The sequence below is a fragment of the Anomaloglossus baeobatrachus genome, chromosome 2 (assembly GCF_048569485.1).
Source record: "Anomaloglossus baeobatrachus isolate aAnoBae1 chromosome 2, aAnoBae1.hap1, whole genome shotgun sequence".
NCBI lineage: Eukaryota > Metazoa > Chordata > Amphibia > Anura > Aromobatidae > Anomaloglossus > Anomaloglossus baeobatrachus.
Genome location: NC_134354.1, coordinates 42,481,451 through 42,751,658, shown reverse-complemented (window position 1 = coordinate 42,751,658; position 270,208 = coordinate 42,481,451). Strand labels below are relative to the sequence as shown.

Genomic DNA, 270,208 nt, shown 5'->3' with positions numbered 1-270,208 from the left:
CGAGCCGAGCGGCCAATCCGTGTGGAGGGGAGCCGAGCCCAGCGGCCAATCCGACGGTTGTCACTGTAAGGACACAATTTTGGAGCAAGACAGACAGACAGAATAAGGCAATTATATATATAGATGGGAAGATCTCATTCCCCTTTGGATATTTTGGCAGAGCCTTTAACATGGATCATCTATGGTGACAATGAGTCTCTACAGCTCCATACTGTATTATGTGCTCTGTCATATGATGTCCCCATATAGTGAGGTATCTGATGGCCACAAATTAGTTTTATAGATTTTATATGAATCTTACAGAAGATCTCAGTATAAAAGTAAAATGGGTTGAAGCAGCAGCACTCACCATTTGTGTCCAAAAAACGTTATTTTGAATCCATAAAATCACTGGATTACGGGGTGCAGAGAATGGGGAGCGGGGACGTACGGATAACGGTCATTTCACGCATGTCAAGCCGTGCTTCAATAGGTCCTGTTCACCCTTCTTTCCATTTGATATACACTTCTTTTTTGCTTTTTAGCAAGTGTTTAAAAGGGAACCTGTCACCAGATTTGGGGCCTATAAGCTGCGGCCACCACCAGTGGGCTCTTATATACAGCATGTTAGAATGCCGTATATAAGAGCCCAGGCCGCTGTGTAAAATGTAAAATAGAGAATTTTGTTTACTTACCGTAAATTCTTTTTCTTATAGTTCCGTATTGGGAGACCCAGACCTTGGGTGTTTAACTTCTGCCTCCGGAGGACACACAAAGTACTACACCTAAAAGTGTAGCTCCTCCCTCTGAGCTTATACACCCCCTGGTGAGCCAGTCACAGCCAGTTTAGTGCAAAAGCTGAAGGAGAATAGCCACCCACAAGTAAAACAGAGCAAGAGCCAGAACAACCGGAGACTCTGTCCACAACCACAGCCGGTGAAAACACGTGGAACAAGGAAATTGCTAAGAGGCAACAGGGAGGGTGCTGAGTCTCCCAAGACGGAACTATAAGAAAAAGAATTTACGGTAAGTAAACAAAATTCTCTCTTTCTTTATCGTTCCTTTGGGAGACCCAGACCTTGGGACGTTCCAAAGCAGTCCCTGGGTGGGAAATAAACAGAAAAACTAAGAAGTAGGCAAAACCTAACTTCACAAATGGGCGACCGCCGCCTGAAGGATGCGTCTGCCCAAGCTCGCATCTGCCGAAGCATGAGCATGCACTTGGTAGTACTTCGAGAAGGTATGCAGGCTAGTCCAAGTGGCAGCCTGACAGACTTGTTGAGCCGTAGCCTGGTGCCTAAAAGCCCAAGAGGCACCGACAGCTCTGGTCGAGTGTGCTTTGATCCCCGGCGGGGGAGGCGCCTGCGTACTCTGATAGGCGTCCGAAATGGTCGACCTAATCCAACGGGCTAAGGTCGGCTTAGAAGCAGGGAGGCCCTTGCGCCGACCTGTGGTTAGCACAAAAAGAGAGGTGCACCGCCTAAGCGCAGCGGTGCGAGGCACATAGATCCGGAGAGCACGCACCAGATCTAGAGCATGTAGAGCTTTTTCAAAGCGATGAACAGGGGCCGGACAGAAGGAAGGTAAGGTAATGTCCTGGTTAAGGTGGAAGGGAGAGACCACCTTAGGAAGAAAGTCCGGAGTCGGACGGAGAACCACCTTGTCTTGATGAAAGACTAAAAAAGGTGACTCCGAGGAGAGCGCAGCCAAATCAGAGACTCTCCTGAGAGAAGTTATGGCCACCAGAAAGGCCACTTTCTGTGAAAGACGATACAAAGAAACCTCCCTAAGAGGCTCAAAGGGGGGTTTCTGCAAGACCATGAGAACCAAGTTAAGGTCCCAGGGGTCCAAGGGCCGCCGGTAAGGCGGAATGATGTGAGACGCGCCCTGAAGGTGCGGACCTGAGCCAGCCGAGCGAGACGCCGCTGGAACAGCACTGACAGAGCAGAGACTTGTCCCTTGAGAGAGTTGAGGGACAGTCCTAGCTGCAGACCGGACTGTAGAAAAGACAGAAGAGTCGGCAAGGAGAATGGCCAAGGAGGATGGCCGGTAGAGCGACACCAGGACAGGAAAATTTTCCAAGTCCTGTGATAGATCTTAGCGGACGAAGACTTACGGGCCCGAGTCATAGTGGAGATGACTTCAGGGGGAATACCAGAAGCCGTCAAAATCCAGGACTCAAGAGCCACGCCGTCAATTTGAGGGCCGCAGAATTCGGGCAGAAGAACGGACCTTGCGAGAGTAGGTCTGGACGGTCCGGGAGAGGCCACGGCATCTCTACGGACGGTTGGAGCAGGTCCGGATACCAAGCTCGCCTGGGCCAGTCCAGTGCAATGAGGATGACTCGACGACCCTCCATTCTGATCTTGCGCAGGACTCTGGGCAAGAGAGCTAGAAGGGGAAACACGTAGGACAGACGAAACTGGGACCAGTCCTGAACCAGAGCGTCCGCGGCGAAGGCCTGAGGATCGTGGGAGCGAGCCACGTAAATAGGAACTTTGTTGTTGTGACGGGATGCCATTAGGTCCACGTCCGGAGTGCCCCATTTGCGGCAGATCGACTGAAATACTGCCGGGTGCAGGGACCACTCGCCACCATCCACGCTTTGACAGCTGAGATAATCTGCCTCCCAGTTGTCCACGCCTGCGATGTGGACTGCGGATATGGTGGACCTGGAGTCCTCCGCCCATTGAAGAATGCGGTGTACCTCCATCATTGCCAGGCGGCTGCGTGTCCCGCCTTGATGGTTGATGTAGGCAACCGCTGTCGCGTTGTCTGACTGGACTCGAATGTGCCTGCCCGCCAGCAGATGGTGAAATGCTAGGAGAACTAGAAGTACGGCTCTGATTTCCAGCACATTGATTGAAAAGGCTGACTCGGAGTCCAAGTGCCCTGTGCTCTGTGGTGGAGACATACCGCTCCCCAGCCGGATAGACTGGCATCCGTGGTGAGAATCACCCAGGACGGGGCCAGGAAGGAACGCCCTTGGGACAGGGAGAGGGGCCGAAGCCACCACTGAAGAGAGCTCTTGGTCCGTGGCGACAGAGCCACTGACTTGTGTAAGGAGGAAGGCCGCTTGTCCCAACAGCGGAGAATGTCCAGCTGCAGGGGGCGCAGATGGAACTGGGCAAAGGGAACAGCCTCCATGGACGCCACCATTTGACCCAGCACCTGCATCAGACGCCTGAGGGTATAACGGCGGGGCCTCAGGAGAGAGAGCGCACCCACCAACTGGAGTGACAGCTGTTTGACTAAGGGCAACTTCACAAGTGCCGGCAGAGTCTCGAACTGCATCCCTAGGTACGTGAGACTCTGGGTCGGAGTCAGAGTGGATTTGGGAAGATTGACAATCCACCCGAATTGGGCTAGAGTGCTGAGAGTGAGCGAGACACTCCGCTGACAGTCTGCGCTGGATGGAGCCTTGACTAGAAGGTCGTCCAGGTAAGGGAGCACTGCCAACCCCTGGAGGTGCAGAACCGCAATCACTGCTGCCATGACCTTGGTGAATACCCGAGGGGCCGTGGCTAACCCGAAGGGGAGAGCCACGAATTGGAAGTGATCGTTTCCTATTGCAAAGCGTAGCCAACGCTGGTTAGGCATCTCTGATATCGATGGACGCCAGGAAATCCCCTTGGGTCATTGAGGCAATGACTGATCGCAGAGACTCCATGCGAAAGTGCCGCACCCGAACATGCTTGTTGAGAAGCGTGAGATCCAGGATCGGTCTGAAGGTACCATTCTTTTTGGGAACTAGGAAGAGGTTTGAGTAAAAACCTCTGAACCGTTCCCGGGCGGGAAGTGGTACAATTACGCCGTTGGCCTGCAAGGCTGCCACGGCCTGCGAGAAGGCGGCAGCCCTGGAGCAAGGGGGAGTTGAGAGAAAAAAATCTGTTTGGCAGGCTGGAAGAGAATTCTATCCTGTAGCCGTGAGAGATGATATCTCTCACCCACTGATCGGAGACTTGTTGAAACCAAGCGTCGCCAAAGTGGGGGAGCCTGCCACCGACTAAGGACGTGGCTGGAGCGGGCAGAGAGTCACAAGGAGGCTGCCTTAATGGCAGGACCTTCTGCGGTCTTCTGCAGATGCGCTCTGGAGCGCCAGTGGGATTTCTGGTCCTTGGCTGAGTTAGCGGACGAGGCGGAGGGCTTAGAGGACGACCAGTTGGAGGAAGGAAAGGAGCGAAACCTCGACTGAATCCTACCCTGGGCAGGTTTCCTGGTCTTGGTTTGTGGCATGGAAGTACTCTTCCCGCCAGTAGCCTCTTTAATAATTTCATCCAACTGTTCACCGAGCAGCCGGGAACCAGCAAAAGGGAGCCCAGCAAGGTACTTCTTTGAAGAAGCATCTGCCTTCCACTCTCGAAGCCACAAGATCCTGCGGATAACGAGGGAATTAGCCGAAGCCACCGCAGTGTGGTGAGAAGCCTCTAGCATGGCAGACATGGCATAGGAAGAAAAAAAACTGAAGCTTAAGGCAACCATCTCGGGCATAGATTCCCTGGTGAGGGAATGCATCTCCTCCAGACTAGCAGAGATGGCTTTGAGGGCCCACACTGCTGCAAAAGTTGGGGAAAACGCGGCCCCCACCGCTACATACACGGATTTGGCCAGAAGGTCAATCTGACGGTCAGTGGCATCCTTAAGGGAAGTGCCATCAGTCACCGACACAACGGTCCGGGCTGAGAGCCTAGACACCGGAGGGTCTACCTTTGGAGAGTGAGCCCACTCCTTGACCACCTCAGGTGGAAAGGGAAAATGGTCATCAGAACCACGCTTTGGGAAGCGTTTGTCAGGACAGGCCCTGGGTTTGGTCACAGCTGCCTGAAAACTGGAGTGGTTAAAGAACACACTCTTTACTCTCTTAGGCGAGGGAAACTGGTGCTTTTCTGCCAGAGAGGGTTGCTCCTCTGATACTGGCGGATTGAGATCCAGTACAGAATTAATGGAAGCAATCAAGTCACTAAGGTCCGAGTCACCCTCGGAAGGATCAATGGGGCACATGGAGTTAGCCTCCGAGCCCCCTGTATAGGCATCCTCCTCATCCTGCGAGTCCTCAGCCCTTGAATCAGATCCACGGGATGAGGAGGGAGAGGGAACCCTGCGGAGCCTCTTAGGAGGACGGGGCCTGTGCCCTGATGATGAATCCTCTGTGAGCTCCAGTGGACGGAGGTCAGAGGATAGGGATCCTATAGGACCCTTAGCAAGAGCATTAGAAGCACCCTGTGAAGGGGGCTGATGCGTATTCATCAAAGTCCTGGACAGAAGTCCCATGGACTCAGCAAATGACTGGGAGATAGACCTAGAGAAGGACTCTACCCAGGCCGGGGGTTCAGCCACAGGTGCAGGAGCAGCCTGAGAGACCACTGGGGCCGAGACTCCAGGCCGTGGCACCTCCAAGTTAGAGCAGACATCACAATGTGGATAGGTGCTCGCTTCAGGCAGCAGGAGCTTACATGCAGCGCATGCAGCATAAAGCTTTGGAGCCTTGCTCCTCGTATGAGACATGCTGCTTGAGTGGGGGAAACAGCTTCTACAAAGAGAATGAACCCCAAGGAGAAGGAGTATATAGCAGAGGTCCACAACCGGAGACCGGCTGTGGCATACCAGACCGCTGGAAGCGGTGTCGCGTGCCCTCCAGATCCCGAAGCCTGGACCCCCAATGCACAGCACCTCAGCAGGGATGCAGAGTGCAGGATGGCCCAGAGCAGAGTGAACCCTGCCCAAGAAAATGGCCGCCGGAGCGAAAAGAGGGGGCGGACGGGGACGTCCCTCGGAATCTGGAGGGCCATAGAGGCCTGCGGGGGGGGGGAGGGGAGTCGCGCACAAGCAGTGGGGAGTGTCCCTCCCCTGTGCAGGACGGCCGCCGGGAGGGGCCATGCCTGTCCCTCTGCATGAGTGACATGCGAGGGCAGGTAACAGAAACTAGGCCTCCGGCGAAGCCGGGGCCTAAATTTGAGCAGCGAGGCCGACGCGCAGGCACCATCGGCGCGGTTCTCGGGCGAAAAGCCAGAGGACCCGCCGGAAATGCCAAAAAAAAAACCCACAGCAAACACACTCTCCCCACACAATAAAGGACAGGGACCCCCAACATATGAACGTCTCAAGGTACTTAGCTGCTGAGACGCAGGGCCGGGTCCCTGGGGGTGAGTGCTCCGGTCCAGCAGGGTCCTCAAGGAGCTGTGGACGGAGACCGGTCTCCTGCCAGGCATGGAGACCGTGCTGGCTCCCACTTCAATCCAGAGCCCAGGAGGGATGGTGAAAGAGCACGGCATGTAAGGCTCCAGCCTTGGAAATCAACCTTAAAACACCACCGACACAGTGGGGTGAGAAGGGATATGCCGGGAGTCCAGACGTGGACCCGCTTTTCTTCAATCTTCTTCCAAAAAACAAAGAAAAAGGAAAAATCATATGAGAATGCATGTGTGGATGTATGCCTCCTGAACACAAAGCGATAAACTGGCTGTGACTGGCTCACCAGGGGGTGTATAAGCTCAGAGGGAGGAGCTACACTTTTAGGTGTAGTACTTTGTGTGTCCTCCGGAGGCAGAAGCTAAACACCCAAGGTCTGGGTCTCCCAAAGGAACGATAAAGAAAATCACTTAATAATACTTACCTAAATTGTCACTGCGGTGGAGTTGGGTCATATGTGAGTCTCCGTTCTCCGGTGCTGCAGCCTCCTCTTTCGGCCATCTATGTCGTCCTTCTTATCAAGCCGGAGTGCATGACGCGTCCTACGTCATCCACACTCGGCGGCATTGAAGTCCTGTGCAGGCGCAGTTTCATCTGCCCTGAGCAAGGCAGATCAAAGTATTGTAGTGCGCCTGCTCAGGACCGGCGAGTGTGTATGACGTAGGACGCATCATGCACACAAGCTTCAGAAGGAGGACAAAGATGGCCAAAAGAGGAGGCGCCGGCAGCGAAGAACGGAAACAACCATATGACCCAACTCGACCGCAGTGACCGTTTAGGTAAGTATTATAAAGTGTTTTTTACGCTCTACACAGCGACCTGGGCTCTTATATACATAATGTTAGAATGCTGTAAATAAGAGTCCACTGGTGGTGGTCGCAGCTTATAGGCCCCAAATCTGGTGACAGGTTCCCTTTAAGTTCTTTATTCATCCATTCTGGTCACTTTAAATGCTTCCAATTCTTCCTTCATTTAAGGATTGTATTTACTGATTGTCCAGTGAGAATTTCATTTAGTAAAATCTCCCATCCTTCTTGGACATTTCTGTCCTTTAGAACATCCGATCATTGGACCTTTCCTAACCTCTTTCTGCGTCCATTAAAATCTGCCTTTCTAAAGTCGAACCATAAAGACTTAAGGCTGCTTTACACGGTACGACCGATTGTGCAATTTCACAATTGATCGTACCCGCCCCGTCCTTTTTGCGTCACGGGCAAATCGCTGCCCGTGTCGCACAAAGTCGGTAACCCCCCCGTCACACATACTTACCTCCCGTCCGACCTCGCTGTGGGCGGCGAACGTCCACTTCCTGGAGTGGGAGGGACGTTCGGCGTCACAGCGACGTCACACGGCCGCCGGCCAATGGAACCAGAGGGGCGGAGATGAGCGGGACGTAAACATCCCGCCCACCTCCTTCCTTCACATAGCCGGCGGCGGCCGCGTGACGCAGGTGAGCTGCTGTTCATCGTTCCCGGGGTGTCACACGGAGCGGCGTGTGCTACCACAGAAACGATGAACAACTAAATTAAACGATATTATGGAACCTAGCGACCAGTACACGACTCACGATTTGTGAGCGATACTGCGTCGCTAGGAGGTGTCACACAGGCAGGCATCGCCAGCGATGCCAGATGTGCGTCACAAAAACAGTGACCCCGACGATCTATCGCACGATAGATCTTCTGGTGTAAAGCAGCCTTTAGTCCTCGCAGGTCTTCCTCTTCTTGTGACCCAACATTCGAGGATAGCGTGATCGCTGCCTCCTTAATTCCCAGTCACCTTTACTTCCTCAACCATTTTCTTCCTGTTGGTAAGAGTTAGGTCCAAGATGGCAAATCCTCCTTGTTCTCTCTTCAACCTTTTGTAAGATAAATTAATCAGCGAGAGAAGTTCTGAATTTTCTGAACCCATTACTTTTGTCTGAGAGAGGCTATTGGGTTTGTTCAGGCACCAGTGCCCTAATGTGTTAGTGTATGGGGGTTAGGCCCACCCCTGCATTAGTAGCCGGCACACTGGTGGTCCATGTATAATTGATAAAATGTAAATGTATTGTGTAAAACTGCCACCAGGTGGCAGAGGTGTAGCATGGTTGTCCTGGCACCTGGGTGGGCAGGGAGAGTAGTAGGAGGAGAAGATAGGGGATATAAATGGGAGAGAGAGGAAAGGAGGTCAGGAGAGTCCCTGTGGAGAAATAGTGTGGAGTGAACAGCCCATTCTAAAGATTCTGACTCTAAGGGTCACCCCTGCGGCCGTAACACGCGGATCCGTTCTGGATTGTTGAACTGCGTCCCCAAGAAGAGGGGTTTAGTCCTGACAGTCGGGGGTCTGGCGTCTGTATTGCCTGGCTCATAATACTCAATGACTTCCTCACTAACTGAAGGTCATTGCGCCCTCAAGGAGTAGGGTATGGCTGGATGGCCTGGGCATGGATGGGAGAACTCTGTTGGTTGCGGTCCTTCGTATGCATTAGTGTCCCTGTGGGTGGGTGGAAGTGGTTCAACGGACTTAATGAACCAGTCGGTGTCAGTGTGAAGTGTAGTGGAGGAATGAAAGGCCTAGAGGTGCGAGACAGAACCCAAGTGCCTGGAATACGAACAGCTGCTAAATTGCATTTGAGAAGGAGGAGTAGAAGGAACCGCTCTGGGATGAATACCGATGCTGGCGAAATGCGGACCGAAGTAATCCAGAAATTGAAGGAAAATAAAGTTTGTACGTTTGAGAGAAGAAACCTTGTTGGGACTTTATTCTCTGAGAGATAGAAAGTGATGTTGCCTGAACTGCGGCAGAGTCCTCTTGTGTGTGGTGCGGCGACGGGGAGGCAAGTGGTTAACGACAAGCTGTGCTGCTGCCTGTTGACACCTGCTACCACACACGACTCCTACCACTGCCTGCCCCGTGGCCTCCACCACATCAGCAACCTGTGCACTTCCTATAGCTACTACCCTGGTACCCAGAATCTTGGAGAATCTGTGGGAGACATTGACATATGTCGTATCAGTGGCAGATCAACACACCGTATCAATGTCCCCAAACTGCTTGGGAACACCCCTAAAGTTTGAACTTTTGTGTAGGATTTGCAAAAATCCCACCTCTTGAGGGCAAAATCTGGACGCGGTTAGTATTTTCTTGTGTTGCCAGAGAAGCGAATGAATATGCTGCCATGAAGAGTGGGCACATGCTGCAAAAGAGCCAGATAATCCCCCAGCAACCTGTGCAGAGGTAATATCTGGGAGAAAGCTGTGTGATATGTGAGAAGCCAACTACCCATCCTCATGGTTCCCGGATATAGTAACACTCTGGCATCAGCATGCAACACAGATTTAAGAACAGCGCCCCTAGTGACCAGATGATTATTAATATTTTCTGACACTGGCATTCAATGTAGTAAATCAGCCATGCTAAGTCATATAACAAGGATCGTTAAAGGGTCGATATTGACTTTTAGGATTGCCACTTCTAGTAGGTGGTACTCAAGTTGAAGTCGTCTTCCTCTCTGAAGAGGAAATCTGCATATTTAATTTCACAGAGGAGCATTTGATGGCTTATAAGCCTCCTTACAATGACATGCCAGCCATGCGAAATGTTACCACTTAGCTCTTAGTAAAATCGGGAGAACATTGTAATTCTCATTTTTATGTTCTCATAACTCACAGTCAATTTGACCTTTTTGATGACATAATTGACCTTTCTGCTTTCTCCCAATTCTCTCCATGGTCCAATCAACCGGAATCATTTTAGATAAATTGGTTCTCACTTTTTAAATATAGGATGCACATTACAAAAGAAAGAATTTGTCCTTTACGGTAAAGGAAATGATCAATTTCTCTTAAAGGGAATCTGTTTCTAGGATCAACCCTCCTAAGCCGTCTAGATAGGCATGAAGGTCACAGGAAGCTGAAAAAAAAGATAACTTGATATTTGTGATCCGATGTCTTATTCCAGATGTTGAGAAAACTGGGTAACAACCAATATGAATGCCATAAAGTCATACGTGACAAGTGTTAGTGATGCCTTTCTGGAAAGATAGCAGTGGTGGTGCACATACTGCACTTTACATAATATTTTAATGACTACTCCTCTTTTTCGGACTGCACCACTTCCATACACCATCCACACCTCTTCATGTCCACCAGATTGTTGTTGGGATTCTGTTCTCAGACATAACACTGTTGGGTCACATATGAGAAATATTTTCCAGGAGGGTTTGGCAGACCTACTTCACCTCAGAGATTTGCCAATTCTTTGGATTGTATTAGATGTCCTCCTTTTTCCAGGAACCTCCTTTTTGGTTCTAGGAGAGTTGACATTTATACATCACAGAGGACACATCATTAAGAAGGCGAGTAAATACCATAGAGGCACCACATATTACCTACTCTGTGACCCAAGAGATAAGGGAAAAGCCCTAGTTAGACCATTCCGCCCTTCTACTAAGATGGGGGAACATATGTGAGGCTCCGCTCTACAGAGAAACTGGGGGCAAAGTCATAACTATAGAGGGTCTAGAGGTAGCAGGTGTACCCGAGCCCCAATTTCTGAAAGCTCCTTGGCCACCTATGACTCCTCCTGTGTCATAATGGTATATATGGCAGGTGAGCCTTGTTACAGATTTTCCATTAAGGCCTAGGAGCCATTATCATTCCTCTGGAGTACGGCATTCGATGAAGAGTGCTGATAAAAGTAAGGGCAGGGACACTCCAAACCATTTTGTCACGTCTGACAAAACATGGCAGCCTATTCGGGGGCTTAGTTTGATCTTTGCTATGGTGCCCCCTTTCATCTCTGCACCTATATGTCACGAGAATACAGAAATAGGGAATACCACTTCCGCCACTGTGGAAAGATTCAAAGGGAACCTGAAGACTCACACCTCTTTTGATAAGGCTACAACCTACAATGACCCTCAGACCAGTATACCACTGTGCAACCAGCTCTGACCTAACCTACTGTACCCTCACCCATCCCCTGTAGACTGAGCCTTCACGGGCAGGTTCCTCTCTCCTGTATCCTCACCCATCTCATGTAGAATTTGAGCCCTCCTGGGCATGGTCCTCTCTCCTCTTGTATCCTCACCCATCCCTTTTAGACTGTGAGCCCTCACAGGCAGGGTCCTCTCTTCTACTGTATGCTCACCCATCCCTTTTAGACTGTAAGCCCTACCGGGCAGGGTCCTCTCTTCTCCTGTACCAGTCTGTGCCTTGTATTGTTCAGGATTATTATACTTGTTTTTATGTATACCCTTTTCACCTGTAAAGTGCCATGGAATAAATGGCGCTATAATAAATAATAATACCACAGAGCACATGCTGTACTATATATTGAGTGGAGGGGAGTGTAATTTTGCTGAGAACATAACAGCAGAGATTTCATCCCAGCTCTTCAGAGATTATACATGCATAATCTATGACCCTCACCCTCATATCTGCCCCCATACACAGTGCCCTCCGTATACAGTGCCCCGGCTAGCCAGGCTGATAAGTACAGCTTATTGTCACTGCCCGCAGGTGAGAGAATATTACTTACAGTCAGATGCTCAGACGTCCTCCTTGAAGGACTCAGTCAGGAGATCTGAGCGTCCTGCACTGGATTCTATTATATAGCTGGGATTACACTGAGTGATATCAGCTCCAATAACAAATATCGAGCGGATCATTAAATTGTCCAAGCTCGGAATTTACATTCAGTGAACTTCACGATGAGACAAGAAGCATCGTCCAGTGATATTATGGCCTGTTATGGTATTTACCTTCATATCAATTGTTACTTGCGCTGCTGGTTACAGTCGCTCTCAGCTCTAACTATGAGGGTTCTACAAAGAAAAGACCCAACCTCTATTAACTAAGAAAACATACTTTATACAAATAATAGTACAAGCGATATAAGAAACGTTATAATATTCCTTATGAGGGAAACGGTGTTTGCCTCTAAACTCGCCAAGTGTCATGGCCGCATCTGACACTGTTCACACTGCAGAGTCTGACACTCCACTCGATGCCTCCTTTGGTGCTTCTGAGTTACACAGACAGGCTCATGCATCAACCAGCTGTGTTCTCATTAATTACCGGGCTTGCAGGAGTTAATTTCCATTAGCCTACTGGTTACCTCTTGGATCACATGTTGTGGGAGACCAATTGCAGTCACTCCCAGCCTTTTTAAGGTGGAGGAACCTGTCTTTCCATGCAGACTATAGCTTTAGCTACATCGGTCCATGTGCAGTTGTTTTTGTGCCTTGCTTTGTGCGTGATCTTGTTGAGGAGTTCTCGGATCTTCTCGTTGCTTCCTCCCGGCTCTTTTTTATACCGCTGTGTGATCGAGTTTTGGTTCCCCATTTGTCCGTCTCTGTGGGTTCTACCAGTTGTGTCCAGCCCTCCCCTGGGGTGAGGGAGTGGGGTGGGGGGGTTTATTAGATCAGGGCTGTTCAGGAGTAGGGTAAGGAAGACGACCCAGACATTAAACGTGTCTTTGGGATCAGGGACAACTAGAGCTCCCCTAGGCTAAGGGCCAGTTTTGGAGCCCCGGTTATTGCATCATACCTCCAGATAATCTGCTTTATCCTCCACTTATGAGCCACCACTTCTCTTTTTTCTGTTTCCTGATCTCATAATTTACTCTGAAATAAAAATCTGAATCTTAGGACAGACTGCAAGCTCATTAAAATGTCAGGTTATAGTTGCTTTTTAAAGTCTATGGAATGAAGAAGGCAAGAGAAGCAGAGTAAAGCCGGTGTCACACACGCGAGGCAATCGCAACTATCTCGCGGTGAATCACCAGTCATGGACTCACACTCGCCTCACAGGTGGGGGTCGGCTGCATAGAGATACATGCAACCGACCCACTCTTGTGATCAAAGTGTGAGTCCGTGCCAGGTGATGCACCGGAAAACTCACGCGAGGCAATTGTGATACCGGCCTAAGCTGAAGAGTTAAAGAGGGAGGCAGAGGCACAGACCCCCGCTGCAGCTTTGTAGCGTTTTATTTCACCAAATACTGTATTCACTGCTACACTGCTCAGTACTACGGTATGAACATATGCTACATAGTGACAGGATAGCAGTAATCTCCGCATGTCTGTGTATGTAAGACAATATATCAGCTCGTCTCCATCAACTAGCTCAGAGACAACTGAAAAATAAAGATAGGGTTTTTAAATGTGAACACTTGTGAAAAATGTGTCTTCCTCATCTTTTATAGCTTATTCTGAAAAATCTCCTAAAAAGTACAGGTATGCTGAACATAGATTTCTAACCCGTTACTATCAACCCGTTACTATCAACCCGTTACTATTCTACAGGATATACTTCTGTAGATTATGAGCCCCAATGGGTACAGCAATAATCACATCTGTAAAGCGCTGTAAAATTAATAGCACTATATAAAAGTGAGTAAAATAAATTAAAATAAATATACTTATTATAAAAGGGGTTATTTAGCAACAACTCAGTAGTGCAACTTATCAGATAATATAATTCTTCAGATTGTTTGCTACACTGTGTTAGTGTAGAAAACATCTCGGTGTAGAGTACGGGCTGGTTTACTGGAAGATGGTCTAATCTGGATACAAACATTGTAAACTTTCAGCTATGTGAAATATTAGGTCTCTAAAAAGACAGATCAGACATTTCTGAAGGCGGTGATAAAAAAAAAAAAAAAAATAAAAATAAAAACACACACATATTTGGTAACCATTTTATTTTCAACGGGGGCAAAAAGTAGATTTTGGGTACTCACCGTAAAATCTCTTTCTTGGAGCCTTCATTGGGGGACACAGAGACCATGGGTTGTATGCTGCTGCCACTAGGAGGCGACACTAAGCAAAAAAAGGAAAACTACTCCTATGCAGTATACACCCACCAACTGGCAATCATTCCTCAGTTTAGTGAGAAAGCAATAGGAGATAACAAGGAAGAACGAACAATCTTACAGAAGTGAACATTAACTCAACATTCAACAGTAACATTGAACAGTAACATATGTCCAACACAAGGGCGGGTGCTGTGTCCCCCAATGAAGGCTCCAAGAAAGAGATTTTATGGTGAGTATCTAAAATCTACTTTTCTTTATTGCCTCATTGGGGGACACAGAGACCATGGGATGTCCTAAAGCAGTCCCACGGGTAGGTCTAATGTTACTCTCAGGGCTGACCTCGGTCCACTGCAGCCTGCAGAAATAGTCTACCGAGGCTCGCATCGGAGGATGCAAAAGTGTGGACCCTGTAGAACTTCGTGAAAGTGTGGAGCGAAGACCAGGTGGCCGCTTTACAAAGCTGCGACGCTGGAGCGTGGTGACTGACCGCCCACGAAGCTCCCACCGCCCTGGTGGAGTGGGCCATAATCCTGAGTGGGCGCGTTCTCCCTCTTACCCGGTAGGCTTCCAGTACGGCAGAGCGAATCCATCGCGCAATGGAGGACTTGGAGGCAGGTAGGCCTCTGCGCGGGCCGGACGGGAGCACAAAGAGGAAATCCGACTGTCTGAATTAAGACGTCCTGGAAATGTACAGGCGGAGAGCTCTGACCAAGTCCAGCTTGTGGAGAAGAACCTCGCGAGGGTGCAACGGTTTCGGGCAAAAGGAAGGCAGAACTATGTCCTCGTTAAGATGGAAAGAGGAGACCACCTTGGGCAGAAAGGATGGTACCGGACGGAGGACTACCTTATCTTGGTGGAAAACAAGATATGGAGAGCGGTAAGAAAGCGCCGCTAGTTCAGATACCCGCCTGATTGACGTGATGGCAACTAAGAAGGCTACCTTCCAAGAGAGGAACGATAGAGACACCTCTTGCATAGGTTCGAAGGTGGAATGCTGTAGAACAGACAGAACCAGGTTGAGGTCCCAGGGCTCCACCGGAGGCTGAACGGGGGGCAACGAGTGCGCAGCCCCCTGAATGAATGTGCGAACCTGAGAGCGAGAGGCACTCCTCCTCTGAAAGAGAATGGAAAGAGCAGACACCTGCCCTTTGAGAGAGCTGAGTGCTAGCCCAGCGTCCAGACCAGACTGCAGGAAGGACAACAGAACTGGCAAGGAGAAGGTCATGGCTGTGACCTGGTTAGCTTCGCACCAGCGGAAGTAGGCCTTCCACGTACGGTGGTAGATGCGGGAAGAGGCAGGCTTCCGTGCTTTGATCATTGTCTGGACGACCCTTTCTGAGAGTCCCGAGGAAGTTAATACAGGGGCTTCAACAGCCATGCCGTTAAATTGAGAGACTGTGAATTCTGGTGAAGAAAAGACCCCTGAGTGAGAAGGTCCTGGACGTCTGGAAGTCTCCACGGAACGTCGGCGAGAAGGTGCACGAGCTCTGCGTACCACGGTCGACGGGGCCAATCTGGGGCCACGAGAATCACCGGAACTCCTTCCGCCTTGATCTTCTTGACTCGCTTGGGAATAAGCGGAAGAGGAGGAAAGAGGTACGGCAGAGAGAACTGCGACCAGGGGATCGCTAGGGCGTCCGTTGCGAGCGCCAGTGGGTCTCTTGCTCTGGAGACGAACTGGGGCACCTTGTGATTCCACCTGGAGGCCAGGACGTCCACGTCGGGGGTCCCCCACCTGGAACAGATCTGTTGGAAGATTCTGGGATTGAGGGACCACTCTCCCGCGTAGAGGTCTTCTCGGCTGAGGAAGTCGGCGGCCCAATTGTCCACGCCCGGGATGTGGACCGCCGAAATTGCTGGGATGTTCTGTTCGGCCCAGTCGAGGATTTGAGATACCTCTCTCATTGCCGCTCGGCTGCGTGTTCCGCCCTGATGGTTTATGTAGGCCACAGTGGTTGCATTGTCGGACTGTACTCGAACTGGGTGTCCGCGAAGCAGAGCCTTCCAGTGAAAGAGAGCTAGGCGAACTGACCTGAGTTCCAAGATGTTGATGGGAAGCTTGGTTTCCGGCTCGGTCCAGCGACCCTGCACTGCGAGGTCCTGGAATGTGGCTCCCCATCCTAGCAGGCTGGCGTCTGTCGTGATGACCTTCCATCGAAGGGGAAGAAATTATCTCCCTTGGAGGGTGAGGGGAGAGCGTTTCCACCATTCCAATGACGCGAGGAGGGATCGCAATCGGCAGATCCAGGGAGTGAAGAGACTTGTCCCATGCCGCTAGAAGGAGACCCTGAAGAGGGCGAGTATGGAATTGACTGTAGGGTACCGCTTCCATTGACGCCACCATCTTCCCGAGAGTGCTCATGCAGTACCGAAGGGAGCAACGGGGTGCGCGTTGGAGCTTCCAAATCCCCTTGAGGATAGCTGAGAGCTTATCCTTGGGCAGAAAAACCCTCGCCTGCGTGGTGTCGAAGATCATGCCGAGGAACGAGATGCGTTGAGACGGGATCAGAGATGACTTTGGTCTGTTGATCAACCAGCCGAGACGGGTTAGAGTATCCAGAGTGATGTTGAGACTGTCGCGGCACTCCGATGCCGAGGGAGCCTTGATCAAAATGTCGTCCAGGTACGGGATGGCTAGAATTCCCCGGGTCCGAAGAATAGCCATGACAGTAGCCATCACCTTGGTGAAGACTCGGAGCGGTCGAGAGCCCAAATGGGAGAGCAGTGAACTGAAAGTGTTGCTCCTGAACCACGAAGCGTAAGAATCTCTGATTAGCTGGAAAGATCGGGATGTGGAGATAGGCGTCCTGGATGTCCACCGAGCAAAGGAACTCCCCGGGTTCCATGGACGCTATTCACTGAGCGCCGAGACTCCATGCGGAATCGCCGGAGACGGACCCGCCTGTTGAGGCGCTTGAGATCCAGAATGGGGCGGACAGTGCCATTCTTTTTCGGTACCACGAAGAGGTTTAAATAAAAACCTCGGAATCTGTCTTGAGGGGGGACGGGGATGATGACCCCGGAGTCTCGCATGGACTGGATGGCTGCGAAGAAGCCTTTGATGAGGGAGGGATCCTTGGGGGGTTTGGACCTGACGAAGCGTGAGCCTGGGAGCGAAGAAAACTATCTTGTATCCGTGAGAGACGATGTCTCGAACCCAGGCGTCGTCTATCACGGAAAGCCACATGCTTCTGAACATGCGGAGACGATCGCCGACCCTGGATGAGGATCCGGGGACGGGGGCCCAGTCATGCGGAGGAGAATCTGTTGGATCTGGAGCTGGATGGCTTGGGCTGCTGGCCACGTGAACGCCAGTGAGGTGTTGCCTTAAAGGAGGTCTTCCGTCTCTCCTGTCGTGCTGGGGATCGCTCCCGACGTGTGTTGGTGTTGGTAGAGAATTGACGAAAGGGGCGAAAGGGCAAAGCCCGCCGCTTTGGAGGAGCACGGGAGATCCTCTGTTGGGGGAGGAAGGTACTCTTGCCCCCCGTAGCCTCAGAGATGATCTTGTCCAGCTTTTCTCCGAAGAGTCTGGCACCAAAAAAGGGAAGACTGCTGAGGGACTTTTTGGATGCTGTGTCTGCGTTCCACACCTTTAGCCACAGGGCTCTGCGGATTGCAGTGATGTTGCCGGCTGCCAGGGCGGCGGAAGCAGCAGAGTCGAGGGACGCCGCGACTAGATATTTTCCGGCATGTGCGATCTGATCAGCCAGCTCGGGTCTGGGAGCGTCCGCCAGGATACCACGCCGAAGGAGCTTTGCCCAGGCGGAGACAGCCTTGGAACCCAGGTGGCTGCAAAGGCTGGGGTGATGGCAGAGCCAGAGGCCTCAAAGGCCGACCTGGCGAAGGATTCTATGGTCCGGTCCGAGGGATCCTTGAGGGAGGAGCCATCAGACAGCGGCAGGGTAGTGCTGGACGAGAGTCGGGAAATCGGAGGGTCCACTGAAGGGGCCACTGACCACTTCTGAAGAAGCTCCGGTGGAAAGGGATAAAGGACCTGTGCCCGCTTGCGCTTCTGGAAACGCTTGTCGGGATGTTCCCACTGTCTGGAGAAAACATCCTCAAACTCCCTGTGGTTGCCAAAGGTTCTTGGCAGCTTCTTGGCCCTCTTGAAAGGGACTGATTGACTGGTAGGAGTCGGATCAACATCCTTCACCTCTAGGGTCTGATTGACAGCAATGACCAGAGTGTCCATCATACTGGTCAGCTAGGATATATGTTCAGAGTCCAGATCGGAGTCAGAAGCAGAGTCCTGGTCCGAATCTGGGGCTGCCGCAGAAGAGGCAGGAGACAGCGAGCGTGATGCTCTGGCGGCCATAGCAGGGCTAGGGAAGCTGGAGGATGACCCAGAGAGGGACCGCTTCCTAGACCTCTTGTGGGTTCTGCCCTGCCGGGCTGGAGGCGCTGCGGGCTCAGACTCGCTCTGGGTCGCCGGGGGGACTTCAGAGGAGGAGGCGGACAGACAGTCTATGGCCGAGGCTAAGGATTGAGACATGTTAGTTAGGTTGTCCACGGACAGAGAGAGCTGAGGCCCACCCAGGCATGGGGGCAGAGTCCTCGTTACGGGCGGTGGGGGGCTCCGTAGTAGTCATGGTAGGGGTGCTACAGGCTACGCAGATGGGGGAGGACTGCCCTGAGGGAAACTTCTTTAGGCAAGAGGTGCAGGCGAAGTGAAGCACTATGGCCTGTGGCTGAGAGCGGGTCGCTCTTGTGCTGGACATGGGACAGAAGGAGAGAATGAGAGAGAGAGGGAAAACAGTCAGGAGGATGCCAGGTGGATGAGGTACTGGGGAAGGAGCTGCCTCCCAGTGGCAGAGCTTACCCAGATTCTGGCGTCCTGTGTGTGAGCTGTCTCTGTGTGCAGGCGCTGTGTCCTGTTCCAGTTTGCAGGCTGAGGGAGCAGAGGTGGGGGCTCCGAGGAGCTGCAGGGACGTGAGGCTGGTGGCTGCACGTGGAGCGTGTCTGCCGCACAGGAAGATCGCAGGGCAGTGATTGCTGCTGCGTGCCCGGGCCGGAGGAGGAGCAGGAAAAGAGCGCGCAAAAAAAAACGGCGCGCAGGTGAGGGAAACAAACCTGCAGGGATTGGCTGGGAGAGAGGAGGCCCGTGGTTGGCTGGAAAAGGGTGCGCAGAGGCCTGCTGTGACAGGCTGCTGGAGCGGGCGGGCCTGCTGGAAGTGAGAGCTCACGCGATAGGCTGGCCGGGAGGGGGCGTGGCCGGACGGGAGCAAGGCCGGAGGGAAGCCGGGGACTAAATTTTGAGGTGAGGCCGCAGGGGGGGCCGTGGACAGCGCCGAGGACGGGGTCGGGACTGTGGGGGGGAGACGAGCGTACTGCCTGCCTGGAGGGGAGCTGACCCGGGGTAAGGAGAGCTAATTCTATGGATAATCATTTAAAGAGACATTTTTATTTTTTTTTGTAAAAACGGAGCCCCCCATGACCCGGGACAAGGGATGGGTACCTGTCCCGGTGGCTGATAGTCCTCCTTGGCTTGATCCTGGCCTTCTGGGAAAGACATGGGGAGACGGGTATCTTCCAATGATTTTTCGTCTCCCCTCCCTGATCAGGCCGGCTGTGGAGGGCGAGCGTGCAGGGGGAGGGGGGCAAGGACCATCCGCCTGTCCTCTGTGCGGATGCCCCTTAAACAGTCTTGAGAGTGTTAGGGGGGTAGGGTCCTGCCAGACAGGCACGGAAGACAACGGAAGTGGCGGACGGACCCCACTTCTGTGCGACCGGCCTCTAGGGGGGAGAGCAGGGTGAGCGATTACACCCTGTCGCCCGACGAGCTGTGTCTGAAACGAAAAAGCAAAAGATTAAAAAATACAAACCTGAGGGGCTGGGAGCAGCCCCAAGTGTGTCCACCTCCTATGGACAATAAGCTTAAACTGAGGAATGATTGCCAGTTGGTGGGTGTATACTGCATAGGAGGAGTTTTCCTTTTTTGCTTAGTGTCGCCTCCTAGTGGCAGCAGCATACAACTCATGGTCTCTGTGTCCCCCAATGAGGCGATAAAGAAAATGGGGATGATTAGAACTGTTTTTTTTATTTTTTTTCATATTAAAACTTTTTTTTTTTTTAATTTATTTTACTAGTCCCCTAGGGGACTTTATCACTGCACTGGCCAATCGCCTGTGCATTTCTCCTGATCAGAGTAGCATCGCCCTGATTAGGAGAAATGCAGCGTTCCTGTCAGTGCTGGCTCTCACAGGAAGGGAGTCAAGGTAGCGTCAGGGGTCATCAGCTGACCCCGCGCTACCATGATAACACCAAAGGCACCCCGTGATCAGGTCACAGGGCCACCAATGGTGGCGGGGAACTGTGCAATCCCCACTGCAGCCTTTTAAATCGCGCTGTCAGTATTTGACAGTGCAATCTAAAGGGTTAACAGGCACGGGTGGATCTCTGATCCACCAGTGCCTGTTAGCAGAGATGTGCAGAAATTACCATGGGCTCGTTGCTGGATCAAGGGCGTACATGTATTTATTCCATAATTTTTAAGAATCTAAAATTAGTTTTCCATTTTTTTAATTTAACTTTTAGAGCTGGATTACACATTTTCTTCATTCTGGATCTACCATGTCCATAAGAGCAAAACCATGGCTCCAAACCATAAGTCTTCATTTGGGTGAGCTGGCTAATGAAGAATGTTCAGCTTCATTCGGATCCCTCCTTGTTTTGGAGTAAAGATTGATTGTTGCCACTTTTCAGGGTGAATGAGGCATTCAGGAGATCAGTGGGTGGAGGGAGAAGTGGCTCATAAGTGGAGAGAAGGGAATTTTGTTACTTACCGTAAATTCCTTTTCTTCTAGCTCCTATTGGGAGACCCAGACGATTGGGTGTATAGCACTGCCTCCGGAGGCCACACAAAGCATTACACTAAAAAGTGTAAGGCCCCTCCCCTTCTGGCTATACCCCCCCGTGGGATCACGGGCTGCTCAGTTTTAGTGCTAAAGCAAGAAGGACGAAAGCCAATAACTGGTTTAAACAAATTCACTCCGAAGTAACATCGGAGAACTGAAAACCGTTCAACATGAACATGTGTACCCGAAAAAAACCAACAATCCCGAAGGACAACAGGGCGGGTGCTGGGTCTCCCAATAGGAGCTAGAAGAAAAGGAATTTACGGTAAGTAACAAAATTCCCTTCTTCTTCGGCGCTCCATTGGGAGACCCAGACGATTGGGACGTCCAAAAGCAGTCCCTGGGTGGGTAAAGAAATACCTCATGTTAGAGCTGCAAAGACAGCCTTCCCCTACGGGGAGGTAACTGCCGCCTGCAGGACTCTTCTACCTAGGCTGGCGTCCGCCGAAGCATAGGTATGCACCTGATAATGTTTGGTGAAAGTGTGCAGACTCGACCAGGTAGCTGCCTGGCACACCTGTTGAGCCGTAGCCTGGTGTCGTAATGCCCAGGACGCACCCACGGCTCTGGTAGAGTGGGCCTTCAGCCCTGATGGAACCGGAAGCCCAGCAGAACGGTAGGCTTCAAGAATTGGTTCTTTGATCCATCGAGCCAGGGTGGCTTTGGAAGCCTGCGACCCTTTGCGCTTACCAGCGACAAGGACAAAGAGTGCATCCGAGCGGCGCAGGGGCGCCGTGCGGGAAATGTAGATTCTGAGTGCTCTCACCAGATCTAACAAATGTAAATCCTTTTCATACCGAAGAACTGGATGAGGACAAAAGGAAGGCAAGGAGATATCCTGATTAAGATGAAAAGAGGATACCACCTTAGGGAGAAACTCCTGAATGGGGCGCAGCACTACCTTGTCTTGGTGGAACACCAGGAAGGGAGCCTTGGATGACAGCGCTGCTAGCTCAGACACTCTCCGAAGAGACGTGACCGCCACTAGAAAGGCCACTTTCTGTGAGAGACGAGAAAGTGAAACATCCCTCAGAGGCTCGAAGGGCGGCTTCTGGAGAGCAACTAGTACCCCGTTTAGATCCCATGGATCTAACGGCCGCCTGTACGGAGGGACGATATGACAAACCCCCTGCAGGAACGTGCGCACCTGAGAAAGTCGTGCTAGACGCTTCTGAAAAAACACGGATAGTGCCGAGACTTGCCCTTTAAGGGAGCCGAGCGACAAGCCCTTTTCCAACCCAGATTGCAGGAAGGAAAGAAAAGTAGGTAACGCGAATGGCCAGGGGGATACTCCTTGTGCAGAGCACCAGGATAAGAAAATCCTCCACGTTCTGTGGTAGATCTTAGCAGAAGTGGACTTCCTAGCCTGTCTCATGGTGGCAACGACTCCTTGGGATAATCCTGAAGACGCTAGGATCCAGGACTCAATGGCCACACAGTCAGGTTCAGGGCCGCAGAATTCCGATGGAAAAACGGCCCTTGGGACAGTAAGTCTGGTCGGTCTGGTAGTGTCCACGGTTGGCCGACCGTGAGATGCCACAGATCCGGGTACCACGACCTCCTCGGCCAGTCTGGGGCGACGAGTATGACGCGGCTGCAATCGGATCTGATCTTGCGTAGCACTCTGGGCAAGAGTGCCAGAGGTGGGAACACATAAGGGAGCCGGAACTGCGACCAATCTTGCACTAAGGCGTCTGCCGCCAGAGCTCTTTGATCGCGAGACCGCGCCATGAACGTCGGGACCTTGTTGTTGTGCCGCGACGCCATTAGGTCGACGTCCGGCACCCCCCAGCGGCGACAGATTTCCTGAAACACGTCCGGGTGAAGGGACCATTCCCCTGCGTCCATACCCTGGCGACTGAGGAAGTCTGCTTCCCAGTTTTCTACGCCCGGGATGTGAACCGCTGATATGGTGGATGCTCTGTCCTCCACCCACAACAGAATCCGCCGGACTTCCTGGAAGGCTTGCCGACTGCGTGTCCCTCCTTGGTGGTTGATGTATGCCACCGCTGTGGAGTTGTCCGACTGAATTCGGATCTGCTTTCCTTCCAGCCACTGCTGGGAAGCTAGTAAGGCAAGATACACTGCCCTGATTTCCAGAACATTGATCTGAAGGGTGGACTCCTGCTGAGTCCACGTCCCTTGAGCCCTGTGGTGGAGAAAAACTGCTCCCCACCCTGACAGACTCGCGTCTGTCGTGACCACTGCCCAGGATGGGGGTAGGAATGATCTTCCCTGTGATAATGAGGTGGGAAGAAGCCACCATTGCAGAGAGTCCTTGGCCGTCTGGGAAAGGGAGACTTTCCTGTCCAGGGAAGTTGACTTCCCGTCCCATTGGCGGAGAATGTCCCATTGAAGTGGGCGCAGATGAAACTGTGCAAACGGGACTGCCTCCATTGCTGCCACCATCTTCCCTAGGAAGTGCATGAGGCGCCTTAAGGAGTGCGACTGACCATGAAGGAGAGACTGTACCCCTGTCTGTAGTGACCGCTGCTTGTCCAGCGGAAGCTTCACTATCGCTGAGAGAGTATGAAACTCCATGCCAAGATACGTTAGTGATTGAGTCGGTGACAGATTTGACTTTGAAAAGTTGATGATCCACCCGAAAGTCTGGAGAGTCTCCAGCGCAACATTCAGGCTGTGTTGGCATGCCTCTTGAGAGGGTGCTTTGACAAGTAGATCGTCCAAGTAAGGGATCACCGAGTGTCCCTGGGAGTGCAAGACTGCTACCACTGCCGCCATGACCTTGGTGAAAACCCGTGGGGCTGTCGCCAGACCAAATGGCAGAGCTACGAACTGGAGATGTTCGTCTCTTATCACAAAACGCAGAAAACGTTGGTGCTCTGTAGCAATCGGCACGTGGAGATAAGCATCTTTGATGTCTATTGATGCAAGGAAATCTCCTTGAGACATTGAGGCAATGACGGAGCGGAGGGATTCCATCCGGAACCGCCTGGCGTTCACATGCTTGTTGAGCAGCTTTAGGTCCAGAACAGGACGGAACGAGCCGTCCTTTTTTGGAACCACGAAGAGATTGGAGTAAAAACCTTGCCCTTGTTCCTGAAGAGGAACAGGGATCACCACTCCTTCTGCTCTTAGTGAGCCCACCGCCTGCAGAAGAGCATCTGCTCGGTCGGGATGTGGGGAAGTTCTGAAGAACCGAGGCGGAGGACGAGAACTGAACTCTATCCTGTACCCGTGAGACAAAATGTCTGTTACCCACCGGTCCTTGACCTGTGGCAGCCAAATGTCGCAAAAGCGGGAGAGCCTGCCACCGACCGAGGATGCGGAGGGAGGAGGCCGAAAGTCATGAGGCAGCCGCCTTGGAAGCGGTTCCTCCGGTTGCTTTCTTGGGGCGTGAGTGAGCCCGCCAGGAATCTGAGCCCCTTTGCTCCTTCTGAGTCCCTTTGGACGAGGAGAATTGGGCCTTGCCGGAGCCTCGAAAGGACCGAAACCTCGACTGCCACCTCCTTTGTTGAGGTTTGCTTGATCTGGGCTGGGGTAAGGAGGAGTCTTTACCCTTGGACTGTTTAATGATTTCAGCCAATTGCTCACCAAACAGTCTGTCTACAGATCGTGGCAAGCTGGTTAAACATTTTTTGGAAGCAGAATCCGCTTTCCATTCTTTTAACCACAAGGCTCTGCGCAAAACCACCGAGTTGGCAGACGCCATTGAGGTACGGCTCGTAGAGTCCAGGACAGCGTTGATAGCATAGGTCGCAAACGCAGACATTTGCGAAGTTAAGGACTCCACTTGCGGCACTGCTGGACGTATGATAGAGTCCACCTGTGCCAGACCAGCTGAAATAGCTTGGAGTGCCCACACGGCCGCGAATGCTGGAGCAAACGACGCGCCGATAGCTTCATAGACAGATTTCAACCAAAGGTCCATCTGTCTGTCATTGGCATCTTTAAGTGAAGCCCCATCCTCCACTGCAACTATGGATCTAGCCGCAAGCCTGGAGATTGGGGGATCCACCTTTGGACACTGGGTCCAGCGTTTGACCACGTCAGGGGGAAAGGGATAACGTGTATCCTTAAGACGTTTGGAGAAACGCTTGTCTGGATAAGCATGGTGTTTCTGGACTGATTCTCTGAAGTCAGCGTGGTCCAGAAAAGTACTCAGTTTACGCTTGGGATACCTGAAATGGAACTTCTCCTGCTGTGCAGCTTCCTCTTCTGCTGAAGGGGCTGGGGGAGAAATATCCAACAGTCTATTGATGGCCGCTATAAGGTCATTTACCATGGCGTCACCATCAGGAGTATCCAGATTGAGAGCGGTCTCAGGATTAGACTCCTGATCACCCTCCTCTGTCTCATCATGCAGAGACTCTTCTCGCTGAGACCCTGATCCGCGTGATGACGTGGAGGGTCTCTCCCAGCGAGCTCGCTTAGGCTGCCTGGGACTGTCATCTGAGTCAGAGCCTTCAGCCTGAGATGCCTGGGACCCCCTTGAAGCACGGATTAACTCCAACTGAGGGGGACCGGGGAACATTGACGCAGCAGTGTCCATGGTCTGAGTAACTGGCCTGGCCTGCAAGGTCTCTAGGATTTTTGTCATAGTGACAGACATCTTGTCAGCAAAAACTGCAAACTCTGTCCCCGTCACCGGGACAGGGTTCACCGGTGACTCTGCCTGGGCCACTACCACCATAGACTCCGGCTGACGAAGTGGCACAGGGACCGAACATTGCACACAATGGGGGTCATTGGAACCTGCCGGTAGATCAGCCCCACAAGCGGCACAAGTAGCGTATACAGCCTGTGTCTTGGCACCCTTGTGTTTTGCGGATGACATGTTGTCGTCTCCTCAGAGCAATATAGGGTATACAGCCAAGAAGCGACCTTACAGTGCAATATATATATATATATATATGGTATAGAGAAAAAAATACACCAATATAACACTGTGGCACTAGTGGGGCCAGCACTAATGTGCTGCTTACCGCCCGCTTAACGCGGGTGTGTGGTCGCCAGAAATCCCTTGTCTGGGTCTCCCAGAGCCTGTGTCCGTTCTCCAGCCAGACTGCATGTAGGAATGGCTGCCGGCGTCCTGTGGAGAGGGGCGGGCCCTGGGCGTGTGCAGACAAAGTGCGGGAAACCTGCGCCCCACTGTGCTCAGTGAGAGGGCTGGAGTATGTAAATAAGACTCCAGCCCTCGGCGCTGACTATCGTACAGCGTCTCTCCCTTGCCCTGATTGACAGGGTGGGGGCGGGAACGAAGCGGAGCTAGGCCGCAAAAGCCGGGGACTAGATTTATAAGCGCCGCCGTCGTAAAAGCACGGTCGGCGCTAAGTCCCCGGCGCACCACAAGTCTCAGCCGCGCCGCCGCTCCAGGGGCGGCCGGCGCGGCAGTCCCCAACACAAAGTCCCTCAGAGAAACTGTGACTGTAACCCCAGCGCACAGCGCTACTGTCCCCGGCGCACTAGCACACCCAGCAAGTCTGGAGTGTGCGCGGCCTGTCCATACGGGGACACAGAGTACCTGAATGTTGCAGGGCCTTGTCCCTGAACGGTACCCAGCTCCGTATCCAGCAGGTTCTACGGGTCTGTGGATGGAGCCCGGCCTCAGGGCTTGGGGGCCGGTAAGATCCCACTTCCTCAGAGCCCCTCAGGGGGATGGGGAAGGAAAGCAGCATGTGGGCTCCAGCCTCCGTACCCACAATGGGTACCTCAACCTTAACAAACACCGCCAATAGGAATGGGGTGAGAAGGGAGCATGCTGGGGGCCCTAGTATGGGCCCTCTTTTCTTCCATCCGATATAGTCAGCAGCTACTGCTGACTAAACAGTGGAGCTATGCGTGGATGTCTGACCTCCTTCGCACAAAGCTTGAAAACTGAGCAGCCCGTGATCCCACGGGGGGGTATAGCCAGAAGGGGAGGGGCCTTACACTTTTTAGTGTAATGCTTTGTGTGGCCTCCGGAGGCAGTGCTATACACCCAATCGTCTGGGTCTCCCAATGGAGCGCCGAAGAAAGGAAACATTGCACACACCCCAATCACCAAACTATAGTAATCTACACTCACATATACATCTTTATCTTAGCCAAAACCTCTCTTTTATTTGAAATACTGTACATCAGGGTAACAAAAAGGAAAAAGTATTTACAGAAACATTTCTACATATAACCGTAACAATGCATGTACAGATCAAACTCTGGGCCTTTTCCTGCATTTTACATGCAAGACGTCTTCTAGGAATGTACAACATGATGAGATGGCATCGCCCTATGTGGTACAAGGTGGTGAAGACTGGACAAAGGAAAAACGGAATATGGCTAATACTTTAGTGTTCCTAAATGTGTGTGGCTTTTGGTGGGAAACCCGATACAAAGTCCCAGCTCCGGTGGCCAACGTGGCTCTGTAATGTGGGACTGTAGGGACTCCATGATGCTGTACCTTCATCCTCTGCATGGACCCCATGTGTGTATCAGCGTGTCCGTCATTAAATGGAAATCCAGTCAAACCGATCTTGTGAAAGGTCATCGATACGAGTAACAAGAGGACATTGGTGAAGTCTGGACCAGCACAGATTTCTAGGAGGGCTCTACTATCCATATTCTCTGGCACCTGTTACTCCCTCATTGGTAGGCGACAGATCCCTGCCAGCTATAGTGCACCCGTCCTAAAACGGATTTCTAGGCCAATTAGATGTCTAATATAAAATACCAAAATTAAACCTTTTTCATGGACTATTGATGCAAGTCATCAGCAGAAGTGAAAGGATCCTTTTAATTAAGAAGCGCCGAAAAGTTTTGATCACTCCATAAAGCCCTTCTATAAGTGTGGTCCAAGATCAAAGACAATCGTATCATATGTATCTATGACAAACAAAAGATCGTTTAAACTGGAGTGCTCCTTTAAGTGATCGAAACTTATTTTGGTCCAAATATTGAGTGATAATGTATTGACTTATTTCTGAACATTGTTACCAGATTGAGTACCAAAGCCTTTGTGTAGACAGATGGAGAGATAACATTCTGGCTTACTGCAGCCACCACTAGAGGGAGCTCTCTGCATTATTATTGACATTGATGTATAACAGTGTGCACTGAGCTCCCTCTAGTGGAAGCTGCTGGCAGCCAGTATGCCATGCTTTAAAGGACAACATGTGATTTGGAGAAATAAAAAATAAAAAAATTAACCTGCAGGTTAATAGTGTTGTGAACCTTCCCGGCACCCAAATCAAGAACTCTGCTGCCGGGAGGAAATTAACTTTATTCATCCCGGCAGCGTTCAGTTTCTAGTCATAGGAGTGGCGCCTGTGTGGAGGTTTAGTCACCAACGTATAGTGAGGGGCGGTTGGAACCAAGACCCCAGCACTGACTGACAGCAAACTCTGCATTAGACCCTGCTGTCAGTCAGTGCGGTGGGGGCGTAGTTACAGCTGCTGTTCACTATACACTGAGCAGTGACTAAACTTGCTCCGGCGCTGCCTCTGACTGGAAGCCAAATGCTGCCCCAGGAGGAATACAAGTTAATTTCCTCCTGGCAGTGGGGCTCTCAGGGCACCAGGCAAGTTCGGAATGCCATTAACCTGCAGATTAACCCCATATTTGCAGGTTAATAACTTTTTTGTGTGTTTCCTCCCCTCCCCATATGACAGGTTTCCTTTAATGTGAACCTGACAGCTAATACCTGCTGCCCGATCACAAGCATTTATCAGGCAACCTGCCCGTAACACTTCAGCCAAGTATGTGACTCAGAAGCTGCGGCTAATTTAGAGAAATACATATTGTAATAGCCGGCTGGGGACAACGCACGGCAGACTAGTTGGACAGAGGGGGTCCCCAGCAGTTTGATCCCGCCTATCCTTGATTGACAGGTCTTTCCCGGCGTGAGAGTCCAGCCAGTTTCTGATACAAGTTGCCTGTGGATCGGGCAGGATGTGTCAAGTTCCCTTTAAGGCTAGTTTCACACATCCGGCATTTCACCGGATTTCCGGATCTGGCACACTCTAGTACAGTGTAATACAGAGTAATGGCATCATTGCATGCTGTCATATGACCAGAGCTTGCCGCGATGCCATTGTACAGTATTAATACTGTACTGGAGTGCGCCGGATCCGGCAAAATGCTGGATTTGTGAAACGGGCCTTTGTCTACATCTATTCAGGCCATTTGGAAGACTGTATTGGAAAAAAACAAAAATAATAGAGCTACATAGATTTAGAAAGTGCTCGGCACACATTCTCAATGGTTACATGGTGGGTTCTTGGTCCAGCAGATTTTGCCATCTTCCCCCAGTTTTGCTGCTCCACTGGCAACGAGCTCCAAAGCTGCAGGAAAAGCTTTGTGTTCAGCTATCTTCACCCGTTCAGATAGGGTGTCTACAGTATCCCCAAACTCTACAGGTACGGCCTCCTGATAGACGATGGCTCCTGCATCAACCTCCTCCTGCAAAAAAAGCAAAACGTCATTTCTGAACCTAAAACAAGGAAAAAAAAAAAAAGGGGCCACTTTTCTGACTTGTTTTATAGCAAGAATTTAGTAAAACAAAGAATTCAGGAAATTAATTTCTTCAAACTCTGCAAAGTGCTGTCCCTCAGTTAATCCTCCTGGAATCATGAGTAACTTCACACACCTGGGCGTGCCTATTCCCATTGCCAGCTATAATATTTGATCAGTGCCAATGGTGTCAGAATTTAAGACGCACCCTTTTGATAAAAAGCCTTATGGTCCAATTATACAGGAGGGATAATAAAAAGAACATAGATAATGGTTCATTTTAAAGCAAAATTTGCTTCATTGAGAATGGAGCCATTTATCTAAAAGGGTCTTCCAATAAATGTATAGCAGATGAGGGTCCCAGCGGTCATTTTCCTGTCACTAGAGGAGGCCAAACATGCACGGTGCTCTCCATTCACTTTTACGAGATAGCGACCACCTCCCCAATCACAGCGGCGCTCGTACGACCTGCGTCCTTCATCTAACGAGTATCCTGTGGGGCTCAATAGGATTTTCCCTTCAATCATACAGTATCCAATGTAAAATACTATATTAAAGCTTTTAATGTACTTACAGCAACAAAATGCACAGTACAACCGGTGACCCTCACGCCGGCTTCCAGCACCAGCTTGTGTGCGTGCGCTCCTTTAAATGATGGAAGCAGCGATGGATGGATATTGAGAATCTTTCCTGGCAAGAAAAGTAAAAGAACGTCCGTGATCTGTACCACAAAAGTCAAGAATATGAGACTTTGGAAATAAAAGTCGTTTATACTAAGTGACCACCTTAGTGGCCCGCCCTATTAGCATGTAATAAAGGAATGATCCCCTCTATGAACCAAAAGGGAAACTCATTCAGAAAATTGGCTTTGGAGTGTCCAAAGAGTTCATGGGTGGTGATTTGAAGAGTTGACATTTCATGCTACATTTACGAGACAACCCCTTAAAAAGGCAACTATCTAATCAATCATATGGCAGACGCTCAACACTTTAAAAAAAACAAGCAAAAAGTTGAGACAGGCAAAAAACACAAAACAAACACCAAAATGAGTGCTAAAATCATTGCCGTAGCCAAGTAGAGTGGTTTGAGTATCTGAAAGTAACGGTCGACCATCTAAAAGGTAATGGGGATGACCCGACAACAGGCAAGCAGAGGATTGGCATGAGCCGTGAGTTTTCTATAAAAAACATCCATACCCAGTTTTACTAGGGTCATAAAAATAAATAAAAAAAAAAAAAAAGATTGGACCAGCATCTCCAAACAATCAGGTGTTAACAGGTGCAAGCTGAAAATTCAATACAATTAAATAAATACCAGTATATACAGCTGCACTCAGTCTGGATAGAGGAGTTTTAGACAAGGGTCCCAGCAAAGAGATACGCCTTGTTACTGGCAGCTGGGCTCTCATGAATTCGTGACTTTGTGCACCAAGTGTTTTTTATGGAATAGGAATTTTGGAACTGCATTACTCACATTGAAACTATGTACAAAAAAAAAAAAAAAAAAAAGATACTTGGGGTACAAATTGGCCAAATGATGTGAGCTTAGCAGCCAGCGGCATGGCGTATCTCATTGCTGGAACTAAAAAATAAAACTCCTCTATCCGGACTAAAAAGAGAATTTTGTTTACTTACCGTAAATTCTTTTTCTTATAGTTCCGTATTGGGAGACCCAGACCTTGGGTGTTTAGCTTCTGCCTCCTGAGGACACACAAAGTACTACACTCAAAAGTGTAGCTCCTCCCTCTGAGCTTAAACACCCCCTGGTGAGCCAGTCCCAGCCAGTTTAGTGCAAAAGCTGAAGGAGAATAGCCACCCACAAGTAGAACAGAGCAAGAGCCGGAACAACCGGAGACTCTGTCCATGACAACAGCCGGTGATAACACGCGGAACAAGAAAATTGCCAACAGGCAACAGGGAGGGTGCTGGGTCTCCCAATACGGAACCATAAGAAGAAGGGAATTTTGTTTACTTACCGTAAATTCCTTTTCTTCTAGCTCCAATTGGGAGACCCAGACAATTGGGTGTATAGCTTATGCCTCCGGAGGCCACACAAAGTATTACACTAAAAGTGTAAAGCCCCTCCCCTTCAGCCTATACACCCCCCGTACTGCTACGGGCTCATCAGCTTTGGTGCAAAAGCCCGAAGGAGGAAAAAATTATAAACTGGTTTAAAGTAAATTCAATCCGAAGGAATATCGGAGAACTGAAACCATTTAACATGAACAACATGTGTTATACAAAAACAGGGGCGGGTGCTGGGTCTCCCAATTGGAGCTAGAAGAAAAGGAATTTACGGTAAGTAAACAAAATTCCCTTCTTTTTCGCTCCTTATTGGGAGACCCAGACAATTGGGACGTCCAAAAGCAGTCCCTGGGTGGGTAAATAATACCTCATAATAGAGCCGTAACGGCTCCGTCCTACAGGTGGGCGACTGCCGCCTGAAGGACTCGCCTACCTAGGCTGGCATCTGCCGAAGCATAGGTATGCACCTGATAGTGCTTCATGAAAGTGTGCAGGCTCGACCAGGTAGCTGCCTGACACACCTGCTGAGCCGTAGCCTGGTGTCGCAAGGCCCAGGACGCTCCCACGGCCCTGGTAGAATGGGCCTTCAGTCCTGAGGGAACCGGAAGCCCCGAGGAACGGTAAGCTTCGAGAATTGGTTCCTTGATCCACCGAGCCAGGGTTGACTTGGAAGCTTGTGTCCCTTTACGCTGACCAGCGACAAGGACAAAGAGTGCATCCGAGCGGCGCAGGGGCGCCGTTCGAGAAATGTAGATCTTGGCGGACGTAGGTTTCCTAGCCTGTCTCATAGTGGCAATGACCTCTTGAGATAATCCTGAAGACGCTAGGATCCAGGACTCAATGGCCACACAGTCAGGTTGAGGGCCGCAGAATTCAGATGGAAAAACGGCCCTTGAGACAGCAAATCTGGTCGGTCTGGCAGTGCCCACGGTTGGCCGACCGTGAGATGCCACAGATCCAGGTACCACGACCTCCTCGGCCAGTCTGGAGCGACGAGGATGACGCGGCGGCAGTCGGCCCTGATCTTGCGTAACACTCTGGGCAACAGTGCCAGAGGAGGAAACACATAAGGAAGCCGAAACTGCGACCAATCCTGAACTAAGGTGTCTGCCGCCAGAGCTCTGTGATCTTGAGATCGAGCCATGAATGTTGGGACCTTGTTGTTGTGCCGTGACGCCATTAGGTCGACGTCCGGCATCCCCCAGCGGCAACAGATCTCCTGAAACACGTCCGGGTAAAGGGACCATTCCCCTGCGTCCATGCCCTGGCGACTGAGAAAGTCTGCTTCCCAGTTTTCTACGCCCGGGATGTGAACTGCGGATATGGTGGATGCTGTGGCTTCCACCCACAGCAGAATCCGCCGGACTTCCTGGAAGGCTTGCCGACTGCGTGTCCCACCTTGGTGGTTAATGTAAGCCACCGCTGTGGAGTTGTCCGACTGAATTCGGATCTGCTTGCCTTCCAGCCACTGCTGGAACGCTTTTAGGGCAAGATACACTGCCCTGATCTCCAGAACATTGATCTGAAGTGAGGACTCTTGCTGAGTCCACGTACCCTGAGCCCTGTGGTGGAGAAAAACTGCTCCCCACCCTGACAGACTCGCGTCCGTCGTGACCACCGCCCAGGATGGGGGTAGGAAGGATTTCCCCTTCGATAATGAAGTGGGAAGAAGCCACCACCGAAGGGAAGCTTTGGTTGCCTGAGAGAGGGAAACGTTCCTGTCTAGGGACGTCGGCATCCTGTCCCACTTGCGTAGGATGTCCCATTGAAGTGGACGCAGGTGAAACTGCGCGAAAGGGACTGCTTCCATTGCTGCCACCATCTTCCCCAGGAAGTGCATGGGGCGCCTCAAGGGGTGTGACCGACCTTGAAGGAGAGATTGCACCCCTGTCTGTAGTGAACGCTGTTTGTCCAGCGGAAGCTTCACTATCGCTGGAAGATATAATGGTAAACAGGAGAAGAAGGGAATTTTGTTACTTACCGTAAATTCCTTTTCTTCTAGCTCCAATTGGGAGACCCAGACGATTGGGTGTATAGCTACTGCCTCCGGAGGCCACACAAAGTATTACACTAAAAAGTGTAAGGCCCCTCCCCTTCTGCCTATACACCCCCCGTGGGATCACGGGCTGCTCAGTTTTAGTGCAAAAGCAAGAAGGAGGAAAGCCAATAACTGGTTAAACAAATTCAATCCGAAGGAACATCGGAGAACTGAAACCATTCAACATGAACAACATGTGTACCCGAACAAACCAAAAATCCCGAAGGAAACAGGGGCGGGTGCTGGGTCTCCCAATTGGAGCTAGAAGAAAAGGAATTTACGGTAAGTAACAAAATTCCCTTCTTCGGCGCTCCATTGGGAGACCCAGACGATTGGGACGTCCAAAAGCAGTCCCTGGGTGGGTAAATTAATACCTCAAGTTTGGACTGTAAAAACAGCCCTTCCCTACATGGAGGCAACCGCCGCCTGCAGGACTCTTCTACTTAGGCTGGCATCCGCCTAAGCGTAGGCATGCACCTGATAAGGCTTGGTGAAGGTGTGCAGACTCGCCCAGGTAGCCGCCTGGCACACCTGCTGAGCCGTAGCCTGGTGCCGTAATGCCCAGGACGCACCCACAGCTCTGGTAGAATGGGCCTTCAGCCCTGATGGAACCGGAAGCCCAGCAGAACGGTAGGCTTCAAGGATTGGTTCCTTGATCCATCGAGCCAGGGTGGATTTGGCAGCCTGCGACCCCTTGCGCTGACCAGTGACAAGGACAAAGAGTGCATCCGATCGGCGCAGGGGCGCCGTGCGGGAAATGTAGATTCTGAGTGCTCCTCACCAGATCCAACAATGCAAATCCATTTCATATCGATGAAATGGATAAGGACAAAAGGAAAGTAAGGAGATATCCTGATTGTGATGAAAAGGGGATACCACCTTAGGGATAAACTCCGGAATCGGGCGCAGCACTACCTTGTCTTGGTGAAACACCAGGAAGGGAGCTTTGGATGACCGCGCTGCTAGCTCGGACACTCTCCGAAGAGACGTGACCGCTACCAGAAGGCCACTTTCTGTGAAAGTCGAGAAAGTGAAACATCCCTCAGAGGCTCGAAGGGCGGCTTCTGGAGAGCAATTAGTACCCTGTTCAGATCCCATGGGTCTAACGGCCTCAGTACGGAGGGACAATGTGACAAACCCCCTGCAGGAACGTGCGTACCTGAGGAAGTCGTGCTAGGCGCTTCTGAAAGAATACAGACAGCGCTGGAACTTGTCCTTTAAGGGAGCCGAGCAACAAACCTGTTTCCCAACCAGATTGCAGGAAGGAAAGAAAAGTAGGCAATGCAAATGGCCAGGGAGACACTCCCTGAGCAGAGCCCTAAGGTAAGAATATCTTCCACGTCCAGTGGTAGATCTTGGCAGACGTCGGCTTCCTAGCCCGTCACATGGTGGCAATGACGTCATGAGATAATCCTGAAGACGCTAGGATCCAGGACTCAATGGCCACCCAGTCAGGTTCAGGGCCGTAGGATTCAGATGGAAAACGGCCCTTGGGACAGTAAGTTTGGCCGGTCTGGTAGTGCCCACGGCTGGCCGACCGTGAGATGCCACAGATCCGGGTACCACGACCTCCTCTGCCAGTCTGGGGCGACGAGGATGGCGCGGCGGCAATCGGAGCTGATCTTGCGTAGCACTCTGGGCAACAGTGCCAGAGGGGGAAACACATAGGGTAGCTGGAACTGCGACCCATCCTGAACTAAGGCGCCTGCCGCCAGAGCTCGTTGATCGTAAGACCACACCATGAAACTCGTGACCTTGGTGTTGTGCCTAGACGCCATTAGGTCGACGTCCGGCCTCCCCCGAAGGCCCCAGATTTCCTGAAACACGTCCGGGTGCAGAGACCATTCCCCTGCGTCCATACCCTGGCGACTGAGGAAGTCTGCTTCCCAGTTTTCTACGCCCGGGATGTGAACTGCGGATATGGTGGATGCTCTGTCTTCCACCCACATCAGAGTCCGCCGGACTTCTTGGGAGGCTTGCCGACTGCGTATTCTGCCTTGGTGGTTGATGTATGCTACCGCTGTGGAGTTGTCCGACTGAACTCGGATCTGTTTGCATTCCAGCCACTGCTGGAAGGCTTGCAGGGCAAGATACACTGCTTAGATTTCCAGAACATTGATCTGAAGGGTGGACTCTTGCTGAGTCCACGTACCCTGAGCCCTGTGGTGGAGAAAGACTATTCTCCACCCTGACAGACTCACGTCTGTCGTGACCACCGTCCAGGATGGGGGTAGGAAGGACCTTCCTTTTGACAATGAGGTGGGAAGAAGTCACCACTGAAGAGAGTCCTTGACCGTCTGAGAAAGGGAGACGTTCCTGTCTAGGGACGTCGACTTCCCATCGCTTTGGCGGAGAATGTCCCATTGAAGTGGACGCAGATGAAACTGCGCGAAAGGGACTGCCTCCATTGCTGCTACCATCTTCGCTAGGAAGTGCATGAGGCGTCTTAAGGGGTGTGACTGGCCTTGAAGGAGAGACTGCACCCCCGTCTGTAGTGAACGCTGTTTGTCCAGCGGAAGCTTCACTATCGCTGAGAGAGTATAAAACTCTATGCCAAGATATGTCAATGATTGGGTCGGTGTCAGATTTAACTTTGAAAAGTTGATGATCCACCCGAAACTCTGGAGAGTCTCCAGCGCAACGTTCAGGCTGCGTTGGCATGCCTCTTGAGAGGGTGCCTTGACAAGTAGATCGTCCAAGTAAGGGATCACAGAGTGACCCTGAGAGTGCAGGACTGCTACCACTGCTGCCATGACCTTGGTGAAAACCCGTGGGGCTGTCGCCAGACCTAAGGGCAGGTCTACGAACTGAAGATGCTCGTCTTCTATAACGAATCGCAGCAAACGCTGGTGCTCTGGAGCAATCGGCACGTGGAGATAAGCATCCTGATGTCTCTTGATGCTAGGAAATCTCCTTGAGACCTTGAGGCAATGACGGAGCGGAGGGATTCCATCCGGAACCGCCTGGTTTACACTGCTTTTTGAGCAGTTTTAGGTCTAGAACGGAACGGAAGAGCCGTCCTTTTTTGGCACCACAACCAGATTGGAGTAAAAACCGTGACCTTGTTCCTGAAGAGGAACAGGGATTATCACTCCTGCCTGCAGAAGAGCATCGGCTCGGTCGAGAGGTGGGGGAGTTCTGAAGAATCGAGCCGGAGGACGAGAACAAAACTCTATCCTGTACACGTGAGACAAAATGTCTCTCACCCACCGGTCTTTGACCTGTGGCAGCTAAATGCCGCCAAAGCGGGAGAGTCTGCCACCGACCGCGGATGCGGAGAGAGAGGGCTGAAAGTCATGAGGAAACCGCCTTGGTAGCGGTTCCTCCGGCTGCCTTCTTTGGGCGTGATTGAGCCCGCCAGGAGTCTGAGCCCCTCTGAGCCTTTTGAGTCCTTTTGGACTAGGAAAATTGGGACCAGCCCGAGCCTGGAAAGGACCGAAACGTCGACTGTCCTTCCTTGGGTTTTGTTTGATCTGGGCTGGTGTAAGGAAGAATCCTTACCCTTGGCCTGTTTAATGATTTCATCCAATCGCTCAGCCAACAGTCTGTCACCAGATAATGGCAAACTGGTTAAGCCCTTTTTGGAAGCAGGAGCTGCCTTCCATTCCCTTAACCCCAAGGGTCTGCGCAAAACCACGGAGTTGGCGTACGCCACCGGCGTACGGCTCGTAGAGTCCAGGACAGCATGAATAGCGTAAGTCGCAATGCATGCGAGGTTAAGGACGCCACCTGCGGCACAGATGTACGTGTGACAGTGTATCTGCGCAAGACCAGCTGAAATAGCTTGGAGTGCCCATACGGCTGCGAATGCCGGAGCAAACGACACGCCGATAGCTTCACAGACAGATTTCAACCAGAGGTCCATCTGTCTGTCAATGGCATCTTTAAGTGAAGTCCAATCTTCCACTGCAACTATGAGAAGCGGAGAAAAGCTTGTCTGGATAAGCGTAGTGTTTCTGGACTGCTCCTCTGAGTCAGAGAGGCCCAAAAAGTACTGAATTTACGCTTGGGATACCTGAAATGGAATTTCTCCTGCTGAAGCTGCCTCCTCCACTGGAGGGGCTGAGGGAGAAATATCCACCAGTGTATTGATGGGCGCTATGAGATCATTCACCCTGGCGTCCCATTAGGAGCATCCAGAATGAAAGCGGTCTCAGGATCAGAAACCTGATCAGCTACCTCATCATACAGAGAATCCTCTCGCTGAGACCCTGACCAGTGTGTGAAGTCGAGGGTCTCTCCCAGCGAGCTCGCTTAGGCTGTCTGGGACTGTCGTCCGTGTCAGAGCCTTCAGTCTGGGATGTATGGGACCCCCTTGGAGCACGGATTAGTTCCAACTGAGGGAGACCGGGGAGCCTTGATTCAACAATGCCCATGGTCTGAGTCACCGCCCTGGACTGCAAAGTTGCTAGAATTTTGTTCATAGTCCAAGACATTTTATCAGCAAAAAAACTGCAACCTCTGTCCTCTGGACAGTTTCACAGGTGGCCCTCTCTGGGCCACCACTAGCAGAGACTCTACCCATTAGGGGTTAGTGGAACCTGCCGGTAAAACAGCCTCACGTGCGGTACAGACAGCATAGAAAGCCTGTGCCTTGGCCCCCTTGCTCTATGCTGACGACATGCTGTTGTCTCCTCAGAGCTATCTAGGGGTATATCGCCAAGAAGCGACCGTACAGCCACAAGTCTCAGCCGCGCCGCAGCCTCCAGCGCGGCAGTTTCCCACAGATAAACTCACTCAGCTAAGCTGCAGTGAGTATAGTTCAAGCGCGCAGCGCTGTTGTCCTCGGCGCACTAACACGCCCAGCAATGCTGGCGTGTGTCTGTGTATGGTCTTGCAAATATAAGTACAAGGATAAAGTACACAAAAAAACACTGTGGCAATAGTGGGGTCAGCACCAAGGTGCTGCTTACCGCCCGCATAAGCGGGTAAGTGGTCGCCAGAATCCCTTTGCTGGGTCTCCCAGAGCCTGTGTCCGTTCTCCAGCTTAGATTGCCTGCAGGAATGGCTGCCGGCGTCCTGTGAAGAGGGGCGGGCCGTGGGCGTGCCCCAGACAAGAGCGGGAAACTGGCGTCCCCCTGTGCCCAGTGAGAGGGCTGGAGTATGTAAATAAGACTCCAGCCCTCGGCGCTGATCATTGTACAGCGTCTTGCCCCTTCCCTGACTGGCAGGGTTGGGGGCGGGAACGAAACGTAACTAGGCCGCAAAAGCCGGGGACTAGATTTATAAGTGCTGCCGTCGTAAAAGCACGGCAGCGCGAAAGTCCCCGGCGCACCACAAGTCTCAGCCGCGCCGCAGCTTCAGCAGCGGCTGGCGCGGTAGTTCCCGACACATAAACTCACTCAGCTAAGCTGCAGTGAGTAAAGCCCAAGCGCGCAGCGCTACTGTCCCCGGCGCACTAACACACCCAGCAACGCTGGAGTGTGTCTGTGTCTGTACGGGGACACAGAGTACCTTAACGTTGCAGGGCCTGTCCCTGACGATACTCCGCTCCATTCCAGCAGGATCTCCGGGTCTGTGGATGGAGCCCGGCCTCAGAGCCTGGAGGCCGGTAAGATCCCACTTCACCAGAGCCCCCAGGGGGATGGGGAAGGAAAGCAGCATGTGGGCTCCAGCCTCCGTACCCGCAATGGGTACCTCAACCTTAACAAACACCGCCGACAAGAGTGGGGTGAGAAGGGAGCATGCTGGGGGCCCTAGTATGGGCCCTCTTTTCTTCCATCCGACATAGTCAGCAGCTGCTGCTGACTAAAACAGTGGAGCTATGCGTGGATGTCTGACCTCCTTCGCACAAAGCTTGAAAACTGAGCAGCCCGTGATCCCACGGGGGGTGTATAGGCAGAAGGGGAGGGGCCTTACACTTTTTAGTGTAATACTTTGTGTGGCCTCCGGAGGCAGTAGCTATACACCCAATCGTCTGGGTCTCCCAATGGAGCGCCGAAGAAAAACGGGTATATGCCGCGCTTAAAAACCACTGAGTTGGAAGTAATATAATATTTCTCTTTTATTTACAGCATTCCTACGCGTTTCAGAGACAACAGACCGTCTCCTTCAGGGAAAAAAGATGATTTCTTTCTTTCTTTTTTCCCTGAAGAAGGAGACGGTCTGTTGTCTCTGAAACGCGTAGGAATGCTGTAAATAAAAGAGAAATATTATATTACTTCCAACTCAGTGGTTTTTTTTTTTTCCAAAACTTTTTATTAATTTTCCAATTTTTTATAAACATAACAAGATATTCAAGGTTACGCAAGGAAAAACATTTGTCTGACAATATGTGACATAATAGGGTGCAATGCCCCAACTTGATATTTTAAACTGATTATCTGATTGATATGGTCTCTATTAAACCAAGGCAAAAGTACTAAGAAATAACAGACGCGATACAAGTCAATTAGAGTCATTAAGCCCCTAAGCCAACCCCGAATGCTTCCAAATTTTCTGGCACGTCTTGTGACTACCTTAGCGTCTCGTCTCCCTTTCCTCCGGAACCCACACCTCCGTGATTTTCAATTTACCCAGTTTGTCCTGGATATCATTCAGAAGGTACCATTCCGATTGTATAAAAGGTGTCATCAGATTATTTATTTCTCCCTGAGTAAATTGACTTTCAATGAAATTTCTCCATTTCCCAAAGAACTTGGGTGTCAACCTGTCTTTGTCCGTTTCCGCTTCCACTTTCTCCAGCCTCAATAAATTATGTAATTCCCCGATGACCTCTTTTATGGATGGTCCCTCCCTTTGTATCCAATGCTTTAATATGGACCGTTTGGCTATCATGGCTATGTCATGTACTATTGTATAGTTCTTCTTTCCCGGCATGTCCGATCCCCCTCTTACTCCTCCCTCAAAGGAATGGAAAATCCACACCATTAGCTCTAGATTTCCAGAAATTCCCCATGTTGCCTGGACAAATAATCTAACTTGATTCCAGAACCTGTGAATTAACTTACACTCCCATAGTCCATGTAGCATATCTGTTTTTTCTCTTTGACATTTAGGACACCGCATATCTCTTCCCGGAATGTTGAAGCCCATAATAGCCCTGTGTAAAATTCTAAATTGGGTGTCTCTCCATCTCTCATTGGTAACATGTTTCCGCATCTGTACCCATCCCTTCAATATATCCCCTACAACTTCCTGCCCTTTCAATTGTTTCCCCCACGCTGTTAGAGTACGGCTATCCTCCCCAGATATAAGCATTCCCCGAAATGTTCGGTAAATTTTGGAAACATTTACACTTGCTACATCACTTTCCATAAGCTCATCAATCAAACTCTTATTCAATTCCTTTCCAAGCTCCCCCAAATCTACAAATACTCCATGCTTCAGTTGTTCATACTGGATGATATGTGAGCTATTAAGTTCATACTTGTCAAGCACTTCCCGTCCTGTCAGCCACCTTCTCTCCTCCACATTCATGACATCCTTCATTCTCTCGACGCCCTTCTCTTTCCATCTAGTAAATAGCTTATTTTCCCGTCCCATGGGAAAGTTCGGAGATGCCCAGGGATTTAAGTACTTAGATACTTTCCATGACAGTCCCAATTTCTTTCTTACCAGTTTCCATGTTAGCATAGTGTCTCGGAATAAGATTGAGTTCCTTATATGCCCATCCGCCCTGGACAATGGGGAGTGTAAAATGGACGCCAAATCCCACGGTGATGCATACTTGGCTTCCATGCCATAGTCTGAGTGCCTGCTTGTTCCTCTCAACCAATCAAACACATGTCTCATTATACACACCAGGTTATAACCCCGAACATCCGGGAAACTAAGACCTCCTTCCTCCGTTGACTTCATCAATGTTCGTAACTTTATTCTAGGTTTCCTTCCCCGCCATATAAAATCCGCATACGCTGAGTTGAGCCTATTTACGTCCCTCAGTTTTAGCAATATCGGGATCGTCTGGAATGGGTACAACAGTCTAGGAAAGCTCATCATTTTTATCAGGTGGCACCTTGCCAGTAGTGGTAGAGGCAGACCCTTCCAACCCTTTAGTTGTGCTATAATTTTCCTAATTAGTGGGCCATAATTCATCTCGTAAATTGATTCCACCGTTCTTCCTATATGAATTCCCAGATATTTAAGTGATGTCTGTGCTATAGGAATGCCACATATACAACCATCCCTTACATTCCCCCCTTTTAGGAACAGGATCTCACACTTTTTTTTATTCAATTTGAATCCTGAGACTAATCCAAATTTTTCAATTAGGGCTAGAGTCTGTGACAAATCCACGCTAGGGTCCCCCATATATAGTATGACATCATCGGCAAAAAGTGCTGTCTTTATTTCAGTTCCCCTTACCTTAATCCCTTTAAAACTATTCGGGTCCTGCAATATTCTTGACAATGGTTCAATGGCCAAGTCGAATAGGAGGGGAGATAGCGGGCAGCCTTGTCTTGTTCCCTTCATCAAAGGGAACACGTCTGATAAAAAACCTGGAGTGTGTACCCTAGCTCCCGAGTTAGCGTAAAGATTCCTAATGTAAAGCCTCATTTTGCCTACAATCCCTGTGGCCTCTAGTACTTTGTCCAGCCAGCTCCAATTTACATTGTCAAACGCTTTTTCTGCGTCGAGTGTAACTAGAGCGGGTCTTGCCCCCCTCTCTATCTGATCCAATCTCACCGCATCCACCACTAGTATTGTCTTCCGGATATTAGTGACAGCATTTCTCCCTTTAATAAACCCTACCTGATGCTCTGTAATGATCCTTGGAAGAATCATGGCCAATCTATTAGCCATAATCTTAGATATTATTTTTAAATCCTGGTTTATAAGTGATATGGGTCTATAACTAGAGGGATCATCCAGGTCTTTAGTTCCCTTAGGGAGTAATTTGATATATGCTACGTTTGAATTTTTAGGAATTTCCTCTCCTTCCAAAAATGCATTAAATACCGCAGTTAAATCTGGCGAGATCAGATCCCTCATAGCCTTATAAAACTCGCTGTTAAAACCGTCGGGGCCTGGTGCCTTGTTGGTGTTAAGCTCCCCGATTGTTCTAGTCACCTCCTCAACTGTGATATCTGCATTTAGGTCACTCAGATCTTCCTCTGTTACGCTAGGCAAGTGCGCTTGTCTTAACCACTCTGCCTCGTCAGTCATGTCATTGTTTCCTGGCCCATATAGTTTTCTATAAAAATGTCCCAGCAATTTATTAATTTCCTTAGGATCTGTGGTCACCTCCCCCCCCCTTTCTTTTTAGTTTGGAAATCACTGTCATTTTCCTGCTACCCCTTGCCAAATTTGCCAGCATCCTCCCCGCCTTGTTGCCAAATCTATGTAGCTCTGCTTCCCTGTGCGACCAAAATAATTGTTCCTTTTTTTTTGCCCATTCGTCGAACCCCCTTTTTGCCTCCAACCATCTGTCTTTCGTCGTGGGAGATCTATTAGCCAAATACTTTGTGTATGCTACCCGCACTGCTTCACTCTGGGCATTATAATTCTCATTGGTCTTCCTTTTGATCATGGCCGCATATCCAATCAGGCGACCCCTCAAGACCGCTTTTGCCGTTTCCCAGTATAGCACTGGGTTCCCTTTGTGTTCCTTGTTTTCCTCTGTGAATTCTCCCCACCACTCTCGTAATACCCTGTGGAAATTATCTTGTCTGAGAAGAAATGATGGAAATCTCCATATGATATCTGTACCTCTCTTGAACTGCTCTCTGATACCCAATCTCAACGGACTATGATCAGATATCACCATGTTTTCTATCACACATTCTTGTGCCTGATTAACTAGGCCTTGAGAAATCCAAAATTGATCAATACGCGACCAGCTATCATGAGGATGCGAGAAGTGTGTATATTCTCTATCATGCGGGTGAGCTAATCTCCAGATGTCCTTCAAACCCACGTCTTCTAATGTCACATCCCTATGGTCCGGCCTTCTGTCCACATCCCCTGTCCTCTCCTTCCCCCTCCTCCTGTCTTCAGCTGAGTCTGGAACTGTGTTAAAATCACCTCCTACTATGATGTTGGTCTCCCCATCTGCTAGTATGCTGGCCTTTATGCCATCATGAAATATGCTCTGTTGGGAGTTTGGACCGTAAACATTATAGATACTTAATTTACCCGCTGGACTAATGATTGTTAAATGCTGCCACCGTCCCTGGTCGTCTGCCTCGTGTGTCACTACTTCATGGCTGAGCTGTTTATGTATTAGAATCATTGTCCCCGCTTTCCTACCTTGTGCCTCTGCCCCATATACAGTACCCACCCAGTATTTCTTCATGCGGAAAAAGTCCTCCTTCCTCAAATGCGTTTCCTGTAATAATGCAATATCTGTTTTTAGTCTTTTCAGATGTCTTAGTATCATTGCTCGTTTGTTAGGAGATCTCAAGCCTTTCACATTCCATGTAGTTATTTGTACCATATTTGCCTTTGTATTTTGCTCTTACTACTTCCTCCCCTGTGGGCCCTGAACTCACAAGAGACGAGACAATTATTACCAGGTATAGAATTTGCCCCCCAGGCTTGATATATCTTTTCCCCACCTTGTATGTATAACAAATATAACAATAAACAAGTAACTGTAGAACACGTTTTCCCTTCTGGGAAATTTTTGGCTCTTTTCGCCATGCTGATGACTTCCCCTTTTCCTAGCCAAACTGTTGAGCTCCCTAGTCACCCCCCTTAGAGTATACGTTCTAGCCCCGGATTCACATGAGTCACATGAACAAGCCTTAAATAATGGCAAAAATAGTACAGTATGACAAAAACTCTATAAGGACTTCAAGTCCAACTTAGCTCTATTTTCTGGTGGTCATCCCCGCACTCAGAGCAGACAGATCCACTTCATTTACGCCTGGAAGTCGTTCCTGGACAAAGGCGAGTGAAAGTAAGAATGAAAGTGAATCTGGAAGTGGAACTGAAAGTAAGCGTGAGACTGAATATGCGAGAGAAAAAGAGTGAGACAGAGCGCGTGAGGTACTGAAAGTGAGCGTGAGACTGAAAATGAAACTGAGTATGAGAGTGAGTGTGAAACTGAAAGTAAGCGTGAAACTGAAAATGAGACTGAATATGTGAGGGAGGGAGAAAAAAAAAAAAGTGTGAGACTGAGAGTGAGTGTGAGAGTGTGAGACTGAACGTTAGGAGTAAGACTGAAAGTGAAACTGATAGCAAGCGTGAAAGCAAAACTGAACATGAGAGAGTGAAATCAAGAGAGTGAGAGAGTGCGAGAACAGGACCAGCAATATCTAGTTCAGTTCAGTTATCATGAACCATTTCCAACAGTTAGTCTCTGTGTTCCGAGCGAGGATTATTTTGTTGTTTTGGGCTCAATCTCCTTTCCTCTCTACTCTCCACCCGCGATTGCTCCTCAAAGCTTCTCGAGTCTTTCCCTGGGCCTCTTGGAGATCCTCCTCTGCTGGTCCCTTCTCCATTGTTTCCTCTTTTTTGTCCATCAGCCCGATTCTTATCTTGTTCTGCCATGAGAGTACGCTCTGCTTCTTTAAAGTCTTTGTAATATGCAAACGAGCCATTAAGATTTCTGACTTTCAGTGTGGCAGGGTATAGCAGTTGGCACTTGACTTTTTTGTTATACAGGAATGAACATACTTTGCTGAATTCTTTTCTCTTTCTGGAGACTTCTGCTGAATAATCGCCGAAAATTAGCAGTCTGTTGCCTTGGTAATGCAATGGTCGCTGTCTGTCTCTAAAGGCCCTCAGTATTTCCTCTTTATGTTTATAATCAAGATATTTGACTATCACTTGTCTAGCCCTCAGCGGGGCTTTCTTGTTTGGGTTTGGATCCTCTCCCCTATTCGCTTCTTGTTGTCTCAGTGGTCCCACTCTGTGCGCTCTTTCCACTCTGAATTTAGCCTTAATGCCCAGGGCCTGAGGTAACTCCTGTTCACATATGTTATCCAGCTGTCCCAAAGATACCGATTCTGGCAGCCCCACAATGCGCAGATTATTTCGCCTCGATCGGTTCTCTAAGTCTTCCGCTTTATCTCTCAAATAATCGTTAGATTTCACTAGAGCTGCTATTTGCTCTTGCATAGCCATTATTTTCTCCTCTGAGTCGGATATTCTCTGCTCTGTTTCTGCCAGTCTAGATGCATGTCCACTAATCTGCTTTTGCATAGCTGCTAGGGATGTTTGTATGGCTGTTTCAATGGCCACTTTAATCTCTTTTGACAGCTGTGATGTCACTTCGGCAGCCAATTTTTTATAATCAACATTGAGCTCTTGTGCATGCTTGTCTTGGCCTGCAGGTGGTGCTGGTTTCTTAGTTCTCTTATTCTGAGCTGGGGATTTTCCACCCTCCCCCATTTGTTTACAGTATTTAGATAATGGTGTGGCCGGCAGTTTCTTGTTTGCTTTAGAAGGAATGTTACTGTTTCTGACATGCAGCTTCTGCTGGCATTTATCATGATTAGACACCTTATATTGCATGTCTAAGTGATCAGTCCGGTCTCCTGCGTCTCTGGCCACTCTTTGCTTGCTGCACTCCTCCTCCTCCTCTCTTTCTTGTTCCTCCATGTCCCCTTCCTCTATCCATTGTGTTTCTCCCTCTGCAATCCCCTGCAGCGATTTCTCTCCTGCTCCATCCTCCCCCGACCCCCCGCTCTCATCTCCTTCACTTCTCCCTCTCCTGGCTTCCATTACCACATCTTGCACTGGGGACTCTGGCTCCTCCTCCATCAGGCTTGTCGGTGCCATGACAGTCTCCTCTTCTCCACGCCGGCAGTCAGGATCTCCACTCCTGCAGGGCCCCTCACCACCACCAGCACTCCTCAGTAAGTACCGCTCCATAGCTGTGTGCTTCCTGCTACCAGACGTGCTTGCTCTCTGCTCGCTCACTTGCCCGGGTATGCTGTTTATCGTCGGTTTCTCAGAGGGGTGTCGGGAGCTTCTCCTCTATGCTGCCTCCTCAGCCAGGACCGGAACAGGAAGTCAACTCAGTGGTTTTTAAGCGCGGCATATACCCGTTTTTCTCCTGTTTACCATTATATCTATATCGTGCTTACGGGGCCGCTGCTTGAACCACGCGGACACTCACATGCCTTTGAAGGAGTTGTGACTGGCACAACCCCACCAGGTGAGTGTTACTGTACCTTCTCTAACATCATATGTTATATCGGGTAAGACCCTATTGCGCCCTTTTGTCTCCCCATTTTAGTATCGCTGGAAGAGTATGAAACTCCATGCCAAGATATGTCAGCGATTGGACCGGTGTCAGATTTGACTTTGGAAAATTGATGATCCACCCGAAACTCTGGAGAATCTCCAGAGTAACGTTGAGGCTGTGTTGGCATGCCTCTTGAGAGGGTGCCTTGACCAGCAGATCGTCTAAGTAAGGTATCACCGAGTGACCCTGAGAGTGGAGGACCGCAACTACTGTAGCCATGACCTTGGTGAAAACCCTTGGGGCTGTCGCCAGGCCGAACGGCAGTGCCGCGAACTGAAGGTGTTCGTCTCCTATGGCGAAGCGCAAGAAGCGCTGATGCTCTGGAGCAATTGGTACGTGGAGATAAGCATCCTTGATATCGATCGATGCTAGGAAATCTCCTTGGGACATTGAGGCGATGACGGAGCGGAGGGATTCCATCCGGAACCGCCTGGTCCTTACGTGTTTGTTGAGCAGTTTTAGGTCCAAAACAGGACGGAAGGACCCGTCCTTCTTTGGAACCACAAACAGGTTGGAGTAGAAACCGTGGCCCTGTTGCTGAAGAGGAACCGGGACCACCACTCCTTCTGCCTTCAGAATGCCCACCGCCTGCAGAAGAGCCTCGGCTCGCTCGGGAGGCGGAGATGTTCTGAAGAATCGAGTCGGAGGACGAGAGCTGAACTCTATCCTGTAACCGTGAGACAAAATGTCTCTCACCCAACGGTCTTTTACTTGTGGCAGCCAGGTGTCGCAAAAGCGGGAGAGCCTGCCACCGACCGAGGATGCGGTGTGAGGAGGTCGTAAGTCATGAGGAAGCCGCTTTAGTAGCGGCACCTCCGGCGGTCTTTTTAGGGCGTGATTTAGACCGCCATGCGTCGGAGTTCCTCTGATCCATCTGAGGCCTTTTGGACGAGGAGAATTGGGACCTGCCCGCACCCCGAAAGGACCGAAACCTCGACTGTCCCCTCCTCTGTTGGGGTGTTTTTGGTTTGGCCTGGGGTAAGGATGTTTCCTTTCCCTTGGATTGTTTGATGATTTCATCCAATCTCTCACCAAACAAACGGTCGCCAGAAAATGGCAATCCAGTTAAGCACTTTTTGGAAGCCGAATCTGCCTTCCATTCCCGCAGCCACAAGGCCCTGCGTATTGCCACCGAATTGTCGGCTGCAACCGCCGTACGGCTCGCAGAGTCCAGGACAGCATTAATAGCGTAGGACGCAAATGCCGACGTTTGAGAGGTTATAGACGCCACCTGCGGCGCAGACGTACGTGTGAGTGCGTCAATTTGCGCCTGACCAGCTGAGATAGCTTGGAGTGCCCATACGGCTGCGAATGCTGGAGCAAAAGACGTGCCGATAGCTTCATAGATGGATTTCAACCAGAGCTCCATCTGTCTGTCAGTGGCATCCTTGAGTGAAGCTCCATCTTCCACTGCAACTATGGATCTAGCCGCAAGTCTGGAGATTGGAGGATCCACCTTGGGACACTGAGTCCAGCCCTTGACCACGTCAGGGGGAAAGGGTAACGTGTATCCTTAAGGCGCTTGGAAAAACGCTTATCTGGACAAGCTCGGTGTTTCTGGACTGCCTCTCTGAAGTCAGAGTGGTCCAGAAACATACTCTTTGTACGCTTGGGAAACCTGAAACGGAATTTCTCCTGCTGAGAAGCTGACTCCTCCACTGGAGGAGCTGAGGGAGAAATATCCAACATTTGATTGATGGACGCAATAAGATCATTCACTATGGCGTCCCCATCAGGAGAATCAAGGTTGAGAGCGGCTTCAGGATCAGAATCCTGATCAGCTACCTCCGCTTCATCATACAGAGAGTCCTCTCGCTGAGACCCTGAACATTGTGATGATGTCAAGGGGATATCATAGCGAGCTCGCTTAATCGGTCTGGGGCTGCGGTCCGTGTCAGTGACCTCACCCTGGGATCCATGAGACACCCCGGGAGGACATTGCTGTTCCAACTGAGGGGGACCAGGGGGCAATGATTCCACAGTGCCCCTGGCTTGAGATGCCGGCCTGGACTGCAAGGCTTCTAATATCTTAGCCATAGTCTCAGAAAGTCTTTCAGTAAAAACGGCAAACTCCGTCCCTGTCACCTGGACAGTGTCAACAGGTGGTTCTCCCTGGGCCGCCCTTAGCAGAGGCTCCGGCTGAGAAAGTGCCACAGGGGCCGAGCATTGCACACAATGAGGGTCAGTGGAACCTGCCGGCAGTATAGCCGTACATGCTGCACAGGCAGCATAGTAAGTCTGTGCTTTGGCACCCTTGCTATTTGTGGACGACATGCTGTTGTCTCCTCTGAGCAATACAGGAGGGTATATAGACAAAAATCAACAGAGCACCATACAGTGTAAAGTATAGTCTATAATCATGTAATCTATAAGTACACTTCTGCACTAGTGGGGCCAGCACCACAGGTGCTGCTTACCGCCTTCGCAAAGCGGTTGTGTGGGCACCAGAAATCCTGCCTGGGTCTCCCTGAGCTTGTCTCTCCTCTCCAGCGTTAGCAGAGCTGAGAGGAATGGCTGCCGGCGTCCTGAGGAGAGGAGGGAGCCGTGGGCGTGACCCAGAAAAGTGCGGGAACTGGTGCCCCACTGTGCAGAGTGAGGGGGGTGGAGTATGCAAAGCATGCTCCAGCCCTCAGTGCTGCCGTCCTGTACAGCGTCCCGCCCTTCCCCTGACTGGCAGGGCTGGGGGCGGGAAGAAAACGAGACTAGGCCGCAAAAGCCGGGGACTCGAGTTATAAGCGCGGCCGCCGTATAAGCGCGGTCGGCGCGGAAGTCCCCGGCGCACTAACAGTCCCAGCCGCGCCGCAGTGATAACCATGGCAGCGGCGGTCAGCGCGGCAGTCCCCCTACACGAACACACTCAGCGACGCTGAAGTGTGTAATGGCACAAACGCAGTCAGCGCTGCTGTCCCCGGTGCACTAGCACACCCAGCAATGCTGGAGTGTTGCTGTGCGCGGTCCCCACGGGGACACAGAGTACCTCAAAGTAGCAGGGCCATGTCCCTGAACGATACTCGGCTCCTATCCAGCATGGTCCTCAGGAGCTGTGGATGGAGCACGGTCTCCTGTGCCTGGAGACCGAAAGGATCCCACTTCACCCAGAGCCCTCAGGGGGATGGGGAAGGAAAGCAGCATGTGGGCTCCAGCCTCCGTACCCGCAATGGATACCTCAACCTTAACAACAACGCCGACAAGAGTGGGGTGAGAAGGGAGCATGCTGGGGGCCCTGTTATGGGCCCTCTTTTCTTCCATCAGACATAGTCAGCAGCTGCTGCTGACTAAGCTGTGGAGCTATGCGTGCATGTCTGACCTCCTTCGCACAAAGCATAAAAACTGATGAGCCCGTAGCAGTACGGGGGGTGTATAGGCTGAAGGGGAGGGGCTTTACCCTTTTAGTGTAATACTTTGTGTGGCCTCCGGAGGCATAAGCTATACACCCAATTGTCTGGGTCTCCCAATAAGGAGCGACAAAGAAAAAGAATTTACGGTAAGTAAACAAAATTCTCTTTTTCTTTATCGTTCCTTTGGGAGACCCAGACATTGGGACGTTCCAAAGCAGTCCCTGGGTGGGAATAAACAGAAAAACTAAGAAGTAGGCAGAACCTAACTCACAAATGGGCGACAGCCGCCTGAAGGATGAGTCTGCCCAAGCTCGCATCTGCCGAAGCATGAGCATGCACTTGGTAGTGCCTCAAGAAGGTATGCAGGCTAGTCCAAGTGGCAGCCTGACAGACTTGTTGAGCCGTAGCCTGGTGCCTGAAAGCCCAAGAGGCACCGACAGCTCTGGTCGAGTGTGCCTTGATCCCCGGCGGGGGAGGCACCTGAGTACTCTGGTAGGCGTCCGAAATGGTCGATCTAATCCAACGGGCTAAGGACGGCTTAGAAGCAGGGAGGCCATTGCGCAGACCTGTGGTTAGCACAAAAAGAGAGGTGCACCGCCTAAGCGCAGCAGTGCGAGACACATAGATCCGGAGAGCACGCACCAGATCTAGAGTATGCAGCGCTTTTTCAAAGCGATGAACAGGAGCCGGACAGAAGGAAGGTAGGGTAATGTCCTGGTTAAGGTGGAAAGGAGAGACCACCTTAGGAAGAAAGTCCGCAGTCGGACGGAGAACCACCTTGTCTTGATGAAAAACTAAAAAAGGTGACTCCGAAGAGAGCGTAGCCAAATCAGAGACTCTCCTGAGGGAAGTTATGGCCACCAGAAAGGCCACCTTCTGAGAAAGACGATACAAAGAAACCTCCCTAAGAGGCTCAAAAGGGGGTTTCTGCAATACCGTGAGAACTAAATTAAGGTCCCAGGGATCCAAGGGCCGCCGGTAAGGCGGAATGATGTGAGACGCGCCTTGCATGAAGGTGCGGACCTGAGCCAGCCGAGCGAGACGCCGCTGGAACAGAACAGACAGAGCTGAGACTTGTCCCTTGAGAGAGTTGATGGACAGTCCTAGCTGCAGACCGGACTGTAGAAAAGACAGAAGGGTCGGCAAGGAGAATGGCCAAGGAGGATGGTCGGTAGAGCGACACCAGGACAGGAAAATTTTCCAAGTCCTGTGATAGATCTTAGCGGAGGAAGACTTACGGACCCGAGTCATAGTGGAGATGACTTCAGGAGGAATACCAGAAGCCGTCAAAATCCAGGACTCAAGAGCCACGCCGTCAATTTGAGAGCCGCAGAATTCGGGCGGAAAAACGGACCTTGCGAGAGTAGGTCTGGACGGTCCGGGAGATGCCACGGCATCTCTCTCTACGGACAGATGGAGCAGGTCCGGATACCAAGCTCGCCTGGGCCAGTCCGGTGCAATGAGGATGACTCGACGGCCCTCCATTCTGATCTTGCGCAGGACTCTGAGCAAGAGAGCTAGAGGGGGAAACACGTAGGACAGACGAAACTGGGACCAGTCTTGAACCAGAGCGTCCGCGGCGAAGGCCTGAGGATCGTGGGAGCGAGCCACGTAAACAGGAACTTTGTTGTTGTGACGGGATGCCATTAGATCCACGTCCGGAGAGCCCCATTTCCGGCAGATTGACTGAAACACTGCCGGGTGCAGGGACCACTCGCCACCGCCCACGGTTTGACGGCTGAGATAATCTGCCTCCCAGTTTTCCACGCCTGGGATGTGGACTGCGGATATGGTGGACTTGGAGTCCTCCGCCCATTAAAGGATGCGTTGTACCTCCATCATTGCCAGGCGGCTGCATGTCCCGCCTTGGTGACTGATGTAGGCAACCGCTGTCGCGTTGTCTGACTGGACTCGAATGTGCCTGCCCGCCAACAGGTGGTGAAAAGCTAGGAGAGCTAGAAGCACGGCTCTGGTTTCCAGCACATTGATTGAAAGGGCTGACTCGGACGGAGTCCAAGTGCCCTGCGCTCTGTGGTGGAGACATACCGCTTCCCAGCCGGATAGACTGGCATCTTTGGTGAGAATCACCCAGGACGGGGCCAGGAAGGAGCGCCCTTGGGACGGGGAGAGGGGCCGAAGCCACCACTGAAGAGAGCTCCTGGTCCGTGGCGACAGAGCCACTAACCTGTGTAAGGAGGAAGGCCGCTTGTCCCAACAGCGGAGAATGTCCAGCTGCAGGGGACGCAGATGGAACTGGGCAAAGGGAACAGCCTCCATGGACGCCACCATTTGACCAAGCACCTGCATCAGACGCCTGAGGGAATAACGGCGGGGCCTCAGCAGAGAGCGCACCGCTAGATGGAGTGACTGCTGTTTGCTGGCACTTGTGAAGTTGCCCTTAGTCAAAGTCTCGAACTGCATCCCTAGGTACGTGAGACTCTGGGTCGGAGTCAGAGTGGATTTGGGAAGATTGACAAGCCACCCGAATTGGGCTAGAGTGGCGAGAGCGAGCGAGACACTCCGCTGACAGTCTGCGCTGGATGAAGCCTTGACTAGAAGGTCGTCCAGGTAAGGAATCACTGCCAACCCCTGGAGGTGCAGAACCGCAATCACTGCTGCCATGACCTTGGTGAATACCCGAGGGGCCGTGGCTAACCCGAAGGGGAGAGCCACAAATTGGAAATGATCTTCTCCTATTGCAAAACGTAGCCAACGCTGGTGTGAAACTGCAATTGGCACATGCAGATAGGCATCTCTGATGTCGATGGACGCCAGGAAATCCCCTTGGGTCATTGAGGCAATGACTGATCGCAGAGACTCCATGCGAAAGTGCCGCACCTGAACATGCTTGTTGAGAAGCTTGAGATCCAGGATGGGCCGGAAGGTACCGTCCTTTTTGGGAACTAGGAAGAGATTTGAGTAGAAACCTCTGAACCGTTCCCAGGCGGGAACTGGTACAATTACTCCGTTGGCCTGCATGGCTGCCACGGCCTGTGAGAAGGCGGCGGTCTTGGAGCAAGGGGGAGTTGAGAGAAAAAAATCTGTTTGGCGGGCTGGAAGAGAATTCTATCCTGTAGCTGTGGGAGATGATATCTCTCACCCACTGATCGGAAACGTGTTGAAACCAAGCGTCGCCAAAGTGGGAGAGCCTGCCACCGACTAAGGACGTTGCCGGAGCGGGCAGAGAGTCACGAGGAGGCTGCCTTAGTGGCAGCACCTCCTGCGGTCTTCTGTGGACGCGCTTTTGGGCGCCAGTTGGATTTCTGGTCCTTGGCTGAGTTAACGGACGAGGCGGAGGGCTTAGAGGACGACCAGTTAGAGGAACGAAAGGAGCGAAACCTCGACTGATTCCTACTCTGGACAGCTTTCCTGGTTTTGGTTTGTGGCATGGAAGTACTCTTCCCGCCAGTAGCTTCTTTGATAATTTCATCCAGCTGTTCTCCGAACAGCCGGGACCCAGCAAAAGGGAGCCCAGCAAGGTACTTCTTTGAAGAAGCATCTGCCTTCCACTCTCGAATCCACAAGATCCTGCGGATAACGAGGGAATTAGCCGAAGCCACCGCAGTGCGGTGAGAAGCCTCCAGCATGGCAGACATGGCATAAGATGAAAAAGCTGAAGCTTGAGAAGTTAAGGCAACCATCTCGGGCATAGATTCCCTGGTGAGGGAATGCATCTCCTCTAGAGAAGCAGAGATGGCTTTGAGAGCCCACACTGCTGCAAAAGTCGGGGAAAACGCGGCCCCCGCCGCTTCATACACTGATTTGGCCAGAAGATCAATCTGACGGTCAGTGGAATTCTTAAGGGAGGTGCCATCAGCCACCGACAACGGTCCGGGCTGAGAGCCTAGACACCGGAGGGTCTACCTTTGGGGATTGAGCCCACTCCTTGACCACTTCAGGTGGAAAGGGGAAACGGTCATCAGAACCACGCTTTGGGAAGCGTTTGTCAGGACAGGCCCTGGGTTTGGTCACAGCGGCCTGAAAACTGGAGTGGTTAAAGAACACACTCTTTACTCTCTTAAGTGAGGTAAACTGGTGCTTTTCTGCCAGAGAGGGTTGCTCCTCTGATACTGGCGGATTGAGAACCAGTACAGAATTAATGGAAGCAATCAAGTCACTAAGATCTGAGTCACCCTCAGAAAGATCAATGGGGTACATGGTGTTAGCCTCCGAGCCCCCTGTAAAGGCATCCTCCTCATCCTGCGAGTCAGCTCTTGAATCAGAGCCGCGGGAGGAGGAGGGAGAGGAAACCCTGCGTCTCCTCTTAGGAGGACGGGGTCTGGGCCCTGAAGATGAATCCTCTGTGAGCTCCGGTCCTAAGGGACCCTTAGCAGTAGAGGCACTCTGTGAAGGGGGCTGATGCATATTCATCAAAAGTCCTGGACAGAAGTCCCATGGACTCAGCAAAAGACTGGGAGATAGACCTAGAAAAGGATTCTACCCAAGCCGGGGGTTCAGCCACAGGTGCAGGAGCAGCCTGAGAGACCACTGGGGGTGAGACTCCAGGCTGTGGCACCGCCAAGTTAGAGCAGACATCACAATGTGGATAGGTGCTCGGTTCAGGCAGCAGGAGCTTACATGCAGCGCATATAGTATAAAGCTTTGGAGCCTTGCTCCTCGTGTGAGACATGCTGCTGGAGTGGGGGCTCTGCAAGAGAATGAACCCCAGAGAGTATATACAGAGGTCCACAACCAGAGACCGGTTGTGGCTTACCAGACCGCTGGAAGCGGTGTTGTGTGCCCTCCAGATCCCGAAGCCCGGACCCCCAATGCACAGCACCTCAGCAGGGATGCAGAGTGCAGACCAGCGCAGAGTGAACCCTGTCTGAGAAAATGGCCGCCGAAGCGAAGAGAGGGGGCGGGACCTGGGGCGTTCCTGGAGGAGAGCGGGATCTGGAGGGCCATAGAGACCTACAGGGGAGGAGACACGCACAGCAGTGGGGAGTGTCCCTCCCCTGTGCAGGATGGCCGCCGGGAGGAGCCGAGCCTGTCCCTCTGCATGAGTGACATGCGAGGGCAGTGAACAGAAACTAGGCCTCCGGCAAAGCCGGGGCCTAAATTTAAGCTGCGAGGCCGACGCGCTGGCACCATCGGCGCGGTTCTCGGGCGACAGCTAGAGAACCCGCTGGAAATGCCAATAAATACAGTAAGCACACTCTCCCCAAACAATAAAGCACAGGGACCCCCAATATATAAACGTCTCAGGTACTTAGCTGCTGAGACGCAGGGCCAGGTCCCTGGGGATGAGTGCTCCGGTCCAGCAGGGTCCTGAAGGGCTGCGGATGGAGACCGGTCTCCTTCCAGGCATGGAGACCGTGCTGGCTCCCACTTCAAGCCAGAGCCCAGGAGGGATGGTGAAGGAGCACGGCATGTAAGGCTCCAGCCTAGGAAATCAACCTTAACAACACCGCCGACACAGTGGGGTGAGAAGGGACATGCCGTGGGTCCAGACGTGGACCCGCACTTCTTCAATCTCATTCCAAAAAGGAAAAAAATCATATGAGAATGCATGTGTGGATGTATGCCTCCTGAACACAAAGCGATAAACTGGCTGGGACTGGCTCACCAGGGGGTGTATAAGCTCAGAGGGAGGAGCTACACTTTTAAGTGTAGTACTTTGTGTGTCCTCCGGAGGCAGAAGCTATACACCCAAGGTCTAGGTCTCCCAAAGGAACGATAAAGAAATACAGTTCCCAAATTCCTATATTAGATGTTTGCATGTTCTAGCATTTCAGAGTGCAGCTGTATATATTTAATTATTCAGGTCATAGACTGACTAAGGTATCTTTCTCCAAGTCCTACTGTAACCATAGTATCTATATACGGAAAGAGTGCTAGTGCCAGAACCCGGAAGATCTGGCCAAGTTCTGAGAACCACAGCCTCAGGGAGCCCCCTTGGACCTGTGCGCACTGCTTTTATGGAGACGTAGAGAAGCAGAGCACACTTCATAGTGCAGGTGCCAGCTGTGTTGTACAGCCAGCACCCAAGTCTACAGCTGGCTCCCATTGTAGTAGTTTAACGCCAAAGCAAATTTTTAAGAGTTTATATAGTGGGTACTGATAGAAACAAGGGCCTTCAGTAGAACCATGGCAAAGCTGTCATGTTTGTGAAGCTCAGCCTGTAGCTAGGCTTCATAGAAGTACAGCAATAATAATAATAATAATAATAATAATAAGCATTTGGTATTTCTCATCTGTGTAACTGTCTGGATTAATAAATATAAATCTCTATTGAATATGTTAAAATAAATAAAATCTGGTAGAATTGCTGCTTTTATGGTCACTTTCCATGGTACCAACAAAAAAAAACAAAACACCGGCCCAGATACATCTCACCGTTTCTCATTGGGCTGTACATACTATAACTTTGCACTTACCATTCCACCTCCTCACAAAAGGACCAGATAAAATCCGCATGAACCCGGCCAGACATACGAGCTCGATGGAGAACTCCTCGAGAACTTTCCCAACAGCGTTATCAAACTCTTCCCGGCTGCTGAACTGTCTGTGGTCAATCACCTGGAATGGGAAAGGGTGGATCACTATATGTGGATCTAGGAGAAATGGTACAACGAGGCCAAACTGACTACTGCGCAGCGTTTCCTATTGAGGATGCGAGCACATGATTGGGTTGGTTTTTGCACGTGATGCAGATGCCAAAAATGGTGGAATATAGCTCAATGAAGATTGCATTGTTTCTAAAGAACAACAGAAAGGATGTCCTAAGTTAACGGCACAGGAGCCTTCGTAGTCCCTGAAAATAGAATATGGTTAACCCCTTATTATTTCAAAGTCAGGTTGAAAAAGAAGACCCCCCTCTCCCATTGATGCAGCGACAGTTCTGAATCCTGGCTTTTAAAGGTGTCTTTGTAATGTGGCCATGTGGAAGTCCCGACACAACGATACAGAAAGCTGCATGTGCAAACTATAATGTGAAGATTGATAAATCATTGTGTATTTATGGAAGAACCACCCACCTTTGTTGCAATCCCGGCAGCGGCAGCCTTCTGCAGGCCTCCAGCATCAGCTTTGTTGGAGATGACCAGTGCAATGTAAGCGGCACTGCGGGGGGACTGGGTGCTTTTTATTAGTGCATCAAGATTTGTACCTGAGGAAAGAAGAAAGTACAAGAAAGCGTGCGATAATGCTGCAAGGATCAGTATACTGCACTGTGGAACACCGCAAGATATTTACAGATGGATACATACAGCACATCATTTATTTTGTGCTACACTAGGCTAAGGCTACATGCCACCTTGTTTTGTGGTCTAAGTGCAAAAAATTAATCTATATAAAAAAAGTTACATAAATTAATGATCCAGAGTTAAATTCTCTATTATACTCCAGAGCTGTACTCACTATTCTGCTGGTGGAGTCACTGTGTATATACATTACTGATCATGTACTGATCCTGAGTTACCTCCTGTATTATACTCCAGAGCTGCGCTCACTATTCTGCTGGTGCAGTCACTGTGTATATACATCACTTATCCTCTACTGATCCTGAGTTACCTCCTGTATTATACTCCAGAGCTGCGCTCACTATTCTGCTGGTGGAGTCACTGTGTATATACATCACTTATCCTCTACTGATCCTGAGTTAAAACCTGTATATTACTCCAAAGCTGCACTCACTATTCTGCTGGGGAAGTCACTATGTACTAATCCAGAGTTACATTCCGTATTATACTCCAGAGCTGCACTCACTATTCTGCTGCTGCAGTCACTGTGTACATACATTACTTATCCTGTACTGGTCCTGAGTTACATCCTGTATTATACTCCAAAGCTGCACTCACTATTCTGCTGGGGCAGTCACTATGTACTAATCCAGAGTTACATTCCGTATTATACTCCAGAGCTGCACTCACTATTCTGCTGCTGCAGTCACTGTGTACATACATTACTTATCCTGTACTGATCCTGAGTTACCTCCTGTATTATACTCCAGAGCTGCACTCACTATTCTGCTGGTGCAGTCACTGTGTACATACATTACTTATCCTGCACTGATCCAGAGTTACATCCTGTATTATACTCCAGAGCTGCACTCACTATTCTGGTGCAGCCACTGTATACATAACTTATCCTTACTACTACAGAGCTGTGCTCACTATTCTGCTGGTGCAGTCACTATGTACTAATCCAGAGTTACATTCCGTATTATACTCCAGAGCTGCACTCACTATTCTGCTGCTGCAGTCACTGTGTACATACAATTCATTACTTATCCTGTACTGATCCTGAGTTACATCCTATATTATACACCCGAACTGCAATCACTATTCTGCTGGTGCAGGCACTGTGTACTAATTCGGCGTTACATCCTGTATTATACTCCAGAGCTGCACTCACTAAGTATAGTAATCTGGAAATTAGGAAGAACCATTATCTTCCTGACAATATAAAAGCTCAACCATCCTGTTAGGGCCACGTCTGGTGATAAGCTTGCTGACGGGTTGACTAAATGCATAATATCATAGGCTGTAAACTGAGGATCAGCCATTTACTATATATTATGTAATTTGACTCCTACAGATCAGAAAACGTTCTTACCTGTCCCAGAAATGAGTACGGCTACTCTCACTCGCCCCTCCACAGCCGGATGTTCCCCATCACAGACGGATGCAGGCAGATACTTCTGTGGTTGTGGCTCTGTACGGTTCAGCGCAGAAGTCAGATTCTTGATTTTCACACTTTCGGAGCCTGCGGGAAGGTAACCAATGCCTGCAATGGTTTTCTGTGACTTATGACTTTGGGGTGCTAAGACTTTCCTACCACTACTCGGTTGCATCCATAGATCACATTGATGGTAACACTCAGAAGTCTGGGTAACTGCAGGTAGTCTCACCTTTTGGGCGCACGGTTACTTCTCCGATGAGCCACGCATCTTCTACTGCCTGAATTTCCTTCAAGACGTTCTCTGCAAACATCTTCTCCACGACAAGTACAGCTCCGATACCACAGTTAAAGGTGCGGCTCATCTCCTCCTCCGATAGACCGCCTTCCTTCTGAAGCCAAGAGAAAATACCCGGTATCCTCCAGCAAAGAGCATCTGAAATACAATAATGGTGCATCAGAGAACGCCCTACGCTGAGAAATGTGACCAGCTACAAGCAATCACTAGCTGAGGTGAGTCACCACTGAGGAATCGATTGGCTGAGTGGGTCCTGTTGTGACGGACAAAATTAGAGACAGACGGGGAACCTAGGAGGTGTCAGAATGGATGAGTCATGGAAATCCTGGGTTCCCTGCCGGTCACTACTTGCTTTTTTTGCCCTTACAACAGGACCCACTCTTCAGCCAATCGGGTCCTCAGTGGTGACTTACATCAGCAAGTTACACAAGTCTTGTCTGAGATAATAAATACCCAATAAACAGGGTATAATGAACATGGCAGAGTCCCAACTTGTGGATCAACATAACCCAGTTTCAATTGAATGTAATAATCCGTCCTAGGCAGAGTGGACCGGGCAGGCGCCATCAGAATCTGCTGTAAAGAAATGACAATTTTTATCCTGTTTCCACCAGAAATTTTAATGAATTGGAAGAGTTTTCCAAGTGGTTTTCTTTTGCGGAGGATGTTGGGAGTGGATGGGCGCCATAGAACTGTGTGAACATAGCCCAAGGATATGATCATAATAGCATAGGAAGGAAATGTAGAAGATTTTCCGAGCGGATCTGTTTAGCATGGAAAATATAGAGCAGAATGCAACTGAATGCAAATCAGCGAGGTTATTATATTTGCAGCACGTTGTATTTTACTTGTCTACATGGAATGAGGTGATGTATGCAATGAAAATGTGCAGCACAATCTGCATAAAACTGCCATGGATGAATAACACCACAACATGCGTGTATACCATACATACAACCTCACCTAAAGTTACGCCAAGGGATACCGGGAGGACTCTGGGAATATTCTCCAGCAGACCGCCCCCAGTGATGTGGGCATAGGCCTTCACATGGCCGGACTTCAGGACGGGCAGGAGGGTTTTACTGTAGATTTTAGTAGGAGTCAATAAAAGTTCCCCTACAAGAGAAGAAAGACTACAGATATATAAAAAAAAAAAAAAAAAAAAAAAAAAAAGGGCAAAAAAACCCCAAAAACAACCAACAACAGACAACACAACAAAAGACAACACAAACAAAACACAACCAAACAAACATCTCAAGGACAAGATTTTAGACAGCCACAGAAGATGGCATATAATTAGAGTTAAAGATTAAAAGGTGTCAACATATAGAATTTAGAGAAAAGAAAAAAAAAAAAAAAAACAACAACAACAAAAAATGCACGCACGCTCACCCAATGTCCCAATCCCACATCCAGTTGGTGATGAAGACGACAATTCCAGAGATGACTTCTCAAGAATCTTCCGGACTAAGCTGAATCCATTGCTGTGAACCCCGGAGGAAGTGACGCCGATCACCAGGTCACCGGCAGCGATCTTCTCCAGAAGTGGCAGCATGCAGCCCCGCTCTACTGCGCCCACAGCAAAGCCGGCCAGGTCGTACTCCCCGGGGGCGTACATTCCTGGCATCTCCGCAGTTTCCCCACCTGAAGACAATAAAGGGCAAGAATCAATCACTCTTAGTCTATGTGCGCACTTTGCGTTTTTTTTCATGCGTTTCCGCAGCGTTTTGAACTGCAGCGTTTTAATGCCAAAATGCATACGTTTTGATTTTCAAGCAAAGTCTATGGGCAATTGGGATTTCTTGTGCACACATTGCTGTTAAAAACGCAGCGTTTCAGTGGCAGAAAATTTGGCAAAAACTCAGTGTTTAAAGAAGTAGCACGTCAATTGTTTTTGCCATTTTGGCAGCGTTTTAATAACAGAGTCAATGTGAACTTTCAAAACGCAACGTTAATCAAAATCCCAGCGTTTTAGATGCTTTTTTGATGCAGAAAGAAGGGAATTTTGTTACTTACCGTAAATTCCTTTTCTTCTAGCTCCAATTGGGAGACCCAGACGATTGGGTGTATAGCTACTGCCTCCGGAGGCCACACAAAGCATTACACTAAAAAGTGTAAGGCCCCTCCCCTTCTGGCTATACACCCCCCGTGGGATCACGGGCTTGCTCAGTTTTAGTGCTAAAGCAAGAAGGAGGAAAGCCAATAACTGGTTTAAACAAATTCAATCCGAAGTAACATCGGAGAACTGAAAACCGATCAACATGAACAACATGTGTACCCGAACAACCAAAAATCCCGAAGGAAACAGGGCGGGTGCTGGGTCTCCCAATTGGAGCTAGAAGAAAAGGAATTTACGGTAAGTAACAAAATTCCCTTCTTCTTCGGCGCTCCATTGGGAGACCCAGACGATTGGGACGTCCAAAAGCAGTCCCTGGGTGGGTAAATTAATACCTCATGTTAGAGCTGTAAAACAGCCCTTCCCTACAAGGAGGCAACCGCCGCCTGCAGGACTCTCCTACCTAAGCTGGCATCCGCCTAAGCGTAGGTATGCACCTGACAATGCTTGGTGAAAGTGTGCAGACTCGACCAGGTAGCTGCCTGGCACACCTGCTGAGCCGTAGCCTGGTGCCGTAATGCCTAGGGCGCACCCACGGCTCTGGTAGAATGGGCTTTCAGCCCTGATGGAACCGGAAGCCCAGCAGAACAGTAGGCTTCAAGAATTGGTTCCTTGATCCATCGAGCCAGGGCGGATTTGGAAGCCTGCGACTCTTTACGCTGATTAGCAACAAGCACAGAGAATGCATCCGAGCGGCGCAGAGGCGCCGTGCGGGAAATGTAGATTCTGAGTGCTCTCACCAGATCCAACAAATGCAAATCCATTTCATATCGATGAAATGGATGAGGCAAAAGGAAGGTAAGGAGATATCCTGATTGAGATGAAAGGGGGATACCACCGTAGTGAGAACTCCGGAATCGGGCGCAGCACTGCCTTGCCTTGGTGAAACACCAGGAAGGAAGCTTTTGGATGACAGCGCTGCTAGCTCGGACACTCTCCTAAGAGACGTGACCGCTACCAGAAAGGCCTCTTTCTGGGAAAGTCGAGAGAGTGAAACATCTCTCAGAGGCTCGAAGGGCGGCTTCTGGAGAGCAATTAGTACCCTGTTCAGATCCCATGGGTCCAACGGCCGTTTGTACAGAGGGACAATGTGACAAACCTCCTGCAGGAACGTGTGTACCTGAGGAAGTGGTGCTAGGCGCTTCTGAAGAATACAGATAGCGCTGAGACTTGTCCTTTAAGGGAGCCGAGTGACAACCTTTTTCCAAACCAGATTGCAGGAAGGAAGGAAAAGTAGGGAATGCAAATGTGCAGGGAGACACTCCCTGAGCAGAGCATTAAGAGAAGAATATCCTCCACATCCTGTGGTAGATCTTGGCAGACGTCGGTTTTCTAGTCTGTCTCATGGTGGCAATGACGTCCTGAGATAATCCTGAAGACGCTAGGATTCAGGACTCAAAGGCCATACCGTCAGGTTCAGGGCCGTAGAATTCAGATGGAAAAAACGGCCCTTGGGACAGGAAGTCTGGCCGGGCTGGTAGTGCCCACGGTTGGCAGACCGTGAGATGCCACAGATCCGGGGACTACGACCTCCTCGGCCAGTCTGTGGCGATGAGGATGGCGCGGCGGCAAACGGACCTGATGTTGCGTAGCCCTCTGGGCAGCAGTGTCAGAGGGGGAAACACATAGGTAGCTGGAACTGCGACCAAACCTGAACTAAGGCGTCTGCCGCCAGAGCTCTTTGATCGTGATACCGCGCCATGAAAATCGGAACCTTGTTGTTGTGCCGAGACGCTATTAGGTCGACGTTCAGCATCCCCCAGCGTTGACAGATTTCCTGAAAACCGTCCGGGTGAAGATACCCTTCCCCTGCGTCCATACCCTGGCAACTGAGGAAGTCTGCTTCCCAGTTTTCTGCGCTCGGGATGTGAACTGCGGATATGGTGGATGCTCTGTCTTCCACCCCCATCAGACTCCGCCGGACTTCCTGGGAGGCTTGCCGACTGCGTGTTCCGCCTTGGTGGTAGATGTATGCCACCGCTGTGGAGTTGTCCGACTGAATTCGGATGTGTGTGCTTTCCAGCCACGGCTGGAAGGCTTGCAGGGCAAGATACACTGCCCAGATTTCCAGCACATTGATTTGAAGGATGGACTCCTCTGAAGAGAGTCCTTGACCGTCTGAGAAGGGGGACGTTCCTTCTAGGGACGTCGACTTCCCATCCCATTGGCAAAGAATGCCACATTGGAGTGGACGCAGATGAAACTGCGCGAAAGTGACTGCCTCTGCATGAGGCGTGTTAAGGGGTGTGACTGGCCGTGAAGGAGAGAGACTGCACCCCCGTCTGTAGTGAACGCTGTTTGTCCAGCGGAAGCGTCACTATCGCTGAGGGAGCGTGACACTCCATGCCCAGATATGTCAGCGATTGGGTCGGTGTCAGATTTAACCCTGAGAAGTTGATGATCCACCCGAAACTCTGGAGAGTCTCCAGCGCTACGCTCAGGCTGTGTTGGCATGCCTCTTGAGAGGGTGCCTTGACAAGTCGACCGTCCAAGGAAGGATCACCGAGTGACCCTGAGAGTGCAGGACTGCTCCCACTGCTGCCCTGAACTTGGTGAAAACCCGTAGGGCTGTCGCCAGACCGAAGGGCAGGGTTACGAACTGAAGATGCTCGTCTTCAATAACGAAACGTAGCAAACGTTGGTGCTCTGGAGCAATCGGCACGTGGAGATAAGCATCCTGATGTCTATTGATGCTAGGAAATCTCCTTGAGACATTGAGGCAATGACGGAGCGGAGGGATGCCATCCGGAACCGCCTGGCCTTCACGTGCTTGTTGAGCAGTTTTAGGTCCCCCACAATCAGATTGGAGGAAAAACCGTGTCTTGTTCCTGAAGAGGAACAGGAATTACCACTCCTTCTGCCTGCAGAAGAGCATCGGCTCGGTGGGTAGGTGGGGAAGTTCTGAAGAATCGAGCCGGAGGCCGAGAACAGAACTCTATCCTGTACACGTGAGACACAATGTCTCTCACCCACCGGTCTGTGACCTGTGGCAGCTAAATGTCGCCAAGGCGAGAGAGTCTGCCACCAACCGCGGATGCGGAGAGAGAGAGCTTAAAGTCATGAGGAGACCGCCTTGGAAGCGGTTCCTCTGGCTGCCTTCCTTGGGCGTGATTGAGCCCGCCTGGAATCTGAGCCCCTCTGAGCCTTTTGAGCTCTTTTGGACTAGGACAATTTGGACCTGCCCGAGCCTGGGAAGGACCGAAACCTCGACTGTCTCTCTCGGACAGCATTAATAGGGTAAGTCGCAATGCAGACATTGAGAGGATAAGGACGCTACCTGCGGCACAGATGTACCTGTGCTCAAGACCAGCTGCGCAAGACCAGCTGACATAGCTTAGAGTGCCCATACGGCTGCGAATGCCGGAGCAACCGACACGCCGATAGCTTCATAGACAGATTTCAACCAGAGGTCCATCTGTCTGTCAATGGCATCTTTAAGTGAAGTCCCATCTCCACTGCAACTATGGATCTAGCCGCAAGCCTGGAGATTGGGGGATCCACCTTTGGACCCTGTGTCCAGCGCCTGACCACGTCAGGGGGAAAGGGATAACATGTATCCTTAATACATTTGGAGAAACGCTTATCTGGTAAGCGTGGTGATTCTGAGCTGCTTCTCTGAAGTCAGCGTGGCCAGAAAAGTACTCAATGTACGCTTGAGATACTGAAATGGGATTTCTCCTGCTGGGAAGCTGACTCCTCCACTGAAGGAGCTGGGGGAGAGATATCCAACATGCCATTGCTGGACGCTATAAGATCATTCCCCATGGCGTCACCATCCGGTGTATCCGGATTGAGAGCGGTGTCAGGATCAAAGTCCTGATCAGCTACGTCTGCCTCATCATACAGAGAGTCCTCTGCTGTGACCCTGACTAGTGATGAGGCCGAGTGCCGCTCCCAGCGAGCTCGCTTAGGCTGTCTGGGACTGTCGTCCGTGTCAGAGCCTTCACCCTGGAATGCCTGGGACCCCCCCGGAGCACTGATTTTGTTCCAAATGAGGGTGGCCAGGGAGCAGTGATCAAGATTGCCCATGGCCTGTCTGGACTGCAAGTCACTATCCCATGACAATCTATCAGCCGAAACTGCAACACCGTCCCTGTCCATGGACAGGGTTCACAGGTGGTTCCTTTGGCCACCTCTAGTAGAGACCCCGGCTGACCAAGTGCTACAGAGGAGCATTGCACACAACGGGGGTCAGTGGAACCTGCCGGTGGAACAGTATCACATGCAGTAAAAGCAGCATAGAAAGCCTGTATTGCTTTTTTGCTGCTGTAGTCTAGCCATCTAGGAGCATATAGCCAAGAATAGCGACCGTACAGTGCAATGTATAGCATACAAGCATAAAGTACAAATGAGCACTTCAGCACATGCAATATGAGCAGCATAGAAAGCCTGTGTTGCTTTTTTTGCTGCTGTAGTCCAGCCATCTAGGAGCATATAGCCGAGAATAGCGACCGTACAGTGCAATGTATAGCATACAAGCATAAAGTACAAATGAGCACTTCAGCACATGCAATATGAGCAGCTTAGAAAGCCTGTGCCTTGGCACCCTTGCTTTTTTGCTGCTGTAGACTAGCCATCCAGGAGAATATCGCCAAGAATAGCGACCGTACAGTGCAATGTATAGCATACAAGCATAAGTACAAATGAACACTTCAGCACATGCAATACAAGCAGCCTAGAAAAACTGTGCCTTAGCACCTTTGCTTTTTTGCTGCTGTATTCTAGCCATTCTAGGAGAATATAGCCAAGAATAGCGACCGTACAGTGCAATGTATAGCATACAAGCATAAGTACAAATGAACACTTCAGCACATGCAATACAAGCAGCATAGAAAGCCTGTGCCTTAGCACCCTTGCTTTTTTGCTGCTGTTGTCTCGCCATCTAAGAGGGCATATAGCCAAATATAGCGACCTACAGTGCAGTGTAAGCATAAAATACAAATGGACACAACGGTATTTAGTGGGGTCAGCACTTCAGGTGCTGCTTACCGCCCGCCTATAGGCGGGTGTGTGGTCGCCAGAGTCCTGTGACTGGTTGCCCAGAGCTTGTCTCCGTTCTCCAGCTCGGACTGCAGGAATGGCTGCCGGCGTCCTTCTCCAGCTCGTGTGACGAGGGGCGGGCCGTGGGCGTGCCCCAGGCAAGAGCGGGAAACCGGCGTCCCACTGTGTCCAGTGAAGGGGGCTGGAGAATGCAAAGCAGACTCCAGCCCTCGGCGCTGACTTTCTGTACAGCGTCCCGCCTCTCCCCTGACTGGCAGGGCTGGGGGCGGGAACGAAACGAAAACTAGGCCGCAAAGCCGGGGACTCGAGTAATAAGCGCGGCCGTCCTATGTGCACGGCCAGCGCGGAGTCCCCGGCGCACCACAAGTCCCAGCCGCGCCACAGTGTAAAAACACCCAGGAGCGGCCCGGCGCGGCAGTTCCCAATACAAAAATTCACACAGCAAAGCTGCCGTGAATAATAGCACGAGCGCTCCGTGCTGTTGTCCCCGGCGCACTAACACTCCCAGCAATGCTGGTGTGTGTGTGCGCGATGTGTACGGGGACACAGAGTACCTTAATGTAGCAGGGCCCTGTCCCTGACGATACTCAGCTCCATATCCAGCAGGTTCTCTGGGTCTGTGGATGGAGCCCGGTCTCAGTGCCTGGAGACCTGTAAGATCCCACTTCACCCAGAGCCCTGAGGGGGGATGGGGAAGGAAAACAGCATGTGGGCTCCAGCCTCCGTACCCGCAATGGGTACCTCAACCTTAACAAACACCCGACACAAGTGGGGTGAGAAGGGAGCATGCTGGGGGCCCCATATGGGCCCACTTTTCTTCCATCCGACATAGTCAGCAGCTGCTGCTGACTAAAAACAGTGGAGCTATGCGTGGATGTCTGACCTCCTTCGCACAAAGCTTGAAAACTGAGCAAGCCCGTGATCCCACGGGGGGTGTATAGCCAGAAGGGGAGGGGCCTTACACTTTTTAGTGTAATGCTTTGTGTGGCCTCCGGAGGCAGTAGCTATACACCCAATCGTCTGGGTCTCCCAATGGAGCGCCGAAGAAACATGCTTTTTCGACAAAATAAACGCATGCCTTTTTGACTTTATAATAAGGGCATAATATGTCCCTTTACACACATAGTCATATGAAAAAGTTTGGGCACCCCTATTAATGTTAACCTTTTTTCTTTATAACAATTTGGGTTTTTGCAGCAGCTGTTTCAGTTTCATATATCTAATAACTGATGGACTGAGTAATATTTCTGGATTGAAGAAGGGAATTTTGTTTACTTACCGTAAATTCCTTTTCTTCTAGCTCCTATTGGGAGACCCAGACAATTGGGTGTATAGCTTCTGCCTACGGAGGCCACACAAAGTATTACACTTTAAAAAGTGTAACCCCTCCCCTCTGCCTATACACCCTCCCGTGCATCACGGGCTCCTCAGTTTTGGTGCAAAAGCAGGAAAGAGAAAACTTATAAATTGGTCTAAGGTAATTTCAATCCGAAGGATGTTCGGAGAACTGAAAACCATGAACCAAAAGAACAAACAGCGCGAAGGAAACAGGGGCGGGTGCTGGGTCTCCCAATAGGAGCTAGAAGAAAAGGAATTTACGGTAAGTAAACAAAATTCCCTTCTTCTTTGTCGCTCCATTGGGAGACCCAGACAATTGGGACGTCCAAAAGCAGTCCCTGGGTGGGTAAAAGAATACCTCAATAACAGAGAGCCGAAAAACGACCCCTTCCTACAGGTGGGCAACCGCCGCCTGAAGGACTCGCCTACCTAGACTGGCATCTGCCGAAGCATAGGTATGCACTTGATAGTGTTTTGTAAAGGTGTGCAGACTAGACCAGGTAGCTGCCTGACACACCTGCTGAGCCGTAGCCCTTAACACCCTGTTAAGGTCCCAGGGTTCCAGCGGACGCTTGTAGGGTGGAACTATGTGGCAAACTCCCTGCAGGAACGTGCGGACCTGCGGAAGCCTTGCCAGGCGCTTTTGAAAAAATACTAAGAGCGCCGATACTTGTCCCTTGAGAGAGCCGAGTGACAAACCCTTGTCCATTCCGGATTGAAGGAATGAAAGAAAAAATGGGTAAGGCAAAAGGCCAGGGAGTAAACCCTTATCAGAGCACCAGGACAAGAAGATCCGCCACGACCTGTAATAGATCTTGGCGGACGTTGGTTTCCTGGCCTGTCTCATAGTGGCAATGACATCCTGAGATAAACCCGACGACGCTAGGAGCCAGGACTCAATGGCCACACAGTCAGATTGAGGGCCGCAGAATTCATATGGAAAAACGGCCCTTGTGACAGCAGGTCTGTGCGGTCTGGAAGCGCCCACGGCTGACCCACCGTGAGATGCCACAGATCCGGGAGCCACGACCGCCTCGGCCAATCTGGAGCGACGAGAATGGCGCGACGACAGTCGGATATGATCTTGCGTAACACTCTGGGCAACATCGCCAGAGGAGGAAGCACATAAGGCAGTCGAAACTGCGACCAATCCTGGACTAACGCGTCCGCCGCCAGAGCTCTGTGATCTTGAGACCGTGCCATGAAGGCCGGGACCTTGTTGTTGTGCCGTGACGCCATGAGATCGACATCCGGCGTTCCCCAGCGGCGACAGATCTCTCGAAACACGTCTGGGTGAAGAGACCATTCCCCCGCATCCATGCCCTGACGACTGAGAAAGTCTGCTTCCCAGTTTTCTACGCCCGGGATGTGAACTGCGGAGATGGTGGAGGCTGTGGCCTTCGCCCACAGCAGAATCCGCCGGAGTTCCTGGAAAGCTTGACGGCTGCGCGTGCCACCCTGGTGGTTGATGTACGCGACCGCCGTGGCGTTGTCCGACTGTATGCGGATCTGCCTGCCCTCCAGCCACCGATGGAACGCCTTTAGGGCTAGATACACTGCCCTTATCTCCAGAACATTGATCTGAAGGGAGGACTCTATCGGAGTCCAGGTTCCCTGAGCCCTGTGGTGGAGAAAAACCGCTCCCCACCCTGACAGGCTCGCGTCTGTCGTGACCACAGCCCAGGATGGGGGCAGGAAGGATTATCCCTGCGACAGAGAGTTGGGAAGAAGCCACCACTGAAGAGAGGTTTTGGCTGTAAGGGAAAGAGAGACGTTCCTGTCGAGGGACGTCGACCTCCTGTCCCATTTGCGGAGAATGTCCCATTGGAGTGGGCGCATCTGGAACTGCGCGAAGGGCACTGCCTCCATTGCTGCCACCATCTTCCCCAGGAAGTGCATGAGGCGCCTCAAGGGGTGTGACTGACCCCGAAGAAGAGATTGCACCCCTGTCTGCAGCGAAAGCTGTTTGTCCAGCGGTAGCTTGACTACCGCTGAGTGAGTATGAAACTCCATCCCGAGGTAAGTCAGTGATTGGGTCGGTGTCAACTTGGACTTTGGGAAGTTGATGATCCACCCGAACTGCTGGAGAGTCTCCAGAGCGACGGTCAGGCTGTGTTGACACGCCACCCGGGAGGGAGCCCTGACTAGGAGATCGTCTAAGTAAGGGATCACCGAGTGGCCCTGAGAGTGTAGGATCGCCACAACGGATGCCATGACCTTGTGAAGACCCGTGGGGCTGTCGCCAGGCCGAAAGGCAGTGCCACGAACTGAAGGTGTTCGTCCCCGATGGCGAAACGCAGGAAGCGTTGATGCTCGGGTGCGATCGGCACATGGAGATAAGCATCCTTGATGTCGATTGATGCTAGGAAGTCTCCTTGTGACATCGAAGCGATGACCGAGCGGAGAGATTCCATCCGAAACCTTCTGGTGCTCACATGCCTGTTGAGCAGTTTGAGGTCCAGAACGGGACGGAATGATCCGTCTTTCTTTGGCACCACGAACAAGTTGGAGTAGAAGCCGTGACCATGTTCCTGAGGGGGAACGGGAATCACCACTCCTTCTGACTTCAGAACGCCCACAGCCTGAAAAAGTGCTCCGGCCCGAGATGGGGGCGGAGATGTTCTGAAGAAACGAGTCGGAGGACGAGAGCTGAACTCTATCCTGTAACCGTGAGACAGAATGTCTCTCACCCATCGGTCTTGGACATGTGGCCACCAGGCGTCGCAAAAGCGGGAGAGCCTGCCACCGACCGAGGATGCGGTTCGGGGAGGCCGAAAGTCATGAGGATGCCGCCTTGGAGGCATTGCCTCCGGCGGTTTTTTGGGGGCGTGACTTAGACCGCCACGCATAAGCGTTCCTCTGGCCCTTCTCTGGCCTGTTGGACGAGGAGGATTGGGACTTGGCTGAGGGCCGAAAGGACCGAAACCTCGGTTGTATTTTCCGTTGCTGAGGTCTCTTCGGTTTGGACTGGGGTAAGGACGAGTCCTTTCCCTTGGATTCCTTAATAATTTCATCCAATCGTTCGCCAAACAATCGGTCGGCAGAAAACGGCAAACCGGTTAAGAACTTCTTGGAAGCAGAGTCTGCCTTCCATTCGCGTAGCCACATGGCTCTGCGGACTGCCACCGAATTAGCGGATGCTACCGCTGTACGGCTACGTGGAGAAGACTGTGGAAAAACCAAGCGCAAATAGGGTTTTACCCCAATATGTACGGGGTGGGGAGGGGGGAGTCAAGGTACTCACCAAATGTAGTTGTGCAAGCCACAACTACTATAAAAGCATGTATTTTGCGGATCCCAGGCAGCAGCCACCAGCAGGGAAAGTAGAGAAAAAAAATTATTCAGCTCACCCATGTAAGGTCCTCCAGTCTGCGGTTGATGCACGTAGTCCTGCGGACAGGCAGGTCCAGCTTCAGAGTAAACGGTAATAGAAAATGAGTGGGACTCAGCACCAATATGGATGAATAAAAATCTTCATGCTTTATTTGAAAAGTTTAAAAATAAAGAAAAGGGTCACAAATCATCCAAAATCGCCATGCGACTTGCCGTGCGGCTTGACGCGTTTCGGACACAAAAGGGGAATTTAAAAACAGTCCTAAATCATAAGCCTGACAGATTTGATGTTTCTTGTTCTTGATGGTCCTGATGAAGGGGGCAGAAGCTCCAGAAACGCGTTGACCCATATGATTAATAAAGTGACATTAATCTGAACATCTGCTGGAGTGATCTCTTTGGCGCAGCAAGTGAACACCTTCCTCCTTTACTCTCTGTGAACCGCTGTACGGCTAGCAGAGTCCAGGACGGCGTTCATGGCGTAGGACGAAAAAGCCGACGCCTGAGAAGTCAAAGACGCAACTTGCGGAGCAGAGGTACGTGTGACCGCATTAATCTCAGCCAGACAAGCTGAGATAGCTTGGAGTGCCCACACGGCTGCAAAGGCCGGGGCAAAAGACGCGCCTGTGGCTTCATAGATGGATTTCACCAGGAGCTCTGCCTGCCTGTCAGTGGCATCCTTGAGCGATGAGCCATCTGCAACTGATACTACAGATCTAGCCGCCAGTCTAGAGACTGGAGGATCCACCTTGGGACATTGAGCCCAACCCTTAACTACGTCAGAGGGGAAGGGGTAACGTGTGTCATTAAGGCGCTTAGTAAAGCGCTTGTCCGGAAATGCTCTGTGCTTCTGGACAGCATCTCTGAAGTTAGAGTGATCGAAAAACGCACTCCGTGTACGTTTGGGAAATCTAAACTGGTGTTTCTCCTGCTGCGAAGCCGACTCCTCTATAGGTGGAGTTGGGGGAGAAAGATCTAGCACCTGGTTGATGGACGCTATAAGGTCATTTACTATGGCGTCCCCTTCAGGTGTATCAAGATTGAGAGCAACGTCAGGGTCAGAGCCCTGAGCTGCGACGTCCGCCTCATCCTCCAGAGAGTCCTCAAGCTGAGACCCCGAGCAGCGTGAGGAAGTCGGGGAAGATTCCCAGCGAGCCCACTTAGCCGGTCTGGGACTGTGGTCCGTGCCGGAGTCCTCCACGTGAGACCTAGGGGCCACCCCGGGAGCACGCTGCGGCGCAGACCGAGAGGGGCCTGGAGGCGATGATCCGACAGTGCCCGGGGCCTGTGTAAGGACCGGTCTGGACTGCAAGGCTTCTGGTAGCTTGGCAGACCATTTGTCCATAGACTGAGCCATGGATTGTGAAAGCGACTCAGTTTCTCAGCAAAAACTGCAAACTCTGTCCCTGCCTCCTGGACAGGGGAAGCAGGAGGGTCAGCCTGAGCCGAGGGGCCCACTAGTGACCGAGGCTCCGGCTGAGCAAGTGCAACAGGGGTCGAGCATTGCTCACAGTGAGGGTAGGTGGAACCCGCAGGTAACATAGCCCCACAAGAGGTACAGGTTGCAAAAAAACCCTTTGCCTTAGCGCCGTTGTTGTAAAAATGGCTGCCGGAGCTCTCAGGGGAGAAGGGAGCCGTGGGCGGCGACTAGTAAAGTGCGGGAATCTGGGGCCCCACAGTGATCAGTGAGGGGGGGGGGAGGAAACCTAAAGTATGCTCCAGCCCTCACTGCCGACGTCAGGTCGACCGTCCCGCCCTTACCCCTGACTGGCAGGCCTGGGGGCGGGAGTTATGGTACTAGGCCGCAATGAAGCCGGGGACTAAATTTAATACCGCGGCCGACAAACAGGCGCGGAAGTCCCGGTCTTCACAAACCAGCAGCTGCTGCAGCGTCTGTGAAACAAGCGCTCCATGCACCGTCCCCATGGGGACACAGTACCTTTAGATGCAGGGACACAAAGCATAAAACTGAGGAGCCCGTGATGCACGGGAGGGTGTATAGGCAGAGGGGAGGGGTTACACTTTTTAAAGTGTAATACTTTGTGTCGCCTCCGGAGGCAGAAGCTATACACCCAATTGTCTGGGTCTCCCAATGGAGCGACAAAGAAATAAGGTTTATTGTACTAACAGAAAATGTGCAATCCGCATTTAAACAAAATTTGACAGGTGCATAAGTATGGGCACCCTTATCAATTTCTTGATTTGAACACTCCTAACTACTTTTTACTGACTTACTAAAGTACTAAATTGGTTTTGTAACCTCATTGAGCTTTGAGCTTCATAGGCAGGTGTATCCAATCATGAGAAAAGGTATTTAAGGTGGCCACTTGCAAGTTGTTCTCCAATTGGAATCTCCTATGAAGAGTGGCATCATGGGCTCCTCAAAACAACTCTCAAATGATCTGAAAACAAAGATTATTCACCATAGTTGTTCAGGGGAAGGATACAAAAAGTTCTCTCAGAGATTTAAACTGTCAGTTTCCACTGTGAGGAACATAGTAAGGAAATGGAAGAACACAGGTACAGTTCTTGTTAAGCCCAGAAGTGGCAGGCCAAGAAAAAATATCAGAAAGGCAGAGAAGAAGAATGGTGAGAACAGTCAAGGACAATCAACAGACCACCTCCAAAGACCTGCAGCATCATCTTGCTGCAGATGGTGTCAATGTGCATCGGTCAACAATACAGCGCACGTTGCACAAAGAGAAGCTGTATGGGAGAGTGATGCGAAAGAAGCCGTTTCTGCAAGCACGCCACAAACAAAGTCGCCTGAGGTATGCAAAAGCACATTTGGACAAGCCAGTTACATTTTGGAAGAAGAAGGTCCTGTGGACTGATGAAACAAAGATTGAGTTGTTTGGTCATACAAAAAGGCGTTATGCATGGAGGCAAAAAAACACGGCATTCCAAGAAAAGCACTTGCTACCCACAGTACAATTTGGTGGAGGTTCCATCATGCTTTGGGGCTCTGTGGCCAATGCTGGCACGGGAATCTTGTTAAAGTTGAGGGTCACATGGATTCAACTCAGTATCAGCAGATTCTTGACAATAATGTGCAAGAATCAGTGACGAAGTTGAAGTTACGCAGGGGATGGATATTTCAGCAAGACAATGATCCAAAACACCGCTCCAAATCTACTCAGGCATTCATGCAGAGGAACAATTACAATGTTCTGGAATGGCCATCCCAGTCCCCAGACCTGAATATCATTGAAAATCTGTGGGATGATCTGAAGCGGGCGGTCCATGCTCGGCGACCATCAAACTTAACTGAACTGGAATTGTTTTGTAAACAGGAATGGTCAAATATACCTTCATCCAGGATCCAGGAACTCATTAAAAGCTACAGGAAGCGACTAGAGGCTATGATTTTTGCAAAAGGAGGATCTACAAAATATTAAATGTCACTTTTATGTTGAGGTGCCCATACTTTTGCACCGGTCAAATTTTGTTTAAATGCAGATTGCACATTTTCTGTTAGTACAATAAACCTCATTTCAATCCAGAAATATTACTCAGTCCATCAGTTATTAGATATATGAAACTGAAATAGCTGTTGCAAAAAAGAGAATTTTGTTACTTACTGTAAATTCTTTTTCTTATAGTTCCGTATTGGGAGACCCAGACCATGGCTTCTGCCTCTGGAGGACACACAAAGTACTACACTTAAAAGTGTAGCTCCTCCCTCTGAGCTTATACACCCCCTGGTAGCCAGTCCTAGCCAGTTTAGTGCAAAAGCTGAAGGAGAATAGCCACCCACAAGTAGAACCGAGTAAGAACCGGAACAACCGGAGACTCTGTCCACGACAACAGCCGGTGATAACACACGGAACAAGAAAATTGCCAACAGGCAACAGGGAGGGAGCTGGGTCTCCCAATACGGAACTATAAGAAAAAGAATTTATGGTAAGTAACAAAATTCTCTTTTATCGTTCCTTTGGGAGACCCAGACCATGGGACGTTCCAAAGCTGTCCCTGGGTGGGAATAAACAGAAAAAACTAAGAAGTAGGCGGAGCCTAACTTCACAAGTGGGCGACAGCCGCCTGAAGGATGCGTCTGCCCAAGCTCGCATCTGCCAAAGCATGAGCATGCACTTGGTAGTGCTTCGAAAAGGTATGCAGGCTAGTCCAAGTGGCAGCCTGACAGACTTGTTAAGCCGTAGCCTGGTGCCTAAAAGCCCAAGAGGCACCGACAGCTCTGGGCGAGTGTGCTTTGATCCCCGGCGGGGGAGGCACCCGAGTACTCTGGTAGGCGTCCGAAATGGTTGATCTAATCCAATGGGCCAAGGTCGGCTTAGAAGCAGAGAGACCCTTGCGCCGCCCTGTGGTTAGCACAAAAAGAGAGGTGCACCACCTAAGCGCAGCGGTGCAAGACACAAATCCGGAGAGCACGCACCAGATCTAGAGTATGCAGCGCTTTCTCAAAGCGATGAACAGGGGCCGGACAGAAGGAAGGCAAGGAAATATCCTGGTTAAGGTGGAAGGGAGAGACCACCTTAGGAAGAAAGTCCGGGGTCGGACGGAGAACTACCTTGTCTTGGTGAAAAACCAAAAAAGGTGACTGAGGAGAGCGCAGCCAAATCAGAGACTCTCCTGAGAGAAGTTATGGCAACTAGAAAGGCCACCTTTTGAGAAAGACAACACAAGAAACCTCCCTAAGGGGCTCGAAAGGGGGTTTCTGCAATACCGTGAGGACCAAGTTAAGGTCCCAGGGATCCAAGGGCCGCCGATAAGGCGGAATGATGTGAGAAGCACCTTGCATGAAGGTGCGGACCTGAGCCAGCCGGGCAAGACGCCGCTGGAACAGCACTGATAGAGCTGAGACTTGTCCCTTGAGAGAGTTGAGGGACAGTCCTAGCTGCAGACCGGACTGTAGAAAGGACAGAAGGGTCTGCAACGAGAATGGCCAAGGAGAATGGCCGGAAGAGCGACACCAGGACAGGAAAATTTTCCAAGTCCTGTGATAGATCTTGACGGAGGAAGACTTACGGGCCCGAGTCATAGTGGAGATGACTTCAGGAGGAATACCAGAAGCCGTCAAAATCCAGGACTCAAGAGCCACGCCGTCAATTTGAGTGCCGCAGAATTCGGGTGGAAAAACGGACCTTGCGAGAGCAGGTCTGGACGGTCCGGAAGATGCCACGGCATCTCTACGAACAGATGGAGCAGGTCCGGATACCAAGCTTGCCTGGGCCAGTCCGGTGCAATGAGGATCACTCGACGGCCCTCCATTCTGATCTTGCGCAGGACTCTGGGCAAGAGAGCTAGAGGGGGAAACACGTAGGACAGACGAAACTGGGACCAGTCTTGAACCAGAGCGTCCGCGGCGAAGGCCTGAGGATCGTGGGAGTGAGCCACGTAAACCGGAACCTTGTTGTTGTGACGGGATGCCATTAGGTCCACGTCCGGAGTGCCCCACTTGCGGCAGATTGACTGAAACACTGCCGGGTGCAGGGACCACTCGCCACCATCCACGGATTGACGGCTGAGATAATCTGCCTCCCAGTTTTCTACGCTAGGGATGTGGACTGCGGATATGGTGGACTTGGAGTCCTCCGCCCATTGAAGAATGCGTTGGACCTCCAACATTGCCAGGCGGCTGCGTGTCCCGCCTTGGTGATTGATGTAGGCAACCGCTGTCGCGTTGTCTGACTGGACTCGAATGTGCCTGCCCGCCAACAGGTGGTGAAAGGCTAGGAGAGCTAGAAGCACAGCTCTGGTTTCCAGCACATTGATTGAAAGGGCTGACTCGGACGGAGTCCAAGTGCCCTGTGCTCTGTGGTGGAGATGTACCGCTCCCCAGCCGGATAGGCTGGCATCCGTGGTGAGAATCACCCAGGACTGAGTCAGGAAGGAGCGCCCTTGGGACAGGGAGAGGGGTCGAAGCCACCACTGAAGGGAGCTCCTGGTCCGTGGCGACAGGTCCACTAACCTCTGTAAGGAGGAAGGCCGCTTGTCCCAACAGCGGAGAATGTCCAGCTGCAGAGGACGCAGATTGAACTGGGCAAAGGGAACCGCCTCCATGGAGGCCACCATTTGACCCAGCACCTGCATCAGGCGCCTGAGGGAATAACGGCGGGGCCTCAGGAGAGAGCGCACCGCTAGCCGGAGAGACTGCTGTTTGATTAAGGGCAACTTCACAAGTGCCGGCAAAGTCTCGAACTGCATCCCTAGGTACGTGAGACTCTGGGTCGGAGTCAGAGTGGATTTGGGAAGATTGACAATCCACCCGAATTGGGCTAGGGTGGCGAGAGTGAGCGAAACACTCCGCTGACAGTCTGCGCTGGATGTACCCTTGACCAGAAGGTCGTCCAGATAAGGAAGCACTGCTAACCCCTGGAGGTGCAGGACCGCAATCACTGCCGCCATGACCTTGGTGAATACCCGAGGGGCCGCGGCTAACCCGAAGGGGAGAGCCACGAATTGGAAATGATCCTCTCCTATCACAAAACGTAACCAACGCTGATGTGACACTGCGATTGGCACATGTAGATAGGAATCTCGGATATCGATGGACGCCAGGAACTCCCCTTGGGTCATTGAGGCAATGACTGATCGCAGAGACTCCATGCGAAAATGCCGCACCCGGACATGCTTGTTGAGAAGCTTGAGATCCAGGATGGGCCGGAAGGTACCGTCCTTTTTTGGAACTAGGAAGAGATTTGAGTAAAAACCTCTGAACCGTTCCTGAGCGGGAACTGGGACAATCACTCCGTTTGCCTGCAAGGACGCCACGGCCTGCGAGAAGGCGGCGGCCTTGGAGCAGGGGGGAGTTGAGAGAAAAAATCTGTTTGGAGGGCTGGAAGAGAATTCTATCCTGTAGCCGTGAGATATGATGTCTCTCACCCACTGATCGGAGACTTGCTTTAACCAAGCGTCACCAAAGTGGGAGAGCCTGCCACCGACTAAGGACGTGGCTGGAGCGGGCCGAGAGTCATGAGGAAGCTGCCTTAGTGGCAGAACCTCTTGCGGTCTTCTGCGGACGCGCTTTTGGGCGCCAGTTGGATTTCTGATCCTTGGCTGAGTTAGCGGACGAGGCGGAAGGCTTAGAGGATGACCAGTTGAGGAACGAAAGGAACGAAACCTCGATTGATTCCTACCCTGGGCAGGTTTCCTGGTCTTGGTTTGTGGCATGGAAGTACTCTTCCCGCCAGTAGATTCTTTAATGATTTCATCCAGCTGTTCACCAAACAGCCGTGAACCAGCAAAAGGGAGCCCAGCAAGAAACTTCTTGGAAGAAGAATCTGCCTTCCACTCTCGAAGCCACAAAATCCTGCGGATAACAAGAGAATTAGCTGAAGCCACCTCAGTGCGGTGAGCAGCCTCTAGCATGGCAGACATGGCATAAGATGAAAAAGCTGAAGCCTGAGCAGTTAAGGTAACCATCTCAGGCATAGATTCCTTGGTGAGGGAATGCATCTCCTCTAGAGAAGCAGAGATGGCTTTGAGAGCCCACACTGCTGCAAAAGTCGGGGAAAACGCGGCCCCCGCAGCTTCATACACACATTTGGCCAGAAGGTTAATCTGACGGTCAGTGGAATCCTTAAGTGAGGTGCCGTCAGCCACCGACACAACGGTCCGGGCTGAGAGCCTAGACACCGGAGGGTCTACCTTTGGGGAGTGAGACCACTCCTTGACCACCTCAGGTGGAAATGGAAACCGGTCATCAGAACCACGCTTTGGAAGGCGTTTGTCAGGGCAGGCCCTGGGTTTGGTCACAGCGGTCTGAAAACTGGAGTGGTTAAAGAACACACTCTTCACTCTCTTAGGCGAGGTAAACTGATGTTTTTCTGCCAAAGATAGTTGCTCCTCTGACACTGGCGGATTGAGATCCAGCACAGAATTAATAGAAGCAATCAAATCACTAAGATCTGAGTCACCCTCAGAGAAATCGATGGGATACATAGCCTCCGAGCCCCCAGTGAGGGCATCCTCCTCATCTTGAGAGTCAGCTCTTGAGACAGAGCCGTGGGATGGGGAGGGGGGAGGAAACCCTGCGCCTTCTCTTAGAAGGACGGGGCCTGGGATCAGATGATGAATCCTCCGTGAGCTCCGATGGACGGAGGTCAGAGGATAGGAGTCCTCTGTCAAGAGTATTAGAGGCACCCTGTGAGGGAGGCTGATGCATATTCATCAAAGTCCTGGACAAAAGTCCCATGGACTCAGCAAATGACTGGGATATGGACCTAGAAAAGGACTCTACCCAGGCCGGGGGTTCAGTCACAGGTGCAGCAGCAGCCTGAGAGACCACTGGGGGTGAGACTCCAGGCTGTGGCACCGCCAAGTTAGAGCAACCATCACAGTGTGGATAAATGCTCGGCTCAGGCAGCAGGAGCTTACATGCAGTGAATGCAGAATAAAGCTTTGGAGCCTTGCTCCTTGTGTGAGACATGCTGCTGGAGTGGGGGCTTTGCAGAGAATGAACCCCAGGGAGAATATACAGAGGTCCACAACCGGAGACCGGCTGTGGCTTACCAGACCGCTGAGCGCGGTGTTGTGTGCCCTCCAGATCCCGAAGCCCGGTCCCCCAGTCGCAGCACCTCAGCAGAGATGCAGAATGCAGGATGACCCAGAGCAGAGTGAACTCTGCCTGAGAAATGACTAGGGGGCGTTCCTATAAAAGAGCGGGAACTGGAGGGCTATAGAGACCTGCAGGGAAGGAGGGACGCCCCAGCAGTGGGGAGTGTCCCTCCCCTGTGTAGAACGGCCGCCGGGAGGAGCCGAAACTGTCCCTCTGCATGAGTGACATGCGAGGGCAGGAAAATGAAACTAGGCCTCCGGCGAAGCCAGGGCCTAAATTTAAGCGGCGAGGCCGACAAGCAGGCACCATCGGCGCGGTTCTCAGGCAAAAGCTAGAGAACCCGCCGGAAAAGTTAAAACAATCACATACAGCATACTCTCCCCTTACAATAAAGAACCGGGACCCCCAACATAAACGTCTCAGGTACTTAGCTGCTGAGACGCAGGGCCATGTCCCTGGGGATGAGTGCTCCGGTCCAACAGAATCCTCAAGGGGCTGTGGATGGAGACCGGACTCCTGCCAGGCATGGAGACCGTGCTGGCTCCCACTTCAAGCCAGAGCCCAGAAGGGATGGTGAAGGAGCACGGCATGTAAGGCTGCAGCCTTGTAAATCAACCTTAACAACACCGCCGACACAGTGGGGTGAGAAGGGACATGCCGGGAGTCCAGACATGGACCCGCTTTTCTTCAAACTCTTTCCAAAAGTCAAACAAATCAGATGAGAATGCATGTGTGGATGTATGCCTCCTGACACAAAGCAATAAACTGGCTAGGACTGGCTACCAGGGGGTGTATAGGCTCAGAGGGAGGAGCTACACTTTCAAGTGTAGTACTTTGGGTGTCCTCCGGAGGCAGAAGCTAAACACCCATGGTCTGGGTCTCCCAAAGGAACGATAAAGAAAACCCAAATTGTTATAAAGAAAAAAGGTTAACATTAATAGGGGTGCCCAAAACGTTTTCATATGACTGTATATTCCGACAATTAAATTAATGAAAAAAAACATAATTTTACGTTATTTTATGCATAAATATTATAAAACAGTTATAATTTTAATAAAATAAGCTATTTTGTGTATGATTTAAATCATGATATTTGTTATCATTTTTTCCCGTTTTTTTTTTGTGTTTGAATGTTTAAACTTTATTTAGTAGTATATTTGTATTCAAAACGCATCTGACTTTAAGCAATGAAAAAGCATGTAAATCGCGGTAATAACGCGGCTAAAACACTGTAAAAACACAAGCGTATTTTTAGCGTTTTTGTGGTCATAACCAAATTTGACAGACAATTTCTGCCAGAGGATGCGTTTAGAACTGCAAGAAACTCAACGCAAAGTGCATACACAATCTTAGATTTCCCAAACCGGAAAAAAACATCTCAATATAAAATAATTTGTTTACATAGGGGTGTGGTTGTGGCCATCACTACTGGGAAAAAGGTTTGTGGTGTTTTAGTGTTCAAGAGCTGCTGTCACTATTTGAAACAGGAGAGGTGGTCCGTTCTGGAGATAAGGGAGGAGTAAGGCAGCCGTAAAACTCGGCGGCTCTCCCGACCAGAGCAGGAAAGCTGCATTGAAATACAGGGGTCATGTTCCGGTCAGGAGAGCCACCGGTCAGTCCAAGCATTGCGATCACTGTCCAGAGTTATACAGCTGGCTAACTCTTACCAACTAGTGCGTGATGAGAGAAAGCCTTTCATACTTTTACAAGGAGCTGAAAGCAGGAGCCGTCCTCGCCTAATAAAGGGGGGCACTGATATAACTACTGGGAAAGTTAAGGGAGAGTGTCCACTGGGGTAGTTGGGCAGCTGGTCCAAAAACTGGGAGGTGCAGAAATGAAAATAAGGGATAATAGAGACCGGATTTGTATATCATTAAGAGCTTTTTTTTCCTCTTCAGGGGGTAGACCTGACCCCACAGCGTGTCATTTTTGGGGTTCAACTTTTTAAGCCCATTCATTGACTGAGCAAGGATTCTCATAAATACGGAGTCGTCTAAGAGATAGAAACCTAGTATAAAAGAAGTCCAAATGATAAAGTACAAATCACTACCTAGAAGGGCACATCCGGCCATCTGACAGGCTTTGGCAATACCAGAGACCACCGATTCAGCTACTGACACGTCCAAGGCCCCGCAGCCAAAGTAGTCCAGGAAGAAGAGAGGCTCTGCTCCCTGTGCCAAGATGTCATTGACGCACATTGCCACCAGGTCCTGACCGATTGTGTCATGCTTGTTACACGACTGAGCAATCTATGGAGAGAACAGGACAGCTTCAGCCATGCTGGGAGTCATACAGGAGATGAACCGTTCTAGCATCAGCCATCTGCTGTATTGGTTTTACAAAGTCCCTTTATATATATGTATACGTTCCCAGTTTACCTTTAGCTTTGTTCCTACACCGTCCGTACCAGATACCAGTATGGGGTCAATAAATCCTGCAGCTTTAAGGTCAAAAAGGCCAGCGAAGCCTCCGAGCTCTGCATTACAGCCTGTACGGAGAAAAAAAATAGGAACATTTACAGAAGGTATAAAGTGCTGGCATGTACCGTATTTTTCAGACTATATGACGCACTTTTTCCCCACAAATTTTGGGGGAAAGTGGGTCTTATAGTCTGAATGTGGCTGCGGGGAATGAGAGTGCTGCGGGTTATTGGCGGCACGAGCAGGCTGCAGCAGCACCTGCCGTTACCACATGGACCCGCTCATCTAATATGTCCGCCCATCATCTCTCAGCGCTGAAGCCGGCGTTGACAGGTGGGCGGGATGATGGGCAGGGGGTACACGCATAGGAAAGAGCTGGACGGCATGCTCACCCCTGGCAACTACAGCCTGGAGTGATCATGTACGGCTGTATTCACTGCCCCCCGTGCATCATCATCAGCGCGGGGTGCAGTGAATCAATATACTCACCGGCCACACTCCCTGCAGCATCGCTCGTCCTACTGTCTGTGCCGGCCGCGGCTGTGTGTGGAGACGAGCGGCGCACACAGCGATGACGTCATCGCTGTGCGCACGTGTCCACACACAGCCGCGGTCGGCACAGACAGGAGGACGAGCGATGCTGCAGGGAGTGTGGCCGGCTCAACACAGGTCATCAGCGCTGCTGCTGACACAGACGGGAGGAGCGATGCTGCGTGGAGCTAGGAAAGGTGAGTACAAACATTTTTTTTTTTTTTTTTATGTGCCACAGGATGCGGGACGTATAAAAAGGATGGGGTGGGGTATATTATGAGCAGGATGGGGGTGGGGTATATTATGAGCAGGATGGGGGGGTGGGGTATATTATGAGCAGGATGGGGGGGAATATTATGAGCAGGATGGAGGGGGTATATTATGAGCAGGATGGGGGGGGGTATATTATGAGCAGGATGGGGGGGGTATATTATGAGCAGGATGGGGGGGTATATTATGAGCAGGATGGAGGGGGTATATTATGAGCAGGATGGAGGGGGTATATTATGAGCAGGATGGAGGGGGTATATTATGAGCAGGATGGAGGGGGTATATTATGAGCAGGATGGAGGGGCTATATTATGAGCAGGATGGAGGGGCTATATTATGAGCAGGATGGAGGGGGTATATTATGAGCAGGATGGAGGGGGTATATTATGAGCAGGATGGAGGGGGTATATTATGAGCAGGATGGAGGGGGTATATTATGAGCAGGATGGAGGGGGTATATTATGAGCAGGATGGAGGGGGTATATTATGAGCAGGATGGAGGGGGTATATTATGAGCAGGATGGAGGGGGTATATTATGAGCAGGATGGAGGGGGTATATTATGAGCAGGATGGAGGGGGTATATTATGAGCAGGATGGAGGGGGTATATTATGAGCAGGATGGAGGGGGTATATTATGAGCAGGATGGAGGGGGTATATTATGAGCAGGATGGAGGGGGTATATTATGAGCAGGATGGAGGGGGTATATTATGAGCAGGATGGAGGGGGTATATTATGAGCAGGATGGAGGGGGTATATTATGAGCAGGATGGAGGGGGTATATTATGAGCAGGATGGAGGGGGTATATTATGAGCAGGATGGAGGGGGTATATTATGAGCAGGATGGAGGGGGTATATTATGAGCAGGATGGAGGGGGTATATTATGAGCAGGATGGAGGGGGTATATTATGAGCAGGATGGAGGGGGTATATTATGAGCAGGATGGAGGGGGTATATTATGAGCAGGATGGAGGGGGTATATTATGAACAGGATGGAGGGGGTATATTATGAGCAGGATAGGGGGGGTATATTATGAGCAGGATAGGGGGGTATATTATGAGCAGGATGGGGGTATATTATGAGCAGGATGGGGGGGGTATATTATGAGCAGGATGCGGGGGTATATTATGAGCAGGATGGGGGGGTATATTATGAGCAGGATGGGGGGTATATTATGAGCAGGATGGGGGTATATAGCAGGATGCGGCCATATGCCAGGATGACGGTATATAGCAGGATGTGGGCTATACCAGGATGAGGGACATATAATGTATATACAAGGCAGAGAATTTGGGAACATTACCCCCATAACAGTGTCAGCAGCAGATCCTCGCCCCATAACAGTGTCCTGACCACATTTTTTGCTTACATTTTTTTTCCTATTTTCCTCCTCTAAAACCAGGGTGCGTCTTATGGTTCAGTGCGTCTTATAGTCCGAAAAATACAGTATTTTGGAGATCAATAGGGGGAGAGGAGGAGACTAGAGGTCCAAACTCTTTCCTGCTACAAATATAGATTAGGCTTACAGAAGTCCCAGACTCACGCTCTGCTACTTGCCATTCACTTGGAGTGGTGGCTCCTTATGAGTATTCTTCCAGCACTATAGGACTATAGGTGCAGGAACTTTCTCACAGCTTCTGCCACTGTCCAGAGACCTGCCCTGAATTGAAAGTTCATATACATCTTGTCTCTTCTCTTGCTCCCATCAAAGCTCACAGTTCATATACACTACTCACAAAAATGTAGGGATATTTGGCTTTCGGGTAAAATCAAAGTAATACGTTTTCGCTACAGTGATATTTTATCATTAAAGTCGGGCATTTGAATAGAAGCGTGCAATAGTGATTTCCTCATCTCAATTTACTGAAACAAAAGCCAAATAGTGGTGGGTATACCCCCTAATAATGTCCATGTCCCAACTTGTAATGTATCCATGAGCATCAATTACAACTGACAACGCCTCCTCCTGCTGGTCACAAGTGGAGTTATTGTCTATGGAGACATGGTATTGGTATCCACTCTTTTTGAAGGGCGGCCCTCAGGTCATTGAGATTCTGGGGTACAGAGTTATGGCCTCTACACAGCGACTCAGCTGATCCCATAGGTTTCTATGGGATTCATGTCTGGAGAAAGTGCAGCCGTTCCATCTGAGGTACCCCAGTCTCCAGCAGCCATTCCCTAATGATGTGACCTCGATGAGCTGGAGAATTGTCATCCATGAAGATGAAATTAGGCCGGTGTTGTTCATGCAGAGGCACAATGACTGGATTAATGATGCGATACCAGTAGTAGGTGCTGTAACTGTACTATTCACACAGTCTAGGGCCATTGTGTATTGACCAGAAACTGGCCCACACTAACGCCACCAAAGGCTCGTCCGGTGACAACAGTGGCTGATACATAGCACTCTCCTTGAGGTCTCCAACATCATTGGCAGCCATCATTTCTGCTCAGCATCAATCGACTGTCATTAGTGAACAACACTGAGGCCACCGGTCCCTCTTGCTGCGTAGATGACGCCTGTGCCTGGTGGTGTAGTCAGGTTCCCTTGCAGGTCATCTACCACGCTAATTTATATGGTTTTGAATAGTATGAAGTGACACTTGGGGGGCCTCTTACCCCCCTTAAACATGCTGCATTCATCATCCATTTCTGAAAGGCATTGCTCACAATGAAGCGGTCATCAGTGTGGGATGTGGCCAAAGGACGTTCACTTCTCTGCCTTTCTGTGACTCTTCCAGTCTATCTGTGTCTCTGTACAACTTGTTGGTGACACTCTAAGCTCAGTGGCTACTTCCACCTGAGAACACCCTGCCTGAAGCCTCGCAATGGCACGGCACTGCTGATCGATTGTTAGGTGTTGTCTTGGTCTCATGATGTCAAAATGTGAACAGCATGATGAGGAGCACTGTTTAATATCAATTCTAATTGACCCCTGAAATGTACTGGGTGATTCTTGGAGCAGACACCTGTTGTGAATTTTGCTATTAAGCTCCTTGTCAGAGAACAGCAAGTTGTGGAAAAAGTATAGAAACATTGAACAGTTGGACATGTGCCTCCAAAAGTTCACAAAAGGTCAATAACTTCACCTGAAAAAAAGGCTAGAGGGCATTTTAGGAGGATCCCAAAATGTCAACTGAAAGCCAAATATCTGTAGCACTCCTGAGACCCTCAGGGCACTACAGGGAACTGCATCCTCTTGGGGATGCAGGACCTACCTCCTGGGACCTGGAGTAATAGTGCCGATACCATCAAAGCACAACCAAATCCTAGTATCCACTCCACACCGGGCATAGAAGGGTTAACAAGAGGGATTAGCAAGTCAGTGAAGAGAGAGAGAGGTGTGCGGGCGTGCCTGAGCTGGGTCTGTGCAACAGTGACCCTGGGGGCACAGGAGAGAGGTCGCCAGGACGGGTACCGGAGATACCGCTGGGACCGGAGTACGCACGGGGCACAGGGCCCTAGGTCAAGCGTCAGTTTCAAACAGTTTGATAAATACCTGCCCGGTGAGGACACCTTCACGCACTTCACCGAACCAAATAATTTGCGGGCATCAGCAGTAAACTAGGATCGGGGTTCGGACACTTACCTCCCCGCAGAGTCCGCACTGCCTGCCGTACGGAGGAGACTACCCAAAAAAAAAACAAAACAAAAAAACAGTCGGGGCCCCCAAACGCTTCATGCTACGGGGACTCAACTAAGAGTGCTGGGGACAGAGCAAAATGGGTTACTACATTGGCACGGATACTCCTGGGACCGGAACCAGCAAACCCTTGGGTCCAAATGAGTAGAGACTGTTAAAGACAACCTGGTGTGGTCTCCGTTATTACCCCAGTTACATCTCCCAGGCACGGCCCTACCTTCTGAGGGCCTAACACCATTGCTGCAACCACCACCAGCTCTGGGAGTACCCACATTCAGCAGCGGCGGTTCTCCATCCTTAACCGCAACCCGCAGGTGGCGTCACATGAGATTAACCCTTATCTCCCCTGTAAATATTCCCCATTACAAAAGGGATCCAGAGCACGGGACTGGGCAACTGCCACCAGAGTGACATTCCAATTACATATACTGCCCAGGACCGAGTACCCCCTTCCCTGGGCGACACATATCTAACCTTTTGTGAGTAGTGTATATAGAAAGAACCATCCCCAGTTTCTGTCATCAGTCCTCATAATCAAGTGTTATCCATCTCTAGCAACTGACAGATGACAACAAGTTCCAAAAAGAGGGGAGACTTCCAATGATGGGTGCACTGATTCTCCAGATGGGTCCCACTGGGCTCTCTGGGACCACCACAGTCCATTAGATTAACTGTACCTGGTCTCGCTGTAGCTGCAGCAAATGGTTTAATTCTCCGCACCAGGTTATTTCCAGCCTCAATATCCACACCACTGTCCTTGTAGGTGAGAGGTCTGTAAGAAGCACAAGGCTAAAGTCACCCTCAATGGTTATCTGAATAGAGGTAAACGATTTTCTCTCCAATTATTCAGATTAACTTAAAATTATGAAATTGTTTGCTATTTTTTTACCGGGGGAGGGGGGAGAATGTATCAGTCTAAATGCTTTCCTAATACATGATCAGTAATAAAATCTCAGCTCACTTCTTCCTCAGAAGGTCCGAGGCACGGATGCTGTATTGCTAGACAGAAGGAGGTTCAAAGAGTAGAAATCCAGCAACCAACCTTCTTTAAAAATTCCATATTTAGTCAAAAAAAGATTAAAACCAACCTATGAAACTGTAGTGCAGATTTTAAATAAAACAAAAAAAAAAAAAAACAGAAAGACGCGTTTCGGATGCTATTCCCTATTCAGGTTTCAGAAAGTGACTAAAGCTGGGTTCACACGTCGCTGTTACGTCACCATTTTCTGTGACGCAACAGCGACCTTGTAAGTCGCTGTTATGATCGCTGCTTAGCTGTCAAACACAGCAGCGATCATAATGACACGCGTCGCTGTGGAAGTGATGCTGCGCTTGGTAACTAAGGTAAATATCGGGTAACCAACCAAAGTGCTTCTCTGGTTACCTGATATTTACCTTGGTTACAAGCACACACCGCTTAGCGCTGGCTCCCTGCACTCATAGCCACAGTACAGATTGGGTTAATAAGCAAACCTTTGCTTATTTCCCGATGTGTAGTCTGGCTGTGTGCAGGGAGCCGGCAGCACAGGCAGTGTGAGAGCGGCAAACGCTGTAACTAAAGTAAATATCGGGTAACCAAGGAAAGGGCTTCCTTTGGTTACCCGATGTTTACCTTGGTTACAGCTTACCGCAGCTGCCAGAAGCCGGCTCCCTGCATCCTGCTCGCTTCAGTTCGTCGCTCTCTCGCTGTCACACACAGTGATGTGTACTTCACAGCGGGAGACCGACGACCAAAAAAATGAAGCAGGACATTCAGCAATGACCGGCGACCTCACAGCAGGGGCCAGGTCGTTGCTGGATGTCACACACAGCGACAGCGACGGGACGTAACAGTGACGTCGTTGTCGTTATGTGTGAACCCAGCTTAAAGGGAACCAATCATCAGGATTTTCGTGTATAAGCTGCAGCCAGTGCAGCACTGGCACTATCATGCACAGTGTGTACATACCATCAGGGGGCAGCTCGGGTGTTTAGGCAGTGAAATTCATCTTTATAAAGTTTGAAATTTCGTGCACTTTTTGATTGACGTGTGCACCTCTGCAGATAATGTCCGGGCGGGTTATGCACGTCTTCCCCGCCCCCCCACCAGCCTGTTCCTCCCTCCCTCCCTCTGGCTGTATGTAAATATCTAATCTTCAGAAACATGGCGCCGGAGTGGGCCTCTGCGCATAGCGCTTATCTCCGGCGCCATGTTTCTGAAGCCCGCATTACACAGCTTGGTGTCTGCAGACTGCAGAACAGCTGATCGGAGGACGCGATATCACTACCGTGACCGGGTCTCGCAGCACTGCCGTCACGGGGTCATGTGAGTCCATTGTGAACTTACCTCACCTGACCCCCGATGTCGCTGGCAGGCTGCTGTCCTGGCCCGGTGTCCTGAGGCGGCACGTCATCATAGCTACAGCTAATCGCGTCCTCCGATCAGCTGTTCTGCAGTCTGCAGACACCAAGCTGTAATGCGGGCTTCAGAAACATGGCGCCGGAGATAACGCTATGCGCAGAGGCCCACTCCGGCGCCATGTTTCTGAAGATTAGATATTTACATACAGCCAGAGGCAGGGAGGGAGGGAGGGAGGAACAGGCGGCGCGGGGGGGCGGGGAACACGTGCATAACCCGCCCGGACATCAGGAGAGAGGGAGGAACAGGCTGGTGGGGGGGCGGGGAACTCCTGCATAACCCGCCCGGACATTAACAGAGAGGTGCACACGTCAATCAAAAAGTGCACGAAATTTCAAACTTATAAAGTTGGATTTCACTGCCTAAACACCCGAGCTGCCCCCTGATGGTATGTACACACTGTGCCCGACAGTGCCAGTGCTGCACTGGCTGCAGCTTATACACGAAAATCCTGATGATTGGTTCCCTTTAAGGAATATCATCCGTTGTTTACCAGAGCCGCGGATTGTGACTGATACAAATTGACGGAAATGTGAACCTAGCCTTAGCTGCAGCGTCTACAGCAAGTCTGTGGTAGCCTTAGACACACCCTTTATATAATCATTAGTTGAAGCTGCTTCTTTTACCCCCCCACCCCCATCGAGCTCTGCCTCCTGATTGGCTGCTGTGTATAAAGTCTAGCTCACCAGGACTCTCTCCGTTTACTTTGTCTCATTATTCCCATCATTGGGCAGAAAAACGAAGGGAATTTTGTTTACTTACCGTAAATTCCTTTTCTTCTAGCTCCAATTGGGAGACCCAGACAATTGGGTGTATAGCTTCTGCCTCCGGAGGCCACACAAAGTATTACACTTTAAAAGTGTAAAGCCCCTCCCCTTCTGCCTATACACCCCCCGTGCCTCACGGGCTCCTCAGTTTTGGTGCAAAAGCAAGAAGGAGGAAAAGTTATAAATTGGTTTAAAGTAAATTCAGTCCGAAGAAATTTCGGAGAACTGAAACCATTGAACATGAACAACATGTGTTATACAAAAACAGGGGCGGGTGCTGGGTCTCCCAATTGGAGCTAGAAGAAAAGGAATTTACGGTAAGTAAACAAAATTCCCTTCTTCTTTGTCGCTCCATTGGGAGACCCAGACAATTGGGACGTCCAAAAGCAGTCCCTGGGTGGGTAAAGTAAAACCTCGAAATAGAGCCGTAAAACAGCACCTTCCTACAGGTGGGCAACCGCCGCCTGAAGGACTCGCCTACCTAGGCTGGCATCTGCCGAAGCATAGGTATGCACCTGATAGTGTTTCGTGAAAGTGTGCAGGCTCGACCAGGTAGCTGCCTGACACACCTGCTGAGCCGTAGCCTGGTGCCGCAAAGCCCAGGACGCACCCACGGCTCTAGTAGAATGGGCCCTTAGCCCTGAGGGAACCGGAAGCCCAGAAGATCGGTAAGCTTCGAGAATAGGTTCCTTGATCCACCGAGCCAGGGTTGATTTGGAAGCCTGTAACCCTTTACGCTGGCCAGCGACAAGGACAAAGAGTGCATCCGAGCGGCGCAGGGGCGCCGTACGAGAAATGTAGAGTCTGAGTGCTCTCACCAGATCTAACAAGTGCAAATCCCTTTCACATTGGTGAACTGGATGACGACAAAAAGAGTATAAGGAGATATCCTGATTGAGATGAAAGGGGGATACCACCTTAGGGAGAAATTCCGGAACCAGACGCAGAACCACCTTGTCCTGGTGAAACACCAGGAAAGGGGCTTTGCATGACAGCGCTGCTAGCTCAGACACTCTCCGAAGTGATGTGACTGCTACTAGGAAGGCCACTTTCTGCGAAAGGCGTGAGAGAGGAATATCCCTCATTGGCTCGAAAGGTGGTTTCTGAAGAGCCATCAGCACCCTGTTCAGATCTCAGGGTTCTAACGGCCGCTTGTAAGGAGGGACTATGTGACAAACCCCCTGCAGGAACGTGCGTACCTGTGGAAGTCTGGCTAGGCGCTTCTGAAAGAACAGAGAGCGCTGAGACTTGTCCCTTAAGGGAGCCGAGCGACAAACCTTTTTCCAATCCGGATTGAAGGAAGGAAAGAAAAGTGGGCAAGGCAAATGGCCAGGGAGAAAAACCCTGATCAGAGCACCAAGATAAGAATATCCTCCACGTCCTGTGGTAGATCTTGGCGGACGTTGGTTTCCTAGCCTGTCTCATAGTGGCAATGACCTCTTGAGATAACCCTGAAGACGCTAGGATCCAGGACTCAATGGCCACACAGTCAGGTTGAGGGCCGCAGAATTCAGATGGAAAAACGGTCCTTGAGACAGCAAGTCTGGTCGGTCTGGTAGTGCCCACGGTTGGCCCACCGTGAGATGCCACAGATCCGGGTACCACGACCTCCTCGGCCAGTCTGGAGCGACGAGGATGGCGCGGCGGCAGTCGGACCTGATCTTGCGCAACACTCTGGGCAACAGTGCCAGAGGAGGAAACACATAAGGGAGCTGAAACTGTGACCAATCCTGAACTAAGGCGTCTGCCGCCAGAGCTCTGTGATCTTGAGACCGTGCCATGAATGTCGGGACCTTGTGGTTGTGCCGGGACGCCATTAGGTCGACGTCCGGCATCCCCCAGCGGCAACAGATCTCCTGAAACACGTCCGGGTGAAGGGACCATTCCCCTGCGTCCATGCCCTGGCGACTGAGAAAGTCTGCTTCCCAGTTTTCTACGCCCGGGATGTGAACTGCGGATATGGTGGAGGCTGTGGCTTCCACCCATAGCAGAATCCGCCGGACTTCCTGGAAGGCTTGCCGACTGCGTGTTCCGCCTTGGTGGTTGATGTATGCCACCGCTGTGGAGTTGTCCGACTGAATTCGGATCTGCTTGCCTTCCAGCCACGGCTGGAACGCCTTTAGGGCAAGATACACTGCCCTTATCTCCAGAACATTGATCTGAAGGGAGGACTCTGGCTGAGTCCAAGTACCCTGAGCCCTGTGGTGGAGAAAGACCGCTCCCCACCCTGACAGGCTCGCGTCCGTCGTGACCACAGCCCAGGATGGGGGCAGGAAGGATTTCCCCTTCGACAGAGAAGTGGGAAGAAGCCACCACTGAAGGGAAGCCTTGGCTGCCCGAGAAAGGGAGACATTCCTGTCGAGGGACGTCGACTTCCTGTCCCATTTGCGGAGAATGTCCCATTGAAGTGGACGCAGATGAAACTGCGCAAAAGGAACTGCCTCCATTGCTGCTACCATCTTCCCTAGGAAGTGCATGAGGCGCAAGGGGTGTGACTGGCCTTGAAGGAGAGATTGCACCCCTGTCTGTAGTGAACGCTGTTTGTCCAGCGGAAGCTTCACTATCGCTGAGAGAGTATGAAACTCCATGCCAAGATATGTCAGTGATTGGGCCGGTGTCAGATTTGACTTTGGAAAATTGATGATCCACCCGAAACTCTGGAGAGTCTCTATAGCAATGCTCAGGCTGTGTTGGCATGCCACTTGAGAGGGTGCCTTGACAAGCAGATCGTCTAAGTAAGGGATCACCGAGTGTCCCTGAGAGTGCAGAACTGCTACTACTGTTGCCATGACCTTGGTGAAGACCCTTGGGGCTGTCGCCAAGCCGAAAGGCAGTGCCACGAACTGAAGGTGTTCGTCCCCTATGGCGAAACGCAGGAAGCGCTGATGCTCTTGAGCAATCGGTACGTGGAGATAAGCATCTTTGATGTCGATTGATGCTAGGAAATCTCCCTGGGACATTGAGGCGATGATGGAGCGGAGCGATTCCATCCGGAACCGCCTGGTTTTTACATGTTTGTTGAGCAGCTTTAGGTCCAGAACAGGACGGAAGGATCCGTCCTTTTTCGGCACCACGAACAAGTTGGAGTAAAAACCGTGACCCTGTTGCTGAAAAGGAACAGGGATCACCACTCCTTCTGCCTTCAGAGTGCATACTGCCTGAAGAAGAGCATCGGCTCGCTCGGGGGGCGGAGATGTTCTGAAGAACCGAGTCGGAGGACGAGAGTTGAACTCTATCCTGTAACCGTGAGACAGAATGTCTCTCACCCAACGGTCTTTTACCTGTGGCAGCCAGGCGTCGCAAAAGCGGGAAAGCCTGCCACCGACCGAGGATGCGGTGTGAGGAGGCCGAAAGTCATGAGGAGGCAGCTTTGGGAGCGGTTCCCCCGGCGGTCTTTTTAGGACGTGACTTAGACCGCCATGAATCGGAGTTCCTCTGATCCTTCTGAGGCCTTTTGGACGCGGAGAATTGAGACCTGCCCGCGGACCGAAAGGACCGAAACCTCGATTGTACCTTCCGTGGTTGAGGTCTGTTTGGTTTGGACTGGGGTAAGGATGAATCCTTTCCCTTGGATTGTTTAATGATTTCATCCAATCGCTCACCAAACAGACGGTCGCCAGAAAATGGCAAACCGGTTAAGAACTTTTTGGAAGCAGAGTCTGCCTTCCATTCACGTAGCCACATGGCCCTGCGGACTGCCACCAAGTTGGCGGATGCTACCGCCGTACGGCTCGCAGAGTCCAGGACAGCATTAATGGCGTAGGACGCAAACGCCGACGCCTGAGAGGTTAAGGACACCACTTGCGGAGCAGACGTACGTGTGACTGCATTAATCTGCGCATGACAGGCTGAGATAGCTTGGAGTGCCCATACGGCTGCGAATGCTGGAGCAAAAGACGCGCCGATAGCTTCATAGATGGATTTCAACCAGAGCTCCATCTGTCTGTCAGTGGCATCCTTGAGTGAAGCCCCATCTTCCACTGCAACTATGGATCTAGCCGCCAGTCTGGAGACTGGAGGATCCACCTTGGGACACTGAGCCCAGCCCTTGACAACGTCAGGGGGGAAGGGATAACGTGTATCCTTAAGGTGCTTGGAAAAACGCTTATCTGGACAAGCTCGGTGTTTCTGGACTGCCTCTCTGAAGTCAGAGTGATCCAGAAACGTACTCAATGTACGCTTGGGAAACCTGAAACGGAATTTCTCCTGCTGAGAAGCTGACTCCTCAATTGGAGGAGCTGGTGGAGAAATATCCAACACCTGATTGATGGTCGCTATAAGGTCATTCACTATGGCGTCACCTTCAGGTGTATCTAGGTTGAGAGCGGCCTCAGGATCAGAATCCTGATCTGCTACCTCCGCTTCATCATCCAGAGAGTCCTCCTGCTGAGACCCCGAACAGTGTGATGAAGTCGAGTGAATTTCCCAGCGAGCCCGCTTAGGCGGCCTGGGACTGCGGTCCGTGTCAGAGACCTCACCCTGGGACCTATGGGTCACCCCAGGAGCACTTTGCTGCTCCAACTGAGGGTGGCCTGGGGTCAATGATTGAACAGTGCCCGTGGCCTGAGTCACCGGTCTGGACTGTAAGGCTTCTAGTATCTTAGCAGACCATTTATCCATACTCTCAGACAGTTTGTCAGCAAATACTGCAAACTCCGTCCCTGTCACCTGGACAGTGGTAGCAGGTGGTTCCACCTGGGCCACCAGTAGCAGAGGCTCCGGCTGAGTAAGTGCCACAGGGGCCGAGCATTGCACACAATGAGGATCAGTGGAACCTGCCGGTAGTATAGCCGCACATGAGGTACAGGTTGCAAAGTAAGCCTGTGCTTTGGCACCCTTGCTTTTTGCGGACGACATGCTGTTGTCTCCTCTGAGTACAATCCAGGAGGGTATATAGCCAAAAATCAACAGTGCGACCGTACAGTGTAAATGTATAGCATATAAGCATATATATATATATATATATGCTGCTTACCGACCGCTCAAAGCGGTTGTGTGATCACCAGATTCCCTGCCTGGGCCTCCCAGAGCCGTGTTGTCTCTCCTCTCCAGCGTCAGAAGTGCTGACAGGAATGGCTGCCGGCGTTCTGTGGGGAGGAGGGGGCCGTGGGCGTGCCCCAGAAAGTGCGGGAATCTGATGCCCCACTGTGCTGAATGAGGGGGGAGGAGGATACAAAGTATGCTCCAGCCCTCAGCGCTGACGTCCTGTGCAGCGTCCCGCCCTTCCCCTGACTGGCAGGCCTGGGGGCGGGAATATGCGATACTAGGCCGCAAAGAAGGGAATTTTGTTTACTTACCGTAAATTCCTTTTCTTCTAGCTCCAATTGGGAGACCCAGACAATTGTGTGTATAGGCTATGCCTCCGGAGGCCGCACAAAGTATTACACTAAAAGTGTAAAGCCCCTCCCCTTCTGCCTATACACCCCCCGTGCTCCCACGGGATCCTCAGTTTTGGTGCAAAAGCAAGAAGGAGGAAAAAATTATAAACTGGTTTAAAGTAAATTCAATCCGAAGGAATATCGGAGAACTGAAACCATTCAACATGAACAACATGTGTACAGAAAAAAACAGGGGCGGGTGCTGGGTCTCCCAATTGGAGCTAGAAGAAAAGGAATTTACGGTAAGTAAACAAAATTCCCTTCTTCTTTGTCGCTCCATTGGGAGACCCAGACAATTGGGACGTCCAAAAGCAGTCCCTGGGTGGGTAAATAATACCTCATAATAGAGCCGTAACGGCTCCGTCCTACAGGTGGGCAACCGCCGCCTGAAGGACTCGCCTACCTAGGCTGGCATCTGCCGAAGCATAGGTATGCACCTGATAGTGTTTCGTGAAAGTGTGCAGGCTCGACCAGGTAGCCGCCTGACACACCTGCTGAGCCGTAGCCTGGTGCCTCAAAGCCCAGGACGCACCCACGGCTCTGGTAGAATGGGCCTTCAGCCCTGAGGGAACCGGAAGCCCAGCAGAACGGTAAGCTTCGAGAATTGGTTCCTTGATCCACCGAGCCAGGGTTGATTTGGAAGCCTGTGACCCTTTACGCTGGCCAGCGACAAGGACAAAGAGTGCATCCGAGCGGCGCAGGGGCGCCGTACGAGAAATGTAGAGTCTGAGTGCTCTCACCAGATCTAACAAGTGCAAATCCTTTTCACATTGGTGAACTGGATGAGGACAAAAAGAGGGTAAGGAGATATCCTGATTGAGATGAAAGGGGGATACCACCTTAGGGAGAAATTCCGGAACCGGACGCAGAACCACCTTGTCCTGGTGAAACACCAGGAAGGGGGCTTTGCATGACAGAGCTGCGAGCTCAGACACTCTCCGAAGTGAAGTGACTGCTACTAGGAAAACCACTTTCTGCGTAAGGCGTGCGAGAGAAATATCCCTCATTGGCTCGAACGGTGGTTTCTGAAGAACCATCAGCACCCTGTTCAGATCCCAGGGTTCCAACGGACGTTTGTAAGGAGGAACGCGCTAAGATCCAGGACTCAATGGCCACACAGTCAGGTTGAGGGCCGCAGAATTCAGATGGAAAAACGGCCCTTGAGACAGCAAGTCTGGTCGGTCTGGTAGTGCCCACGGTTGGCCGACCGTGAGATGCCACAGATCCGGGTACCACGACCTCCTCGGCCAGTCTGGGGCGACGAGGATGGCGCGGCGGCAGTCGGCCCTGATCTTGCGTAACACTCTGGGCAACAGTGCCAGTGGAGGAAACACATAAGGGAGTTGAAACTGCGACCAATATTGAACTAAGGCGTCTGCCGCCAGAGCTCTGTGATCGTGAGAACGTGCCATGAATGCCGTGACCTTGTTGTTGTGCCGGGACGCCATTAGGTCGACGTCCGGCATCCCCCAGCGGCAACAGATCTCCTGAAACACGTCCGGGTGAAGAGACCATTCTCCTGCGTCCATGCCCTGGCGACTGAGAAAATCTGCTTCCCAGTTTTCCACGCCTGGGATGTGAACTGCGGAGATGGTGGATGCCGTGGCTTCCACCCACATCAAAATCCGCCGGACTTCCTGGAAGGCTTGCCGACTGCGTGTTCCTCCTTGGTGGTTGATGCAAGCCACCGCTGTGGAGTTGTCCGACTGAATTCGGATCTGCTTGCCTTCCAGCCACTGCTAGAACGCTTTCAGGGCAAGATACACTGCCCTGATCTCCAGAACATTGATCTGAAGTGAGGACTCTTGCTGGGTCCACGTACCCTGAGCCCTGTGGTGGAGAAAGACTGCTCCCCACCCTGACAGACTCGCGTCCGTCGTGACCACCGCCCAGGATGGGGGTAGGAAGGATTTCCCCTTCGATAATGAAGTGGGAAGGAGCCACCACCGAAGGGAAGCTTTGGTTGCCTGAGAGAGGGAGACGTTCCTGTCGAGGGACGTCGGCTTCCTGTCCCATTTGCGTAGGATGTCCCATTGAAGAGGACGCAGGTGAAACTGCGCGAAAGGAACTGCCTCCATTGCTGCTACCATCTTCCCTAGGAAGTGCATGAGGCGCAAGGGGTGTGACTGGCCTTGAAGGAGAGATTGCACCCCTGTCTGTAGTGAACGCTGTTTGTCCAGCGGAAGCTTCACTATCGCTGAGAGGGTATGAAACTCCATGCCAAGATACGTCAGCGATTGGGCTGGTGTCAGATTTGACTTTGGAAAATTGATGATCCACCCGAAACTCTGGAGAGTCTCCAGAGTAGCGGTGAGGCTGTGCTGGCATGCCTCTTGAGAGGGAGCCTTGACCAGCAGATCGTCTAAGTACGGGATCACCGAGTGACCATGAGAGTGGAGGACCGCGACTACTGTAGCCATGACCTTGGTGAAAACCCGTGGGGCTGTCGCCAGGCCGAACGGCAGTGCCACGAACTGAAGGTGTTCGTCTCCTATGGCGAAGCGCAGAAAACGCTGATGCTCTGGTGCAATCGGAACGTGGAGATAAGCATCTTTGATATCGATCGATGCAAGGAAATCTCCTTGAGACATTGAGGCGATGACGGAGCGGAGGGATTCCATCCGGAACCGCCTGGTCTTTACGTGCTTGTTGAGCAGTTTTAGGTTCAGGACAGGACGGAAAGACCCGTCCTTCTTTGGAACCACAAACAGGTTGGAGTAAAAACCGTGACCCTGTTGCTGAGGAGGAACAGGGACCACCACTCCTTCTGCCTTCAGAATGCCCAGCGCCTGCCGAAGAGCATCGGCTCGCTCGGGAGGCAGAGATGTCCTGAAGAAACGAGTCGGAGGATGAGAGCTGAACTCTATCCTGTAACCGTGAGACAGAATGTCTCTCACCCAACGGTCTTTTACCTGTGGCAGCCAGGTGTCGCAAAAGCGGGAGAGCCTGCCACCGACCGAGGATGCGGTGTGAAGTGGCCGTAAGTCATGAGGAAGCCGCCTTGGTAGCGGCACCTCCGGCGGACTTTTTAGGGCGTGACTTAGACCGCCATGAATCGGAGTTCCTCTGATCCTTCTGAGGCCTTTTGGACGAGGAGAATTGGGACTTGCTCGCACCCCGAAAGGACCGAAACCTCGACTGTCCCCTCCTGTGCTGGGGTAATTTTGGTTTGGCCTGGGGTAAGGATGTTTCCTTTCCCTTGGATTGCTTGATGATTTCATCCAATCTCTCACCAAACAAACGGTCGCCAGAAAACGGCAAACCGGTTAAGCACTTTTTGGAAGCCGAATCTGCTTTCCATTCCCGTAGCCACAAGGCCCTGCGTATTGCCACCGAATTGTCGGCTGCAAGCGCTGTACGGCTCGCAGAGTCCAGGACAGCATTAATAGCGTAGGACGCAAATGCCGACGTTTGAGCTGTTATGGAAGCCACTTGCGGCGCAGACGTACGTGTGAGTGCGTCAATTTGCGCTTGACCCGCTGAGATAGCTTGGAGTGCCCATACGGCTGCGAATGCTGGAGCAAAAGACGCGCCGATAGCTTCATAGATGGATTTCAACCAGAGCTCCATCTGTCTGTCAGTGGCATCCTTGAGTGAAGCCCCATCTTCAACTGCAACTATGGATCTAGCCGCCAGTCTGGAGATTGGAGGATCCACCTTGGGACACTGAGTCCAGCCCTTGACCACGTCAGGGGGGAAGGGATAACGTGCATCTTTAAGGCGCTTAGAAAAACGCTTATCTGGACAAGCTCGGTGTTTCTGGACTGCGTCTCTGAAGTCAGAGTGGTCCAGAAACATACTCGTTGTACGCTTGGGGAACCTGAAACGGAATTTCTCCTGCTGAGAAGCTGACTCCTGTACTGGAGGAGCTGAGGGAGAAATATCCAACATTTGATTTATGGACGCGATAAGATCATTCACTATAGCGTCCCCATCAGGAGTATCAAGGTTGAGAGCAGCCTCAGGATCAGAATCCTGATCAGCTACCTCCGCTTCACCATACAGAGAGTCCTCCCGCTGAGACCCTGAACAATGTGATGATGTCGAGGGATTTTCCCAGCGAGCTCGCTTAGGCGGTCTGGGACTGCGGTCCGAGTCAGAGACCTCACCCTGGGATCTATGAGACACCCCGGGAGGACATGGTTGTACCAACTGAGGGGAACCAGGGGGCAATGATTCTACAGTGCCCATGGTCTGAGATACCGGTCTGGACTGCAAAGCTTCTAGTATCTTAGCCATAGTCTCAGAAAGCCTTTCAGTAAAAACTGTAAACTCCGTCCCTGTCACCTGGACAGTGTTAGCAGGTGGTTCCCCCTGGGCCACCCTTAGCAGAGGCTCCGGCTGAGTAAGTGCCACAGGGGCCGAGCAGTGCACACAATGAGGGTCAGTGGAACCTGCCGGTAGTGAAGCCGTACATGCGGCGCAGGCAGCATAGTAAGCCTGTGTTTTGGCACCCCTGCCTCTTGTGGGCGCCATGCTGTTTTCTCCCCTTAGCAACCTAGGAGGGTATATAGCCAAAGAGCAACCTTGCACTACACAGTGTAAAGTATAGCATATAATCATATCATCTATAAGTACACTGCTGCACAAGTTGGGCCAGCATCTGAGGTGCTGCTTACCGGCCGCTCAAAGCGGTTGTGTGGCCACCAGAATCCCTGCCTGGGACTCCTAGAGCTTGCCTCCCCTCTCCAGCGTCAGAAGAGCCGACAGGAATGGCTGCCGGCGTCCTGAGGAGAGGAGGGGGCCGTGGGCGTGCCCTAAAAAGTGCGGGAAACTGGTGCCCCACTGTGCACAGTGAGGGGGGAGGAGTATGCAAAGCCTGCTCCAGCCCTCAGTGCTGCCGTCCTGTGCAGCGTCCCGCCCTTCCCCTGACTGGCAGGTCTGGGGGCGGGAAGAGAATGAGACTAGGCCGCAGAAGCCGGGGACTATAGTTATAAGCGCGGCCGCCGTATAAGCGCGGTCGGCGCGGATGTCCCCGGCGCACTAACAGTCCCAGCCGCGCTGCATGTATAACAATGGCAGCGGCAGTCAGCGCGGTAGTCCCCAATACACTACACATCCAGCCACGCTGCAGCGCGTGATGGCACAAGTGCGGTCAGCGCCGCGGTCCCCGGCGCACTAACACACCCAGCAATGCTGGAGTGTTTCTGTGCGCGGTCCCCACGGGGACACAGAGTACCTCAAAGTAGCAGGGCCATGTCCCTGACGATACTCGGCTCCTTATCCAGCAGAATCCCCAGGGCCTGTGGATGGAGCACAGTCTCAGTGCCTGGAGACTGATAGGATCCCACTTCACCCAGAGCCCTATGGGGGATGGGGAAGGAAAACAGCACGTGGGCTCCAGCCTCCGTACCCGCAATGGATACCTCAACCTTAACAACACCGCCGACAAGAGTGGGGTGAGAAGGGAGCATGCTGGGGGCCCTGTTATGGGCCCTCTTTTCTTCCATCCGACATAGTCAGCACCTGCTGCTGACTAAGCTGTGGAGCTATGCGTGCATGTCTGCCTCCTTCGCACAAAGCATAAAAACTGAGGATCCCGTGGGAGCACGGGGGGTGTATAGGCAGAAGGGGAGGGGCTTTACACTTTTAGTGTAATACTTTGTGCGGCCTCCGGAGGCATAGCCTATACACCCAATTGTCTGGGTCTCCCAATGGAGCGACAAAGAAAGCCGGGGACTAAAGTTATGAGCGCGGCCGGCAAATAAGCGCGGCCGGCGCGGTAGTCCCCGGCGCACTAACACACCCAGCAGTGCTGCAGTGTGTATGGCACAAGCGCTCCATGCGCGGTCCCCCAGGGGAACACAGAGTACCTCACAGTAGCAGGGCCTTGTCCCTGACGATACCCGGCTCCTGTCCAGCAGATTCCCCAGGGGCTGCGGAGGGAGCACGGTCTCAGTGCCTGGAGACCGATTAGGATCCCACTTCACCCAGAGCCCATTAAGGGATGGGGAAGGAAAACAGCATGTGGCTCCTGCCTATGTACCCGCCATGGGTACCTCAACCTTAACAGCACCGCCGACAAGAGTGGGGTGAGAAGGGAGCATGCTGGGAGCCCTGTAATGGGCCCTCTTTTCTTCCATCCGACATAGTCAGCAGCTGCTGCTGACTAAGATGTGGAGCTATGCGTGGATGTCAGCCTCCTTCGCACAAAGCATAACAACTGAGGAGCCAGTGAGGCACGGGGGGTGTATAGGCAGAAGGGGAGGGGCTTTACACTTTTTAAGTGTAATACTTTGTGTGGCCTCCGGAGTTAGAAGCTATACACCCAATTGTCTGGGTCTCCCAATGGAGCGACAAAGAAAATCAAACATTCAGCTTGGAGAGTCCAATGGCGCCAGCAGATAAGAGCGCCTGGTTAAGTGTTTCTTCTGAAATTGGCTGCACAATAATCATTCAAGGTCTTTTTTGAGGTCTCTTCCAACATATGGAATTTAAGATAGAAGTGATAACCTAACACATTGCTTTAGTAAGTTGTGCCAAATAAAAAAAAAAAAAAAAAAAAAAAAAGGAGAGATGAAGTTGTAAATTTCACAGAGCACATGGAAAGGGTTTAGTTTGCACTGACGTCCACAATATAAATATAAAAAGCTGCACATCTCAATCTGCAGCACTTGTCAATTTCGGCTGTGGGTGTTTTTTCACACCAAGTGACTGACTTTTCTTAAAGTGTAAAACGCGATGGTTTCTGCAAGCGTATATGCAGCTTTGATGCGTCTCACTCTGTAAAGACTGATAATTGTAAAGATTGATCCCAAGAGAAGTAAAAAGGGTCAAAAAAATCCCACGAACATTCAAAAAGGGAGTATGACGTACATATAGATTCTTCTGGTGATAAATCCATGAAGTCGACACTGGCTTTAAATAAAATTTGTAGTGTTTTATTGCAACCAATTGAAAAGTAACAGATCACAATCTACACAAAAATGGTGATCGTGGAGAAATCTCAATTGCCCGGTCACAAGTCTCATTGCTGCGCCTTCTATACACACCTGTGTTGCTTGAGGTAGGCAATGGCTCGAAAACCAATGTCCTTCCTGTACACAGCTCCACAGAAGTCTATGGCAGACACTCCTTTGTTGGCCTCTTCCAGTGCAGATGGTAAATCCTTCCTGACAGAAGTCACTGTAAGGACTCGTCCACCGCTGGTGACCACCTTTCCATCCTTAGATGCTGTGCCAGCATGGAACACCTCAATACCAAAGTCCTTGGCATTAGAAAGCCCTGGAAAGAGAGCCCAAAATCACCAAAGTCCGGTGCACAATAAATACTGACTGGGGAACCAGCCCCAGAATTAAACAGTAGAAAGACCACCAATCAGCTTTTCATATAAATGAATATGAACGTCCTCCAGAAACAGAAGCGCTATGTAATCATTCTCTGCTCAGGGAAATAGATGGGGATCCTCTAAGACCTCCTTCACACATCTGTGCAAAACACGAACATTTTGTACGGTCCATGGTGAGAGTGCACATGTGGCTGTGTTCTGTGTGTGCTGTCCATGTGACCTGCAGATAGCACACGGACAGCATGAGCTGGTATACTGACTCTAGCGCTGCTGTTACTTCCGGGTCCGCAGTCAGTGCAGTGAATATGCAATGAGCGAGCCCAGAAGCAACAGCAAAGGCAGAGACAGCAGCGCTGGAGACAGGAAACTATAAAAGATTCTTTATTTTTTTTAGGTGACTTGTGTTTTCTCCGGTACGTGCATTTTTCTAAATTAGATAAGCACCACAAGACAACACAGTTTCACCTTTGGTAAGCAACTTAAACAGTTAAGTAGCTCTGTAAACATTACTAAGTAACTCTGTATGCATTACACTCCAGAGCTGCACTCACTATTCTGCTGCTGCAGTCACTATGTACATACATTACTTATCCTGTACTGATCCTGAGTTACCTCCTGTATTATACTCCAGAGCTGCAATCACTATTCTGCTGGTGCAGTCACTGTGTACATACATTACTTATCCTGTACTGATCCTGAGTTACCTCCTGTATTATACGCCAGAGCTGCACTCACTATTCTGCTGGTACAGTCACTGTGTATATACATTACTGATCCCGTACTGATCCGGAGTTAAATCCTGTATTGTACTCCAGAGCTGCGCTTGCTATTCTGCTATTGGAAACAGTCAAATATCCGATTAATGCGATTCACAGCTTGAAGGAGAAGAGCAGATCCTTTATTCTATTGAGCCTGCCTACCTGATCTTTGTCGGTTCAACAGCCCTTTGAATCAGTCATCAAGTGACCAGTAGCATCAAACAATGAAAATATTTGTAAATTTACATGTAATAATAATAATTACTATTATTAATTATATTATTATTATTATTATTATTATTATTATTATTATTATTAAAAAACAACACTTTTTTACCTGTGATTTCCAGGCCCTTGTTATAAGTACCAGGATAGCCTCCACTGGCCATGACCACAGTAACGGCAGCGTGGTAGTGTAGCCAGACCGGCATAGAACCAGCGAGACGACCGTCTATTGTGGCCTGAATGACTTCAAAGAGGTCGCTCTGAAGCAGCGGCAGAATCACCTTGAAAACAGAAAAAAAAAAAAAGTCAGAAGAAGGGAATTTTGTTTACTTACCGTAAATTCCTTTTCTTCTAGCTCCTATTGGGAGACCCAGACAATTGGGTGTATAGCTTCTGCCTCCGGAGGCCACACAAAGTATTACACTTTAAAAAGTGTAACCCCTCCCCTCTGCCTATACACCCTCCCGTGCATCACGGGCTCCTCAGTTTTGGTGCAAAAGCAGGAAGGAGGAAACTTATAAATTGGTCTAGGGTAAATTCAATCCGAAGGATGTTCGGAGAACTTAAACCATGAACCAAAAGAACAAATCAACATGAACAACATGTGTACACAAAAGAACAACAGCCCGAAGGGAACAGGGGCGGGTGCTGGGTCTCCCAATAGGAGCTAGAAGAAAAGGAATTTACGGTAAGTAAACAAAATTCCCTTCTTCTTTGTCGCTCCATTGGGAGACCCAGACAATTGGGACGTCCAAGAGCAGTCCCTGGGTGGGTAAAAGAATACCTCGATAAAAAGAGCCGAAAAACGTCCCCCTCTTACAGGTGGGCGACCGCCGCCTGAAGGACTCGCCTACCTAGGCTGGCATCTGCCGAAGCATAGGCATGCACCTGATAGTGTTTCGTGAAAGTGTGCAGACTCGACCAGGTAGCCGCCTGACACACCTGCTGAGCCGTAGCCTGGTGCCGCAATGCCCAGGATGCACCCACGGCTCTGGTAGAATGGGCTTTCAGCCCTGAAGGAATCGGAAGCCCAGAAGAACGGTAGGCTTCAAGAATCGGTTCCTTGATCCACCGAGCCAAGGTTGACTTGGAAGCCTGCGACCCCTTACGCTGGCCAGCGACAAGGACAAAGAGCGCATCCGAACGGCGCAGGGGCGCCGTGCGAGAAATGTAGAGCCGGAGTGCTCTCACGAGATCTAACAAGTGCAAATCCTTTTCACATTGGTGAACTGGATGAGGGCAAAAAGGAAGGTAAGGAGATATCCTGATTGAGATGAAAAGGGGATACCACCTTAGGGAGAAATTCCGGGACCGGACGCAGAACCACCTTATCCTGGTGAAACACCAGGAAGGGGGCTTTGCATGACAGCGCTGCTAGCTCAGACACTCTCCGAAGTGATGTGACTGCCAATAGGAAGGCCACCTTCTGCGAAAGGCGTGAGAGAGGAATATCCCTCATTGGCTCGAAAGGTGGTTTCTGAAGAGCCATCAGCACCCTGTTAAGATCCCAGGGTTCCAGCGGACGCTTGTAAGGTGGGACTATGTGGCAAACTCCCTGCAGGAACGTGCGGACCTGCGGAAGCCTGGCTAGACGCTTTTGAAAAAACACGGAAAGCGCCGATACTTGTCCCTTGAGAGAGCCGAGAGACAAACCCTTGTCCATTCCGGATTGAAGGAAAGAAAGAAAAGTGGGTAAGGCAAACGGCCAGGGGGTAAAACCCCGATCAGAGCACCAGGATAAGAAGATCCTCCAAGCCCTGTGATAGATCTTGGCGGACGTTGGTTTCCTGGCTTGTCTCATAGTGGCAATGACATCTTGAGATAACCCTGAGGACGCTAGGATCCAGGACTCAATGGCCACACAGTCAGGTTGAGGGCCGCAGACTTCAGATGGAAAAATGGCCCTTGAGACAGCAAGTCTGGTCGGTCTGGGAGTGCCCACGGTTGACCCACCGTGAGGTGCCACAGATCCGGGTACCACGACCTCCTCGGCCAGTCTGGAGCGACGAGGATGGCGCGGCGGCAGTCGGACCTGATCTTGCGCAACACTCTGGGCAGCAGTGCCAGAGGAGGAAATACATAAGGCAGTCGAAACTGCGACCAATCCTGAACTAATGCGTCCGCCGCCAGAGCTCTGTGATCTTGAGACCGTGCCATGAATGCCGGGACTTTGTTGTTGTGCCGAGACCCCATGAGGTCGACGTCCGGCGTTCCCCAGCGGCAACAGATCTCTTGAAACACGTCCGGGTGAAGAGACCATTCCCCTGCGTCCATGCCCTGGCGACTGAGAAAGTCTGCTTCCCAGTTTTCTACGCCCGGGATGTGAACTGCGGAGATGGTGGAAGCTGTGGCTTCCGCCCACAGCAGAATCCGCCGAACTTCTTGGAAGGCTTGACGACTGCGTGTGCCGCCCTGGTGGTTGATGTACGCGACCGTCGTGGCGTTGTCCGACTGTATGCGGATCTGTCTGCCCTCCAGCCACCGATGGAACGCCTTTAGGGCTAGAAACACTGCCCTTATCTCCAGAACATTGATCTGAAGGGAGGAAGTCTGTCGGAGTGCAGGTTCCCTGAGCCCTGTGGTGGAGGAAAACCGCTCCCCACCCTGACAGACTCGCGTCCGTCGTGACCACAGCCCAGGATGGGGGCAGGAATGATTTTCCCTTCGACAAAGAAGTGGGAAGAAGCCACCACTGAAGAGAGGTTTTGGCTGCCAGTGAAAGAGAGACGTTCCTGTCTAGGGACGTCGACCTCCTGTCCCATTTGCGGAGAATGTCCCATTGAAGTGGACGCAGATGAAACTGCGCAAAGGGAACTGCCTCCATTGCTGCCACCATCTTCCCTAGGAAGTGCATGAGGCGCCTCAAGGGGTGTGACTGGGTCCGAAGGAGAGAGTGCACCCCTGTCTGCAGCGAACGCTGTTTGTCCAGCGGAAGCTTCACTATCGCTGAGAGAGTATGAAACTCCATGCCAAGATATGTTAGTGATTGGGTCGGTGTCAATTTTGACTTTGGGAAATTGATGATCCACCCGAACCTCTGGAGAGTCTCCAGAGCAATGGTCAGGCTGTGTTGACATGCCACCCGGGAGGGTGCCTTGACTAGGAGATCGTCTAAGTAAGGGATCACCGAGTGGCCCTGAGAGTGTAGGACCGCCACCACGGATGCCATGACCTTGGTGAAGACCCGTGGGGCTGTCGCCAGGCCGAAAGGCAGTGCCACAAACTGAAAAAGTGCATCGGCTCGCTCGGGGGGCGGAGATGTTCTGAAGAAATGAGTCGGAGGACGAGAGCTGAGCTCTATCCTGTAACCGTGCGACAGAATGTCTCTCACCCATCGGTCTTGGACATGTGGCCACCAGGCGTCGCAAAAGCGGGAGAGCCTGCCACCGACCGAGGATGCGGTTTGGGGAGGCCGAAAGTCATGAGGAGGCCGCCTTGGAGGCTGTTCCTCCGGCGGTCTTTGGAGGACGTGACTTAGACCGCCATGCAGAAGAGTTCCTCTGGCCTTTCTCTGACCTGTTGGACGTGGAGGATTGGGACCTGGCTGAGGGCCGAAAGGACCGAAACCTCGATTGAATTTTTCGTTGCTGAGGTCTTTTTGGTTTGGACTGGGGTAAGGACGAGTCCTTTCCCTTGGATTGTTTAATAATTTCATCCAATTGCTCGCCAAACAAACGGTCGCCAGAAAATGGCAAACCGGTTAAGAACTTCTTGGAAGCAGAGTCTGCCTTCCATTCGCGTAGCCACATGGCCCTGCGGACTGCCACCGAATTGGCGGACGCTACCGCTATACGGCTCGCTGAGTCCAGGACGGCGTTCATGGCGTAGGACGAAAAGGCTGATGCCTGAGAAGTCAAAGACACAACTTGCGGAGCAGAGGTACGTGTGACCGCATTAATCTCAGACAGACAAGCTGAGATAGCTTGGAGTGCCCACACGGCTGCAAAGGCCGGAGCAAAGGACGCGCCTATGGCTTCATAGATGGATTTCATCAGGAGCTCTATTTGCCTGTCAGTGGCATCCTTGAGCGATGAACCATCTGCCACTGATACTACGGATCTAGCCGCCAGTCTAGAGACTGGAGGATCCACCTTGGGACACTGAGCCCAACCCTTAACAACGTCAGAGGGGAAGGGGTAACGTGTGTCAGTAAGGCGCTTAGTAAAGCGCTTGTCCGGAAACGCTCTGTGCTTCTGGACAGCATCTCTGAAGTTAGAGTGATCGAAAAACGCACTCCGTGTACGTTTGGGAAACCTAAACTGGTGTTTCTCCTGCTGTGAAGCCGACTCCTCTATAGGTGGAGTTGGGGGAGAAAGATCTAACACCTGGTTGATGGACGCTATAAGGTCATTTACTATGGCGTCCCCTTCAGGTGTATCAAGATTGAGAGCAACGTCAGGATCAGAGCCCTGAGCTGCGACCTCCGCTTCATCCTCCAGAGAGTCCTCATGCTGAGACCCCGAACAGCGTGATGAAGCCGGGGAAGGTTCCCAGCGAGCCCGCTTAGCCGGTCTGGGACTGCGGTCCGTGTCGGAGTCCTCCCCGTGGGACCTAGGTGTCACCCCAGGAGCACTCTGCTGCGCCGACCGAGAGGGGCCTGGGGGCGATGAACTCACAGTGCCCGGGGCCTGTGTAACCGATCTGGACTGCAAGGCTTCTAGTATCTTAGCAGACCATCTGTCCATAGACTGAGCCATGGATTGTGAAAGCGAGTCAGAGAGTTTCTCAGCCAAAACTGCAAACTCTGTCCCTGCCACCTGGACAGTGGAAGCCGGCGGTTCTACCTGAGCCGAGGGTCCCACCAGTGCCCGAGGCTCCGGCTGAGTGAGTGCCACAGGGGCCGAGCATTGCACACAGTGAGGGTAGGTGGAACCTGCAGGTAACATAGCCGCACAAGAGGTACAGGTTGCAAAATAAGCCTGCTCTTTGCGGACGACATGCTGTAGTCTCCTCTGAGAGTGATCACTGAGGGTATATAGCCAAAAGCAAAACAATGCGGCCGAACAGAGAAAATGTATATATATATATATATATATACACACTTCGGCACCCAAGGGGGGCCAGCACCGGGTAACCGGTGTGGCTTACCGACCGCCCAAAGCGGTTGTGTGTCCACCAGATTCCCTGCCTGGGCCTCCCAGAGCTGTAGCGCTCGTTCTGAAATCCTCCACCGGCAGAAGTGATTGTAAATATGGCTGCCAGAGCTCTCAGGGGAGGAGGGAGCCGTGGGTGTGACTAATAAAGTGCGGGAATCTGGTGCCCCACAGTGCTCAGTGAGGGGGGGAGGAGAACACCTAAGTATGCTCCAGCCCTCACTGCCGACGTCCAGTCGACCGTCCCGCCCTTACCCCTGACTGGCAGGCCCGGGGGCGGGAGTTATGGTACTAGGCCGCAGAAGCCGGGGACTAAATTTAATAACGCGGCCGGCAAACAGGCGCGGTCGGCGCGGTAGTCCCGGTCGTCACAAAAAAACAGCAGCCGCTGCAGCGTCTGTAACACAGGCGCTCCATGCACCATCCCCAAGGGGACACAGAGTACCTTTTAGATGCAGGGCCTGTCCCTGATGATACTCAGTCTCATGTCCGTCAGATTCCCCCAGGGGCTGCGGAGGGAGCCCGGTCCCAGTGAATGGTGACCGGTTAGGATCCCACTTCTCCCAGAGCCTCTAAGGGATGGGGAAGGAAAAACGGCATGTGGCTCCAGCCTTTGTACCCGCAATGGGTACCTCAACCTTAACAGCACCGCCGACTTAGTGGGGTGAGAAGGGAGCATGCCGGGGGCCCTTTGGGGCCCTCTTTTCTTCCATCCGATACAATCAGCAGCTGCTGCTGACTAAAATGGGAGCTTGAGTGAATGTGTGCCTCCTTCAACACAAAGCATAAAACTGAGGAGCCCGTGATGCACGGGAGGGTGTATAGGCAGAGGGGAGGGGTTACACTTTTTAAAGTGTAATACTTTGTGTGGCCTCCGGAGGCAGAAGCTATACACCCAATTGTCTGGGTCTCCCAATGGAGCGACAAAGTTTAATAGCTCATGACGTAGATAAATAGGATATAAACTATATAGTATATATCCATCCCTATCTCTATATCCATCTCCCTCTCTCTCCATCAATATCTCTCCCCATCAATATCTCTCTCTATACCTATCAATACCTCTATCAATATCTATACCTATACACGGATTTTTAAGATTCTTATATCGGTGCCTTTCATTTTCCACTTGCCCTGATATTAGACATTTAGAGACGCTGCAGAACACAGGCACAACAATGTCTTGGGCATCCATCCCACCCCATAACTGTATCTAATAGAGAGGGTCGACCACTTTCTATCCTGATGAGCTATCCGCTAGGGAGGACACCATAAGACCGCCGAAGGTCCTACACTTGGGCATCACACTAAGGTATGACCGTTCTCTGACCGAAATTAGGCGCATGCATCATAGTAAGTCAGAACGTCTACATGCATTTTCAGTAATAAGGCGGGTCAGCAATCTCCAACACACCCGCTGTTAAATTATGACCCCCAGCATGCCTGAACCACCGTGGCTTTTGTCAATATGTTGGAAGTAGTAGTTTCAGAAGGTATACAGAAAGCCAAGGTGATCGAATGCAAACAGATGCAACCCCGTCAATCACCTCTGACACTCACTTGACATTCTGGGTCCCCAAATCTGCAGTTAAACTCCAGCACCTTAGGACCGTCCTTTGTAAGCATCAATCCAGCATAGAGAACGCCTGAAATATAAAGCAGGGTATTAATATAGGGAAAAAATGTAATACAGCTGTGGAAAAAAAAAAAAAAAAAAAAATAAAAAAAAAAGCAAATAGGGTCTTACCCGGTATGGGAATTTGATCTGGTGCTAAAAACGCACTCACCTGATCAGGTTGTGCAAGTCACAACCCCTTTCTGCACATGTATAGGTGGTGGTCAGCAGCGGCCCCGAAGTGTGGGGAGTAAAGACGGAGAAAGGAATACGGGTATAAGCCGCGCTATAACTACAAGATCCAGAAGATTTGATTAAATCCCTTTTTTATTTTCACAGGTCAACACGTTTCAGAGATATATCCATCTCCTTCAGGATTCCTTTTGTCCTGATGAAGGAGATGGATATATCTCTGAAACACATTGACCTGTGAAAATAAAAAAAGGATTTAATCAAATCTTCTGGATCTTGTGATTATAGCGCAGCTTATACCCATATTCCTTTCTCAGTCTATTTTACTAAAAGGGAAAAGAAGGGAATTTTGTTTACTTACCGTAAATTCCTTTTCTTCTAGCTCCAATTGGGAGACCCAGACAATTGGGTGTATAGCTATGCCTCCGGAGGCCACACAAAGTATTACACTAAAAGTGTAAAGCCCCTCCCCTTCAGCCTATACACCCCCCGTACTGCTACGGGCTCATCAGTTTTGGTGCAAAAGCCAGAAGGAGGAAAAAATTATAAACTGGTTTAAAGTAAATTCAATCCGAAGGAATATCGGAGAACTGAAACCATTTAACATGAACAACATGTGTATACAAAAAACAGGGGCGGGTGCTGGGTCTCCCAATTGGAGCTAGAAGAAAAGGAATTTACGGTAAGTAAACAAAATTCCCTTCTTCTTTGTCGCTCCTAATTGGGAGACCCAGACAATTGGGACGTCCAAAAGCAGTCCCTGGGTGGGTAAATAATACCTCATAATAGAGCCGTAACGGCTCCGTCCTACAGGTGGGCAACTGCCGCCTGAAGGACTCGCCTACCTAGGCTGGCATCTGCCGAAGCATAGGTATGCATCTGATAGTGTTTCGTGAAAGTGTGCAGGCTCGACCAGGTAGCTGCCTGACACATCTGCTGAGCCATAGCCTGTGTCGCAAGGCCCAGGACGCTCCCACGGCCCTGGTAGAATGGGCCTTCAGTCCTGAGGGAACCGGAAGCCCCGAGGAACGGTAAGCTTCGAGAATTGGTTCCTTGATCCACCGAGCCAGGGTTGATTTGGAAGCTTGTGTCCCTTTACGCTGGCCAGCGACAAGGACAAAGAGAGCATCGGAGCGGCGCAGGGGCGCCGTACGAGAAATGTAGAGTCTGAGTGCTCTCACCAGATCTAACAAGTGCAAATCCTTTTCACATTGGTGAACTGGATGAGGACAACACGAGGGTAAGGAGATGTCCTGATTGAGATGAAAAGTGGGCAAGGCAAATGGCCAGGGAGAAAACGCCTGAGCAGAGCACCACGACAGGAATATTTTCCACGTCCTGTGGTAGATCTTGGCGGACGTTGGTTTCCTAGCCTGTCTCATAGTGGCAATGACCTCTTGAGATAACCCTGAAGACGCTAGGATCCAGGACTCAATGGCCACACAGTCAGGTTGAGGGCCGCAGAATTCAGATGGAAAAACGGCCCTTGAGACAGCAAATCTGGTCGGTCTGGCAGTGCCCACGGTTGGCCGACCGTGAGATGCCACAGATCCGGGTACCACGACCTCCTCGGCCAGTCTGGAGCGACGAGGATGGCGCGGCGGCAGTCGGCCCTTATCTTGCGTAACAGTCTGGGCAACAGAGCCAGAGGAGGAAACACATAAGGAAGCTGAAACTGCGACCAATCCTGAACTAAGGTGTCTGCCGCCAGAGCTCTGTGATCTTGAGATCGAGCCATGAATGTTGGGACCTTGTTGTTGTGCCGTGACGCCATTAGGTCGACGTCCGGCATCCCCCAGCGGCAACAGATCTCCTGAAACACGTCCGGGTGAAGGGACCATTCCCCTGCGTCCATGCCCTGGCGACTGAGAAAGTCTGCTTCCCAGTTTTCTACGCCCGGGATGTGAACTGCGGATATGGTGGATGCTGTGGCTTCCACCCACAGCAGAATCCGCCGGACTTCCTGGAAGGCTTGCCGACTGCGTGTCCCACCTTGGTGGTTGATGTAAGCCACCGCTGTGGAGTTGTCCGACTGAATTCGGATCTGCTTGCCTTCCAGCCACTGCTGGAACGCTTTTAGGGCAAGATACACTGCCCTCATCTCCAGAACATTGATCTGAAGTGAGGACTCTTGCCGAGTCCACGTACCCTGAGCCCTGTGGTGGAGAAAAACTGCTCCCCACCCTGACAGACTCGCGTCCGTCGTGACCACCGCCCAGGATGGGGGTAGGAAGGATTTCCCTTTCGATAATGAGGTGGGAAGAAGCCACCACCGAAGGGAAGCTTTGGTTGCTTGAGAGAGGGAGACGTTCCTGTCTAGGGACGTCGGCCTCCTGTCCCACTTGCGTAGGATGTCCCATTGAAGAGGACGCAGGTGAAACTGCGCGAAAGGGACTGCTTCCATTGCTGCCACCATCTTCCCCAGGAAGTGCATGAGGTGCCTCAAGGGGTGTGACCGACCTTGAAGGAGAGATTGTACCCCTGTGTGTAGTGAACGCTGTTTGTCCAGCGGAAGCTTCACTATCGCTGGAAGAGTATGAAACTCCATGCCAAGATATGTCAGTGATTGGACCGGTGTCAGATTTGACTTTGGAAAATTGATGATCCACCCGAAACTCTGGAGAATCTCCAGAGTAACGTTGAGGCTGTGTTGGCATGCCTCTTGAGAGGGTGCCTTGACCAGCAGATCGTCTAAGTAAGGTATCACTGAGTGACCCTGAGAGTGGAGGACCGCAACTACTGTAGCCATGACCTTGGTGAAAACCCTTGGGGCTGTCGCCAGGCCGAACGGCAGTGCCGCGAACTGAAGGTGTTCGTCTCCTATGGCGAAGCGCAAGAAGCGCTGATGCTCTGGAGCAATTGGTACGTGGAGATAAGCATCCTTGATATCGATCGATGCTAGGAAATCTCCTTGGGACATTGAGGCGATGACGGAGCGGAGGGATTCCATCCGGAACCGCCTGGTCCTTACGGGTTTGTTGAGCAGTTTTAGGTCCAAAACAGGACGGAAGGACCCGTCCTTCTTTGGAACCAAAAACAGGTTGGAGTAGAAACCGTGACTGTTGCTGAAGAGGAACCGGGACCACCACTCCTTCTGCCTTCAGAATGCCCACCGCCTGCAGAAGAGCCTCGGCTCGCTCGGGAGGCGGAGATGTTCTGAAGAATCGAGTCGGAGGACGAGAGCTGAACTCTATCCTGTAACCGTGAGACAAAATGTCTCTCACCCAACGGTCTTTTACTTGTGGCAGCCAGGTGTCGCAAAAGCGGGAGAGCCTGCCACCGACCGAGGATGCGGTGTGAGGAGGCCATAAGTCATGAGGAAGCCGCCTTGGTAGCGGCACCTCCGGCGGTCTTTTTAGGGCGTGATTTAGACCGCCATGCGTCGGCGTTCCTCTGATCCTTCTGAGGCCTTTTGGACGAGGAGAATTGTGACCTGCCCGCACCCCGAAAGGACCGAAACCTCGACTGTCCCCTCCTCTGTTGGGGTGTTTTTAGTTTGGCTTGGGGTAAGGATGTTTCCTTTCCCTTGGATTGTTTGATGATTTCATCCAATCTCTCACCAAACAAACGGTCGCCAGAAAATGGCAATCCAGTTAAGCAGTTTTTGGAAGCCGAATCTGCCTTCCATTCCCGCAGCCACAAGGCCCTGCGTATTACCACCGAATTGGCGGCTGCAACCGCCGTACGGGTCGCAGAGTCCAGGACAGCATTAATAGCGTAGGACGCAAATGCCGACGTTTGAGAGGTTATGGACGCCACCTGCGGCGCAGACGTACGTGAGTGCGTCAATTTGCGCCTGACCAGCTGAGATAGCTTGGAGTGCCCATACGGCTGCGAATGCTGGAGCAAAAGACGCGCCGATAGCTTCATAGATGGATTTCAACCAGAGCTCCATCTGTCTGTCAGTGGCATCCTTGAGTGAAGCTCCATCTTCCACTGCAACTATGGATCTAGCCGCCAGTCTGGAGATTGGAGGATCCACCTTGGGACACTGAGTCCAGCCCTTGACCACGTCAGGGGGAAAAGGGTAACGTGTATCCTTAAGGCGCTTGGAAAAACGCTTATCTGGATAAGCTCGGTGTTTCTGGACTGCCTCTCTGAAGTCAGAGTGGTCCAGAAACATACTCTTTGTACGCTTGGGAAACCTGAAACGGAATTTCTCCTGCTGAGAAGCTGACTCCTCCACTGGAGGAGCTGAGGGAGAAATATTCAACATTTCATTGATGGACGCAATAAGATCATTCACTATGGCGTCCCCATCAGGAGTATCAAGGTTGAGAGCGGCTTCAGGATCAGAATCCTGATCAGCTACCTCCGCTTCATCATACAGAGAGTCCTCTCGCTGAGACCCTGAACATTTTGATGATGTCGAGGGAATTTCATAGCGAGCTCGCTTAGTCGGTCTGGGGCTGCGGTCCGTGTCAGAGACCTCACCCTGGGATCCATGAGACACCCCGGGAAGACATTGCTGTTCCAACTGAGGGGAACCAGGGGACAATGATTCCACAGTGCCCCTGGCTTGAGATGCCGGCCTGGACTGCAAGGCTTCTAATATCTTAGCCATAGTCTCAGAAAGTCTTTCAGTAAAAACTGCAAACTCCGTCCCTGTCACCTGGACAGTGTTAACAGGTGGTTCTCCCTGGGCCACCCCTAGCAGAGGCTCTGGCTGAGAAAGTGCCACAGGGGCCGAGCATTGCACACAATGAGGGTCAGTGGAACCTGCCTGCAGTATAGCCGTACATGCTGCACAGGCAGCATAGTAAGTCTGTGCCATGGCACCCTTGCTATTTGTGGACGACATGCTGTTGTCTCCTCTGAGCAATACAGGAGGGTAAATAGCCACAAATCAACAGTGCACCCTACAGTGTAAAGTATAGACTATAATCATATAAACTATAAATACACTTCTGCACTAGTGGGGCCAGCACCACAGGTGCTGCTTACCGCCTGCGCAAAACGTTTGTGTGGGCACCAGAATTCCTGCCTGGGTCTCTTTGAGCTTGTCTCTCCTCTCCAGCGTTAGCAGAGCTGAGAGGAATGGCTGCTAGCGTCCTGGGGAGAGGAGGGAGCCGTGGGCGTGACCCAGAAAAGTGCGGGAACTGGTGCCCCACTGTGCAGAGTGAGGGGGGTGGAGTATGCAAAGCATGCTCCAGCCCTCAGTGCTGCCGACCTGTACAGCGTCCCGCCCTTCCCCTGACTGGCAGGGCTGGGGGCGGGAAAAGAATGAGACTAGGCCGCAGAAGCCGGGGACTATAGTTATAAGCGCGGCCGCCGTATAAGCGCGGTCGGCGCGGAAGTCCCCGGCGCACTAACAGTCCCAGCCGCGCCGCAGGGATAACCATGGCAGCGGCGGTCAGCGCGGCAGTCCCCCTACACAAATACACTCAGCGACGCTGAAGTGTATAGTGGCACAAATGCAGCCAGCGCTGCTGTCCCCGGTGCACTAGCACACCCAGCAATGCTGGAGTGTTGCTGTGCGCGGTCCCCACGGGGACACAGAGTACCTCCAAGTAGCAGGGCCATGTCCCTGAACGATACTCGGCTCCTATCCAGCAGGGTCCTCAGGAGCTGTGGATGGAGCACGGTCTCCTGTGCCTGGAGACCGATGGGATCCCACTTCACCCAGAGCCCTAATTGAGGGATGGGGAAGGAAAGCAGCATGTGGGCTCCAGCCTCCGTACCCGCAATGGATACCTCAACCTTAACAACACCGCCGACAAGAGTGGGATGAGAAGGGAGCATGCTGGGGGCCCTGTTATGGGCCCTCTTTTCTTCCATCCGACATAGTCAGCAGCTGCTGCTGACTAAGCTGTGGAGCTATGCGTGGATGTCTGACGACCTTCGCACAAAGCATAAAAACTGATGAGCCCGTAGCAGTACGGGGGGTGTATAGGCTGAAGGGGAGGGGCTTTACACTTTTAGTGTAATACTTTGTGTGGCCTCCGGAGGCATAGCTATACACCCAATTGTCTGGGTCTCCCAATTAGGAGCGACAAAGAAATGACAGATCATTTAGTAAGAGGACATCTCTTACTCACCAACATACGGCGCGCCCTCTTCTCTGATCCCGTTGACTGTTCTTTGCAGGACAGAATCCTGAATCTCATCAAGCAAATCCTTAGAAATCTGAGAGGAGATTAAATTCAACAGGTATTGAATATGGACAGAAATACAGAACATTTAGCTTCTAGAACTAAAGAAAGTTATGCAGTTCCTCTGTTAATCCTCCTGGAAATATCTGACAACTGGCTGTTCATATCCTTTCTATAGGGGTGAGTGCCTACACGGTCCAGAACTGATTGGACAGTTGACGTTTGTGTAGAGGCACCCACATAAATAGGAACATCCAAATGTCAATTCATTCATACTTGTCCAGGAAGAACAACAGAGGGCCAACACAATTCACAATTCTAGGGAAAGTTGAGCCAGCATTCTTATTTTAAAAAGGAAAATTAATGACAAAGAGGCAGGAGAAATGAAAGCTCCTCTTTATAGAAAGACATACAAGGCTCTACTTTAGGCTATACCTGGGGGACAGGACAATAAGCCCCCATTCCTCCTGTGTTGGGGCCTTGGTCTCCATCCATTAGTCTCTTATGATCCTGGGCTGGTGGCATGGGGGCAACAGTGAGTCCATCCGAGAAACACAGGCACTGCAGAGAAGCACGAACGCAGCTCAGTTATTAGGTCATTACAGTCGATATGTAAAGCTTTTATTTTCTGAGAGATTGAACAGTATACATTTCACAGTCTGCAAATACCGTATTTTTCGGATTATAAGACGCACTTTTCCTCAAAAATTTGGGAGGAAAAGGAGGGGTGCATCTTAAAAGCCAGATGTAGCTTACCGAGGGGTGGTTGAGAGGGGTCGGCGGCGGGCGGCCCTGCTGGGCGAGGCTGTGTGCGGCGGGCGGCCCTGCTGGGCGAGGCTGTGTGCGGCCCTGCTGGGCGAGGCTGTGTGCGGCGGGCAAGCGGCCGGCCTTGCTCGGCGAGGCTGTGTGCGGCGGGCGGGCGGCCCTGCTAGCTATGGGTAATTTTGAAGATGGCTACGGTAAAGGGCTTTCAAATAATGGCGCCCAGAGACAGCGTGTGCGCAAACGGAGCTCAAGTTCTCATCCGCCATTTTTTTTGAAGATCTCATCGCCTACATCTTCAGAATGGTGGTGCCTCACCGCCTGTAGTGAGTACCAGCATCGTGCAGCGCCGCAGCCGTACTCCTGTACCGACCCTGCCTCCTGTGACCCCAGCTGCTGTCCCACCTCCCCGGTTAGACACCACCGGTTTATAAAAAAACGGACCCCACATCCCCCCCCCCTCTAAATTTGGTGTGCATCTTATAAAACGAAAAATACAGTACATCAATTCCTTTAATCCAAATTATAATGAATCATATAAAACGCATTTGTAAAACTCATGCTCCGACGTAGTGCATACACTGCAGAGAGTGTCGTTAAATTGGCAGAGCTGCCTACAGTGATTGGCTGCAGGGGTGATTCAAGTCAAGCTATTCCGGCAGCAGACAAAACACAGACTGAAGCAGTGGCGAGCAGCTGGCGCTGGAACAGAGAAGGACGACATGCCAGCAAGTGTTTGGAGACTACTTTTCTGAAAGCGGGAAAGGCCCTTTAATGCCTATAGATTTAGAATGGGAATGCACAATTCTTTGATCGATATTATACATACAGACACTTCTTCCCCCTCCAGCAGCTCCTCGACCACAACTATATCTCCAGCTTCTCCAAATGCCTTGTCCTATTGGGGGAAAAAGAAAAAAAAATAATAACTAAGATATCTAATATATAAAGCTCAGAGTGTGTGTGTGTGTGTGTGTGTGTGTGTGTGTGTGTGTGTGTGTGTGTGTGTGTGTGTGTGTGTGTGTGTGTGTGTGTGTGTGTGTGTGTGTGTGTGTGTGTGTGTCCGCTAAAGGAATCTGCACCGTCACATTCACAAACACGATATTTTGCACAGACGCCCCATGTGACTCAGGGAACGTCATAGACTATGTTTGAGCGGGAAAATTTAACCCCGTGTTTTCCAGTTACTCTACAAAAATCCTGCAGCCATTAAACCGAATGGAGCTGCATTCTATAAATAGCAACTGTCAGTGGTTACTCTAGGAACAAAATAAACTGTAAGGGGTACTTCTCACACAGCGGGATCGCTGCTGAGTCACGTTTTTTGTGACCTCATTAGCGATCTCGCTGTGTGTGACACTGAGCAGCGATCTGGCCCGTGCTGTAAGATCGCTGCTCGTTACACACAGCCCTGGTTAGTTTTTTTTATTGTTGCTCTCCCGCTAATAAGCACACATCACTGTGTGTGACAGCGAGAGAGCAACAATCCTGAATGTGCAGGGAGCAGGAGCCGGCATCTGACAGCCTGCGGTAAGCTGTAACTAAGGTAAACATCGGGTAACCAAGGTGGTTACCCGATATTTACCTTCGTTACCAGCCTCCGCAGCTCTCACGCTGCCAGTGCCGGCTCCTGCTCCCTGCACACGCTAAGCTAAGTGGTGTGAGCTGGTAACTAAGGTAAACATCGGGTAACCATACCCAATGTTTACCTTAGTTACCAGTGTCCGAAGCTTCCAGACGCCGGCTCCGTGCAAGCGCAGCGTCGCTTGCACGTCGCTGCTGGCTGGGGGCCGGTCACTGGTCGCTGGTGAGATCTGCCTGTTTGATAGCTCACCAGCGACCATGTAGCAGCGATCCTGACCAGGTCAGATCGCTGCTGCATCGCTAAAGTGTGAAGGTACCCTTAGTATAACAAGCTTATGTGTGAGGTAAAAAGATGTCGGTGGTGAGACGGATTAAGAGAGACAAAGACAAATGCCGAAACAGACAGCCCTAGAAACACAGACAGCCGGGCAAAAAGACAGACAGAGACAGATACAGAGATTGAGACAGACTGATGCAAATACAGACAGAGATAGAAACAGAGACAAGGAAAGAGAAACAGCGACACACACAGACAGCGACACACAGACAGAGACTGGGAGAGAGCGAGAGACAGTTACTATCCCGGGCAACGCCCGGGTACTACAGCTAGTATATTATAAAAAACACACACACACACACACACACACACACACACACACACAGTAAAAAGCCATATTAGTTACTCAAAATGCACTATCCATGGACGGGTGCAATATAATGGACAAGAGGGGGGGACTAAAACAAACAAAAACACAAGTGACTTTTATAAAGTTAAATGAGTGCATAAATATTAAAATATAAGCTCAGAATAAGGGACTACATCCAGGACCATAACAAACCTGCATGATTTCATTCACAGCTTTACAGGCCTCCTCCTTGTTGCTGGCTACAATCACTCCCTTCCCGGCAGCCAGGCCGCTCGCTTTTACTACAAGGGCACGGAAATCAGCACTAAAATATTAAAAGGAAAACAAAAAGAAATAAAAAAAGACAAAATTCTATGTTAAAGTACAGGCGCCCAGTGCATAGTGGCATAGCCAAAACATTTCAGTGCACCCTCTCATCTATCTCATCCCTTCTACAATAAAATCATTTAAAGAAAGGAGGAAGGGGTGGAGAAAGATGGAAAACAAGCATATGGGAGGGTGCACTTAAATGATTGGTCCATGCATCTCTACCATGGTTACAAATAGAGAGGAGTACGAGACCTTCAAAGAGTAGTGTGGTCTAATGATGGAACAGAAAAGTCTCAGTAAAAATAGGACTGAGCTGCAATACCAGGCATAGCCATGGTCAGAGATGGCGCTATTTCCAAACTGATGTTCAAAAAAAGTTTGTGGAGAACCGACTGTCAAACACAGAAAAGAAACTTATTATCTTTGTATACACAGTGCTGAAACAAATTAGGAAACACTGACAGTGCCTCCTTCTCCGGACCCAGTGAACATGCGATTGCTGGGTATAGGGAGGGAGCAGGAGCTGCTGGGTCCTAAGAGACCCAGTCAACCCTGAAAATTCCCCTGTAACTGGGCAAATATATTAGGAAAAAGCAGGAATAAAAAAGGAATGTATCTATGTTAAAAGCTATGATAGGGGGCATGTTAAGACCTTATGGGGGCACAATGTTTATTTTTCAATTAAAAATAGTGATTATGAAATCAAGTATTTCTAATACAAAACGAAAATCGCAGCTTATTTAGTTTTTATGTAATTCTTATTTTACTGGAGGCACTGGGGACTGCCATGCTGGATTTGCTGTGTGTAACGACAGTAACTCCTTCCTTTATGGCAGCCCCTGTGCATAGACTCTGATAGTCGCGCTCCGACCCCATGAAGTACGTTACAGTGGGCGTCTGCTGTGACCTGGACGCGCCCCCTGGGCTGTCCAGGACACAGCAGAGGGAGGAGTTCAGCGCCATTATTGTGGAGCTCACAGTGTGTGCTGTTTGCTCCACTTTACCCCTGTCACCTGCCGGGATGTGTGAGTACGGGCCGCCTCCCCTCCCCTCGTTACTGTCTCCGATGACATCCCATCCCTCCGTTCTCCCCAGCCCCTGCTCTGCCCCAGGTACTGCCGCTGCCCCTCCCCCCCACCGCTACCGTCTCCAATGACACTCCCCTCCCTACGTTCTCCCAAGTCCCCGCTCTGCCCGCCGCTGGTGTGTGTGTGTGGGTGTGTGTGGCACAAGGTCCCCATCAGGGGTGATTGTGTGTGTGTGTGTGTGTGTGTGTGTGTGGCACAAGGTCCCCATCAGGGGTGATTGTGTGTGTGGCACAAGGTCCCCATCAGGGGTGATTGTGTGTGTGGCACAAGGTCCCCATCAGGGGTGAGTGTGTGTGTGTGTGTGGCACAAGGTCCCCATCAGGGGTGAGTGTGTGTGTGTGTGTGGCACAAGGTCCCCATCAGGTGTGTGTGTGTGTGTGTGTGTGTGTGTGTGTGTGTGTGTGTGTGTGTGTGTGTGTGTACCCCACTGCATGTGAGTACCTGTGTGTGTACCGGTGATACTGTCTGCAGGGTTGTGTATCTAATCCTATGTGATACTGTCTGCTGAGCTGTGTATCTAATCCTCCCCTGTGTGATACTGTGTGCTGAGCTGTGTATCTAATCCTATCCTGTGTGATGTCTGCAAAGCTGTGTATCTAATCCTCTGCTGTGTGATACTGTCTGCTGAGCTGTGTATCTAATCCTATCATGTAATACTGTCTGCAGGGCTGTGTATCTAATCCTATCCTGTGTGATACTGTCTGCAGGGCTGTGTATCTAATCCTATCCTGTGTGATACTGTCTGCAGGGCTGTGTATCTAATCCTATCCTGTGTGATACTGTCTGCTGAGCTGTGTATCTAATCCTATCCTGTGTGATGTCTGCAAAGCTGTGTATCTAATCCTCTGCTGTGTGATACTGTCTGCTGAGCTGTGTATCTAATTCTCTCCTGTGTGATAGTCCTGCTGTCCTTGGTGACACTTTAGACATTTCTGGTCACCAGGAAAATGGCTGTGCACTGTGTCCTTTCAGGTCATTCTCTGTTATCTGTTGTAAACACTCAGATTAGGAGGGGGAGGCGTGCCATCACACACAGGAGAGCAGACTCCGCCCACTTTACGGCAGGCTGTAATTGAGCTTTTTATACAGTGGAATTTCTGTAGAATTTCAGAAGCTGCTCCCCCTAGTGTTTAACAGTGGAAAATATCAAATTTTTTTTTTATATTTTGCAAAATTTTAAAAAAAATAATATTTAAAAACATTTAAACATTATTACTTAACATTTTTTCAGTTATATATTTTTTTTTTTTTTGGACGATACCTTCCCTTTAAGGGGCGGAAGGGGGGGGGAGGAGTAGAGTTTCTGGTTTGGGCTACCTGGTAATAAAGTCACAGGCCTCCTTTGGATCAGTGAAGGATTTGTACTTGGCTGTTGGGATGCCATGGCGGACCATGAAATCCTTAGAAAAGCTTTTACTGGCTTCCAGTTGTGCGGCCTTTGCTGTGGGCCCAAAACATCTCACTCCGGCCGCAGTCAGATCATCAACAAGACCTGGAATAAAAGAGGAGAGCGCTCAATACTGGGTCTAATGCCCACATGCGCCAATCACAGCACGGCTTACATTGTATCAGAGCAGTTTTCAAATTCAAAGCAGAGCTCTAATTGGTTGCTATGGGCAACAAAGCCTTTAATATAGATCATTTGTATGAGTGAGGCCTAGTATTGATGGAGAAATAAAAGGAAACAAACTAAAATTGACACAGTATACATAACTCTTTAGCGACATGGTCACCCAAACATTTGGTTGAGGCAGACTTTTTTTTCCACAGATAATACAAAATTCATAGCCATATTGGTTGTGGCCTTTGAACCCGTGAGAGTTGAACACAATTGCCAAAAAGCCAAATGGGGTCCATCTTATAATGCCAGTGTCCCTCTAACAAATCATATAGGGTATATGTCCCTCATCCTAAAATTAGCCCCCTTAATCTGGATATGGCCCCCTTATATTGACTATAGCCCCCTTGTGATGGCACACGTTCCCCTGTGCTGCCTATGGCCCCCTATGGATTGCATACATTCCCCTGTGCTGCCTATGGCCCCCTATGGATTGCATACATTCCCCTGTGCTGCCTATGGTCCCCTATGGATTGCACATGTTCCCCTGTGTTAGATATCGCCCTCATAATGCTGCCCATGGCCCCTATAGGTCGCACAATTCCCCGTGTTAGATATCGCCCCCAGGCTGCTGCCCATAGTAAAATAAAACCCTCTTTCCTTACCTCCTTCAGCGCTGATCTCCCTCATGTATCCCTCCATGCTTCTGTTCCTTACTTCCTGGTTCTCAGTGCGGTCATGTGATCGGCACAGCAGACTGAGATCTCTGCGTGCCTGATCACAGTGAAAGCAGGGACACGGGGAGAAACGCTGGAGGGGGTAAGTAAAGCTTTTTTTATTTTAGAATGAGCAGCAGCCTGGGGGCCAAATCTAACACAGGGGGGGCATGTGCCATCACAGCCCATCACTGCGTGCGATTTCAGCACCATTGGAGATGGACAGCGGCTGTGCATATTATATGAGCGGGAGATCAAAGGCTGCAGCATGCAGCGTTCCCCTGCCCCCAGCACAGCGCCCCCACCTTCCCTGGACCCTGCAGTGTACATATATATACACCCCCCGTATATTCGGCTAATAAGACGCATCCCCTACTTTCCCCCATATCTATATATATATAGTTTGGTTAACTCCCTTCTAACAGAACACCATTTCTACAGTTTGCGTTTTCAACTCTTTATAACTTAGTAGTGGTTCGAGAATGTGCGCACGTTGAGTATTTGGATGAGATGCAGGAAAAACAGCGCAAAAACAAGAGTTTTTGCCACATTTAACTGAATTTGAATGGGGAAAATGCAGGCAAAAAAAATAAAAAGTAAATAAAAAAAGAGAATTTTGTTTACTTACCGTAAATTCTTTTTCTTATAGTTCCGACATGGGAGACCCAGACCATGGGTGTATAGCTTCTGCCTCCGGAGGACACACAAAGTACTACACTAAAAAGTGTAGCTCCTCCCTCCGAGCATATACACCCCCTGGATAACCAAATCTAGCCAGTTTAGTGCAAAAGCTGAAGGAGGACATCCACCCACAAGTAGAGATAGAGCAAAACCCGGAATAACCGGAACCTCTGTCTACAACAACAGCCGGTGAAAAACACACAGAACAAGAAAACTGCCAACAGGCAACAGGGAGGGTGCTGGGTCTCCCATGTCGGAACTATAAGAAAAAGAATTTACGGTAAGTAAACAAAATTCTCTTTTTCTTCATCGTTCCTTATGGGAGACACAGACCATGGGACGTCTCAAAGCAGTCCATGGGTGGGAAATAAACAGAAACTGAGAAGTAGGCAAAATCTAACTTCACAAATGGGCGACAGCCGCCCGAAGGATGCATCTGCCCAAGCTCGCATCTGCCGAAGCATGAGCATGCACTTGGTAGTGCTTCGAAAAGGTGTGCAGACTAGACCAAGTGGCAGCCTGACAGACCTGCTGAGCCGTAGCCTGGTGCCTGAAAGCCCAAGAGGCACCGACAGCTCTGGTCGAGTGCGCCTTGATCCCCGGCGGGGGAGGCACCTGAGTACACTGGTAGGCATCGGATATGGTCGACCTAATCCAACGAGCTAGGGTCGGTTTAGAAGCCGAGAGACCCTTGCGCTGACCTGTGGTCAGCACAAAAAGAGGTGCACCGCCTAAGAGCAGCAGGGCGTGACACATAGATCCGGAGCGCCCGCACCAGATCTAAAGTATGCAACGCTTTCTCAAAGCGATGCACAGGAGCCGGACAAAAGGAAGGCAATGAAATGTCCTGGTTAAGGTGGAAAGGAGACACCACCTTAGGGAGAAAGTCCGGAGTCGGACGGAGAACCACCTTGTCTTGGTGAAAAAACAAAAAAGGTGACTCCGAAGAGAGCGCAGCCAAATCAGAGACTCTCCTGAGAGAAGTTATGGCCACCAGAAAGACCACTTTCTGTGAAAGTCGAAACAAAGAAACCTCCCTAAGAGGCTCAAAAGGGGGTTTCTGCAAGGCCGTGAGGACCAGATTAAGGTCCCAGGGATCCAGAGGCCGCCGGTAAGGCGGAATGATGTGAGATGCGCCCTGCATGAAGGTGCGCACCTGAGCCAGCCGGGCGATACACCGCTGGAACAACACTGACAGAGCCGAGACCTGTCCCATGAGGGAATTGAGGGATAGTCCTAGTTGCAGACCAGACTGTAGGAAGGACAGAAGGGTCGGCAGGGAAAAAGGCCAAGGGGCATGGCCGGAAGAACGACACCAGGACAGGAAAATTCTCCAAGTCCTGTGGTAAATTTTGGCCGAGGAAGACTTCCGAGCCTGAGTCATAGTGGAGATGACTTCGGGAGGAATGCCGGAAGCCGTCAGGATCCAGGACTCAAGAGCCATGCCGTCAATCTGAGAGCTGCAGAATTCTGGCGGAAAAACGGACCTTGTGAGAGAAGGTCTGGGCGGTCCGGGAGATGCCACGGCACCTCTACGGACAGACGGAGCAGGTCTGGGTACCAAGCTCGCCTGGGCCAGTCAGGAGCAATCAGTATGACCCGACGGCCCTCCATTCTGATCTTGCGCAGGACTCTGGGCAAGAGAGCTAGAGGGGGAAACACGCAAGACAGACGGAACTGGGAACAATCCTGAACCAGCGCGTCCGCTGCAAAGGCCTGAGGATCGTGGGAGCGAGCCACGTAAACCGGGACCTTGTTGTTGTGCCGTGATGCCATTAGATCCACTTCCGGAGTGCCCCACTTGCGGCAGATCGACCGGAACACTGCCGGATGCAGAGCCCACTCGCCGCTGTCCACGGTTTGACGGCGGAGATAATCTGCCTCCCAGTTTTCCACGCCTGGGATGTGGACTGCGGATATGGTGGACTTGGAATCCTCCGTCCACTGAAGGATGCGTTGAACCTCCAACATTGCCAGGCGGCTGCGAGTCCCGCCCTGGTGATTGATGTAGGCAACTGCTGTCGCGTTGTCTGACTGGACTCGAATGTGCTTGCCCGCCGACAGGTGGTGAAAGGCTACCAGAGCTAGGAGCACAGCTCTGATTTCCAGCACATTGATCGAGAGGGCTGATTTGGACGGAGTGCAAGTGCCCTGTGCTCGGTGGTGGAGAAATACTGCTCCCCAGCCGGATAGACTTGCATCCGTGGTGAGAATCACCCAGGACGGGATCAGGAAGGAGCGTCCCTGAGACAGAGAGAGGGGTCGAAGCCACCACTGAAGAGAGCTCCTGGTCTGTGGCGACAGAGCCACGAACCTGTGCAAGGAAGAAGTCCGCTTGTCCCAACAGCGGAGAATGTCCAGCTGCAGAGGACGCAGATGGAACTGGGCAAAGGGAACCGCTTCCATTGACACCACCATCTGACCCAGCACCTGCATGAGGTGCCTGATGGAATGATGGCAGGGCCTCAACAGAGAGCGCACCGCCAGATGAAGGGACTGTTGTTTGACTAAGGGCAGCTTCACAAGTGCCGGCAGAGTCTCGAATTGCATCCCTAGGTACGTACGTTTTTGGGTCGGGGTCAGAGTGGACTTGGGCAGATTGACAAGCCACCCGAATTGAACAAGCGTGGCGAGAGTGAGCGAGACACTCCGCTGACAGTCTGCACTGGATGAAGCCTTGACAAGAAGGTCGTCCAGGTAAGGAATCATTGCCAACCCCTGGAGGTGCAGAACCGCAACCACTGCTGCCATGACCTTGGTAAATACTCGAGGGGCCGTGGCTAACCCGAAGGGGAGAGCCACGAATTGGAAATGTTCCTCTCCGATTGCAAAACGTAGCCAACGCTGGTGTGAAACTGCAATTGGCACATGCAGATAGGCATCTCTGATGTCGATGGATGCCAGGAAATCTCCTTGGGTCATTGAGGCAATGACTGATCGCAGAGACTCCATGCGAAAATGCCGCACCTGAACATGCTTGTTGAGAAGCTTGAGATCCAGGATGGGCCAGAAGGAACCGTCCTTTTTGGGGACTAGGAAGAGATTTGAGTAAAAACCTCTGAACCGTTCCCTGGCGGGAACCGGTACAATTACTCCGTTGGCCTGTAAGGATGCCACGGCCTGAGAGAAGGCGGCGGCCTTGGAGCAGGGGGGAGTTGACAGAAAGAATTTGTTTGGCGGGCTGGAAGAGATCTCTATCCTGTAGCCGTGGGAGATGATATCCCGCACCCACTGATCGGAGACGTGTTGAAACCACACGTCGCCAAAGTGGGAGAGCCTGCCACCGACCAAGGACGTTGCTGGCTCGGCCAGATAGTCAAGAGGAGGCTGCCTTGGTGGCAGCAGCTCCTGCGGACCCTTGTGGACGCGGCTTCTTGCGCCAGGAGGGCTTCTGGTCCTTGGCTGAGTTAGTGGACGAGGCCGAGGGCTTAGAGGACGACCAGTTAGAGGAACGAAAGGAACGAAACCTCGACTGGTTCCTGCCCTGGACAGGTTTCCTGGTTTTAGTCTGTGGCAAGGAAGTACTCTTCCCGCCAGTAGCCTCCTTAATTATTTCATCCAGTTGTTCACCGAACAGCCTGGACCCAGCGAATGGGAGCCCAGCAAGGTACTTCTTTGAGGAAGCATCTGCCTTCCACTGTCGAAGCCACAAGATCCTGCGGATAGCGTGGGAATTAGCGGAGGCCACCGCAGTGCGGTGAGAAGCCTCCAGCATGGCAGACATGGCGTAGGCTGAAAAGGCTGAAGCCTGGGAAGTTAAGGCAACCAATTCAGGCATAGAGTCCCTAGTGAGGGAATGCATCTCTTCTAGGGAAGCAGAGATGGCTTTGAGAGCCCACACTGCTGCAAAGGATGGGGAGAACGAGGCCCCTGCCGCCTCATAGACAGACTTGGCCAGGAGGTCAACCTGGCGGTCAGTGGGATCCTTAAGTGAGGTGCCATCAGCCACAGATACAACTGTCCGGGCTGAGAGTCTAGACACCGGAGGGTCTACCTTTGGTGAGTGAGCCCACTCCTTGACCACCTCTGGTGGAAAAGGAAAACGGTCATCAGAACCACGCTTTGGGAAGCGTTTGTCAGGACAGGCTCTGGGCTTGGACACAGTGGCTTGAAAACTGGAGTGGTTAAAGAACACACTCCTTGTTCTCTTAGGCAAGGTAAACTGGTGCTTTTCTGCCAGAAAGGGTTGCTCCTCTGTTACTGGCGGATTGAGGTCCAGTACGGAATTAATGGACGCAATCAAATCACTAACATCCGCATCACCCTCGGTCAGATCAATGGGGCACATGGAGGTAGCGTCCGAGCCCCCAGTAAAGACATCCTCCTCGTCCTGCGAGTCGGCTCGTGAATCGGAGCCGCGGGACGAGGAAGGAGAGGGGACACTGCGTCTCCTTTTAGGAGGACGGGGGTCTGGGAGCAGATGAAGAATCCTCTGTGAGCTCTGCAGAGCGAGCCGAAGCAGCAGAGGCGCCCTGAGTAGGGGGCTGATGCATGCTCAGCAGAGTCCATGAGACATGCTGCTGAGGTGGAGGCTCTGCAGTAAAGAACACACTCCTTCAGAATGACCCCCAGAGAGTGTATAAGAAAGTCCACAACCAGAGGTTGTGGCTTACCAGACCGTTTTGTGTGCCCTCCGGATCCCACAGCTCGGACCCCCAGACAGGTTGCAGAGATGCAGCAGCCAGCGCCGATCAGTGTGAGAACGCTGATAAAATGGTGCCGGAGTGAGGAGGGGGGGGGGGCGGGGCCTAGTCCAAGAGCGGGAACCGGAGGGCCAAGGAGATATACAGGGGAGGGAAACATCTCCTCAGAGAGGAGTGTCCTCCCCTGTGCTGAACGGCCGGTGGGCGGCGCCGCACTGTCCCTCTGCATGACTGACATGCAGGGGCAGTGAAAACGAAAGTAGGCCGCAGCCGAAGCCGGGGCCTAAATTTTACAATGCGGCCGGCGAGCAGGCACCCTCGGCGCGGTTCTCAAGTGAAAACCAGAGAACCGGCCGGAAATGTCACCAAAGTAACCTGACACACTCTCCCAAACAATAAAGATGCAAAGGACCCCCTGCAATAACGTCTCAAATACTTAGCTTGTGAGACGCAGGGCCAGGTCCCTGAGGGATGAGTGCTCCGTCCGGCAGGGTCCTGAAAGGGCTGCGGATGGAGACCGGTCTCCTGCAAAGCAGTGAGAACCGTGCTGGCTCCCACTTCAAGCCAGAGCCCGAGGGATAGTGAAGGAGCGCGGCATGTAAGGCTCCAGCCTTGAAATCAACCTTAACAACACCGCCGACACAGTGGGGTGAGAAGGGACATGCCGGGGGTCCAGCTTGGACCCGCTTTTCTTCCAACTCTTTAAAATCAAAAATCAGATGAGAAAGCATGTGTGGATGTGTGCCTCCTGAACACAAAGCATTGAACTGGCTAGATTTGGTTATCCAGGGGGTGTATATGCTCGGAGGGAGGAGCTACACTTTTAGTGTTGTACTTTGTGTGTCCTCCGGAGGCAGAAGCTATACACCCATGGTCTGGGTCTCCCATAAGGAACGATGAAGAAAAAAAAATGCTAAAATAATTGCTATGATGCAGATTATATCCTGCACTAAATCTGCAAAGAGAAGTCTGGCAGTTTTGTGACAAAAATTCACTCAAAAGCACATTTAAAAAAAAAAAAAAAAAAAACAGAAACTCATTGTGTGCACACAGCCTTAAAAAAGGAAAACAAAAAGGATTCTCAAGACTCTGGAACAGTGACCAGGTCGGTAGTTTGTAGTTGACAGACCAGAGACCTATGGACCTTCTACCGCTAGCCGGCATCCCATCCCATTAGTAGGCCTGACGTGATGCAATCGCTACAGATCACAAGCATTATGTCCCCCCTGGATAATTTTTTTTTTTTTTTAAAAATGGGACACATCTATGTGGCTGCAGAACCAGCATCTAGCACCTCTTTTTGCTCAATAAAGTATAAGAAATTTGGAATGCAATTACCTGCAGCAAGAGGAGCTTCTGGGCCAACCACAACAAGGGATATGTTGTCACTTTTACAAAATTCGATAAGTCGGTTGTGATCGTTGGTAGGGACGTCTACAAGAGAGGACAAAGAATAGTAATGAAAAGAAATGAAGACAAAAAAAAAGGTTAGGAGAGATATATAAAATTCTCTCTCTATATCTACGCACACACGCACGCACACAGAGCTCTGGCTAAAAATTAAAGAGATCACTGCAAAATTGTCAGTTTTTCTGATTTTTGAGTAAAATGTTCTTTTATTCTATCAACTACTGACACCATGTTTCAGAGTTTAATCTGCCCAACTCCAGTCTTGCTGAAGCATCCCCAGATCAATCCTCCACCAAATTTCACAGTGGGTGCAAAACACTGCGGCTTGTACGCCTATCCATGTCTCCGGCTAACCAGGAGACGACCAGGTGTTGGGCAACGTTGAAAATTAGACTCAGAGAAGATCACCTTACTCTAGAAATTGGGCAGATTAAAGTTTGCGAAGGACGTATGAATCAAGCCTCATATGCACGGCTATCCTGGAAAAACAGTTACTTCCTTCTGCTCAGGCAATGTTCCCCAACTCTGAGGACTGTTTTTTCCAGCGGGACAATTCACCATGTCATACAGCTAGGTCAATGTGTGGATGAAAGACCACCACATCATAAGCCTGTCATGGCCAGCCCAATCTCCAGACCTGAACCCCATTGAAAACCTCTAATGTAATCAAGAGGAAGATGGATAGTCACAAGCCATCTAATAAAGAAGAACTGCTTACATTTTTGCACCAGGAGTGGCATAAGGTCACCTAAAAGCAGGGTGAAAACTGGTGGAAAGCAGCCGAGACGCATGAAAGATGGGATTAAAAATCATGGTTACTCCACAACATATTGGATTTCTGAATCTTCCTGGAGGTAAAACATTATTAGTATTGTTGTTTCTAAATGATTATGAACTTGTTTTCTTTGCATTATTTGAGGTCTGAAAGCCATGCATTTTTTTGTTATTTTGACCATTTCTCATTTTCAGAAAATAAAAAATTTATTGCTTGGAAATTCTGAGACGTTGTCAGTAGTTTATAGACTAAAAGAACAATTTACATTTTACTCAAAAATATAAAGCGAAAAACTGACAATTTTGCAGTGGTCTCTTTTTGCCAGAGCTGTAATAAATATATAATATATATATTTTTATATTATATACAGTACCAACCAAAGGTTTGGACACACCACATTCAAAGAGTTTTCTTTATTTTCATGACTCTGAAAATTGTAAATTCACATGGAAGGCATCAAAACTATGAATTAACACATGTGGAATGAAATATTTAACAAAAAAGTGTGAAACAACTAAAAATATGTCTTATATTCTAGGTTCTTCAAAGTAGCCACCTTTTGCTTTGATTACTGCTTTGCACACTCTTGGCATTTTCTTGATGAGCTTCAAGAGGTAGTCACCGGAAATGGTTTTCACTTCACTTGTGCCCTGTCAGGTTTAATAAGTGGGATTTCTTGTCTTATAAATGGGGTTGGGACCATCAGTTGTGTTGTGCAGAAGTCTGGTGGATACACAGCTGATAGTCCAACTGAAAAGACTGTTAGAATTTGTATTATGGCAAGAAAAAAGCAGCTAAGTAAAGAAAAATGAGTAGCTATCATTACTTTAAGAAATGAAGGTCAGTCAGTCCGAAAAATTGGGAAAACTTTGAAAGTGTCCCCAAGTGCAGTGGCAAAAAACATCAAACACTACAAAGAAACTGGCTCACATGAGGACCGCCCCAGGAAAGGAAGACCAAGAGTCACCTCTGCTGCAGAGGATAAGTTTATCCGAGTCACCAGCCTCAGAAATCACAGGTTAACAGCAGCTCAGATTAGAGACCAGGTCAATGCCACACAGAGTTCTAGCAGCAGACACATGTCTAGAACAACTGCTAAGAGGAGACTTTGTGCAGCAGGCCTTCATGGTAATATAGCTGCTAGGAAACAACTGCTAAGGACAGACAACAAGCAGAAGAGACTTGTTTGGGCTAATAAACACAAGGAATCGACATTAGACCTGTGGAAATCTGTGCTTTGGTCTGATGATTCCAAATTTGAGATCTTTGGATCCAACCACCATGTCTTTGTGCGACACAGAAAAGGTGAACGGATGGACTCTACATGCCTGGTTCCCACCGTGAAGCATGGAGGAGGAGGTGTGATTGTGTGGGGGTGCTTTGCTGGTGACACTGTTGGGGATTTAGTCAAAATTGAAGGCATACAGAACCAGCATGGCTACCAAAGCATCTTGCAGCGGCATGCTATTCCAGCCGGTTTGCGTTTAGTTGGACCATCATTTATTTTTCAACTGGACAATGACCCCAAACACACCTCCAGGCTGTGTAAGGGCTATTTGACTAAGAAGGAGAGTGATGGGGTGCTACGCCAGATGACCTCGCCTCCACAGTCACCAGACCTGAACCCAATCGAGATGGTTTGGGGTGAGCTGAACAGCAGAGTAAAGGCAAAAGGGCCAACAAGTGCTAAGCATCTCTGGGAACTCCTTCAATACTGTTGGAAAACCATTTCCGATGACTACGTCTTGAAGCTCATCATCAAGAGAATGCCAAGAGTGTGCAAAGCAGTAATCAAAGCAAAAGGTGGCTACTGTGAAGAACCTAGAATATAAGACATATTTTCAGTTGTTTCACACTTTTTTGTTAAGTATTTCATTCCACATGTGTTAATTCATAGTTTTGATGCCTTCAATGTGAATCTACAATTTTCAGAGTCATGAAAAAAGAGAATTTTGTTTACTTACCATAAATTCTTTTTCTTATAGTTCCGACATGGGAGACCCAGACCATGGGTGTATAGCTTCTGCCTCCGGAGGACACACAAAGTACTACACTAAAAGTGTAGCTCCTCCCTCCGAGCATATACACCCCCTGGATGACAAATCCAACCAGTTTAGTGCAAAAGCTGAAGGAGGACATCCACCCATAAGTAGAGATAGAGCAAAACCCGGAATAACCGGAACCTCTGTCTACAACAACAGCCGGTGAAAAACACACGGAACAAGAAAACTGCCAACAGGCAACATGGAGGGTGCTGGGTCTCCCATGTCGGAACTATAAGAAAAAGAATTTACGGTAAGTAAACAAAATTCTCTTTTTCTTCATCGTTCCTTATGGGAGACCCAGACCATGGGACGTCTCAAAGCAGTCCATGGGTGGGAAATAAACAGAAACTGAGAAGTAGGCAAAATCTAACTTCACAAATGGGCGACAGCCGCCCGAAGGATGCGTCTGCCCAAGCTCGCATCTGCCGAAGCATGAGCATGCACTTGGTAGTGCTTCGAAAAGGTGTGCAGACTAGACCAAGTGGCAGCCTGAGAGACCTGCTGAGCCGTAGCCTGGTGCCTGAAAGCCCAAGAGGCACCGACAGCTCTGGTCGAGTGCGCCTTAATCCCCAGCGGGGGAGGCACCTGAGAACGTTGGTAGGCATCGGATATGGCCGACCTAATCCACGAGCTAGGGTCGGTTTAGAAGCCGAGAGACCCTTGCGCTGACCTGTGGTCAGCACAAAAAGAGAGGTGCACCGCCTAAGAACAGCGGTGCGTGACACATAGATCCGGAGCGTCCGCACCAAATCTAAAGTATGCAACGCTTTCTCAAAGCGATGCACAGGGGCCGAACAAAGGGAAGACAATGAAATGTCCTGGTTAAGGTGGAAAGGAGACACCACCTTAGGGAGAAAACCCGGAGTCGGACGGAGAACCACCTTGTCTTGGTGAAAAAACCAAAGAAGGGAATTTTGTTACTTACCGTAAATTCCTTTTCTTCTAGCTCTTATTGGGAGACCCAGACGATTGGGGTATAGCTACTGCCTCCGGAGGCCACACAAAGCACTACACTAAAAAGTGCAAGGCCCCTCCCCTTCTGGCTATACCCCCCCGTGGTATCACGGGTTCTCCAGTTTTAGTGCCAAAGCAAGAAGGAGGAAAGCCAATAACTGGTTTAAACAAATTAACTCCGAGTAACATCGGAGAACTGAAAAACCGTTCAACATGAACAACATGTGTACCCGCAAACAACAAAAAACATCCCGAAGGACAACAGGGCGGGTGCTGGGTCTCCCAATAAGAGCTAGAAGAAAAGGAATTTACGGTAAGTAACAAAATTCCCTTCTTCTTCAGCGCTCTATTGGGAGACCCAGACGATTGGGACGTCCAAAAGCTGTCCCTGGGTGGGTAAAGAAATACCTCATGTTAGGGCTGCAAAACAGCCCTCCCCTACGGGGGTGTCACTGCCGCCTGCAGGACTCTTCTACCTAAGCTGGCATCCGCCGAAGCATAGGTATGCACCTGATAATGCTTGGTGAAAGTGTGCAGACTGGACCAGGTAGCTGCCTGGTACACTTGTTGAGCCGAAGCCTGGTGTCGTAATGCCCAGGACGCACCCACGGCTCTGGTTGAGTGGGCTTTTAGCCCTGAAGGAACCGGAAGCCCCGCAGAACGGTAGGCCTCTAGAATTGGTTCTTTGATCCATCGAGCCAGGGTGGCTTTAGAAGCCTGCAACCCCTTGCGCGGACCAGCGACAAGGACAAAAAGTGCATCGGAACGGCGCATGGGCGCCGTGCGGGAAATGTAGAGTCTGAGTGCTCTCACCAGATCTAACAAACGTAAGTCCTTTTCATACCGGTGAACCGGATGAGGACAAAAAGAAAGGCAAGGATATATCCTGATTAAGATGAAATGAGGATACGACCTTAGGGAGAAACTCCGGAATGGGGCGCAGCACTACCTTGACCTGGTGGAACACCAGGAAGGGAGCCTTGGATGACAGAGCTGCCAGCTCAGACACTCGCCGAAGCGATGTGATCGCAACGAGAAACGCCACCTTCTGTGACAGGCGAGAAAGGAAACTTCCTTCAGAGGCTCGAAAGGCGGCTTCTGGAGAGCAACTAATACCCTGTTGAGATCCCATGGATCTAACGGCCGCTTGTACGGGGGTACGATATGACAGACCCCCTGTAGGAACGTGCGCACCTTAGAAAGACGTGCTAGACGCTTCTGAACAAACACGGATAGTGCCGAGACTTCCCCCTCAAGGAAGCCGAGCGACAAGCCTTTTTCTAACCCCGATTGCAGGAAGGAAAGAAAAGTAGGCAATGCAAATGGCCAGGGAGACACTCCCTGAGCCGAGCACCAAGCTAAGAAAATCTTCCACGTTCTGTGGTAGATCTTAGCAGAGGTGGACTTCCTAGCCTGTTTCATGGTGGCAACGACCCCTTGGGATAATCCTGAAGACGCTAGGATCCAGGACTCAATGGCCACACAGTCAGGTTCAGGGCCGCAGAATTCCGATGGAAAAACGGCCCTTGGGACAGTAAGTCTGGCCAGCCTGGTAGTGACCACGGTCGGCCGACCGTGAGATGCCACAGATCCGGGTACCACGATCTCCTCGGCCAGTCTGGGGCGACGAGTATGACGCGGCTGCAATCGGATCTGATTTTTTGCGCAGTACTCTGGGCAAGAGTTCCAGAGGTGGAAACACATATGTGAGCCGGAACTGCGACCAATCTTGCACTAAGGCGTCTGCCGCCAGAGCTCTGTGATCGCGCGATCGTGCCATAAATGCCGGGACCTTGTTGTTGTGCCGAGACGCCATTAGGTCGACGTCCGGCACCCCCCAGCGGCGACAGATTTCCTGAAACACGTCCGGGTGAAGGGACCATTCCCCTGCGTCCATACCCTGGCGACTGAGGAAGTCTGCTTCCCAGTCTTCTACGCCCGGGATGTGAACTGCGGATATGGTGGATGCTGTGTCCTCCACCCACATGAGGATTCGCCGGACTTCCTGGAAGGCTTGCCGACTGCGCGTCCCTCCTTGGTGGTTGATGTATGCCACCGCTGTGGAGTTGTCCGACTGGATTCGGATCTGCTCTCTTTCTAGCCACTGCTGGAAAGCTAGTAGGGTAAGATACCCTGCCCCGATTTCCAGAACATTGATCTGAAGGGTGGACTCCTGCTGAGTCCACGTCCCCTGAGCCCTGTGGCGGAGACAAACTGCTCCCCACCCTGACAGACTCGTATCTGTCGTGACCACTGCCCAGGATGGGGGTAGGAAGGATCTTCACTGTGACAATGAGGTGGGAATAAGCCACCATTGCAGAGAGTCCTTGGCCATCTGGGAAAGGGAGACTTTCCTGTCCAGGGAGGTTGACTGCCCGTCCCATTGGCGGAGAATGTCCCCTTGCAGTTGGCGCAGATGAAACTGCGCAAAGGGAACTGCCTCCATGGCTGCCACCATCTTCCCTAGGAAGTGCATGAGGCGCCTTAAGGGGTGCGACTGGCCTTGAAGGAGAGACTGCACCTCTGTTTGCAGTGAACGCTGCTTGTTCAGCGGAAGCTTCACTATCGCTGATAGAGTGTGAACTCCATGCCGAGATACGTTAGTGATTGAGTCGGTGACCGATTTGACCTTGCCAAATTGATGATCCACCCGAAAGTCTGGAGAGTCTCCAGCGTAACATTCAGGCTGCGTTGTCATGCCTCGAGGGAGGGTGCTTTGACGAGTAGATCGTCCAAGTAAGGGATCACCGGGTGTCCCTGAGAGTGCAAGACTGCTACCACTGCTGCCATGACCTTGGTGAACCCCCGTGGGGCTGTCGCCAGACCGAATGGCAGAGCTACGAACTGAAGATGGTCGTCTCCTATCACAAAACGTAGAAAACGTTGGTGCTCCGTAGCAATTGGCACGTGGAGATAGGCATCTTTGATGTCTGTTGAGGCAAGGAAGTCTCCTCGAGACATTGAGGTAATGACGGATCGGAGGGATTCCATCCGGAACCGCCTGGCGTTCGCATGCTTATTGAGCAGTTTTAGGTCCAGAACAGGACGGAAGGAGCCGTCCTTCTTTGGAGCCACAAAGAGATTGGAGTACAAACCCTCGCCCTCGTTCCTGAGGGGGGACAGGGATCACCACTCCTTCTGCTCTTAGAGCGTCCACCGCCTGCAGCAGGGCATCTGCTCGGTGGGGAGGTGGGGCCGTTCTGAAGAATGGAGTCGGAGGACGAGAACAGAACACTGTCCTGTGCACGTGAGCACAATGTCCGTCACCCACCGGTCTGTGACCTGTGGCAGCTAAATGTCGCCAAAGGCGGGGGAGTCTGCCATCAACCGCGGATGCGGAGAGAGAGAGAGAGCTGAGAGTCATGAGGAGACCGCCTTGGTAGCGGTTCCTCCGGCTGCCTTCCTTGGGCGTGATTGAGCCCGGCCGGAATCTGAGCCCGTCTGAGGTTTTGTAGCCCTTTTGCACGAGGACAATTGGGACCTGCCCGAGCTTGGGAAGGACCGAAACCTCGACTGTACTTTTAGGACAGCATTAATAGGGTAAGTCGCAGTGCAGACATTGCGGAGTTACGGACGCCTCTGCGGTACAGATGTACATGTGCTCAAGGCCAGCTGCGCAAGAACAGCTGAAAAGGTTAGGTTGCCTATACGGCTGTGAATGCCGGAGCAACCGACACGCCGATAGCCTCATAGACAGATTTCAACCAGAGTCCATCTGTCTGTGAATGGCATCTTTAAGTGAAGCCCCATCTCCAGTGCAACTATGGCTCTAGACGCAAGCCTGGAGATTGGAGAATCCACCTTTGGACCCTGGGTCCAGCGCTTGACCACGTCAGGGGAAAAGGGATAACGTGTATCTTAAAAAACGTTTGGAGAAGACGCTTATCTGGTAAGCGTGGTGTTTCTGGACTGCTTCTCTGAAGTCAGCGTGGCCAGAAAAATACTCAATATCCGTTTGAGATACTGAAAAGGGACTTCTCCTGCTGTGAAGCTGACTCCTCCACTGGGGGAGCTGAGGGAGAAAGATCCAACCTTCCATTGATGGACGCTATAGGATCATTCCGTATGGCGTTACCATCCGGTGTATCCGGATTGATAGCGATGTCAGGATCAAAGTCCTGGAGCCGCCTTATCATACAGAGAGTCCTCCTGGGACCCCCCCGTTCCAAATGAGGTTGGTCAGGAAGATTGCCCATGGCCTGTCTGGACTGCAAGTCTCTATCTTATGACAATATATCTGTCGAAACTGCAACTCCGTCCCTGTCCTTGGACAGGGATGACAGGTGGTTTCTTTGGCCACGACTAGTAGAGACCCCGGCAGACGAAGTGCTAGAGACCCCGGCAGACGAAGTGCTACAGGGGAGCATGCACACAATGGGACGGTGTCATGAACAGCATCCCATGTAGTAAAAACAGCACTGAAAATCTGTGTTGCTTTTTTGCCGCTGCCGACTAGCCATCTAGAAGTATATAGCCAAGATTGGTGACCGTACAGTGCAATGTATAGCATACAAGCATAAAGTACAAATGAACACTGCAGCACAAGCAATACAAGCAGCATAGAAGCCTGTGCCCTGGCACCTCTGCTCTTCTGCTGCTGTAGACTAGTCATCTAGGGGAATATAGCCCAGAAGAGTGACCATACAGTGCAATGTATAGCATACAAGCACAAGTACAAATGCACACTGCAGCCCCTGCAATACAAGCAGCATAGAAAAAAACCTGTGCCCCAGCACCCTTGGATTTCTGCTGCTGTAGTCTAGCCATTCCAGGAGAATATAGCTAAGACTAGCGACTGTACAGTGCAGTGTATAGCATACAAGCATAAACACAAATGAACACTTCAGTACTTGCAATACAAGCAGCCTAGAAAGCCTGTGCCTTAGCACACCTGCTTTCCTGCTGCTGATGTGTCGCTCTCCAAGCGGGCATATAGCGACCTATGCCGTTAAAATACACATGTACACACTGCAGTATATATTGGGGTCAGCACTATGTGTGCCGCTTACCGCCCGCCTATAAGCGGGTGTATGGTCGCCATAGTCCTGCCTGGTTGCCGAAAGTCCGAGCTCGTACTGCAGTAATGGCTGCCGGCGTCTTCCCCAGCTCGTGTGAGGAGGGGCGGGCCGTGGGCGTGCCCCAAGTCAGAGCGGGAATCCGGCGTCCGACAGTGTGCAGTGAGAGGGCTGGAGCATGTAAATAAGGCTCCAGCCCTCGGCGCTGCTGATTGCTCAGCGTCTGTCCCCTTCCCTGAGTGACAGGGAGGGGGCGGGAACGAAGCGGCACTAGGCCGCAGAAGCCGGGGACTGGATTTATAAGCGCCGCCGCCGTAAAAGCGCGGTCGGCGCCCAGTCCCCGGCGAACTACAAGTCCCAGCCGCGCCGCCGCTCCCGGAGCGTCCGGCGCGGTAGTTCCCAATACACAAAGTCACTCAGCAAAGCTGCAGTGACTGTAACCCTTTACTGTCCCCGGCGCACTAGCACACCCAGCAAGTCTGGAGTGTGCTGTGCCTGTGTGTACGGGGACACAGAGTACCTGTAATGGTGCAGGGCCATGTCCCTGAACGGTACTCCAGCTCCGTATCCAGCAGGTTCAAATGGGTCTGTGGATGGAGCCCGGCGTCAGAGCTTTGAGGCCGGCAGGATCCCACTTCCTCAGAGCCCCTCAGGGGGATGTGGAAGGAAAACAGCATGTGGGCTCCAGCCGCCGTACCAGCAATAGGTACCTCAACCTTACAACACCATCCACGGGTGAGAAGGGAGCATGCTGGGGGCCCTATATGGGCCCTCTTTTCTTCCATCCGAAATAGTCAGCAGCTACTGCTGACTAAAATCTGTGGAGCTATGCATGGATGTCTGACCTCCTTCGCACAAAGCTTGAAAACTGGAGAACCCGTGATACCACGGGGGGGTATAGCCAGAAGGGGAGGGGCCTTGCACTTTTTAGTGTAGTGCTTTGTGTGGCCTCCGGAGGCAGTAGCTATACCCCAATCGTCTGGGTCTCCCAATAGAGCGCTGAAGAAAAGGGTGACTCCGAAGAGAGCACAGTCAAATCAGAGACTCTCCTGAGAGAAGTTATGGCCACCAGAAAGACCACTTTCTGTGAAAGACGAAACAACGAAACCTCCCTAAGAGGCTCAAAGGGGGGTTTCTGTGAGGCCGCGAGGACCAGATTAACCCCTTCACGACCATGGACGGAAAGATCCGTCCTTGTGCCCTGGGCCTTAACGACCAAGGACGGATCTTTCCGTCATGGCGGAATCACGGCACCGGAGCCTCCGGTGACTGCAATATGTTAACAAAAACCGCAGATTCGGGGAGGAGGGGACCTGTTCCTGACCTTAGGAGGGGTGGTGCCTCCTCCCCGGACCTACGGAGGCTGTGATTGGCTGACGAACGCCGCTCAACCAATCACAGCCACTGTAATGTTCCAGCCATTTAAAATGACTGAAACATTGAAATCCAGCCCTGGCCATTGCAGCTGTAGCACTGGCCATTGGCTGGAGCTGGGTGACCTCACTGGATCACCCTCCCCCCAGCTCCAATGCTCTGATTGGAGAGATCGGCCTTGTGACCGATTTCTCCAATCACAGTGGACCTGTTGACGGTGACCGCCCCCATCAGCTTCACTTGTCCCTGCAGCACGCCAGAACACTGAGCACAGTGAGTGTACACAGTGCAATGGCAGGGCGAAAAGCTCCGGTCCCATGCTGTTATGAGACCGGAGCATGGGACCCGGAAGTTGCCGCGCTGCCATTGCACTGTACGAAAAGCGTCCCGATCCGCCGCCGCTGCCCTCCGCGATCTGCCACCTGTCTCCCCGATCTCCTACCCGCACCCTCACCCCCACACCTCCCGATCCGCTGCCGCCGCCCTCCATCTGCCACAGTGCCACCGCTCCCCCCAATCTGCTGCCCGGCCCCTCACCTCCGTGCAGCAGATCGGAGGGAGCGGTGGCACTATGACAGATGGAGGAGGACAGGGATCGTGCACCCTGTCCTCCTCCATCTGTCATAGTGCCACCGCTCCCTCCGATCTGCTGCCCGGCCCCTCCCCCTCGTGATGTGCTGCTCGCCCCCTCCCCCTCGTGATGTGCTGCTCGCCCCCTCCCCCTCGTGATGTGCTGCCCGGCCCCTCCCCCTCGTGATGTGCTGCTCGCCCCCTCCCCCTCGTGATGTGCTGCTCGCCCCCTCCCCCTCGTGATGTGCTGCTCGCCCCCTCCCCCTCGTGATGTGCTGCTCGCCCCCTCCCCCTCGTGATGTGCTGCTCGCCCCCTCCCCCTCGTGATGTGCTGCTCGCCCCCTCCCCCTCGTGATGTGCTGCTCGCCCCCTCCCCCTCGTGATGTGCTGCTCGCCCCCTCCCCCTCGTGATGTGCTGCTCGCCCCCTCCCCTCCGTGATGTGCTGCTCGCCCCCTCCCCTAAGTGATGTGCTGCACGCTCCCCCCACCTCTCACCCCCGTGGTCAGCTACCCGCCCCCTCCCCTGTCACCGCCGTGATGTGCGCTCCCTCCCCTGTCACCGCCGTGATGTGCGCTCCCTCCCCTGTCACCGCCGTGATGTACGCTCCCTCCCCTGTCACCGCCGTGATGTGCGCTCCCTCCCCTGTCACCGCCGTGATGTGCGCTCCCTCCCGTCACCGCCGTGATGTGCGCTCCCTCCCCTGTCACCGCCGTGATGTGCGCTCCCTCCCCTGTCACCGCCGTGATGTGCGCTCCCTCCCCTGTCACCGCCGTGATGTGCGCTCCCTCCCCTGTCACCGCCGTGATGTGCGCTCCCTCCCCTGTCACCGCCGTGATCTGCTGTCCACTCTTCCTCCACCTCTCACCCCCGTGATCTGCGCTCTGCTCACCTGTCTCCCCCGTGATCTGCGCTCTCTCACCTCTCACCCCTGTGATCTGTGCTCCCTCACCTGTCACCCCGTGATCTGTGCTCCCTCACCTGTCACCCCCGTGATCTGTGCTCCCTCACCCGTCACCCCCGTGATCTGTGCTCCCTCACCTGTCACCCCCGTGATCTGCTGTCCGCTCTCCCTCACCTCTCACCCCCGTGATCTGTGCTCTGCTCACCTGTCTCCTCCGTGATCTGTGCTCTGCTCACCTGTCTCCTCCGTGATCTGCGCTGCGCTCCCTCCCCCACCTCTCACCCTCCCCGATCTGCTGCCTCCTTCATCTCCTGTGATCCAGCTGCCCAGATCCATCCTGTAGGGTAACTATCCCCAATCTCACCTCCCACTCCCCTTCCCACCCATCCCCCCCACCCGCTCCCTCCCCCCATCCTCTGCCGCTCCTGCATCGACTGCGCCCTCTCCCATCCGCCCCCACCCTATCCCAGCCGCCGTCTCACAATCACAGATGCTCCCTTTAGATGCCGCTGCCCCCCATCTGCTGCCGCCCCATCAAGCCGCCCCCCCCCCCCATCTTCCGCTGTTTTTTTTTTCTATGCCATGGGGGTCTAGTTTCCAAAATGGGGTCACATGTGGGGGAACTCCACTGTTTCGGCACCTCAGCGGGTCTCCAAACAGCATGGAATGCGCTAATTATCCCAGACAATTTTGCGTTTGAAACGTCAAATGACGCTCCTTGCCTTCCGAGCCCTGCTGTGCGCCCAAACATTTTATTTCCACCACATATGAGGTGTCTGTGTACTCAGGAGAAATTGCACAATACATTTTATGGTGCAATTTTTCCTGATACCCTTGTGAAAAAAAAAGCTACCTGGTTGAAGTAACAATTTTATGGTAAAAAATTTTTTTTTTATTTTCACAGCTCAACTCTATTAACTTTTGTGAAGCCCCCAGAGGCTCAAAGTGCTCAATAAACATCTAGATAAATTCCATGAGGGGTCTAGTTTCCAAAATGGGGTCACATGTGGGGGAGCTCCACTGTTTCGGCACCTCAGGGGCTCTCCAAACGCAACATGGTGCGGCTAACGATTCCAGCTAATTTTCTGTTCAAAAAAGTCAAATGGCGCTCCTTCCCTTCCAAGTCCTACCGTGCGCCCAAACAGTGGTTTTTCGCCACATATGAGGTATCTGCGTGTTCAGTAGAAATTGCCCAACAAATTTTGGGGGTTCATTTAATCCTGCTACCCTTGTGAATATGCAATATTTGAGGCTAAATTAACATTTTTGTTGCAAAAAGTAAAATGTTCATTTTTTCCTTCCACATTGCTTTAGTTACTGTGAAGCACCTGAAGGGTTAATAACCTTCTTGAATGTGGTTTTGAGTAGCCTGAGGGGTGCCGTTTTTGGAATGGTGTCACTTTTGGGTGTTCTGTGTCATGTAGACCTTTCAAAATTGCTTCAAATGTGATGTGGTCCCTAAAAAAAGTGGCTTTGTAAATTTTGTTGTAAAAATGAGAAATTGCTCATAAACTTTGAACCCCTATAACTTCCTTAAATTTTTTTTTTTTTCCCAAAATTGTTCTGATGTAAAATAGACATGTGGGAAATGTTATTTATTAATTATTTTGTGTCATATGTCTCGTTGGTTTTAGAGCATAAAAATTCAAAGTTTGAAAATTACAAAATTTTCAAAATTTTCGCGAAATTTCCGTTTTTTTCACAAAGAAATGCAAAAAATATCGGCCTAAATTTACCACTAACATAAAGCCCAATATGTCACGAAAAAACAAACTCCGAATCACCGGGATCCGCTGAAGCGTTTCAGAGTTATAACCTCATAAAGTGACACTGGTCAGAATTGCAAAAAATGGCCTGGTCTTTAGGGTCAAAATAGGCTTGGGGCTGAAGGGGTTAAGGTCCCAGGGATCCAGAGGCCGCCGGTAAGGCGGAATGATGTGAGATGCGCCCTGCATGAAGGTGCGCACCTGGGCCAGTCGGGCGATACGCCGCTGGAACAACACTGACAGAGCAGAGACCTGTCCCTTGAGGGAATTGAGGGATAGTCCTAGCTGCAGACCGGACTGTAGAAAGGACAGGATGGTCGGCAAGGAAAACGGCCAAGGAGCATGGCCGGAAGAGCGACACCAGGACAGGAAAATTCTCCAAGTCCTGTGGTAAATCCTGGCCGAGGAAGACTTCCGAGCCTGAGTCATAGTGGAGATGACCTCGGAAGGAATGCCTGAAGCCATAAGGATCCAGGACTCAAGAGCCACGCCGTCAATCTGAGAGCCGCAGAATTCTGGCGGAAAAAAAACGGACCTTGTGAGAGAAGGTCTGGGCGGTCCGGGAGATGCCACGGCACCTCTACGGACAGACGGAGCAGGTCTGGGAACCAAGCTCGCCTGGGCCAGTCTGGGGCGATGAGTATGACCCGACGGCCCTCCATTCTGATCTTGCGCAGGACTCTGGGCAAGAGAGCTAGAGGGGGAAACACGTAGGCCAGACGGAACTGGGACCAATCCTGAACCAGCGCGTCCGCCGCCAAGGCCTGAGGATCGTAGGAGCGAGCCACGTAAACCGGGACCTTGTTGTTGTGCCGGGATGCCATTAGATCCACTTCCGGAGTGCCCCACTTGCGGCAGATTGACCGGAACACTGCCGGATGCATGGCCCACTCGCCGCTGTCCACGGTTTGACGGCTGAGATAATCTGCCTCCCAGTTTTCTACGCCTGGGATGTGGACTGCGGATATGGAGGACTTGGAGTCCTCCGTCCACTGAAGGATGCGTTGAATTTCCAACCGGGCTAGGCGGCTGCGAGTCCCGCCCTGGTGATTGATGTAGGCAACTGCTGTCGCGTTGTCTGACTGGACTCGAATGTGCTTGCCCGCCGACAGGTGGTGAAAGGCTACGAGAGCTAGGAGCACAGCTCTGATTTTCAGCACATTGATCGAGAGGGCTGATTCGGACAGAGTCCAAGTGCCCTGTGCTCGGTGGTGGAGAAATACTGCTCCCCAGCCGGAGAGACTGGCATCCGTGGTGAGAATCACCCAGGACGGGGCCAGAAAGGAGCGTCCCTGGGACAGAGAGAGGGGCCGAAGCCACCACTGAAGAGAGCTCCTGGTCTGTGGCGACAGAGCCACCAGCCTGTGCAAGGAAGAGGTCCACTTGTCCCAACAGCGGAGAATGTCCAGCTGCAGGGGACGCAGATGGAACTGGCAAAGGGAACCGCTTCCATTGACGCCACCATCTGACCCAGCACCTGCATGAGGTGCCTGATGGAATGACGGGGGAGCCTCAGCAGAGAGCGAACCGCCAGATGAAGGGACTGCTGTTTGACTAAGGGCAGCTTCACAAGTGCCAGCAGAGTCTCGAATTGCCTCCCTAGGTACATAAGTTCCTGGGTCGGGGTCAGAGTGGACTTGGGCAGATTGACAAGCCACCCGAATTGAACAAGCGTGGCGAGAGTGAGCGAGACACTCCGCTGACAGTCTGCACTGGATGAAGCCTTGACTAGAAGGTCGTCCAGGTAAGGAATCACTGCCAACCCCTGGAGGTGCAGAACCGCAACCACTGCTGCCATGACCTTGGTGAATACACGAGGGGCCGTGGCTAACCCGAAGGGGAGAGCCACGAATTGGAAAGGTTCCTCTCCGATTACAAAACGTAGCCAACGCTGGAGTGAAACTGCGATTGGCACATGCAGATAGACATCTCTGATGTCGATGGATGCTAAGAAATCTCCTTGGGTCATTGACTGATCGCAGAGATTCCATGCAAAAATGCCGCACCTGAACATGCTTGTTGAGAAGCTCGAGATCCAGGTCGGAAGGCACCGTCCTTTTCGGGGACTAGGAAGAGATTTGAGTAGAAATCTCAGAACCGTTCCCAGTCGGGAACTGGTACAATTACTCCATTGGCCTGCAAGAATGCCACGGCCTGTGAGAAGGCGGCGGCCTTGGAGCAGGGGGGAGTTGACAGAAAAAATCTGTTTGGCGGCTGGATAGAACTCTATTCTGTAGCCGTGGGAGATGGTATCCCACACCCACTTGATCGAAGACGTGTTGAAACCACACGTCGCCCAAGTGGGAGAGCCTGCCACCGACCAAAGGACGTTGCTGGCGCGGCCAGATAATCAAGAGGAGGCTGCCTTAGTGGCAGCAGCTCCTGCGGACTTCTGAGGACGCGGCTTCATGCGCCAGCTGGTTTACGGACCTTGGCTGAGTTAGTGGACGAGGCCGAGGGCTTAGAGGACGACCAGTTAGAGGAACGAAAGGAACGAAACCTCGACTGGTTCCTGCCCTGGACAGGTTTCCTGGGTTTGTAGCATGGAAGTACTCTTCCTGCCAAAAGCTTCCGTAATAATTTCATTCAGTTGTTCACCGAATAGACTGGTCCCAGCAAAAGGGAGCCCAGCAAGGAACTTCTTAAGAAGCATCTGCCTTCCACTCTCGAAGCCACAGGAGCCTGCGGATAGCGAGGGAAGTAGCCGAGGCCATCGCAGTGCGGTGACAGTCTCCAGCATGGCAGACATGGCATAGGATGAAAAGACTGAAGCCTGGAAGTTAAGGCAACCATTTCGGGCATAGAGTCCCTGGTGAGGGAAAGAATCTCCTCCAGAGAAGCAGAGATGGCTTTGAGAGCCCGCACTGCTGCAAGAGATGGGGCGAACGAGGGCCCTGCCGCCTCACCAGAAGGTCAACCTGGCGGACAGTGGAATCCTCAGAGAGGTGCCGTCAGCCACTGATTCAGCCCGGACAGTTGTAAGTCTAGACACCGGAGGGTCCACCCTTGGGAATGAGCCCACTCCTTGACCACCTCTGGTGGAAGGGGAAAACAGTCATCAGAACCACGCTTTGGGAAGCGTCTGTCAGGACAGGCTCTGGCCTTGGTCACAGTGGGCTGAAAAACTGGAGTGGTTAAGGAACACACTCCTTGTTCTCTTAAGGTATACTGATGCCTTTCTGCCAGAGTGGAATGCACCCCTGATACAGGCGGATTGAGGTCCAGTACAAATATAATGGACGCAATCAAATCATTAGCATCTGCGTCACCGTCGGACAGATCAATGGGGTACATGAAGTAGCGTCCGAGCCCCTATTAAAGGCATCCTCCTCGTCCTGTGACTCAGCTCGTGAATCAGAGCCACGGGACGAGGAAGGAAAGGGGACCCTTCGTCTCCATTTTAGGATGACGGGGTCTGAGACCAGATGAAGAATCCTCTGTGAGCTTTGCTGAGCGAGCCGTAGCAGCAGAAGCGCCCTGAGAAGGGGGCTGATGCATGCTCAGCAGTGTCCGGGACAGCTGTCCCCTGGAGAGAGGGATTCTACCCAAACCGGGGGTTCAGCCACCGGAGCCGGAGCAGCCGGAGGGACCACTGATGAGCTTCCAAGTCTACATGCAGTGCATATTAAGAACAGCCTTGCAGCCTTGCTCTGATGTGAGACATGCTGCAGAAGTGGGGGCTCTGTCCAGAATGACCCCCAGCAGAGTATATAAACAGAGTATATAAGCAGCTACACAACCGGAGGTTGTGGCTTGCCAGACCGTGTTACAGAGAGACATCTCTGTGCCCTTCAGATCCCCCAGCCCAGGCCCCCATTTGTCACAATGTGGTTATGCAGACATTGAGAACGCTGATAAAATGGCGCCGGAGCGAGGAGAGGGGGCGGGGCCTACTCTGAGAGCGGGATCCGGAGGGCAAATGAGGAATAGAGGGGAGGGCCCGTTCCCTGGGCTGAACAGCCGCTGGGCGGAGCCGCACTGTCCCTCTGCATGACTGACATGCAGGGGCAGTGAAATCGAAACTAGGCCTCAGGCGAAGCCGGGGCCTAGATTTAAACATGCGGCCAGCGTGCAGGCACCATCGGCGCGGTTCTCCAGTGAAAACTGGAGAACCGGCTGGAAATGTTAACACAGTCATATAACACACTCTCCCCAATATATAAAGTACAAGGGACCCCTGGAAAGACCACTTTCTGTGGTAATAACGTCTCAGTACTTAGCTTGTGAGACGCAGGTGCCAGGTCCCTGGGGGGTGAGCGCTCCATCCGGCAGGATCCTGAAAGGGCTGCGGATGGAGACCGGTCTCCTGCAAAGCAGTGAGAACCGTGATGGCTCCCACTTCAAGCCAGAGCCTCAGGGGATGGTGAAGGAGCACGGCATGTGAAGGCTCCAGCCTTGTAAAATCAACCTTAACAGCACCGCCGACACAGTGGGGTGAGAAGGGACATGTCGGGAGTCCAGATTGGACCCGCTTTTCTTCCAAATCTTTGAAATCAAAAATCAAAAATCAGAGGATGCATGTGTGTGTGTGACCTCCTGAACACAAAGCATTGAACTGGTTGGATTTGTCATCCAGGGGGTGTATATGCTCGGAGGGAGGAGCTACACTTTTAGTGTAGTACTTTGTGTGTCCTCCGGAGGCAGAAGCTATACACCCATGGTCTGGGTCTCCCATAAGGAACGATGAAGAAATAAAGAAAACTGTTTGAATTAGGTGTGTCCAAACTTTTGCTCTGTACTGTGTGTGTGTGAATATAATATATATATATATATATATATATATATATATACACACACACATATATATACACATACACCCACCCCTGCCTCAGCGCCATGGCCCCCCCCCGCACACGTTCTCGGCGGATATAGAATATATAATATATATATACATATACACACATATACATATATACACATATATATATATATATATACACATATATATATATACACACATACATACATACATACATACATACATACACACACACACACACACACACCTTACATGTTCACCTCCATCACTCCAGAGTCTACAGAGCAACGTTCTTTGGCTCACTGGGGGTCCCACCGGTCAGACCCCCATCTTTACTGCAGGACCATGGAGATGATGGGAGCAACGTACAAGGAGGGAGAGGGATCTACTACAAATAATGAATTCACAGGGCTCGTGTACACTAAACATTCATGAGGATTTGTGGGAGCATAGAAGCCTATTGTGAAGAACAGCCACTCAGGCCCTGATGTATTACTTTATTAGCAGCTTATTAGGCTAGTTTTTGGCATTTTACACTTTTAAATTGCCACATTTTTAAAAGTCTGTTTTCTAGAGATTTTATTTATACATGCATGAATTTTTTTGCAAAATTTTCAATATTTTAGAGGAAAATGTGGCTGAGGGACAAAAAAAAAAAAAAAAAAAAAAAAAAAAAAACACGACACACTGGTTTACTGGAGCCAGTCAATAGATAGACACACACACACACAATAGGCATTGGTGGGCTTCAAAAGGACTAATTAGACCAACACGTTATAACGATGCTGAGGTTGGTTTCTTATTCGTCAGTGTCTTATTCGGCAATTTAGTTTTTTCAGTTTTTTATGTGTTTAACAAAAATAACACATCACAATAATAAAATACAATGCACTGATGTGCCCTAATATAAATACACTCAAAATCAGCTGCGAAAATTATAAAACTGGCAAGAAAATGGGCATCAAAGTGGGCACTGAAATATGTTAGTGAAAGGGTTAAATGGCTTTGGGCCACTGATCTAAAACCAAAGAAGGGAATTTTGTTTACTTACCGTAAATTCCTTTTCTTCTAGCTCCAATTGGGAGACCCAGACAATTGGGTGTATAGCTACTGCCTCCGGAGGCCACACAAAGTATTACACTTAAAAGTGTAAGGCCCCTCCCCTTCTGCCTATACACCCCCCGTGGGATCACTGGCTCCTCAGTTTTAGTGCAAAAGCAAGAAGGAGGAAAGCCAATAACTGGTTTAAAAACAAATTCAATCCGAAGAAACATCGGAGAACTGAAACCATTCAACATGAACAACATGTGTACCCGAAAAAACAAAAAACCCTAAGAAAACAGGGCGGGTGCTGGGTCTCCCAATTGGAGCTAGAAGAAAAGGAATTTACGGTAAGTAAACAAAATTCCCTTCTTCTTTGTCGCTCCTAATTGGGAGACCCAGACAATTGGGACGTCCAAAAGCAGTCCCTGGGTGGGTAAAATAACACCTCGTGATAGGACCGTAAAACAGCCCTTTCCTACAGGTGGGCCACCGCCGCCTGAAGGACCTGTCTACCTAGGCTGGCGTCCGCCGAAGCGTAGGTATGCACCTGATAATGCTTGGTAAAAGTGTGCAGACTCGACCAGGTAGCCGCCTGGCACACCTGCTGAGCCGTAGCCTGGTGCCGCAATGCCCAGGACGCACCCACGGCTCTGGTAGAATGGGCCTTCAGCCCTGAGGGAACCGGAAGCCCAGCAGAACGGTAGGCTTCAAGAATTGGTTCCTTGATCCACCGAGCCAAGGTGGATTTGGAAGCTTGCGACCCTTTACGCTGACCAGCGACAAGGACAAAGAGTGCATCCGAGCGGCGCAGGGGCGCCGTGCGGGAAATGTAGATTCTGAGTGCTCTCACCAGATCCAACAAATGCAAATCCTTTTCACATTGATGAACTGGATGAGGACACAAAGAAGGTAAGGAGATATCCTGATTGAGATGAAAGGGGGATACCACCTTAGGGAGAAACTCCGGAATCGGGCGCAGAACCACCTTGTCCTGGTGAATCACCAGGAAAGGAGATTTGCATGACAGCGCTGCTAGCTCGGACACTCTCCGAAGAGACGTGACCGCTACTAGAAAGGCCACTTTCTGTGAAAGGCGAGAAAGGGAAACATCCCTCATAGGCTCGAAAGGCGGCTTCTGGAGAGCAATTAGAACCCTGTTCAGATCCCAGGGCTCTAACGGCCGCTTGTAAGGAGGGACGATATGACAAACCCCTTGCAGGAACGTGCGTACCTGAGGAAGTCGTGCTAGGCGCTTCTGAAAAAATACAGATAGCGCTGAGACTTGTCCTTTAAGGGAGCCGAGCGACAAACCTTTTTCCAAACCGGATTGTAGGAAGGAAAGAAAAGTAGGCAATGCAAATGGCCAGGGAGAAACTCCCTGAGCAGAACACCAAGATAAGAATATCTTCCACGTCCTGTGGTAGATCTTGGCGGAGGTTGGTTTTCTAGCCTGTCTCATGGTGGCAATGACCTCTTGAAATAATCCTGAATACGCTAGGATCCAGGACTCAATGGCCACACAGTCAGGTTCAGGGCCGCAGAATTCCGATGGAAAAACGGCCCTTGAGATAGCAAGTCTGGTCGGTCTGGTAGCGCCCACGGTTGGCCTACCGTGAGGTGCCACAGATCCGGGTACCACGACCTCCTCGGCCAGTCTGGAGCAACGAGGATGGCGCGGCGGCAGTCGGACCTGATCTTGCGCAGCACTCTGGGCAACAGTGCCAGAGGTGGGAACACATAAGGTAGCCGGAACTGCGACCAATCTTGAACTAAGGCGTCCGCCGCCAGAGCTCGGTGATCGTGAGACCGTGCCATGAAGGCTGGGACCTTGTTGTTGTGCCGGGACGCCATTAGGCCGACGTCCGGCATCCCCCAGCGGCGACAGATCTCCTGAAACACGTCCGGGTGAAGAGACCATTCCCCTGCGTCCATACCCTGGCGACTGAGAAAGTCTGCTTCCCAGTTGTCCACGCCTGGGATGTGAACTGCGGATATGGTGGATGCCGTGTCTTCCACCCACGTCAGAATCCGCCGGACTTCCTGGAAGGCTTGCCGACTGCGTGTTCCTCCTTGGTGGTTGATGTATGCCACCGCTGTGGAGTTGTCCGACTGAATTCGGATCTGCTTGCCTTCCAGCCACTGCTGGAAGGCTTGTAGCGCAAGATACACTGCTCTGATTTCCAGAACATTGATCTGAAGGGTGGACTCTTGCTGAGTCCACGTACCCTGAGCCCTGTGGTGGAGAAAAACCGCTCCCCACCCTGACAGACTCGCGTCCGTCGTGACCACCGCCCAGGATGGGGGTAGGAAGGACTTTCCCTTTGACAATGAGGTGGGTAGAAGCCACCACCGAAGAGATTCCTTGGCCGCCTGAGAAAGGGAGACGTTCCTGTCGAGGGACGTCGACTTCCAGCCCCATTGGCGGAGAATGTCCCATTGTAGTGGACGCAGATGAAACTGCGCGAAAGGGACTGCCTCCATTGCTGCTACCATCTTCCCTAGGAAGTGCATGAGGCGTCTCAAGGGGTGTGACTGGTGTTGAAGGAGAGATTGCACCCCTGTCTGTAGTGAACGCTGTTTGTCCAGCGGAAGCTTCACTATCGCTGAGAGAGTATGAAACTCCATGCCAAGATATGTTAGCGATTGGGTCGGGGTTAGATTTGACTTGGAAAAGTTGATGATCCACCCGAAACTCTGGAGAGTCTCCAGCGCAACGTTCAGGCTGTGTTGGCATGCCTCTTGAGAGGGAGCCTTGACAAGCAGATCGTCTAAGTAAGGGATCACAGAGTGTCCCTGAGAGTGCAGGACTGCTACTACTGCTGCCATGACCTTGGTGAAGGCCCGTGGGGCTGTCGCCAGACCGAAAGGCAGAGCTACGAACTGAAGGTGTTCGTCTCCTATAACGAAGCGTAGAAAACGCTGATGCTCTGGGGCAATCGGCACGTGGAGATAAGCATCCTTGATGTCTATTGATGCTAGGAAATCTCCTTGAGACATTGCGGCGATGACGGAGCGGAGGGATTCCATCCGGAACCGTCTGGTTTTCACGTACTTGTTGAGAAGTTTTAGGTCCAGAACGGGACGGAAAGACCCGTCCTTTTTTGGTACCACAAACAAATTGGAGTAAAAACCGTGACCTTGCTCCTGAAGAGGAACCGGGACCACCACTCCTTCTGCCTTTAGAGTGCACACCGCCTGCAGAAGAGCATCGGCTCGGCCGGGAGGCGGAGACGTTCTGAAGAATAGAGTTGGAGGACGAGAACTGAACTCTATCCTGTACCCGTGGGACAGAATGTCTCTCACCCAACGGTCTTGGACCTGTGGCAGCCAAATGTCGCCAAAGCGGGAGAGCCTGCCACCGACCGAGGATGCGGAGAGAGGAGGCCGAAAGTCATGAGGAAGCCGCCTTGGTAGCGGGTCTTCCGGCTGTCTTTTTTGGGCGTGACTGAGCCCGCCAAGAATCTGAGCTCCTCTGATCCTTTTGAGTCCTTTTGGACGAGGAGAATTGGGACCTGCCCGAGCCTCGAAAGGACCGAAACCCCGACTGTCCCCTCCTCTGTTGGGGTTTGGTTTGTCTGGGCTGAGGTAAGGATGAATCCTTACCCTTGGACTGTTTAATGATTTCATCCAAACGCTCACCAAACAGTCGATCACCAGAAAATGGCAGACTGGTTAAGCACTTTTTGGACGCAGAATCTGCCTTCCATTCCCTTAACCACAAGGCTCTGCGTAAAACCACGGAGTTGGCGGACGCCACTGCCGTACGGCTCGTAGAGTCCAGAACAGCATTAATCGCGTAAGACGCAAATGCAGACATTTGAGAGGTTAAGGATGCCACCTGCGGAACAGATGTACGTGTGACCGTGTCAATCTGTGTAAGACCAGCTGAAATAGCTTGGAGTGCCCATACGGCTGCGAATGCTGGTGCAAACGACGCGCCGATAGCTTCATAGATGGATTTCAACCAGAGCTCCATCTGTCTGTCAGTGGCATCTTTAAGTGCAGCCCCATCTTCCACTGCAACTATGGATCTAGCCGCAAGCCTGGAGATTGGGGGATCCACCTTGGGACACTGGGTCCAGCCTTTGACCATGTCAGGGGGAAAGGGATAACGTGTATCCTTAAGCCGTTTGGAGAAACGCTTATCTGGATAAGCGTGGTGTTTCTGGACTGCCTCTCTGAAGTCAGAGTGGTCCAGAAAAGTACTTAATTTACGCTTGGGATACCTGAAATGGAATTTCTCCTGCTGTGAAGCTGACTCCTCCACCGGAGGAGCTGGGGGAGAAATATTCAACATTCTATTGATGGACGCTATAAGATCATTCACTATGGCGTCACCATCAGGAGTATCCAGATTGAGAGCGGTCTCAGGATCCGAATCCTGATCAGCTACCTCCGCCTCATCACACAGAGAGTCCTCCTGCTGGGACCCTGACCAGTGTGATGAAGTCGAGGGCCGCTCATAGCGAGCTCGCTTAGGCTGTCTGGGACTGTCGTCCGTGTCCGAGCCGTCACCCTGGGATGCATGGGACACCCCCGGAGCCCGGAGCTGTTCCAACTGAGGGGGACCAGGGAGCAATGATTCAACAGTGCCCATGGTCTGAGTTACTGGTCTAGACTGCAAAGTTTCTAGAATTTTAGTCATAGTCACAGACAATCTATCAGCAAAAACTGCAAACTCTGTCCCCGTCACCTGGACAGTATTCACAGGTGGATCTCCCTGGGTCACCTCTAGCAGAGGCCCCGGCCGAGCAGTTGCCACAGGGGCCGAGCACTGCACACAGTGGGGGTCAGTGGAACCTGCCGGTAGAGTAGCCTCACATGCGGTACAAGCAGCATAGAAAGCCTGTGCCTTGGCACTCTTGCTTTTTGCGGATGACATGCTGTTGTCTCCTCTGAGCAATCTAGGAGGGTATATAGCCAAGAATCACCAGCGACCGTACAGTGCAATGTATAGCATGCAAGCATAAAAATACAAATGTACACTTCGGCACTAGTGGGGTCAGCACCAGAGGTGCCGCTTACCGCCCGCTCAAACGCGGGTGTGTGGTCGCCAGAATCCCGTGTCTGGGTCTCCCAGAACTTGTCTCCTCTCTCCAGCTCAGACTGCACACAGGAATGGCTGCCGGCGTTCAGTGAAGAGGGGCGGACCGTGGGCGTGCCTCAGACAAAGTGCGGGAAACTGGCGTCCCACTGTGCCCAGTGTGAGGGCTGGAGTATGTAAAGTAGACTCCAGCCCTCTGCGCTGACATTCTGTACAGCGTCCCGCCCTTCCCCTGACTGGCAGGCCTGGGGGCGGGAACGAAACGAAACTAGGCCGCAAAAGCCGGGGACTCGAGTAATAAGCGCGGCCGTCATATATGCACGGCCAGCGCGGAAGTCCCCGGCGCACCACAAGTCCCAGGCGCGCCGCAGCGTAAACTGACAGCAGCGGCCGGCGCGGCAGTTCCCAATACATAGACTCACTCAGCAGAGCTGTAGTGAGTAGTGGCACAAGCGCGCGGCGCTATTGTCCCCGGCGCACTAACACACCCAGCAATGCTGCAGTGTGTCTGCGTCTGTATGGGGACACAGAGTACCTTGATGTAGCAGGGCCATGTCCCTGACGATACTCAGCTCCATATCCAGCAGATTCCCCCGGGGCTGTGGATGGAGCACAGTCTCAGTGCCTGGAGACCGGTAAAATCCCACTTCACCCAGAGCCCTAAGGGGGATGGGGAAGGATGCAGCATGTGGGCTCCAGCCTCCGTACCCGCAATGGGTACCTCAACCTTAACAAACACCGCCGACAAAAGTGGGGTGAGAAGGGAGCATGCTGGGGGCCCTAGTATGGGCCCTCTTTTCTTCCATCCGACATAGTCAGCAGCTGCTGCTGACTAAACAGTGGAGCTATGCGTGGATGTCTGACCTCCTTCGCACAAAGCATGAAAACTGAGGAGCCCGTGATCCCACGGGGGGTGTATAGGCAGAAGGGGAGGGGCCTTACACTTTTAAGTGTAATACTTTGTGTGGCCTCCGGAGGCAGTAGCTATACACCCAATTGTCTGGGTCTCCCAATTAGGAGCGACAAAGAAATTGCATATCTAGTGACGCCCCCAATCGAAAACAATTGACTCCAGCCTGGCCTTAAGGGGTTTGGGGCACCAGAACTGGCATCAAAGTGGGCACACAGCCAATTTTCACAGATTTTAATAAGTAATTGGTGTTTTTGAGGTGTTAAATGGCTTTGGGCCACTGATCTCACACCACATTTACATACCTAGTGATGCCACATATCAAATTCAGATCACTCCAGCCTGGCCCAAAGGGGTTCTGGGCATCAGAACTGGCATCAAAGTGGACAAAACCACAGTTATCACAGATTTGAACAAGTAACTGGTGTTTTTGAGGGTTTAAATGGCTTTGGGCCACTGATATCTCACCATAAATACAAACCTTTACTATTCTCATTCACTTTGGTGCATCCAAATCTCCTTCATAATTTGGTACAAATCTGCACAAGTCAAAATCTTCACAAAATTCCACTCATTTAAGGCTACTTTCACACTTGCGTTGAGCGTCATCCGTTGCATTGCGTTGTGTAACGGATGCAACGGATGTGTTGCATATAGTGGCACAACGGATGCTGCAAAACAACGGAATCCGTTTTGATTTTTTTTTTTTTTACAGTTTACCGGCGGCAGACTATTGTGAACGATCAGCTAATCGCTCCCAGTAGCCAGCCGCCGGGTGATCAGCTGATCGCTCAGCCGCCGAGCCGAGGCAGGTGTGTATGTGTATGTGTATTATATATATATATATATATATATATATATATATATATATATATATATATATATATATATATATATATATATATATATATATATATATATATATATATATATATACGGAGTAGGGGGCGGGGCCGAGCGGGGAAGTGTCGGGCTCCCTGCACACGTGGCCAGGGTAAGTATCGCGTAAAGCACTTTGCTTGGTTACCCGATATTTATCTTGGTTACTGGTGCAGGGAGCCAGAGAGAGCATGCACAGTGAAATCCTAAGGATTCCGCTGCTCAAAAAAACGTTACATGCTGCGTTCCTCCCGCTGGGCGGAAGCAACGCAGCGTCGCCCAGCGGAAGCAACGCAGGTCCTTTTGGCACAATACATCATCCATACACGTCTATGGGAAGCAGCGGAATCCGTTAACGAATTCCGCTGGTTTCCAATAGGGCGGATTGTGACGGAAGGAAAACAACACAAGTGTGAAAGTACCCTAAGACAGACTGGAGTTACTTGACTTTGATGCCAGTTCTGATGCCCAGAACCCCTTTGGTCCAGGCTGGAGGGATCTGAATTTGATGTGTGGCATCACTAGGTATGTAAATGTGGTGTGAGATCAGTGGCCCAAAGCCATTTAACCCCTCAAAAACACCAGTTACTTATTCAAATCTGTGAAAACTGGGGTTTTGCCCACTTGGATGCCAGTTCTGGTGCCCAGAACCCCTTAAGGCCAGGCTGTAGTCACTTGAGTTTGATTGGGGGCGTCACTAGATATGCAATTTTGGTGTTAGATCCGTGGCCTAAAGCCATTTAACCCTTTCACTAACATACTTTGGTGCTTACTTTGATGCCCATTTTTTTGCCAGTTATATAATTTTCAAAGCTGATTTTGAGTGTATTTATATTAGGGCACATCAGTGCCTTGTATTTTATTATTGTCATGTGTTATTTTTGTTGTTAAACGCATAAAAAACCCCCTGAAAAATACTAAAACAGCCGAATAAGAAACAGCCGAATAAGAAACAGCCGAATAAGAAACAGCCGAATAAGAAACAGCCGAATAAGAAACAGCCGAATAAGAAACAGCCGAATAAGAAACCGCCGAATAAGAAACCGCCGAATAAGAAACCAACTTAAGCATCGTCACGTTATAACTCATATACAAAACAAATCCATCAGTAGGAACCTGCTGATGGTTTTCAAGTAAATCATTTTTATTTGTCTTTATTTTTTGTGGGAAGGGGAGGGCGGGGTGGAATTGGGGGTAGGAGACAGTCACAAATCACAGATCAACTATGTCATGCAAAACTATAGACCATGAAACAATGACCTCTGGAAGATTTTATGTTTTTTGACATATTTCTCCTCATTCTGCATGAACGATTTCAGGAAGCCATAATGATCAGACGATTCTCCATGTGATCCACACATGATGGACGCAGGATGTAGGGAAGATAATTTAATTGTGCCTCATAAGAGAATCTGTGAAGAGTCCATGTCTGATGACACTAGTGTGCTGCCACAACTCAGGTGACGGCTGGAAGAACGGATTTTATTGCCATGTCATTATAAAACTCTCTATATTCTCTATGCTGTAACTTCTATAGAATAACATTATATAGTTTTATTCACCATAAACTAAGATTTATTTTGCTATATTAATTGAATGAAAGGAAATTGGGCGGCACTTTCACAATAACTTCCTTTTTATAAAATGCTTATTTTGGAAGAAAAAAAAAAACAAAAAAAAAAAAACTTTACACACCTCACTAGATTTACTCAGCATAAAGTGACCTGCGGTGCGAGCTTGAATTCTGCAACCTGACAATTTCTCTTGCGAGCACACTGAGCGTTATGGGAGGGTTTCCCCATAGAATCATATTAGATGAAACAGTTGGGGAGGGAAGAGAAAAAAAAAAAAAAAATCTAATACTCACAAACAGGCTTGCATTTTCGCCGAGGAAACAAATGTAGTGCACCCATGACTAGACTAAGAAGGTTTTGGAAACACCAATACCAGTAAGTAACAAAAACAAAAGGCGTTTTATTTAAAACATGACACCAAAAAGAGGCAAAAATGCAATAAAAAAAATGCAAAAAAAAAGGCCCTATGCACACACTGCAGCTTTTATTTCTCCAGCATAGTCTATGAGATTTCAGATTTGGAGGACGCACATTGCATATTTTCTGGGTTGCATTTAGTGGTGACTACAAAAATGCAGCATGTGAATTTTTTTACATTTTTCCCTGCTTTTTTTCCCACCCTAATCTAAAAGGTGCAGAAAACCTGCAACATCAAAAGTTCATGGCCAAAAAAAAAAAAAGTGGTGGTGGTGGGAGAGGGGGATCCCTACAATATTAAATACTGGCATTGCTAGTGCCATCACACTCCCTCCAAGTCTCAGCAGAACCTGTTTCTCTTGAAAAACCATCAAAAGGGAAAGTGACAGAGAATGACAATCTAAATCAGAGGTTCCCAACTCCAGTCCTCAAGGCACACCAACAGTGCATGTTTTCAGGATTTCTTTAGCATTGCATGGGTGTTGGATTCAGCACCTTTGCAGGTGATTAAATTATCACCTGTGCAATACTAAGGAAATCCTGAACACATGCACTGTTGGTGTGCCTTGAGGACTGGAGTTGGGAACCTCTGGTCTAAATTACCGTAGTTTTTTGGGGGGGGGGATTAAATATATGAAGCTGATTAGTTTGGCTCAGGAGAACAGCAGGCTATCTGAAAATCACAGAAGAGTGAATGCAGCCTTAGCCCCACCAGAAGGGGCCCGCGGGACCTACCACCAGAAGGGGCCCGAGGGGTCCGCAGGGCCAACACTTAGTTGTACAATACCAAAACCTACCAGAATTTAGGATCTTCCCGTTATTGGCAGTGCCTGCATTCCCCGGGGCCACCAAAACTTGCTTGACATGGCCAGATTGGGCCAGTTTCCAGGCTAAAGCATGTTCTCTGGCTCCACTACCGATCACAAGAACTGTTTCAGCCATCTCTGCCGAAAGTATAAAAAGAGAAGTCAAGAAATAACATATTAGCGGCATAAGCAGAATTGTTTTATGGCTATAGAAAGTTGGGAAGATAAAGATAAATAGAAAACAAAATTATATACACATACAAATCCACAACAAAACTTCCCAGCTGCAACATAGCGCAAAAACTGCAGTTGTCACATTCCGAATAACTATTAATGACAGCAATCAGCAACATGAACTAGAAAAAGGCAACAAAGTGCAGTGTCCCTGGAAGAACCAATGCACTATAAGGCTATGTGCGCACTTACCGGATTTTTCGCGGATTTTGCCGCGGATTTGCTGCATGTTTCGCTGCAGAAAATGTTCATAACATCTCTGCAGTGAATCACCAGCAAATCCTATGGAGAAAAAAAATCCTGTGCGCACTGGGCGGAATTTGACAGCTGCGTGTTTTGCTGCGGGAATCCCGCAGCAAAAACAAGTGCATGTCACTTCTTTTCCGCACAGCGCTGCGGGATTTCTCTCCATTGACTCAATGTTAATCAAGAAATCCCGCAGGGAATAACGCAGGCAGCAAATTCTGTGCGGTTCACTGCGTTTTCCTGCGTTATTCCCTGCGGTATTTTGCGGTTTACCTCCGGTAATGTGCATCACTTGCTGCGGTTTTGCAGGGAAGTGATGTCATTACAGGAAGAGGAAGCCGTGCACAGAGTAAACACACACACAGATCACACACATCACAGACACAGAACACAGACACAGACACATAGAACACACATAGAAAGAAAACGGAAATATAGGAAAAAAAGCACGTGGGCTCCGCTGCATATTTACCTTCCAGCCGAGGTAAGCACACAGCGGCGGCCCGGTACTCTCAGGCTGGGGAGGGAGAGGGGCAGGGGTAATGTCCCCCGCCTCACTCCCCCTCCGGCAGCCGAGAATATCAGCCGCAGCTGCCCCGGCACTGTCGCATGCAATATGAGACAATACCGGCGTGTCCTCGGCTCTTCTTGCCACCGTGTAGCAGTGGTGGCAAGGTAATACAAGGGGTTAATGATGGTGGGGGACCACCGCCATTAACTCCAGGCTTGATCATGGCAGCGTCTATGACAGCTGACATGATCAACCCGTAAGTAAAGTGAAGAAAACACAGACACCGAAAAATCCTTTATTTTAAATAAAACAAACAAGCCTCGTTCACCATTTTATTAACCCCTCCCGCACCAAAGCTCCGGCGTAATCCAGGTCCGACGTCCAGCGCTGCTTCCATCCAGCCGCGACTGTCACAGAGACAGGCTGAATGAAAGCAGCAGAGGTAATTACCGGTCATTTCCCACGGCCGGTAATGTGAACTCACTGCCGACCGTGGGAAATGCAGCGATCTGTCATCTATCTCTCTATCTATCTATCCCTCTGTCTGTCTATCTATCTATCCCTCTATCTATTCTTCTGTCTATCTACTCTCAGAATTAAATGACTTTTTTTTTTTTTTTTTTTTTTTCTTCAATGTGCTTTATTGCATTGAAAGCAATAAAGCACATCCCAACCCGCACGCGGCAAAACCGCGGCAATACCGCGAATAATACCGCGGTAAAACCGCAGCAAACCGCGGCAAACCGCATGCGGTTTTCGGGTGCGGTTTCCCGCGTTTTTTTACCGCGGGTGCGGTAATCTTTGAGGGCATGCGGAATTTTCTCAAGAAAATTCCACTTCCCAGTGCGCACAGAGCCTTAAGATAAACTATTTGAGTATATATATATATATATATATATATATATATATATATATATAAAATTTCATTTATATAGCGCTATTAATTCCACAGCACTTTACATACACTGGCAACACTGTCCCCATTGGGGCTTACTATATATATATATATATATATATATATATATATATATTTAGATTGTAAGCCCCAATGGGGACAGTGTTGCCAGCGTATGTAAAGTGCTGTGGAATTAATAGCGCTATATAAATGAAAATTTTTATTATATTATATATATATATATATATATATATATACACACACATATATACATACACGCACTATACAAACTATAGTAAGTGCACTATGCATGCAGTACATATATAGCACATACAGTAGAGCTGTAGTTACACTCACCCCCAGCTCAGTATACAGCCGTCTGATGCACTCAGCCGCCCCCACGTGTCTATGCGACCCCCAACTGACTGCACAGCCCCATATGTAGCGGTTACAATGCACCACCACACTGCCCCCTGCCGGCCGCGTGTATATCACAGCCCGTACAGCTGCAGACTCTCACCCGGGATTTGCTGCAGAGCTGCCGCTTCTCCGTACTGGGCGGGTATGATAGTTAATATTACTGCCTATGTCCCGGTATTAGTAGCACTCACCGGGAAGTATCACAGCAGAACCGACCCACGTGTTCTGTACAGGACCCACCGGGGAAAGGAGGAAACCTACAGCGGGCAGCGCGGATCTGTGTCTCCAGCGCCACCTGCCGGTCGGAAGACTTTACTGAACTTTTGAAAAGTTTTTTAAACTTGAGACAGTGCATAGCAAGAGTCTAATGATAATTATTCCTACATGTCCTCATTTATGACTGATTTATTTTATTCATACAGGGTGTTTTTGATTATTTTTTTTTAGCCAAAGAAAACATGCATTAAAAAAATCAACAGTTTAAGAGGTGATTTAAAGTTATTTATAGGCTGGTAACATGTCGCACAACCAAAAAACTTTGTGCAACTTATCGTACTGCTATTTTTTTTGCACTGTTGAAGGTCATTTAATAATAGGGCGTAAAAAAAGCAAAAGAGCTGGACAAAAAGTATGAGTTTGTGCAAAATTAAGGCTACATGCGCACGCTGCGTTTTTTTGCTGCGTTTTTGGCTGAAGTTTTGTTGTCAGAACTTTCTGAAATTTGACTTCCCAGCAAAGTCTATGAGAAGTCACATTTGCTCTGTGCACATTGCAGTTTGTCAGCGTTTTATTTGTCAAAAGTTTGTGACAAAAAAATGCAGCATGTTCATTCTTCCTGCGTTTTTGTCAACATTTGTCACAAAAACGCAGCAAAAACGCATGTTGTCAAAAACGCACCTACAATTACAAGCATTTTTTGTGACATTTCCAGGCTCTCTCTGACAAGGTGCAGTTTTGGCTGCAGTTTTGGCTGCAGTTTGTGAACACAAAAAGATGCAGCGTGCGCATGTATGCTGCTACATGGCATGTATCATGGGACGGCTCCTGGTATCGTACAGGACACAGAAGGATGGAAATACAGGAGCAAAGTCCAAGGAAGGGACAGAATTTTGTAACAGGTCAAAATTACTTTATTCTCTGTACAAAGATCCCTGTAATCTTCGATAGAGTAAGGTGGTACCGTCACACTAAGCGACGCTCCAGCGATCCCACCAGAAACCTGACCTGGCAGGGATCGCTGGAGCGTCGCTGCACGGGTCGCTCGTGAGCTGTCAAACAGGCAGCTCTCACCAGCGACCAGTGACCAACCCCCAGCCAGCAGCGACGCGTGGAAGCGATGCTGCGCTTGGTAACTAAGGTAAATATCGGGTAACCAAGCAAAATGCTTCGCTTGGTTACCCGATATTTACCTTGATTACCAGCGCACATCACTTAGCGCTGGCTCCCTGCACTCGTAGCCAGAGTACACATCGGGTTAATAAGCAAACCGCTTTGCTTATTTACCCGATGTGTATTCTGGCTACGAGTGCAGAGATCAGGGAGCCGGCACTGGCAGCCTGAGAGCGGCGGACGCTAGTAACTAAGGTAAATATCAGGTAAGAAGGAAAAAAGGTGATCCAGCTCAAGTGGGGCAAAGTCCGGCATGCAAGGATAACACTCTGGCAGTGCAAGGGTCCAATAGAAGAAAGAAGAATCCAGCTTCCGGGGTAGTAGTAAAGCTGAGGCAAAATTTTATTAAAGGACGTAAAAATTAATGTGATGACAAGGACAAGAATAGGGAGTCCATATGCGGCATAAGGCTACGCATTTCGAACGCTGCCTGCGTTCTTTGTCAAGCCTGGCTTGACAAAGAACGCAGGGAGCGTTTGAAACGCGTAGCCTTATGCCGCATATGGGCTCCCTATTCTTGTCCTTGTCATCACATTAATTTTTACGTCCTTTAATAAAATTTTGCATCAGCTTTACTACTACTCCGGAAGCTGGATTCTTCTTTCTTCTAAATATCAGGTAACCAAGCAAAGCACTTTGCTTGGTTACCCGATATTTACCTTGGTTACAGCTTACCTCAGGCTGCCAGACGCCGGCTCCTGTTCCCTGCACATTCAGTTCGTTGCTCTCTCGCGGTCAGACACAGCGATGTGTGCTTCACAGCGGGAGAGCAACAACTAAAAAATGGTCCGGGACATTCAGCAACAACCGGCGACCTCACAGCAGGGGCCAGGTTGTTGCTGGATGTCACACACAGCGACATCACTAGCAACATCGCTGTTGAGTCACAAAAAACGTGACTCAGCAGTGATGTTGCTAGCGATGTCGCTTAGTGAGACGTGGCCTTTATCAAATCTCCCCCTCAGGGGAGTATAAAGAAAGCCCCATGACCACAATAAGCCAGTGTGATATGAAGAAAAAGTGTCCATTTCTTCTCTGTCACAGGAGCCTTTTTTTTCAGGCCGCATGTTACTCGTGCCACTGTGAGCAGCCTGTGAGGCCTAAGCATGTTGCCATGGCTGCAGCATCTCCGGACTTGTCTCCCATTGAGCACATCTGTGACATCATTGGTCAGCAATTGCACGGGCGCTGCCAGCAGCGGATCTTGATGATTTACACACGTACATTCAGCGTGGCAGAACTTTCCTCGAACAACCATTAGTAACCTCAGTGATAGACAAGGTTATAAGTGCGGAAAATTCTGTGAATGGTGCTCATTGAAAACACACCAGTGCCAGTGTCTCCCATGTGAGGTATAGTATAAACACACGATCCCCAATGTGTCCCATGTAATGTATAAACACACACATACAGTGCATGCAAGCCCAGTGTCTCCAATGTGATGTATACAGCAGTCTTTATATCCATGTAATGTATATACAGCAGTCTCTGTGTCTCCCATGTGATTTGTATATACACACACCCCAGTGTCTTATGTGATGTATACAGCAGTTTTTGTATCAATGTGATGTACATACATGAAAGAGAACGAAAAATGAAGGAGCATTTAAAGGCTGATTATAAAAATATAACAACTTTATTAAATACAAAAATTGTAAATGAATACAGATTTTTCAAAATTACAAAATGAGGGTGCTAGATGTTATAATGGGTGAAAACCCACATGTTAATGGGGGGCCCAGGCAAGCATCACAAGGGTAATGGGAAGTCCAAAACAGGGGGCTCTATATAAATATATCATATGGCTAACAAAAAAGGCCTCTAGCCACTATGGATTCCAAAGGGGATTTAAACTTAATGAATCCAATTCCATGCAACTGACCAGTGTCAGTCTAAGTATATCTAAGAGGCAACATATAAAGTCAGCCAAAAGTAAATCGCCCTAAGACTTACCCATAACTCAGGTGATGGTCACCCAAAAATCCCACACCAACATGAAAGACCCTCCAACGCGCGTTTCGCTGCACAATAGAGGTTTTAGCTTCTTCAGGGAAGGTGATGTACATACAGCAGGCTCAGGGTCTCCTATAGGACACCGCCACTGAATATGGATCCATCTTATACTACTTTCCTGTTATATATCCCTTTGTAATTCCGTGATGAATCATTCTACTCTTTTTGTGATAGATTATCATGTTCACTCCTTGGGTGTGTGCTAGTTTAATGCCATATAATATTGCCCCTTATTATCACATTCTATGGGTTTGACCATCATGTCATCACATCACTTTGTGTATTATCATAAATATGAACAATGGGCTCCCCCTTGTGTTCACGTGGTGGTGGGACAGTTTTACTGCTGCTGTTCTGTTTCTGTATACCAAGCTTCTCTGGCTGCTCCACTGCGCAGACGCACACTTTTGTTGATGTGGCGCCCTAGGACCTGGTCGCCACAGCAGCATTGCCCTCCCAAAGGGTTAATGCTGAGCCTGGAGGTAATTGGGAGATCCATTGGCCAGCAGGTTTAACACCCAACACAGTTCTCCCTCCGGCCAGCAGGGGGAGCTCTGAACCTGGAATTCCAGGGAGCCTTCCTCTACCTGACCAGAGGGAGGAAGTGCAGCCAGTCTGTAGGGAGTAGTGGAAGTGAACAGACGCAGAGTGAGCTGTCCTGTGAATCTGGGGCCTAGAGCTGGAGCAGCTTGGCCCAGAGAAGCAGGAATAGCTGAGAGGCAGCAGAGAGACTCAGACATCGGAGTCTGTGGTTGCCAGGGTATAAAATCCGCCCCTGGTAGCCGAGTCCGAAGGGCAGGAGAGCTGCAAGCCCCTGGCCCAGAAACATCCAAGGTACAGCTGCAGCATCAGGGCCCGGTGTGGACTCCAGCGGAGAAGCACCAGAGAGAGGGTCTGCGCAGCCACCTACAGAAAGAAGGGACGTGCCATCGGTCCCAGCAGCAAAGAGGGCCATTGCTGGATTCAGAGAAGCAGGGTCCTATCATCACAAAGCAAAGTACAGGAGTAGGCCTCATACTCAGCTGGCCAGAAAGATCATCCCAAGTACTTCCAGGCCGACCGGATCCCCATCACCACCTGTAACGGTCTCCCAGGACTGGACTGTTCCCAGAGTAAAAGAGGAGAAGGTAAAGAGACTGTTGTTTGTGCCTGGTTCTTTCCTCGCCTGTCGGCCCTGCACCGTGTTAGCCACACAACACCATAGACTTTCACGGGCACCAACTGTATCCCGGGGCATCGCTCCACCTGTGGGGAGCAGTAACATCATAGCTGCCATAACATCACCCCGGAGTTCTCCCATAGCAGCGGCGGCTTAATAGCCGCATACCACAGGTGGCGTCACGAACATTAACTTCAACTCATCAGCCACATATTCAACTGACACCCACCAGGGCCACGGAGCCGGGCCCAGCCACCACTGACTACCACCGGACTAGTCCGGCCCGGCACCGGGTGTCCCCTAGCCCTGGGGTGGGCGAGTCAACTTCTGGCGTCACGAACAGGATTTCGTGCCCGGTTCCACCGGGTACTGTGCGCCTGAATAATTGCGCTTTAAAGACTGTATTACTGCGTGTTTCACTGTTTGAAAACTGCCGCCGCCATTATCCTCACTGAGCGCAGGAAGAAGGGGGGCGTGCCTGACAAAGAGCGCGAAGGGAGCGCGCCATCAGAGCAGAGCGCTGTTAACCCCGCGCGACCCGGAAGGAAATTTGAAAAGTGAACGGAGCCTGGTAAGGTTCACTAAGGGGGAGGAAGATGTCCGACGCAGAGGGAGGGCAGGTGGCTGCCATAGCCCGAGACGCCGCAGCGCCCGCCGAAGCGATCCCTGTCGCCGTCGCCCCATCCCCCGCTGTAGCGCCGGTAATGCCGATCACCATGCCGTACATACCGGGCGCAGAATGGCTGCCGCAGTATTCCGGGGAGTCCCATACCTTGAGCGACTTCAGAGAAAGCCTGCACAGCTTATTCCGGGTGTATCCGCTGACTGAGAGCCAGAAGGTGGGCATATTAATGGGACAGCTAGCCGGCGCAGCCCAGCGTGAAGTGAAGTCCTGGCCTGATACAGATAAAGGGACAGTAACCCAGATACTGGCCAAGCTAAAGAGTACTTTTGACACCCGCACCGCAGCAGAGATAAAGATGAGATTCTTTGGGTGCAAGCAGCGGCCCACAGACAGCATAAGGGACTATGCCTTAAACCTGCAGGAGGCCCTGAAAGCGGTTAAACAAGTGGACCCAGAGAGTGTACGTGAAGAACACAAACTCCTAACTGAGCAGTTCATAGAGGGGCTCCTGTCAGATGCCCACAGGACCCAGCTGCGTATCATGGTCCTGCAGAACCCTGCTCTGGACTTTGCAAAGTTTAAGGACCAGGCCATCCGGGTACTGAGAGAATCTACACCGAATGACCCAGTGCCCCTCCGGCCTCTTGCTATCACGTACCCCGGGGTGGTGCCTGCAACACGAGCCACTGCAGGGGCTGAGGCGCAGTCCCTGGATAAGGATCCCACTGCAGAGCTCAGACAGCAGTTCCAGGAGCTGACCAAGACTGTAGCTGCCCTTGCCAAGATCGTGCAGTCCCTACAAGTGACCCCATCGCCTGCAAAAATCGAGTTGGCCTCCAGCCCAGATGACGTCCCATGGATGCGACAGAGGAGGGTTCCGCCGACCCGAGGCAGAGACACAGACCGGTATGATTCAACGGGACAACCGATCTGCCGCCGCTGCAGCCAGGCGGGCCACATTGCACGATACTGTCCTTTAAATGGGCCGAGCCTGGGGCCAGGAGCCGACCCCCAGGTGTAAGGAAGCCCGGCTCAACCCCCAGCCGCAGCAAGTATGTGGGAGGACGACCGGTCCTTCCTATTGTGCTGGATGGGATCCCTTTGAATGCCCTCCTGGATACTGGGTCCCAGGTAACGACCATCCCCTATAAACTGTACAAAAGATATTGGGCTGATTCAGACATTGACCATGGCCCAGATGATGATTTAACAATTGTGGCCAGTAATGGTCAGCCCTTACCTCAAATTGGGTATAAAGAAGTAACCATTAAAGTGGGGCGGGTGGAATTGCCATGTCAGGGGATGATAATTGTAGATATTGATCGCAAAGAATCTGACCCGCTGGTAACCATTGGTACAAATGTGATAGAAAATTGTATTGCCGAAGTGATAATTTTGTTGCAGCAGGCGTCTGAAACTGCCAGCTCCGGGCAGCAGCGTGCCCTACAGAGGGAGATCAGAGCCCTGATGAGGAGGCAGCAGGTGGAGCTGGCCGGAGGAGAAATTGGCAGTGTGAGGGTAAGTGACCCCCTACCCATTGCAATACCCCCAAGAAGTGAAATGTTGATATGGTGTCGGGCAGCAATAGGCCTCAAGGGTCAGGATTACCATGCCTTGGTAGAACCGGTGTATTCAGACAGTAGGCCTGGAGTCCTGATAGCCAGAGGGGTAGCAGACGTCCGCAAGGGGAGAGTGCCCATCCGTGTCCTGAATTGTGGGGAGGAGGAAGCCAAATTGCCCCGGTACGCCACTGTAGCAAAACTGTACACTGTCAGCAACAACACCATCAAAGCAGTGGAACCCTTGATCCCGTCCGACCAGGCGGAAGACAAGGGCTCCAAGGGGCAGCTGGAAGACTGGTGCCAAAACTTACATGTGGGCACCGACTCCACCCCCTCACACCAAAAGAATGGGGTTTACCGGGTGGTACAGGAGTACGAGCGGGTCTTCAGCAAACACCCCCTAGATTTTGGGCAGGTGAAAGGGGTTAAACATCAAATCCCCACGGGTGATCATCCTCCCGTTAAAGAGAGATACCGCCCTGTACCCCCCGCACAGTATCAGCGTGCCAAAGAAATGTTACGGGAAATGAAGGAGGCTGGGGTTATCAGAGATAGTTGTAGCCCCTGGGCAGCTCCACTAGTGCTCGTAAAGAAAAAGGATGGTACAATGAGAATGTGTGTAGATTACAGGCAAATTAACCGCATTACACATAAAGATGCTTATCCCCTACCCAGAATAGAGGAGTCACTAACAGCCTTAAAGTCAGCTAACTATTTCTCCACCTTGGATCTCACCAGTGGGTATTGGCAGGTTCCCGTGGCAGAGGCGGACAAGGAGAAGACTGCATTCACGACGCCGATGGGCCTCTGCGAGTTCAACTGCATGCCATTCGGGCTCTGCAACGCCCCAGGGACATTCCAACGGTTGATGGAGTGCTGCTTGGGCCACCACAACTTCGAAACCGTGCTGTTGTACCTGGATGACGTCATAGTCTACTCCAAGACTTATGAAGACCACCTGAAGCACTTAGCAGAAGTGTTCGAGTCTTTGTCAAAATATGGCCTGAAGATCAAGCCGTCCAAATGTCACCTCTTGAAGCCAAAGGTACAGTACCTGGGTCATGTGGTCAGCGCAGAAGGTGTGGCACCTGATCCGGAGAAAGTCACCGTAATCAAGGACTGGCCAAGACCCACCACGGTAAAGGAGGTGCGGCAGTTCCTTGGGCTGGTGGGCTACTACCGAAGGTTCATTGATGGTTTCACCAAGATAGCAGCGCCCCTTCAAGATCTCCTGGTGGGCCAGCCAAAGCAGGCTAAGAAGCAGAGCCCTCCATTTGAATGGAGCAGCCAACTAGAAACCTCCTTTGTCCAGCTGAAAGGGGCTCTCACGGGAGAAGAAATTCTGGCCTACCCTGACTACAGCCAGCCGTTTGTACTGTATACAGACGCCAGCAACGTGGGCCTGGGAGCCGTTTTGTCCCAGGTGCAGGGAGGCAGGGAGAAGGTGATAGCGTACGCCAGTAGGAAGCTTCGGCCCACAGAAAGGAATCCAGAAAATTACAGTTCCTTCAAGCTGGAGTTCCTCGCTATTGTTTGGGCAGTGACTGAACGCTTCAAACACTATCTGGCGTCGGCCAAGTTCACCATCTTCACGGACAACAATCCGTTGACACACCTGGCAACAGCCAAGTTAGGGGCGTTGGAACAGCGATGGATGGCCCGGCTGTCTAACTTTGACTTTACCATCAAGTACCGGGCTGGCAAGAAGAATAACAATGCTGATGCGCTGTCCAGAATGCCTCACTTACCCGAATCTGGAGAAGACCTGGATGAACTCGAAGAGATAGAGTTACCGGCTTTCCATCATCAGGGCGTTTCCCAGTGTGAGCATGCTGTGGGAGTGAAGCGCTCGAGCCAACACGAGGTCCCGGTTAACCCATTACTCCACCATAATTGGGAAGAGACACAGAACGGTGACCCGGCGGTGCGATTGGTCAAAGAAAAGCTAGCACAAGCTGAGACTCATCTTGGTCCAGATGCTCCAGAAGAAGCCCAGCAGTTGTGGAAAGAGAGGGGACGACTGTTCACCTACCAAGGCAAGCTCTGCAAGAGACACGTCAACTGGCGAACAAATGAACTTGTCTGGCAGATCGTGGTTCCGCAGAGGGATGCTCCAATGGTCCTAGCAGCTTATCATGATAACGCAGGCCACTTTGGGTGGAAGAAGTTGGAGGCCCTACTCCGTGATCGGTTCTATTGGGTGCACATGAGAAAGGTGATCGAGAAGTGGTGCCGAGACTGTGGCCCGTGTAACCTGAGGCGGAAGGATGATGCCAGCCAAAGGTCTCCCCTACAGCCAATTGTTACGAAGCAGCCCCTGGAGTTGGTGGCCCTGGACCACGTGAAGTTAACACCAAGCCGGTCAGGCTATGTGTACGCCCTCACAATTGTGGACCATTACTCTCGTTTCCTGGTAGTAGTGCCTGTGAAGGACCAGACAGCCAGAACAGCAGCTAAAGCGTTCCAGGCATCCTTTTGCCGGCCTCACGGTTATCCGGAAAGGGTACTGACCGATCAAGGCCCTGCGTTCGAGGCGGAGGTGTTCCAAGAGTTTTGTAACATGTACGGTTGTAAGAAAATCAGAACAACACCGTACCACCCCCAAACCAATGGACTGTGCGAGAAAATGAACCATGTGGTTATTGATATGCTGAAGACTCTACCTCTGGAAGAAAGGAACCAATGGCCAGAGAAGCTGCCAGATCTGGTCGACCTGTACAACCATATCCCAGTAAATTCGACCAACTGCAGCCCCGCTTACCTGATGCGAGCCAGACCTGGCAGGTTGCCTGTAGACTTTGAGATGGGGACTGTGTCGCCTGAGGCGGTTCAAGAAATAGAGGATTGGGATACAGAACGGCAGCAGCAGTACCGTAAGGTCCAGGAATGCGTAGAGAGGAGCCTGTCTCAAGCCAGAACAAGACAAGAGCAGCAGTACAATCAAACGGCCCCAGCAACTCCCTTAGCACCTGGAGAACAAGTCCTCAAGAAGAAGCGGAGGACGCATAAATTGGATGATCAGTGGGAGAACGAGCCCTACACCATTATCCCCTCCAACTTTGACAACAGTAAGGTGTGCCTCATAAGCAAGGACGAAGGCAAGACTTGTCAAGCAATATCCAGAGACCGCCTGAAGACGTGCCCTGAGCGGTGCAAAGTTCAAAGGGAAGTGGAGGAAGTTCGAGAAGAAGGGGAAGAGATGATACAAACGATCCTCGGCAAATTCCCCAAGACTTGGACCCGCATAAATGGTGCCGTAGTGGTACCGGTCCTGACGTTCCCACAGTTGGTCGAGCCAGAAACAGAACAGGTTCCGGATCCACCCAAAGAACCGTCCGCCCCGACACGCGGTGACACGCCAGCAGTGGAACAGGAGGATCAACCCCCTGTCAGTGGTGAACCTGTCATACCCTTGGCGACTCCTAGACCACATAGGCAATCATCATGCATACCTATTGGGGTTAGGCCTACCGGTAGTGCTGAGATAGGAGACACACTAAGTAGTCAGGGACAAACACCAGAGCTACGCAGGTCTCAACGCAGCACTCGGGGACAACCCCCTCTAAGGTATAGGGAATCAACTATATAAAGAAAGAGTATTTATTAGAATGTAAATAGTTATGTGAAAAGTCTGTAATGTCGTGTACAAAATGTTTTTTTTTTGTGATTGCGAAAATGGACAATTGGGCCACTGGACTATGGGTGGCCAACACCTAAATTGTTTATAGTTAGCACCAGTGTGCTCAACACCCCTGAAGAAAAACCCGTCCGGCGTGCATAGAGTGGGGTCATCAATGCTCTGACGCACGCCCAGAGCCTACGTTGGGGGTTTGATCGCGGCGGGTCCCCCATGGAGCAGTGTAATGGACACCCGGCAGGGAGCCACACTGGACTCTTATAGTACTGTCTGAAGTTGTAACGTTAAAAAAAAATAATGTGCCTCCCATATTGGGATGAAATGTATGACATGTTATGTTTTGTTTCCACAGTCCGGGAGTACTGAATTTAACTAAGGGGGAGTGTGGCGCCCTAGGACCTGGTCGCCACAGCAGCATTGCCCTCCCAAAGGGTTAATGCTGAGCCTGGAGGTAATTGGGAGATCCATTGGCCAGCAGGTTTAACACCCAACACAGTTCTCCCTCCGGCCAGCAGGGGGAGCTCTGAACCTGGAATTCCAGGGAGCCTTCCTCTACCTGACCAGAGGGAGGAAGTGCAGCCAGTCTGTAGGGAGTAGTGGAAGTGAACAGACGCAGAGTGAGCTGTCCTGTGAATCTGGGGCCTAGAGCTGGAGCAGCTTGGCCCAGAGAAGCAGGAATAGCTGAGAGGCAGCAGAGAGACTCAGACATCGGAGTCTGTGGTTGCCAGGGTATAAAATCCGCCCCTGGTAGCCGAGTCCGAAGGGCAGGAGAGCTGCAAGCCCCTGGCCCAGAAACATCCAAGGTACAGCTGCAGCATCAGGGCCCGGTGTGGACTCCAGCGGAGAAGCACCAGAGAGAGGGTCTGCGCAGCCACCTACAGAAAGAAGGGACGTGCCATCGGTCCCAGCAGCAAAGAGGGCCATTGCTGGATTCAGAGAAGCAGGGTCCTATCATCACAAAGCAAAGTACAGGAGTAGGCCTCATACTCAGCTGGCCAGAAAGATCATCCCAAGTACTTCCAGGCCGACCGGATCCCCATCACCACCTGTAACGGTCTCCCAGGACTGGACTGTTCCCAGAGTAAAAGAGGAGAAGGTAAAGAGACTGTTGTTTGTGCCTGGTTCTTTCCTCGCCTGTCGGCCCTGCACCGTGTTAGCCACACAACACCATAGACTTTCACGGGCACCAACTGTATCCCGGGGCATCGCTCCACCTGTGGGGAGCAGTAACATCATAGCTGCCATAACATCACCCCGGAGTTCTCCCATAGCAGCGGCGGCTTAATAGCCGCATACCACAGGTGGCGTCACGAACATTAACTTCAACTCATCAGCCACATATTCAACTGACACCCACCAGGGCCACGGAGCCGGGCCCAGCCACCACTGACTACCACCGGACTAGTCCGGCCCGGCACCGGGTGTCCCCTAGCCCTGGGGTGGGCGAGTCATTGACATGCCGCTATAAAAAATGGGCACGTTTGTCTCCATGGTGATATCGCACATGCGCAAGATAGGGCATTAGCACCCAGTCCTCACGCCTGGACTTTGATGGTCATTCCAGCACACCCAACCTCCCTGACCTCCTTGGATGCCACTTGTCCACCTGCTTATCATTCCCGGTAATTACACCACTTATACTGTATCAATACTGGAATCACTCACTTGCTCCTGATGAAGCTGCAGCTAATAATAATAATAATAATAATCTTAATTTCTATAGCGCCAACATATTCCGCAGCACTTTACAATTCAGGAGGCTCATATACATATACATATCACATATACAAACAAGTAACAATTATAGAAGATACAATATTTAAAGGGAAAAAAGGCAACCCTGCTCGTGAGAGCTTACAATCTACAATGAGATGGGGGGAGGGGCAAGGTACAAGTGCTTATTTACAATGACAATCCAGCCATCTCATGGGGGATAGATGACTTCCTGGACCAGTTGGCCAGAGCCTTGAGATGCATTTGGGTGCCATGGAGTTTGACGTGGGGTTATGTTCTGAGAAGTTGTAGAGGGATTAGGTGAAATTAGTTTGGCTAGGGAGTGTGATAGGCCACCCTAAAAAGATGCGTTTTTAGGGAGCGTCTGAAGCTGAGTAAGTTGTGATTTGTCCTAACTTCTTGGGGTAGAGCGTTTCAGAGGTTTGGTGCAGCTCGGAAGAAGTCTTGGATTCGGGAGTGTGAGGTTCGAATTAGTGTGGATGTTAGTCGAAAGTCATTTGCAGAGCGTAGAGAACGGGTGGGGTGATAGACAGAGAGGAGGGTGGAGATGTAGTGGTGTGCCACACTGTGGAGAGCTTTGTGGTGATATAGAGGAGGGTGGAGATGTAGGGGGGTGCCGCACTGTGGAGAGCTTTGTGGTGATATAGAGGAGGGTGGAGATGTAGTGGTGTGCCACACTGTGGAGAGCTTTGTGGTGATATAGAGGAGGGTGGAGATGTAGTGGTGTGCCACACTGTGGAGAGCTTTGTGGTGATATAGAGGAGGGTGGAGATGTAGTGGTGTGCCACACTGTGGAGAGCTTTGTGGTGATATAGAGGAGGGTGGAGATGTAGGGGGTGCTGCACTGTGGAGAGCTTTGTGGGTGAGAACAAGCAGTTTGAATTGGATCCTGTGATATATGGGCAGCCAGTGTAATGACTGGCAAAGAGCAGAGGCATCCGAGTAGCGGTTAGCTAGATAGGTGACCCTGGCTGCTGCATTAAGGATGGACTGTAGAGGGGAGAGTCTAGTTAGGGGGAGACCAATTAATAGAGAGTTACAGTAGTCGAGGCGAGAGTGGATCAGGGCCACGGTGAGGGTTTTTGTTGTTTCCATTGTGAGAAAGGGGCGGATTCTAGAGATGTTCTTGAGGTGCAAACGGCAGGTACGGGCAAGAGATTGTATGTGGGAGGTGAAGGAGAGATCAGTGTCAAGTATAACACCCAGACAGCGGGCCTGCGGCCTAGGACTTATCGTTGTGCCACACACAGAGAGGGAGATGTCAGGTTTAGGAAGGTTTGGAGATGGAGGGAAAAGCAGAAGTTCAGTTTTGGAAAGGTTAAGTTTCAGATAGAGAGCAGGCATGATGTTGCAAACTGCAGTCAGGCAGCTAGTGGCGAAACCCAGTGAGCTGTCCCTCCTATATTTACCTGCCCCCTTTGATCCAGCCCTGGGCCATTGGGTATTGTATGTACATATTGGCACAACTTTGGCTACAATTCAGGCAGTAGACCTTATTTTGCTGTGTGTATCACTGCGTCACCATCTGCGATGACTCCTGCAATTGCAGGAAATCTCCGGTTCTTGTTCTCACTTGTGTCAGACTATTTCCTGCTACGGGACTTTACCCCTTCATGTCGTTTATGTGTGGGGGGTTTTCACCAATTGAGTTCAACGGAGTTAGTAAAAGACACAGGGGAACAAAACACGTATGAACAATGCCCACGTTGCTTTTTTGTGGACTTTTTACGTCACTGGGGTTCCCTACAGCCATTTCCTCATCTTGTGGTCTTTACCGCGGGACCTCCTTGCTTCGTGGCAGTCTGATGACATCACAAACAATCAAGTTCATACCAGCGGATCACCAGGGTTTCCTTGCCGATCCACCAGCATGAACTCTGTTCTCCTTGTGACGTCACCGGGGCTCCCTGTACCTAGGTCTCATGGTCTTTAACACGGGACCTTGCTGGAGGGAACTCCGGTGATATAAGTGCCCTGGTCTGTGAGGTGATCCATACCTCAGTTACCTGGAGTCGTCATGGTGACAACCCAGGGATATCATGGCAGTGATAGGGTCCCTGTGATCACATTACAGGGACCTGATTGCCAGGGAGAGGTAAGAGATTCCTCTCTGTGCCTCCTGAATGCTGTGATCGCAGCCTTTTGGGGGAGGGGGGGGGTTAAACTGCCAGGAACGGTGCAGGTGCTGCTCTTGGCAGCAAAAGCTGGATCCCAATGACGACAAAAAAAACCCCCAAAAAACACAACATTGAAAGGCAATAAAAATGTGAGTTTTCAGCTGCTTTTTTCCTGCTAAAACATGCATTTTTACGTGCAGATTTTCTGCACATAAACACAATGTGGGCACATAGCCTAATAGTTGGTATTGGCCCCTTTATAGTTAGATTGCACCATTCAGAAGGCTATACCACTTTATTGATTGGGTTAGGCTGCTTTCACACCTCCGGTTTTTGCTATGCGGCACAATCCGGCACTTTGCAGGAAAAACGCAACCGTTTTTTTTGCTGCCGGTTGCGTTTTTCCTGCATAGACTTTAATTAGTGCCGCATTGTGCCGCATGGGCTTGCGTTCCGTCCGGTTTTTGCCGCATGCTGCAGATTTAGCTGATGCGGCGGCCGGATGGAACGTTGCCTTGCACGTTTTTTTGTGCGGCAAAAAAAAACGCATCGCGCCGCATCCGGACGATGCGGCGCTTTTCCCAATGCATCCCTATGGATGCCGGATGCGGCGCGATGCGGCAAAACCGCATCCGGCCGCCGCATGCGGTTTTTGCCACTGCACATGCTCAGTAGCGTGCCGCAAGCGGCAAAAAACGGACGGGCCGCATGTAAAAAACTTATGCAAAGGATGCGGTGTTTTCGCCACATCCGTTGCATAGGTTTCACAGCCGGATTAAGCCGCACTGCTCAAACCGGATGTGTGAAAGCAGCTTTAGACTTTGGGGTTTGTGTTGTATTAAAGAATTCTCAAGGCTTTTCTCCATTCCTATTTGCCACGATTTTTATGACTACAACTGTAATTTGTGCCCATTATGGGACAGCTGTTTACACCTTTAATATTGTTTTTATACGTTTTGTATGTCTGGAGTGTTTGATAAAATGTTACTATTTTTATTGCTCTGCATAATTCTTTTGCAGAGTTTTTGGGTTTCCTATATGATGCACACTTCACACCTCGCCATGCATGTGCTCCAAATTACGTGAGCAGTGATCATTTTGCCACTTAGAGGAGACCTGTAATGTAAGTGATGCAATATTCATCTGTGTTTGGAACAATTTACTGCTAGGAGTTTGCAATAACTTTTTATAAAGATAAAAAAACAACAAAGTTGACTGCGCTCCAGAACGACGCAAACCTGGAAAAGTAGTTGTCGCGCCCAGGGATATGGGGTTCTCGGTTTCGTGCAGTGTCTCTCTTAGGAATGTCACGATGGTGGCCGTTACCCAGTTCCGTGCCCTGGGCCCTTTTTGTAATGGGGATGTTTATAGCGGAGAATAAAATCATGTTCACTTGTGACTTGCGGTGTTGTGGCTAAGTGAAGGGAGCTGCGTGCTGCAAAATGTCTCTACTGGGGCTGGTAGCTAGAATGGTAGATCCTCCACAAGTAGGGTTTTGCCCTAGCAGGTGTATGGTGCAGTGGGCGTCGGAAGAAGGTAGTCCACACAAGTATCCAGTGAAACTGGTTTACTCACTTTCTGAAGATATTAACTGGTTGCCCGAGGCCGGCTGATTTCGCCTCCAGGTCCCCTTCATCCCAGTGCCAGTTTGGTTCTCTGGTACCTTCTTCCCCTGCACCTGTTTCTGGTAAGTGGGTCTGTGACGCCCTGGCAAAACCAGGTAGTCACAGATGACTGTACCCCCCACCAAGGGTACAGGAATCGCTTCCTCCTTGCGATTACACACAGACCCCCACATGGTGCATATGAGCAGCCGCCCCTCCCCCCCAGTGTAGGAGCTGAAAAGAGCAGCAGGGGAGGAGTTGAGTCAGTCGGTGTTACGTCGCCACCGGAGTCTGCTCCAGCGACTTCTGCTCCGATCGCCAGGCGACGCCGTGTTCCTGCCGTGGATGGTGCTGGTGATGGGAGAGGAGTCGATGCCAGTGGCACCGGTGGGCGCAGGCTCCGATCATCCACTGGGCTGGGTTATTTTGGGATCTGCAGTACCACTGGCTGACTGTTGGTGGCATGTATCTTCCAGCTGAGGTTGCCAGCGTTCGGCTGCAGCCAATGGGAAGACACCACACCCTTCTTAGTTCCCCTCCTGTCTGCTGACCTCTGCCAGAGATAGTTCTGATTTCCTGGCTCCTGATCTGCCCTATTCTGTTTAGTGATAGCTGTGTGCTGACTTCTGCGTGTTTTCTGACTACCCTTCTGCCTGCTGTTTTTGTACCTCGCTGCCCGATCTGGATTTGACCTCTGCTACGTTTTCTAATTACGTGTTTGTCTGCCAATTCTGTCCCTGTTCTGCTATTCCTGGTTTAACCCTGCCTGACGACTACTGTCATTGGACTGCTGCCTTCCACAGGTAGTGATCTCCAGGGCCCTGTGTAATTCCAAATCCCTGTATAGGGGTTAAAGGGTTTCAGGGTTCTGGGGGTCCTGCTTGGTGAGTGGCTTCCCTCTAGTCTGTCCATTACATCCCACCTGAGTCTGTTGATCCAGGCAGGCATTACAGTCGGAGGAGAGCAGCAGAGCAGTCAGGAGTGTGTCTCCTGGGCTGCGGGGAAAGGAGCAGAGCGTTCAGGGGTTGGAGCCCCTGGACTGCGGGAACAAGTCAGGCACTAGGAGGGGACCCAAAGTGGACCGGGGCAGGGTAGTGGCCCACCGGCAGCATCGTGAACGGGAACCCAGAATAGTGCAGGGAAGTGGACTTCCCCCGTTCCAACCAGAGAGGCTAAGCAGACTACAAGGTGCAGCGCAACAAAAGATGGCTCCTGCCCCTTGCACCCTGTGTGGGACCAGCACACCCCTTCAAAAGGCTCCCGGTCACTGGAAAGTTGGTTTACAAAAGGACTCTGTTTCATGACCACACACATCAGCCTAGCTTCATCCAACACCAAGACAACCGAACTGTGAGTTCCCTGCTCCCTGCAATCCCTGCCACTACCACAACTCCCAATTGGGCCCCGGGGCTACACCTCCCCTACCCGTGGAGAGGATTCCACCTTGCTGCCCCACACCACCAGTCCCGGGCACGGTCCCCAGACGCAGCGGCAGTGCCACCATCTCATCACTGCAGCCCACGGGTGGTGTCATGGACAATCTCCCTTACCTAATCCCCTTTTTGCTGTGGAGCCTGGGATCACAGACCGGGTCACGCCACCGTGATACCTACAGAGGTGACCCCGTGGCCAGGATCTGAGTACCCCTTATCCCTGGGCGACACAGGTCCCCATGGTATGTGTTCTGTCCCCACTTAGAGGTGATTGAAGGCAGGTAGTTGGGTAGAGATGTGATGAGTCTTACCTTCGTTTCCACTAGATTGGGCAGACATGACCAGAGCACTCCAGGGTGGATGGATTCAAAGGTACACACACTGAGGTGAAGCAACGGTGGTTTATTTTTCCTCGATGAACGAAAACGTGCAGCAATACAGTGGTTCAAGTGGCTGTAACTGTGGTAGTCTTGTGATGATTGTTCTAGAGCTGCTACTATGGTCAAAAATTTTCCTTTCTGAAGCCCAAAAGGACAGAGATGTGCTCCTCATGATGCACTGACTAAAAGTGAAAGTAACTTAGAGTCAGGATGTGAGGTCACATGTAAGGGTACTTTCACACATCCGGATTTTTGCTCTGCGGCACAATACGGCGTTCTGCAGAAAAACCGCAACCGGCTTTTGTAACGCCGATTGCGTTTTTTTTTTGCATTGACTTACATTAGTGCCGCATTGTGCCGTAGGGGCTTGCGTTCGGTCCGGTTTTTGCCGCATGCGGCAGATTTAGCCGATGCGGCGGCCGGATCGAACGTACCCTGCAACGTTTTTTGCTCCGGCAAAAAACACCGCATCGCGCCGCATCCGGCCGCTGCGGCGCATTTTTCAATGCATCCCTATGGAGGCCGGATGCGGCGCGATGTGGAAAAAACCGCATCCGGTCGCCGCATGCGGTATTTTCCACTGCGCATGCTCAGTAGCATGCCGCAACCAGAAAAAACCGGACCGGCCGCATGTAAAAACTTATGCAAAGGATGCGGTGTTTTCACCGCATCCGTTGCATAGTTTTCACAGCCGGATTGAGCCGCAGGGCTCAAACCGGATGTGTGAAAGTAGCCTAAGGCTGAAAACACTCCCACAGGCTGGACTAAAAAGAACCAGGGGAGAAGAATGGTCTGACCAGTAGATGGCAGCAAACGACAAGCATGAACGTATATACATTGAATAACAAATGACAGATATGTATACCTCCCAACGTTTGAAGAAAGAAAAGAGGGACAGCCTGCGGCAAAAATTGACCACACCCGTTTTACAGTAACTGTCATCCAGCAGATGCCCGGACTGTTCATAGCAGCCAGAATTTTCTTATATTTATATGTGTCGCTATATGACATGATACTTATTTGTGCCTATAAGGCCGTGTTCACACGCTGCATAAATTCTGTTTCTTTTTGTTTCTGCCGCTGTCTGCACCAAACACAAATTATTTTTGCTGCATTTTTTAAGCCTTTTCTCCATTATTTAATGTGTTTTTAGTTCAGATGTGAATCTGCGTTTTTATTGTACAGAGAAGCTTTTTCCTGCGTTTTTTTTTTTTTTTTAAGTTCCACATAGAAACCTCTAGAGAGAAAAAAAAAACAAAACGCAGCGTTCAGCGGAATCTTTTCATGGAATCACATGCACTTTGCTTGGACAATTAAACACAGCAGAATTTATGTGCAAAAAAAAAAAAAGCAGCAGAAAAGCTGCAGCATTTACACTACATGTGAACATAAACTAATTGTCCAAGCAGAGTGGATGAGAAGTCATGAAATCTCCGCCCCTGGTGCGTCTGAAGACGCTGCTGAACTGTGCGGTTTTGGTGTTTTTTTCTTTATAAGCTTCAGGATTCACATCTGCACCAAACATGTATCAAATAAGGAGGACAATGCATAAAAAAATACTGCAAACACGCAATAATCAGAGGAGCTTGTAGTGCGGACACGGAAGAAAAAAAACCCCCACAACATTTACGCGTGTGAACACTGCCTCAACAATACATTACATTTTTTATGGGTTTTAATAGAAAAAAAAAATAAAAGCGCTTTTTTTACGCCATTTTCCGATCCTCATAAATAATCTGATTGCTGTGTTGTTCGGGTTATTACGATTACAGGGACACCAAATATATTCATGTTATTTGCTGATTTTTTTTATAAAATAATATCACAAGTGTAATAAAAGTACATTCCTCTATTTTATTATTTGTAGTAATTTTATTAGAAGAAGAAGAAGAAAAAAAAACCTCTTTTCCTCTCCCTGTAAAAACACAGAACAGAGATGCTGCTCTGTACAATGGAGCTCTGGGTCCTGTGTAATCAGAGGCTGCCATTGTAGGTTCATTCATATAAAATCCTCCCTCTGACATCAGCTTTCCTAGTGGCTCAACAGCTAGGAGGGCTGCAGGACAACATGTTTGAAAGTTTGAATTCAAGTTGGTGATAATGAAGAAAAAAATAAATAAATAAATTATATATTATATTATAATATATTTTCCTCATTTCTTTATAGTAGTTTTATGGGAACAAATGAATCTGACTCTTTCCTTCTCCTACAAAGAGATGTAATATATATCCATCTATCCCCCCATCCATCATGTATCCTCTCATGTATCCTCTCATGTATCCTCTCATGTATCATTTATCCATCCATCCAAATATTCTGCTTCTGGTTTCTCTACTGCAATACAGAGGTCAAGATTACCAAATCTTCCTATGTCTTTCATTACAGGCAGTAGCTCAGTGGTAGAGCTACTGCCTATGGACAATGAGTTCACGAGTTCGGGACCTGGCTGCCCCGATAATCCAGAGCCGACGCAAATTTAATTTAATTTATTTTATTCACTGCACTGCAGGCAGGAGCCGGGACATCAGCTGTGAGGCGCGGGATTGCGGGACATACCTCTAAAATCGGGGCAGTCGCGCAGAATCTGGGACGGTTGGGAGATATGGATTTGTCATTAAAGGTTTTAAAGATAACAGGTAGGAACGACACAGTATGGAACAACTGGGGATCCTCGTTCTGTCCGCCTGACTGTAGCATGAACCCTGTGGGGTTGAAGTCTCTGGTCCTGTCCCCGGTTCTCCCTTTGCTACCGAGTCATCAGATTCTTTAGGGTCAGCAAGGTCCTTGATGGTCCCCTTTGCTGTGCAGGTAACAGGTCAGCTTGAAGCTCTTTCTTGTCCTAGGGTCCTGTACCCAGTCAGTGCGTAGTTCCGGGAGTACTCCACCAGCAACCACTTCTCTTGGGTACTAGGTCACCCGAGTCAGGACGTCACTTTGCTTCCACCTTCACACTCTCAACAGTCTCCGTGGTTCTCACTACTGACTTCCTGTGTTATCCCTGTTCACAGTCTGCCTCTCCCACCTGGTCAACTAGTGGACTGGAGTGGCTCCACCTCTAGGCAGCCATCCATTGGTCTCACCCTAGCGGAGTACCCTTGTATGGGGGATTGTTGGGGAAAAACTGGGATTACCTGGGTTTTTGGTGTTACCGACACTGGGGTTCTGGGTCCCTAAGGGGGTAGGCCCTGCATCCTGGTGGGGATGCAAAACCTTGTAGCACCCTGACTGCTTCAGGGGCGCTACATAGTCGCGTATTGCAAAATCATCACTACGACCCAGTTATCACAACTGCACCAAAGGGAAGCAGCTCCAGCAGTCACATTATAGAAGTGGTCGTAGACACATGACACTTTCTCTGTTTATTTTGCATGTGCTGTACATCAGTAAATGCTGTGCAATATTCACACAAATGAAAATTATAAATAAGTCAGCATTTATACCCCCCTTTTTGTTTTACAGCATCAATATTTTTTTTCTTCCTTCATTTGATTCAAACATAAAAAGGACCAGGTCCTCCTGACCGTCGGCTCCTTGACGTTTGAAATTCATGTCCAACAAAACAAAAACAAAAACTTCCTTTAAAACAGGATTAAATATTTAAATTTACAAAATGGAAGCTCCACCCATCCATGTGTATTTTGGGTAAGTGAAGCAGGCGCCGAACCGTCCATTTCAGATTCAGCATTTCATGAAGTCACAGCTGCATAGGGGGGCGCTGTAGGACACCTAGGAACAAAGTGGAGAGATTAGGCTTTTATACAAAGTAAATATTAGTCCTAAACAGTAATTTACAAAAATAAATTATACACAAAGTTAAGGATATTTGGCTTTTGGGTGAAATGTATGGAAAATATCAAAATTTTACGTTTCAGTGATATTTTATCATGAATGTAAGGCATATACAGTGCCTACAAGTAGTATTCAACCCCCTGCAGATTTAGCAGGTTTACACATTCGGAATTAACTTGGCATTGTGACATTTGGACTGTAGATCAGCCTGGAAGTGTGAAATGCACTGCAGCAAAAAAGAAGGTTATTTCTTTTTTTATTTGTTTTTTTTTTAAATTGTGAAAAGTTTATTCAGAGGGTCATTTATTATTCAACCCCTCAAACCACCAGAATTCTGTGTGGTTCCCCTAAAGTATTAAGAAGTATTTCAGGCACAAAGAACAATGAGCTTCACATGTTTGGATTAATTATCTCTTTTTCCAGCCTTTTCTGACTAATTAAGACCCTCCCCAAACTTGTGAACAGCACTCATACTTTGTCAACATGGGAAAGACAAAGGAGCATTCCAAGGCCATCAGAGACAAGATTGTGGAGGGTCACAAGGCTGACAAGGGGTACAAAACCCTTTCCAAGGAGTTGGGCCTACCTGTCTCCACTGTTGGGAGCATCATCCGGAAGTGGAAGGCTTATGGAACTACTGTTAGCCTTCCACGGCCTGGACAGTCTTTGAAAGTTTCCACCCGTGCCGAGGCCAGGCTTGTCCGAAGAGTCAAGGCTAACCCAAGGACAACAAGGAAGGAGCTCCGGGAAGATCTCATGGCAGTGGGGACATTGGTTTCAGTCAATACCATAAGTAACGTACTCCACCGCAATGGTCTCCGTTCCAGACGAGCCCGTAAGGTACCTTTACTTTCAAAGCGTCATGTCAAGGCTCGTCTACAGTTTGCTCATGATCACTTGGAGGACTCTGAGACAGACTGGTTCAAGGTTCTCTGGTCTGATGAGACAAAGATCGAGATCTTTGGTGCCAACCACACACGTGACGTTTGGAGACTGGATGGCACTGCATACGACCCCAAGAATACCATCCCTACAGTCAAGCATGGTGGTGGCAGCATCATGCTGTGGGGCTGTTTCTCAGCCAAGGGGCCTGGCCATCTGGTCCGCATCCATGGGAAGATGGATAGCACGGCCTACCTGGAGATTTTGGCCAAGAACCTCTGCTCCTCCATCAAGGATCTTAAGATGGGTCGTCATTTCATCTTCCAACAAGACAACGACCCAAAGCACACAGCCAAGAAAACCAAGGCCTGGTTCAAGAGGGAAAAAATCAAGGTGTTGCAGTGGCCTAGTCAGTCTCCTGACCTTAACCCAATTGAAAACTTGTGGAAGGAGCTCAAGATTAAAGTCCACATGAGACACCCAAAGAACCTAGATAACTTGGAGAAGATCTGCATGGAGGAGTGGGCCAAGATAACTCCAGAGACCTGTGCCGGCCTGATCAGGTCTTATAAAAGACGATTATTAGCTGTAATTGCAAACAAGTGTTATTCCACAAAATATTAAACCTAGGGGTTGAATAATAATTGACCCACACTTTTATGTTGAAAATGTATTAAAATTTAACTGAGCAACATAACTTGTTGGTTTGTAAGATTTATGCATCTGTTAATAAATCCTGCTCTTGTTTGAAGTTTGCAGGCTCTAACTTATTTGCATCTTATCAAACCTGCTAAATCTGCAGGGGGTTGAATACTACTTGTAGGCTGTGAGGCAAATCCCGGGATATGAAGATGAATTATGACTTCCAGTCATAATCGCTCATCACTCCCTGGCAGTGCCCCCCTCCCTTCTTGTTCTCAATGTCCAGCATCTGTGAAGGTGTTACACCTCCATGGCCATCTCCTGTGATATGGAGATGAGATGATGTGGGAACAATGGACACAGGAGGACTCCCTGCCGTGACCCTGTGGTAGGAGCTGCTATCTAATTAGCAAGCTTGGAAGTATCCAGACAGAACGACTCCAGTAAAAAATGGTTCATATCTCGCAAGCCATATTTCCGATAAATATGGCAACCATAAAAATGGTGTCTCCGCATGCGGACGATGCTGGCACACCCTTTTTATGGGAGCGGGAGCTTGGGAAATACCCCAGGCGTGATATCAGCCAATGGGGAACTAGTAGACAAGTCATGAGTCCTCTCATTCTGTAGCTAAATTCATAACTGTCACAATGAGAGCATTGGCGTCCGCCTACGACGCTCCCAGGCCAAGTTATGGCCATATTCCATGTTGTGGATTTTGTCCATAACTCCAGCCAGGGGTGGAGCAGTGCTCCCTCTGAGGTCACGAAGGTAGGAGGGGACCTGGATTTGCCCAGGTTGATAACCCTACTTCGGCCATTTTCCAGTGTTCTTTCGCTGGGGGTCACGTGTAGGAAACATCTGTGGGAGTTCCTGGAAACCTGGCCTACAGCGCCCCCCTGTGGCCAGACGCACAAGGTAACTGCGGGAACTGTGTATGCCTGTTTGTAAACCATGCTTTATCTGTAACTGTACTCTGACATATGTATATTCTGTAGATTCCCTATTGTATATATTGTAGTTCTAGTGTGCTTTAGGCTGATTAAATTATATAATTAATCTTGGGCTGTTCTGTTATCTCGATCTTGAATCCCACGTCTGTGTGTTCGGCTAATAGTTACCGTGAAGCGGTTGGTGGCAGCGAGTTGTGCCAAGGATTATTGTGGGGAGGCCAGTGAGATTCGGGGAGGTTTTATATATTCCGCCCGCGGAGGTCGGGGGAATATATACCCTACTCTCACCGGGGACCCTTCAATAATCGGCATAAGTAGTATAGCGGCCTCCTTGCTTATTGTCGGGCAATTCCATAATTGGCCTGACTATAAGAGGGGCGCTAGAGAGCGCGTCACGTGCTCTGTCTGTCGGTCGGGAGGTATAAAGGAGGGGTGACCCCCACTTGTTACCCCCCGATTGTGACGTACTGGTAGCCAGCGCGGGGGATTTCTGAGTGACCCCCCCGGTGGTTTGTGACATAGGCACTGTAAGTAGAAGCAGCAATGGCGATTTCCTCACCCCAAACAATTTACTGAAACAAAAGCCATCACCAGTGGTGGGTATATTCCCCCCAAAAATGTCAATGTCTCAATAACTTGTGATGTGGCCTTGAGCATCAATTCCAGCTGACAACAGCGCCTCCTGCTGGTCACAAGTGGAGTTCTTGTCTGCCGAGACATTGCATCCCACTCTTCTTGGAGGGTGGCCCTCAGGCCATTGAGGTTCTGGGGTAGAGAGTTGCGGCCTCTACACAGTGACTCCATTGATTCCATAGGTTTTCTATGGGATTCAGGTCCAGAGAAGGTGCAGCCACTACATTTGCGGTCCCCCAGTCTTCAGCAGCAGTTTCCGAATGATGTGACCTCGATGAGCTGGAGCATGGTCATCCATGAAGATGAAATTTGGCCTATGATGTTCATGCAGAGGCACAATGACTGGAGTAATGATATTCCAGTAGTTGGGGCTGTCACTGCACTATTCACATAGTGTAGGGCTGTTCTGTACTGAATAGACACACTGGCCCACACTAACACAACCACCAAAGGCTCGTCTGGTGACAACAGTGGTTGACTTACGAGGGGCGATCCAAAAGTAATGATAATAAATAAACACAATGAATATAAAAAAAAAAAAAATATTTTTCTACATATTCTCCTAACAAGTCTATACATTTAGTCCATCTCTTTTCTAAACTTAGAATTCCCTTCGAAAAAAATTCTTGATCTTGACCCTCAAAAAAAATCCCCAACAGCGGTTATCACGTCGCTATTGTCGTCAAATTTCTTGCCCCGGAGGTGTTCCTTGAGGCAAGGAAAGAGAAAGAAGTCACTGGGGGCTAGATCTGGCGAATAGGGGGGGCTGTTCCACCAGTTCAAAGCCCGCTTCTTGAATAGTTGCCATGGCAACTGCAGCTTTTTGAGGCGGCACGTTATCTTGGTGAAACCGCACTCCAGCCCGCAGTTTGCAGCGCCTTTTCTCCTTGATAGCCTCCCGCAATCTTCTTATTTGTTCTGCGTAGTAGGAGCCCGTAATAGTGGCTCACTTCTCCAAATAGTCAACCATAATAATTACTTCAGCGTCCCAAAAAATGGACGCCATAACCTTCCCTGCTGAGCGTGACACTTTGAATTTCTTCGGCGTCGGTTCGTCGGCTCGTTTCCAGGTCATTGATTGTTGTTTAGTTTCGGGATCAAAGTGGTGGATCCAGGTCTCGTCCATGGTCAAAAAACGTGACAAAAAAATTCTCTTTGTCTGCTTGGAACTTTTTGAGATTTGCTATTGAAATGTCAACTAGTTTCTTCTTTTGCTCGTCTGTTAACATTTTTTGGCACCCAACGCGCGGAGACCTTTCTCATATGCAATTCTTTTGCAAGGATTCTTTGAATACTGCCATATGAGATCCCTGTGACCTCAGCTACATGCCTGATTGTCACTCTTCGATCTGCCAATACAACTTTTTTCACGTTTTCTTCTTTGAGGGACGTGGATGGGCGTCCTTCACGATGTTCATCTTCCGTCGATGTTCTTCCCAGCTTAAATTCCTTGGCCCAGCGTGCAACTGTGGAATATGGAGAAGAAGAGTCCCCCAATGTTGCCACCAAGTCGCTGTGTATGTCTTTGGTAGTCATTTTTTTCAAGCAGAGGTATTTGATGACAGCTCGGAGCTCGTTTTTTCCTTATTTTAAAACGGCAGTTCATATTCAAATTCGAATGTAGCTCCCGGGAATCGTGGCCTATTTAAGTGATTTTTTTTTTCCTGGACTAGTGGGTACCTAAGAGAAGAAAACATTTTATTTTAATTTATGTGTGCAATAGAAATAACCGATTAGATCGCCCCTCGTACAGCGCTTTCCTTGATATCTCCAACATAATTGGTGGCCATCATTTCTGCTCGGTGTTAATCAACTTTCGGTGACCAGCACTGAGGCCACTGGTCCCTCCTCCAACGTAGATGCCTGTGCCTGGTGTAGCGGTCAGGTACTGGTCATCTAGCATGCAGTCCATGCTGATGTAAACTGTTTTGAATAATCGGATGTGACACTTGGGGGGGGGGGGGGGCCTTACCTCCCTTAATTAGGCTTTGAGTTGTGTGGCATTCATCATCCGGTTCCGCAGGACATTGCTCACAATGAAGCGGTCATCAGTGTGGGATGTGGCCAAAGGACATCCACTTTTATGCCTTTCTGTGACTCTTCCAGTCTCTCTGTATCTCTGTACAACCTGCTGGTGACACTCTAAGCTCAGTGGCCACTTTAGTCTGAGAACATCCTGCTTGAAGCCTCACAATGGTGCAGTAGTACTGATAAATCATTTGGTGTAGTCTTGGTCTCATGTCAAAATGTGCACAGTGTGATGGAGGAGGACTGTTTAATACCAATTTAAATTGCACCTCAAAATTTATTGGGCAATTCATGGATTAAACACTTGTGAATTCTGCCATAAGCTCCTTGTTCGAGAACAGCAAGTTGTGCAAAAATCCCTGAAAACATTGAACAGTTTGACATGTGCAGTCAAAAGCTTGGAGAAGGTCACCTGAAAAGGTTTTGGGGCATTTTAAGATCATCTCAAAAATTTAGCTGAAAGCCAAAAATCCTTAACTTCATGATTTATATAGGTTTATTTTATTGTAATGTAATTTCTTTGGCCAAAACTCTGAGACCGGAGCAATGGGAGAGAGCGATGCTGTAGGAGATCTGTGCAGTCATCAGGGATCCTTACACACGTCACCAGCACAACTTCAGCTCTTTGCTTAGGTGGAGAATCTTCTAGGATAAGCAGTAAAGTTAAACAAAAAGCATAGAAATTGAAGCGTAAATCCACTTACTCCATTTTGTCCTCGAGTTTATGGATCGTGTGCTTGTCCAGGTAGCGGCAGAACAAGGATAGCAGATTACTAGGCAAGAAAAGTGGTTCCACCATTGACGATCTGGAGACATGGGAGAGTTCTTTTGCAACCAGGAACACTGTATCCGTCCTGAAAAAGGATGGAAAAAAACCAGATCTGCATAAGAACAAGAATGTTTGACCCATCTGGACAACACTTTCCATATACCCCAACCACACCCTTAAAGAAAAAAAAAAAAAAAAAAAAGTAGAGCCACAGTGGAGGTCTAGACTTCTCATATAGCAATTCAGGACAGTTGTCTATACATGTCCCCACCCCCCCCCCTCTTTTTTTTTTTATTTAAAGTTTATAGTATAAAGTAGCTGTACTTTCAGAAAGCTTGATGTGATCAGACTCTGAGTAGTTGTTCCGTAAGCGGCAGTTTCACACATCCTTCTTTTTGCCGGTTTGGCAGATCCGGCGCGCTCCCGTACAGTGAATACAGTACAATGACAGCGCTGTTACTTCCGGGTCACATGCGCCGGTCACATGACAGCATGTGAATGGTGCTTGTTGTGCTGTTGTAACGGGGTGCCAGGGGCGCCTCTGGGCTTGTAGTCGTGGCCCCTTCTGTCAGGCTTACCCCTGGCTCCGCCGTCACTATCGGGACGGGAGATGACTTGGTGGGGCAGAGTGTGGTGGTGCAACGATCATCCGGCGCATAAACACGCTTCAGGCAGGGTTCAATGCAAATAAACGACATGTTTTATTTTCACACTTCTCCCAAAAACAGTGCAGTTATGGATACCGGGTACACTTGCTTGAGCTGGGGGACCACCTGCCCTGACGCACCCTCCAGTGGGGATGTGACCGGTTACTCCACTTCGCCGGGCTCCCACTAACAGCTACCCACAGGCCGGACCCACACCGGCTGCCTCACTCGCTGAGGTTTCGTCTCCTCCTGTCTTCTCCGGCGTCCCCTATCAATTCAGCTCCCACACTCTGCCCCCCTTGTTGTTCACTCACTCCTCCCGGACCCAACTGCCACTTTTCTACCACACACACACTTTTTATCTCCCCCTGGTTTCTGCCGGCTCCTCCTCATTCCCTGTGGCGACAGCCGTCCCACCCGGCCACTAGGGGGTGCCCTAACAATACAATATCAGTAAAACACTTTTATCAAAACAACATTAACATTTCCGGATGACTATGTTTTCTTTGTAGGGGTCTGCCCACCCACTACACAGTCATTGTACTGTATTCACTGTACGGGAGTCCGCTGGATCTGCCAAACCGGCAAAAAGAAGAAGGATGTGTGAAACTGCGCTAAGACTAACAATTATTGGAGAGTCATCATGTAGAGCCAAAATATTTACCATATTTCAAAGTCTCCAATGCACGGCTCCATCGGGGTTTCTGATGATAGGAGGCTCTCCCCATGACTCAGCAACGCATACAAGAGAGAGATCCCAAACTGTGTACAAAATATGCAAAGTATTTAGAAACTGCTGTTATTAAAAAAGAATCCGTGCACACACCTACCTATATAGGACCTTGTCTCCCGAATATAATAAAAAAAATATATATACACTATAATATATCTTTTATTTTTTTTTTTGGTTTGTTGAGATCTGATGTATTGGTCATGAGACATTTAGTGTTTAAAAGGGGTTGTCTGGACTATCATAAGTCTGGACAATAAGGTAGAGTTGCACACTAGTCACAATGTATGGGGAAATAATGAAAAGCAGAACTGCTATGAGAATGCAAAGATGAAAAATACAATGAACTAGCTAAAAAATTGAAACAAAAACAACTTGAAAATGGAATATGCATAACTGCTATGAATAATAGGAATATAAAAAAGACGAGATGTTTAGCCATTATATTGATCAAAGCAAAATAACCCCAAAACCACGCCAAGGTAATCTCTATTTTTGGAGTCCCTAAACTTGTGTAACCTCACCTGCAGTTAAAAAAAATTAAAAAAAATAAAAACAAAAACAACTTGCTCTGTATGGGAAGCAAAGGACCAAGCTATATATGTGAAATGAAACAAATGGCTATGGGTGGGGCAGGGTTCTCAGACAAAAAAGTCATAATAACTAAAGAATGTATGTCTGGAACACCAATGGTGTGAACAAGGTGCAAGACTCAAAAACAACCATATAATCAGGTAAAGAGTTGCACACTAGTCACAATTTACAAAATAAATGTTTTCAGATAGTTCATTGTATTTTTCAGTCTAGTATTCCCATAGCAGTTCTTTTCATTATTTCCCCATACATTGTGACTAGTGTGCAACTCTACCCTGTAACATAAGTCTGGAGTCACTCTGACTTTAGACTGGTGAATCCTCCCAGTTCACACTGTGCGCTGCGAGAATTTGACATTTTTTGGAGCCAGGAATGGTGGTCACATGACTGCAATTGTGCAATATGTGTGTTCCCAGCCAGAACCAGATTTGTGGGCGCAGCCTCGTGTTATACAAGTGTATTGAGCGACGCCATGCTACTAGTCAGGTTGCGGCTGGGAACGTGCATAGCGCACAACTGCAGTCATATGACACACACTTCCCGCCTCAAAAAAAAGACAGCAAATCTTGAAGCGCATAGTGTGTGCACTGAAGGAAGAGGGGGACATTCATAGGTCTACAGATTTTTATTTAGACTGGACAACCCCTTCAAACCATATATAGATCAGGCTGGAAGTGCACTGGGGCATGTCCATGCACTTAGATTGTGCACTTATAAGTGCACAGACACCCTCAAATATAATAATAATTATAATAATAATAAAAATATTATATATATATTATATATCTCTATCTCTATCTATATATATATATATATATATATATTTTAATTTTTATTTCCAGGAAGGGGGGGTGCGTCTATACGACCATACCGCTGACAGGTTCTCTTTAAAAAATCATATAGAATATCTCAGTTTTAAAAGGTTGTCTCAAAAAAATACTGTGAAGCGGTAAGTCACAGAAGCAACCAGATGCCTTGGGTTCAGCTCCCTCCAGACATCCCCCCCCCCCAAAAAAAAAAACAAAAAACAAACACACCCACACAGTCGATTTTGCGAAGGATAGATGCAAAAAGCCAAAAATTGTAATATTACACAGTGAGCCTTCACATGAATTACATAGCCAGCACAAGCCTATCAAAATTATTCTGTCCTGATCCTTATAGGGGGTTCCAGGCATTTAATTCCTGATCTGATTTTTCATGCTTTGATATATCAGTTACCACTGTAGCTCACATGAAATACTGGTATTGTGTTAAATTCAGCTAAGGCAATAGTGCCAAAACGGCAGACCATACAACTCTAGGGCCATTGGATTGGGTCCAGTTATTCCCATGTTATAACTTTAAGAACCAGTGCTGGTATCCCCTCCGCACAGGTCTTACTATACAGTGTAGAAATTAACCAAAGGATCATGGCAGGATTTTGTGCTGGATATCCCCCCCAACTTTTCCTGTCCCAGATGGTTTGGCACAAAAATGGGACCTCAGTTAAATTTGTAGCCCTGTATTCATTTGCCCTTGAATATTAATGTCACGCCCAGGGATAAGGGGTACTCTGTCCCGGGCAGTGTCTCTCTTGGGAATGTCACGGTGGTGGCCGTTGCCCGGTTTCGTACCGTGGGCGCTTTTTGTAATGGGGTGTATTTACAGAAGATTTAGGTTAGTGTTCATACGTGACGCCACTTGCGGTGTTGCAGCTATATACATATATGGAGTCACGGCTGCAGAATGTCACTACTGGGGCTGGTGGGAATTGCAGCCTGGATGGTAGGCCCTTCGCAAGCAGGGCCGGGCCCCAGAGGATGTGTGTTGTGACACAGAGGTATAGTGCAACTGGTTTTTACTCACTGCTGTTGGTAGTAACAGGTTACCCGAGGCTGGCTGGTTTCACCTTGAGGTCCCCTTCGTCCCAGTGCAGTACTCTGGTACCTTCTTCCCCTGCACCTGTCATTAGTAAATGGGGTCCCATGGCGTAGAGAAACTGGGGTCCTCATCCGGTTTGTCCACTTCTGTCCACCTGACTGTAGCGTGAACCTTGTGGGGTTGGAGTCTCTGGTACTGTCCCTGGTTCTCCCTTTGCTACGGAATCTTCAGATTTTTAGGGTCAGCGAGGTCCTTGTTGGTCCTCTAGCTGTGCAGGTGTTAACAGGTCGGCTTGGAGCTCTTTCCTGTCCTAGGGTCCTGTACCCAGTCGGTGCGTACTTCCGGGAGTACACCACAGTACTCCACCGGCAACTACTCTCCTGGGTACCAGGTCACCGTTAACCCGGGTCAGAACATTTCCTCACGTCCACCTTCACTCTCAGACTTTCTCTGACTACTCTCCTCAGTCTGCCCCTCCCATCTGGTCAACTAGTGACTGGTTTGGCTCCACCTCTAGGCGGCCATCCATTGGTCCGACCCTAGCTTTGTACCATTGTATGGGGGATTGTTGGGGAAAACCTCGGATTACCTGGGTTTTTGTTGTTACTGGCACTGGTCTCCCGGTGCCCTAGGGGGTAGGCCCTGCATCCTCGTGGGGATGCAGAACCTTGTAGCACCCTGATGGCTTCAGGGGCACTACATAAGTATTCTGAACTCTGGATATAAATGCCTTTTCCCTCTGGTTGCCAATAGACCGTAACTCATAACTCTGATCTCTATACAAAAGTGATACCTGGTTCTGAAACGCCAGAGTGAGCGGCCGGTCCTGGCTCTCCGGCAAGGTCTTAGTGAGCTCTTGAATTACTCGTATAAGTTCAGTAAATGGAAGACCATTAATTATAGAGGTGAGCGGGCCATAAAGAATTGAAAGAGACTGCGAAGATAAAAATAAATAGGTTGTTTAGGTTTAGAAGAAGAACATGGCGACTTGACTGCCCTTTTATAATGTGTGTGGTTTTGCAGCGCCATGAAGCCAAGGTACTAGACAACCAATCTACCTGCAGCATTTGCTTGGACCTGTCCCGCCCACAGCCATGACTCAGTCATGGGTACGGGACTGCAATAGACCAGGTGAGTGCTGCTGAGAGCAGTTCTGCTATTTATATGTGAGGCCGCATGGCACATTTTATAAAAATATTTTAGTGTAGGACTGCTTCAAATGAGATTTGCCGTGACGTGGCGAAGCAGCTCAAGAAATTGCAATTTTTTGCCAAAAATCTCAAAAAAAAAAAAAAAAAAAAAAAAAAAAAAATTTTTATAATGCAGTTTGGAATATTTGATGCCTTAGTGCACATTGGTGCTGGCTCTTTGTTGTTTCTTTAACCAATCTACCTGAACAACATTATTCACAATATATCAGGAACCTGCTAGCCATGCGATCACTCACCTTTTCCGTGGCATCATTTTTAATAAGAAATGATAAGTGCTGAACCATCGTCACTAGGATCTCTACTGCCTGTTCGCTGTGCAGGAAGGGAAGGAGCCGAGTTGTTAACTTCTTACCCTTCCCAACTAACAGGAGCTGCAAAAACTCATCTTCGGACTCCCTTAAAGAGGAAAAACAAAAACAAAAAAACACCAGTATTTTATCCTTGTGAAATTTATCCATTTAGTCTTCAGGTCACTCGACAGTATCACTTCTAAGGTCTCAGTTTGCAAGAAAATAAGTGCAGGATATAAACTGAGCTGATATATGAAGTAATGAAGACTGCAGCACTTAGATGTCACACACAGCCTGTATTACAGGGAGGGACACTCCCTCAAGAGAAAGATCTGACATCGATCAGGCTTCAAACTACATATAGGGGGCGGGGGGGTCTCCATCACTGACATACTCTTAAAACACTATAGGCATTTAATATTAAAGACATCTAAATCACGACTGCAAAAGTGCTTATTCACAAACTTTGTAAGAGCTACTGCTCTGACAATTTCCCCTCTTTTTTCTGAGGTAACTAAACTGATTTTTATTTATTTTTTTTTTAAGGGGGGTGAGGGGGGAATTATTGTGCGCTTTGGGCCTCATCTGGGGAAAGTGTCATATTGGCATTCCTTCCCCTCCTTCCCCACTCCTGTTCATGCTTCTGCTGTTCTACTTACTCTTCCTTTGTTTACTTTGGCTGCTTTCACACCTCCGTTTTTTCCTGTGCGGCACAATCCGGCACTTTACAGAAAAAACGCAACCTTTTTTTGCTGCCGGTTGTGTTTTTTTTTTCTCTGCATAGACTTACATTAGTGCCGTATTGTGCCGCATGGGCTTGCGTTCCGTCCGTTTTTTGCCGCATGCAGCAGATTTAGCCGATGCGGCGGCCGGATGGAACGTTGCCTGGCACGTTTTTTTTGTGCGGCAAAACAAACCGCATCGCGCCGCAACCAGCCGATGCGGCGCATTTTCCTATACATGCCTATGGACGCCGGATGCGGCAAAAACCGCATCCGGCCGCCGCATGCGGTTTTTGCCACTGCGCATGCTCAGTAGCCTGCCGCAAGCGGCAAAAAACAGACGGGCCGCATGTAAAAAACGTATGCAAAGGATGCGGTGTTTTCGCCGCATCCGTTGCATAGGTTTCACAGCCGGATTGAGCCGCACTGCTCAAACCGGATGTGTGAAAGCAGCCTTTCAGGTCTGGTTTGCTACAATCCGCCTTAGTTTTATCTGTGTTTTTCTATATCCTGCTCATTGATGCACAAATGGTGATTTTATTCTACATCGGAATCAGATTCAGTTAATTGTTTAGATTGATATTTCCATCTTGAAGTATATTTCTGTATGCATCTCTGCACAGCTAATGCTTTATAAAATTGTATATATTTATATTGAATAAAGTTTAACAAAAATTATAAATATACACAAAGATAGATGAGTAGAGTTCAGTCAATCCTAGTGCTACTTTAATAACTATAAAAAGGTAAAAACCACTAACAAATCATAAGGTTTTCCATGCCAAAAAGGTGCGCATAGCCTTTTAAGATTCATAATCATAGCCATTCAGATTTTTTTATTTTTATTTTTTGCAAAGACTGAAAAAAGGAATACGAACGAAAAAGGACGAGGAATACGAACGAAAAAGGACGAGGAAGAAAAACGAAAAAGAAGAACGAAAAAGGAGGAGGAGGAAGAAGAAGAACGAAAAAGGAGGAGGAGGAAGAAGAAGAACGAAAAAGGAGGAGGAGGAAGAAGAAGAACGAAAAAGGAGGAGGAGGAAGAAGAAGAACGAAAAAGGAGGAGGAGGAAGAAGAAGAACGAAAAAGGAGGAGGAGGAAGAAGAAGAACGAAAAAGGAGGAGGAGGAAGAAGAAGAACGAAAAAGGAGGAGGAGGAAGAAGAAGAACGAAAAAGGAGGAGGAGGAAGAAGAAGAACGAAAAAGGAGGAGGAGGAAGAAGAAGAACGAAAAAGGAGGAGGAAGAAGAACGAAAAAGGACGAGGAAGAAGAACGAAAAAGGACGAGGAAGAAGAACGAAAAAGGAGGAAGAATGAAGCTCTGTTTTTGGTATTTGTTCTGGACACCGCGCAGGAATCTTAAATGTTAAGGCTTATATAGTGCAGTATGTTCCTATGTCATGTACAATAAGACTATATGTAATAAGGAAATATGTTCTAATGTATAGCACTCATATGTAGTTACCAGACTATAGGGTAAATGTTAAGTTTTGGACTAGTACACAGTGGGAGGAATAGGGTAAGAGTTCCTTCTGAAAGAGGTATAGGGTAAGAGACTAGGCCTTCTGGAACAGTAAAGGCACCATCACACTAAGCAACATCGCTAGCATCATCACTGCTGAGGCACGACTTGCTAGTGATGTTGCTGTGTGTGACATCCAGCAACAACCTGGCCCCTGCTGTGAGGTCGCTGGTTGTTGCTGAATGTCCTGGACCATTTTTTAGTTGTGGTGTCGCGGGCGGGGAGGGAGCCGTCGCTGCTGCGCTCTCTGGCGCTCGGGTCCGGCGCTGCTGCTGCTCGGTGGCTCGAGCGGTGGGCCGGATCCGGGGACTCGAGCGGCGCTCCTCGCCCGTGAGTGAAAGGGGTGATTTGGTTTGGGGGTTTGCTCCGTGACGCCACCCACGGGTTGTGGTGAGGTTGGACACCACCGCTGCTGTTGACGGGGATCCCGGGAGCGATGGCAGGGAACAGCTGGGATGTTGTTCCCTCTCCGTGGGTAGGGGGTTGGTGGTCCCAGGGCCCGGTGAGGTGACGGGGAAGCAGGGTTGGCAAGGTGCAGGGGGGGGGGGGGGGGGGCGCTTGGACTGCGCAGCGCGGTGCCGGACGGCACGGTAGTACTCACTTAGCCACAAATGGAAGCAAAGTCTCTGGTAAAACAAACGGCTGGATGGACGGGTCCCGCAGCCGGCTGCTGTGGTTTCTCCCGGACAGTTGGTGGTGGCTGCCTTTCCCTGCACCTGTTGTGTATCTTCAGTCCCGATGGCTTCCCACCAGTAACCCGCTCCCCAGCATGTATATGGGCCGGAGGAGCCCTTGCGCCCGCAGGCTCTGGCCCTGGGAACTCTAGCTGTGGCAGTAGCTGTATTTCCCCGTGTGCTGTTTGGACGGTTGCCTTCAATCGGGTCTTGGCTGTTTGGAAACCCCTGGGGTTCCGGTCACTAATGGATTTGACCTTATTAACGGCGACTCCAAGCCTGGTCGGGGTCCGCAGGCCCTGCTGGTTTGTGCTGGCTTCACTTCGCTCCCCGGTTCGTTACCGGTGGGCCACTGCCCGTCCCCGGTCCTACGGTTCCGCGTTGATCTGCCTCTCCTGCAGACGGCCACCACCGTCTGCCAACCTTGCTCTTAGTGCCCGGGCCACACACCCGGACACTGTCAGTTTTGCTCCTCTCCTACCACTTCCCTAACTCAACTCTCAACTAACTTCCTTTCCCGCCTCCAGGACTGTGAACTCAGTGGGTGGGGCCAACCGCCTGGCTCCACCCCACCTGGTGTGGACATCAGCCCCTGGAGGGAGGCAACAAGGATTTGTGTCTGACTGATGTGCCTATCTCGGGGTGGGGGGTGTTGTGTTGTAGTACATGTGACGACCTGGCTAGTCCAGGGCGCCACAGTTGCTCTCCCGCTGTGAAGCACACATCGCTGTGTGACAGCGACAGAGCAACAACTGAATGTGCAGTGAGCAGGGAGCTGGCTTCTGCGGACGCTGGTAACCAATGTAAATATCGGGTAACCAAGAAGCCCTTTCCTTGGTTACCCGATATTTACCTTCGTTACCAGCGCCCACCGCTCTCATGCTGTCAGTGCCGGCTCCCTGCTCACATTGCCAGACTACACATCGGGTAATTAACCAGATGTGTACTCTGGCTAGGAGTGCAGGGAGCCAGCGCTAAGCGGTGTGCGCTAGTAACCAAGGTAAATATCGGGTTGGTTACCCGATATTTACCTTAGTTACTAAGCGCAGCATCACTTCCACGAGTCGCTGCTGGCTGGGGGCTAGTCACTGGTTGCTGGTGAGATCTGCCTGTGTGACAGCTCACCAGCAACCCGTGTAGCGATGCTCCAGCGATCCCTGCCAGGTCAGGTTGCTGGTGGGATCGCTGGAGCGTCGCTTAGTGTGACGGTACCTTTAGTGAAGATCTAGTGTGCAATGGATCATGACTGATAGTCTGTAGATCATGAAGGTCACATGCAGTTGATTACCTGTGGAGGAGAAAGGGCACCGAAGTTGAGATAGCGTGATCCTTAAGTGCTGACCGAGGCACAATGCTTAGGCTAGAGAACGGCCTCCATGCAAAGTGGCCCCAGATAGAAGGGTCCAGAGAACTGGACTTCAGCAGCTCGACCCCAAGCCTAAAGTTAAAAGGGGTTATCCGGCTTCTTTTGACTTTTTTTTATTTCCCTATTGGGCTACATTGGGGCAGGTAAGTAGATAGAGACCACTTACCTGCCCTGCTGTCAGCCCCTCTCCCCCGGCTCAGAGCGGTCATGTGACCGCTCCTGCCGCGATTTTGCTACTTCCGGTCATTTCATGTCAACATGGGCAGGGCCATGTTGACATGCAAATCTGGAACAGCATGTCGCCTCCCTGCTGGGCGGGTACAGTGCGTGAGTCCCCGCCCCCCTTCCCTGCACCCTCCCACACATTCCCCCGCACCTCTTTTACTCTCCCTGTAACCTCCCCCTGCAGTGCTGTGGGGTCCGTGACCTGGGGGCGGGGCCTGGCGGCGGCTGCCGTGGTGTCAGCGCCAGCACCGGGTCCCCGGCTCAGGATCGCACATTCAAATGTACTGGCATCACAGATCACAGATGCCGGTACATTTGAAAGTGCTGATGAGAAGCAGAGCAGCGCTGCTTCTCATCACTGTCCCTCCCGCTGTCTGTGCTCTCTTCAGCACAGCGGTGACTTCACTACTGTGCTGATATGGCCAGAGCACAGACAGCGCGCGAGCGTGCAGGAGTGGTGGGGACCGAGGATGGGTGAGTATGTACTCCCTACATGTGTTCCCGATGGGGATGGGGGGGGGCGATGCAGAGTGGTGTGTGTGTGTGTGTGTGTGTGTGTGTGTGGTGCAGAGCCATAAGTGCGCGGTGCAGAGCCATACGTGCGCGGTGCAGAGCCATACGTGTGCGGTGCAGAGCCATACGTGTGCGGTGCAGAGCCATACGTGTGCGTGTGCGGTGCAAAGCCATACGTGTATGTGTGTGGTGCAGAGCCATATGTGTGCGGTGCAGAGCCATATGTGTGTGCGGTGCAGAGCCATGTGGTGTGTGCGGTGCAGAGCCATGTGTGTGTGCGGTGCAGAGCCATATGTGTGTGCGGTGCAGAGCCATATGTGTGTGCGGTGCAGAGCCATATGTGTGTGCGGTGCAGAGCCATATGTGGGGCTGTTATTTGCAATGCTGTAGTGATAACAGGTCAGGTGCTGGGGCAAAATATACTGACAGGGAATGTGTGTGCAGGGGGCGAGGCTGGACACTGGGGTGGGTGGTGACAGCTCTGACTGAGGTTCTGCACAGGAAGTGGTCAGTTTGTTAGAGCAGAATGTAAACAAGGAGCTGCAGAGAATAAAGGGTGAATTCAAGAGGAACAAACATTAGAAAACAAAAAATAATGTAGGGGTGATTTATATGACAATACAGCACAGATTAGCTTAACGAAAATTTTTGAGTTTATGTCGGACAACTCCTTTAACTGGTTTGAACAAACACGCGAGTCTCCTTAAGCGTCCGAGGCCATCGGGCTCTACTGGCTATACCCTTAAACCGGTCATCTATGAGAAGAGACATAGATACTGAGCATCTGGCAGCACAAGGCTCTACTATGGCCAAAATAACAGAGCTCCTGACCTCTTTGAGGAGGCTGGACGTGGCGCTGCTGGAGGGGAGGGGGGGGGGGGCGTCTATCACGTATTCAACTGTAGTACTAGGCTGGATTGTGCTAGTACTCACAGGACCTGTAAGATTGGAAACAACTCAGTGGGAATTGCAAATGTGTTGGATTATAGTTTGTACAACTGAAACGCACTGGACGAAGCATTCCCATTATCCTGTGAATAAAGTATTTGAAGGCGATTTGTCAAGTAAAGTGTTGTGGTTTGAACTGAACTTTGTCCCCTTGTGAAAAAAAGTCTTTTGGTCCTGGTCAGCCGACACCAACATAGGGCTTCCACTGGCGTATAGCTCACACCCCCAGCCAGGACCAGCTCCTTCATGTAGCATGCTGGGACGTCCAGAGTCAATCCGTCACCCATGGCACTACACATATACCCCAATTCTCCAAGTATATTAAGTCTCACATACTCCTCACAGCAGCAGGCCCCGATCTTCAACGCCTCGTAGATCTTCTGCACCTTGTAGCTTTGTTTCTGCTGAAATCGCATGTGTTGGTCTTCAGGAATATGAGGCATTTTTCTCTCCATTTCCTCAACCTCCAGCAGCAGCACAAATAGCTGAAAGACGAGCAAAAATAAAATGAAGATGCACATACTAGAAAGTAGTTTATGGTCACACGATAAGCCAATACTATAGGCAGCTGTCTTTTACAGGCGTTTTCTACCAAGTGTAGAGTATTTATCCAGTGAAACCAGAGAATAAGCGATTAATAAATCCACACCAAATTGGCAAAACAAAAATGGAGTCACAGCAAACATGCTCAAATGCCGCTTCATTCATGTCCTATGGGGCTGCACTCTGGCAGTACCATAGAGACTGAATTTAGCTACGGGCAGGGGTCCGATGTGCTGCTCCATTTTGGAAAGGGATAAATATTCTTCATTGTGCCGGTCGGTCCAGTGGTAGGACTCCCACCGATCAGCAAGTGATAAATCGATCCAAAGGATGGGCAATAACCCCTTTAATGAAGTCTGACGGTGGCAGCCACGGATGCCACCAGACTTTTCCTAAACTATATCAATACAAAACTAGTCAGATTTGCAGCATGAGGGCGGGAGACTGAGAGTATGGAGCTGCAATTGTAGTTTTGCTTTAAATAGACAATTGTCATTTATATCTAGAAATCTGACCGGCCCATATCCAGGATATCCTGCCGAGCTACACACCATAATGACAGCGGTGATCTAATAAACTTGGAGTGATTGGTCTTTTGCCAGTTCGCTGTATATTTGACACCAGCTCAACCAGCTGCGTCTAGTGTATGGCAAATCGCTATTGCCGCAACTTGGGGGATTTGCCGACTCTTCCAATAGAGTTGGTTGGAAGACCCTATTGGTAAATCCTTAAGCATTGAGGCACTACAAATCATTTTACTGCTCATTTGCCAATCAACTCCATAAATCCCATATGCAACATGAAGAACCGAAGTACTGCCGACCTTTTCAATCTGTTTGAGGACTCTCAACCGCTGGTATCCAAGAGCCTTCATATCCTATTAGAAGGGAGAAAATGTAATTAGTAGTTTGAACTTGAAATTTTTAAACATTTTTCTTAAACAATATACTTGATAAATACAAATAAATTAGTTTCAAAAGGGTGCTGTAAAAGTCTGGAATGAAAAAGAAAAAAAACCCCACACAACCCTCCCCCCCCCCCGCCCTTGAATGGCGAGGAGGGTGGTGGGTTTGAGACGCATAGGCCCCTTTCACACTTTTTTTTGCCATCAGTCACAATAGTTTGACGGATTATCACAGATGGTGGCCAAACTGATGCGACGGATCAGTTTTTCGACGGATTCGACTAGCTGGGAGCTAATTATTATTAAATTAATAAATTTTGTTAAACAAAAAAAAAAAAAACAAAAAAACAAAAAAAGTGAAATCAGTCGCCGGATTCCGTCACTTGACAGATCCTGCGCCTATAGGCTTCCATTGTACCAAAACGATGGACGGCGATGTGATGCCCCTGATTATCAGAGGGTCACAGGGAACTGCTCTCCTTTCTCCTAGGATGCCAGAACCATCGGGGGGGGGGGGGGGGAGGGTGAGTTCCGCACTATAACTATTGGTATTGCTTCCATCAGCACTCAAATCCTAAGCACACCTCACACCACACCCTGTCAGGTGTGACGCCCTGGACTGGCCAGGTAGTCACATACATAACATACACAGCCCCCACCCTAGACAGCTACAACAGTCAGACAAAAACCCTTGTTGCCTCCCTCCAGGGTCTGATGTCCACACCAGGTGGGGCAGAGCCAGGCAGTTGGCCCCGCCCACTGAGGAGTTCACAGGCCTGGAGGCGCGAAAAGGAGTCAGATGAGTTTTGGAGGTGAAAGTGAGAGGAGTAGAACGTCTGCGTGTGCCTGAGTAGGAGCCCAGTCACTGACAACAAGGTTGGCAGACTGTGGTGGCCGTCTGCAGGAGTTGGTGGAACTCTGCAAAGACGTAAGGACCGGGGCTGGGCGGTGGCCCACCGGTACCGAACCGGGGAGTGGAGTGAAGCTAAGCACACACAGGCAGGGCCATCGGACCCCGACCAGGCTTGGAGCCGCCATCAATAGTCAAATCCGAGTGTGACAGGAACCCCAGGGGTTTCTCAACAACCAAGTCCCAACAGAAGGCAACCGCTCACACCATGAGGATATACAGCCACCGCCACAGGCTAGAGATCCAAGGGCCAGCGCCTGCGGGCAAAACGGGCTCCTACGGCACCTATACGCCGGGGGAGCGGAGTACCGGTGGGCAACCACAGGAGTCAGAACATTTCTAAAAAGGTGCAGGGAAAGAGCCGCCATCAGCCGTCCGGGGAGAGCACAACAACAACACTGCAGCCAGCTGCGGGACCCGTCCATCCGGCAGTTTTGGTTTACCAGAGACTCTGTCAGTGATTGTCTGAGTGAGTACACCAGTGCCGTCCGGCACCGCGCCGCGCAGTCCCTGCACCCCAGCCATCCAGCCTCCCCGTTACACCACCGGGACCCAGGATCACCAAACCCCGTACCAACGGAGGGGACAACATCCTGGCTGCTCCCTACCATCTCTCCCGGGATCCCAGTTATCAGCAGCGGTGGTGCCATCATCACCACGTCCCGTGGGTGGCGTTACGAACAATCTCCCCCAACTAACCATCCCCTTTTCACTCACTGGTGAGGAGCGCTGCTCGAGTCCCCGGGTCCGGCCCACCGCTCGAGCCATCGAGCAGCAGCAGAAGCCCCGGACCCGAGCGTGGCGAGCGCGTCCCCTCCGCCCGCGGCATCAGGCACACCAGTGCGTGGTCTAGATGGAAACAGGGCCACCCACCTAGGGGTCAGGCAAACTAGTGGGAGGGTGGAAGTCAGTTTGGAGTCAGATTAGTAGTAGCTCCCAAAAGAGTGAGGAGCTGCGGGTTGGAGCTCCCTGGGTGACTTTGGTTAGGTCGCAGACAGTGGTCTGGGACCGGAGGAGTAGGAGACCCGGTCGCAGGGTATTGGAAAAGGGTGCCTGAATTTAGTTTTGGAGAACGTCGGCACCGGAAAGACCAGTAATCAGACCGGTACAGAGCACAGCAGGGTACTGGACCCTAGATCAGGGAGTACCTTCACGCAACCTGATAATTCACCTGTGGAGGATCGTCTCTATGAACTTTTCCCAAGAGCTCAGAGATTGAAGCTAAAAACACATCGAGGGGAATAGGGCTTTCCAGCTTATGCAGCCTGCAAAGAACCCAAGTGTAAGCCATCGAGAGCACAATGTCGGACGCTGCGCTCTCCCACTGCTCGGGTCCGGCTGCTGCTGCTGCGGCCTGCTGCTGCTCGGTGGCTCGAGCGATGGGCCGGATCCCGGGGACTCGAGCGGCGCTCCTCGCCCGTGAGTGAAAGGGGATTGGTTTTTGGGATTGTTTATTGTCCGTGACGCCACCCACGGTTGTGGTGATTGTGTGGACACCACCGCTGCTCTGTATGGGGATCCCGGGAGCGGTGACAGGGAGCAGCAAAGTTGTTGGTTCTCCCCTCCGTGGGTAGGGAGTAGTTGTCCCGGGCCCAGTGAGGAGGTGGGTGATGAGGGATGGCGGGGCCGGTGCAGGGCTTGGCGGGGGTGCAGGGACGCGGGGGCAGCGCTGTGCCTTGCGGCACTGTGGTACTCACTCAGCCTGAGACGGGGGACACACGTTCTCGGTAAAACACACGGCTGGAAAGACTGTTCCCACGGACGGCTGCTGTTGCTTTTCCCCAGTAGTTGACGGTGACGGTCCCTTTTCCTGCACCTAAGATGATGTTGGTAGCGATGGGTTCCCACCGGTAACCCGCTCCCCGGCTTGGATATGGGCCGGAGGAGCCCCTCTTTGCCCGCAGGCGCTGGCCCTGAGAAACTGGTGCCTTGGCGGTGGCGGTGTCTCTCATACGGTTGTACTGTTGCCTTCAAATCGGGACTTGGTTGTTGGGAGACCCAGAGGTCCCCTTCACTGACGGATTTGGCAAATTCACGGCGACTCCTAGCCTTGCCGGGATCCGAAAAGCCCCTGCCAGTGGTGCTGGCTTCTCTTCGTATACCGCTCCGGTACCGACGGGCCACCACCCATCCACGGTCCTTTCGGCAACCTCCGATCAGCCGCTCCTGCAGACGGTCACCACCGTCTGGTGACCTTGCTGTTCTTAGTCCGGGGCACACACCCAGACCAACTTCAGGCTCTCTCGACTGTCACTGTCTCTTCCACTTTACTCCTCTCTTTTGCTCCTCTACCACTTCACTTCAACTCCTAAACTCATCTGCCTGGTTTTCCCGCCTCCAGGGCTGTGTACTCCTCGGTGGGCGGAGCCAAACCGCCTGGCCCACCCCCTGGTGTGGACATCAGCCCCTGGAGGAAGGCAACAAGGATTTTTGGTTTAGCTTTGGTGTACCTATCTGGTGTGTAGGGGTGTGGTGGTGTCATGACCTGTGACCCCTGGCTTGCCAGGGCGTCACACACAACACCTCTATTTAACGATGGGGAGCGGGACCCCGACACGTCTAAACACAAGTGAATTGAGGCAGGCGCCGAACCACTAGCAATACCGACGGGGACGGATTCCTGGACGAGCTCCCCAGAGTGGCAGCGGCACCCAGAGGCTTGGTTTACTCCTGTGTTAGAGTTTACTTAATGGTTACACCAACATCCACACAGCCTGAGTGAGTACGCTGCTTCCCCTGTGTCCGACCTGCCCGCATAGGTGACGGATGGGATGATGTAGGCTCTCATTTAGAGTCCCGGGGTCTCCCCTACCCGTGGAGGGAACACCATGTGGCTGCCCCACTCCATCTCTCCCGGGTACTCCCATTGGCAGTACTCCCCTGACCGCGAACCACGGGTGGAGTCATGAACTCTCCCCTTGTAAATATACCCCCTTTTCATTTGAAGTGGCCCCCGCGTCCAAAGACCCTCAAGCCACGGTCACCCCGGATCAGAGCAGAGCGACTGCTGCAGGGGCGGCACAGTGACAGATAATATAATAATATTTATTCATTTATATAGCGCTATTGATTCCACGGCGCTGTACATACATTGGCAACACTGTCCCCATTGGGGCTCACAATCTAAGGTCCCTGTCTGTATGTTTTTGTAGTGTGGGAGAAAACCGGAGAACCCGGAGGAAACCCACGCAAACACGGGGAGAACATACAAACTCCTTGCAGATGGTGTCCTTGGTGGGATTTGAACCCAGGACCCCAGCGCTGCAAGACTGCAGTGCTAACCACTGACCCACCGTGCCGCCCGATCCATCGCTGTCCATTTTTTTTTTTTACTGTGGCAGTCATATCCGTCCGACAGACAAACATTTTGATGGGTCCGTCGAACGACAGATGAAACGTGAGTCCATCCTTCGCAATCCGTCGCTAATACAAATTGATGAGCAAAAAACAAATCCAGCAGCAAATCACGATCAGTTTTTTTTTTTCTCTTTCAAACTTCGACAGATTGTGACTGATGGCACAAAAAAAAAAAAACTGGTGTGAAAAGAGCCATACAGAGCCAGTTTGCAGTTTGAGAATCAGGGTTTTTTGTTTGTTTTTTTATTCCCCCCTCTTCCCTTTCTTTCAAATTGGATGGGACTAATCCAAGACTTGGCAATAATTTGTTTTATTGCACACAGGGAAAATAGGGGGAGGCTCCTGGTGCAGCAAGTTACCAAAACCCAAAAAGTAGTGAATAGGTGGGGAGGCAGAACTGAGCGTAGGAGGTAGGTTTCTTTAAATACGTTTTAGCTTTGATTGCATTCAGAAACAAAGAACGTAGTTTAAGAGAATTACTATAGTTTGTTTAGTTAAGAAGTGGTGCATAAAATGGATGTTGCCAATAACCATTTCATCACCCTCACTTATCTAGTCAATTGAAATTTGTATGTGTTTGTGCCAAATTTCAATTACCAACCAATACTGACAGTTTTAAAACTCAAGAAATCTTTTGCTCAACACAATGCCCAATTGAATAACAATATTCTAAGAAAAAAAAAATATGAATATAAACAGTGTAGTCAGTGTCAGTTTAACAATAAATGGCACAAACTTACTTCATCTGGCATGACATAGGAGATGGCATCAATTGCTCTTCTGGGGCTATAACATGTAGAAACGGCAACTTGTCCCAATGAGCCTTCAATATGTACCACTAGATGAGACGTGGAGGAAGGGAAAGGAGATTTGTAAGCACAATACACATTTTATTGTCATCACCATTGTAGTGTTCTAGTTGCGACGTTGCAGAATTTCCTCAAAGGGTCACAATATGAATCCAGCTCTAAAACAACTCAACTTATAGGAGATATATGGCGTTGGGTCCACAATAGCATTTGCCACCAATTTCCATCACTCCAGATTTTCCATATAGTCCTTCTAATATAAAAGTGTTATAAGGCAGGAGGATGCCTTTAGACATCTTATTTGATCAAAGGGTACAATACAACCTAAACGCTAACGGCATATGGCACCAAGCCCGTTAGATTTCACACACAGGTTTATATCCTTCACAAGTTCATGTAAAATATATACCAGATTCATAGGTTTCAGCTTTCTGGATATAAGGGGTGACCAGCTTGGGTGGCTCCTTCTTCTTGCGTTCTCCTACAAGTTCCTCCTCCGACAGTTTTCTCTCTAGCTTCTCGTAATATGTCTGACAAAATAAATAAAGTGAATTCTAAAGTTTTATGAATATTATATAGATCATAGCAGTAGATCTGAAACTCCATACCTGGTAGTAGTAGTCATCCAGGTGAGGGTTTTCACTTTGCAGTTGGATCATCTGCAGCTTTATGACCCATTCTTTTTCTTTTTGAGACAAAAGGCTCGCATATGGATCAAGCCTGTCCCATTGCTTGCGGGATGCACTATTGACACAAAATAAAAGCTTAAAATTGAAGATTTAAATAAAATAGGTTTCCATTTTAAATACATTTTTTTTAATTAAAAAGTATAGGAAAGAAAAAAAAAATAAATAGTCAACCAAGGAATTTAGTTGTACCCACAAATACTAAAACCTTTTAAGATTCCTTCAACTCATGCCATGCGCACGTCTCACATGCAAATATTTTTTTTATATTTATTTTTGTGTGTGCATTGAGACATGAGCATTTTACATCTGATTTGTGTAAAAGGTTATACCACATGTAAATCCAACAAAAGGTACTGTTCCACTTGCGTTTTGCACGGACGAGTGCAATCTGACAGAACATCGGAGTGCTCTTGTGACACCCTGGCAAAACCAGTTAGTCTCAGATGACTGTACCCCCCAGCAAGGGTACAGGAATCGCCTCCTCCTTGGGAATTAACACCACACATCCCACACATAGGAACACCAGCCACAAAGCCTAGTTGCCCCCCCGATGGCAGCCAGGACACACCAGTGGGCGGGACCAGGCAGATGGGAACGCCCACCTAGGGGTCTTGAGGTGACAAGGGGTGAGAACCAGTGAAGCTGAAGTCTGAGAGGAGTGAAGTTGCAGTCTGGAGCAGACAGTCAAACATTGAGGAGTCTGCAGTGTGGTCAGGGTTGGAGCCCTTGGACCACGAGAGAACCGACTAGGTGGCAGACGGCATTGTAGGGCCACAGGCGACGGAGATCCAGTCGCGGGAGACCTGCAGTGGACCAGGGAAGGGTTGTAGCCTGCCGATACAGACGGGAATCCGGTCCAGAGGCCGTACACGGGCGGGGTACCTGGACCCTAGGACGAGGCAAGCTTCAAGCCCCTTGTTAATTAACCAGCGGGACAAGGTACCAGGCCTCATTTCCAAGGAAAGAAGCCCAGATAGAGTAGACCGACAGCCCAACGCGGGGGATAGGGTGTCCGCCAAGAACCCACTGAGATCCCACCGGTCAGAGTTTGCGGACAACGGCTCCCTCTGCGTCCAAAGCTGCAGGGGAGCGGATTTCTCTCGTTCTAGGCAGGTTTAATACACACACGAGGAAGAGTCCCTACCTTGTCACCTGTGTGCGGGACCCGCACATCCCCTCCAGAGGTAACCGGCATCCGGCTTTGGTTTACAATACAGACTAAATTCCTCCTAAGTGTGAGTTCACTGGTGCCATCCGGTCCGATCTGACGACGGCGCCCCAGCACTGCTCCATACCTACACTCGGGCCCCGGTACTACATCTACCTCTACCAGTGGAGGGGATACCACCTTGCTGCCCCTACACCATCGGTCCCGGACGCCGGCCCCGAGAGGCAGCGGTGGTGCCACCAACACATCACCGCAACCCACGGGTGGCGTCACAGACAATCTCCCCTGTAAATACCCCCCTTTTTCACTATTGCGAGGACGGGCGGTTGCATGAGCCCCGGATCCGGTCACCACTCGGGCCCCAGACGCGATGCCGGATCTGAGCGTCACTTGAGCAGCCCTGATTGCCGCAGAGGAGGCAGCACCCGTCCGCGACACTCTCAGGCTAAGTTCACATTTCCGTTGTTTTGTATCAGTCACATGCGTCGCTTGACGCATGTGACTGATGCGCTGTTCAACGCTGTACAACGGATGGCAAAGAACAGAATTCTTTGTCGGATTCCGTTGTGTGCGGGGGGCGGAGTTCGGGGGGGAGGGGAGGGGAGCCGGGCCGGGCCGTGGCACTGAGGACGAGAGAGAGAGAGAGAGAGAGGACGAGAGAGAGAGAGAGAACGAGAGAGAGAGAGAGAACGAGAGAGAGAGAACGAGAGAGAGAACGAGAGAGAGAACGAGAGAGAGAACGAGAGAGAGAACGAGAGAGAGAGAGAGAGAGAGAGAGAGAACGAGAGAGAGAGAGAGAGAACGAGAGAACGAGAGAGAGAACGAGAGAACGAGAGAGAGAACGAGAGAACGAGAGAGAGAACGAGAGAACGAGAGAGAGAACGAGAGAACGAGAGAGAGAACGAGAGAGAGAGAGAGAAAACGAGAGAGAACGAGAGAGAGAGAGAGAGAACGAGAGAGAGAGAGAGAGAACGAGAGAGAGAGAACAAGAGAGAGAGAACAAGAGAGAGAACAAGAGAGAGAGAACAAGAGAGAGAGAACAAGAGAGAGAGAACAAGAGAGAGAGAGAGAACGAGAGAGAGAGAACGAGAGAACGAGAGAGAGAGAGAGAACGAGAGAGAGAGAGAGAACGAGAGAGAGAGAGAGAACGAGAGAGAGAGAACGAGAGAGAGAACGAGAGAGAACGAGAGAGAGAGAGAGAACGAGAGAGAGAGAGAGAACGAGAGAGAGAGAGAACGAGAGAGAGAGAGAGAACGAGAGAGAGAGAGAGAACGAGAGAGAGAGAGAACGAGAGAGAGAGAGAACGAGAGAGAGAGAGAACGAGAGAGAGAGAGAACGAGAGAGAGAGAGAACGAGAGAGAGAGAGAACGAGAGAACGAGAGAGAGAGAGAGAACGAGAGAGAGAGAGAGAACGAGAGAGAGAGAACGAGAGAGAGAGAGAGAACGAGAGAGAGAGAACGAGAGAGAGAGAGAGAGAGAGAACGAGAGAGAGAGAACGAGAGAGAGAGAGAGAACGAGAGAGAGAGAGAGGACGAGAGAGAGAGAGAGGACGAGAGAGAGAGAGAGAGAGAGAACGACCAACTCCAAGAGACCTACAAATAAACAAGGCCAAAAATGGTTTGATAAAGAATGCAAGACACTGCGCAACTCCCTAAGGATAGCCTCAAATCAAAAACACAGAGACCCGGACAACAAGGAGCTAAGAGTGGTCCATGACACCCTACAGAGGCAATACAAGCGAACCCTCAAGGAGAAAAAACAAAAGCACATCTCCCACAAACTGCAGCAGCTCGAAGACTCCCTCCAGGATAACTCATTCTGGGAGACATGGAGCCATATCGGTACAAGTCCCAAGCAAAGTACCCTCCACATTCAAAATGGCAACATCTGGCACAGCTACTTCAAGGGCCTCTACAAGAATATCCCAGAAGACGACCTAACCCCAGAACAAGAGCATATAATGACTAAACTGAGGGACATGGAGGAGACAATCAAGGACTTTCAAAATCCTCTGGACATACCAATCAGTGTGCTGGAAATAAAAGACAGAATCAAACTGCTAAAATCTAAGAAGGCCGCGGGCAGTGACGGCATCCTGCCAGAGATGATCAAATACAGTTCCCCAGATATTCATGCAGCACTGGCTAAACTATTCACCCACGTCCTGAGTGCCGGCTACTTCCCTCAAAGCTGGAATCAAGGTCTCATAACGCCCATCTACAAGGATGGAGACCGATATGACCCAGCAAACTACAGAGGGATCTGTGTCAACAGCATTCTGGGAAAACTGTTTAACAGCATCATTAATAAAAGGATTATCGCCTTCCTCACCCAGGGTGACGTCCTCAGCAGAAGCCAAGCTGGGTTCATGCCAAACCACCGCACCACGGACCACATTTACACCCTGCAAAGCCTCATCAAGACCCACGTCCACGACAAAAAACAGGGGAAAATATTTGCATGTTTCGTGGACTTCAAAAAGGCCTTTGACTCAGTGTGGCATCCAGGCCTGTTCCTGAAACTCCTGGAGAGCGGAATAGGTGGCAGGACCTACGACGTGATCAAGAGCTCATACACTGAGAACTGGTGCAGCGTGAAGGTGAACGGAAAGAGGACGGCTTTCTTCCGACAGGGCCGTGGGGTCAGACAGGGCTGCAGCCTGAGTCCAACTCTATTCAACATCTATATAAATGGACTAGCAACAGCTCTAGAGTCCTCCCCCACTCCAGGCCTCAGTCTGCATGACCGAGAGGTGAAGTTCCTGCTGTACGCAGATGACCTCCTGCTACTCTCCCCAACTGAAAGAGGCCTCCAAGATAGCCTGGCAGTACTGGAAACATTCAGCACCACATGGGCGCTTCCCATCAACCAAAAGAAGACCAAAGTCATGGTGTTTCAGAAGAGGAACCAGAACAAAATAAACACTCCCTCCTTCACATTAAATGGCTCCACGCTGGAGAACACCAGCAGCTACACCTACCTCGGTCTGGAGCTAAGCAATAACGGGAGCCTCAAGCAAGCAGCAGAAGCCCTGAAAGGAAAAGCATGCAGAACCTTCTATGCCATCAGAAGACAACTGTACCACCTCAAACCACCTGTGAGAGTCTGGCTCAAGATATTTGACAGCGTCATCACCCCTATACTGCTATATGGCAGCGAGGTATGGGGCCCAGTGACCTACCCAGACCACACAAAGTGGGATTCCAGCCCTACCGAAGTCTTCCACATGGAGTTCTGTAAATATCTCCTCCAAGTCCATCGCAGCACCTCAAACATAGCCTGTAGGGCAGAGCTGGGCCGATTCCCCTTATGGTTCACTATACACAAGAGGGCGCTATCACACCAGGCACACACACAGAACAGCAACCCCAGCTCCTACCATCATAAAGCCCTGCTGAGCCGGAGCCCAGAGCAAGCCAGGAACCCCGGCAGCCAGTCCAGCCAAAGTCAGCAACACCCCCTGACAAAAGCCCAAATAAAAGAGATCTCAGAGAGCTGCAAGATGCAATACATAGAGGACTGGAAGAGTGAATTAGAGAACTCCCAGAAACTCACCATCTACCGGTCACTGCGGAGGGACTACACTCTGGCCCCATATCTGGAAAGGCTACGCCACCCCAAAGACAGGCAGACCCTGAGCCTGTACAGACTGAGTGCCCACAGCCTAGAGGTGGAAACAGGGCGGCACCGACAGACATACAAGCCGCGAGAGAACAGACTGTGCCAGCACTGCCAGCAGGGGGCTCTGGAGGACGAGACGCATTTCCTACTGCACTGTGACAAATACTCAGCAGTGAGGGGCTCCCACTTCCAGAAATTTACCACCCATAGCCCGGGCTTTCCATCCATGGATGAGGACATGAAACTCCGCTTCCTACTGGGGGAAGAGGAATCAATGGTGGAGATCGCCGCCCAATATGTCACCACATGTCATAAGCTGAGGGGAACCTAAGACCCCTAAATGGACTGTCAGAGCCCAAATTGTGCCCCCCAACTCCCCATAACCCTGATCCCCTCCCACCACACTTACTGTATTTCTCTTGCTTTGGCAACACTAATTGTATTTTGGTCCTGCCAATAAAGCATATTTGAATTTGAATTTGAGAGAGAGGGCGAGAGAGAGGGCGAGAGAGAGGGCGAGAGAGAGGGCGAGAGAGAGGGCGAGAGAGAGGGCGAGAGAGAGGGCGAGAGAGAGGGCGAGAGAGAGGGCGAGAGAGAGGGCGAGAGAGAGGGCGAGAGAGAGGGCGAGAGAGAGGGCGAGAGAGAGGGCGAGAGAGAGGGCGAGAGAGAGGGCGAGAGAGAGGGCGAGAGAGAGGGCGAGAGAGAGGGCGAGAGAGAGGGCGAGAGAGAGGGCGAGAGAGAGGGCGAGAGAGAGGGCGAGAGAGAGGGCGAGAGAGAGGGCGAGAGAGAGGGCGAGAGAGAGGGCGAGAGAGAGGGCGAGAGAGAGGGCGAGAGAGAGGGCGAGAGAGAGGGCGAGAGAGAGGGCGAGAGAGAGGGCGAGAGAGAGGGCGAGAGAGAGGGCGAGAGAGAGGGCGAGAGAGAGGGCGAGAGAGAGGGCGAGAGAGAGGGCGAGAGAGAGAGCGAGAGAGCGCGAGAGAGAGCGAGAGAGAGCGAGAGAGAGCGAGAGAGAGCGAGAGAGAGCGAGAGAGAGCGAGAGAGAGCGAGAGAGAGCGAGAGAGAGCGAGAGAGAGCGAGAGAGAGCGAGAGAGAGCGAGAGAGAGCGAGAGAGAGCGAGAGAGAGCGAGAGAGAACGAGAGAGAACGATTGAGAACGAGAGAGAACGAGAACGAGAACGAGAGAGAACGAGAACGAGAGAGAACGAGAGAGAACGAGAACGAGAGAGAACGAGAGAGAACGAGAGAGAGAGAGAGAGAGAGAACCAGAACGAGAACGAGAGAGAACGAGAACGAGAACGAGAACGAGAACGAGAACGAGAACGAGAACGAGAACGAGAACGAGAACGAGAGAGAATACATACATGCTGAATGCGGGAGGGGGCGGAGCCGAGCGGGGGGCGGGGCCAGGCGCTGAGGATGTCAGTGGAAGTGCTGCGGTCTGCATGGCTGGGGACAGGTGAGTGTGTATGTGTATGTGCATGTATGTATGTATGTATGTATGTATGTATGTATGTATGTATGTATGTATGTATGTATGTATGTATGTATGTATGTGTGTGCACATGCAAAGTGCGGGAGGGGGCGGAGCCGAGCGGGGGGCGGGGCCAGACGAGGGTGTCAGTGGCAGTGCTTGTCTGCATGGCTGGGGACAGGTGTGTGTGTGTGTGTGTGTGTGTGTGTGTGTGTGTGTGTGTGTGTGTGTGTGTGTGTGTGTGTGTGTGTGTGTGTGTGTGTGTGTGTGTGTGTGTGTGTGTGTACACATACATGTGCGGAGTGCGGGAGGGGGCGGGGCCGAGCGGGGAAGTGTCGGCCTCCCTGCACACGTAACCAGCCTAAATATCGGGTAACAGCAAAGCACCCGATGTTTACCTTGGTTACCCGATATTTACCTTGGTTACGGGCCTAGACCGCTTAGCGCTGTCTCCTTTCACCGTAACCAGGGTAAATATCGGGTAACCAACCAAAGCTGGTGACGTGTGCAGGGAGCCAGAGAGCATGCGCAGCGAAATCCGACGGATCTCGCTGCTCAAAAAACGTTACATGCTGCGTTCCCCCCGCCCGGCGGTCAGTCGTTCCACGACTGATCAGTTGGGCGGAGGGTGCAACGCAGCATCATCAGTCACAATCCGCTGCTCATACAAGTCTATGGGAGCAGCGGAATCCGCTAAACGGATTCCGTTGTTTACAAGAGCAGCGGATTGTGACTGATAGATTTTAGCGGAAATGTGAACTTAGCCTCACTCTAATACAAAACTATGAAGCAGTGTCCAACTGCGATTGATTTCTCATGCCATAGCGGCATGCGTAATGAATCGCAGCACGCTGTGTTTGGTAGTAAGTCTTGGCTCACAGCCCCCCAATACAAATCTATGGGAGAGTGTGAAACATCGCACTGTACTCACATGTAATCCGAGTACAGCGAGATGTACGCAGACAGGCCGCGGAGGAGAGGGAGAGAAAGTGCTCTTCTCCTCGTCGCAGCTATGATCCGATCGCAAGATCACATCAGTTGCATGACTGTCAGCTGACGCTCGCAGCAGAGGGTCATTAGAATATCGTTTACGATGCTATCTCTTTGGAAACCATGCGCATGTAGAACCGAGGCCTTATAGCTAGAGGCTTTAGAACGTTGAAGGGAAAAAAAAAAATAAAAAAAAAATCAATTGACTTTTTTTAGGAAACATCTGTGATAAGTTCAAGAGAGAGATTAACACTTATATGACGCCCTGGCAAAACCAGGTAATCACAAATTTGTACATTCTCCTTGTTACCATCAGAAACCTGCACTTAGGTATAACACAGCCAGTAAACCCTAGCCACTCCCTCATGATAATAGGGACACACCAGTGGGCAGGATCAGGCGGATGAGAACGCCCACCTAGGGGTCCTGAGGTGTCAGAGGCGGGAACAAGTCAGTTTTTAGAGTTTTTGAGTGGTTGAAGTTTGGAGTGAGTTGGAGTGAGCTGAGCTGACAGCAGTGTGGTCCAGGGTAGTGGCCCTTGGACTACTTGGCTAGGTGGCAGACGGTGAGCAGAGCCACAGGCGACGGAGATCCAGTCGCGGGAGACCTAAAGTGGACCGGGGCAGGGTTGTAGCCCACCAGTACCGACAGCGGGAATCCGGTCCGGAGGACGTGCACAGTCGGGGTGCCTGGTCCCTAGGGCGAGGAAGGTTGCAAGCTCCTCTCCAATTAACTAGCCAGGGAAAGGTTCCAGACATTGTCCCAATTTACTGCCCAGATAGAGCGAAACGGGTGCCCAACGCGGGGATAGGGTGTCCGCCAAGAACCCACTGAAATCCCAAGGGTCAGCTTTCGCGTGCCACAGCTCCCAACACAAATAGAACCGGGAGTGGACTTCTCAGTTCCATGCGAAGTCGTCCAAAAGAGAAGGAAACACAAAGTGCAAAAGGAAGGGATATCTGTTCATCAATCCGGGTGCAGGACCCGAATGCACCCTCCAACTGGACTCGTGTGAAATGATTCAACTGTGAGGACACCACTGTCCCCCGGTCCAGTCCGGCGTGCCACCTCCAGCAGTCATCACTCCAGTGTTCCATCCTCCTGCCCCGGGACTACACCTCACCTACCCGTGGAGGGGATCCCACCTTGCTACCCCACTCCATCAGCCCCGGGCGCCCCATCAGGCAGCGGCAGTGCCAACATCTTTCACCGCTACCCACGGGTGGAGTCACAGACAACCTCCCTTGTAAATATCTACTTTCCGACGGTTGCCGAGGACGAGCAGCCGTGGGAGCCCGGGTCCGGTCACCACTCGAGCCATAGCAGTAACCTGGATCCGAGCAGGCCCCCCCTCCCCCCAGAGGAGCGGTGGCGGCCCCCACCAACAACACTTACAGTAGATACCTGTAATGTCACTTGTGCCCAAATTTCTAAAATAGAGTAAAAATCATATCAATCTATATTACACACACACACACACACACACTGTAGGGCAAAGTTGGGAAAGTGGGGAAATATATGGAAAGTTTCTTCTTCTTCCTCATGGGGTTTAGGCATAAGTTTCTCACATACAACTCGTAGCTATTTGTTTATGGGTTGTTCACATGTCTATTTTTTGGAGATCAAGTGGTCCAACACAGACATGTACAATTTTGATTTCGATCAAATCAAACTTGCTAAGTCTATGGGTCAATACTTCGATCCCATCTCTGTTCTGTCTATTTTTGGGTTTACTGATTAAGTGGAGAAGCTTAAGAAGCTTCAAGACAAACTGATGACATGGTGATTGTGAGAACTAACACTGACCAAAACTAAATGATAATCTGAATAAAAACCACTGGTGAAAAGTGAAAATATAATATATACTATATATTTTATATCTGAATGAATCCTAGAGAACAGACTGTCGAAGGTTGGATCCATGCTTGTCTGTCTCCTTATACTGCTACTTTTCATACGCATAAGTGTTTCAGAGGGTGACATCCTTTGTAGTTTTATGGTCTCAGACCACAAAATGTTTTGCACTATGAGCTAGGTAATACCTTATACAGTTTATGTGCATGCTCTTGTGGAGGATGGTGTGGTCAAACATAGCCAAAAACAACTAATGTTATCAGTATACGGCCAGGATATCCCATACATATAAGACGAAGTTCAGTCTTACCTCGGTGGACGTTGTCTCTGGCTAAGTATCCGACGATGTTGAGGATGGAGTTGAGTTACATGTCCTGGAACTCTGCATAGGAGTAGACCGAATAGATTATGCTTATAGGGTTTATACCAAGTCTGCCATGTGATCATTTACGGTTGGCTGGAGGTCAAAACACTGGGGCCTTTAATATAATAAACCTCAAAAATTCCCTCACTCCCTCGATTTTGCTACACATTTTGTACTGCATCATTCCCTTGCAGAGATATGCACATTTGTTAGTTTTGAGGATATTATGTGAGATTTCTGTAGTGTAAATAGGAGTTTTTCCCCGACCCCCCCAGAGTCCTTCGGAGGCGTGCTCCTTCACCCCTCCCTCCAAGTCACTAATTGCCAGCATCTGAGATTAAGATACTGTTAAAGGAGTATCTTAACAAAAATTTTTGAGTTTATCTGTGCTGTATTGTCATATAAATCACACCTACATTGTTATTTTTTGTTTTCTAACTTTTGTTCCTCTTGAATTATCCCTTTATTCTCTGCAGCTTCTTGTTTACATTCAGATCCAGCAAACATGACCACTTCCTGTGCTGAACCTCAGTCAGAGCTGTTACCACCCACCCCAGTGTCCAGCCTCACCCCCTGCCCGCCCCCTGCACACACATTCCCTGTCAGTATTCTTCCCCAGCACCTGACCTGGTATCACTACAGCATTGCAAATAACAGCCCCACATCGGGCTCTGCACCGCACACGCATGGCTCTGCACCGCACACGCATGGCTCTGCACCGCACACGCATGGCTCTGCACCGCACACGCATGGCTCTGCACCGCACACGCATGGCTCTGCACCGCACACGCATGGCTCTGCACCGCACACGCATGGCTCTGCACCGCACACGTATGGCTCTGCACCGCACACACACACACACATATGGCTCTGCACCGCACACGCACACACATATGGCTCTGCACACGCACACATATGGCTCTGCACCCGCACACATATGGCTCTGCACCGTACACGCACACACATGGCTCTGCACACACACACATATGGCTCTGCAACCCCCCCATCCCCATCGGGAACACATGTGGAGTACATACTCACATGTCCTCGGTCCCCGCCGCTCCTGCACGTTCGTGCGCTGTCTGTGCTCTCTTCAGCACAGTAGTGATGTCACCGCTGTGCTGAAGAGAGCACAGACAGCGGGAGGGACAGTGATGAGAAGCAGCGCTGCGCTGCTTTTCATCAGCACTTTCAAATGTACCGGCATAGGTGATCTGTGATGCCGGTACATTTGAATGTGTGATCCTGAGCAGGGGGCCCGGTGCTGGAGCTGACACCATGGCAGCTGCCGCCAGGCCCCTCCCCCAGGTCACGGACCCCACAGCAGTGCAGGGGGAGGTTACGGGGAGAGTAAAAGAGGTGCGGGGGAATGTGTGGGAAAGTGCAGGGAAGGGGGCGGGGCTCATCACACTGTAGACACCCACCAGGGAGGCGACAAGCTGTTCCACATTTGCATGTCAACATGGCCCTGCACATGTTGACATGAAATGACCGGAAGCAGCAAAATCGCGGCAGGAGCGGTCACATGACCGCTCTGAGCCGGGGGAGAGGGGCTGACAGCAGGGCAGGTAAGTGGTCTCTATCTACTTACCTGCCCCCAATGTAGCCCAATAGGGAAATAAAAAAAAAAATGTCAAAGAAGCCGGATAACCCCTTTAAATCAGCTGCCAATCGGATTGACAGCATCTGGGAGGGAGAGTTGTAAGCATTTTCCCCTAGTGAAGACTGTAGAAACACCAGTGGCGCCCCTGCAGCTCCAGATGCCACAGAGTACTGCACCTTAATTAAGGTGCAGTATTCGCCTCGGGTAAGGAGGGGTTTAATCACCGGTGTTCCACATTCACACTTTACATACAGCTTAGGAGGCTTCTCACTGGGGAGCTGGACTAGGCTAGGGGGGGGGGGGGGTGTTTGGCCAACAAGAACCTTGGGACTTCTCGGTCACTAAGACAACCAGCTGGGGGGAGTGTTCCACTTTGGGTAGAAGTAGGAGCAACTTCACACATTCTTTAGTCAGTCTACCCGGGACTTCAGTTCTGGTGACATGACACCACCATCTTCTTCCTTTTTCTTCTTCCGTGGGGCCTGTGGCTTGGAGTGGAACACTCAGCCCGAGCTCCTTACTACTGGTGGGGCAACTCTTCGAAAGGAGATTTTCTAAACACCGGTGGCTTCTTCCAACTTATCCAAGGTTGACGTGGCCAATCACAGCGGGTGACCGCGGTACTACCCGGGCGAGCTGCATAAACTGAGTAAAACAACCTGGAACTGCAGCAGCAAACTCAGACTCTTATTACCGGTTCCAACGGCCCCAGCCACCACTACTATATCCCTCATCATCCTCCCCGGGGCCTGCTCCACCTGTGGGGAGCAGAAACACCTCGGTTGCTACTACCATCCTCCCCGGTGAACAGCAACAATGGCTAATTCCCTGGCCGCATACCGCAGGTGGCGTAACAGCAACAACCTACACCATCACCTTTATCCACCCATTCTCCTCCGTGTACACCTCGTGGGTCACGAAACCAGGCTGGGCCACCCGTGACATCCCCTGACCCTCACCGGCCCAGAGACAAGTATTTTCCCCTGATCCCCTGGGGTGCCACACACACACACACACACACACACACACTCTACAATAAGAGATATCACATAGTGCACTCCAAAAACCAACAATTGAGAATACCTCTTCAATGGACTTGATGCATCACAGAAGAGTGTCAGAATCAGTGGAGCTCTGGGATTTTTACAATATTTTTAACGCAAGGTTTTTGCACAAGTAACAGATTCTCTTTAAAGGCTACGTGCGCACACTGCGGATTTGTTTCTCCAGCGAAAAACTCACTTTCTGGCAGAAAAACCACATGCGGTTTTACCACGTTTTTGCCCCTCTGGGTTTTTAACATAGTCAATGGCAAAACAAGGGAAAAAAGGAAAAAAAAAAAAAAAAACAACAAAAAAAAACGCAGAAAAGTAGTGACGTGCTACTTTTTGCTGCAGAAATTCTGTAGCAAAACCTGTAAGGAAAAAAAAAAAAACGCAACGTGTGCACAACATTTTGGATTTCTCAGACTTTGCTGGAGAAGGACTGCATGTAGCTTATGAACAAATAATACTAATACTGCTTATCTACCTATAAAATAACTGTAGGCATTTCCACTTAAAATCAGACATTCTATACATGTAGAATTTAAATATGTACTTACTTAAACCTCTGCAGAGTGTTCCCCATTGGGCTAAAGAAAGGCGAGATGCTGGGACAAGGAGACATAGGACCAAAGTGCATCCTGACCATCTTGGGTGTCATTGGTCTTGCAGGGGTGCTGATATTAGGAGACATAGGCCGGAAAGGAGTTGGGGACATGAAACCTGGAGACTTAAAAAGACAACTGTAAACAAAAGATGCCTCGAATATCACAACGCTATGTCCTCATGCCACACCCCTCAGTGTGGTCATGATGATTAATTATCTGAAATTGTAAAAAGTTACCCGATTTGCAGCAAAATGTGGTGGAGGTCTTCTCGGCGGTGTAAATGGGAAAGAAGGCCGCATTGTGCGAGGCATCAGTGGAGATTGCTTAAAGAAAATAAAAAAAGTTTGTTGATTCCTTACAAAGTAACATTCAGTATGTTGAAAAGGCCACATGGTTTATGGGTTCAATATTCTTTGAAGAATATGAGAGCTACTTCTAGCATCTCCGAGAACGGGTCAATAATTCATCCTTCCATTATACTGTACAAGCCACCCAAGGGAAACTGTTCTGGGTTTTTTTTGTGGTCCACCAAATCAGGAAAGTTATTTATGGTGGTTTACCTGCCTAATGAAGCGCTGTCTATATGGTTTGGGGGACAATCTACCCATTTCCGGACCTTTGAGTCTTTGTGTACACATATATCCTCTTTGCATGGGAGAACCTAAGAATTCCAGGTTGGTGGGTGGGATATAGGGGGCTTTGTCCATAACACGCAAAATTGCTTTATCCTATAAGGAAAGGTTACAAATTTAGACAAAGGGTTATTCCCATGTTTATATATAGCATATCCAAGCAGTGCAACCAACATTTATCTTGAAATTAGATACCTGCGCCTCTACAAATTGTGAGGCGCTCTACTCACTGGAGCTCCAGAAATTGTTGCACTTGTGTGCTCAAATTTTCGGAGAACACCCATGCAAGTGAACATAAACATGAGCAACCACTTCTCCATTTCTGATCTGGTCCGAGCAGTGGGAACTACATCCATGAACAGATATTGATAGTCCATGACATACCTCCAGTATCTGACCAGCTATTGCAGCTGTCCCTTTCGGAGAGTCTACCCACAATCTCGAATCCATTCCACTCTGAAAAGAGAACACGTTTTAGCTCATGCGACCTATGGAGAATCCACATAGGGGGATCTGTGTATGACCCTTACCATATTGTAACTTGAATCAAAATCTCCCCAGCTGGTTCCAATTCCACTATCAACAACAGCACTGTCAACACTCTGCAAAATAAGATTGTTAGGCCTGGTAGCTTGCAAGTTTGTATTTTCTGGGGGGGTAAATTCCTGACAGCATCAAGCAGTATGCATGGCAGGCCAAAATTCTAGACTACCAAGTACTGCAATGGCCAAATTGATAAGCTTAAAAAAGAAAGCCTACTTATGAGCTAGGGTCTATTGTAGATTGGCTTACACTTTACCTCTAAAGTTGGCTGCCCATGAACAGCCTTCATCACTGCCGGATCTCCAAATTCAGTATTTGAGTATTCAGCAGAATCCTCTATTTCCTCAGATAAGGTGACTTCTTTCATGGAGTCCACTAAAGCGTTCACATCTTGCGTCTTCTCCTCTACATCCAGTACCTCCTCAGGCTCTATTTCTGTACCATCTTCACCTTCTACATATTTTACTATTTCAGGTTGTTGGTCTGAAAGTTTTTCTTCCTTAGGGCTTTCCTCTTCGGATTCATGATCTTAAAAAAATAAATAAATAAAAATAAAATTAATTCAATAATTGTGGTTGCACCAAGATTCATTACACCAAAAGGTCAAATTAAAAATTTAAAAACTATAAAAAAAAAAATGATGTTTCACTAGTCTTAAGTCTTCAGAAGCAAGATGCACCCAGTCTAAGATTAAGAGGCAATGTTTGTTTGAACTGAATCATAGAGTGTATAACTTAGGACAAGTGTGAAAACAAAGAAAAAAAAAAAAGGGATGGTTGGGTATGTAGAATATCCACATGCCCATTCTTTTTCTCAAAAATCTTCTGCAGGGGTCATCTGCTTATTCCTTTTATTTCTGAGTGCCCATGCACGGTAGACAATATTTTGACCAAAAAATGTTTCGCCGAGAGTCATTTGGGGTGCATATCCCTTGTAGGTTAGTAGCAGTGCAATAGATTGCCCAATTTAACAGCACCATAAGGAAGGTTGAACTAGATGGACCTAGGTCTTTTTCACTCTATGTAACAAACCAATGATAGTGGCCATCAGTCCTTCTGCTTGATCACCCTGAATTTTAACATACCCCAAACCTTTTTTACACTACTTTTTAAGCCACATACTGTACACATGACAGCAGTATAAACCAAGCAATAAAAGTTAAAATCTACATATTTCAGCCATATTTCATTTGCAAGCTCCCACATTGTAAAAGCAGAATACATAATACACCAAGTCCTACCTAATCCAAAAGTCACCTCGTTGTACAAGTCTATTTCTTCATCCTCTTCAGCCATTTCTTCCAGCAAGGAATCTTCTTCAGCCAGATAAAAGTCCTCTGGCAGCTACAGAGAGAGGAGATACTCTGGTAATGTTCTATGATGATCAAGATTAAATTAGTCACCAGTGTCACAATCCTACATCAGTGATTAGGGTGAAGGAAATTCTACCGCTACCAGCATGAAGCCATTGGCCTCCCGTATGTGTTGACACTCAATACGGAGTTTATAACAGGACCCAAACGTATCATATCTAGAGCTGATCGAACTGGCCAAAAACCGGGCCTGGCGGATCACTGCTCAATGAGAAAAAAGAAAAAGAAAAAAAAAAAAAAGTCCAATCCGATCTGGAATTCGGTGCCCATATAAGTCAATGAGGACCAGAATTCGGAGATTAAAAATGTTTGTGGAGGGGATAGGGGGGGGGGGTAGGAGCGCGAGCGGTGTACTCAGGCGGTGTCATGGCAACAAACTCCTTCTGGGTCACGCTTTTCCCTTCAGGAGCCAACAATTCAATATTCACTACTTTACCAGCCCACCGGCACGTGTAATTGATTGCAGTTAGACGCTCCCCCACCCTGATTGGTTCAAGTCAGCTGACATGCTGCCAATCACAGGCACCAGGACTGCCGGTGGGCAGGGAAATCAGTACAAGTGTCTGCGGGTCAATAAAACAATCGGTGCAGGGTCCCCGTATTCTGATGACAGCACAGATAAAGCCCCCAGCTGTCGGGCGGTATCTGTGCTGTGTATCCAGTGCCCAGAGTCACACATGCGAGGCTTTGCCGGGTCACGCCAGGGCAGACTCGTGCAAGTCCCTCGCAAGTGTGATTCCGGACTAAGAAAATCCGCACGTGTCGCACCCCTGAGGCTCTGATCGCCATAGGGTACTGCACCCCAACTTGGGTGTGTTATCTCAGGTAAGGAGGGGGTTAATCACCGGCGTTCTACATTCACACACATAACCCATAGCTCAGGAGCCTTCACACAGAGTGGGTTGGCTCAGGGTAGGCAGGGGGTGGCCATACGAACATGGACTTCCCGGTCACTAAAGCCAGCCACCTGGGGAGTGGGTTCCACTTGGAGTAGAATTAGGCACAACACACACGCACATCAAGGAGAGACTCGTCAGGACCATAGTTCTGGCAGCACACCTTTGGAAAACTTGGACTTTACTGGGCCCGGTGGCTTGGAGCGAGAGCTCACCAGGGTACCTAACTGCTGAGGGGGACACCCTCTCTCCACATTTCACAACGCCAGTGTTGACAACGCCGGTGGTGACCCTTTACCGGATCTGGGATTGACCTGAGCCCATCACCGTTAGGTACCAACGGCCATTACAACCCTCATCATCCACCCGGGGCCCGCTCCGCCTGTGGGAAGTGACTCTATCCCAGCTGTCTTAACACCTGGCTTAGAGAGGAATCCTGCAGCGGCGGCTACTACTGGCCGCGTACCACAGGTGGCGTCATGACAAACTCTCCCAATTACCCCGCTTCCCCCACCATTAACTGTACGCCTTGGGGCAACGTTACCGGGTAAGGCCACCCAGTGACAACGCCTGACCTGACCCGAAACGGCCCGGCGACGAGTAGGCTGACCGCCGGGCTGCTACACATGCGGCATAATATATATATATATATATATATATATATATATATATATATATATATATATATATATATATATATATATATATATATATATATATATATATATATATATATATATATATATGATGCCCTGGACCCCAGGGGGGAAGGGGGGGTCACAGGCAGCAACACCTACCACATTACACACACACCCCATCCCCTGTGAGGACACACCCGTCACCCGAAAGGGAGACCTGATGCCTCCCTCAGGGCCAGTAAGGCATACCAGGTGGGCGGAGTCAGGCGGAAAGGCACGCCCACCGAGGAGACTACTGGCTTGAGGCAGGAATCACAAAACAGTTCGGTTGTAGAGTGCGACAGCGAGAGGAGTGGAGTTTTAGAGCTGTCAGGGACCGGGGTACGAGCCTGGGACCCTTGAAACGTCAGGCAGGTAAACGGTGGTGGCCGTCTGCAGGAGTACCGGTACAGCAACCGGCGGAACCGTAGGGACCGGGCCAGGGTTGGAGCCCGCCGGTCTTGAACCGGGGAGTCAACCGTGTACCGGAGCACCAGAAACCGGGTACTCAGACCCCGTCCTAGCTGAGAAGCCACTGAGTTTAGGCAAATTGACTGATTGCTGGCTGGACCTCACGGGTTCATCCACACCCAAAGTCACGAAAGAAGGTAAAAGCCCACCGATTCTGGGCGAGTGCCACCGCCAAGGGCCATACACCCGACGGGCCAGCACCTGCGGGCAACAGAGGGCTCCTACGGCAGCTCAACGCCGGGGAGCGGGCTACCACTGCTCAGGCAGGGGAGCCGAAAAACCACACAAGAGGGGCAAGGGAAAGGGGCCACCATCAACCTCACAGGGGACACCAGCGCCGTCTGCGGGACCCGACCATACCCGAACTTTGGTTTACCAGTGACTCTGTGTGAATTAATTGTGAGTACACCAGTGCCATCTGGGCACGACACTGCACCGCAGTGCTGTGAACATTAGATCAGCGCTGCAGACAATAAGACACAGAATGCGTAGTCGGAAATTGGGTGAAGCATAGTTTGCAAGAATTTTTTTTATTTCTCTTTTTAAACCAAGTTGTCCATATCCTATTAGGGTTTTACACTGAGCAATGACCAGGACAAATCATGCACAACCCAAAAAAATATTTCGATGTTTTGCTCGTTTCTCATTAATCACATCTTTGTTTGCCGAAAAAAAACTAAATAAAATAAAAATGATATATTACATACACAAGTGCCGCCCCCGTGCCAGCAGCCGCCGCTGCTCGGATCCGGATCTACTAAGGGGGTGGCTCGAGGGTCTCCGGACCCGGGGGTCTCGCGGGATAAAAGGGGGGGGGCGTAGATGTACGGGCTAGGCCGTATTAAGTTCGTGACGCCACCCACAGTGTGTGGTGAGGTGGGACACCACCGCCGCTGTTATGGGGCACCCGGGGGAGATGTAGTGGCAGCTAGATGTTAACCCCTCCATGGGCAGGGATGGTTGCCCCGGGACCCAGTGTCTGTGCAGGGTATAGCGACGGCAAGGGGATGTTTGATTACTCATAGTCAATGAATCACACGAGTCTTTGGTAAACTGTGCTGGTGGCCGGCGCCACGGCCGGTTGCATTCGGATCTCCCACCCAGGCTGGTGGTCTCTATCCTTTTCCTCTGCACTGACTTTGTGTAAGGTGGACTTCCTAGTCTGAAACTCAGGAGTCCGCTACTGGCTGGATGTGGCCTAAGGAGCCGTGCCCGCAGACACTGGCCCGTGGGATCTATGGACCCTGGCGGTGGCCTCCTATCCCTATCGATGGGCTGTTGTCTTCTATGAGGGAATTTGGGTGGGACAGGACCTATAATCCTGGCCTCAATATGTTAATTAACCAGGCCACTGGTTTCTGGTCCTGGCTTCAGGGTCCGAGTACCCCCCTTTGTGCTCCGGTTTCCGGGTCTGTTCCCCGTGTCGGTACCGGTGGGCTACAACCCTGCCCCGGTCCACCTCGGGTCTGCCAAGCAGTCTTCCCGTCTCCTGCTGACAGAGACCACTGTCTGCCTCCTAGCCAGGGGTAACAGGGCTCCTACCCTGGCACCATTCAACTTGAACTCTCTCCTCTGCTGGAGCTACACCTAGCTCCAGCCCACACTCCTCTCAAATTGAACTCCAAACTGAACTAACTACTGTTTTCCCGCCCTGGGCTGTCTAGACCCCTGGGTGGGCGTGTCCAACCGCCTGGTCCCGCTCACTGGTGTGTATCTTTCCCTAAGGGGGGGTGACTAGGGTTTCAGATCGGCTGTGTGTTTCCTAAGTGAGGGAAGGTGTTATGTGGGGGCCTGTGACTACCTGGTTTTACACACACACACACACACACACACACACACACACACACTATCTATACTTATACTAAAAGGTTAAGTTTACAGAATTGAATGTTTAGTAGAAATGTACCCTGGTCATCATGTCAGAAATAACTTACAAGCTGTTCCGAGTTGAGATCCATGGTTAATCGTCAGTAAGCCGTTTTAAGGGAGTAAGAACCTGTTGTGGAAACATTAACCGGAAAAGAAAAAAAAAAAAGTTACTGCTTTTAAGATCGTATTTGCAGATGCGATTGTGCCAGGCAAGAGCAAAAGTTGTAATAAGTAAAATAAAGTAGATACTACAAACAAAAGTGTAAGTGAGTATGTTCCCACTAATTTTACAGTATGGACCCCTACAATAGCACCATTTTCCCCTCACCTAGTTTGTACAGGATGGTGTACAACGCCTCTTTCATCAGAAATGTCTGACAGTAACATTGGTTGCTATGGGTAACAGACCATTGTATGCCCCCTTATACATTTAAGGATAACGTCAAATGAACCCACCGACATTGACTGGATTGTTCGACAGATTAGTGGGTATATGAGCCCCGGAACGGTGATCATCAAGTGGGTCGGCCGGCACCTACAATGCTTTTGATCTCTAGGACATAAGCTGTTGCCAGAGATGTCTGGCAGCGGCTCCTCAGAATACAAGGAGCACATGACTGATGAGAGCTTTTAGGAGAGACGACCAAGATGGCTGCACCATTTAAGGCCTCCTTCTCACATCCGCGTTTCTGGTACATGTGACATTCGGTTTCACACATACCAGAGACTTAGTAACCAATGGGTCTGCACACATGTCCGTGTTTTCACACAGCAACATGCCCATTTTTCTCTGGCAGGGCTTCTGTCACACACTGATGTGATCCGTGTGATATGTACTGGATAAAATTATTTTCTATACGCTCCTGTCTCTCTTGCTGCTGGCACTTGCTTTTGGGCCCGCTCATTATGTTCTTGAATATTCACTGCACCACAGACCAGGAACCAGCACCGGAGACCGATAAATACACAAGTTCCTGCTGTCTATTTGCTTCGCCGATGTCACATACTGAACACACACACACACACACCACGGACCATGCAAAACGTGTGTAACAGACATGTGAAAGAGGCCTAAAATGGATTATGGGGGAGGGTGTGGGTATAAGAAATGAATAAGGCCCACTGCAGCCTTGTTGGTGGGAGGACTGTAGTGTCAATATATAAATATAAATATATATATATATATATATATATATATATATATAAATATATAACTGGCACCGCGCTCCACCCTCCCTGTTCGTTTATCGTGCCAGTGTTTCATTTGTGATTTTTATACATTAATCAGATGATTTTGGCTTCAGCAGCGAAGCTAAATCTCTACTGGACAGAAATGTGGTTGGTAAGATCAAACGCTGCTTCTTTGTAAATAAATCTTAATAAACCAACATGTCTTGGCCAATTCATCAATGCCTTTATTGTGGAAACTTTAGGTGATATACATACATACATACATACATACACATACATACAAAAAAAAAACAAAACACACACCTGAAGGAATGAGGGGAGATTGAGGGCACGAAGTAGAGTAATGATAAATGAATAGTCACTTTAAAAACTATTTTCGCGGGAAGGCTTTCACTACAATTTGACCCTCCTTTATGTACCTGCCATTTCCCACCAATATATTTCCAAGCAAGCCCCTCCCCCACTGTAAGGCATGGATAGCCACCATCTTAATTAATATGCCAATAATTCACACAGGGCTGTTTAGCTGCAGATTTGCCTTGGTTTTAGGCAAATCCATTGCTAATAAAACGCTGCTTTTTACAGTCCCAGCAAAGTCTATGAGATTTGTGAAATTTCCTACACATACAAACTCCTGCAGATTTTTTCCTAACTTTTGTGAAATACCTGCGTTTTTGTTGCAGAATTCAATTAATGAGCATGTCCATTCTTTGCAGTGTTTTTGCAACTTTTTTTCATGAATACAACCCATTTGGTAGAAAGGAAAAAAAAAAAAAAAAAAAAAGACACCAAAACCGCAGATGACTCAAAGGGCTTGTTCACACGCAAATGCTGACATTTCTGTAGTGATTTTTTAACCACATGTGCGCTTCAAAATCGATATAGAAACACTGCGTAATGGATGCAGTGTTTCAGCAGACTAGATCCCGATTTCATGCGCTATGGACGCTGGCTCTCCCATAGACAGAGTGGGAGCTGCATCCAAAGCGCACAAAACAATTGACACGCTGCTTTTTTGAACGCACGTATTTGGGTCAAAATTTTAGCACCCAAATCGCTATGTTCAAAAAAAAAAAAAAGCAAGGATTATGCACAATCTACATAGATTGTGCAGGGGACGCAGGACGCATGCACATAAATGCATGAAATTACGCAATGTGCGAACATGCCCAAAAGGAGATTTCCTGCCACAAAATCAGGTTTTTGGTCAGGGGAAAAAAACAAACTAAAAACCACACCAAAAAAAAGCCCTGTGTGAACTTATGTAAATACCTCCAATTAGAAAAGGGTCTGGCCAGTATTAGAAGAACATGGCTACTTTCTTCCATAAACAGCACCATGGAGTCTGAAATTGCAGCTCAGCTATATTGAAATAGATGGGTGAAGATGTAGATGAAGTGCAAAACCATTGGCCTGTAGACAAGGGTTTTTTTTTTGTTTGTTTCTTTCCTGATAGGTCATGACATCCTTATCTCATTTGGTGAAATCAAAAAGCAGCCAAAAAGAGTAAAAGGTAGGTGTGTGTGTGTGTGTGTGTGTGTGTGTGTGTGTGTGTGTGTGTGTGTGTGTGTGTGTGTGTGTGTGTGTGTGTACACAAATCACAGTGACACCATTTAGGCAGGGTCCACCACATTTTTCTTCATCTCTAATCTACACTTGTACAATATTTTCTACAAGTTATAGGAACCACCTAAGTGGCATCAATACCAACACCATATCCTGTAATAAACATACCTACACAAACACTATTAAAGGAAATATAAGGAGAAAATAAAATTAGCCTTCAGAAAACAAGGAGGTAAAATATAAAGCAAAGTGGGGTCCACTGGTACTATCCTCAAATGGCCTGCATAAACCTGAAATCACAACATGCCCCTCTGATATCATAGCATACCGCACCCATACCACGTCCCATCACCTGCTATATCGGAGAGGGTCTCTCCTTGTACCTCTGTATGTATAGATTATACTAAAGATCATATACTATATGCACTATATAATACAATGGAGGACTAGTCCTGATCACTATTGTAAGTGTGCACCATCACATACAGATCACAATATAAGTGAGTGTGCAACAAGTTACAGCATCTGCATGTGTTTTATAACTAACACAATCCACACCTACCACTCCAGATTATCCCAGACAAATCAGCTCACCCTCAGCAAACACCCATTCACTAAATATTGCACTCAAAGGGTGTCAGCTGTGCCTCACTAGTATCAGGCCATTTATAAAGCACACTTAAAGGGCCAGAAGGTTAATACCAACAGTCATACTACTGATATTCATCTATCCAGAACTGCCTGCATTGCAAGGACAACTGTCATATGGGCTGAACGATAAAAAGCTTTTTCTGATCCAGGAATGCAACATCTATAGAGAGATCACTTCTGAATATAGAAACTCGTACAAAGCTTTGGCCTTTAGGAGGCGCTGGTGAGATATGTATGGATTAGTATGCAATGCCATGCATACAGCAGAAGAAAATCAGTCAGTTTCATTAATGTCTATCATCAGTTGGGTCAGACTTTCGACAATTTTTATCTAATAAGAAAAAAAATATGTTTTCCACCCTTCCCTTTTAAGTCTATAACTATCATCCGCATGTGGTCTAATTTTTTCACAGAGCCATAGACTTTCATTGCCGAGTTTTATCCGACACTTGGATCAGCAGCAGACATCTCTAAGCAATTTTGCATGGATCACTAAGTATGGATAACATCATAGGCATGTGAACAGTGCCATAGACTATCATGAGTACAAAAACACGGATAGCACTCGTACGTGAAAAACCACATGTGAATGAGCCCTTTGACCAGGCATCGGGATCCTTTTTGGCTGAGAGAGCCATGAACGCCACGTTTTTTAAAATGGAATTCCGTGAGAGCCTTATGTGGCGCCCCTGAAGCTTCAGTCGCCACAGGGTCTGTGTGCCGCCCCCACGTCAGCAGTCGGGCTGCTCGGATCCGCAGTGGCTCGAGGTGTTTCTGGATCCGGGGGTCGCGCGGACACTCAAATAAAAGGGACGTATATTATTATTATTATTTATTATTTATTATTATAGCGCCATTTATTCCATGGCGCTTTACAAGTGAGAGAGGGTATACGTACAACAATCATTAACAGTACAAGACAGACTGGTATAGGAGGAGAGAGGACCCTGCCCGTGAGGGCTCACAGTCTACAGGGAATGGGTGATGGTACAATAGGTGAGGACAGAGCTGGTTGCGCAGTTGTCTACTGGACTGAGGGCTATTGTAGGTTGTAGGCTTGTTGGAAGAGGTGGAGGTATATGTACGGGGATTGCTGTCGAAACTTCGTGATGCCACCCACGGTGTGTGGTAATATGGAGTACCACCGCTGCTGTTGGGGAGCACCCGGGGATGATGGAATGGCAGCTTGATGTTAACCCCTCCGTGGGTAGGGGTGGATGCCCCCAGGGCTCAGTGTCCAGGACACTGTGAGTGATGTAGGCCGGAGGTGGCGCGCCGGGCCGAACCGGGTAATGTTAGTGTACTCACTGTTGAATAATTGCACACATGTCTGTTGGTAAACCAAGGTGTCAGTGGCCGGCTGCTGCGTTCGGGTGTACTCGGGTCCCACACCCGGCTGGTATACCGATGTCCCTTCCTCCGGCACTCTGTAGTTTTCTCAATTCTGGACGACTCCGTATGGAACGGGGAAGTCCGCTCCCTGTATGTTCTGGTTGGGAGATGTGCCCGCGAAAACTGACCCTTGGGACTGACTCAGTGGGTGTGTGGCGCCCTGGACAAGCCAGGGGCCACAGAGAACAACACCACCACACCCCACACTCCCGGTCAGCACACCGAAGTCAGACACAAACCCTTGTTGCCTTCCTCCAGGGGCTGATGTCCACACCGGGGGGTGGGCCGGGCGGTTGGCCCCGCCCACCGAGGAGTTCGCGGTCCTGGAGGCGGGAAAAGCAGACAGATTAGTTTTGGAGGCGAAAGTGAGAGGAAGGAAAGTAGTAGTGGAGCAACTATCTGACAGCGTCCGGGTGTGTGGCCCGGGCGGTACACCAAGGTTGGCAGACGGTGGTGACCGTCTGCAGGAGTGGCCTATCGGAGTTTACCGTAAGGACCGTGGACGGGCGGTGGCCCGGCGGTACTGGACCGGTACACAAAGAGAAGGCAGCACCATCTGGCAGGGGCTTACGGACCCCGGCAAGGCTAGGAGTCGCCATGAATTTGCCAAATCCATCAGCGAAGGGAACCTCCTGGGTTTCCCAGCAGCCAAGTCCCGACAAAAGGCAACAGTCCAACCGTGAGAGGGAAACACAGCCACCGCCAAGGCTACCGTTCCCAGTGCCAGAGCCTGCGGGCAAAAGGGGCTCCTCCAGCCCATATCCAAGCTGGGGAGCGGGTTACCGGTGGGAACCCATTGGAACCGTTTACCGTACATAGGTGCAGGGAAAGGCAGTCACCATCAACCTGCCGGGAGAAACAACACCGCAGCTGTCTGTGGGACCCATCCATCCAGCCGTGTGTTTTACCGAGAACTGTGTCCTCATCAATGGCTGAGTGAGTACCACCGTGCCGTGCGACACAGCGCTGCCCCCGCGACCCTGCACCTCACCAGGACCTGTAACCCGCCTGCCATCCATCCCTACCCCATCACCAGGCCCCGAGACAACCAACCCCCTACCCACGGAGGGGAGAACTAACATCAAAGCTGCTCCCTGTCACCGCTCCCGGGATCCCCGTCCAGAGCAACGGTGGTGTCACCAACTTCACCACAACCGTGGGTGGCGTCACGGACAATACTCAAATCCCCCACAATCAAATCCCCACCCTTTTCACTCATGGGCGAGGAGCGCCGCTCGAGTCCCCGGGATCCGGCCCACCGCTCGAGCCACCACCGAGCAGCGGCAGCAGCAGCAGCAGCAGCGGCCGGACCCGAGCAGTGGGAAAGCGCAGCGTCCCCTCCTCCGCCCGCGACAACTTGGCGTTACGAACAGGATCCTACCGTTCTACCAACTGGTGAAAGTGCGCCTTTTGTGACCGCCGGAGATGTCCTGCCGAAACATTTGTGAAGCCGCCATCTTGGGCGCAAGAATTCCCGCTCGAGCGTCTCCTCGAGTAGTGGAGGCGCGAAGGCCAAAACCCCGCCCCTGTAGAGGAGGAGTCGGAAAGAGACTAAGGGGGACGGAAACAAGATGTCTGCGCCCGACGGAGCCGCTGGAAGAGCAGCGGACGCAGCCGCGGGAGCACCTGTAGATGGGAACGGGCCTGCCCAGGTCCCGGCCGCGCTGGCGGGGGGCGCCGCGGCCGCCCCAGCTCTCGCTTAGGTGATGCCATTCTCTTTGCCCTATATGCCCGGAGCTGCCTGGCTACTGCAGTACGATGGGAAACCTGATGCCTTGCAGGTTTTCCGAAAAAAACTTAGTCCGCTACTAGAACTGTACCCCCTGTCTGATAAGCAATGTGCAGCGCTAGTGCTGGGGCAGCTAACCGGCGCGGCTGAGCAAGAGGCGGAGACCTGGGCCGAGGGGGACCGGTCCTCTGTAGCCACCATATTTGAAAAGCTGCAGACTGCATTTGAGACGCGTACCGAGGCCGAGTTGCGGATGCAGTTCTATCAATGCCGGCAACGGCCCGCAGATAGCATTCGGGACTATGCCCTGCGTCTGCAAACCGCACTCCGCACACTGAAGCGGGTGGACACCATCAACAGTGTGGACAGTAACAAAATGTTAAGTGAGCAGTTTGTGCAGGGGATGAGGTCCTCAGAGGACCGCAAACAGCTTCGGCTGTGGGCCCTAGAACACCCTGATGTGGACTTTGCCGTATTAAAGGAACGGGCCATCAAAGCTCTGCAACCCTCCGCATCTGAAGCCCCTGAGCCAGCCCCATGGCCGGGTGAAACTGCTCCCGTCGTGGTGGCCCCTACCCCACCAGCACCTCCAGTACCTGCAGCCCCAAACGGAACGATGGAAGAACTCGCTGCTCAGGTTCGCCGCATGGATGGGGACCTTGCTAAGATCCTCGCCGCACTCCAGCCTCCGACCAGATCCCAGGCCCCGGTGAAGATGCAACTCGCCGACATCCCTGAGGACGTCCCCTGGATGAAGCGGAGAAGGGCCAATGACTCACGGTATGGACCCCCAATCTGTTACAGGTGCAGCAAACCCGGCCACTACTCCCAACGGTGTCCGTTAAACGAGCAACCCCTGGGGCCACGGGCCAATCCTCAGGAGTAGAACCCCATGGCCCCCCAGACTGGCGGGACCGGTACATCGGGGCCCGGCCCATCATCCCCGTGGCTGTGGACGGCATACCGGTGATGGCTCTCCTGGACACTGGATCACAGGTAACCACCATACCATACACACTGTATCAACGGTATTGGGGAAAAGACGAGCTGGCTCCCCCAGATGCCAGTATAACACTGATTGCTGCTGATGGACTCCCATTGACCCAAGTGGGATACAAACAAGTGGCCATGACTGTGGGGCGAGCTGAACTGCAACACCAGGGTATGATTGTGATAATGAATGAACCCAGTGATCATAACCCGAATGTAGTACTAGGGACCAACGTTATGGAGCACTGTATGAGTGACGTGCTGACCCCACTGCAGCAGCTGGCCGCCACGGCGGCGGGGAGCCGACAGAGAGCTGTGCAGCGTGAGATCCGAGCCTTGATGTACCGCCAACATGTGAACTCGACAGGAGGAGAGATTGGTGGGGTGAGAGTGATGGATGTTGCCCCTTTGATTGTGCCTCCCAGGAGCGAGATGATGTTTTGGTGTAGGGCAGCGGTAGGGCCCCAGGGGCGTGACTACCCCGCCATGATAGAGCCCATGCCCTCTGAACACTGGCCCACAGTAATGGCCGCCCGAGGGGTGGTGGATGTAAAGAAGGGGAGAGTGCCCGTGAGGGTGCTGAACTGCGGGGAGGAAGAAGTCAGGCTTCCCCGGTACGCTACCCTTGCCAAGTTGTTCACCTTGGATCCCCATACCATCCACGAGGCCATTCCCCCAACCTCACCACCCACTGCCAGCACTCACCCATCCCAAGGGGAGTTAGACGAGTGGTGCCGACAGCTACACATAGGCACTGACGATACCCCTACACATCACAAAGAAGGGGTATACCGGGTGGTACAGGAGTATGAGCAGGTTTTTAGCAAGCACCCCCTAGACTTTGGGCAGATTAAAGGGGTCCAACACCATATCCCCACCGGTGAGCACCCCCCTATCAAAGAGAGGTACAGGCCTATTCCCCCTGCACACTACCAATGTGCTAAGGACATGTTGAGGAACATGAAGGAGGCAGGAGTTATTGGGGACAGCTGTAGTCCCTGGGCCGCCCCGTTGGTACTGGTTAAGAAGAAGGATGGCACCATGCGGATGTGTGTGGATTACCGAAAAATTAACCAGATAACACATAAGGATGCTTACCCTCTGCCCCGCATTGAGGAGTCCCTGGCTGCGCTGAGAACCGCTAACTACTTCTCCACCCTTGACCTCACCAGTGGGTACTGGCAGGTGGCTGTGGCACCAGAAGACCGAGAGAAAACTGCATTTACCACCCCTATGGGACTCTGCGAGTTTAATAGCATGCCGTTCGGGCTGTGCAATGCCCCTGGAACCTTCCAACGGCTGATGGAATGCTGCCTGGGGCATTTGAACTTCGAGACCGTCTTGCTGTACCTGGATGATGTGATTGTGTACTCCCAGACATATGAAGCCCATCTGGAGCACTTAGCCGAGGTGTTCGCGTCCCTTGCTAAATATGGGATGAAGTTGAAGCCCTCCAAGTGTCATCTGCTGAAACCCAGAGTGCAGTACCTAGGGCATGTGGTTGGAGCGGAGGGTGTCGTCCCAGACCCTGAGAAAATCACCACCATCCAGGACTGGCCGAGGCCGACTACCGTGAGGGAAGTGAGGCAGTTCCTGGGTCTGGTGGGGTATTACCGTCGCTTCATCAAGGGGTACACGAAGATGGCTGCCCCTATGCAAGACCTCCTCGTGGGACAGACCAAAGGTGGTAAGCCCCTAGAGGCCCCACTGGTGTGGGAAGAAAGGCATGAGGAATCCTTCCGCCAGCTGAGAGCGGCCCTGACCGGAGAAGAAATCCTAGCCTACCCTGATTACAGCCACCCATTCATCCTCTACACCGATGCCAGCAATGTAGGCTTGGGGGCAGTTCTCTCCCAGGTCCAAGACGGGAAGGAAAAAGTAATTGGTTATGCTAGCCGAAAGCTCAGACCGACTGAGAGGAACCCTGAGAACTACAGCTCTTTCAAACTTGAGCTCCTGGCACTGGTGTGGGCTATCACCGAGCGATTCCGCCATTACCTGGCAGCGGCTAAGTTCACCGCTTTCACGGATAATAACCAGCTGACCCACCTGGACACCGCCAAGCTGGGCGCGTTGGAACAGCGGTGGGTGGCTAGGCTAGCCAACTACGATTTCACCATCAAGTACAGGGCCGGCCGTGCCAACGTTAATGCCGATGCACTCTCTCGGATGCCCCTCTTGTTGGAAGAAGGGCCTGAGGATGACGACCTCGAAGAGATTGAGCTGCCCGCATTTCATCAGCCACCGACTGAGAAGGTGCATGTCTATCAACAACGGGTAAACCTGGACCCGCTGCCCAGCCAGGAGTGGCAAGAAGCTCAGGACCAGGCACCCGCTGTCCACCTAGTCAAGATCTTGGTGGAACAAGGCGCTGCTGGAATAGACCCTGCCGCCCCATGGACGGGCGGTGGCCCGGCGGTACCGGACCAGTACACAAAGAGAAGGCAGCACCATCTGGCAGGGGCTTACGGACCCCGGCAAGGCTAGGAGTCGCCGTGAATTTGCCAAATCTGTCAGCGAAGGGAACCTCCTGGGTTTCCCAGCAGCGAAGTCCCGACAGAAGGCAACAGTCCAACCGTGAGAGGGAAACACAGCCACCGCCAAGGCTGCGGAGCAGGTTACCGGTGGGAACCCATTGGAACCGTTTACCATACATAGGTGCAGGGAAAGGCAGTCACCATCAACCTGCCGGGAGAAACAACACCGCAGCCGTCTGTGGGACCCGTCCATCCAGCCGTGTGTTTTACCGAGAACTGTGTCCTCATGATTGGCTGAGTGAGTACTACCGTGCGGCACAGCGCTGCCCCCGCGACCCTGCACCTCACCAGGACCTGTAACCCGCCTGCCATCCATCCCTACCCCATCACCGGGCCCCGAGACAACCAACCCCCTACCCACGGAGGGGAGAACTAACATCAAAGCTGCTCCCTATCACCGCTCCCGGTATCCCCGTCCAGAGCAGCGGTGGTGTCACCAACTTCACCACAACCGTGGGTGGCGTCACGGACAATACTCAAATCCCCCACAATCAAATCCCCACCCTTTTCACTCACGGGCGAGGAGCGCCGCTCGAGTCCCCGGGATCCGGCCCACCGCTCGAGCCACCACCGAGCAGCGGCAGCAGCAGAAGCGGCCGGACCCGAGCAGTGGGAGAGCGCAGAGTCCCCTCCTCCGCTCGCGACAGGTGTTTGCGGAAACCCTATCCCCCGCGGTTGGCTGCCGTTTCGCTCTATCTGGGCTAACACTTCTGGAGCAATGTCTGGAACCTTGCTCCCGGCCTGGTGAATTAGAGAAGAGGTTTGCAACCGTCTTCTAACTAGGGTCCAGGTACCCCGCCTGTGCACGTTTTCTGTCGGTACCGGCGGGCTCCAACCCTGTCCCGATCCACTTTGGATTTCCCGCGACCGGACTCCCGTCGCCTTTGGACACTGTCCACTGCTTGCCACCTAGCCAGTAGACCAGGATCACTACCCTGGCTACTCTTCATTAGGCTCAGCTTTCCTTTGACACTCTGTCACTGTCACTCCTCTCCACTTGACCTCCACTTAGAAACTCCAAACTAGACTCACTTGTTCCCGCCCACGGATCCTCAAGACCCCTAGGTGGGCACTCCCAATCCGCCTGGTCCTGCCCACTACTGTGTCCTTCCTACCCTGAGGGGGGTGGCTAGGATTTGTGGCTGATGGGACCTGGTGTGGGAAGGTGTTATGTGGGGTTTAGTATTCTTCTGTGACCACCTGGCGGTGCCAGAGCATCACATCTGCATCTCCTTTAAGATGTAGTACTCATCCCGGGTAAGGAGAGGTTAATCGCTGGTGTTTCTCACATTCGCAAACCACACATAGCTAGGTGCTTTCTCACTGGGGGGTTGGCCTGGGGTAGATAGGGGGGTGGCCATCACAAGGCATGGGATTTTCCAGGTCACTAGGACATCCACGTGGGAGGCGGGCACCACTTGGGGAAAAGGGAAGGAGCGTTTTCACACTTAGGCAGTCAACCCCGGGCACAGCTTGGGGTGAGGGACACAGTTGGGACCTCGGTCCAATCTTCTTTTATCTCACACTTCTGGGAGCGCCATAGGACCCGTGGCTTGGAGCAGGTAGCTCAGCCCGGTTTCTCTACAGCTACACGGGATTACAGGGTTTGCGGAGAGTGCATATGTGCCGCCCTGGCAAAACCAGGGTGTCACAGAGGTCTGCATACATCTTTATGGTGCAGAGCTCACTCTCCCTTGGGGAGTTTCCCACACCAATACACCCCAGCCAATCAGGCCCCACTTGCCCCCTCCTCAGGAAAACGGGAGGGGGAGAGAGGAGCTTGGGGAGAGCAGAGTGTAGTTTCAGTCAGTCTGCAGGAGGAGAGAGGTCTGGAAGCAGCCCCTGTGGGGAGCTAGGAAAAGTAGCAGTAAGGGGCTCAAGAATAGGCCAGCCACTTGTGGGACCCGAAGTGGACCGGGAAAGGGTAGTGGCCCCCCGGTGCCGACTGTCGGGACCCAGTCCGGACCTGTGTACAAAACAGACACAGACATCAGGCAGGAGAACAACACCTTAATTACACGCATGGGTGTGAGACCCGTCCTCACAGCATCTGTGGGCACCAGCTACCAGTAATTTGGTTTACAAAAGACTCTTGAGTATTTCTTCCATCTGCGTTCCTGACCCTCCACATCAATCCAGCTTCATCCAGCACCACGATAACCGAACTGTGAGTGTACTATTCCCTGCAATCCCTGCCACCACCACAACCCCCAACTGGGCCCCGGGACTACACCTCCCCTACCCGTGGAGGGGATCCCACCTTGCTGCCCCACACCATCAGTCCCGGGTATGGTCCCCAGAGGCAGCGACGGTGCCACCATCTCATCACCGCAACCCACAGGTGGCGTCACGGACAATCTCCCTTACCTAATCCCTTTTTTGCTGTGGCGCCTGGGATCACAGACCGGGTGTCGCCACCGTGATACTCACAGAAGTGACCTATTGGCCCGGATCTGAGTACCCCCTATCCCTGGGCGACACAAATTGGCATCACGAACAGGATTCAAACCTGTGCGGTGAAACCCCATCCACTTGCCGGTGGAAGTGCGCCTTGTCCCGTCCGTCAGCGGCGTCCCGCTGAGGAAAAGTCCCGAAGTTAGCCATTTTAGCCGCCATTTTAGGCGCCAAAAACAGCTTGGCGCCTTCTTCCCCGAGCGGTGGGCGCGAAAAGAGGCTCCGCCCCCTGAGAACGCGGGCGGAAGTGAAGCTCCGGAGGACCGGAAGCGAAAGAGAGAGTTTAAAAGTTGCTAGAAGGACTGCTCCCGAGTACCAAGGGGGAGCAGCAGGAAGGGACTGCAGTTCATGTAAGGCAGGGACGCCAGGACTTTGCCTAATTCCGTTCCTGGACAAGCCAGACCGCAGCCCCGATGACGTCATCCCCGGCCGTCTGCCCGGCCGCAACAGCAACAGAGATGACGTCGGCTTCGGCAGTCCGCCCGGCCGCAGCAGAGGCGGCACCCGACCGGAGGTCTGCCCCAGATGTGGCGCCAGCCGCTCCCAGGTACCCCGTCCCGACTGTGGAGCAGCCGGAGTGCACCTGCAGAGAGGAGGAGCAGGCCACTGAGCGATGGGGCCCTCGGCAGTTAGCGAGGCCGGTTGTAGCCGGCGCCGAGGGCATCCGAGTGGGCCTGGTTCCTGAGCAGGAGGTGGAGCACGGAACCCATGCCCCGTACTGGGAGCGGCGGCAGCAGCGGTAGCAGAACATGGACGGCTACCCGCAAGTTGACAGTTAAAAGTTGAACGTTTTAAAAGTTTTAAAGGACCCGCTTCTGCAAAAACCTCCTGCCTTTGTTGAATGTCCCCATGTTCCCGGGAGACGCCATCCAGTACTCGGGTGGAAGGAGGAGGACCCTGCCCGACTTGTTGAACGCCGCCGCGGTCGGAGCCGCGGAGGGCGCCATCAGGGGTCGGAGCCCCTGGTGGAGGATGGCAGGGAGTTAAAGGAGTGAGGACAGTTCCCGTTATAGAGCCCGGTTTACCGTACCCACACTGCAGGCAGTGGAAGACTGGGTCTTTTTGGACAGTGCCACTGTGAGTGAATGTGACATTGGGGACCCGTGCTGCTGTGGCGCCCCTGACCTGGTCAGGCACCACTGAGTACTGCACCCATGCTGGGGACAGTACAACACAGGTAATCCAGAAGGCTGACAGGGGTGTGGAACACAGGCGCATAGTGATCAGGTCTCACACATGTACCCATGAGAGGACCCCTGGGGATCCCAGGAGGGGGCAAGCCTTCACCTTCACTGGAATAGTGGAGGGGGTAGAGCCTCCATCTCCTCTCAAGGGGTGTGGTAAGAGAGTCTGGTTGCTAGGTGGCGTAGGCAAGAACAGGAGAGGAGGGGCAGTGAGTCAGTTAGAGCAGAACTCCATAGGGCTCAGTGAGGAGCAGACCTGTGGGGCTGTTGCTGTCTAACAGCGCCCGCGCAGTGGCTACAGACGGGGGAGAACGGTCAACTAGGAGTGCTGCCTGAAAGCCAGCTTCAGCTAGAGAGTGCAACGGAGTGGGAAGTAAGGAGACTGCTAGAGAGCACCAGGCCCAACCGGGCGGCAGATCCCGAAGCGAAGATAGATCCAGCTTTCTTCTGCTAAACCTGCCGGTGTGGGGCTCTCAAAGCCCACACCACATCACCACAAAAGCCGCAGCCACGTAACCGCAGTGAGGGCCCATAGGTCATAGGAGGCAAGAGGCTGGAGTGGCCTGGTCCGGGGAACAAGCACACGGCAAACAACAAGGGGAGAGAGGCTGCAGCATCTTCCCTGGGTGACCCCCATAGGGACTCAAAGTCGGGGTCACCCCAAACCACCAAGGGCTAAGGAAGGCGAGTCAGTAGTCACCCTCATAAAGTCAGCCTGAAGGATACCTGGTTCCCACCTGGTTCATCTCAGCTACGCCCGGGTTACTCACCCTGCCACCTGAAGTGAGTAAAAACCCTGAAAGACAGTTCTGCCTGTGTGGTCATTCTGCGACTTGTGGTACTACAAACCTACACAGGGCCCTGGGGCTTGCCTCACTCTCAGGAGGCTACTACATCTAACTGCACACACCATCAGCCCCAGGCGTCCCCTAACCTGCAGTGGCGGTCCCTACTGGCCGCAATACTGAGAGTGGCGTCACGATCAAAACAGAAGATTTCCTACCTGTGACCAGATCCAGCAACGTGGAGTCCCTGAAGGTAATGCACCGACACCGACACTACACCTGCGGGGCTTCACATCTGGCGTCACGAACAGGATAAGGACTAGACCTGTCCAGACAGGTGACCATGTGCCTGGGCGGTCCGCTTGAAAAATTGGAAGCGCCGCCATATTGCCACCATGAAAAGCGCGCTGAAAAACAACAGCAGCCCGCGCTGGAAGAAGTTACCGCCCACGAAGAGGTGTGGCTACCCAGAGATCCCCTGCAGAGTTCTGACCTCGCTGATGAAGAAAGCGGAAGCGTCGAGAGACGGCGGAGCAGAAGAGAAGCCAGCAGCTTGCTAATGAAGATGGCGTCTGAGAGCAGAGATCCAGAGCCAGGCTCCGCTGCCTGGTGGTGCCGGGAGCTTGCTATTTTCTGTGACCAGCTGGAGGCTAGGATTCTGCGACAGCTTAGAGAAGAACGCACGGAGCTCCTGGAAATGGCTGCGGCGGTGCGGACCTACGAGGAGGGAGCCGCGCGACGCCTGCCAGACCGAGCGGCGACGACGCAGACCCCGATGCTGCCACAGATGGGTGAGTCGAGTGATGCCCCGGCCAGCGCAAGTGCCCCGGCCCCTGCTGCCACGCCCGCGGTCCCAGAAGAGGCGCCCGGCGCGGCGACGCTGGACCAGGCCGCAGCCACGCTAGAAGCGGCCCGCCAAATCCAGGCCGCCGCAGCGATGCCCCGCCTGTCCCGCAGGGCTCCGACCACCACGGCAGTGCTGATCCGTGCTGCAGGTGTGACGCTGACCCAGGCTGCCACCCTGCTGAACCCGGTCCGCCAAGACCCCACCGCAGCAGCGACGCTCGTCCGCGCCGCAAGTGAGATGCTGAACCAGGCCGCAGCCCCGCCAGGTGCGGCCCGCCAAGCTCCGGTCGCTGCAGCGACGTCCAGCCCAGCCTGCACAGAGCCCCCTGCAACAGCGACACTGATCCAGGCCGCCGCCATGCCAGGCGCGGCCCGCCAAGACCAGGCCGCCGCCATACAGGGCGCGGCCCGCCAAGACCAGGCCGCCGCCATACAGGGCGCGGCCCGTCAAGACCAGGCCGCCGCCATGCAGGGCGCGGCCCGCCAAGAAGAGAAGACTACCTCATCATTTACCCCGGCCTGCAAGGCCAGAGCAGACACCGCTCCCCAGTCCGAAGAGGTCCCTGCTGGAAAGCCCACGCTGGGGGAGGACCCCGAATACTGGCGGCTGAAGGCTGACATGGAGGCCAAGTTTCCACAATGGTTGGTGGACCGGTACATGCTCCCTCCGCATACCCCCAAGAGGATTCCGGCAACCCCTGCAGCCGCGCCAGAGAGTCCACCGCCCAGACCAGCTGAAGAAAGCCCATCCCCAGCACTGCCACAACCAGAGTGCAGTGAAGAACTAAGGGGGAGAGGAGGCCAGGAAGCTGAGGAGCTGACTCCGACGCCAACCGCAGCAGACCCCTACCCAGAGCCGGAGATGCTGCCCTATTCCCGCTGGGAGGAGGAAGACTTGACACCGTCAGCAGATGAAGATCTGCCCCAAAGCCTCACCTGGGAGCTTGTAAGCTGCACCTCGCAGAACCCAGCCCGCAAGACACGGCGCAGCAGATCAAAACGTCCTCCAACACCACAGTCTCCAGAGCAGAGGGAGGTCACAGCCCGAGACCTGCAGGAGAAAAGGTGCCTAAGAAGGTCCGAAGCCCAGGCTAGAGGACCCCTTTACAGAGGAATAGTAGAGGACTTCAACTTGAAAAGCGGATACGGCTTCATTGTAGTAAAAGGAATAAAAGAGGGCATATTTGTAAATCGGAGAGATGTTCAAGCCCACCTGCCCAGAGGACATTCAGGCAGAAATTTGAAAATTGGGGACTTAGTACAGTTCACCTTGCATCAAGGAGAAAGGGGCTACTATGCCTTAGACGTAGCACCATGTCCCAGACAAGAAAGACAAGAAAGACAAGAAAGACAAGAAAGACAAGAAAGAAAAGACAGAGATAAAGAAACAGATACAGAAAAAGAAACAGATGAAGACCAAGAAAGGAAAGATAAAGATCCTACAGATGCAACAACCACAGACAAAGATCCTACAGATGAGACAACCACGGACGATGAAGGAGAGCAAGAAAGTCACAGGTGCCAGTGCCCAACGTGCCCACGCCCTAGTGAAAAAGAGGAGTAAAGTAAAGGAAAGTAAGAAGTTTTGACCAGTTAAAGTTTGAAAAGTTTTGTTTGCAACGTTTAAGAAATGCGCCCACAAAAACTATTGTGAGAAACAAACTTTAAGGCTATGAACTTGCTATAGCCACAAACTCTCGCAGTGTAAATAGTTACACCAGTGGCACCACCACCAGGGCCAGCCTGTTTAGGGGCTTGGCTCGTCTGCAACCAGGGGGGCCCGTCCGTAGAAAAGGGCCTTGGCTCACCTGCGACCAGAGAGCACGCCTGTTTATGGGGCCTTGGCTCACCACCACAAAGAGGGTACCTGGCCAGCACCAACTGTGGAGGCCGCCTCTGCATCCTGCCAGAAGAGGCTGACGGCGCGGATCCACCAGGCCAGGTATACCCTGAAACCACCAGCCCATGAAAGCCGCCTCTACATCCTGCCAGAAGTGGCTGAAGTCGCGGCCAACGGGAGAGGAAGATTGGAGGAAAGGTCTGGGGAAGTAGATGGCCCAGACCTGGTTACCAACAGGACCGGTGACCTGCCTCCTGAGAGGGTTTTGGGTGGGTTAACGGACTTGTGGGTGGAGGGTGGTGATGTCTGATACCTGGTGCTTTTAAATGTTTTACATGTTTTAATGTTTTATGCATTTTAAAATGTTGTCTTGCAGCCCGAGGACGTGCTGGTGATAACTAAGGGGGAATGTGGCGCCCCTGACCTGGTCAGGCACCACTGAGTACTGCACCCATGCTGGGGACAGTACAACACAGGTAATCCAGAAGGCTGACAGGGGTGTGGAACACAGGCGCATAGTGATCAGGTCTCACACATGTACCCATGAGAGGACCCCTGGGGATCCCAGGAGGGGGCAAGCCTTCACCTTCACTGGAATAGTGGAGGGGGTAGAGCCTCCATCTCCTCTCAAGGGGTGTGGTAAGAGAGTCTGGTTGCTAGGTGGCGTAGGCAAGAACAGGAGAGGAGGGGCAGTGAGTCAGTTAGAGCAGAACTCCATAGGGCTCAGTGAGGAGCAGACCTGTGGGGCTGTTGCTGTCTAACAGCGCCCGCGCAGTGGCTACAGACGGGGGAGAACGGTCAACTAGGAGTGCTGCCTGAAAGCCAGCTTCAGCTAGAGAGTGCAACGGAGTGGGAAGTAAGGAGACTGCTAGAGAGCACCAGGCCCAACCGGGCGGCAGATCCCGAAGCGAAGATAGATCCAGCTTTCTTCTGCTAAACCTGCCGGTGTGGGGCTCTCAAAGCCCACACCACATCACCACAAAAGCCGCAGCCACGTAACCGCAGTGAGGGCCCATAGGTCATAGGAGGCAAGAGGCTGGAGTGGCCTGGTCCGGGGAACAAGCACACGGCAAACAACAAGGGGAGAGAGGCTGCAGCATCTTCCCTGGGTGACCCCCATAGGGACTCAAAGTCGGGGTCACCCCAAACCACCAAGGGCTAAGGAAGGCGAGTCAGTAGTCACCCTCATAAAGTCAGCCTGAAGGATACCTGGTTCCCACCTGGTTCATCTCAGCTACGCCCGGGTTACTCACCCTGCCACCTGAAGTGAGTAAAAACCCTGAAAGACAGTTCTGCCTGTGTGGTCATTCTGCGACTTGTGGTACTACAAACCTACACAGGGCCCTGGGGCTTGCCTCACTCTCAGGAGGCTACTACATCTAACTGCACACACCATCAGCCCCAGGCGTCCCCTAACCTGCAGTGGCGGTCCCTACTGGCCGCAATACTGAGAGTGGCGTCACGATCAAAACAGAAGATTTCCTACCTGTGACCAGATCCAGCAACGTGGAGTCCCTGAAGGTAATGCACCGACACCGACACTACACCTGCGGGGCTTCACACTGCCCTGTTGTGGACTGTGGGAAAGTTACCGAGGAAGCTGCGTCGGCAGCAGAGTTAACACTTTACAGTTTGAGCAAACGTACCTCCCGATGTGTGAGGGAAGATGCATGTTTGTAATGTTTAACCTTTCTTTTTTTCTCGTTTAATAAATGCAGGTAGCTGGACAGCCCGCGGACGGTCTGTATTTTACCAAGGGGGAGTGTGCCGCCCTGGCAAAACCAGGGTGTCACAGAGGTCTGCATACATCTTCATGGTGCAGAGCTCACTCTCCCTTGGGGAGTTTCCCACACCAATACACACCAGCCAATCAGGCCCCACTCGCCCCCTCCTCAGGAAAACGGGAGGGGGAGAGAGGAGCTTGGGGAGAGCAGAGTGTAGTTTCAGTCAGTCTGCAGGAGGAGAGAGGTCTGGAAGCAGCCCCTGTGGGGAGCTAGGAAAAGTGGCAGTAAGGGTCTCAGGAATAGGCCAGCCGCTTGTGGGACCCGAAGTGGACCGGGAGAGGGTAGTGGCCCCCCGATGCTGACTGTCGGGACCCAGTCCGGACCTGTGTACAAAATAGACACAGACATCAGGCATGAGAACAACACCTGAATTAGGCCCGTTTCACACGTCAGTGAAAAACACTGACATTCTTCACTGACGTGTAAAACACGCACATGTCCCTCCGTGTTCCGTGAATCACGGTACACGTGAGTTGTCCATGTGTAATCAGTGATCCGTGATCCCTGTGCTTGCATATGGACATTACTCACCTGCCTTCACTGCTGCTGTCCATGGTGCTGAACTCCTCAGCTCTGCAGCGTCCGCCCACCACTCTCAGTAGCTACTTCCTGGTCAGGTTTTCCTGCCCCTCATGAATATTCATGAGCCAGGCAGGAGCTGCGGAGAACAGAGGCTGCAGAGCAAATCGCAGGCAAGGTAAGTTGAAAATATTTAATATGTCCATGATTTTCTGGTACGTGTTTCACTGATCACACACGGATCACACCATAGTGTGGTCCGTGGGTCATCAGTGATGCCATAAAAAAACTGACTTGTCTCCGTGCAGAATCACGGCCACGGGTGTACGCAGCACGGAGACACGTTCAGTGAAAAATCACTGATGTGTGAGCAGACCCATTGATTAAAATGGGTCTGCGTATGTCAGTGATTCTGGTATGTTTTAAAAAAAGCACAAACGTACCAGAATCACTGACGTGTGAAAGGGGCTTTACACGCATGGGTGTGAGACCCGTCCTCACAGCATCTGTGGGCACCAGCTACCAGCAATTTGGTTTACAAAAGACTCTTGAGTATTTCTTCCATCTGCGTTCCTGACCGTCCACATCAATCCAGCTTCATCCAGCACCACGATAACTGAGTGTACTATTCCCTGCAATCCCTGCCACCACCACAACCCCCAACTGGGCCCCGGGACTACACCTCCCCTACCCATGGAGGGGATCCCACCTTGCTGCCCCACACCATCAGTCCCGGGTACGATCCCCAGAGGCAGCGACGGTGCCACCATCTCATCACCGCAACCCACAGGTGACGTCACGGACAATCTCCCTTACCTAATCCCCTTTTTGCTGTGGAGCCTGGGATCACAGACCATGTCACGCCACCGTGATAGTCACAGAAGTGACCCCTTGGCCCGGATCTGAGTATCCCCTATCCCTGGGTGACACACATATTCCAAATACACTGGGATTGGAGGTGTGGTGCCCCTGACCTGGTCAAGCACCACTGAGTAATGCACCCATGCTGGGGGCAGTACAACACAGGTAATCCAGAAGGCTGACCGGGGTGTGGTTACACAAGCGCATAGTAACCAGGTCTCCCACATTGACCTTTGAAGGGACCCCTGAGGAATCCAGGAGGGGGCGTGGCCTCCATCTCCACTCAAGGGGTGTGGTTGAGAGGCTGGTTGCTAAGTTGCAGAGGCAGGCACAGAGGGGAGGGAGTAGTGAGCCAGTCTGAAGTGAAGCTCAGCGAGAGCAGTCGCAAAGGAGGAGACCTGGAGGTTGTCACTAGTCAGACACCGCAGGTGCAGTGGTTACTGACGGAGAACAGTCATCTGTGAGTGCCGCCCAAAATTCACCCAAGGCTGGAGTGCAAAGGGGTGGCTGAGTACGGGGACTGCCAGGGGAGGACCAGGCCACACGGGTTTACAGGTCCCCAGCGCAGGGTCCCATTCAGTTGGCCTGCCAAACCTGCAGGTGGGGGTACTTCATACCCTCCACCATAACACCACAGAGTCCAGAGCCACGTAGCAACAAGAGGGCCCATAGTTCACAAGAGGCAAGCAGCCGGAGTGACCTGGTCCGGGCTACAAACAAACGGGACGAAAAAGGGGAGAACAGGCAGAAGCAACTTCCCTGGCAGGACTTCAGGTCGGGGTCACCACAAAAACACAAGGGCTAGGAAGGCGAGTCAGTAGCCACCTTCACAAGTCAGCCTGAAGGAATTCCTGGTTCCACCTGTCTATCACAGATTCGCCCGGGTTACTCACCCATGCCACCTGAAGTGAGTAAAAACCCTGAAAAACATTCTTGCTGTGCGTGTGAGTCATTCTGCGACCTGTGGTTCCACACACCCAAACTGGGCCCTGGGGCCAACCTCACTCTCGGGAGGCCACTACATCTAACTGCATTCAACATCAGCCCCAGGCGTCCCCTAATCTGCAGTGGCAGTCGCCCTGACCGCAATACCGAGAGTGGCGTCACGAATCCTATAGAAGTCAACCTACCTGTGACCTGAAGGACCCAGGACGTGCCGTTCCTGAAGACCCTGAGACGACCTGAAGGTAACGGGGCCACGGGGCGGCACAGAGGGACTATGACCAGAAAGGACTCACAGTGGGAACACCGGTGGTGACCTCGAATTGCTTGGGATTGACTGGGGCCCAGCACGGCGGAGACCGGTACTCCGGGAGTGGCAACCGGGAATATGAGTGAAAAAACCTTGAAACCGCAGAGACTGTGTCTGCCTGTCCTTGCCGGCACCCCGCGGGTGGTACAACTTGGCGTCACGAACATGCTAACGTGCCCAGGCTAATCGGGTACTGTGCGCCTTACAGAACTGTGTTAAACTGTATCTCTTGAAAAGACAATCGCCATTAATCATTCCGCGTGGGAAGAAACGGGGGCGTGCTGTCATGGACGGCACCCCGAAAAGCACGCGAACAGAGGCCCCACTGCTGGAGGCGGGTGCTGTCAACCAGGTAGAACCCGAAGGAAAGATCCTGCTGATGAAGACAGAAAACCAGGATGTGCCAGACACCGTGCCTGTGACACCGGAGATGCTGGACTCACAGCCTTGCACTTTAGGAGAGGAGTGGTCACCGCAGTGCTCAGAGGAAGCATCTCTGCTAAGTCTCAGTGGGGACAGACTCTGTGAGTAATGGGTACTTTGCACGCTGCGACATCGCTAGCCGATGATAGCGATGCCGAGCGCGATAGTACGCGCCCCCGTCGCACATGCGATATCTTGTGATAGCTGCCGCAGTGAACATTATCGCTACGGCAGCTTCACACGCACTTACCTGCCCTGCGACGTAGCTCTGGCTGGCGACCCGCCTCCTTCCTAAGGGGGCGGGTAGTGCGGCGTCACAGCGACGTCACACGGCAGGCGGCCAATAGAAGCGGAGGGGCGGAGATGAGCGGGACGTAAACATCCCGCCCACCTCCTTCCTTCCACATAGCCGGTGGAGGCAGGTAAGGAGAAGTTCCTCACTTCTGCAGCTTCATACACAGCGATGTGTGCTGGCGCAGGAACGAGGAACAACATTGTACCTGTCGCTGCAGCGAAATTATGAAAATGACCGACACTACACAGATCATCGATTTATGACGCTTTTGCAATCGGTTATCGGTGCATCTAGGCTTTACACATTGCGACGTCGTTTTGACCCCGATTTGACCCCGACGACATCGCAGTAGCGATGTCGCAACGTGCAAAGTACCCCTAAGGGTGCTTTACACGCTGCGACATCTCTAGCGATCTCGTTAGCGATGTGACACGGCAGATCGCAGATGCGATCTGCCGAGATCGCACATGTGACCAGTGATATAAACGCCCATCTGGCGTGTCACATCGCTAACGAGATTGCTAGCGATGTCGCAGCGTGTAAAGCACCCTTAAGGAGAGGTTAATCGCTGGTGTTTCTCACATTCACAAACCTCACACAGCTTCTTTCCCACTGAGGGGTTGGCCTGGGGTAGACAGGGGGTGGCCATCACTTGGCATGGGACTTTCCCGGTCACTAGGACAACCACCTGGAGGGTGGGCACCACTTGGGGAAAAGGGAAGGAGCTTCTTCACACTTAGGCAGTCAACTCCGGGCACAGCTTGGGGTGAGGGACACAGTTGGGACCTCGGTCTAATCTTCTTTTATCTCACACTTCTGAGAGCGCCATAGGACCCGTGGCTTGGAGCAGGTAGCTCAGCCCGGGTTCTCTACAGCTATACGGGATTCCAGGGTCTGCGGAGAGTGCAGGAAACACCCACAGCCCACTCCACATTCCACAGACAACGGGATTGGATTGACCTCGACCTGAAAGGACTCACAGTCGGAACACCACTGGTGACCTCGAATTGCTCGGTATCGACTGGGGCCCAGAACGGCGGAGACAGGTACTCTGGGAGTGGCAACCGAGACTATGAGTAAAGAAACCTTGAAACCACAGCGACTGTGTCCGCCTGTCCTTGCTGGCACCCGGCGCTTTGGCGCCAACGGCGACTACTCCTCTCATCATCCTCCCCGGGGCCCGCTCCACCTGTGGGGAGCGGAACCATCTTAGCTGCTACAACCATCCGCCCCGGAGGACAGCGACAGCAGCGGCGGCAAATACCTGGCCGCATACCGCAGGTGGAGTCATGAGACAAACTATCTCCATCATTATCCCAACCACCATCATCCCCCCCCCTTTTATTGAACGCCTCGGAGCCACGAAGCCGGGCAGAGCCACCCGTGACATTCCCAGACCCGACATCATCAGGCCCGGTGACGAGTAAACATTTAACCCCTTGCCCCGTGGGTGCTACACATGCGCCCATGACGAGGCCATTGAAAGAAGGAAGAGGTCTGTGTACAAAATGCGCATGAATTGGTGACGCGAACAAGAAAGAGTCGGGGTTAGGCTACACACACACAGGAAGCCGTCACCCGGGATATAAGGCGCCCGCTCTTTTGATGGCTGCATCTCTCCTGGGAGCCAGATGCAGCCATCAAAAGAGCCACATCTGGCTTACGAGCCTTAGGTTCCCGACTTCTGCCGTAGGCAATTTCATATGTTGTGTTTATGTTGCAGCATATTTTCATGAGTTTTATGTAAATTTAAAAGCTTTTTACAGTACAAGTGTGACGCCCTGGACTAGCCAGGTAGTCACAAACACAACATCACACACACCCCCTCCCCTGGATAGTCTACATCAGTCAAACAAAATCCTTGTTGCCTCCCTCCAGGGTCTGATGTCCACACCAGGTGGGGCGGAGCCAGGCGGTTGGCCCCACCCACCGAGGAGTTCACAGGCCTGGAGGCGGGAAAAGCAGTCAGTACAGTGGAAGTGGAGTGAGGAATTGAGTTTGGAGTGGAGGAACTGCCAGTGTCTGGGTAGGAGCCCAGGTACTGTCAGCAAGGTCGGCAGACAGTGGTGGCCGTCTGCAGGAGGTGGTGCAAGTCAGCGTAACCGTAGGACCGGGGACGGGCGGTGGCCCGCCGGTACCGAGCCAGGGAGCAGATTTGTACCAGGCACAAAGGCAGGGCCATTTATCCCCAACCAGGCTAGGAGCCGCCGACAACGGTCAAATCCGGGCCCCGGGATCACCAACCCCTACCCACGGAGGGGGAACCAACATCCTAGCTGCTCCCTGCCATCGCACCCGGGATCCCCGTCACCAGCAGCGGTGGTGCCCATTATCACCACGACCCGTGGGTGGCGTCACGGACTATCTCCCCAAACAAACAACCCCCCCTTTTCACTCGTGGGCGAGGAGCGCTGCTCGAGTCCCCGGGTCCGGCCCACCGCTCGAACCACCGAGCAGCAGCCGTGGACCCGAGCGTAGTGAGCGCGGCCCCTCCGCCAGCGACACAAGCAAAAGCTATGAGATTTTAGAAATCTCATGCTCACATTTGCATTTTATTTTCCCGACGAAAATGGGAAACCCGCGTTTTTTTAAAATGGAGTGTAAAAGTGAGAGTGCAAAAACAGCAGCTTGTTTTGCTGTTTTTTTTTGCGATGAATGAAACCAGCTTTATTTAAACATGTAATGTAGACAAATAACACACCTCAAGGCAGAAAAAAAAAACAGCAAAAAAGCAACGTATGAACAACAGCCTTAAGCTGGGTTCACACTAAACGACAGCGACAACGACGTCGCTGTTACGTCACCATTTTCGGTGACGTAACAGCGACCTTGTAAGTCGCTGTTATGATCGCTGCTTAGCTGTCAAACACAGCAGAAGCAGCGATCATAACGTCGCTGTGCTACATGTTCAGAGAGCAGGGAGCCGCGCTTAGCGCTGGCTCCTTGCTCTCCTGCAGCACACATCGGGTTAATTAACCCGATGTGTGCTGCAGCTACATGTCACAGTTCAGAGAGCAGGGAGCCGCGCGCACTGCTTAGCGCTGGCTCCTTGCTCTCCTTGCTACAGTATACATCGGGTTAATTACCCGATGCATACTGCAGCCACATGTCACAGTGCAGGAGCCGGCACTGGCAGAAAGAGCGGAGGAGGCTGGTAACCAGCGTAAACATCGGGTAACCAGGGAAAGGTCTTCCCTTGGTTACCCGATGTTTACGCTGGTTACAGCTTACCGCAGCTGCCAGTGCCGGCTCCTGCTCGCTTCATTTCGTCGCTCTCTCGCTGTCACACACAGCGATGTGTGTGTCACAGCGGGAGAGTGACGACCAAAAAATGAAGCTGGACATTCAGCAACGACCGGCGACCTCACAGCAGGGGCCAGGTCGTTGCTGGATGTCACACACAGCGACAGCGACGGGACGTCGCTGCAACGTCACAGAAAATGGTGACGTAGCAGCGACGTCGTTGTCGTTGTCGCTGTGTGTGACACCAGCTCTAAGTTCAAATCAGACTCAGTCTGGGCACTGCAGTCCATTGTGTGAACCATGAAATACGACTCTCTGATTGCAACCTTAGGGCTCCTTCACACACTTTTTAATAAATGGAAGTAGTTTGTTTTGTGACATTTTGGACACATTTGTCCAGACCAGTTTTAGATTTCAATAGAAAATTCAGCAAAAAAAGTCATTTATAAAAAAAACAAACAAACCACCAACTGTCAAATTTACAAGTTTTTTGGGGGAGTTTTGAGAAGGATTTCCAGATTTTCCATTCATCTTGTGTGTGATGCCCCTGAACTAGTCAGGGTGTCACAGGGTACTGCACTCCTTTCTCTTTTGGTGCAGAGCTCAACCCCCTATAGTTCTGGGATCCTGACCTTTGGTATTGCTCCATCAGCATTCAAATTGTAGCCACACCTCTCACCACACCATGTCAGGCACACCGATGGGTGGTCTAGCTGGAATGGGGCCACCTGCCTAGGGGTCAGGCAAACTGGTGGGAGAGGCAGAGTCAGAACAGTGGTAGACCTCAGAGAGTGAGGAGCTGGGGAGAGTTGGAGCTCCCTGGGAGACGCTGGCTAGGTCGCAGACGGTGGTCTGGGACCGAAGGAGTCAGAGACCCGGTCGCAGGGTATTGGAGACAGGTGCCAGACTTGATTTGGGAGAATGGTTGGCACCAGAAAATCTAGTAACCGAACCGGTACCGAGAACTGCGGGGTACTGGACCCTAGATCAGGGAGCAGCTTCACGCAACCTGATAATTAACCTGTGGAGGATCGTCTCTTTATGAACTTTCCCCAAGAGCTCAGAGATCAAAGGCATCAACACAACGAGGGGGATAGGGCTTTCCAAACTATGCAGCCCACTGAAATCCCATGTGTCAGCCATCGAGAGCACAGCTCCTCTAACTAACCGTAGGAGCGGGACCCCGAAAGCTTCAGGCTGAGGGGTCACTCAGAACACTGTGAATTAGTCTATGGAGGCAGGTCCAGAACCATCAGCAATACCCATGGGGTTGGATTCCCGGATGAGCTCCCCCAGAGACTTTGTTTACTCCTGTGTTAGTCTACTTAACGGTCGCACCAACATCCATACAGCCTGAGTGAGTACACTCTCCCCTGAATCTCCCTGCCTGGGCTGCACCACGCTCCCCTATGCCTCCACTGTCCAGAGTCCCGGGGCCTCCCCCACCCGTGGAGGGAACGTTATCTGGCTGCCCCACTCCATCTCCCTTGGGTACTCCCATCGGCAGCGGCGGTACTGCCCTTACCGCGAACCACGGGTGGCGTCACAAATGTTAATCCCCTGTAAATAGCCCCCTTTAATTTTCGGGTGACCCAGAGACTCCCGGTCCGGAGACCCTCAAGCCACGGCAACCCTGGAACCGAGCAGCCCAACTGCTGCAGGGGCGGTACATGTGCTCCAAAACTTCCTAAAAAATAACAAAAGATCTAACCAACCGGGAGCAGACAGCATTTTGCTAACTATTGACAATGTGCCCATAAAGAAGGATGAAATACAAAGCCTTTTACATGTAGGCATTCTCCTATTTAGAGATCATTCAGGCAAGAGCGTTTTCAATCACTGAGCTGTCATTGTGCGTGACGGACCGTGCAAGGATAAATTGTAGGCAATGGGCACAGTTCCATATGAACCAATGGTCTGTGTAAAAAAGAAAAAGTTGTGGCATTGGCACCTCTGGTCCATTTTCGGGCTAGTGCATGCAATAGAAGATAGCTCCATCACTGTCTCCAATATATACGAGCACATGCGGGCAGATAAAGTTTTGTTTTATAAAAAAAAATGTAAAAAAAAAAATCACACAAAAAAACCCACCAGGTTTACACTTCTTTTTTTTACTATTAGACAAAGGCTAAGAAATCTCAAGTCCCGCTTGCTTACAAAATTATTTGTGTGTTGCTGCAGTGTTGTAAGAAAGAACAAAGTCGTTAGGTATCATACAATTTAGGTGTGATGTGATTCGCTGTCATATGAGGCACAGTGACGACTTACCACCCCAAAATCCTTCTAAGTTTGATTTTTTTGCAATGGTCATTAGTCACAGTTCACAAACTGAATCCATTGACAATTACTAGATGCAATATTGCCTCCCATACTGGTGATTGACAGCGTTGGCTTGTCTGGAGGGAGCTGTCTGCAGAGAAAGCTCAGGAAAGCTACAAGCTAGAGCTGTCAATCACTACTAAGGGGAGGCGGGGTATGCAAAACCCGTGGGCGGAAAGGTGCATTCAATCTTTCGGCCACACTCAGGAGGCACCAAACAGCCTAATTAACATATCTGATTAAACTTCAGTTTCTGGAGAAGGGAGTCTATGGTCAGAACTCTGAAGGAGAGAATTTTACAAGGCTATATACACTACAAGGCTATGTGCTTTGTTTATACTCTCAATTAGGACTGACAATTTCCATTTAAAGATGATTAGTAGCTAGTAGAGTTGAGCGAGTACCTAACTATTCATACTTGCTATACTCATAACGAGTACTGTCTAATACTCGTGTATTAATTCTGAATAGTGTGTGCAATGCAAGCCAATGGGGAAAAACTCGCAAAGTAAAGAGTAACCTACTATTCCTGTGAGTAGTGAATAGTGCGGAATTCGAGTTACTCGTTACATTGCGAACACGTTCTCCCATCTCCTCCGCTGTCTGTCTCTGCGTATATCGCACTGCAGTCGGATGACATGAGAGTGCAGTGCGATGTTTCAAACGCTACTATAGACTTGTATGGTGGTGCGTGAACCGAGACTTGCTGCAAAATACAGCATGCTGCGATTGCACCAAGAGCACGATTTGTGTCGAGAAATAAAAGGAAAGAGGACACTGCTTCAATGATTAACACTGGCACGAGTGCAATCCAATGTTTAATCGGATCGCTCTCGCACATGAAAATCGCAAGTGGAAAAGAGCCCTAAAGGTAATTTTCTCTTGGCAGCAGGGTTAAATGTGCAGACAACGGGAGGTTTCAAACTCTATTAATCTGCAGATTAACCCCAAATTTGCAGGTTAAAGGGAACCTGTCACCAGGTTTTTCCCTTGTGAGCAAAGTACTGTAATGCGCAGACACAAAAAAAAGTCAAAGACTGCCCGTACATGTACACTACAGTACTTTGATCTGGCCTTAGCCGGGCAGATCAAAGTGCTCATGCGCAGGAGTGCAATGGGGGCCTCTGTGTGGATGACACAGGACGCGTCATGCACACAGGGATTGCAAGAGGACGTCGATCACATAAGATGGAGGAGGCATCGGATCAGGAGCAGCGACGCCCATTGGACCAGACAGCCCCCTAGGTGAATATTATAAAGGTGTTTTTTATGTTCTACATAGCAGTCTGGGTTCTTATATATACAATGCTGGCCAAAAGTATTGGCACCCCTGCAATTCTGTCAGAGAATATTCAGTTTCTTCTTGAAAATGATTCCAATCACAAATTCTTTGGTATTATTATCTTGATTTAATGTGTCTTCAATGAAAAAAAAAATTGTCATAAAGCCAAATTGGATATAATTCCACACCAAACATAAAAAGGGGGTGGACAAAAGTATTGGCACTGTTTGAAAAATCAAGTGATGCTTCTCTAATTTGTGTAATTAACAGCACCTATAACTTACCTGTGGCACCTAACAGGTGTTGGCAATAACTAAATCACACTTGCAGCAGCTGACATGGATTAAAGTTGACTCCACCTCTGCCCTGTGTCCTTGTGTGTACCACATTGAGCATGGAGAAAAGAAAGAAGACCAAAGAACTGTCAGAGGACTTGAGAATCCAAATTGTGAGGAACCATGAGCAATCTCAAGGCTACAAGTCCATCTCCAAAGACCTGAAAGTTCCTGTGTCTACGGTGCGCAGTGTCATCAAGAAGTTTAAAGCCCATGGCACTGTGGCTAACCTCCCTAGATGTGGAAGGAAAAGAAAAATTGACGAGAGATTTCAACGCAAGTTTGTGCGGATGGTGGATAAAGAACCTCAACTAACATCCAAACAAGTTCAAGCTGCCCTGCAGTCCGAGGGTACAACAGTGTCAACCCGTACTATCCGTCGGCGTCTGAATGAAAAGGGACTGTATGGTAGGATAACCAGGAAGACCCCTCTTCTTACCCCGAGACATAAAAAAGCCAGGCTGGAGTTTGCCAAAACTTACCTAAGAAAGCCTAAAACCTTTTGGAAGAATGTTTTCTGGTCAGATGAGACAAAAGTAGAGTTTTTTGGAAAAAGTCATCAACATAGAGTTTACAGGGAAAAAAAGAGGCATTCAAAGAAAAGAACACGGTCCCTACAGTCAAACATGGCGGAGGTTCTCTGATGTTTTGGGGTTGCTTTTCTGCTTCTGGCACTGGACTGCTTGACCGTGTGCATGGCATTATGAAGTCTGAAGACCATCAACAAATTTTGCAGCATAATGTAGGGCCCAGTGTGAGAAAGCTGGGTCTTCCTCAGAGGTCGTGGGTTTTCCAGCAGGACAATGACCCAAAACACACCTCAAAAAGCACTAGAAAATGGTTTGAGAGAAAGCACTGGAGACTACTAAAGTGGCCATCAATGAGTCCAGACCTGAACCCCATAGAACACCTGAGGAGAGATCTCAAAATGGCAGTTTGGAGAAGGCACCCTACAAATCTCAGGCAGCTGGAGCAGTTTGCCAAAGAAGAATGGTCTAAAATTCGAGGAGAGCATTGTAAGAAGCTCATTGATGGTTACTGGAAGCGGTTGTTTGTGATTATTATGGCTAAAGGTTGTGCAAACAAGTATTAGGCTAAGGGTGCCAATACTTCTGTCTGGCCCATTTTTGGAGTTTTGTGTGAAATGATCAATGATTTGATTTTTCTTTCATTCTCTTTTGTGTTTTTTCATTGCAAGCAAAATAAATGAAGATAATACCAAAGAATGTGAGATTGCAATCAATTTCAAGAAGAAACTGAGTATTCTCTGACAGAATTGCAGGGGTGCCAATACTTTTGGCCAGCACTGTAGAATTCTGGGATACTGTATATAAGGGCTCACTGGTGGTGGCCGCAGCTCATAAAGGAAAAACGTGGTGACAGGTTCCTTTTAATACCGATTTTACAGGTGAGCTCCCGTTAAATCCAAAATATAGTTCCAGAGAACCATATGGTGCATTTTTCTTAACTGCTATTTTGTTATGTCTTTATAAGGGGACATGACTCGCAGGATCCTCAGAGGCGTTGCTTTAGGCTGTTCTGCATTATTACCCTGTGAGTCACGCCCCCCCTTGGAAAAGACCAGAAAAATTAGCATTAGATAAAAAGTCCAATATCTCTGAAACTGTATGGCGGATTTCAATAGAACAAAAACATAGTAATGAAGTGAGCGGCGAGAATAGAATTAGATTGTTAATTGATCACTTTTGACTAAGGGGTACTTTGCACACTACGACATCGCAGGTGCGATGTCGGTGGGGTCATGTCGAAAGTGACGCACTTGCTGCGCTGCTCTCGACATCGTAGTGTGTAAATCCTAGATGATACGATTAACGAGCGCAAAAGCGTTGTAATCGTATCATCGGTGTACCGTCGGCGAATTCCATAATTACGCTGACGCGACGGTCCGATGTTGTTTCTCGTTCCTGCGGTAGCACACATCGCTGTGTGTGAAGCCGCAGGGGCGAGGAACATCTCCTACCTGCGTCTACCGGCTATGTTGAAGGAAGGAGGTGGGCGGGATGTTAACATCCCACTCATCTCCGCCCCTCCGCTCCTATTGGCCGCCTGCCGCGTGACGTTGCTGTGACGCCGCACGACCCGCCCCCTTAAGAAGGAAGCGGTTTGCCAACCAGAGCGACGTCGCAGGTCAGGTGAGTGCGTGTGAAGCAGCCGTAGCGATAATGTTCGCTACAGCAGCTATCACAATGATATCACAGCTGCGACGGGGGCGGGTACTATCGCGCTCGGCATCGCAGCATCGGCTTGCAATGTCGTAGTGTGCAAAGTACCCCTTAGTGGCAGGACCCCATTAAAATTGCGTTAAGGAAAAAAAAACAAAAACTAAAATGCAGCAGTCTTCTAAATTTGTACGTATATCTTTATATGGTGTGCACATTATAATAGTTATTATAATAGTTTTTTATATACTGCGTTGTTTTTGTTTTTTTAATTGAACTGTAAGAAGAGCCCCATAAAATGAATATAAATCACAACAATGGCAAAAAGACATGTTCTATCTCATGTCACTTCTTTTAACCGCTTCAATGATCGAAAACAATTTAGGAGTTAAAAGAAGTGACATGCTTATTCTTCTGGCAGCTTCTACTCAAAAGCCACCCCATCTCTGTACTTAACAATTTAAAGTGAAAGAATTTGGGGGTGAACCCACCACAAAACTATAGCAAAACCACCTCAGGAAAATGACCGCTTGTGTCTCCTGAAGAATCTTCACCGGGGAAAAACTCGGCAGCTGCGCCGGCGTCTAAATGGCGACGTGTGAACATGGGCTAAAATGTAATTTGACTAATGATTGGCGAACTCGCAGATTGGCAGTTCCAATTGGGTTTGAAAAAACAAAGCCAGTTCGGGCCCAGAATTGATTCCAAATACCTGGTTTGACGCCGGTCCCCATATATGTCTATGGGGACCTGAATAAAAAAACACCACGCTAAAAAAATGCAAGACAACCGCCAGTGTGGAAGATTTATTAACCAAAATTACATCATGCGGAAAATGTTTAAAACAACTTTCATATTATAATTTTTTTTTTTTTTCACAAGTAAGTTGTTGTTTTTTTCATTCTTTATTGATTTGACATAGGTTATAATAAAAAAAAAATAAAAAAAACATAAGAGTAAATGTTGCTGGGGTCATGGAATTCGTGACGCACATCCGGCCTCGTTAGCGACGTCGTTGCGTGTGACATGTACAAGCGACTGCTAATGATCCAAAATACTAACCACATCGTTGATCGTTGACACGTTGTTCATTTTCAAAATGTTGTTGATCTTCTGGGACGCAGGTTGTTCGTCGTTCCTGAGGCAGCACACATCGCTACGTGTGACACCCCGGGAACGAGGAACAACATCGTACCTGCGTCCTCCGGCAATGAGGTGGGAGTGACCTTCATGCGGCTGCCCTGCGCCCCTCCGCTTCTATTGGTTGCCTGCTATGTGACGTCGCTGTGACGCCGCACGAACTGCCCCCTTAGAAAAGAGGTTGTTCGCTGGCCACAGCGACGTTGCTAGCGATGTTGCAGCGTGTAAAGCGGCCTTTACACTTGCTTTCGATGTCTAGCATTGCCTCTCTGCTGCCACTGGTCTTTGTTGACATGGCTGTAAAGGTGATATAATTTCTATAGCATGTGACCACTGCAGCCAATCACTGGGCTCAGCAATCTCATAACCAACTATATCAGCATTATGTCTGAGCACAGTGATTGGCTGCAGCGGTCACCTGCTCTACTCATGATGTCACACTCTGCAGTTGTGTCAACAAAGATGTTGTAATAGTGAAATCGCCTGACCAGTAGAGGGTGGGTAATGCTGATTTTCTTAATTTTTACCTATGGGGGATACAAAAAAAAAATCATAAATGATCCCTTTTTGGTAAAAAACCCATGAGCGGCAGGGTGCATGTTGATTCACGTTTGTTTGCCTTGATGTTTTATACTCCTATGTTTACTATGTTAGTGTTATATTATTCCTTTTATTGTCATATAGCCGATCTTAAGCAGTAGACAGAACCATCACACACAAATATTGTGCAGCGAGAGGCTATTTTTATTCTAGTTAATGATTTCCTTCCATCAATGTCATCATGACTTGACTAAACAGAAGATTGTGCCAGAGAAAAGATTGTCTCCAATGTCAATGTAAAGTTTACTTCCCCGTAGAACAGGGGTTCACATTTTCTTTTCTGCTTCGAGGGTCACATTATTGGATTAAAAAGGACCTGGAATTAAGTTAAAAGTGTCTAGATCTTTTTTTTTTTTTCTTTAAGAATTTAAATTTTTATATATATATTTTTTTTTCTTTTAGAGCCTTTCAATCTTTTTGTATCCTTTTTAATTATTTTTGTTCGCTTACGGGACATGAACTTTTTTTTTTTTAGCCCCCCTTTGAGAATTAATCCTGTGATCATCTTTTTCTTCAAGGCTCACCAATACCCCAGTATTATATTTCTTCTATACAGTGGCATTCAAAAGTTTGTGCACCCCTGGTCAAAATTACTATTGTTGTGAACGGTTAAGCAAGTTGAAGATGAAATGATCTTTTAAAAGGCATAAATTTAAAGGGATAACTAGAAAACAATATATTTGGCCAGAGCAACCAGATCAAATGGCCCAAAATTAACCCTTTCACGACCGGCCGATTTTTCGCTTTCCGTTTTTTTTTTTCGCCATTCTTTTTCTGAGAGACGTAACTTTTTTATTTTTCAGTCAATATGGTCATGTGAGGGCTCATTTTTTGCGGAACGAGCTGTACTTTTAAATGAAACCATCAGTTTTACCATATTATGTACTAGAAAATGGCAAAAAAATTCCAAATGCTGAAAAATTGCAAAAAAAGTGCGATAGCACTATGGTTTTTGAGATATTTTATTCACTGTGTTCACTATATGGTAAAACTGATGTGTGGGTGTGATGCCTCAGGTCAGTGCGAGTTCGTAGACACCAAACATGTATAGGTTTACTTTTATATAAGGGGTTAAAAAAAAATCGGAAGTTTGTCCGAAAAAAGTGGCGCACATTTTACGCCATATTCCGTGACCCGTAGCGTTCTCATTTTTCGGGATCTTAGGCTCAATGACGGCTTATTTTTTCCGTCTCGAGCTGACGTTTTTAACGGTACCATTTTTGCGCAGATGCTACGTTTTGATCGCCTCTTATTGCATTTTGCGCAAAAGTTGTGGCGACAAAAAAACGTCGTTTTGGCGTTTGGAATTTTTTTGCCGCTACGCCGTTTACTGATCAGATTAATTGATTTTATATTTTGATAGATCGGGCGTTTCTGAACGCGGCGATACCAAATGTGTGTATATTTTTTATTTTTTTAACCCTTTAATTTTTAATGGGGCGAATGGGGGGTGATTTGAACTTTTAGGTTTTTTTGTTTTTTTTTAATTTTTTAAAACTTATTTTTTTACTTTTTTTTTTTATTTTACTAGTCCCCCTAGGGGGCTATTGCGATCAGCATTCCGATCGCTCTGCAGTATCTGCTGATCACAGCTGGAAGGCTGTAAACAGCAGATACGCTGTCTTTCTCTTTTGCTGTGCTCCGGGCACAGCGAAAGTGAAACCAATTCATGTGTAGTACAGGAGTCATCACATGACCCTGTACTACCATGGCAACTATCGGGAGTCACGTGATCGCGTCACGTGACTTCCGGTTTCGGCGGTAAGTAAAACTTTACCGCGATTGCGCTTATAATGGCGCTGTCATGTATTGACAGCGCCATTATAAGGGGTTAATCGGCACGAGCAGATAACGATTCTGCTCGTGCCTAGCAGGCACACATCTCAGCTGTGAAAATCAGCTGAGATGTGTGCCGATCGCGGCATGCTGCCGCCGGAGGACCGCGGGCAGTAAGATTATGTCATTTAGGACGTAATTTTACGGCCCGCGGTCGTTAAGGGGTTAATAAAACATATCAACATTTTTATTTGGATATGTTAAAAACACACATGACAAACAATATATAATAGAGGTCACAAAGAGTACATAAGTACACCCCAAGTGGGGAACAGCCAAATGACAATGGTAATTAAAAATACATGTAGTGCAGGTCAAATGAATTGACAAGTGACTGAATAAATGTTTCAATGCAAGTAATCAATATAATATATCAGGCACAAGAAATCCATATATTTTCCACCTAATGTGAGCATATAGTGCACAACTCGCCCATGTGGAAGTCACCACACGCGGCCCGATGCACGTTTCGCGTTAAAGATGACACATTTCCTTTGTATATTAGGCAAAAAAAAATATTTTCATCTTTTAAATTTTAAAAAGTACAAAATGTAAAATTGGCCAATCCAAAAATGTGGGCACTCTTGGAAACTTGTGTGCTCAGATAACTTTAAAAGGAAAAGTCTAGCTCACCGCATTGTGACAAACCCTCTTGTTAGGAGTACGCAACCGCTTTGCCAAAACGTGTAAACATCATGAGAAGGAAATCCCAGTCCAGCTTCACTAACCATAGGCTTCTTTATTATTAAAATCACAAAAAATATACAGTACTCGCCACATCCCCATGATGCCTCTACTAGATTCTGGTTTCAAGCTAAGGTTTCAGTCCTTAATTAGCCTGTTAAGGCGGCGTTACACGCTACAATTTATCTGGCGATATGTCGTTGGGGGTCACGGTTTCCGTGACGCACATCCGGCATGGTTAGCGACGTCGTTGCGTGTGACACCTACGAGCGACTCCAAACGATCGCAAATAGGTTGAAAATTGTTGATCGTTGACACGTCGTTCAGTTTCAAAATATTGTTCATCGTTTGGATCGCAGGAGACATATTGGTAAGTTTGACAACCTGCCAACGACAAACAACATCCAAACGACCGCCTTGGTCAAACAATATATCGCTGATCACTGTTGCGTCGTTGGTGAGATGTGTACGTGTGACCGCTAATAAACGACCTATGTGCGATCTCGGCAAATCGTAACAACGATCTGGGCCTGTCACATCGTTTAGAGATTGTCAGATAAATCGTAGCGTGTAACGGGGCCTTTAGGGTTATGGCTTGTTCACTATCATCATTAAAAAATACCAGGTGAGGCAAATTTTTACATCTTTATAAAAACCCAGCCTCCTCTAACCTTGTGCCAAAAAATAGCAGCCATGGATTTTTCTAAGGCTGGGTTCACACATAGCGACAGCGACAATGACGTCGCTGTTACGTCACCATTTTCTGTGACGTAACAGCGACCTAGTAAGTCGCTGTTATGATCGCTGCTTAGCTGTCAAACACAGCAGACGCAGCAGCGATCATAACGTCGCTACATGTGCAGAGAGCAGGGAGCCGTGCACACCGCTTAGCGCTGGCTCCCCGCTCTCCTAGCTACAGTACACATCTGGTTAATTACACGATGTGTACTGCAGCTACATGTGCAGGGAGCTGCGCACACTGCTTAGCACTGGCTTCCTGCTCTCCTAGCTACAGTACACATCGGGTTAATTAACCCGATGTGTACTGCAGCTACATGTGCAGAGAGCAGGGAGCCGGCACTGGCAGCGTGAGAGCGGCGGAGGCTGGTAACGAAGGTAAATATCGGGTAACCACCTTGGTTACCCGATGTTTACCCTGGATACAGCTGACCGCAGCTGCCAGATGCCGGCTCCTGCTCTCTGCTCGCTTCATTTTGTCGCTCTCTCGCTGTCACACACAGCGATCTGTGCGTCACAGTGGGAGAGCGACGACCAAAAAAACGAACCAGGGCTGTGTGTAACGAGCAGCGATCTCACAGCAGGGGCCAGATCGCTGCTCAGTGTCACACACAGCGAGATCGCTAATGAGGTCACTGTTGCGTCACCAAAACCGTCACATAGCAGCGATTTCGGTAGCGATCTCGCTATGTGTGAAGCACCCCTAAGCAACTGCCTAACATTCTGAAAATGAAAATGGTGGAGGCTCACAAAGCAGGAGAAGGCTATAAGAAGATAGCAAAGCATTTTCAAGTTGTCTTTTTCTCTGTTTGATATGTAATTAAGAAAAGGCAGTTACCAGGAACAATGGAGGTCAAGATAAGGTCTGGAAGACAAAGGAAAATTTCCATGAGAGCTGCTCCTAGGATTGCTAGAGAGGCAAATCAGAACCTACACTTGATTGCAAAAGACCTTCCTCAAGATTTATGGTGGTGTCACACACAGCGACAACGACAACGACGTCGCTGCTACGTCACCATTTTCTGTGACGTTGCAGCGACGTCCCGTCGCTGTCGCTGTGTGTGACATCCAGCAACGAGCTGGCCCCTGCTGTGAGGTCGCCGCTCGTTGCTGAATGTCCAGCTTCATTTTTTGGTCGTCGCTCTCCCGCTGTGACGCACACATCGCTGTGTGTGACAGCGACTTACCTGCGATCCCTAACAGGTCACATCGTTTTCGGGATCGCTGGTAAGTCGTTGTGTGTGACTGGGCCTTTAGCAGAGTCTGGAGTTGTGGTACATTGTTCTACTGTTCAGCGACATCTGCAGAAATATGGTCTTCATGATAGTCATCAGAAGAAAATCTCTCCTGCGTGCTCACCATATAATTTAATGTCAGATGTATGCAAAAGAACATCTAAACAAGCCTGATGCATTTTGGAAACAAGTCCTGTGGACCGATGAGGTCAAAATGGAACTCTTTGGCCACAATGATCAAAGCTTTATGTGGAGAAAAAAGATCACAGAATTTCAGGAAAAGAACTCGCCAACCATTACACATGGAGGTGGGTCAATCATGCTTTGGGGTTGTGTTACAGCCAATGGCGCAGGAAACATTTTACGTCTAGAGGGAAGAATGGATTCAATGAAATTCAACAAATTCTGGAAGCAAACATAACACCATCTGTAAAAAAAGCTGAAGTTAAAAAGAGGATGGTTTCTACAAACGGATAATGATCCTAAACAGACATCGAAATCCACAATAGACGACCTCAAGAGGGGCAAACTGAAGGTATCACAATGGACCTCACATTCCTTTCATCTGAACATCATTGAAAATCTGTGGCTAGACCTCAAAAAGCAGTGCATGCAAGACGACCCGAGAATATCACAGAACTGGAAGATGTCTCCAAGGAAGAGCAGTGCATGCAAGATGAGCCAGGAATCTCATAGTACTGGAAGACGAGCCAGGAATCTCACAGAACTGAAAGACGTCTCCAAGGAAGAATGAATGAAAATCCCTCAAACAAGAATTGAATGACTCTTGGCTGTTTACAAAATGTCTTTACAAGCTATGATACGTGCCAAAGTTGTGTGCTACTGGGTACTAACCATGAAGGATGCCCAAACTTTTGCATTGGCTCATTTTCCTTTTTTTTAAGTTTAAAATGTAAAAGATTTTCTTTTTTTGCCTAACATACACACAAAATGTGTCATCTTTAACGCTATACCTTAGAGATCAATTCATCATCAATTTGCTTAACTGTTGACAATAAGTAATTTTGACCACGGGTGCCTAATCGTTTGTATGCTGCTGTATAATGCAATACCGCAGTGCTTTATACTGTACTCTACATAATTATCTTATGAGCCATGCACCCTAAGTAAAGACCATAAAACAGCACTAAATAAAAAGGCGCAGATCTCTGGGACAATATAGTGGATTTAGAAAGAAAACACCAAATTTAGGGGAGCAGCGGGAATAAAGTAAGAGCAGAAACTGGACACTTTTTATCTGGTTACTGGTCCTATTTAAATGATTGGTGCCAGCTCTCTTGTATACTGGTGCCTATCGCCCCCCACTGAGCACAACTGGAAGCCCACTGAAGCCACCCCCCCACGTCACTGCCATTTGTACTCTGGCGACGCTTCATGGGCTTCACAGGAAAACATCAATTTCACTTAAGTCTGCAATACTAGAAAATTGCAGAATATTCTACAAGAGATGAAGGTGAAGTTGTCCTAAAAGTTGTAAAAATGAATAAGAAAAATGTTTTAGAAAAATCTAAAAGTTTTTATCAATACTTTTCCCAATAAAATAAATAAATATATTTAGTATTGTCACATCCATGAAAGTCCAGACTATCAAAATATAAATTTAAAGAAGATAAATGACCATTTTTTATTTCAATATTTCCTTCAAGTCTCTATATGAGTGGTAAGTGCATTACTATACTTGCTGATCATCAAATTGGACATAATTTCACACAAAGTTCCAAAAATGGGCCAGACAAAATTGTTGGCACCTTCCCAAAAACAACTTTGTTTTAAGCATGTGTGTCACATGGATAGGATTGATACTAAAGTGTCAGTCTTTGCTGATGACACCAAACTATGTAGGATATTAAAAACTGACCTCGATAGTACAATATTACAAAAAGATCTGGATAAGATGTCAGAATGGGCAGACACTTGGCAAATGAGATTTAATGTTGATAAATGTAAAGTAATGCACCTAGGACGGAGTAATCCTATAGCTGCATATACATTAAATGGAAGGAAACTCGGGACTACAGAACAGGAGAAGGACTTGGGTATTCTCATTACAAATAAGCTGAGCAGCAGCACTCAATGTCAGGCAGCAGCTGCTAAAGCAAACAAGATTTTAGGGTGTATAAAAAGAGAGATTAGATCCCGTGATCCCAACGTATTGTTAAACCTCTATAGATCACTTGTAAGGCCACATCTGGAATATGGGGTCCAGTTTTGGGCTCCACATTTTAAAAAGGACATTCAGAAGTTAGAGTCAGTCCAAAGGCGGTAACTAGACTACTACAAGGAATGGAGGCCGCCCGTATGATGAGAGGTTGAAAAAGTTAGCTATGTTTAGCTTAGAAAAAAGACGTCTCAGAGGAGATCTCATTTATATGTATAAATACACGTGTGGTCAATATAAAGGATGGCACATGACTTATTCCTTCCAAAGACAATACTAAGGACCAAGGGGCATACACTGCGAGTGGAAGAAAAGCGATTCCAGCAGCTAAATAGGAAAGGGTTCTTTACAGTTAGAGCAGTCAGACTGTGGAATGCCGACCACAAGAGGTAGTAATGGCAGATACTATAACAGCTTTTATATCAGGACTGGATGATTTCCTCAGTACACAACATTGTTGGTTATAGATAACTTAATGACAAAATGTAGAACTGGTGGAGGAAGGTTGAACTAGACGGACCTAGGTCTTTTTTCAACCTAAGTAACTATCTAACTATATGTAACTATGAGTTTTGCACAAACTTCGCCAACTGTCATGGCGGCTTTTGGCGCTGTTCAGATTGCACATTATGACACTCCATTCAGTGGTTTCTCTGCTGTCTGGGATTAACACAGGCAGACTCAGGCGTCGACCTGCTGTGTGCTGAATCATAAGAAGGCTAGTAAGAGTTAATCTCTGCTGGTCTGCTTGCTCCTTTGGTCATATGTTGTGGGGAGGCCTATCACATCTGTTCCCCTCCTATTTATGCTGGTTTAAACTGTCCACCCATGCCAGCTATAGCTTATGCTATGTTGGTCTATGTGGTGTGGTGTCCCGGACTTACTGGTGAAAGTTGTGCTCATTGCTTGGTGCGGTTGTGGAGTTTACCCTTAATGTTTTGTAACTTCCTTCCTGTTCTTGTTTTATCCCCTAAACCTCTAAGTGTATGTGCCCACGATCAGGGCTCACTGCGTCCTGGACACAGCGGGTCCTGACATGCAGGGCTGCGCTTCTCCTCCGCAGGAGACTGCAGCTGCTCGTACGCACGATCAGGGTTCAGTGCACTGCGGTCTCTCGTGTGTGTTCTCCCTACGGAGGACGCATGCGATTCCTCAGGAAACAATAGACATGCTGCAGTCTGGAAAGCTGCACTGCAGGTCAGTGTTTGCTGCACACAAAAAAAGGACAGTGGGCAGCATGGGATTTCCAGAAATCCCATCCACTATGCTTGTACTGTACAACACAGCGTTTTGGACGCAGCTGAAGCATGCTACATCCAAAACGCTGCAAATACTGATCCTACGCACGCACCCATATTGCCTTTACCTTTGTGTGTTCACTCTCTGTGACAGAGTTTTGGTTTTCCCCTGTCTGTGGGCTTCATCACACTCCTGTCCCGTCCCTCCCCGCAGGGTGGGGGAAGCAGAATCATATAAGTACTGGTCAGGAGCAGGGCCGGGAAGGAGACTCAGGCCTCTCCACCATCACGAGTATGCTTGAGGTTAGGGATAGTATAAGGCTCCATAACTTGACGGACGGCTTAGGAGCCCGGTCCCCCGCTATCTCATAGTCATCGTGACAATGTGATGGTCATTCAAATTCACCTGTGGCAAGTAACAGGAGGGGGCAATATGAAAATCACACCTAAAATGCGATAAAAAGGGGAGAAGTTGACTGAATCTTTGCATAGTGTTTCTGTGTGTGCCACACTAAGCATGGAGAACAGAAAGAGGAAAAGAGAACTGTCTGAGGACTTTAGAACCAAAATTGTTGAAAAATAATATATTTATTCACTGATATAGCGCTATTGATTCTACAGCGCTTTACATACATCAGGATCACTGTCCCCATTAGAGTTCACATTCTAAATTCCCTATCTGTATATCTTTGGCGTGTGGGAGGAAGCCGGAGAACCTGGAGGAAACCCACACAAACATGGGGAGAACATACAAATGCATTGCAGTTGTTGTCCTTGGTGGGAATTGAACCCAGGACCCCAGTGCTGCAAGACTGCAGTGCTAACCACTGAGCCACCATACAATGCTGAACACTGAGCCACCCTGCTTCCCAATGTACAGTGCTAACCACTGAACCACCGTGCCGCCCAAATATCAATGTGAGGAAAGAGTTAACTTAAAATTGAATAGATGGACATTCATGTTGTTTTGTAAGATGAACAAACAAGCCAAGCTGCGCTATGACACTGAGAGCGGATTCAAGGACTCTAGACGCTGAGACCCAAGGACAGAGATAAGACCTGCGCCTAGTCTAAGACAATGAGAGTTGTGTTTTTACTGAGAAATGGAAAGTTACGCTTATGCCAAGAATCGAAACTCATTTATGCTTCGTTGGGAAATGAAACTTGTGTCTCTATATACGACATAGCTACGCCCCTATTAGGTTGATAAACCCTGCATGTGATAATAAACTAGCAGTCTTCTTCGGAGCGCACACTCCTTCTTACCTTATGTGCAGATATCAGCGTCTGTCTGTATCTCATTAGGGCTGAGGGAAGCTGAGGGGGGGCCTGGGACTCCCTCCGCATTTGGTCATCGCTGGCAACAGTTGTGACCTATTGGTCAACCTAACATCAACAATCTCAAGGTTACAAGTCCATCTCCAGAGATCTTGATGTTCCTTTGTCCATGGTTCCCATGTAAGGGGGTGGTCGAAAGAAAAAAGAAAAAAAACATCTTCAATGTTCCCCGGCAATCTATGGTCATGGACCAACATCGCCATCTATCAGTGAACCGGAACTGACAGGAACTGAATTACAGGGAGTGTTTCCTAGAGGGAAGAGTTAGATGGGAATGCGAGGTCAGGTGACAAGCGTGGCGTGGTTACAAAATATAAAAAGTGATGCCCCTGCAACCAGGAGATCGGGTGCTGGTCCGGGCTTTTTTTTTTACTAATCTTTTTACTATTTCACCCCTTTTGAAAGGTTTTGTTCAGCTTTTCAGTACATAATATAGCAAAATGGAAGGTGTCATTTAATATATCTCGTCCCTCCCCCCTCCAAAAAAAAACAACAAAAAACCCCAAACCCATCGCATGCCGCAAAAAAATAAAAAAGTTATGGGTTTTGGAAGAAGAGGAGGAAAGAAAAAAAAAACAATCAGGAAGGGGTTAAAAAAAGAACTCTATGGGGAAACGTTATTTTTTTCTGTCACATTTTTCAATATACTAAACTTTATTGATAAGACCAGAAAAGGTCGAATCTAACGACGAAGGCCTGAGCTCCTGAGAAGTGGAAGCCTGACCCTGTCGTGCCCGCGGTCGCTGTTAATTTTTTTTTTTTTTTTTACACGGTGAGCGCGCATTCCCGCGCACGCCCCGCCCTTTTCCCCTCGTGCCCGAGTCGTCCACTTCCTCTGCTTTTTCCCGCCCAAACTGTCACGTCATTTTCTTCCTGCTCGCTGATTGGTCGGAACGCGGAAACGCACCAGCGGACGCCAAGCGCCGCGGAGACTGCCGGGGCCGCGCGCACGCACTCCGCCGCGTCGTGGCCGCGCACGTGTCGTGCGTCAGAAAGTGCCTGGACCATCGGGAGGAGGAGGCGGAGTCGGAGCAGGTCCGGAGCGCCATGGCGACCAACATAGAACAAATCTTCCGCTCCTTCGTTGTGAATAAATTCAAGGAGATTCAGGAGGAGAACAGGAACAGGTAAACGAGCGGGCGGTGTACCGCGCCTCCGGCCGGGGGTGGGCGGAAAGGAGGCGGAAGCCTCCGCTGTGGGCGCCGCGGCCTGGCCGGGCCTACACAGCGCCGTGTGTGACCGTAGGGCTGGTGCAATGTGCGCCATCCGGGCCTAGAACTTCGCCCCCTGTGAGTAAGGGGCGGCACTACAACTCCCAGCATGCCCGTCCTGCACGATGAGAGGAGGGGCTTTATTTTCGTTAATGGATTTTGCATGTTTGTTGTATTTATTTTATTGGTATTAAATATAGTGTGAAAGTAAAAGTTCCCAGCATGCTCTGCAGCCAGGTACATGTGGGGAGTTATAGTTTCTTTAGAAGGACTGCAGACCTCAGCCTGTGACTGACACTACTGCTCCCAGCATTCTGTGTCTCTAGTTATAGGATATATTCGTATACACACAGCGCGGCGACTTATAGGATATATATGTATACACACAGCGCGGCGACTTATAGGATATATATGTATACACACAGCGCGCCGACTTATCGGATATATATGTATACACACAGCGCGCCGACTTCTAGGATATATATGTATACACACAGCGCGCCGACTTATCGGATATATATGTATACACACAGCGAGGCGACTTATAGGATATATATGTATACACACAGCGCGGCGACTTATAGGATATATATGTATACACACAGCGAGGCGACTTATAGGATATATGTATACACACAGCGCGGTGACTTATAGGATATATATATATACACACAGCGCGGCGACTTATAGGATATATATGTATACACACAGCGCGGCGACTTATAGGATATATATGTATACACACAGCGCGGCGACTTATAGGATATATATGTATACACACAGCGCGGCGACTTATAGGATATATATGTATACACACAGCGCGCCGACTTATCGGATATATATGTATACACACAGCGCGCCGACTTCTAGGATATATATGTATACACACAGCGCGCCGACTTATCGGATATATATGTATACACACAGCGAGGCGACTTATAGGATATATATGTATACACACAGCGCGGCGACTTATAGGATATATATGTATACACACAGCGAGGCGACTTATAGGATATATGTATACACACAGCGCGGTGACTTATAGGATATATATATATAC

General features: G+C 50.3%; 3 protein-coding genes across 12 annotated transcripts in view; 1 reads left to right on the top strand and 2 right to left on the bottom strand.

The window, feature by feature from the left end:
* Positions 1 to 26,882: 26,882 nt before the first annotated feature.
* GART (phosphoribosylglycinamide formyltransferase, phosphoribosylglycinamide synthetase, phosphoribosylaminoimidazole synthetase) lies at positions 26,883 to 160,497 on the bottom strand. Of its 4 annotated transcripts, none has more exons than XM_075335010.1 (22): positions 160,437 to 160,497; positions 157,931 to 158,077; positions 129,034 to 129,129; positions 121,415 to 121,589; positions 118,893 to 119,004; positions 117,299 to 117,367; positions 116,143 to 116,268; positions 115,654 to 115,741; positions 109,369 to 109,454; positions 102,828 to 102,996; positions 101,437 to 101,668; positions 86,579 to 86,673; positions 81,412 to 81,521; positions 81,084 to 81,282; positions 60,120 to 60,371; positions 59,691 to 59,843; positions 58,662 to 58,865; positions 58,367 to 58,516; positions 56,788 to 56,918; positions 56,188 to 56,329; positions 29,847 to 29,962; positions 26,883 to 29,221 (listed from the first exon to the last, which is right to left on the bottom strand). In XM_075335010.1, exons 2-22 carry the CDS (start codon positions 158,073 to 158,075, stop codon positions 29,018 to 29,020), a joined length of 3,054 nt encoding a protein of 1,017 aa, XP_075191125.1. In that variant the 5' UTR covers positions 158,076 to 158,077; positions 160,437 to 160,497; the 3' UTR covers positions 26,883 to 29,017. The 4 variants fall into 4 exon arrangements, with proteins under 4 accessions (XP_075191125.1, XP_075191127.1, XP_075191126.1 ...); XM_075335012.1 differs by lacking the exon at positions 160,437 to 160,497 and adding an exon at positions 160,346 to 160,410; XM_075335011.1 differs by lacking the exon at positions 160,437 to 160,497 and adding an exon at positions 160,183 to 160,276.
* A 20,761-nt stretch (positions 160,498 to 181,258) lies between these two features.
* On the bottom strand, positions 181,259 to 268,627 carry PATL2 (PAT1 homolog 2). The gene is made up of 20 exons (XM_075332974.1): positions 267,863 to 268,627; positions 225,354 to 225,415; positions 221,244 to 221,346; positions 220,260 to 220,531; positions 219,991 to 220,062; positions 219,845 to 219,916; positions 219,389 to 219,556; positions 219,065 to 219,151; positions 218,781 to 218,950; positions 215,521 to 215,592; positions 206,030 to 206,165; positions 205,831 to 205,951; positions 205,353 to 205,450; positions 200,265 to 200,318; positions 199,235 to 199,383; positions 192,877 to 193,036; positions 192,223 to 192,363; positions 188,907 to 189,004; positions 187,531 to 187,680; positions 181,259 to 181,625 (listed from the first exon to the last, which is right to left on the bottom strand). The coding sequence occupies exons 2-20, from the start codon at positions 225,375 to 225,377 to the stop codon at positions 181,586 to 181,588; spliced, it is 2,187 nt and encodes a 728-aa protein (XP_075189089.1). The 5' UTR covers positions 225,378 to 225,415; positions 267,863 to 268,627; the 3' UTR covers positions 181,259 to 181,585.
* A 303-nt stretch (positions 268,628 to 268,930) lies between these two features.
* The window catches only part of SON (SON DNA and RNA binding protein), a 202,383-nt gene continuing 201,105 nt past the window's right edge, over positions 268,931 to 270,208 (top strand). For 6 of the 7 annotated variants that reach the window (XR_012750403.1, XR_012750402.1, XR_012750401.1 and 3 more), the window contains exon 1: positions 268,974 to 269,061. Coding sequence is in view for 1 of the 7 variants with exons in the window: in XM_075335008.1 (XP_075191123.1) it covers positions 268,982 to 269,061 (80 nt within the window). In the remaining 6 variants the exon portion in view is untranslated. Of the gene's footprint in view, positions 269,062 to 270,208 lie in introns of all 7 variants that reach the window. The other variant, XM_075335008.1, reaches the window with a different exon arrangement.

Excerpts from the sequence above, each read along its gene's own strand:
- GART (XM_075335010.1), bottom strand. The coding sequence starts at position 158,075 with ATGGCTGAAACAGTTCTTGTGATCGGTAGTGGAGCCAGAGAACATGCT. Across the intron at positions 81,522-86,578 it reads TGCAGCTACAGCGAGACCAG|GCTGTAATGCAGAGCTCGGA; the intron begins GTACAGTTAATC and ends TTCTCCGTACAG. Across the intron at positions 58,866-59,690 it reads ATCCCTTGGCGTAACTTTAG|ATGCTCTTTGCTGGAGGATA; the intron begins GTGAGGTTGTAT and ends ATTGTATTTCAG.
- PATL2 (XM_075332974.1), bottom strand. The coding sequence starts at position 225,377 with ATGGATCTCAACTCGGAACAGCTT. Across the intron at positions 219,557-219,844 it reads TAGCTGGTCAGATACTGGAG|GATAAAGCAATTTTGCGTGT; the intron begins GTATGTCATGGA and ends CTTTCCTTATAG. Across the intron at positions 205,952-206,029 it reads TGGATGACTACTACTACCAG|ACATATTACGAGAAGCTAGA; the intron begins GTATGGAGTTTC and ends TTATTTTGTCAG.